Source organism: Alosa sapidissima, chromosome 3 (genome assembly GCF_018492685.1).
Source record: "Alosa sapidissima isolate fAloSap1 chromosome 3, fAloSap1.pri, whole genome shotgun sequence".
NCBI classification, from domain to species: Eukaryota; Metazoa; Chordata; class Actinopteri; order Clupeiformes; family Clupeidae; genus Alosa; species Alosa sapidissima.
The window spans coordinates 13,937,742-14,226,099 of record NC_055959.1 but is presented as its reverse complement, the minus strand read 5'-3'; the positions used below and the strand labels follow the sequence as shown (position 1 = coordinate 14,226,099).

Here is a 288,358-nt window from a genome sequence, read left to right as displayed (position 1 = left end):
CGCTTTACTTGAGTTACGAGACAAAAGCAAGAAGCAAATGACTAGAGGAGCTTTTAAACTGTGTCTGTGTTAGCCTGTGACCTTTTCTGTGGTATTAATCAATCTCATTCAAATCAGGTTTGGCAGGTGACACCAGTCCTCCCCTCTTTCCAAGCAGCTACACCAGCAATGTATCTTTGGAGGTGAACAACTGCAAGGTTGAGGTGGAGTTTTAACTGTGCAGTTTGCATGTGGAGAAGATCACATTTATGCCAGAAAAGTCACAAAGCTTCTTACTTGTCAGCTTACAGGCAAAAACTATTCATGTTCAAGGAGAGGTGAAGCCAAGGGTTGAAAACGCAAGATAACCGTAGCTGTCACTGCAGAGGGAGGTAGATCGTCTGACTTAAAGTGGCGTATGCAGCTGTGGGCCAGTGGTGCAGGTGGCTGATGTGTTCCATGAGGTGTGAGGGAGGAGGTTGTGGCATGTTAAATATATCACTGACTCTAATTTTGATGAACAGACAAGCCAGGAGGACAGATCAAGAGTCCTGTAGTTTTAAGTTAAAGGTGCTTATTTGAAGCCATTCTTTTTAAAGACGTTTAAAAACCTTAAACCCTTGAAGCTCATGGGGTGTGCAAGGAGTGTTCCAATTTGATACTTGTGCTGACTCACTTAAGTAGGTGTAAGTATGCATCCAAAGTCAGTCTGAAGGTAAATTATAAACCTGCCATCTATTCTGGTTAAAGAAAGTATATTTAAAAGTTGACTAAAATGAACCGTGTTTTTATATGGGCAGGTGTGCCATCAGTAGACATCCCTCATCTTGTTGCACATGGGAGATGGATAAAAGCCATTCACTGACTGTATCGGCCAGCAATAAAAAAAAATGAGTCACCTTGCAGTTTGAGCCAATCTCCTCATCCATAACTACACACTGGTGACCTACATAATATGCACATAGGCCGTTCAGTGCAGCCAAAACCCTCACATTCCTTAGCATCATTGGCTCAAGTGAGCCATCACTCAACATGTGGTGAAAGTAGGACATTTAAAACAGTCTCAAAATGTAAGAATGCAAAGGTCTGAGATACCTGTGGCAACAAGTGATTTAGAAAATGGGTGCTTTGTTTAGAGCACATAATATAAAGTATTAAAATAAATAATAGGTATGTACTCTTATCTTATGTACTTTAGTAGCTGAAGCATGTTCACATTTGCAGTGAGGAGTTGGATTTGGTTTGACCAGAGTGAAAGGTGACGTGGAAAAACTCTGCCAACTCTGTATCAGAACTGGCCCCAACATAGAGCAGGTTTGGCAGATGGAACATAGATCTGTCTGGCAGCTAGAATGGGCACAGCTCTGCGCTGACACGGACCAGGACCTGGTCCATTCCAGCGACTACGTCGGCCAGGCAAAGTGACAGTTGCTAGGCTTGCGGGTCATCTGTTTTGGTGTAAACTCCTCCAGTATTCCGAGGCCTGTGCAACGGGCAGCTAGCGATGGATGGCCTGGAAGAGCTACTGGACAAATGAGTCACTTCCTTCCTTGGCTGAATGCTGAGTGGAGCAGAGTGGATCCAGGATGGAGGTTCCACGTCACCGTCCTCAGGCCTCACAAGCACTTTCACTTCCTCTCACACTCATCAGCACTCATCGCCAATCAGACACATCCACAGAAGGTGACCGTGGCCTGGACACCCTTTTACATCATAAAGATTAATGTAGTACCATTAGGTTATTACGACCTGATAGCTACCTACAAGACACCTACAAGAAGCATACCTGCAATTTTTTGTGCTCACAAGCAAATACTTTCCCTCTCTCTAATTAAAGCTAAGTTGGATTGGTCTTAAAGGTTTCTCCCCTTGAACATACATAATGGGGCATCAGGATAAATGAGCTGGGGAATAAGAACAAAATCAACATTGAATGGTTAGGGGGATGGTTATGAAAGGGGTACCACTGCAGATGCAAAAGGCTCTCCACCAGATGACACTGGAGGCAGGAGGTGCAGCAAACACACCCCTCCAGACAAAGCAGCAGTATAATTTATCTTTAGGGTATCAGAGAGTGTTTCTATTCCCGTTCATAACAACAAACTAACGTCAGGAACTCAAGGACAAACCCTTCTCTAGGATGCCTTAGCCTTAAGGGGGTTCCGTCTCTTGAATATCTATTAAAGAGAGCGAGAGGCAGCAGCAGCAAGCAACTAAGATGGTGGTAGGTAGGGGGCAGAAATAAGTCAGTGATGGAGCCGTTTGAGTTGTTTAATTGGGGTTAACAAGTGTGGTTTAGGGGAATGTGATTTGTCCTTGATGGGCGGAGGTCCCGCTGTGGTCTTCCCCTTTTGTCCTTGAACTCCTGGGACTGAAAACAAAGCATGTCTTATTAGGGAATGTCACTCGGGAATATAATCCGTTCCTGACTTCAAGGAGGGTGTATCCATATCCCATAATCCTGACAGTGTCACCCGTTATTCTGTTTGACTGTGCCTCTGATCACACGGAGAAGGGGATGCACACACAGTCACCAGGGAGATGGGGGCACAGAGGAGGAGGGAGGTGCACTGGAGATGAAGAAAGAGAAGGGGGGGGGGTTGACGTTGGGGGGGGGGGGGGGGGAGGTGGTGGGGGTTTGACGTTTTCCAGCTGAGCAGCTCAGCGTGTTCTTGCTTTTGATCCTCTCCTCTCATTCTCTCTCTCTTCCCTCATCTCTCTCTATCCATTTTTCTTTCCCTCCTCCATCTCTCTCTCTCTCTCTCTCTCTCTGGAAGAGCTCCAGGGATGCTTTCTATAGCCAAAGGGGGGGCTGAAGATTGAATGAGGGCGCAGAGCGAGTGGAGTTTGAGAGAAGGGGAGAAGAGCAGGAGGAGGAGGAGGAGAAGAAGAGGAGGGGGAGATGGGGAGGGGTGGATGTAGCTCTCCGTCCTCCAGATTAACAGAGCCCATCTGGCATAGAGTCCTGCCCTGTGTCCGGCATCAGGCCAACGGCCATCAGCGGGACAAGGGCAAGGGGATGGAGCATGGAGGGAGCAAGACATGAGGGAAGATGGTGTGGGGGGGGAGATGAGAGGAGAGGACAGATAGAGAGGAAAGGAGGTGGAGAAAGGGCAGCAGAGAGGTAAAAGAAAACTGTAAAGAGCAGAGAGAAATAGAGATGGAGAGAACAAAGAAAAAAAGTAGAAAGGAGTGAAAGAGAAACGAAGAGAAGAGAAGCCACAAAGACTTGTAAAATTACTGAGGGATTTTATAGTCCCATATTCATAAAAGCCTATATATTAGCCTACAGGATATTTGAATGAGATTGTGGGGGCACACAAGCTCCAAAGCACCCACAATACTGGTATCCATGGAACAGGGGAATTAGAACAGGTAGGGAGAACAGGAAATAAATGGGAAAAAAGGATGAGGACAGCAGATAGATAGATAAAGAGAGAGAGAGAGAGAGAGAGAGAGGACAAAGAGACAAAAATATAGGGGGAGCAAGTGAAAGAACAAGAGAAAGGAGAGCATAAAGAAAGACACAGGGAGGGAAGAGAAGAAAGGGACAGGAAGATGAATGGAAAGAAGATAGGGAGTGAAAAACTGAACCGGGATGGAGAGGAGTAATGAAGGGAGAGAGGATGGGCTGAGATGAAGAGAAGAAATTACAAGAGAGAGAGAGGGGGGGGGAGACAGAGAGAGAGAGAGAGAGAGAGAGAGAGAGAGAGAGAGAGAGAGAGATAGATGATCAGTAGAAGGCAGAGAACAGGGAAGACAAGAAAGGGAAAAGAACAGAGAGAGGAAAGAGATAAGATAAGAGATGGGGAGGAAGTGAAATGTACACTCACTGTCAAACAAGATAAAATGATGGTAGGCCTGAGAGAGACCTTTCAATAGCCATTAATTATCACATTTTCACATATTCATTTATTTTAAATAAATGTTGAAGTCAAACTTATTAGCCTAGTGGACCTCCAATTTCCATCTCATGAACAGGTGCGATATGGTGTTCAGAAAGAGCATATTAATTCTTCAATGGAGCCTATTCTGTGTCTGCAGACTCAAATGCATTTCCATTTACTCCATGCATAATCTGCTGAACAGGTATACAAAGCTTTGCTGATTTAATTTTCCTTTCACATTGCTGTGCACCCACTCAATAAAACACAAACTATTCAATTTGTCCATAAAATGCCCACATAAGCATACATGAAGCTGACTCAGTGCAGCTTTGCACAAATCACTGAAAATGATGCAAACCCAAAAGCATAATTTAAACCTAATCCCCTGTTTTCTGGATACACACAACTCCGTTACGTAATCTGTGGCAGGGGGCCTGATTGGTCCTGCTTGCCTGCTCCCTAAAACATGATTGGATTGGGACAGCACAGCTGAATCAGTCAAAGCCAGCAATCGTGAGTCGGGTGAGAAAGCTTAGCCAGTTGGCCGTTGGCTGGTTGCTGAGAGCACCGTGCTAAATTACTCCGACTAAGCCAGGAACACGTCGACCAGCTGCCCTGTGGCCTACATCCACTCACACTAGCAAGAGCCGTAGTCACTCTATACCCTCCATCCTCTGTCCACACACATCCTGGCTTGCCTCACCAAGCGTACAGCTACAGTGGAAGACCATTAGCCTGCCCCGGCCCCGTAATGTGGGTTACGGCATTCAGGCGCCAGTGCAGTGCCACCTGGGCTAAATATGCTAAATATTCACATTACAATGTATTCAGTGCCCTACAAAACACACACACACACACACACACACACACACACACACACACACACACACACACACACACACACACACACACACAGGGCCAAAACTGCAGAGATATATCTGCACAAATCAGTCTCCAGCTGAAGAAGTCTGCTGAAAGCTACGCAGCTGGGGATGCTAGAGATGGATGAAAGACTTGAGACGGGAGGCCCCTCAGGGATGCGAACAGAGTAGGCCCTCCTCCACCACTACCTGTCAGAACACTGGAGTCTCATAACAAGCTATCCAAATAATTACTCAACTTCTTTTGCCTAATTAAATTCACAACTGCAAATGAGCCTGGGCAGGATGTGTGCACAGTGTTCCTGTGAGTACAGGAACTGTTGAGCGTTGCTCTGAAACAACACACTGGGCTTGATCGACTTGTGTTATGACATGCCATGAATGTTTACGGCAGTCTCTGTAGGCAGAGATGAGGTTTTTTCCCACTGTTTTTGCTTTGTCTGCTTGCTTTGCGATACAAAGCACATTGGCACAGTGCATCCGGCTATCCTCGCAACCTGTTTTCATTCCGCTCACGAAGGCTGAGAGGGTCTACAGGCTAACCATCAATCGCACCAACGACACATGCTTTCCACCACGGGGGACGGTCCTTCATGTGCGCCCAGCGAGTCACTGGCTGCCCGGGTTTAATTTACCCCTAACATGTGCGATGAGCTCTGCATTTGCATCACTCCCTCCACTCCCGCCATGTCCCCCAGCAAGGCAACCACACTCGATAGCAAATGTCAGAAATCTACCCTAGTACTGATTCCAGCCAAATGTTGGTTCAGGTTCAGCTAAGCTTTGCCTTTTCATAATGGTACGGCCGATATGGGTACTTAAAACAGGTATAAAAGATCCTTAATATACATTTATCAACCGTCTCTACAGGTATTTAAACACATTCCTGTTTCTTGTGACATCATCAAAGTGAGACACCATTCCAGTGTGGCACAGGAAGAGGACATGAAGTTGTTGGGCTTGTGGCCAACCCAGCTGGCGGTGGGGTAAGTTTTGTGCTTTTGTGCCTTATCAAATCTCTAGGCCCACAGGGAGACGGGAAGGAGAGAAGGGCCCATCTTGGTGCCAGGCCTGGGCAGGGAGTCAACCGCGGCTGGCACTCGTGATAAAAGTCAACCCTGGAGGGGAACTCAGCCCAGATGAGGGCCGGATGAGGTCCAGGTGAACATTCAGTCAGCCCGTCTCTGTCACACAGTCGGCACAGCTGCCAGCAGACCGTGAAATTTATCATTAAATCTTCTGTCGCTCGATTTCTTTCCTTCAACCCCTCCTGCCCCGCCGCTGTCAGCCTCACATACAGTAGCCCGCTCAACGCACAAAAAAACCCTGGAGAGATCTGACTTCCTTCAGACAAAGAAAAAAAAAAACGGTACCATCTCAGCACATGAAGTGCATTATCCCTTATCTTAATTTTACATTTTCTGGAGTTTGGAGTGTTTGGAAAGTGTTATCAAGTGTGTGAGAGAGGGCTTTTTCCTCCCTTACAGTTCACTCCCCGGTAAAGTGGAGAAGATGAGGAGCAGTCAAAAAGGTCAAGCATTTGGGTGTCAAAATAAATCAAGAGCCCGCAGCCTCTCAGAGAGCAGGCAGCCATAATTATTTAGTGAAATCCAAAAGGCGTGTGTGTGTGTGTGTGTATCTGTCTGTGTGGGGCTGTATGCAGGGGTGGGGGTGGGTTCCAGGAAACGTGAGGCTGAATAGCTTGTTTGTCTGCTGAGTCACACTTTTACCCATGCAGCTCCTGTTCGTTTCCAGGAAAACTGAGACAGTGTCAGTGTCAGTGGTAAACTGGTAAACAGCGTGGCTAAACTCACACTAAACACACTCTCACACACACACACACACACACACACACACACACCTAAAGCGCTTCCTCTGGGGGGGAAACATAAACACACACATCCCTAGCATACACGCCTGCAATACCATACAGGTCCCAACAGAAGTAAAAAATGGGTTAGTCCCCAAATTGCAGGTGATTAGGCCATCCTTAAAAATATTTTCGTTTGCCGTAACCCGACCGACCCTGTCAATTTAGAACCGACCCAAATATTTTTTTTTTCCCCTTTTAGTCCGACCGACTTGCCGGTTGTAAACTTGCGTTAATACCGACCGATTGTTTTTTTTTACTCTAAACAACCAATACAAATGCAATAAAATAATAGTTCTTTTAGTAGGCCCAAGTATTGTGAATATAAATTGCCTACATGCAAACGTGGCTCACTTAAAAAAAAACCTGTGGCGTCATCTCTACACCATTGGTTTTACGCATGTCACTTCGTTTCATTCATACAAACTGATAACGCTGTTACTAAGTTCTGGAAGAACTGTGGCCAGATCTTTTCTCATCCCTTCTCCCCCTAGTCTAGCGGTGACCGTGTCGGAGTATTGAAATTGGTTGTGGTCTATTCAGCATTTCTCAAAATATGGGTCCGCAACATGGAGACTGCTGAGTCGTGGAGTGAAATTAGGCCCGGTGCTTCATCTGATAATTTGCTGCGCAGTTGATCAAGAAACCGCGGATCGACGAAAAAAGAAAACAAACGTTTCTGCTATCGATGTCATTAAACATGGAGCCCTACAATTAAGTGGTGGTATGAGCATTCATTCAATGCGCGTCTGCGCGAGAGAAACTGAAACTAATCGATAACGTTGGTATCAAAGCTCCGCTTCAACCTGTTGGAAGGCTATTTATTTATTTAACGAAACTTAATAGAACGACGTTGTTTTTTGTAACTTCCTTAGAAACAGAGCAGAGACTGTATAATACACTGTATAGCATTGAGTATTGTATAGTCAAATTTCAATATAACGTGGTCAAGAGCTATTGTAGCCTTCTTTCTGGGTACATGTAGATGAGCCCTATGACCCAAAAGTCTGCCATGACCGGGCCTCAGGTCAAAGAAGTTTGAGAAAGGCTGGTCTATATAACCTGCATCAGAATGAGGTTTGCAATGGTGCGCCTGAAGGCACGGGTTGAAGACCCAGTCAGTTAAGTCACGATATGCACATTTGTGTAAATTCATTCCTAGGTAATCAACATGACCAAAATTGAACTTTTTTTTTTACTTTGAATCTTGAAAAAAAAAATATTGACCTACCTACCGACCCATTTTTTATTTTTTTTGGCTGTTACTGCAAACAAAAATATTTTTAAGGATGGCCTTATGGAAGGTTGTTGGCACCAGATCAGGGCCAAAGGAAGCCCAGTCTCAGCTTCCATATTGGATCTTGATGGCCCAGGCTGCCATGACAACAGCTGAGTTAAGCCAGCGGGGCGTGGGCCTGCTGTTGCTGCTCACTTCCTGTCTTACAGGTCCAGTCAAGAGTGTTTAGGAAGTGAATGAGCGTCACGCCCGTTTGGGAAAGAAGAAGAGGACGAGGAGGAGGAGGACGGCTTGGTGCAATGTCAACAGTTAGGGGTGGGTGTGACCACAGTCACAAAGGAGCTGTTGGTACAGCGGAGATGCATACACATAACACTGACAGCACTGTGGGGGGAGAGAGAGAGAGAGAGAGCGACAGGAGGAAAAAAGAAATACTGAAGACATAAGTAGGGGACAGAGAGAGAGAGAAAGGTATAACAGGCAGAAAAAAGATGGAGGACAAACACAGATATGGTAAAAGAGAGAGGAGCTAGAGAAAAGAGAAAAGAGGAGTATAAGGAGGAGTGTGGACAAGTTTCCATGTCTACTGAAGAGGAGTATGGACAAGTTTCCATGTCTACTGAAGAGGAGTATGGACAAGTTTCCATGTCTACTGAAGAGGAGAGAATGTGGGAAAGAGTGAAACAGAGGGAGAGATACTGACAAGGAAAGAAATATGGCGCCTGAGTGTGTAAAGCTGTCATGGGCTTCCTCATCAAAATATCTCCTTCAGGGGTAGCAAATCCCTGGAAGAGGCTAAGAGCCGAAACCATGCACATTAAACAAACTCTCTCTCTCTCTCTCTCTCTCTCTCTCTCACACACACACACACACACACACACACACACACACACACACACACACACACACACACACACATCCATAGCCATTCATGTGTCAAAAACAGAAACAAACGCACACTCATACACATATTTAGACAGAAACAGCACTGTCTTCACTTGCACATTAGGGGTCTTTCATACTGATCTAGCAGACACACACAGAAACAGGCTCATTGGCAGTGACAGCGGGACTCACCACTATTCCGGTTCTTGCGGTTGGACTTGCCGCCGCTAAGCAGCATTTTTAAGCTGTTCCTGAACATGACTGCACCAGTCTGTACAGGGCTATGAAGAAATCTGCAGAGAGGGAGAGAGAGGGAGAGAGAGGGAGGGAGAGAGAGGGAGAGAGAGAGGGGGGGGCATAATCCAGGGTTAGTCACCAGCATAAATCCCAGAACCAAGATTCCAAATGAACATTTTATCTGAGGGCCAGACGACCCCTTCCCCATCAATCACACGCTTAGCACTTCCTCATTCCCCACCCCAGGACGGCCAGGCTGCCCCCGCGCACCCTCAACACTCACTGGCCTTGAGAGCACAGACAGAGTAGCCAACCCCGGCATGCGTCCGGACCCGATACGGCCCACATGTGGCAGAACTCTACTCTCCCGGAGCTGACCTCATCAAAAAATGACTCTAGTCCTACAAATCTATGCAGAATCAAGGCCAGATCTAGTCCATCTGTATTGGATTGAGTCAGTCAGTGCTGTGCAGTGGTTTTAATCAGCCAAATGAGGCCTGGGTTGTTGTGGCTGTCTGGAGCGAATAGCTCTGCAGTGATGACGTGCACACAGTGCCCAAAAGTGTCGCCTCAGAAAGAGGAGTGTTGGAATCCTCTCAGGGCTAGCGTGGCTTAGAGGAGCCCTCGTCTTCATTAGAGCAGCAAACTCGTTGGAAATTCAGCTCATCTCGCTGCCCTGGCTCTTTCGTTTTCAGAGCGACAGCGGCGGCGGCTGCTGCTTCTGCTGAGGTGCGTCCACACTTTCCAGGTTCAAAGGACTTCTCTAATGTCTAATGACGTGTGTGTGTGTGCGTGCGTGTGCGTGCGTGCGTGTGTAAAAATATATAAACGAAAATACCATGTATAAATAAAATGTGTGAGTATGAATATGGAGTGCATTACTGTAGATGTTTTAGTCTGTGTGAACGCCTGTATGAGTGTGTGCAGGTGTGGACATAATAACTTTCCATCCATGTGATAAAACCATTCTTTGTCATTTTATTCTTAGGAGACCTCTTAACACTCACTCTCTCTCTCTCTCTCTCTCTCTCTCTCTCTCTCTCTGTGTGTGTGTGTGAATGAGTGAATGAGTTGGAAAGAGGGAGAGAGAGAAAGAAAGAAAGAAAGAAAGAGAGAGGGTGATAGAGAGAGAGACACAGAGTGTGAGTGCTTCAGACTCCTGACTAATGTTTGCATGGCAAAGAACCTCTGTGTGCAACTGCTTCAGAGACATCTGAAAGACGTTTGAGCACACGTTGGCACTTAGTACACACTGTGCAAACATACATTTAGCAGAGAAAGCTAAGCGAGGTCATGTTCTCTCCCTCTCAGCCCCATCACGCCAATATGATGATTAAACTACAGAGACAGCAACTGGCAATTGGTGGAGAAAATGAGGAGAAAACATCCTCTTTTCTCCTGAGCAAACAAAACCATTGTCCAAGGCTGTCTGGTGTTCAACACTGTGCCATTGTCAAGCAATGCACCCTGGGTAATCTACTCCTGTTTTGTGTGTGTGTGCGTACATGTATGTGTGTGTGTGTGTGTACGTTGTGTGCATGTCTAGTGTCTGTCTGTCAGGATTCACTTTTCCAACAATGCCACAGCTGTCGCCATGGATGGGAATTTTGCGAATGAGTCTTAAGGCTTTTCTGCCTTGCGAGCGTTTCAAAGGCCCTGTAATTACTGCCAGAATGTCATCTTACCGAACAAAAAGAGATGGAGGGAGGGAGAGAACGAGTGAGAGACTTAGAGAAAGAGAGAGTTGTGTGAATACAAACAGGTCCTTCTTGTTCCTTCACACGGATCTCTGACAGTCTATTTGTTTACCTCTTAGTCCAAACCACCTTTTGCTCAGCCCAATAAAGTGAGGTCATCTTGACTTATACAGAACGCTGACAAAAAGGAGGCAATTTTTTTTTTTTTTTCACAAATCAGTGTGTCTGGCAACTACTCTTGTTGTCCATGTCAAATCAAATCAGGCATAACTGTATGACAGAGTGTTGGAGTGAGCGGTTTGGATGTGTTGCGTGCTATTGTGTTGAGTTGTGTGTGTGTGGTGGGGGGTTCTGTGTGTGTGTGTGTGTAGTAACATATGTTCCCTGTTAGGAGAGGCATGACTCAGCGAGACACAGAGGCCTGTGGCTTCTCCTGCCTGTGGCCTCCAACGCCAAACAGCATCAACAAAAGGAGAGCGAGGTTATAGAGAGACCGAGAGTGTGGAGGGAGGGAGAGAGAGAATAAAAAGAGAGCAAACTACAGGTGGTGGGGTGTGTGGAGAAACCTAGTCCGTGGGAGCCTCGTCTCTCTCTCCCTCTCCCCTCTCGCTCGCTCTCTCTCATCCCTGTTTTCCTCTCAGTTCAGTTGTCAGCCACTGTGGCCAAAATCTTTTTTTTTCCTTCAAATTCATTTCTGTTCTCTGTCCATCTTTGTCTTTTTTCCCTGTCTTCTTTCTTTCTTCCCTCCCTCATTCCCTCTCTATGTCCTCCAGTGGCCTTGCTTTGACTTCTATTGGCTTCTTCCTGGAAGGCCCCCCCCCCCCCCCTTTAAAAACACAAACCCAAAACCCAGGACCCCCCCCCAACCATAAGTCCCCCTTCCTGCAGCAGTGTGACGTGGCAGTGCAGTGGGGGTCCAAGGGTTAGAAACAGGGACAGGGGCTCAAATCTTCAACCAACAACACCCCCAGCTCTCTCTCTCTCTCTCTTTTTTCCATCACTCTCTCGCTCTTCATCTCTAACTCTTTCTGACCATTTCTGGCTCTCTTGGTCCTCATCCCTCCATCTTTCTCTCCATCCTTCCATCTCTCCTGTAAGCCTCCTCTGTGTCTGTTCATCACCCCCACCCACCAAATTATCTCCCCCTCCTTCCTACAGTACAACCTGTCTTGCTTCTCTTTGAAAAGGAAGAAAGCACACACAAAAACATATTGCTGGTAAGCCACACTCACCAAGGCTGTTCCAATCCACCTCAACAAAGAGCCCCACAGAGCCAACAAGGCCTGGCGGTGTCTACATCAGACAGTATTGTCGTCAGTCTTTTCATGAGACACGGTTTCCCCTCAAACTCAAACACAATGCTGCATTTCATAAAGTCTAGTAAGAACACAAGCTTCTCTGATAGAGAACCAGCATGAGACTATACACTGTGCTAAACACCCATATGGTTTTTCTTTCAGTCAATCCTGCACAATTGTTCTTGTCTCAGAGTACAAAGTAGAGAGCCGGTCAACTCTGCACCAAATCAGCATCAGACCCAGGCAGACTGGTTCCATTCAGAACCAATCAGACCCAGATAGACCGGTCCCAATCAGAACCCATCAGACCCAGATAGACCGGTCACAATCAGAACCCATCAAACCCAGATTGACCGGTTCCATTTTCATCTGCTAATTGGGTAACTTGGTTTAGCGACTGGTTGCTTTAACCTGTTTCTGAGCTCATGCTGCCGCCCCCCCTTCTGTTCCTCATCTCCACAGCTTCCCACTGCGCTGGGGTCTTATCGTTGGCAGAGGCATTAGTGATAAAACCCTGAGCGTGAGCGTGAGCGTGCCCAGTCTAGTCTGTGGATCTAATCAGGCGCTAGGTGCCTTTAAAAAGCTGTGCTAGGCTGCAAGGGCGCAAATGCAAACCAGATGCATCAGCAGGGGGTAGTGTGTGTGTGTGTGTGTGTGTGTGTGTGTGCGTGTGTGTGTGTGTGTGTGTGTGTCTATGGAGGGATGAGAGGCTGGGAGCGTATAGCACAGGGTTTCTATTTCCCAGAGAGGGAAATCAAACACTCGTTCCAATCATAATAAATCAGGTAATAAACATCACTACATAAAAGGACGAGAGTGGAAAAGTAGACAAAAGCACACATGGACAAACACACAGACCCACAGGCACACACACACACCACTGCCAGTATTGACCATCACTGTTGTCTGCCAGTGGCACCCATGGTTCTTGATTATTCAATTTAATCCAATTCCATTTCAAAAGGACACTAACCACTAACATATGCATGCATACACACATACTCTCAGACAGAACATGCACGCACGCACGTTCACCCTCACACACACAATCACAAAATGATTCCTCCTACTCCTTAGACTTATGGTCACAAAACACCTGCTCACTATCACTCCTCCTCTCTCTCATCGTCTTTCTCCCCATCTTACACAAGCACCCAAATGCACGAACACACACACACACACACACACACACACACACACACACACACACAGAACATAATTTTACACAACTGGCAGGACAGACAGGCAGAGTGTGTGACAGTGCGGCGAAGGGCTGGTGTGAACTGCCGGGTAATTAGCAGTCAGAGAGCGTGACAGAGGAGTGGAGCGGGGTGTCTGACCTTACACGCCAACTAACAGCGCTAACGCTAACACGTCAGCAGAAAACACGCCGCCAGATCAGGGCCTGTCAGAGAGGGCTCGTGTCCCCACCACTATACGAACCAGACAAGGGGGGCAAGGAAGAAGAGAGAGGCAGAACGGCCGCAGAATGTGGAATGAGCCGTGAGGGCACAGAAAGAGACAGGAGGAGAGAAAGAGTGGAGGAGGAGAAAAACAGAAGAGAAGAGAAGGAACGAGAGAATGACTGAATGGGAAAGAGAGAAAGAGCTGGAGGGTAGGGGTGGGAGAGGGGGGTGGGTAGGGGATGAGGAGACCTTAGCCCAGGGCTATTACGACTCTGGCAGGAAGTGACACTTTGTGAAGATTCAGACTTGCTAAGGGCTAATTAGCACACTTAGCCACTAGCCTGAACTCCTGCTGCAGCTCCAGGGAAGGGAAGATGCTAATGCTAGTCCCTTAGCGCCTCATCTGCAGGTCTGCCTGCCCCAGACTGCCATTTTAATGAGGCCTAGATGGGCGGACGCTAATAAAAATGGACTGGGCAGCACAAACAGGAGGAGATGCTAGGTTAGATGATGGGTAGCATTGCTAAACAGCAGAGGGTAGGCCACTGTTGAGTTCTGTCAGAAAACAGTCACAAAAAACACACTTTTGGACAGTAAGAGGAGATAAGGTCTGGACCTCAAAAGATCACACACACACACACACACACACACACACACACACACACACACACACAAATAAACAAACACATACATACACAAAAAAGAGAGGAACTGATGCAATAACCATGGTTGACTTTGATTCAAATGCTTAGAAACGCGCACAAATGCGTTTGCAAACATCATTATTCTACACAGCCCACTGTGTGAGTTGTGCCAGGGAAAGGTCATTGGCTCCCATGCTTGTGGATGAGCAATCACCTACAGTGCCGCATATGCCTGAAAAAAATACTGTGAAGCTCTAAAACACACTGTTGAGATTTCCAATTTATTAGTCGAGTTGCTATGGCAATGACAGTTAGAGGATTCTTTCTCTAGACTATGACACTGAACCAGTGACTCATCAAATTTCTACTTAGAAAATGGCAGCTTGTGGTTCCAGTCAGTTTTATAAATCAAACTTTACACAAAGCTCTCAACGCCACAGCAGGACTACTGTGATACAGACAAAAAAAACAACAGAAAATGCATCCTAAATGCTCTTTTAATGATTTATTTTTCAATCTTTATGTTTCCTGTCCATCCTATGACGATCTCCCTTCTATGTGTACCTATCTGTCTGTCTGTCTTTCATCTCTGCAATCTTTACATGAAAAAGTGATGGCAATTTAAAACATTATGGCCGGGCAATCCGAAAACTGTCAGTTGGTATTCCACACATATTTAAATAACACTCCTAACCACGACCTTGGTCTAACCTGGACCCTCAACCCAACCATAAAACTAAGCCTAATTATGTTTTTCATTCCCAACAGTGTCAGCAGGAGGCTTATTGATTGCTTATGGTAAGCCATCCGAACAAAAAGGGTCTGAAAAGGTGTTTCATCACCTCTCCAGAAAGACAGCTTTTTCTGTCAGGGAAAAAAAGGTTAAGAATTAACACTTTTCTGCAACTGACAGTGCAGAGTGACAGACAGGTATTAAATCACTTGGCAACACAGCAGTGCCAACAGATTATTCGCTAGATGTCTGAACTATTTATTGACAATAGTCAAGCCTTAACATGCAGCTCTGGACAACAGGTTTAGTCACTGATTCATTTTTTTTAAATTATTTGCTATCTGATCAGTTACCACATTTTACCCAATTCACTGCTGTCTAGGGTTGGGTATCGTTTGGGTTTTATCAGATACCGGTGCTAAATCAATACTTTTAAAATGGTGCCGGTGCCGAAACGGTGTCTGAACCGGTACTTTGTTTGAAATCCACGTTGTTATTCGATGCAGTTACTACCGTTTGTGTCGGCACCGGTGCCATATTAGAACTGTGTTTCGGTGCCCAACCCTACTGCTGTCTATAGAGAATATGTCAAGCTACTGGTCTAAATTTAAGCACGGGTGAACCTGGTGTAGGAGTGTATGATATCCCACCTCCAGATATCCCACTCATCTTTAGGCTTCAAAGGGCCACAGCAAAACTCATCTGTGTCCGTGATAATGTGACTGTCTTCCGCACTTTGAACCACACTTCAAAAAGCCTTTCTGCCTGATCAGGGACTATCTGCTATAGAGCATGTGCAGTGGGCCTTATAGCTACTTCTCTTTCTTTCTCTCCCTTTCCTTCTCTCCCTCTCCCTCTCTCCCTTCCTCCCCTTCAAGACGCCTTTGTGTGGATCGGAGCCTGAAAGGGCTCTCTGTAAGATCATTTAACCTCCATCTGAAAGGGAGTACTGCAAAGGCGGATGGTGGAGTCGGAGGGAGAGAGGAAGTGTGTGTGTGTGTGTGTGTGTGTGTGTGTAAGTAAATGGATTATATGTGTGGCTCTGTAGTGGTGTTTGTTTATCTGTGCATACTGTATGTTTGTGTGTTCGTACATGTGTGAATATAAGTGCACTGCACATGTGAGGGTGGGAATATGAGTGTTATGATAAAAGTGATATGAGTTTATTTATGCATAGTGTGAATGTGAGCGCAAAAGTGCTTATGGGTTTGTTTGTGTGTGTGTGTGTGTGTGTGTGTGTGTGTGTGTGTGTGTGTGTGTGTGTTTAGTGGTGAGGGGTGGCTGGGGGGCATCCATGAAGAGAGCTCCTTGTGCTACACTAGAGAGGCTCAAATTCATCTGGCTCCCCTTGATGACTGAGGTGTGTGTGTGCGTGTGTGTGTGTGTGTGTGCGTGTGTGTGTGTGTGTGTGTGTGTGTGTGTGTGAGAGATGTAGGACAGAGAACAAGGGTGGCGGTGTCCAAACAATGGACAGAAGGCCTCATGGCTGAACGGGATGGAACTGAGCATTCCAGCATTAACCCTTTCACTCCTAGAGGCTCTGGCTACTAAAGCAGGAGGAAGAAGAGAAGGTTGAGGTGGAGAGAGAGAGAGAACCCCCCCCCCCCCCCCCCCCCCCGCCCCCCCTCCTCGCGTGCTAAGGAGCTGTGGGGAGTCGCGCTGACCGGGCGAGTGCGGCCTCTCCTACTAATCTGAGCAGACAGGGGAGGAGATATCCGTATTGTTATGCTTTGGGATCTGCAGTGAGGCAGCCGACGCAGCACTAAGAAGAAGAAAGGGGGGATGAAAGTACAGTGAAATGAGAAAGAGGGAGGGGAGAGGAGGACACAGACTCTCAACATTTTGGCAGGCTTCTCAGGGGAACGAGTTCATTGAGGGGTCACAGTTAACCCCTCCACCCCCCCCCCCCCACACACACACACACCCCAAGCCGCCTCCTCTCTCTCTCTCTCTCTCTCTCCCTCTTACTCACTCTCTTTTATCCTCTCTTTCCCCAGTTCTCTATCATTCTCCTCTCTTTTCCTGCACTCTCAGTAGTCACTTGTGAGGCTGAACGGGTCTGATCTGCGTGTAGATGACTTACAGGTGGGCATTAGTCATTCTGACAGATCAGCATTTGGCATCTTCCAGCTGATGGAGGTCTTAACAGCACAACTAAACACAACACAACTGCGGTGGGATCAACATCTGGTTACACACACACACACACATCTGGCTGCTCGAGAAAGCGTGCACACACACACACACACACACACACACACACACACACACACACACACACACAAACACACACACACACACATCTGCATAGGCTTTCAGCCACAACTATTCGGCTGAATCACAACTTTTGTCTAGTTTGAAATCTCCCAAGATGAAGTACAATAGGATTTTACTCTGCAATGCAATCACTAAGGGAAATGGAACAGGGCGAGCGTGAGAGAGAGAGACAGACAATCACACAGACAGCCAAGTCACTGCAGATTTATGGACTTAAAAAAAGCAGAGACTAGCCTGTGAACCCTAATGAAAATCAAGTTTCTTACAAAAAACATGGTGCATCTGTGTGTGTGTGTGTGTGTGTGTGTGTGTGTGTGTGTGTGTGTGTGTGTGTGTGTGTGTGTGTGTGTGTGTGTTTTAATATTTTCACCTGGGATGCACCAGGAGAGTGCACCAGACTATGCATGGATGACAGCTGTCATGTCTGATATGTCTCTGTTATCCCGACAACCAACCCTGCAGGAGCAACAAGGTGTGTGTGGTGTGTGTGTGCGTGTGTAACAAGGTGTGTGTGTGTGTGTGTGTGTGTGTGTGTGTGTGTATATTGGGTTATGCTTGAATGAAAATGCCTCTGTGTCTCCTAGGTTCCTTGACAACAGCACATCCTCCAGATGTAAACTTCTTATGAAACACACACACACACACAAACACACACACACACACACAAGACAACTACTCCACAGAGCACTGCCTGGCGCTCCGGAGGGATCTTAAAAATATGAGCCAAGTGAGGACCAAATACAGTATGTCCCAGAACCAGTGTCATCAGTCTGGGCCACATCCACAGCGCCGATGATCAAAACAGGTGCAGGATCAAGGCTGAGTGCAGAACACAGGCCAAGTGACCAAGCATTCCATGTACTACACAAGAAGTCTGATCTCTAGGGCTAATGTTCTGCTCTTAACATCTGGCATAGTATCCTACACACTGCAACAAAGAACACTATTGTTAGGTACACACATATTGTTTTAGGGTTTTATCCTACTTATTTCATCAACCGATAGAATTCATGATCACTAATGGCCTCAGCTTTTATCCAAAGCAATTAAATTAAAGTGAGAGAGAATGGTCCAGCATGCTTAGAAACAGTACAGCAACTTAGAAAGACACAGAAATGATGCAGGACCATGATTCGATCTAGCGACTAGGCCCAAGTGCAGGACAAACACCAGACAGCTTAAGAGGGACCTGAAATTCACCATGTGCAATAAAAAGATCAGGAGATGACAGGGGGGGGGGGGGGGGGGAGTCTGGAAGGTGCTCTCCGATGACCAGTCACACCACCACCCAGACTGTTTGTTCCAGTTCAGCAGTCAGGAGGGGTGGGCCATGGAATATGGAATGAACAACTGATGAGCTGCACACCAGCAAATATTAACAAGTAAACATTCAGAACACTAAAGTCCCATCATTTGGCGACGGCAACATGACATTAGCTGACAGTGATGCCTAATGCAGCCCAAATACACTTCCTGCTATTTCAGACCATCAGCTGTATCAGTGTCATCGTCAATCACACATAAAATTGTGACTACATGCTAATCAGCCAGCAACTGTCTAGCCTAACCTAACAATGGAGCTTCAGTGCATATTTGTGTGTGTGTGTGTGTGTGTGTTTGGTGGTGGGGGTGGCTGTGTGTGTGTAGGCACAGAGAGGACTAATAATCACGCTGTAGGAAAGAAACGTGGGGCCTGTATTATGAGTTCCTGGAACCTCAAGCAATTTGTGTTCTGCTGCAAACATAGTGACTCACAATACTAAAGAGTGCAGTGTGTGTGAGTGTGTGTCTGTGTTTGTATACATGTGAGTCTGTGTGAGTGTGTGTGTGTGTGTTTGTGTGTGCGTGTTTATTTGTGAATGTGCGTGTCCTTATACACTAAGGAATTATCACATACTTATGAGTATGAGTATGAGTATGTGTGTGTGTGTGTGTGTGTGTGTGTATGTGTGTGTGTGTGTGTGTGTGTGTGTGTGTGTGTGTGTGTGTGTGTGTGTGTGTGTACAGTATGTGTGTGTGTAAGCGGAGAGGGGGTGGATAGCCCTCTGGGCTATGAAACTACACAGGAGGTCTGGGCTTGTGCCAGCAGAGAGAGGGGGCATGTAAACAAAGCAACAGAGCCCAGCTCACACACACACTAATGCAAGCACAAACAACAGCAGAAAAGAAGGCTGGGCACACAAAAGAACGCCCTGCACATCAGCACACCAGACGTGGAAATATACTGGGGGATGGAGAGAGCTTACACACGTGTACTTGCACAAACACATCAAAATCAACCACATGATGTGGCCTTATTATCACATAATAAAAGTGTGAATCTTTTGTTGGAGGTTACCCTTGTGACCACACAGGTACACACACTAAAGAGGAAGTTTGCCTCAATACCTGCATGACTGTCACTCACATAGACCGTCAACTTATAAAAAGGAAGTACAGCTCAATACACATACTGTACACACGCACACGCACACGCACACACACACAGAGTACCAATCTCTCTCTCTTCCTCTCTCTCTCTCTCCGTTTGAAGTATCTATCCTTTCCTCCATAAAATGAGGTTGAAAATATTAAGCTTTAACAAGGATAAAGCGTTGAAGTTTCAGCTTAAAACACAGTTAACAGCATCTCTGTGATAAAGATAGCTACTGTAGTTTGGCTAAATGAGTCATCCTCCAGCCCAGAGGCTTGGACTGAAACCCGGCGTGTTGATATCATCAGATCATTAGATAAAATATCGACATGTGCCGTCTCACTCTGTCAGGGTGACAGACAGGGACATCTCTCTTAAGAGTGTTGCGGCTTGCTGGCAAAACACTTCCATCTCCGTAACCATAATGAGCCAAGATATATTTCCATATTCAAACAATATTAAGATGGAGGAAAATTGGAGATTTTATTCCTTTATGGTTACTACTGCTACTGTAACTGAAATACAGACACTGACTCACTGAAAGGGTACAATGATAACATGGTCAGTGTTGATTTCAAAGGGTTTTTTCCATATTTACTAGGCCAACATACTGTATGTCATACTATTCAGTCATCAGTGAAATCCCATCCATCCAACCATCCTTCTGTCCATTCATCTGTCCCTCAATCCAAAAAATAATTTGACAGGCCAGCCCTCAGGGACTGGTAAAGACAGAACAACGCAACCCAACACAGTCGACCACGCACACTATACAAGCCATCATAGAAGAGCAAACGACCCAATGTTCACTTCGCTGTCTGTGTCCAGAGGGAACACTCCCAAGACACTCCCAAGACACACACACACACACGTATACAAACACATGTACACACAGACACACACACACAAGTCCTCCTAACCCCCTTTTGTGTCTGGCCCACTTGGGTGGGTGGGAGTCTGGTGTCACTTGTCAGTCTGTTCACTGGTGACCCGGTTTGCCCATTTTCCTTAACAGGATCAGGACCCCTCCAGAGCCTGGAGGAATATGTGTGTGTGTGTGTGTGTGTGTGTGTGTGTGTGTGTGTGTGTGTGTGTGTGTGTGTGTGTGTGTGTGTGAGAAAGGGGGTGTCACTGTGAGACGTCCTACTTCAGGACGTCGGCAGTACCCTGAGACGGACACTGGATACGGTCGGCTGCTTACCGCTGATGAGAAGAGGCTGAATGTGAGTCCTCAGGGGACTCGTTCGTGCGTGCGCACGCGTGTGCACACAGACACACAGACACAGACACACACACACACACACACACACACACACACACACACAGAGAGAGAGAGAGAGAGAGACCAACTCCGACGGGCCAAGGAGACGCAGCCGATCTGAGATCTGAGTCCTCAGCGGAGCACTAACCCGAGGTCTGTCGACACTGGCTGTCTGTGGAGAGAGGCTGAGAGGGAAGAGCCCTCGGAAGGCACTGATAAGGACACACACCAGCCCCAACCCTCCACCTCCACCTCCGCCTCCGCCTCGAGCCCCACTGGACACAAAGAGGCCTTCAGGGGCAGGAACTGGGTGGAAGGTGCGCTGTATTTTAAGCAGCACCTGCTCTCTCAAAAGAGATGTGTGTGTCTCTCTCTCTGTGTGTTCTAGTGGAAAAGGCTGCGTGTGTGAGAATGAGTGTGTGTGTGTGTGTGTGTGTGTGTGTGTGTGTGTGTGTGTGTCTGTGAGCGTGCGTGTGCCAGGCTGAAAGAGCTTGTGTTTTTGCTTCTCATGCATATCTGTGAGAGAGTGTCGTTGTATGCAACGGAGGTGTGTGTGTGTTTGTCTATGTGTGTGTGTGTGTGTGTGTGTGTGTGTGTGTGTGTGTGTGTGTGTGTGTGTGTGTAAATGAAACAGATAGCGTCTTTTGTTCATATGCATATTAGTGAAAGTGCATCAGAAAGGTTTGTGTGTATCAGTCTTTCCGTTCGTCCGTGTGTGTGTGTGTGTGTGTGTGTGTGTGTGTGTGTCTGCCACCCACATTAACATTTCATAGCTCTCATTAGCCTTGACAAAACCTCAGCCCTGATGTCTTCAGCAGATCAATGCATCTGTTCTGGTAGCCTCCCCCGCCCCACATCTCCCCTGAACCCCAAGTACTCTCCTGCCTTCTACGGGAGAAACGGTTAGAGAAAGGGAGAGAGAGAAAAGGAAAGAGGGCGAGAGGACGATCCAGTCCTAGAAGTTTGGGGGCCGGTGGGCTTTGCAGACTGGGGAGTGGGGGGGGGGGGGGGAATCAAAGCCTGCAGCTTCTCTTCAAAAGGCCAGCCGCCGCGTTTGTTCTCTGCCTGCCTGTTCAAAGCACATGCCATCTCAAACCCACTTTCTCACTCGAGCAGCCCCGATAATTGGACAGTAGTGTGTGTTGGCGTGTGTGTGGCGGCAAGTGTGTGTGTGTGTGAGTATGTGTCTTCTGATGCCAACTCAAAACTATGGATAACAGAGATGGAAATTGGTTCAGGGCTGCTCAGAGTTCACACCAGATGCCAACGATGCCCATCTCTGTTGCCCACTCTGTTGCCATGTCGTATGCCAGTTCTGCTGCCCATCTCTCAAAGGCATGACAGCTACTGGTATCTGACAGTTGATGCTTGTTTGACAGGCTCCCAGCAGATATGACAGCAGCTTTCTGAGACTAACCTCACCGTGAACCTCCAACAGTCACGTGTGTGTTACCCTGACTGACTGAAAAAAGTTGCGCTGATATAATCTGCACATTGTTTGTCTTTTACATCCATACACGTACACACACACACACACACACACACACACACACACACACACACATGCATGTTTCGTCAGGCCTAATAATAGCTACACTGATCCACACCTGTGTTTAATCAGGTGTGAGTATGCAAACACACACACACACACACACACACAGGTATCAACAAGTCACAAGGTGGCTTCACAGAAATGACAGGAGGTGGAGATAATAATAAAACTATACATAAGATGTAGCTGATAGATGTAGTTCTGGTCCGAAGCTGCAGTGGTTTTGACCTAAAAGCTGTACTTCTTCACATAATGGAAGTGTGTGACCCTGCCTGACCTTTAAAGAACAGCACATTTTTATGCCATAACTATTTGAAGAGAATAATGGGGGTCAACACTTCACCTTCATACATCGCACACAGACTCTAAACTATCAAAAGGAAATAACGGATAAACTCCTCAAATCATCAACATGCACAGGTCCAAAACACAAGGGCATTGGTCAGCCATTACTCTCAAGATACAAGCTTTTATTTTGTTCTTGTCTATTGTATGGTCAGGATCCTTTTTCCTACACTACAACTCAGTGGACTGCACCTTTAAGGTGACTTAGTCTTGCCCAGTGTCAGTGGAAGCAGGGCGAGTGCCAGCCCCAACGTGAGGCTCTGCAGCTGCCTCTACATGAAGACAGAGGATCGAGGCCAGAGATCGGGGAGATATTTAAAGACGGATTGGGCCACCATTATGGGATCAACCAAACTCCCAATCTGGCCTGAAGACGGAGGGGTTAAGAACTGGGAATGCGGGGCAGTCAGAGAGGGGTGTCTGTGGCTCGGTAGAGTAATCTGTCAGTGGGATCCTGTGCTCTGCTGAAGCTACAAACTTTAAGAGGGAGAAACATACTGTACACACCTTACACAAAAGCTACGACACTGGGTGAAATTACTGTAACTTTTAAAGAGGGAAAAACCATACACACCTTACACAAAAGCTACAACACTAGGTTAAGTTGGACTTTTCAACTTCAGTACGCCAGTCTCTGTTTCTCAGTGTGTTATGGGAGCATTGGCTTCAGAAGTGTAACAAGTTTAGATGAATTAGCTTTGATTTGATCCTTAGGGACTGACTGCGACAAAGAAAGCGGGAGGTGGAGAGAGAGACAGAGTGTGTGTGTGTGTTTGTGGAAGGTAAGAAAGACAAAAAATGCTTTCTGTTCCTGTCCGAAAAAAATGGTCAATGTCTTCAAAAGAGAAACTTTAGCTAATGGATTTTCCTGCCATGATAGTTTTGGAAGACAATTCCATGTCGGAGGCTCTCCAGATGTCTGTCTGTGTGTGCGTGCGTGCATAGTGTGTGTATGTGTGTGTGTGTGTGTGTGTATGAGAGACTGTCAGATCGTGCATATTATTTCTAGTGTGTGAAAGTAAATGTGGGGAGTAGAGTCTAGCTAGATGCTGTTCACACAGCACCCAGACTCCGTCACCGTGGCAAAATCTTTAAGCCAAACACAAACACTGCATCCGCCACGCAGCCACTCCAGTCAACGATAATGACTGTATTCAAAACCACAACTCTAATTAATGCATCACTTAGCGACAGAGGCGTTGCATAGCAACAGTGGAACTGTGGAGCCATCCAGGGCTTCTGAAAACAATGGTGAGGGTGTGATGTGCAAGGTGTCTTCTTTCTCTGTTCATGCCTCGCTCAAATAAGTACATCACAACAGTCTAATACATCACAACAGTCTAGCCAGCCCATCAGTCCACAGAGGACCAGTGTGTATGTCTCAATGTAAATGGCCCCTACCCTTGCTTTTTCTCAAAACAAAAAGAAACCAAACACTATATAAAGAAGGCACTTAAGTAACAGCTCAGTTCAGGGTGTGGGTTTTGGCTCCTGAGAAGAACAAACAGGCAGGGGAAAAACTAAAGTAACACAGACACACGCACGCACGCACGCACACACACACACACACACACACTGTAGAGTGGCATCATATGACTACTTTTTATGGTTCTACTCTGGACTAATTGGCCATCAGTGGCTGCATTTTAAACCTCTCTTAGTCTCTGTCATTTTGTGAAAGCTTACCACACCCATCTCAGTCTCTCTCTCTCACACACACACACACACACAGATGCACACACACAATCCATTATCCGAACAGTGCAAATATATGGCAGCTCTTTCTTATTTCTCTGAGATAGACTTGACTCTCTGCAGTTTTCGTCTGATTGTTCTCCATGACCAACTGCAGAAGAATCAAATATGAAAGAACAAAAAAATTAGCATCCAATCTTTCTCTGGCTCTCTCTCTCTCTTTTATTTCTCTCTTTCTCTCTACAACAGAAGTTCAGCCATTTATTGAAACAGACAGATAAGGCATTCTGCCAGCTAAGCATTTTGCAGGCAGAGTAAATAGCTCACTTACACACAGGTCACACATGTACAACATACATTCAACAACACACACACACACACACACACAGGAAGAAAGATACACAGAGAAGAAGAGAGAGAAAGAGAGAGAGAGAGAGAGAGAGAGAGAGAGAGAGAGGAGAGAGAGAGAGAGAGAGAGAGAGAGAGAGAGAGGCTTCATTTTTATCCTACCCTCCCAAAGGACACGTTGAAAATCTATAGACCGCAACTAGCAATTTCGCCTCCCACACACCTAATAGTGTAATCCTCTATTATATTATTGACTTCTTTAAGGGGACGTTTGTTTGGGGCCCTCCATCTTACTCACAAACTACATCTCACAGGAGAGGAACATGCAGATGTACACATACACACACAGATATCCTAAGCACAGCATCCAGCCTGTTATCTTCTGATGGGCCAGAATAAAGACAAATAGCCCTTTGTAAAGTAACAACAAACAGTTGACAATGGCAGTCAACAACTTAATGCATGACAGTTATTCTGAAGAACGCAATCAAGCTGCAAGAAAAGAAGGGAGAGAGAAGAGAGGAAAAAAGGAGAAGAGAAAAAAAGTAACTATTGTCTCACTTACATTCCTCCACTTGTTTATTTTCCTTTCTTTCCCCTCATCCCCCTGTTCCCCTTCTATCTTAGTTCATCATCATTTTTGTTTCCAAGTGTAAAATGAGCACTCCCCCCAAATCAAACGTTCACATTTCCTCCTTCTGTAGAACGCTCGTTAGCACACATGAAAGCACACACAGTCACCGGCTTCGGCTGTTTCCCGCCATTGGGCAAGGTGTCATCGAATCGAGATAACCGATAAAGCTTTGCGTCAAAACAAACTTAAAAAAACAACGGATATCCTCTTTGGCTCACATCCAAACGAGTAATCTCAGAGATGCAGCACACATTCGAGCACAGTATAAATCCGTGTGTGTTAAAGACAAGCTAACAAGCCTGGGAATAATATCACTCCATGTGAGAAAGCATTAGCGTGCTACAATGGAGTGAACATGCTGGCTTGGCAATATGGTAATGGATTCCACTTCTGCTGTAACATTCTGCCCATGCTTTGCTTCCTCTTAGGGAAGGACTTCCTTTAACCATTTTCATATTGACTGACTGAGTTGAGGCATATCCAATTCAAATTAGGGCGACGTGCGTTCAGGTAGTATTTCTGCTGGGTGAAATAACATTTGCCTGGTTTCCAGTTCACTTTGAAAGAGCTGGGAAGTACAGGAGATGATAGACACTCAATACAGACTGTAAATATATACACACTGGCATTGTACAGAGCAGCCCTGTGGGGAGCATAATGAGGGCACATGGGTCTTTGAGCTGGCCGTTTGTATAGTGTGTGAGCACAGGATATCCTACAGAGGGGAGGTGTGTGTGAGTGTGTGTGTGTGTGACACACAGTCATGTGGAGACACATACAAAGGCATACAGTACATGTAGTTGCATGCACACAAGCTCTCTCATTGAAAGAGTAATAATCTCTGATAATCATAAGCACACAAGCACGACCCATTTATTTTACACATATAAAAAAATGCTCGCACACACACAGCCACCACTCCCCAGAGCTCCACCATGAAAGAGTCTGTTTCTGTTTCCCTTCGAGATAAGGAGCATGAGATCACATTTAAAAACAACACACACACACACACACACTCGCGCACACACACACACACGCATATACACATACACGCGGATACACACACACACACGGATACACACGAAAACCTATTTCAGCTCCACTTCCATCTGTATAGCTCTTTTCCTGCCGTCCTTGAAGGCAGAGAATCAACTGACAAAAGACTGCACTCTCTGGACCCCTAAAAAGCCAGCTAGCCCAAGGCCAAACTACGTACAGTAGCGAGAAGGAACATGAGTGTGCGTGTGTGTGTGTGTGTGTGTGTGTGTGTGTGTGTGCTGTGTATGTGTGTGTGTGTCAGTATATGTGCAGTGCGCCCCATGGTGAATGTTTTGTGGGAATTCTAGGTTCTAGATTCTAGGACCCCATTCTTTTTCTCCCTTCTCTCCGACTCTCTGCCCCCCCCCCCTCCCCTCTCTCGGTCACAGGGTAGTAGTTGCTAAATGCAGTGCAGAGGCATAAAGATGGAGATCAATGTGTCATTTTCCTGCAGCCCACATGACCCACTTCTGTTTTCCTTATTGGTGGGGGGTGGGGGGGGGGGGGGGGGGGGGGGTCAGGGGTGTGTGTGTGTGTGTGTGTGTGTGTGTGCGTGCGTGTGTGTGTGCGTGCGTGTGTGCGTGCGTGTGTGTGTGTGTGTGTGTCTGTCTGTGTCTGTGTGTCTATGTTGGGGGTCCATCGATAACAGCAGCCCTCTCACTCCTTTTTCCTTTCCTTCTCTCTTCTCTAGCTCTCTCTTATGGCCAGAGAACAATGGGGGAATGGTCCACTGAGGAGCACTGCCCATGGCTTCCACGACTGCACACACATTAAGATGTAGGCCACTTGGTCCATCCGCCATACAGCCTGCTTTCTTGCCTGCCTGCCTGCCTTTCAGAGGGCTTTGTGTTCAATGCCTGGGTGCTTGTTTTGTCTATTGTCTGGTGTCACTGGCTGCTGTTGTGAATGGTGTTTTTGCACAGGCACTTATGTGTAGCCGTCTAGTTATGCAAACTGGAGTATTTTTCCTCGGAGCAGAGTCCACTTAATTTGGTTATATTGGGCACATGTAAATAATTTATGCAAAGAGGGAACGAACATTCATTTTAAAACTGGACAGATTCAAAGCAGAAGTAGGGGGAAAATGGTGAAGCAGTTAGCATAAAAATTGCAAATCATGCATTTCTGCATGATAATCTCTCTGTGAGAGCTAAAAAAATAAAACCAATTTTAAAAAGGCCTTGTTCCAAATAAGGTAACATACTACACAAAGAAGTAATATTTTAATATAAACCAATCAAACAGGCAAATATGTTTACTCTCTCCAGGGTCACTTAGTCTCTAGCAGTAGTGTGCAATATACCAAGTTAAATTTTTAGCATTTTTAACTTTAATGGCTGTAACACACAGAAGAGCTCTAAGCATCAATGCATAATACACACAATTTACCACTGAATATTTACCCAAAACATGGACGTCTCATTAGACCTTTCAAATCTACCCTGTTTCTAATGAGCAGTAACATTGTTAAGACTTTGTGGGTACAAGCCAATGATTCATGAGCATCTTTGCAGGGCTCCCTCACTAGCCTGACTCCGCCTGTCTATGTACTTCTGCTCATTTACATTTCCCTACAATACTCCGTCTGGAATAGCTCTCGTTCACTTTGTTTACTTCGGCAACTTTTCTCTGAACCAACCAGCGAACAGAGGGTGTACCTGAGAGCGATTATGTTTAAGTTGCAAGCCTATCGTTATTGTTGTGTCCCCCATGGTTAACATACGTCATTACCAAACGTTAGTGATTGAACTCCAATGATTTCAAACTTCAGACAAGCGTCCACCAACCAGGAAATAAACGTTTGCCAATGGATCTAGGCCAGACTCTCTGCGTCTGGTATCCAGGCTACTCCATCACAGTTAGACTGGCAATGCTCTGTGCTCAGTTCAAACTGCCCTGAACTGACAGCACAGCAGAGTCAAGCAGCAACAGCTACAGCTCTATCTGAAAAGGGGGTCACGACAACCATTTCCCTGGTGACAGGGCGTGTCAGCACATGTCGTCCTAACCTCCGTTTATCAGGCAGCATGTGGGGTCGCCAGGAGTGATGGTGGCCTTCGACCGGTGCCTGGCGGTATCGGTTAAGAGGTGGGAGAGAGGGAGTAGAGGTGGGATCCACAGTATGTTAACCATGCTTTGATTCCCACCCCCTTCTTCACTGTTGCAGCTAGACTACTCAGCAACTCTTTAGCATTTAATGTTAATGTGGGTACCTGTGTGCTATTACAATCACTGTAGGGTATTTTGCCACTAGAGAGATAAACCAAAGCTAAACAAGCTAACAAAGTAATTTCACAAAAACTATGTGTAATGCTAATTGGCAAAAGTATTATCCCAATCTATCATTGCTCTACTGGCATCTTTAGGCATTCAGCTATACATGGCAATTTCAATTCAGCTTCAGCGAATTGCTCCACAAATTACCCACATTATTCAGCATCATTTTTTACTGCAGAAATGACAATTTCACAGTCATTTTTAACAAAGAGGGAGATGGGAGCAATAAGCTCTCCTGATTATTAATTGATAGTCAGCTCAGAGTGATTCCATTATAATTGCAAATGCGCTCGCGGCCAAAGAAAACCCATTTGAGTGGAATAAATAGTTGGCTTAGGTGGTGACAGGTAGACAGGACAAGAGAAGAGAAGAGGCAAGAGGAGGAGAGAGGAGGAAAGGAAGAGGGTAGGCTGACAGAGAGAGGGATCAGCCTTTGACAGAGGTGTCCTTTAAATGAAAACATATTAGGCTTTCAAGGCCTCACGTGTGTAATCCCTCAGTTATACAAATGCCCCCCGAAAGCCATTCGGCCCCACGAGGGCTATCTTGTGTGTGGACTGTCAATCAATCACACTGGCTAGACAGTGCGTCCCTTAAGACACACACACACACACACACACACACACACACACACACACACACCTGGCATATAGATAGAAGACACACATGTACGCAATCCTAAATGCTACACATACATACAGTATGGACACACCATCACAGAAACACACACATGCACAAGTGAGTGCATCTGATTCTGTTTGTGTGATATTTCTAAGGGAAAACAAAGGCAGGCAAATGTAAGGGAAAGAAAATGCAAAAAATATTAAAAATGTATAAAAATGTATCCTCTGTATGACAGCCACATACTGGTATGTACTGGGTCAAAGTGAGGGGAAACCCTGATGAATGAATGGAAAGAGAGAGGCAGGGAGAGAAAGGAAGGAAGATAAACACAGGAGGAAGGAAAGGTTAACTCGAAAGAGCGGGAGAGTCTTGGTGTGCCAGTCTCAAAAGACTCATTTGGTCGCCTGTGGCCATTTGCGTCAATATGTCCTCTCCATTACTGACGTCAAACACGCTGTGGTGTGACATATTATGGGATGGCGATGCATTTACGGGCAGGCTGTTCCAGAGGTAAAAGGAGAGCTAAAGATGGGCTTGACCTTCAAGCAGACAGGAAGTGATGTCAGCGTAGAGACGAGAATTGACCAAGTGTAACCCTCTCTTGGTGTGTTTGTGAAGACCCACTGACCTGCTTTGAGTCTGCCAAGCCCCTGTCTGTCCATGCATCCCCGTGAGATTTGACTGGCAAATGGTGGTCGGTCACATCCAAATCTCTCATCTCTTTTCTGACACACAAAGCCTATTCATTCCACTCTTTTCCAGTGAGCTCTGGGAGGGCAATGGGTTCTTATCTCCCTACTCACCCCTGTCTACCCAGACCAGACTCACAGCCAAAACCCAACACCTCCGGCGACAGAGAGTATTCCAAGGGGGAACCACAGGAAAAGAAAACACTATTTTTGTTTTATTCCATAGGGAAAATAGGAACAGTTTTCCCCCCTGCAGGCTCTTATCTCTCACCCTCGCTCTCTCTCTCTCTCTCCTTCTGTCGGTCTCTCTGCCGGCATAACTGCTGGCTGAGTATTGAAAAGAAACAATGAAATCATGCAATCATGCAATCCAACGTCCATCCACTGCTGAATATAAACATTGCGAGCTAAAGAAAGCTCCATTTAGAGTCAACTAAAATGTTGGGCGAAAAATGAAGGGAAAAAACAAGTGACTGAAACAATCCAAACCATAGTGGCACAAACATGTGCATGATTGTAAATATGGCGGTCACTGACTGTTTGCTGTTTTTGTCGAAAGGAATTATCAAACACATGGATTCTTCAGATGAAAAATTGGGTGCAATCACAGCATTTTAAATCCTGAAAAGACCGACTGGAAATGTCTAGATTCAGCATGAACTTGTGGAAAGTGATAAATAAAAACTATGCACATTTCTTTAACAAAATTATAATAATATACAGTATTATATATATACTGTATAACGTCAAACCATTTTCATTTCTGAGAGAGCTGGCAATGTCACTCTTCACAAAGCCGAGCATCAATCTGAAGGGAAAATGAGAGTCTGCAGCTGTCAAACCTGATCACGGTAGATCTTTCCAGAAGGATTCCCCTCTGACAGTCATCGTGGATGCTCAGCTAAAACTGACTGCATTCTCTTAACTTGTGCAACAATTTGCAGAGAGGTGGAAGTGAAAAGACAAACCCTGGTAAACAGCCATGACAACTAAATGAGCCGATTGGCTGAATGTGACCACATGACACGAATCACAATACCAGTGATGTGCACTGAACAAAAGACAGTGTGCATGGGCCAACTGTCACACTTCAGAAAAGTCAACCCCAGGGTCAGTGAAATGGTTAATCTAGCGATCTAGCAGAGATCTCTGAATGAGACCCAGACTCCTGATCAGTCATATGTGTCTTAAGTTGTGAGTGTGGGCTCTACTCTGGTACTGATTGCAACCTTGCTTTCTGATTCACACTCACGTCCTCCCTCTAGAAGCCATAGACTCGTGTACTCACATGGTCCCTCCGCCTCTCTGTAACCATACCAACAGGCTTCAAAAGCCAATTTACTCCCATCTAAGGGCCCTCTCATCAGTCGCTCATCAAGGCCCCCCTCAGGAAGTGAGTTTACACTCCTGCTCTCAAAGCTGACCTCTGACCTGACACCACCTGCAGTTTCCTCTGCTTAAGGGGGATGGGGTGACTACCCCACATCTAGTCCAGCCGCCTCCCAACTAAATTCTCTGTGGAGGGGGCAACTCAAAAACTGCAAAGGAACAAGGAAAAAGTGTCTCAAACTGTCTCACATTCAGTGCTGCCCTCAAGCCTATTTGTTTAATTCTACTTAAAATGAATTAATGCAGGATTTTAATTATTCAATTACATAAATGTATCTGCTCATTCAGACCTGCAAGTGCTTTAATTCCTATTCTTTTCAGTCTTCATCTGGTTCTCCCGTACATACAAAAACTGTTTTTACGACAGCATTAACAGTTACTTCAAGCCGAGTGTGTGCCACATTCAATAAAAGGCAGGACAAGAACCAATGGGGGGCTTTCAAAAACAGTACCCTCCGCGATCAGCTACTAAGCCCCCTTTGAAAATGGCTTGAGTTATTTCCCCAACAACCATAAGATTTATTTCAAACACGGGAGGAAGGAAAGGTTAACTCGAAAGAGCGGGAGAGTCTTGGTGTGCCGGTCTCAAAAGACTCATTTGCTCGCCTGTGGCCATTTGCGTCAATATGTCCTCTCCATTACTGACGTCAAACACGCTGTGGTGTGACATATTATGGGATGGCGATGCATTTACGGGCAGGCTGTTCCAGAGGTAAAAGGAGAGCTAAAGAGGGGCTTGACCTTCAAGCAGACAGGAAGTGATGTCAGCGTAGAGACGAGAATTGACCAAGTGTAACCCTCTCTTGGTGTTTGTGAAGACCCACTGACCTGCTTTGAGTCTGCCAAGCCCCTGTCTGTCCATGCATCCCCGTGAGATTTGACTGGCAAATGGTGGTCGGTCACATCCAAATCTCTCATCTCTTTTCTGACACACACAATACCACAATACCAGTGATGTGCACTGAACAAAAGACAGTGTGCATGGGCCAACTGTCACACTTCAGAAAAGACCACCCCAGGGTCAGTGAAATGGTTAATCTAGCGATCTAGCAGAGATCTCTGAATGAGACCAAGACTCCTGATCAGTCATATGTGTCTTAAGTTGTGAGTGTGGGCTCTACTCTGGTACTGATTGCAACCTTGCTTTCTGATTCACACTCACGTCCTCCCTCTAGAAGCCATAGACTCGTGTACTCTCATGGTCCCTCCAACTCTCTGTAACCATACCAACAGGCTTCCAAAAGCCAATTTACTCCCATCTAAGGGCCCTCTCATCAGTCGCTCATCAAGGCCCCCCTCAGGAAGTGAGTTTACACTCCTGCTCTCAAAGCTGACCTCTGACCTGGCACCACCTGCAGTTTCCTCTGCTTAAGGGGGATGGGGTGACTACCCCACATCTAGTCCAGCCGCCTCCCAACTAAATTCTTTGTGGAGGGGGCAACTCAAAAACTGCAAAGGAACAAGGAAAAAGTGTCTCAAACTGTGTGTGTGTGTGTGCCACATTCAATAAAAGGCAGGACAAGAACCAATGGGGGGCCTTCAAAAACAGTACCCTCCGCTATCACCTACTAAGCCCCCTTTGAAAATGGCTTGAGTTATTTCCCCAACAACCATAAGATTTATTTCATTTCAAGGGTGACGGGACTGATGAGGTTCCAAAACAGCCAGGAGCAAATTAACATCCTAAGTGGGTCTATTCCCCCACCCTTCTCTTTTGTTGGTCAAAACAAAGACTCTCATTTGTGATGACTACAATGGAACCGTTTCCTTGCAGCAACACGCTCCCCTACAATTAGAGGATCAAAGTTGAGAAAGTTATCCTATTTGTTCTATCCATGTGGTCTTGTACTTAACACTGTCATTAGGAGAGACACGTATTATATGAATCATTAAAATAACTAGAATGCTTTTTGACATCCTTCACCAAACATTCTGAAAAACAGATCACTTTGAAGCAGAGAGAGGGATTCTTGCCTGAATCTAATTAGAGGAATGAGTAACCCATAGCCTCTCAATTTTCCATTTGTGGGAAGGTCCTCTTGTCCACATCAGACACTGATGTGGTTTAACGAGCCGCATGTCCCTATTTAACCACAAACACATTTCGCCATGTCGGACAATGAGAAATGTTCAAGGTTCTCTTCATGTGACGGATCTTGAAGCCTGTTGCTTGTTTTCTCTCCCAGTGGCTTCTGGTGGGGTTCTCCGTCGTGTTCCCAGGCCTGCAGTGAGAGCACTTCCTCTGTTAAGGGTGATAACGAGAGAGAGAGGAAGGCGACAGTGCAGCCGTAAAACCCTTCACACCGTCTGAATGCAGCAGTGGTGCAGGCTCAAGCTCCTACAAGCACACCTTGGCTGACCAGCAGTGTGAGTGAGAAAAACCAGACCACGGCAAACACTCACACACAAATATATACACACACACACACCAATTAAGGGGGACTTAAATTTAAAAGAAGTGCCCAAAACAACACATTCTCAGAGGCAAAGGTATGCCTGTGTCTTTGTTCTGTTTTTTTAGGAGGAGAAACACTGCAGAAACTGGTTGAGAAACAACAAGCCATCAGATCTGATTAGCTTGTAATAGAATTTTTGGTAATTAGAATCCTAATAGCGTTTAGCAGCTTTCACGGTCGCTTGTTGCCGCATCAGAACAAAAAAAGACAGGGTATCCAATTCATCAGTGCCTCGTTATGCTCTCCTCTAACATCCTGATATGCAATCTTTTAATTGCTTAATGAGCACTTAAATCAAGGCTATTTGGCTGACAGTAAGCCCTATGCCAATTATAGCTGTGCCCTTTAAAAGTAGTTCTGATGCATTCATTTTACTTCGGGCATATTATGTGCCCTAAAATGTTTCATTTGTTTTGAAATTTAATCATAGACGTAAAGCTTAATGCTTAACACAACTCTAATTGGCTGCATCAAGGTCCAATCCATACACAGGACCATAGTGCTTCCAGCGTCACTCGCTGCTGGTTGTGATCTTCTGACCTCTGGTCACTTAGTGCTAGCCTCTGTCCCACTGAGAGTCGCGTGGGCGCACACAAACAGCTGACCACCCCGTCACTTAAAGAATGACTGAGTAGGATGATCCCCTACCGAGGTGAGAGGTCACAGTGTGCTGGGTCACAGGCCACATTAAACTTGGGCATGCAGCTGGCACGCTAACACTTAATTAAAGTCAAAAGTCAAATGTGTGTGTGTGTGTGTGTGTGTGTGTGTGTGTGTGTGTGTGTGTGTGTGTGTGTTTGTGTGTGTGTGTAGGCCCATCCACCCAAAACACCACCAATAGTGCATAATTTATGATGGGTTTGCGCATGTGTACAATGAAATATTCTAACCTTTAAAATCTAACCTTTCTTCCATCATGGTTGCGGACTGCGTCATCAAAGTTACATTAGTTCAAACTCAATATTAACTGAGCATAGACTGATACCACCAAACCAATCACCATTCTAATATCCGGCATCGTCTTCCCATTCATCGCAATTATCATTAGCATCTCAACGTCGTCCTAATAACTAGGCACATTATTACCGCCATCACCGGCGCAACAGCCGCACCGCTGCAAATTAAACACCACCTCCATTATCGCCTTCGCTCTAAGAGCAGGGTTATAAAAAGCATAAAAAGATTTCTTTGAGAGAAAGTTAAGTGGAGAGTTTTGTGGTCGCTTTGCCGTGCAGAGCTTACCGAAGCTCGGAGGAGGCAGCGAGGGTCAGTTTGGGAGAAGCTGTGAGGAGGGAGTGGGAGGAGAGAGAAGCCGAAGAGAGGTGATACAGATTAGACACACAGACACACACTGTACACACACACACACATGCAGATGAGAACAAAGGAACACGCAGAGATAAGAAGGGGAGTGAAAGAAGGAAAGCGAAACATAACAAGCCAAGATTAAAAAAAAAATAGCAGGGGCTCTTTGATGTTTGGTCAGCCCAAGTCTCCACAGAGCCCCTGGGAGGCCCATGCAGTGAGAACCCAAAGTCAGTGAGAAGGGGATATTTGAAGTTTGAGAGGCGGTGGACCAGTGTCTGTGTTTATTTGTGGGATTCCTCAAGAGTTTGCATCTGAGACTCTGTATGTGCTCGCGTCTGTGTGTTTACTTGCGTGTGTTTATGTGTGTTGGTGTGTGTGTGTGTGTGTGTGTGTGTGTGTGTGTGTGTGTGTGTGTTAGTGTGCATCTTTAGTACAGACAAAGAAAATCAATGTTTCAGGGAATAAAAACTCCTATTAACGGTGTCACGCTGCCTTGCACTTTCTCTCCCACTCGGAATGTTTCTTGGCACGACCGTGTCTAGAGGACATCAGCCACAGGAACCCAACTTGCTAACGGAACGCATCTTAAGATCCCTACTTCGAGGACGCCTACGCACAACCTCCGGGATCTGTGTCTCGCTCCCAAACAAATCTACCCCCCTGCTTTGCTCTGTATACACTGTTCAAACGACGTGTTTATGTGTCCCAAGTCTCCCAAGTGTAGGCCCATAATAATACAATAAATCTTCTGAAAGTGGCAGTAACTACTTAAGATTTAATATTTGAGTGGGTGTAGCTGGAGATCCGGCGCAAATACTCCAACTCTTTATGCATTGTGAGTTCAAAGTTGAGTGTACGTGGACAGTATGGAGTTCTACAAGCATGAAAAGATCCTCTTTTGAGCCCTCAAAATCAGTGACTGGGGAGTCATTTAATGCACTCTGGGCATCTAAGTGTGCAAAGCTGAGCCAAATGGCCAGATTCCAGGAACTTAAAATTTTACGGTCAAGAGCATGTAAGTTAGCATTGTACACAGCACCCCTTCTGAAACGAATCCAGAGTGCCTTTTTTGTCCGGTGCTTAAAGGGACAAGGTCAACGCTCCCAGCAGCAGAAGGCCAATCCCTCATCTGTTGTTCAGGGGCACCAAAGTCACCAGCTGGTCACATCACAATAATAGGGAGAGTAACAAGTGGCACCTGTCCAATCCGGGGGCTTGCACTCCCTCCTCTAATCTTGACTGACAGTGCTGAGAGCCAATGACACCTCAGAGAGAGAGAGAGAGAGCGCGCGAGAGAGAGAGAGTGACTGGACATGCTATGTGCGCTCTGGGGAGTATGAGAGATGCTGTCAATCAGAAGCGCCGCTGTCCACCCCGGCCCCCCACGCAGACATTAAAAAACTAATCAGCAGTCAAACACTCAGACACCCCTGAGCAAACAGTCCAGGGAAGCTAGAGACGCCACCTAATTGCCCATCAGAGGAATAAAAAAATGAGTTGGTTTAATCCCCCCCCACCCCCATCCCGATGTACGAGGGAGCTTAATCAGAGGGCATTTTGCCACATGTGAAGGGTGCTTGCTGTGCAACGCTGGATGCTGGGAAAAAGCACACACAGATACAGTAATTGGCTCGCTGGTGTTTAACGATGCATCCCGTCACAGAATGCCCTATAAATGACTACGAATAGGGCTGGGATAAAGGATTATTTTTTAAACGATTAATCTAGCGATTATTTTTTCGATGCATCGATTAATCTAACGATTCATTTTTTCAGTCCGATTCGATTTCGATTCGATTCGATTATCGATTATCTCCCCATTAATTCACTAATAGCAACTTATACATGTTTGTTTACACATCTGAATGAAAAAAACATGAATTCTTTAACATTGCAATATTTGTTTATTGCTCTTAAGATTCCAAAATAAAAGACTATACAAGTGCAAAGTAATGCATTCTTAGTCAGAGGTAGCATTCAATAAAGTTCAGTAGTGTATGTCATTTTAAGACGTTCGTGTGGGAATCCTTGCAATTAACATTAACACAGTTAAAAGGCTGCTGATGTGTGGATGCAATTCATAACGTAGTTAGTTCAAATAATGGTTCGTACTTCTCCTTTGGACAAGCACTTTTGAGTCTTGGAAAACACTTTTCCATTTACATCGGGATTTTGCAAACATTCAGTCAATAAAATGAGCCCTGCATGAGTAACAAGCAGCTGCAAGTAAGCATGCTAAACTTGACACCCAAACAGTATTCTAACGTTAGCTTTGAGATACTGCTTGAACATACTGTAACTATGTTGTGATAAGACCTTAGCAGAGTTTGCTTTAACTTTAATGCAGCAGTTTTAATGCTGCAAATTTGCGCAGCATGGTCACGATGCTAAGCGGATTTAATAGCAATTTAGCCCACTGTGTTCTATGCAGTGCTTCTATGTGGCAACAACAATCCTTCAACAATCTGGAGTAAAAAGTGCAGCTCAATTAAATTATTTTATCTTATCTTTAATTTAAATAGTAGGCCTACAACATAGAACATCAATGTGTGGTGGCCGGTTTTGATTTCGTGGTGCCCAGCCACAGATTAGTCAACGTATGGAAAACACTGAAGGTGTAAAATTAAAAATATTTAGCAGCACACGTTATGCTTGACGAATCGACGCTCATATTTTGCGTTGACGTATTTTTTGCGTCGACGTCATCGATTACGTCGACGTGTTGTCCCAGCCCTAACTACGACACGTCCTTGGAGCCCTACAGCAAGTAGGCAATGCAGAACGCAGGCTGGCAAAGCCAGTCTACTGGACAGGAATTATTCTGAGCGCTAGTGTTAAGTGCTTTTTAAAATTTATATTCAGGTTGTTAAGTAAATATTTTTGTCCAACGCCATTTACACTACAGGGAGTGAATACAAATTCTCCTTTCCAGTCCTGCTGCGCTGCCTGATAGACAAATACTGAGTGAGACCACCGTTCTCAGGTATGAGCCAAAGAAACCTTTAAAAGCCTTGTGCTGTACAGTTTCACCAGTGCCTTGATTCCGAGGAATCCCCACACCGAGGAAGTGAGGCCTTCCTCAGAATAGATACACAAATCAGAGGCAGCATTGCTCAATCAGACTGACATTTTCATGAGTGTCCATCCATCATGGCCTCCGCTCTCAGTGAGAAACACAGGGACGGCCTCTCCCCCCTGACAGCTATGCTCTCCACGCGCCCGTTCCGCACCAGGGTCTCCTTGACAGCATGTAAATCAATCAAGCGAGACACGAGGCAGGGTACGGAGCACACGTTGTAACAGTTCACTTATGAGCGGAACTCTTCAGGTCTGCTGCATAAAGCACTAGGGGTGTCACGATTCTCCAAATCCTCGATTCGATTTAATTTTCGATTTTAAAGTCACGATTCGATTTTCAATCTTTTTTTTTAATATTACTATTACTGCATTCCTTACATGTTATTTACTTTTTTTAGGCCTTTTCCTATTCTGTTTCGGGGGGCTTTTATTTTGAAAATGCTTTTTATTTTGAAACCGTTCCAACCGCAGATGTAAACAGAACAAACATTAAGAGAAGTGAACATAGTGAAATGAAACAACACAGAATGATAATTTGATTGTTTCAGCACACCCCAAGGTCAGTGTAGAATATGTACTTATGAATGTGCATTTTAAGCCTTAAAGTATTTTTGGACTGTAACTAGATTACACCAGTGATTTCAGAGTAGCAAGAGGGGCTTTGATTTCTGTTGGTTGATGTGTATTTTTTAATTGGCTGCAGCCTAAAATTAGAGGAGTGTTTACGCCACAGTTCAACACGTGTGTGTGCGTTTGTGCATCTCAGCATACAGTACATGCTGCATGTGACATTGGGGGTGTGGCTGCATCATCGATTCTACTTTAAGGTGACCAGATTTCTGAGACAAAATCCGAGGACATTTTCAGTCGAGAAGCGTAAAACATGTCATGTTTTAATCTTTGGAAACCTTAAAACAGGGACACTGTCCCAAGGGGCGTCACTAGAGTTGCACTAGTCCATCTAGGGGGGTTCGGGGGCATCCCCCTTTGGTATATTTTTACGTTTAAATGCATCAATCTGGTACACTTTGAACATTTTATTTTGAATTTTAACCATGCACACACAGGTGGAATAGTTATAATATTGCTATAAGTTATGATATTGCCCAACCACAAAGCATATTTTCTTCACAGTTTCACAGTTCAGAAATGGTCCAAAATAGTATTGGCTACATTTCAGCACAGAAATTATATCCTAGTGGTCACCTGTGTTGTTCAGATAGTTAATCTAGTTATCCTGGTCATTGTAATGCCCATCTAGGCATATCTTCCTTTTTTCAGGACAGTCCTATACCCATATCTGAGAATGTATGATGTGATAATATTTGTCTTAGGGCCTATGTGTTATGGCAGTCTTATATCAAGAAAAAATAACTCACGTCTCATGATTTTGAACCGCTTGTTGTACCGATGCTATTTCATAAATTCATTGTGAATTTTCCCGGAACCATTTATCACAACAACTTGGCGCAAATTATATCATTGGAAAGCTTAGATTCCTGCCGTTCACGTGATATCTGCGTATGATCTGTATGCTATCTGTGACGAGTACTCCGCAATTTTAGTTTAACCTGGAGTTAAGCAGCTGGCATGTTTGTGATGAATAGTTTAATAAGTCCCCTGCACAAGTGGTTTCATTTCAAAGATTCTGCCGAGCTGCTAGAAGCTATCCCACCAATCGAAATAGCTTACCAGAAATATGGGCATTCTAGAACATCTCTGAGGTCTGAGCTGAGCGCTTGCTTGACTGGCTTGGCCTGTGCATGAAGGGTGCGCAACTAGGCTACGTTTTGTCAGTGTTTTCTTTCTTTCTTGTATTCCAATTTCGGGTCTGTCCGTCACAGTGAAAACCGGGGACTTTTCCGGGGACAGCACCAGCCAGGCACAGGTCACCGAAATCAGGGACTTTCCCCGGAAACCGGGGACGTCTGGTCCCCCTATTCTACTTTTGAGTTCAAAGTTCGAGATTGAGATGTAATTTCGATCAATTTCGATTTAAAATCAAAATTGTGACACCAATATAAAGCACATACGCAGCTGAGTAAGATACGTCAACATACTCAAAGCATTAAGCTTAGATGAGGTCTGAGAGGGCATTCCCTCTGAGTTTCCCTTCTCTTCCATTGTTGTAATTAAAGAGAGGCAATTATAGGAGCATACAGATGGAACAGATGTCTGGACTTATCCCGGTTCCTCTGTAATTTGGTTAGTTGATCAAAGGTGGTGAAGAATGTCAACAAGGCACTCAGACTTGACATATGGCACTGGTATTTGCCATTTTAAAGAAGATCGATGTTTACTGGCAGTCATCCAAATGGGTTTATTTTAAGAGAACACAACTTCACACTAAATCAGAGATTATTTGGTTTGATTTAGTATTTACGGTTGGCACTGTAAGCAGGCTAGATGACTAGCATTCTTTTTGCTGGTCCTCATTTTTTTCCAGCCTAAAAGTGATGAAGTCAGTATGTAGACAATAAGCAGCTGAAGGTTACATGGACATGTTTAGTTTTCATACTGTCAAAAAGTGAGCTTTGAGTTAGCAATCTTCAGCGTGGCCATGTAACATAAGCCTCTAAGCAGACGCTACAGGTCGCCTCTCAAACAGCACTTGGGGCTGCACCACATTTGGAAGGCATTACATGAGTAATTCAACAGCTATGAGATGTATCGTAAATGTATTCTGATGATAAATATTTTACTTTATCTGCTCTAGACGTGGTCCCCTAAATGAGCCACAGGAGTCTACCGCAGTCTTCATCCATTCCTTACCCATTTCCTCAACACCATTTAAATGAGTTGCTCGGGTTTCATCCACCCCATCTGTTCAAAAGAATGCAAGACTTTCTGGTTACAAAGCCTGTTGTGACCCAATATGGACTGGAACAAAGTACATGACGTTACACTTCCCCATATTGTTGAGCCTCATCAGTTTATTTCACTATTCCACAAAGAGCCTCCCTCCCTCCAATAAGAGGTCTATAGAAGATAACCACAAAACACTTTCTAAGTCCAGTGTGTTTTGCTGAGACGTGCCGTGAAGGGGGAAAAAAAGCTTTCGTCATGTAGTGTTATCTCTGTCACTTCCTACATTTCTTTACTCCACTGCACAGCCAACACTTGAGAGAGAAACAGGCCTAGCCTATCTCGTCCCTACAACAGTGACAGACCAAGGGAAAGAGAAAAACAAAATGTTGTGAGGAAAAAAGAGAAGGGACAAAAGAAAAGGAATAAATTCTCAGCCTCTTCTCTAATTGCCTGCCACCCCACTCCACCAGTCATGGCGGAGATCAAAGTTAATAATCCTCATACATAATCCCCTGGTGTGCCCTTAGCGTTGTTCTGGTCATAATGGCCACAGAGGCTGGCTGTTAGTGTTTAAAATGCCTGTCGCCGCCACCGTCGCCACTGCTAAAAAAAAACGCTGGACACTCTAAAGAGGAGGCACACTGGTTCCATTTCACAGCCAAATGGCTATTTCACGCCTGGATGGACACAAGGATAATTAGATGAGCCACGAGCAGACACTGGTGATGCTCTGCCCTGCTTCACCTCGACAAACAAGGGCCACCGTCTTCTCTCTTTTTTCTCTTTCACAGCAAGGGGAAGAAGTCGTCTCTCTAACAGAACGGTCTTTGTTTTTTTTGCAGGCTGCTTCTGTGAAGCCTCATTCCAGGCTTCCCTCCCACCTACCACCCCATCTTCCTCATATTCACTCAGTCACTCAACAAAAGCATCCGGGAAGTTGATTTTGGTGAATCTCATTTTGAGGTTGCAAATGAAATGTTTTGCAGTCTTGACTCAGCAGCAAGCGGTGCAACCTCGGCAAGCCAGTCGACGATCCGAGGTTATAGACACCGCAGGCTTAGTCATTTCCCAAAAGCGAAAATGACTTTCAGCGGCATATGAATGCCTGCGCGGTTCCTCGGCCTATTGAGAGAGCCCTGTGGGAATGACAGTAAGACGAATGGTATGTGGCCAAAGTAGCCCACTGCATAATGGTTCATGTAATGCTATATTCACAGCAACGGGTCCAGATCACGATGATATATAGGCAGGGGCATACATTTCCATCAGAGTAAAGTGCTTGGCAACTTTGGGCTGATGCAAAACCTGACTGCAAAATTGAGTTTGACCTTGTTCTACCCTGGGGATTATGGTTCTGACATCGTAACTCAAATGAATCTTGTGATCCGCACACAATTCAGTACAGGTCTAAGACAGTCTGCAGACGACACTTTTTGTCAGTTTGAAATAAAATGGATAGTCCGAGCTCGCAGTTAATTCTTCTGTTTAACAACACATGCTCTTGGAGAGGCAGAAAGAGCTTAAAGTCCATTTTCACAAAGATTATAAAACCATACCGCATATGGAATTATCATAGCCAACCTCTTTCCTTTGCCAAAGTTGCTCAGTCCAGGGAGCCATTTTCATTTTTGGGCCACTTTCAAAGTGGTGTGGAAACAGAGTTGTTTGGAATGGACACAGGATAAATTATATAACTTGTAGAACAGAATGAAGTCTCTCCAAATAGGCTAACAGGGACCATACGCCACTATTCTCTTCTATCACAGCGATTTTTATTGATTTTCTCTTTTGTTAGCCTGTACCACTAAGGAGCCAACTATTAGAGTATATTTTAAGAACATCCATTCCTCAGAGATCTCTTGCATTCAGAATAACATCTTTAGACGGAGTCCTTCAATATCTGCATAATATAGCAATTTGCTAAGGCACAAACACTAAGTCATACATATTTGCCTTATTTCTACCCATATTTGTCTTTTTTCTATCCCTATCAAACCTATCGCATCTATCCCAATCACACAAAAGTGTGCCGTGTTCATCCTGACAGACTGGCTCCCTCACGCCTTGGTCAATTAAATGCCAATTTCTCGGTTTCAGTGGTTCATTCCCCCTAAACTTCTGCAGGGGGGTGGACTTGGCATGGACACTCGGATGAGGTCTGGCTCAAAGCGTTTCAAATGCTAAAGCCCTGTTGCTTTAACCATAACAGTTAACCACAGACATACGGTTTCTGGCCACCCAAAATACTTGGGAAGGGGGGGGGGGGGGGGTTGTCATTGAAAATGCTCTGTAGAGGGCATGCTGGGTTTAACGTCTTTCTGTGGCCATTTTTGTTTTTCAAATGTTGGAACAGGATATTTAGGTATGAAGGTATAGAAAGACCGGGCAAGGCAGAGCCAACACTAACCAAGGCTTTAGTCACAAAATACATCAATATCTGTCAACATTAGTTCAATGAACATTTGTAGCCTTAATTACTGAAGACATTTGTGCACTTCAATTTCAATCGTATTTAGATGCTCTTCTAACTGTTTTAATGGACATTAAACTTTTTCAGTGTCTTAGTTTTTATGTTCTTTAATCAACAATTTAATATGAATTTGAGGGTTTGATTGACTATAGTGCATGCAATCTACAGTACTCTGTGGCATTTTAGTAATTTTTAGTCACTTTGCAGGCACTAACCTACTGTATTGTACAGACATGTTATGCTTCATGAAAGTGTTTTAGATCCACAAAAAGTAGTTTGTAAATGTGTGTAATCAATCATATCTTTGCTGATTTAAATAACGTAAAACACAAAGCGGTGGGGATGGGGGGTGTACTCACCATGGATGGGAGGACGGGGGCCTCACAGCGAGCCTGCCTGGCCTGCAGGGGGCGACGTTCTGAATCTGTCTCCAGAGGGCCGAGGCCCCAGTCCCATCTCCTTTAGCGCTTGCTTGGACGTGACAGCTCTGCAGGGGTAAAGCACACAAACTGCACGTCAAAAACATTATCAGGGGCTTAACTGGAGAAACCTGGGGCAAACGGTAATTTAGCACCTAAAGGCAATCGCCTCTCTCCTCTCTTGGGATCTTAGAGAGAGAGTAAACTTGTGTTTTTAATTGAGTTCATCATATTATAAACATGTGGCACGACAACTATAGTAAAGGGTAGACAGAATCTACAAGCTGGTTTCCCTCGAGAGATGAATCTAAAAGACAAGAAAACCATTAGACAGGAGAGGAAGAGAGAAGGAAAAAGCACTGCCAAAACACATTCTTGCAAACAGCACAGAAACAAAACTCTGCACGCAGCTTGTCTCTTCTATATCCTGGTCAGCTATGTTCTTTATGCATTAGACCATGTGTATGATTTTATTTTTTCATTTCCATGAAAAACAAAAAGTTGTTTTCCTTGCAGACGCACCTTGACCCCCTAGCAGAGTTGGCCGTCGGCCAAGGGCTCAGTGCATGAGCCGAGAGCAGGCCAAGTCTCTGCTCAGGTTTCAGGGCTGATATGCCTCTTCATTGTGCTTATGAAAGCCAAGACGTCCACCAATACAGGCATCTGACATGGATAGGGAAGAGCCACAGCCAAAACACGAGGGGCAACAGTTGAGAAGTGAGGGATTAACCCAAAGGAACGAAGAGGTGAGGAGCTTCGGAAAGTGACAACAACCCCCCCCCCCCCCCTCCACCTCCTCATTGTTCTGTGGCGAGAGTGCCGCATCAGATTTCATGAAGGGAAGCTAGAAACTGAAAGCCACAGCTGAAAGCTTGTTTTGTAACAGGAAGTACAATAGGCGGGATCCATCCATCCATTCTGGAGTTCTGAAGCAGACAGAGCAGACACAAAGCCCGCATGGAGAGAAAAGCCTGTGGTGGTTTGTCACAAGTTGAGTTTTCTTTCACCGTGTTGAGTGGGTGTGAGGTTTTTGTTCGCTAGGTAAATCAAACACTCTCTTCACCACTGTCAGACAGTCTACTGTAAAGCTACATCAGAGCTTAACCCAGAATCAGAGAGAGTGAAGAGGTAAAAAGAGAAGGGACACAGAGATGGCAGAGACACACCTAAGGAGGTTGAGCAGAGAGGAGAGAGATTAGAGAGAGAGAGATAGATAACAAGCGAGAGAGACAGAAGAGAGGTGGAAATGAGGGTCAGGAACAGAGTCAGGGATGGACGGCCAGATACAGAGAGAGAAAGAGAGAGAGAGAGAGAGAGAGAGCGAGCGAGAGATTGGCGTGTAAGGCTTTGTCCCTGCTTTGAGTTTGTGAGTGTTCCTACAAAGAAGCAGAAGACACACACACACACAAAATTAAACCCTGCTTTGTCGTCAGATTTCTCCAGGGGTGAAGGTGAGTCCCACTGCCTTCCCACTTTGTTTAAAGATGCCTCTAATAACATCTGACAGCCAAGCTCCCCAATCCGTGGCCCCTCTGCAGCAGATCTGTGTCAGACCAGAGCCTTATTCATTCCTGAGTTAGACACTATCAGTTCTTATTACTGATAGGGGGTACGAAGAAAGAATACTATCCAATGGGAAAGGGGTCATGGTTTATCAAGACCTCAACTGTAGTCAGCTGCTGCTGTAATGCTTAGCAGGAGGCTATGGCTTCGGTTCTTAGCCATGGAAAAGGGATGCTCCAGCATGGAGCCTCAGTGGATCTGAAACAGCTGGAGCGGGGGGGAGTGCTTCTGCAAATCCCTGCAGACAAACAAAAACCTTCACCTGGAGAGCTGTCAACTGGCCTGCATTTCGGCACAGACGGTGTTCCTCCCCTCCCAGTGAGAGCTGGGGGGAGGCAGAAAGATGTAGAGAAAACAGTGACATACTGTAGCGTGTAAAAAAACATTTTTTTTGTTTGTTTTGACACTCCGAGGTAGACGATGAGGGCTGGAACCGTTCAAACTGACAAGCTTGTTTGCTCTAAACCCTATTCTCACCGACGCAGGACCTAAAAGACTCAGTTATCTCGACTCGCGGTGCTGATAAGCACTGGTGAATTGATGACTTCCTCTTTTTGTTTCTTCCGCTATCTGCAGCAAGCCATGATTCAAAGGGATCGGCTCCCAAGCTCATCATAGAGAGCTCACCAGCCGACATTGCTCCGAAATTGCTGTGCAATTATCTCCTCAAAAGGAAAAAATGGGCAAAAGGGTAAACAGTGTCCAAGTGAACAAAGAGGACCTTTTACCGCAGACTGCAGGTCACATGACTGACTCATGCTGCGTGTAAGTCACCGGAAAATGGCCACCAGGATGACAGGGTGAGGTCCCAAGTGCCTCGATTGCGGCAAGCTTTAGTTAAATGGCAGCGAGTGGGAGGACTGATGGTGAGATTGTTCACTTTGTCTGAGGGCACACTCCTACGCCACTCGGAAGGCTGTCGGACGTTCACTCAATCGCTCTCTATTCGCGGGGGCAGACAGAGAAGGAGAGGGAGAGAGGGATGAGAGAGAGGAAGAGAACGAGAGAAATTAAGATTTAGTATGAGAAACAGAGAAAGAGAGAGGGGTAAGGGAGAGAGAGAAAGAGTGATGGAAAGAGAGAATACGAGAGAAGTCACGTATGCAGATCCCCTTCACAGGCCATCAGAACTCTTGGAACAAAACGGCCATTATCTGAAGAGCGTGACACCGAGGAGGAGGAATTCAGGCAGCGAGAGCAAGATTGAGAGCAGGATTAGAAGAGTGTTCTGTGATGAAGAGGTGAAAGAGAGCAGGAGAGAAAAGGGAAAGAAGAAGAGAGAAAGAAGAGCAAATAAAGGATGTGTGTGTGAAGCACAGAGATGACGAAGGTTAATGGTGTCAAACAAACACAAACACACAAGACACACAGGCACAAACATACACACCCAGATCCAACCAGCTACGCACATACTGTAGTGGAACCATAGTGGAACCCTAGATTGTTTTCTTTATTTTGCCTGACTGAGTAATTCTAACATACTTACTTCAAGCAAGAATGTGATCAAACAACAAGGTTTACCTACACAAAGAGGAAATCCATAAGGAACTTAACTGAAGTTCCCTTTCTATAACTACTGTAAAAAGAGTAACTTCTTGACAAATGCTGACCCTAATGTACTTAAATTGCTTCAGGCGACACATTCATCCTATTTCATGACTGCCATACATTTCAACAGCCACAGAACCTGGGCTCTTGTTTCCAACTGATGGTGACACACTTCCTGACAGTCTGATAGATGTAAAACATGAAAAACCAGACGCCATTTTGCTTATTATGACAAGGGTGAGTTTCAAAGGCTTTGCATATTGGGTGCTGGGTTTGGAGCATAAATGGACGGGTTTGTCCTGACTTGTGTTGCACGGTGTATTGATACTAAAAAGGTATCACGATGCCTTCACGCAAAAAACGATTTCCGACATTTTTAGAATCGATACTTTATTAAAATTAACGTTCTGTGTCTGCGTGAACTGCTGCTCTCACTGCTCCTTGCACGCATCTAGGCAAGTGGGCGTGTCAAGCAGCCAGCTCTGAGTGAGTGAGTGCGCCGCCAACGTCAACATACAGTAGTTCTTTGCCGACCGTCCTCGGCCTTGTGGATAAAACAAAAGGTGAAGTGAAATCTGCAACTATTTCGGATACATCGCGAATAGTGAAGGCAAGCCATCAGGTACACAGAGGCCCGTTTGTGAAATATGTTTCAAAGTCATTTAAAAGCAGTAGGCTACGCATGGAACTTGGCTAAACACCTCGTAGACATATCCCAACATTTTTGTTCAAAGAACAACAGGTTAACGAATATGCTATAGAAAACACGACTACATGGTTAGTGCCAAGTTCTTCTCTTCTGTTTTAGTCTAGCCTAAGTGAAACGAGTATGGTTCTCTGGGATAAAGTGAACCTTCCTTCATCAATGAATTTTGACGAGACATAACGAGCTGTAATCATTTTGACGAGACATAACGAGCTGTAATCATAGGGTGCTAACGTGATGAAAGCGCAAAGTTCACGCCAGAATAACATTACCATAACTTGTAAACAATCTATTTCATGTTCGGTCAGTACTACTGGTAATATTTGTCATGGCATGTAGACTGCAATTTGTTCAATAAGTATTGCCCAGATGTAGGATAGGCTACCCGAAATGCGCTAATTTAAGCCCACAGCATATAATACCACCAAAGCGTGTTGAGTCCTAATAATAATAGCGGCTTATTGTTACGTGGTAGCAAATCATGTTATCAAAGAAATAGACGTAGGCTAATGTAGGAATGCACACAGACATTGCAACAGGTAATGGTGTAGGCCTATCTGACGAAGACCTGAGTGGTTGGAACGTCGTACTTGTACACTGGGCGCAAAGAAGACAATCCTCACATTTTTCCCTTTGCAACTGTCAAAGATATCCCAACACGGGAAGGCCTAGGGAAGCCTATACTGTACATCAGATGGCCTAAGGATTAGGCCCCTCTGCATAGCATTCAGTGATCTGCATGCAGTAATTTCAACACTGACCTTGATCTAGCCTAGATTGGCTATTTAAAGCTACTTTATTGGCAAAACACAACACAATGTAAATGAACTATAACAAAAAATAAAGGACTTAATCACACAAAGTAGGCCTACTATTTTACTGACTATAAAAATAATAATTATGTAGGAAGTTTAAAACCCAGAATTGACCTGCACACTACAAAAGTGCACCGAATTCAACACAAATGACTCAATACACTTGGAGGAGGTATGAGTCCTTTCTTTTCCAGATATCTTAGGATTTCGCCGTAGTATCGTTTCAGTATTGAGCATCGTGATATTTATGGCAGGTATCGTATCGAAGTCATAATTTTGGTATCGTGACAACACTAGTCCTGACTGGCTTTACTGAGGTCTTTGTGTTTTTTCCGGAGCAAGCCACTAATGAGGTGGAATAGTGAGTAACAATGCAGATAATAAGTCTCAGCACTGGCCCACTGTAAATGGGCAAACTGTGGCCAAGACACACTGACCAGATCCGACACAGAAGCCGCTCAGAAGATGAGTTTTCCAGAACAATGCAGACACATGTCCCCGTTGACCTGCAGTGGATGGGGAGAGAGAGCATGGACATGATCCTCTCTGATGAAGCACGCCACCCCTCCTCCCCCGGACCGCTCCATTGTTCCTTTCCATCAGAGGGCCCTTGACTTGAGGCAGTCTGAAAAAAAGATTTCCTCTAAACAAATTCATCAATAGGGCCAATCAATTTCTCAAGGCCATCATGTCATTCTGGTGGCTCTTGATAAAAAATAAATAAAATAAAAAAAACGCCACTGAGAACCATCTGTGCTTGCATTTGGTTTTAGTGGTTGGTTTCTCAGGAAGGCTTCCCAAAATAAAATTTGGCAAAAAAAGGGGAAAAAATCCAATCTGTGGGTTTTACTACTTTTAGCTTGGGGCAAGTGCTCCAGCACTCCTAGATGGATGACCCCAATCCCATGGGGCCCAGCAGGGCTTGGTAAGGTGGGGGAGGGTAAGAAGTGTGTGTGAGCTAGGATGGGGTGGGTGAGGGTGTTGTATCATGGATGGGGATAACTCCAGTCTAGACACATGCAGGGGCAAGACTCAGAATACAGAAAGGGGAGTGGGTGGAGGGGGGTGGGGGAGGTGGCAGTAAGGACAGCCATCTGCCTCACTGCAGATAAATCTTGATTACAAGATGGTGGGAGGGGGAAGATGGATGGTAAGATCCTAAGGGCAATTTATCCTGCACCAGCCAGCCTGAGGAGCACACGGTTCAAGGTGCTGTGGGCTCAACAGGCAAAGTGAAGTACGTAGTTTGTTTCCGTTACACAAAGACAGATCCTAGATTAATTACCAGGACATAATTACCCCTACCAAAAAAACACAACAGATAAGCATCATCTGTAACACACTGCAATAAAATGGCTGCCCTCATAACCACAGCTGGTTCTGGAACCAGAATGTTTTTCTAGCCATGCTGAATGAGTTCCTGATCCAGTGGCAGAGCAGACACATTTGTCGGGAAATTAGGCAGAAATGACATCAAGTGCCACTACTTTATATGAAATGGCAGTCAGGCTCTGAGAGACTGTGCCAGATACAGCCGGAAAAATAATACTCCCCACAAGACTACCACTCAGTGCCCAGGGTCCCTCTGGACAGTTCCATTTGTCATCTCTTCTTGAGTGAAAAAAAGACAGAGCAAAAGAGGGGGGGAAACCATTCCATTTTCTGCCTTGAGACACCAACACCATCCTCCCCCTTTCCACCCACCCACTCAAACCTGCTCTTCCCCCTCCCTTACACACACCAACTTCATCTCTCATTCATTTAAAAGCTCCCTCATCTGCTCTTCCTTGCCCGTGGACCTACTGGGACAAGGCCAGGGGGTCTTTAAGAGGTCACTAGCCCTGGGTGTTAGGGCAGAATGGCACGAGAATGTCTGTCACAGAGTTATGTCTTCATCAAGCAGTCCATCCCTCATTGGAGTTACTCACTCCCCTGGCAGCAGAAGTGCAAACTCGTGGCAGATCTGGGCCAGGTCCTGTCCTCTGCCCCTCAAACTGAGTTTGGGTGAGCAGAGGCTAAGGCTAAGCAGAGAGGAAGCTAAACCTGGTTTTCACTGGTAAGAATGCAGCCCTGATTCGGCATGGCCCAGTGACAGACTGGAGCCAGACCTGTTTGAAAGTCAGCTGCTATCTTGGCACGTTCCTTGGGTTTTTGACCCTGACTGACCCAAACATCCTCTTATTAGCAGCAGTCTGCACAGAATCACCATGACAAAACCAGTGAAAGAAAACAACAAATGTACAGACACACATGGTCAATGCACCCAGAACACAAATATCTGTCCCCTGGTTCATTTAATCTCCCTCATCCAATGGTCTTTCACCCCCCAGGGTGTATTTGTTCTTGAGTTTAACTCCCTGGTTCAGCTCATCCTAAACCTTGGACCCCTGTTCTTGGAGCACAGCGTGAGTCCAATGCTACATCTGTGCTTTTCTGGCACTGATCGACAGGGACATGATCAGGACAAGAGTAGGACTCACCGTCTCTCTAAATCAACATTTTGTGCTTGCAGTTGGTGTCAACGTGTAGAAGAACAGCTCCCAGCGAGAGGCTGAATGAAAATGGCAGTCTAGTTTATCATCAAGTTTATCATCCACTGCTGAGTGGAGACATTAACCTCAGTTGTGCTGAATCAACCAAGCTGTGCGTGTCTGAGGCGGGGAAGTGATGTTAAAGCCCTTGAGAAAGCCTGCCACTACGGCGTAAGCACTACTAAGTCACTTGGCAGAGTTAATCCTGTCCCTTCAGAAAAACACAATCACAGAAAATCTACACACTTGTAGATTTGTTTTCGTCCAAAGCTTGGTCACAGAGCAAGAAAGAAAGTGATACAGGGGGCGCAAAGTCAACAATGTTCCAACAAAGAAGCTCTGGGCAGCACCAAGACTGGGCAGGAAACCCACTGAATTAAACAAACACTCTCCTCTTGGCCCATGTGGCATCTGTCATCACATGCAAATCCTTTCAGCACTACTGTACATTCAATAGGGCTGTGCAATTCATTTTGCAATTCATCACATTATTTCGATCTCGATTTTGGCTCCCAACAAAAAAAAAATGCAATCGAGAAAAAAATAATATTTTGCCACATTGTGTTTAGCAATAATGTTTCGGAAATAGATACAACTTAAATTCAGTATACAACAAGCTGGGTAAGAAAAAAAAACTAATTCAGAATATGGAGATCTTAAAAGCGGAGGTTTTTCAACACTCAACCCCTATTGTGTCAGTGATAGCAGTTGTCAAAGTAATAACTTAGACATCTGAAACAGGGTTTAAATGGAAGCAACAAAGCATAAGTTATGTACACTTCAAGGACGTTTATCAACAAATCCATTGATCTATATGACTCAGACATCATATCCGGCTACAATGAGGCACTTGGAGAAGAAAGCACAGCATGAGCCATTTGCAGATCATGAAGTCAGAATATTTCAGAGAGGGGGGTCTCGTCTAGCAAGATAGATGCAAGCTGCTAGCTAGCCCTATCCTCTAAATTCCTTCATATTAAATCAATTACACGTTCTTGCACCACCCGGGTGGAAAATTCCAATTTCACAGCTAGCCCTGTGGGACTAAGTAGGAAGCCTTTCTGCCTGTCACTGGCAAGGGGGGTTGGAGGTTGGAGGGGGGGGGGGGGGGGGTCGTCACACACAGAGGGTCAAGAGCTTGTCTTAACTGTGAAGGCATGTTAGCATTCTGACAGGGGGACCCATTCCTGAAAACTGTTTTGTGGTGTGGGAAGAGGGAAGGGCTGCTTTGTGAAAATCATCTTCCCACAAACTGTTATAAGATGAATCAGCACCAATGACGTAGCATTATTATAACACTGGCAAAGCACGATTCATGACAGACTGTTATCACAGCAGGAATAGCATAGCAAAATAGGTAACAGCTTCCTGACCATAAATGAACGCATATTACACAACAAGCTGATGATTTATCTTTCATTCTCAAACCTAATCATCCCTCTTACATGGAAGACCACAACAACTCACAAAATAAATGGCTGTAAAGAACTAAAACGTGACTTGACAGCTAAATCTAGTAATCGTTTTCCAGTGTGCCCCCCAGAATTTTTAGGGTAGCCATTTTGTGATTTTACATTGACCTTCCCTTTCCTTCTCAGACTTTGTGGCTGTGATCTTGTAGTCCTGGGCAGGGGCCCCAGGGAGGCCCCGTCCACACAAGGCTGTTTTTTTGTGAAACCGGTAGTTTTTTTTTATTGGTTTGGCCTTGTGTCCACATGACCACGGCGATTTTGGTGCCCAAAAGCAATATTTTTATTTTTTTTAACCGCCGGCTTGCCCTTGCCGTGTAGACAGCAAAACAGCATTTTCGATGACGACATACAGTAGCCCCACCCCTAAACCCAGCCACCGCACTCTACCTGACACTATGCTGGTCAGAACAAATCCAAACCATTTGTTGTCATATTAAAATGATTCATTTTAAATGATGAAAGTCAGAAGCACACTGGTTAGGCCACGTTAAACGTAGGCTTACTACAACCTATGACTAACGCTAATTTTAATTTCCCCAGTGTAACTTGCTCTATACCAGACATAATGCAAAGCATTTCCACAAATATAACAGTCACAAACCCTGAAAATGAACTTTATTAGTTTTACAGTTGAATTGAAAACTGAATTTTCCATAGGAACACTTATCTCACGCGACTGCTTTTGGAATATCATTGTCTCTTCTTCGTGAATTACTGTAAAGGCGCCATCGACTGGCCTGGCATCAGCGCTTTCTGTCAGTGTCACCTCTTCGTGTCGACGCAATTGTTTTTTACCAATGTCGTAAAAGGTGTAGAAAAAATCTACCTGTCGTTTTCTTGTGGATGTTGCCTGAGATGCTGTGCAGCTCAGTGTCATCTTTCACTGGAAGCGCACAGCAGCATCACCCTAACCAGGACAAAATGGAGGACTTAGCCTAGAGCCCCCAAAGTGCTCTTGAGAGTCAAAGGCTACTGTGTGCTGACTCATAAGCTGTTGGCAGGCGGAGAGGAGTTCCAGCTGGCTGACACACAAGGAACGCGTGCTGAGAATGGACAAGTGCAAACCCCTATTACCAGTGCAGCCATAGCATATTCATTAGCACGACTTCAAGGTCATCAACTTCATCAACTAATCTCTATTGTATTACCACTAAACTGGGAATAGAAAAAAAATAATAGAACAAGGAATTAAAGGGACACCAGGCAAGCCTGATGCTTTTTCTCTACGAAACTCCCCCTCGCTCGGTCTGAAGCTCTTTTCCTTTTCTTTGCATCTTCCGTCAAGGGTTTTCGCTGCTTCTTCGCCGGCTCTGCCATTATACACACTTTTGCATCTCTAGCGTTTCGTTAGCCTGCCTCTGTGCTGTAAACTGATCCTGCTTCGGTCGGCAGGTAGGATACACCGAACTTGCAACTTGCAAAATTCTTCCTACAGGCAGTAGGGGCGGGCGAGAGAGCTTCATTCGCCCCGTAATGAGTCATTTAACCATATACCGACTTACGAAGATGATTAATTAACACGAAAATGTTGCCTGGTGTCCCTTTAAATAAGTATAATGCTGTTCATTTTGACAATTATAAATAAACCTTTCAGACTCAAGGACAATGGACTCAATAAGAAATCACCATTTAGCCTCACTGATGTGTCCTATTATCACCTACAGAATAGATTAGTAAAATGAAAATGAGGCAACATATGGTGTGTTCCCACAGGATACATTCTGGCAACTTCATGGCTAAAGTTTGACAGCCAGGGAACCTGACAGCTACCTCTTTCTCTTTTGTGGCAGCAGCAAGACAGGAGATAAACATTGCTGCAGTCTAGAGCCTCCAAGTGTCTATTTAAAACGTTTTAAAAGATTCCAGTTTCCTAAAACAATCTAAGCTTTAAGAGCACCTGACCTCTGGGAGGTGTGGGTTGCATCTTACCCTGACAAGAACTCTCCCCAGCAATTGGAGTGGGAAAGAGGGAGCCACTTCTGTTTCAAGTCAATTAAGAGCTCATTAACTGCCCACCTTCCCCTAGGCTCTTCCCTGGGTTGTGCCAGACTCATCCACTCTTTGGTAAGGCTGTAATTCAGGATATCACTCTGGAAGTTGTGCCTGACTTCACACATCTGACAGGACTGATATGGAATCAATATGTGAGAACTGAGTTTTGAAGGTTTTTTTTTTCTATTCTAGGAGACAAAGTATCAAGACAAAGGCATCTTCATTTTAATGAAGGCAGTTAAAATCAGTCAAGCGTGTGAGGTGCAAATGTAATTCTGTGAAAGGAATGTGAAAGCAGCTTCAGAAGGCACAGGAGAGAAGTGTAAGAAGAAAATAACATTTCACAAAAATGACACGTACATGCAGCACTGACTGATTCAATGAACATCAAGAGATGACAAATGCATCACTACTAGCCTGAATCATCCCGGTTATTTTCATGCTTGCATAACGCGACTTCTAACATACTGTAGCTGGAGAGATTGTTCCTCCACTAAAATTGTCAGACTCATCAGCAGTGTTTCAGGCCTATACTAGAGGCGAACTGACTCTGGAACCAATCTGCCGAATCGGAATGACCCAGCTGATGTCTGTGATGATGCGTTTCCGTTCAGGGAGATCTCACGCCATCGGCAGGAAAGGAGTTGGTGGATGCACTGCGTTGGAAGAGCAGAATGCCCCCGCAGATTTCAGAGAGAATACAACCTCTCTCACTACCTCTACCTCCCACCCTTACTGTCTTTCACTCACGCTCTGTCTCTCTTGCTTTCTCTCTTCCTCCCCCGCTCCTTCCATCCCTCGCTCTCCCCCCTGTTCTCTCTCTCTCCTCCCAGTCCCACGCTGAGTGCTGGATGTGAGGCCAGAGGGGTGGATGGTATTTTTAGCCATCGCCTTGTGCTGAAACAGTGGAAGGCCCTGTGCCCTCAACAAGGACACCAAACTCACCGACAGCGAGGAAGAGACAAAATGGAGAGACAGGGGAGCGAACAAGGGAGGGAGCCAGCAACTGAGTGAACAACTGAGAGAGCAAAAGAAAGAGGGAGGGAGAGCAACCACAAAAGAAATTACATTTCTTGATACCCTGCAGTTAAAAATGGACTTCCGAGAGAGAGAGAGAAAATAAAGAAACCTGGCAAATCGCTTATCATGCCTAGATCACATCAATACAAGCACCTTTACCTCCTGCTAGGCCCTTAGTCTCTGCTGCTGCACTGTTGGAGCTAATCCGAGAAAAAAAATGCACAGAACCCCTTTTATCCTCCTCTTCAATTGACCGTCTAGTGTGTGGGATTTTTGCTAGAGTAACAGAGTACACAAAATGCACTCCATAACATGCTAATGTGAGGTAAATAGGCTCGGCCACCCAACCCATATTTAGCTAGCAAACTCTGGAGAAGACTTTCGTCCAAACTGACTTCCAGCACAGCGGAGTCCCAGGTTATAGTTTAGTCTCAATAGGCACAAAGCCTGTGACCTTACAGTAGTTATAATCACTTTTTCCGCCCCACGTAATGCTCAGCTTATCTCGTGGAGCTACTAGTTATTACAGCTAAAGCAAGAGACAGTTAACAGTGAGGTTAACGAGCCTTTAAACCATCTGACACAGGTTAAGGATTCTTTTTTTTCCTACATTTTGCCCAAAAAACCTTGCAGATAAAGGAATGGGTGGAATGTTGTGTTTCTGGTGATGTGAAACAAAAACAACAGTCTAAGTAAGGCTCTGCAGACTGGTTTTTACAAGCCTCCTTATATTCTTGATTTGCTTGTAAATATCTCATCACTCTGACTTGAAGTGACTGTTTAAATTATGCTCAAGTAGGCATGGCCAGTTGAGTCTCAAAAGAAAAATGAGTAGTATCAGAGCCCAGATGACTCTCAGGCACTCCTCTACTCTCACCTTCACATGCCCTGATGAGCAAACATCTGTCAAAAGAAACTGGCAAGTGTAAAGCTCATAAGAATTGAAAGGAAACGTGGGAAGGTAAAAAAAGGGGGTAAAAACATCCACTTCTCATTCCACCGAATCAAGAGCCGCTGAAGTGTTGGGAGTTGAAACAGTTTTCAACCAGATTTTTGCTCAGAACTTAAGACGCATCAGCAGCACAGTACAATGTCCTTATTACAACCAAGTTACGAAATATTACGTCAATTCTTGAATGATGAATGTTCATACCATGATGTACCCATCAGGTGCAATGGAATGTTGATTCACCAGGGCATAAAACCACTTTAACAAGTGAGATCATGTTTGACTTTTAAATGAATAACCTCAGAAAACCGCATTTAACAGAGCACAATAACAAGTCAGTGAACCAGTCAGGGTTCACAAGAACGTAGTTGTGTATTTAACCTCATCAGAACGGTCTCCTCCCTCCCCATGACTTGACGACACCAACGCATGGCTCCCTGCCGAAGACAGAGGGAAGACAGGCTGCTTGCAGGGTAGGAAAAGAAGGCTGCATCTGAGTGGAGATCCGACCACACCAGATGTTATCAGGCCTGAGGCCTCGAGCTGGGGAGGCTGGCTAAGGAGCTCCAGGTTCAGCTCCGTGTGTTCCCAGCGCTCAGCCTCAAAACACACACATACACACACACCAGTGCTCTGCTCACCGTGTCTGTTTTTATCAGATCCGTGTGTCTGCAGGCCTAGGGGCTGTCTGTTTACAACAGGGCTTTACAGAACCCAAAACACACAAGCACAAGCAAAAGCAAAAACATACAATCATAAACAACGCAGTCCAAGTCTTGCACACGGTTACACAAAAAATAGCACTATACAATCTTTGTGTAGCTCACACACAGACAACTCCATTCAATTAATGCCTCACACACACTGGCACAAGACATGCAATGTGTCTCACACACAGAGGCAGACAAACGCCCTTTTATCCACACAAAGTAATGTTTGGGTGCATGCCACTAAAAGTGATTTAATTCCTTATTAAAAATTAAGAAGGTAGCTATTTCTGCTAAGCCATGAGACCCACCACAAGTCTGGTTTTCACAGAGCACACACACAAGTAATGTCTGCAAATTCAGACAGACTCATTGTCTATACAATAGTACGAGTTATGGCATGTTCCAACTAGCCTGTAGTGGCACAGAAACATCATTGTCCATCTTACAATCCTCCCTTGCGGTGAGGAGTCAGATTCATCGACCTCACAAGCTACCTCTGAGTCCAACTTCTCTCTCTCTGTCTATCTATCTCTCTCATATTAAGAGAAGTCTCTCTTCTTATTCCAGGAAAAATTACTTTCAGGCGTCCTTTCCCAGTTAAGCCTAGCCTCGCTAGCCAGGCTCACCATCTCCTCACTCCCTCCCTGTCATTATTTTGTGTCCTTCAAGGCTTCCTTCTCCATTTAGCCCTGTCTGCATCTTCCTCTCCTCTCCTCTCCTCTCCTCTCCCTCCTACTCTGCTTCAGGCCTGAAGAGGACCTTGCGGTTTGAGGCATCACTGCAGCCACCTGCGCCTGCCGTTAAACCGGAACAACTGCCTCTTTCCATTACCATCAGCCAGGAGGCAGAGGGGTAGGGGTGGGTATGTTAGGGAAGGAGTTTGGTATGGGGGGGGGGGGGGTGCAAAGGTTTAAAACCCGTTCCAGGAAGCCGCCACGCTCTAACGACATCATAATTTATCAGCCCGTGGAGAGTACAGGCAGTTAGGGATTCTTCTGTTCCTCTCCACCCCTCCTCCTCTTCCACTTATCAGACGGCAATTTGTGCAGGGACACACAAACATAAACTTTCAAAAGACATAAAAACACACACTACACACACACAGACCCCTTGACAGAAACACATCTATGCACACACACACACTTCATTGCTATGTGTGCGTCAACTCACAAGTCTGAACAGAACCTGTAGTAAATCCCTGCAGCATACTGAGGAGACGCCCGCCCAACACCACCCCACCCCTGCCCCCTTCATCCCAGACAAACCACACCATTGTGATACCAATTTACTCTGCCCAATCCTGGCTAAATCACACCATAGTGTGATTGCATTATTCCTTTTTCTGAGCCAGGCAGCTTGGGCAAGGGTAAAAACACAGGGAGTGGGAACACTAGGAGTGAATAAAGAAATTCCGTCAGAAAATGACCATGATAAATGTGTGTGATTAGCCGACTCGGGGAGCGACTGCACTGTGATGGATGATTTGTGTAATGAAGCCCTTTCTCCGAGCGGCCCTGTATACAGTAGGTATTTGTTCAGGATGGCGTTGCCCGGGTGAGTGCGGAGACGTTCGAGCAAGGTTGATAAAAACGGATGGGAATCTCATAATCCAGCTTAGTCACACCCAAACGAGGAGACGCTGCCCCTGCCACTGGCTGGGGATGACCATTAAAGCAATGCCTGGCTAAACAATCTTACACATATCCCTGGACATACCATACATCAACAGTGCTCCCAATATTTAAGCACATCATCCAAATAAATAGACCCATATTGATAATATTTTTGCTCCAAGCGCCAAGTTATTTATAACTGGAGCCATTACAGTATTGATTGAAAAAGCATCCATGTAATAAATTCATCTGGGCATTAAGAGGTAATCCTGCTTCAGTGGTCACACACAAAAATAGATTTATATTACTAAATAAACAGAATGTTAATCAATACAAGCTCAGCACAATGAAAATATATTATGACTGCAGGAAGAGTTCCGAGTTAATAGCCATTGGGCAATGTATTTCATATTGTCAACAGCTACTAGAAGAAAAAAAAAACATTTAGTCAATATGGGCTCAGTCCTGTTGTTACGGTTTAGCACGGGTATTAATACCCTTTGGTCTTTTCAGCACCATATTGTTGGTTTCTTAGTTCCTCTCAACCCCCATTAACCCGTCCAACCTCCCGCCCCGCACACCAGATGCAGCTGAGCACTGAGATCTTTACAGAGATAAAAGCACACTCATGACCCCCGCCCTTCAAACACACACAAACACACACACACCTAAAGACAAACATGCATGCACACACACACACACACACACACACACACACACACACACACACACACACACACACAGAACACAGAATATACACACAAAGCCTTTCTCCAGAAGTCTCACCCAAGGTCAAGGGAGGTGCGTGGGCTGTGAAAGAGGATCTGTGCAGGTCTTTTAGGCTGACGCACAGTTTCTGCAGAAAACAGGGGATGCGAGCTACCGGTCTCCATCAGCTTCTGGTGACTCAGGGATCCCTTGCCACACTCTGACAATTCACAACCTACCCACCTAAGTGATAGGCTCTCTCACTGTCTGATTAACTGTTTTGAATAATTTTGTGTGAAACATAACTCTACTTTTGAGGAAATGAGTTACCCTATGAGCTATCCTAACCTGATGTTAGAACAGAGCTCATACACAGTAGGCTGCTTCCACCCTTCACCTTAATTAAAATGACTACAAAACTCAGTGATCACTGTAATTGAAATGGTGGTGTGTATGACATGAAAAACAATATATAAACACGGGGGAGAATGAAAGCTTTGAGAAACGCTTTTAGAAATGTTGCCAAGGCAACAATAGCTCTTTCACCACCGAGGATAAGAGAGGACGTCTCGGTTTAGATGAGCTAGCGTAAACACGGCAAAAACAGGAGCACATCTGTGCCTTGCTTCACACAAGACGACACACCCCATGGCAGAAACAGGTGACACAAACACCGCATTCTATGTAAACACACTTACTCACACAGAGACAGACAGAGACACACACACACAAACACACACACACACAAAAACAGAGACACACACACACACACACAAACACACAAAAACAAATGATGTCAAATGCTGCAGGGTCTGTCTGCAGTCAAACCAGTCTGCTGGATTGCTGTTTCCATTGTTAATGTGAAGCGAGAGAAGGAAGAGATGGAAGAGAAAGAGAGAAGGAGACAAATAGAAGGCAAAGAGATAAAGGAAAGAAAGAAAGGAACAAAAAAGACAAGACAACTGGACAGCAGAGAAAGAAGGTACAGTATGCAGGAAGATGTATTTCCTCCCTCCTCTGCCTTCCTCTCCCCGTTTTCCTTTCTCTCCCTCTCCCACCATTTCCTCATAATTGATCTCTATATCTGTGTCCGTCCTCAAAACATTGTTCCTCCCTCAAACTGTCTCTCCCTCTACCAAGACCTTGTCCACCTGTGACCCAACTGACTACGGACTTGCTACCACAGCAATAAGAGTCCTGCATACAAACAGCTGATTCCACTTCAGCTACACAGAAACACTGTCCTGGAGTTGCCTAGCCCCACATATCACTGGATTCATTTTAACCCACAGATTCTAGTCTTCTCTGGATCAAAGAATGTCAATAATTATACAGAACTGAAATGTATTTGGATCAGCCTTGGACCAATCACAGTCAACATGACTCACTTCCTGTGTTGATGACCTTGGCAACACAGACCAGCATACCAACCCACATTAGCTCAATGACTGAAGAGACAAGAATGTCTGGGACTGCATGCTCATCTCGGTTCCAGGCTCCCAGACTATCTCCCGGGAAAACACACTGAGCCAAGATGTAATCTGGCAGAGCCACCAGCCCACCTGGCCAAACGCATCTCCTGTGTGTCCACACGAATGATGCTCATAATCTGGTTTGTCCCTGGCTGACTGGAGCGCCGCCACAACAGCACTCTTTGAGTATGGTTGGCTGGCCACTTCTGGTGTGCACACGCCTGATGGGCTTCTACTCACATTTCCTCTTCCTCGAGTCGTCTCCTTTTCACTCATCTCCTCGCCTCTTCATCTCTCCACTCTCCCTCTTCTTTCTCCGTCCTTCCATTCTACTCTCCTCTCCTCTCCTCTCCTCTCCTCTCCTCTCCCTTTCTCTCCTCCTCTCCTCTGCCCTCCTCTCCTCTCCTCTCCCTTTCTCCTCTCCTCTCCCTTTCTTCTCTCCTCTCCTCTCCCTTTCTCCTCTCCTCTCCCTTTCTTCTCTCCTCTCCTCTCCCTTTCTCCTCTCCTCTCCCTTTCTTCTCTCCTCTCCTCTCCTCTACTCTCCTCTCCCTTTCTTCTCTCCTCTCCTCTGCCCTCCCCTCCCCTCCACTCCCCTCCCACTGCCCTGTGCCGCCATGTGTGAGACTCTCATCAATAATACAAGTCTGTGCTGGCATCCACATACCCCACTAAGGGACTCCAGCTGGGCCCTACTCCACAGGGTGTGTGTGTGTGTGTGTGTGTGTGTGTGTGTGTGTGTGTGTGTGTGTGTGTGTGTGTGTGTGTGTGTGTGGGAGGGTTTGCAGGACCTCCATCCATCCAGTCTGATGCACACGTGCAGAGGGCAAACATGCAACACAGAGAGCCATCTCTCACAACTGCAACCGCACACCCACACAAGTACAGAGGTGGGCTGGTGAAGGGGTTATAACACACACCCACACAAGTACAGAGGTGGTCTGGTGAAGGGGTTATAACACACACCCACACAAGTACAGAGGTGGGCTGGTGAAGGGGTTATAACACACACACACACACCCACACAAGTACAGAGGTGGTCTGGTGAAGGGGTTATAACACACACCCACACAAGTACAGAGGTGGGCTGGTGAAGGGGTTATAACACACACACACACACCCACACAAGTACAGAGGTGGGCTGGTGAAGGGGTTATAACACACACCCACACAAGTACAGAGGTGGTCTGGTGAAGGGGTTGTAACACACACACACACACACAAGTACAGAGGTGGTCTGGTGAAGGGGTTGTAACACACACACACACACACACCCACACAAGTACAGAGGTGGGCTGGTGAAGGGGTTATAACACACACCCACACAAGTACAGAGGTGGGCTGGTGAAGGGTTTGTAACACACACCCACACACACACACACACACACACACCCACACAAGTACAGAGGTGGTCTGGTGAAGGGGTTGTAACACACACACACACACACCCACACAAGTACAGAGGTGGTCTGGTGAAGGGTTTGTAACACACACACACCCACACAAGTACAGAGGTGGGCTGGTGAAGGGGTTGTAACACACACCCACACAAGTACAGAGGTGGTCTGGTGAAGGGGTTGTAACACACACCCACACAAGTACAGAGGTGGTCTGGTGAAGGGTTTGTAACACACACACACACACACACACACACACAAGTACAGAGGTGGTCTGGTGAAGGGTTTGTAACACACACACACACACAGGGTTTGTAAACTAGCTTGCACACAGAATTCTCATAGTTTCACTGTCTCTTTGACATCGACTCTCTGTACTCATCACAACCAGGTGGAAGAGAATGGAAACGCTAACACACACACACACACGTTTGGCAGCAGAAAGCCATAATCAAAGACGGCCCTCTATCTCGAGTCCATCTGAGGCCTTTCTTATAGACAATATTGCGCGTGTTGAGCACACATGCACGCAGGCACAAAAATATGCACTCACACACCCTCACACACACATACACACATACACACACACACACACGATGCAGTGCAGGTCAGGCGCTCCTCGCTCGCTGATGAGCCTGAATAATAAGCGGCACGTGTCAGCACACTGGGGCTGCAGCCTGAGCAGTGGGGACGACGCCAAGGCAATAAGGGCTGCCGCACCACACCTCACCACTCCACCACTCTGCCAGGATTAGCCCAGGCAGCAGGGGCCTCCGGCAGGCAGAGGGCTCAGTGGCGGCAGGGCTTGTTTACGGCTCACAAGACAAAGCAGTGCACGACGCCGTTAATGTAAACCCAGTGATGTTCCCTGCTAATGCAATGAGGTGGTGACCTTTGCTGATCATTGAGTAATGCCATTAAAACGGCATTTAAGGTCGTAAAGTACATCTCTTCTCTCTCCCACGGCGGATCTAGGATGAGAATTCCTCGGAAGCGCTACCATTTCAAACTGAAACATGACACGGCCCTGAGATTGGTTGATGTGGAGTCTCTAGACATGATGGGACAGTAAAAATGGCAAAGATAACTCTCAAAACCGAAGCTAGGTTGTTTGCCAAAAACTATAAGGCACAACATGAAATCTCTGACAAAAACATCTTTAGGAAAAACATGCAAGCTATGATCACTGGGGAAAAAAAAGTTTCAGTTAAAACTGTAAAAGGTTGAATCTCTTCAACTTGAACAAACATGCCAGTTGGCATCAAAAGATGTGATGTCGGATTACACACCAGCAGTTCAGCAGTTCTCATCTACGCACTCTTAGAGTTCAGATGAACTTTTGGCCCTTCTGCACATGGCAGTGAGAAAGGCATTTAGCATGTCTGGAGAGAGATGCACGGTCCATGACCGGAAGGTTTGCGCCTTCGGGGTGTCCCGATTGGCTCTTTTGTCTTCACCGGCCTCCCCGTCCCCTGCTCTCGCTCCGAAGCACTAAATCTGTGAGTTCCTGCTACTCACACTGAGGAACAGCTGTCCGTTCAGGGGTGGGGGGTGGGGGGGGGGGGGGGGTTGTCAGTGTCTGGCAGGCCGCAAGGGATGAAACAGATGCTGAACAGTTAAGGGAGATATTCTGCAACAGTGTGCTCCGTTACAGAGGGTAAGAAAATCATTAGCGCGAAACAGTCACCTCAGCCAGACAGAGATAGACAAGAGAGGGCTTCCTCTCCATCCCTGTTCCATTCAGTCCTGCAGTTCTTTTAATCATGGCTGGTTTCTCCCATGAGTCCCGACTGAGGGGCAATGTCGCACGAGAGAGAGAGAGACACAGCAGAGGTCGAGGGGGTTTGATTTCGGTGTGAGACGTCACAAACAGAGACACAGATATCAGCGTCCGACTCCGAGCCATCGGGATGGGGCTGAAGGTTGATGGTGAAGGACAACACCGGGCTGCTGGCAGCCTCACGAGACGCGTCCCAGCCAGAGAGGGGATTTAATTGCTGGCGTAGTTATTGTAGGCTCCCGCACTCATGACAGAGATTCATTTAAGGCTCACACACCACACTGAAACAATCGCCGAGTGATGAAACACACACACGCACACACACACACACACACACAACTCACGGACACGGTTTTATATACACCAGCTTTTCACTTCATCACTAATGAGCTGAACACAAAAATACAATTCGGAAAAAAACATACTGGAGAGAATCCTTTATGAAAGCAATGGAGTAGGGGGAGGAGTAAGAAAGGCAGAGATCAGGGATCTAAAGGACCTGGAAATGTAAGAAAGCAGTCCAACACCAAGACATCCTCTTAGCAATCCAACTGCCATTAACAGCAACCCTTAGGCATCAGGGTCAATGAGGTCACATAAGCGACATCTGGTTTGCAGACAGACTGAAGATGACTGAGGAGATGACTGAGGTCATGTTAAGCTCTACTCTTTTAATCTTCATCTTCATGGAAAGTTGTGACGGGTGCATTTGGAGACAGTTTCTCTTGCAATATTGGCTGAGGCTCTGAATCATTTCTGCACTCTCACTACCAAGTTGTCCATCTTGTGTCATGGAGGTTGTTTGTTTCAACAGTATAATGGAATAAAGAAACAATTATTTTAGTTGCTCATAAAGAAACTTAATCTGAGTAGCCACTTTTCCCCTAATGGCCTAGTTCTGTGCATTCAAAATCCAACATGAATAAATGACTTTCATCCAGGAATTTTGCTATATGACTTTATGCTCATATGAATTACACTTAATATGATCATATTTAACTAAGCACATTCTCATGACATTCACATTCACATGACCCCTGTTCATGTTAAACTGTACATAATTGGATTGTTACAGAACTCATAGCAGCAGCTATTTTTGTCAACATAAAAATTCCAGTATCTTTTTAAAGACTTGTGGAATGTTTAAGCGGAATCTGGCAAATCTGATGACAAGTTCCTCTTCTGTATTATATCCATGTTCTCTTTGTTGACCATTAAGGCACTAAAACTCTAGAGGTCATCACAAAAAACAGAAGGTAAGATCAACTCATTGTATATACACAGCTATTTACTAGCTAACATGTCAGTTAACAGCGGGCTGTAGTATTAGTGCACTACTATAAACACAACTGTGTAAACCGCACAGTGTGACAGTCAACCCTACAGCTCCAGCTCTCTCTCTCTCCCTCTCTCAGTCGTGATCCTTCTTCCTCCAACCTCCCACCCCCCAATCTTTCTCTCTCGTCCCTTGCGGTTGGATTAAGGGGCCATGTAGCGTGAACGCGGCCCTCCCCTCGGCTCTGTGGCCCTGCTCGCCTCAGGAGAGCACACCTGCAGATGTTCCAGATGAACGTGAAATGGATCGCGATGAGCGAGATGTCTCCCCAAAGACGTCCCTATGGTGTCCTGGAGCACAGCCAGCAACAGTCAGCAGCGCTCCTCTGAGATGAGGAGTAGAGAAAGAGAGAGAGAGAGAGAGAGAGAGAGAGAGAGAGGGGGGAAGAGAGAGTGTGAGAGAGAGCATGCAGGACAGAGAGAGAGAGGAACAGAGAGAAATATAACTAAAAAGAGGAGAAGAGGGAGAGAGCGCAAAAGGATGGAAGACAGAGAAAGACAGGGAGTAGGAGAGACAAGGAAAAAGAGGGGATTGAAAAGGGGAAAGAGAACGAGAGCACTAGAGACAGAGGGAAGGTGTGGTAGAGAGAGGCAGAGTGATGGAGGGGGAAAGCCAGAGAGAGAGATAGAGAGGCAGAGAGAGAGAGAGAGAGAGAGAGAGAGAAAGAGAGAGGCATAGATAAAGGAGGGATGGGATGAGGAACTGAGAGAGGAAATCACAAGGGAGAAGGAGAGAAAAGAAAAAAGAGAGACAAGGAGGGAGAGAGAGAGGGAGCAAGAGGAAGAGAGAGAGGGGGGGGGGGACAGCCTCCGAGCAAAGGAGCGGAAGAGCACAGCACATGCGCAAGTGAGCGAGCCGAGGAGGCGAAGCCAGAGAAGGGTCAAAGAGCCATCAGATCGAATCAGAGGGCATCAGCGGCACGTGCATCGAAGCCGACAGGCCGGGGAGTCCGCAGCGCAGAGAGCAGGAAGCGCCGTCCCTTACCACTAACCCACGGGCGCCTCCAACAAAATGTCTCTCTCTTGCTGCCAGAGGTCCCTACACTTAACTCCGTCTCCTCAGTGTGGCATGAAGGCTGCCACATCCACGCCTCAGCAGACTGATACCAGGGCAGCACGCAGTTTAGACAAGACGTACAGTATTAGCTTAGCGAGGGTCTGTTCTCACAAACGTACACTAGAGGGGGATCGCAGTTATTAGCACAACACTAAGACATATCACAGATTCAATACTGATTAATACTTAATGAATGTTTTTTTTACACTGCCCTCCATTTCTGTGAGATCATTTCCATACTGAATATACCACAAGCACACTGGGAACATCAAAGTGGAGGATAATAGACCATAATTTCCAATAGCATGACATTGGTGGAAGATTAGACAACCGATGTCTGAAAAAATACCTAGAATACACTGCAAGTAAATAATAAATGAACAAACATAAATGGGCTAAAACTAAAATACAACAAACCCTCACTGGTTTAGGTTATAACATAATAATCCACCACACAAAGGATTTGGCTGTAACTGGGACTACTTATCATCCATCTGGGTTGTCCATCTCAGCCCTCTGAAATGCCTTTTAATCAGCTCGAGGAGACATCACAACGGAATGCAAATCAAATGGACCATAAAAGTGGCTACAATTACATCTTAACCATTTCTAATTCTTTAAACAATTAAGAGAAAGAGAAAGAGAGAAACACTTTGATTATTCATCCTCTTGCTAAACATTGTGCATTAAACTGCAGGTACGACAGAAAAAGTGCAAAGAACATATGCAATTTCTTTGTCTTTGTCTCTTCTTTTCTACAGCAGGAACACATTTGTGCTGACAGGACCAGCTGTCTCTCACTACCTAGTGTTGGGTCCACTGGCCAGGCGAGGGAAACAGACTGCCTCACTTGTACCGCTTAGGGCTGCCTCTAACAAATTACCCACAGAAAGCAGTAACTGAGAAAGCGTTCTAGCTCAAAGCACTTGCTCCATCTCTGCGTCGCTATACATTACAGGGTCTCGCCTGGTTCTCTCAGACAACAAAAGAACTGCAGAACACTGCATCCTGCAGTTGGAAGGCACAAAAGCTTGACAGCCAAGAGTACTAAGCACACACCTAAGAAGGTCAGTGCTGTTTTGCTGGGATGCTACATTTGTCAGCTTCTGTGATAGCATTTGCCTGCAGAGTGCTATTGTGTTACACTGCCAGTGGTGGATGGTGGATGAAGTAGAGGCAGTGGGCTAGCCTATGCCAACCTATGTATCATGTCATTGGGCAAGGATTCAGTATTATTCCCAACGATGCAGAGCCAAAACCACAGGCAAGTGTAATCAGAAAAACAAAAAAACACACAGATAAACATGCATTATGCTAGCTTCTGGTGTGTGGGTTGTTCTTACTGTATATCTCTTCCACACTCTCTTCTCCCCCTCTTATCGTCTCCACAGTCACAGACTTTCTCTATCCCGTCTTTCTATGCTTGTTCGGCCTCTCTCCCTCATTCTTTCAATCCTTCTCTCTCCACCTCTCCCTCACAAACCTAGCCCCTTCATTACAGTCACTTCTATTAGCACGGGCACTGACAAGTAATTAAATACAGCCCTGAGGAATGCAACAGAAGAGAAAAAATGTACCAGACAGACCCCATAAATCTAAATCCACACACACACACCTTTCAACTCTGTCTGCTGGACCAGCTGAGTCCTGAGGGACTGTGGGGAGGAAATTTGGGCATGTAGGCTCCCTCTGGTCAGAAAGATAAGAGCTGCTGTCTGACGGAGCCCACCTGAAGGTGTGTATGTGTGGTTAGGGAGAGGCCAAAGGTCAATGAGTCAAGAAACAGAGTCAGAGTCAGAATCTCTCTCTCTCTCTCCCCCTCCCTCCCCCCCATACCCCCTTATTTTATCCGCCCAGACAGCAGTGTTTGTCTAAATGTGGAGCAGAGCACATTCATTTTTGTCCCAATGTCCCTAATCCCAATGTGTGTATTTGTTAGTGAAAATAATTGGAGAAGTCCTTGAAGCCCTGTAAAGCAAATGTGTGCAAGCTTCGGTAGTGCACAAAGCTGATGATAATTGACTATATGGAAATTAGACAATAACAAATACTCACAGTAAACACTCACAGACATGATTTCGAAATGCAGACAGACAGATTAATGAAACAAGCCAAACACAGACAAAGCAAGATTTGCCAAAAAATTCCTCGAATTTCTGAGTAAGTAAAGGTGAATCAATAACAGACTTCCCAAAAAAAAAGAGTAAAATCTCCTTGGTTTGAGAAGAACTGTGTGAAGTGTGTGTGTGTGTGTGTCTCTGTGCAATGAGTGTCTCCTCACGTAAACATGCTTTACATAATCCCCGGCGAGTTGAGCACACCTCATCTGAGGCAGCCTGGGAGAAACAAAAACCTTTCAGTGTCAGATGTTGAGTCAGACTGGGTCATTGGGTGAGACATAATGGCATTACACATTAACATATTAGGCCTCCCAGGCTCGGCCCGGGGGATAATCCCACTCGGGTCATCTTCTTTGTTTACGGTGGAGTGCTCTTGAAGCTACGGAGAATGACAGCAGTCACCAGATAATCATCTAACTACACCACAACAGTGATGCGGTGATGCTGCCTGAGAGGTCAGTTCAGGGCCATATAAGGACAACATCCATTTACCTTTACATTTACTCATGGCAGATGCTTTTCTTCAAAATGACTTACATAAAAGGATCAAGCTGCAGGAAGTTAAGAGACCTTGGAGTTAGCACCAAGTACCGTACTAGGCTAGACGTATTCAAAGAGCAAGATCAGGTACTGTAAAAAAGTGTGCAGTACTGTAAGTGGAAGTTCGAGCATGTTCGGGTTAGAGGTTAGGGATATTCGGAGAAGAGGATAGATAGAGAGGGACGCTACTGCTTTGGTGGTCACCATCAGGGATTCACAAACAAGAACAGTCTGGACTGAGAATGCCTTGTGTGTATGAATGGCAATGCCAGACAACATTCTTTGGGGGAAACACAATGGCAGAGAAGGAGCATAAGACCATTACTAAGTTCAAGTAGATTTTTATTATGTTGCATGGTGTAAAGGAGACAGGTCACTGAAGATCACACTGAAGAAGGCACTATGCCGAAACGCCATTGCCATTTCGTTTACAAATACACATCTACATTGTGAAAACCAATTTACAAGTTACAAATATGTTTTTTTACACATGTGGATTTGTGTGACTTTCAAGAACATCTCAAAAACACGTAACTTTGGAAAGCGAAGAATGCGTGTGCTGGTGATCCACAAATGCAGAATCATGGAATTTTCGGTTTTACAAATGGCATTTTATTTACAAATGCACTATATTTGTAAAAATCTATATACGAGTTACAAATATGATTTTTTTATTTGTAGATATCAAAACACACATGCAAATCAAGAAATATTTCTGGATCCCCCTCTGCACATATACAAATATTATTGAGACAAATTTAGCTCCATAGATATAGGCACATTATTTAAAACACACACACACACACACACACAGACAGACAGACAGACAGACACACACACACCCTCTTAGGCTCACACTGTGATGCTTGCTCTGCACACCACAGCCAATAGAGAGGACCAGGAGTTATGGTGGAGGTAAGAGATCTGGTGCTTGGGAGTAGCACAGCCCCAACGCAGCTGCTCAGAATGCCCCCTAAATTTGCATGTCTGGATGTGCGACACCATAGCACTGCCAATTAGAGTGACCTCACACAGCAAACCAGGCTTAAATAATCCATAATCCCGCCCTCTCCCTAACCTGATAAAATAAATAAATATATTGCTTGCCAAGATGGAACAGATTGTGATAGCTTATACCCTCCCTTGCTTTCAACATACACAATGCTCGGGTCTACCTATTCCCACCAACAGACACTGTGCATTGTGCACAACAGAGACTTTGGTAACGGCATACAAACACACAAGAGCAGCAGTTGGTCTGCGCTTCGCCTTTGCAAATCCTCACAAGAGAAAAGAGCTGAATGGCAACACCTGGCAGGCTTGCCTTTGTGTGACCTGTTGTCCTGGTAACAGGCCAAGTAGTCCGAGGCTGAATGGTTCAGGGCAGGCTATGATGTTGCCTCAGGGTTAAGGTCTGTGTTAGTCATCGCCTTGGTAGACATCTCAAGGAGTGTACACAGTGGACAGGGATACTTTGTTGTCATTTGTGGAGCCAGTGGTTGTGTAGCTTGGCGACATGTTTTCATTCTGCGGTTCAAGGCAAGGGCCACTATGTCTCTTAAAACCAAATACAAATCTTGACTAAAACAAACCTGAATTACACCCTGTCTATTAGATTTTGTGTCTGTCAGTGAGTTCCCTCATCTGTATATGTCTATATTTTTCTATAGGCTTTAAACTGAACATTTGGAAAGTCAGTCAAACTTAATTTGCCTGTAACTAAGTCCTTCTAGGCTACTTTGGCACTGTTTAGCCAAGGACCCTCAGGTCTATTCATCACCCGATCTCCCAGTGCTCTAACCAGAAGGTAAATCAATTTGCAGGGCTTAATTATGATTGCATTATTTCCTCCACTGACACCCAAGGCCTGGGATGAATGCCTCACAGTGCTGCCCCACAGCGTGGAACATCTGGGGTAATTTAAGTGAAGTGCCTTCACTGCTCACCTCTCTTCCATCTCTCTAATAACTTTTCCAAAAGCTGCCCAAAGGTAGACGGGAGAGGCAAATAAAAAAAACTGCTGAGTGTCAATCTGTATTTCAGAAAATAAATAAAGTGATCTGGTTTCACTTCAAAGGGGCTTAACCAGTTGACCGCCTCTGTGAAATAATCACTTCATGCTGATTAACTGAATCACACAGCTCATCTTGTCATGATGGACAATTAATTATTGAAACGGAAGTGGAATCCAAACCAAATGACAGTCCGACAACATTGACCATATGACCTGTGTTTAACCTAACCATTCAAATAGGTTACTTGGAGTGGAGGATTCGAAATGTCAGCGTGATGGAGCCTTCCCAGAGATGTATTGAGATTTTGTGACATTTTATCCTCGGAATCGCCACCTGTTTCGCATCAGGAGATCTTTCTCGCCTAGCAATACTTGACATTTGCATGGCAGTGTTTACTTGGCATACTTTCAAATAAAAGCGGTTAGAGCGGTTCCAGGCTTTAGGTAGATCCGCCGTGTGTGACCGCATCTTACAGCTTCGGCTCTTCTATTCCAGACGTTCACGTGGATGCACGCGCCGTTTGTCCATTTGGGCGTAGGCCTGTTCAAATTCATTCGCGAACCTAAGTACCGAACCTCGGATTTATTTCACCCGACTCCGACTGTGGCATGATGCCACAATGAAGGCTTACACGCTGCAATGCATGATGAACATGGACCTTCGTTAACACACATTAATGTTACAGGATGACATAAATCTCAGTAACCAAACTGTAAAGTCTGCCTTAGGTCGTGAAAATGTAGCTATAATCCGTGACAGTGTTTTAAATGTAAAACTGTACGTTCAGGCGTCAAGACATTTCTGAATGGGCCGTGGTGATAGTGACCAAAGCACGGACATCCCTGTGCAGCATGACGTGCATGAACCGACATCTACCTTGTACAGTAACCATACAGTATGATTACGTGAGCAAACAAAGCCATCCACACAGAGTAATACACTTTCCATGTGAGTTGAGCTGTACCGACAAATGCAGTGTAGCAAAATAGCGATGACTGTTTCGCTCGCAGGCTAAACCTAGTCTTTCAATAATTTCAGCTCGCTAGCAAGCAAGCTGGCTATAGGTTAGCAGGGCAGCTAGCGGTTTAAGTACGGTCTACCTGCCTTTTCTGCGCGGAAGATACCGATGTTGGTTTTACAATTTGCGGAACAGATGAATAATTCCATATTGTTGAATAACCAAACAAACGCTGTTCCAGCTCGGTTTCAGTCATGCTGTTGTAAAAATATCGTATGTGCATTATTGTATGAGGAATTGTGTGAATACATGTGAGGAATTGTGTTGAATACATACCTTGATTTTTCGCTTGTTCCTCCTGTCAGACAGTGCCTCAGAAAACGGCGTTTGTCTTATCAGCACGGAAGGCAGGCTATCCGTAACATCAACCAACAGCTGGATTTCAGACTGTCTTAGTCAAAAAAGCCAATGGGTTGACTTCTTGCGAGCTTTTGCGTCAGTCAGTCTTACCTCCGTGGAGTAAACAGTCCGCGTGTGTAAATATAATGCAACTAGCGACGTAGCGAAGGTTTAGTGCAATTTAAGATATTCAATAATTTAAGTGCAGCCTCGTTTATCCTGGTATGGAGTGCAGTAGGCTGCACATTCACAACAAGGCAGGACCAATGCGAACACTGCATGCAGTAAGCTTTGCCAAGGATCTCAGGTCGATGGGAGGGTCTTGCATTATTCACGAGGGAGGCGGGAACGTTGGATCTGTTTATAATAGCTTTGCCGAAGTTCAAGGTTGCTTCTATAATGTTATGGTGTATATGGTGTTTCACGCTTTATGGTGACAGTGGGTATAACTAGGCCTATAGGCTAAATATGCACGATTAAACTTTTTTGTTGAAGTTTAAAGTCCTCAAGCATTTTTAGAAATTCTTCATACTAAAGGTAGCTTAATGATAAGCAAGTGCCTTTAATGTGAAGTGGAGGCCCAGGCTAGTCTTCATGGCTGTTTTGTTTTGTCTTCCACTGACAGAGGTGGGCTTCATCTTGATGAGAGGACCTTATCTTGCTGCCTGTGCTAAGGCCCACATGTCAAAAGAAGCTCAAACTGAGCCAATAAAGCATGCACTGACTGCTGCGTATTCTCACATTCCCATGTTCAGTGTATTCTTATTAATTGCTGATTACTTGTATTGATTAATGTATTATGAACAATCACATTTCACTTTCAGAAATCTAGGTTTAGTGCAAAAAGCCAAGGGCTAATACCCATGTTGTGGCGCAGAAAAAGAAAATCACAAGACCTTCATCTTCAAGTATGTAAACAGCCAGACATCAAGACCCAGCCTGCCCTGCTCACCTCAAATGCTGTCAGGTTGGTAGAGGTTGGCTGTTTCCAGTAGAATATTTTAAAGATGGATGGACTCACCATTTCCTTCATGAACAGGAAGTGCTGAGAATGCTTTGTAAATGGCTAGCCCAGTTCATCAGGGCTAAATAGCCTAGATGATGATAACCATCTCCACAGTGTGCCCTAATCTGTCAGAACTCAGAACAAAAGAACAAAGGAGAATGTGTGGTTGTTAGGCCTAGTTGATTTCAGATAGGTAGCATTCTCTTTTGTCTAAAAACATTCCATTCGAACCAGTGCACTTATGTAGGCCTAGGTAATACCCTTCTAGGATCCTTGCCACTATAGCAATGATATTGGACCGCAGAACTTATTGTAGCCATATTCATCATTGATTTCTACCATGTTGACAAATTCTGAACAAAAGGACAATTCCTTCAGTGGACCACACACACACACACACACACACACACAACAAAGGCTACCTGTCCAGCCAAATATAGCCAATTCCCTACTGAAACACCACATGTATCCTGGCCTATCTAAGCCTCTTCACCAGCTGGGCCCACCCTCCTAAACCCCATGCAAATCAGGCTTATCACATGATATATCCTGTCAGATTGTTCACCCTACACACACACACACACACACACACACACACACACGCACACACACACACACACATCTTGCCATCTGTGGTATTGAAATGTACACAGAATAAAACAAACAACACGAAGAGATGAACAAGTCCTATTTTTTGTAACTCCACTGAAACAAAACAGAGGGTCAGGCCAGTCAATGCATTACACAGCAAGGCAAAAGAAATACCTCAGGTTTTAGTTCTTGTGTCCAGCTATAATCAAATAAAGGCCAAGCAGTGGTGATTTGATATAAAAATGGGTGGACGAGTGTGCTGCCGTAGGCTTGGATACAATGCATGCAAAAGGCCCCTGCTGCGAACGGATGGGATTTTTAATGCTCCAAACACGTCTCCCTGCCCATTTCCTGTATTCACACGGCGAACGGTAACACTTTTCTCACACACAGACCAGATTGCAGCTTGCCAGAATTATCCCAAACAACCCTGAAACTTTTTACGATAGAGAAATGCCACAAGACACAGGAGGCTAACGGGATGCCAAAACGACACAACGAAGAGTCAATTTCACCTCAAAGAGCCTAATGAGGCTATGCAAATGTATTTTAGAATCATTCTCCGGAAAAATTCTCTGAGTAAACTCTATGAAGTGTTAATCACCCTCAGTTTTATACTGCTACACTACACCTTCAGTGTCATAAAAGTCTTAGCTAAGCAAATACTAATCGCCAACTGTGATTAAATTCTGTGTCAACAAAGGCAATCACTTGTGTAATCTGATGTAACATTCAAGTGGTATTTCTGTGACCACACCGCGGCACAAAAAATGAATGTGATGTTTCCTTTGAATATGACCTACTTACTCCAAATCAAGAAGCACAAAGTTAGAGGAAGCAGTCTGGAAATAGGATACAATGGAAGGGAAATTGGATTTGTTTGAAAAGACCAGCAGATTACTTATGAATCGGATTCCAAGAGGACTCTTAAATGTCAAGGTCCTCTCTGTACTTCTGTTTTTTATGACGTGTTACTACAATGAATCTGCTCCAATACAGGGCCCCCTCAGATCCGAAGTACATGACATCTGTACCCTAAGGCCATATATGTCTGGTTCATGAGAAGCACTGTATTGCCAAAAGCCAACAAGAACGGAATTTCTGTATAAAAGAGCGCATGACTTGCAATCTGAAACTAGGCTCGAGCAACACACAGCTGCCATAAATATGTCTTCAAACGGACTTTGTCTGAGGGAGCGAGGGAGAGACATCTGGCAAGACCTGAACAATTATAAGTTACAGGTCTACACAGATGCAATACATCAAGGTAGGCACACATTTGGTGGGAACACAGATGTCTTGTAGCACTATAGGCTCTTTGCTGCTGTGGATCTGGCTTCCTGTGATTTGGAAATGAGGGCTGGAAACCCCCCTGGAGGTATCATGCTCTGACTAGGCATTATCTGACAACCTCCAGCAGACAGGCGCTCTGTCAACGTCTGAGGCTTTAGACATTGAGTTACCGTTCAACCCCTGTACTGTTAATAGATTTCAGACTGCACAAGGGTCAGGAGTGGGCACTTTCTCTTGTGAGGAGCAACACTATGGGTGCTGGTGGAAACACGCACACACCAACACACACACTTACAGCCTACTCTAGACATACTCACTCTAGCACACAAATGTACACATACCCTGGAGAAAAGTACAAAATGGAATCAGTTGCAGGAAGACTCCATGAGCCATATCACATCGATCCAGACATACCTGAGGGCGGATTACATGAAGGCTTTTGCCACCAGACTAGTAGACAGTTCATTAACCCTCCATGGGTGCCACCAGATTATGGAATCTGATGGGATCAGGAATGAAGAAGGAAGCACGGGGCACTAACCAGTGTTTGTTGTTTTTATTGTTGTTGCTGGTGGTATTGTTGGTAGTGCTTTGATCACGGGGTAGATTACACATGCACTAGAGCACGCGGCTATTACACCCTGACGGCATTAACCTCTCCAGGTCCGTGATTTTGGGGTGGCGATTCAATTTTTAGCACGGCTCAGGTCCCAGGGGTGGGGAACGTGGGCTAGAGCAATAATCTAAATTGGATTTCTTTTACGCAAGGCTGCACGTTGACTCTCCCCCGTCTGGACTGCGGTTCCCCACACCCCTGCCTATCTGTCCATCTCTCCTCTCCCGCCCAGAGCATTTATTTTGAGCCTCCCACAAGAGACACTGAAGGGGGGGGGGGGGGGGGGGGGGGGCACGAGGAGAAAAATCGTCATTTAGCTTTTCATATTCTGGAAGGTAATTTAGGTGGGTGCTTATGCTGTAGCGTGACATTTTTGACTTAGGTATATCACCATCCCCGGAGCTGACACCTGTGAAGCAGCTCACTATAAAAAATGGCAGTGCTATCACTGGTGCTGTCTGGAAAGTGTGCGTTATAGATTTCATTTGTAAACAAACTGAAAAAAAAACTCAAGTAAAGTGAGCAAAAGTAAACATTTTAAGTGCTTAATGAGATGCATAATGTAATTTGTAACTATTGTTCCTGGAATCAAAATAAAAAGCACAGAAAATTATCTGAAAATTGGTAATGTATTTTCTCACTGTAATGGCTATGAAAACAAAACCCTTAATTATAATGTTTTAGCCATTAGTCATATAAAGAAGGATACTTTATAATTAATATTTTGGATATGCCCTACAAGGGAAAAAAGTCTGTCACCAATAGCAGTTTATAAATTCACTTAAATCCTTCATTGTTTGCAAACACACTCTGAGAAGGCCGACATCTTGGGCCTTGATCTCAGAGATTACTCAGTGCATGCCTTAAACCAACACCTCCCCCAGCCATCCTTTACAGGTCTTGCCCTCACATTGCGCATTGCTGAGTGGGTGGATGTGATTTGTTCCCTTGGTGATGGTGACTGTGGAAACTCGGGGTCTGTTCAGTATTCCACACCATGGCTGCCACCGCCACCACTACCTGTCATCATTGTGCACGGGCCTGATTGGATCTTCACAGGTTCCACGCTGTCAGAATGTGAACTGCTAGCTTCTCACTGCGTCGGCGTACTCAGCCATGGTGTCATACAATTAAACATTGTTTGTGTGCACTCTACTGTATGTGACAAGGGCTCCGTTGGAGCATTCACCTTGTGCACAGCCAGCTTGTTTTCTGTCCACAACAATCTCCACTCCTTTACTCCTCCCTGCAGAAATTAATTGAATTGAATCAATTAAGATAACGATTGGAGTCATGCCTGTGTGATGAGGCATGTGCGTGTCTAATGCGCTCGAGTCAATCCCAGATGGGACTTTTTTCCACCGTCCCTACTAAAGCTTAGCATATATAACTAATAAGTCTCACAATCTCTATATATAGGCTATATATAACCAACTAATGCATCTAATAATATCAATGTAGGTTTTTGACCCCCTCATCTTGAGAATAGAGAGTTCATAGAGGAGAGACACTACTATAATTTGCTACTAGTTTCTAGTGTATCTTATTGTAAATATCCAATGGTTGTAACGCTGTGTGCATCTTATGGAAATACCAGCACAGACTAATGCATCTTTATGACTCTCTTCCATCCTTCAAACCCCCCTTATTTTGACCATATAAGGAGGAGGAGCAGAGAAGGAGGATTATTGGGGCTTTAGTGTGTGTGATGCGGAGTGTGGCTGTGTGTGTGTGTGTGTGTGTGTCTGTGTGTTTCTGTATGTGTGTTTCTGCATGTGTGTGTGTGGCTGTGCATGCGTGTGTGTGCTTTTCTGTGTGTATGTGAGAGAGAGCTTGTGTTGTATGTGTGTGTGTGCGCGTGTGTGAGCATGTGTGTGTTATGCGGGGGCGTCAGAGCTGCTGCGAGACGCGGATTGTGTTGGTTGGTGCTCTTTGTGGGTGCGGGAGATAGGCGGCTTATTCGGCACTCAGGGTAGGATCTCGCCTGTCAGTCCTTGTGTAGTGGAGCACCAGCAGCCTTCGTGACCGCAGAACAAACACGAGAGTGATCCCAACCCCTCTCCCTTCTCCCTGCTCCTCTCTCGTGATCCTGATGGTGTTAAGAATGCCTCATCCATATCCCCCTCCTCCAGTCATTGCTGAACTGTCTATCAATGAGAAACAGAACAAAACGAAAAGCCCATGATGAACTTGGTGAAACACGCTGAATCATTCATCCGTCTATAGACAAGCCTTATGCTGACAAGCTGACTGCAAGATTTATGTGCTTTCATGGACACCCCCCCCCCCCCCCCTTCAAATTCTCTGTTTCTTGTTATTGGCAGTCACAAGACTTCAGCTCTTTGGACTGTTGCAATCTCTCTTGCTGTTGTGAAGGACACTGGCTGGAATGAAAACACCAACACCACACCAACACTGCATCATCATGAGTCCCATTCCTTGCTAATTGCTCACATATGTGCTATTCTGTATGTAAGTGCTCAGTGGTGCCCTAAAGCCGGTGTATTAAACTACCTTAAATACAAGCCCTGGGTGGAGTAATAACTAAAGCCAACAGTGGAACTCTTCTCTTCATGTAATGCAATTTGCACATGTAAATAATGAAGAGAGAATCATTCAGATGAGAGCATCATTCAGTTGTGCAGTTAATCATACCACAATTGTTTCTTTTTTCTTGAATGGCAATCATTTTAATCTCTGTGATAAGGCAACTAGATAAGTACATCTTCTAGCAAAGACAGAACCATATCACTGAAATTTAATTCAGATTTGATTTGAATTAGAGTCAAATGTATTGTATGTTATAGTATGTTAACACACACAAGGAATATGTTTCTGGCCATTGGTGAAAGATGATAGGCTTACACAAAATATAACACAATATATAAGCAATATGAAGATTATATAAAAAACAAAACATATTCATTAAGTGCAAGTGTGTGGTGGTAAAAACAGCAAGCATCATGTATGTATGGGATTGGGAATTGGTGATATATTTCTCACCAGTCATCACCATCTTGGATGAGTCTGATTACTGTAGAGTTCTCTGCAAATGTCAACAGTTTAACTGCTATGTCTTTGAAGCTGCCATCATTGGTAGAGAGGGCAAAAAGCTGTGAGAAGAGGATGCGTTTCTGGGGAGCACCAGTGCTGCCTGGCCCTATACCAGAAGATGACAAAAAGTTAAGAGTCTTTGAAAGATTTGGACAGTGGCAAGGCAGAGTGGTCTCTGGAAGGCAAAGTCTTATCGCCACCAAACTTTATTCTCATGTCAGGGTGACTTTCTGTCAAACCCCCTTCACCAAGTCTTGTCATCATTGAACAAAAGCACCAAGGAGTCTTTGACATGACACTATCAACAGCACTGAGCATTGCAGTTTTGTAGGTCCATGAGGGCAGGTGGGTGTGTATGTGTTTATGTGTGCAAGTGTACTGTACATGTGTGTGTCGTGTGTGGGCAAAGTTATGATAATAAAAATGTTCTAATATCGGACAATTCAATTCACCATAGCAACAGTATGGCACGGCAACCCGGTTGCTAGGGATAGAGGTTTAGGCAAGCCCCCCTGATATGCCAAAGCAAGGAATTCCCCCCGCAACCGTGCAATCATGTGCTACACCTTAGTTACCATAGCAACGGCATGGCAAAGATGCGCTAGAATGTGGGGGCTTGTGATAGAAAGAAAGGGGCAGATGGTTAGATTTTGTTTGCAAGTGAGATTATTTCTTTACATAATGTAAGTTTGTTGGGCCTGAACTACATTAATTTGTTCAGGTGCATACACCTGTCAGTTGAGGAGTTCTTAAACAACATTCATTTGAGTGGAATGGAGGGTTTTTAAAAAAAAAAAAAAAGGAAATCATGTTTTGGTATATTTCTCTCTTTCTCTCTCTGTCTTTGTCTCTGTGTTGTTGTGTGTCTGTGTTGGCGGGGGTGATAACATTTGTACTCAGTGTACATCCTTCTGTGTGTGTGTACACCTCAAACCCAGATGATCTAGCTGTAACAATAATTTCATCATGACTTGACAGAAGAGTCTCTGCTGACCCCTAATGGCCAAAATCAGCAAAGACAGAGCAGAGGTACTGTTACTGACAGTGAGTGACATACTGTAATGATAGGCTACTTTTTGTCAGCACTCTTCAGGAGAAGCATCCCAACATGTTACTTTATCCATACTACCTTTTGGTTCTAACCCACAGTGAAGCCTGTATGTGAAGGAGCAAAGCATGACTTCATTGTTTAATTGTCATGGCAAAGCAACTATGGCTTGAGCATAGATATCTTGACACTCCATCTCCAAACAAGGAGTTATGTTCGGTCTGTTATGTAACAAAAAAGCTTTTACAGATTAATTTCAGACGACTTGGTCATTAAACAGAAAGTAAATACCAGACGATTGCCTTTTGAGAGAGGAATGTTGCCTTTGGACAAGGAACTTGTCAGTAACGGACAATTTCAACTCTCTCATTAAATGAAAGGGAAAGACAATGAGCCTATGCTTAAGAGGATCCCCTTAGCTGACCCTGACACAATGTGGATGTAGGCCTACACGCGTCATTGTCCATCCGGCACAATCGATGCCAGGTTTTTTTTCGAGATGTGATGATGATTGCTTTGACTCACACACACTCACACACAATGCGTCCTGGTATCTGGGGAATGCACACAGTTAAAAATAGGTGCTACTTGATGCAAAGCAGAACATTCTAGACCTATAAAAAGCTACATGAACATAACAGAAAAAAGATGCAAGCTTTGGCAACGATAGCTGCGGGGAACATGTTCCAAGTACGGAATGTGTGCTGGAATCTAACTGATGTGTGCACATAATTGTGTAAGCATCTCATAACATGGGGAGAACTGCAGTCTTCCCAGTGTTTAACCTACTGACTTCTAACATGGGATTTATTAGTTTTTCACAAAAAATGTTGCACACATATCATAATGTTTCATCCTATTTTACAGTTTACAGTTAGGCTAAGCCTATTTTACATGTCAAATATCCTACTGTAGACCACTGGAATTCTGTATCATGTGGCATTAGGCTGTAACTTAATGTATCTTGTTGTAGTATAAACCTGTGAGAAAACCAATACTTAAGATGAACCATTTTAAGCAGTGGCATCTGACTAGGCCCTATGTCATAATGATACGACAGACCTACTGTCAAAATACAGGAGCTGAAGTGATTCCATAAAGAATTTTGCTGGTGGGTCTGTAATAAACATCTCTTCATGAAATAATACAGCAATTATAGTCTATGTAATGTATCAGTAAACTACTGCTTACTCATACTAATATGACAAGTTTTTATGTAGCCTGAGGATAAAAAAAATATGAGTATGAATGAACCTAGGTTTGAAACTATAAAAGACAATATTGTTGTTGCTGTATGTGTAGGCTACATAACTCTAGTGTTTGTGTACACTCACAGAGCTGTGTGGCTACAGCCCATTAACGGAAATCCTCACTGCGAAACCATTTTAAATTTAAAGTTGTGTACAGCTCCTGACGGGTTTAAAGAGGTACATGAGGTACAGTATTTACCCCATGCAAGTGCCACATGAGACTCAGAGTTTGAGCTGATGCAGAGAGTCACTCTAGGCCATTAGGCCAAACACGGCACTTCTGCTGGAGTGTGGCTTTTTCTGCAGACTACAGTTGATACCTAAATACCAGAGCAAGGGTTGGCAAAGAGGGACACTCAAATGTGAGGTGGATACCAATATGGGTCAATAAGCCAATATCAGATATTGGATTGGATTAGATTTTACTTTATCAAGTGCTCGTGACCAGCAGGCATTTTCCCCATCATCTAGCCTTGTGTGTATGTTTGTGTCCATCAGTGTTGCGCGGGTTTGGTCAGAAGTGTCCATGCATTCATGTTGGGGTCTGCCTGTGGAGGCTGTGTCAGCCACCAGTGGGTTGATAGATCTTAATCAAACTTCCTTTGCACAGTTAATTACTAATTACAAACTAAAGGCTTAATAGACTGATTAGACACTTGATGTCATTGTGTCAATGGTCAAGATTCCACAGAGTCCAACAGGTACAACAGGTGTGAAATATCTCACAAGTGCCTTTTTGACCAGGTATGAGCAGAGGTGTAAAAGTCCAAAAGTCGTGTAACACCGTCCAGCTAGGCTGCTAGGTCCCCACATTGCTGCTTGCAACTATACTGTAATGTGAAACCATCGTCTAAAGTAAAACAGTATAGTTTTACTAATAGCTATATTTGGATCTGCCAGAGCAGAGATACCTCTTGGGTCATTATGATATTGGATTCATCAGAAGGACAGTCATCTTGTGAAGCTGTTACTTTTTTACTTTTTAAGAGTAGTATTACAATTTATTCTCTCGGCTACATACGTTTGTGATAAACCAGTCCCATTTTGCACATTCCAGTGGTAAGATCCTGAGGTTTGGGCACATAATACATGTTGGTTTTAAGTGATTTGTGTGAAAGAATTTCAGCTTCAACTGTCAGCTGCCAGGGGTGAATCGAGTTCATGGTTCTCCCCACAAAGAAGATTCACATACACACAAGCCCAAGCACACAAACATACACACACCAAATGTTCTAAATTATTGTCAAATAGCCAGTGAGCTCCCTACACTGCCACAGAATAAATAGCAGTTACAGAGGACACGACTGGATCAATTCACAGAATCCCAAGACACACATGAAGTAACAGCTATATTTCCAGGAAGGAATCAGATATTTCTCCCAGTTTCACACGCACACAGTCTGCCTCCGGTAGACATGATCAAACATTCTGTTGATAGTACCCCTGCTGTCCATTGCATATGGATACATGTTCGTACACCAGATAGCCTAAACTTGTGGGTTTTATTCCTGACATAATGTGATAATAAGCACTTTGTATGTTCCACCCTAAAAATGATATAATTTACCGATAATATGTTGTGTGTTCTTCTTAATGACCTTCTTAAGAGGTTAAATACATTGTTATTTAAAAGAGGTTTTAAATACTCTGTAATGGCCTTTAAGTTCAAATAGGTGTGTGTGGCCCTATATTTTGGAGCTATATTCTGACCAGTACAATGGGTTTCGTGTCTGTCGCTGTTTGTTCAAAAAGTCCTTAGTTTTAGAGAGATTTTATTCTGGACAAAAAGATACACTATCTGCCATATCACTGAACGTCTGCTTCAAAAATAGCTTCCATATCAAATATTTGATGTATAATTCTTAGGTTGTGTGCGAGTGTGTGTGTAAAAGTGTAGAAGAATTTACGAACACTACACACATGAGACACATTTAAAAATGTAATGTATTATCATTATTTACAAACATGATTTCTGAAACAACAATCAAGCTGTTGGGGTAAAAAAACCTGAAAAGGCACAAAACCGACACAACATCATTTCCTAACATATAATACAACATGTCATATCTCTTTCATATCTAAATATATAAATCTTGTTTTTTTGTCTTAGAAGAATACAATCGGTGTCACTTCTCACGGAAACATTTTCATATACTGACTCCGTGGCAACAATCTTCACAGCTTCAATTCACCTTCTTTTGTGTTTCTTAGAGGAAACATCTTTTCTTAGACACGACTGCATAGGCTGAAGAAGCACACAAAAAATTATTTGAAAAGGACAGGAGGGTTCTATGTGCATCTTTAGTAACCCGACCCATTTTTATTTACAGAGACTGCATGGCATCAGCTCATAATGGGAGATCCCTCTGGAGAAAAGTGCATTGTTTCAGCTCAAATATAAAAGAAGACAGAGCAGTGTAAAGAGCCTGCTGGCTACTCTGGGTCTGGGCCGCATCTTGGGCGGATCCTGACCTGGACTCAGCCAGATGTGGGCGTAATCCGTTCCCGAGTATCGCAGCGATCTGTGTCAAACATGGTTGCCCTGCTGAGGGTGAGTGTTTTTTAAGACAGTGGAGTAAGCAAAATATTGAACGATTCATTTTAGGACATTAAATTATGTGTGACATGTTTGTAACATCAAATTGTCACCATCAGAATGTGGATGCGTTATGGAGAGAGAGTGTAATGCTGTCCTGAGGCCCTGCAGTGTGGTTAGTATTAGATGCTGACACTGGCACCACAATTGTATTAGCTGCACCCACAAAATGGCAGTGTGGGGTTACTGGTATTGGCTAGCTGTTCAGCCGCTCTATTGGTCTTTGGTACTGATTTGCAGAACCCTACCAGGTCCAGGCCAGACTTGTCCCAGATCCGGGCCAGATTTAGCATATCTCTAGGCTGCTGGGTTTTCTGTGGGCTGTAGTGTGTGGATATAAATCTGTCAAGGCCTATCGCCCGTCTAGTCTAGTGGGGGGATCTGATGACCAGGGTTTTCTGAGCCAAAGATATTTAGAATTCACGACGATTCCAACGTTTTTGGCTGAACCCTGCACTGGGTTTAAGGTGACCTGTGCAGAATGACGGAGTTGGCTGAGAGAGTGAAAGTGTCGGGAAACTGGGAAACGATGATATCTGAACAGTATGCAAGACAATACTTGTATGCTATGTCATGTGCAAAACCAAACAAAAAAAGCAAACACCATAAAGACATTTGTCCAAATAAGTTGTAACACTATTTCTTCTTTGTCATTGCTTTTGGCAGTTCTTTTTTCTTTGTATTTCTATTTCATGAAATATTATCAATTGGTTCATTTATTATAATTAGATGTTTGTCCAGTGAGAGTCAATCTGTATACTCCATTCCAATGCCATTCTGACATTTATGACATGATTGTGCAGGCTTAGAAAACAAAAGTCATGACTAAGAATCAAAGAAAATGACATAATTACCACAATTTGTAGTTTACAAAGCTCAAACACTTATCATTACTGCAGTGAGCAAATGCTAAAAGCTTGTAGAACCAGGAGACTTCGGCTTATGTCCCCCTCCATACAGCAATGAAAATAGGCAGCAAGTGAAACGGTACATTTACATGTCCCCACCACTAGGAGGCCCTGTGGCAACATTCAACAGACAGGCAGATGATGAAAGTAACACAGGAAAGTGCAAAAAGAAATTAAGAGTTTCTGAGATCACATGAAAAGAAAGGGTTGGGGGGAATCCATTGATTGCACTACATACACATGAAAAAGAAAGTACACACTCAGATACAATCAGATTGAACTGTAGGCTACTGCACAGCTGGGAGATTCAGCGGCGTGTCTGTATGATTGTGCACCAACCGACAATGGCTTCTTGTCAAAAGTCTCTGGGAGGTTATTTTTACTACACTAGTGCGTGTTTGTCCTGCTTTGTCCTGCCTTCCTGTGTCTTCCTCTTGAAAGGCAGCAGGAAGCCCTCCTGCGACATCACTTCCTCCTGTTGGTGTGGAGGGCTGGCAGTGTATCGTGTCGGCTGGAATCTCACTAACAGGAAAGAGATGAATATGGGATCATTAGATGGTGGGTATTTTGGGTATCTTGCATGACTGGACAAAACCAGCCTGCTGTTTTTTCCTGAGCATTGTTGTCACATACATTACTCACAAAAAGTTAGGGATATCTGGCTTTTGGGTGAAATTTAATGTTTCAGTACAGAAAGTACTGAAACATTGAACTGTTGGACATTCAAATGTTTAGAGAAGGTCATCTCATCCTGAAATTTCACCCGAAGTCGAATATCCCTGACTGTGAGTAGTGTGTATTGTTTTATGTCTTTTTTTTTTACCTCACACTGCTGAGAAAGTTGGTTTGGCACGTTGTGAGTCAGAGGTATGGGGCTCACCATGCGGTTGAAGTCCGGGGCGAAGGACACGGCCTTGGTGATCCTCTCCTGTGAGCCACTGCTGCTGCCGCTGACTGAGTTTTTCCGCATGATGCCTAGGACACACAAAGGGTCAGAAGACAAAGACTGAAAGTCAGTAATAGACAGACTGTTTCTCACATTTATGGTTGTTTTGATGTAAGAGAGTGAGTGAGTATGTTTATTTGTGTGTGTGTGTGTGTGTGTGTGTGTGTGTGTGCATGTTTACCAGCAGCGGGCATTATGTCCAGCCTCTGCAGGCTGTTTCTTCGGGAGGAGGAGTAGCCGCCACTCTTGGACAGGCGGCGTTGTCGGCTGTTGAGCATGGCGGCCGGCGAGACGATGCCGGGGGGAGGCACTTTACCCATCCGCTCATAGAGATCCTCAATCTCTCGCTTCTGTGTCGCCTGCAGCGTCTGCACCTCAGACAGATGCCTGACAGAGAGAAAGAGAGAGAGAAGGAAGGAATTGAGAGATAAACAGATAAGAGAAACAGTGAATTTGAGGGATGGAAAGACAGAACAAGAGACACAACAAATATAGTATAGTAGAGTTCTAGCTGTTATTACATAACAGACGTCCTCATACACCTACTCAGAAGTACTAACCAGGCACCCACATACACCAACAAGCCTGTGTAATGATGAGAGGCTGTACGCTATCATCAGAGAACAGAAATATGGGCAAATTTAGTTGAAGGCATTCACTGAAAACCCTGACCTCATCTACAGTATAGATGTGGTCAAAGCCCCATCCCCATCGTACCGCTTGGATAATATTAAAGTGTAATTTCAGCGAAAATTGACCCAAGGGTGTTTTTCTGCTTTAAAACACATCAAATAAGCCGTGGAGACAGTATTTTTCGTTGATCAACCACTACAGAGCTTTAACCAGTAATTGTTCAAAACAGCATAAAACCTCGTCAGAAGCTTGCTCAGGGTCCCTACACATAAAATGAAGCACCAACAACGTAGTTAGCGAACCCAGAGTTTATTACAGAAGACTAAAACACTTACTGACTATCCCCCTACCAGTTCCTCTCGAAGGAAAGTCCGTATAAGGCATTACCTTCCGGCAATAGACGTTATGCTCCGTGTGCTATCTCAGTCTTCTGTGATATTAACAGTCTTCTGTAATAAACTCCTGGATTGTTAACTATGTTGTTGTTGGTGCTTAGTTTTATGTGTAGGGACCTTGAGCAAGCTACGGACTAGGTTTGATGCTGTTTAAAACAATATTACTGGTTAAAAAAAATGCTATTTGGGAAGCATTTCGCTCATGGCCCTTAGCTAATTCACTGTTTGCGATTTGGGGCTATAGAGCATACCGGAGCAAGCTTTGTAGTGGTTGATTAACAACAAAAATACTGTCTCCACGGCTTATTTGATGTCTTTTAATGCAGAAAAACACCCTTGGGTCAATTTTCGCTGGAATTACACTTTAAGCGCTTCCCCTTAGCTTCTCAACTACAAAGCCTGAAATATGATGAGATTCTGTCTATCACCAGCAGACGAAATAGAGAAATTTACCTGCAGACGTTAATCTAAAAACCCTGACCCCCATCTTTAAATGTGGTCAACCCCCAAGCTCCACCCACCGAAGCTGCAGGTGGTGTAGCTCCTCCCACATGCCGTCGTCGTCGCTTTCTGTCTCGTCGCTGCTGACATAGGAGGCGCTGCGCGTGTAGCTCATCCAGGGCTGGTGCGGGGCGCTGGTCATCTGCGGGCTGCCCGTTGTGCCCTCCCACAGGCTCAGGCTGATGCGCCGGGCGCCCCGCCTCCCCTCGTCTTCCTCTCCTTCCCCTTGTTCCCTCTCTCCCTCCTCCCTCTCTTCCTCTTCCTCCGCCTGGTTTTGTCCCGGCTCTTGCTCCTCCTCCTCAGTGTCCTGTTCCAACTCCTCCTCGTTCCTCTCCTCCTTCTCACGTTCATGGTGGGGGGGGTAGACTCCGAATTTGTTCGGGGGGGAGACGGTGATCGTGCTGAAGCTGGTCTCCGATTCGCCCTGGTCTTCGGTGCTGCTGTCTGTTTCGCTGCTGGCAGGTGTAGGCGTGACTGGGGGAGGGGTTGGAGGACGGACTGGGATTTGAGGGGCAGGTGGGATGTCCACACTTGGGGTCACTTGGAAACGACCTACTCTCACAGGCTTTTTTTCTGTGTGAGAGAGACAGAGATGGAAGAAATAAGATTAATATCAATTCACCAACAGCTTGGAAAGGGCAGACCTCCTACCCGCCTTTCTTTCTAAGATAATAAAATTAAATTTCATTTTATTGGTAAAAAACATTTATTTAAATTGTGTGGCTTCAGTTGAGAAAGTTTTTCTTATGAGAAAAAAACCACAGGGAAAAACAGCCAAATGGGGATAAATGGGGATAAATAAGCGGGTGAATTCATCTTATACACTAGATGGCAGACTTCACTGCTGTCTACATTATGTCTACAAACCATCAAAGTTTGAAGTGACCAAATGCTCCTGGGAAACTTCCCCCTCTGCAAAACATTTACAACAACAACAACAATGACAACCACAACAAAAACTATCAAAGCTGGATAAGTCTATTTAGAGTGGTAGAAATCTCACTCATGGTGATATAAAGACCATTAAACTATCATAGAGGATCATAGAGGGTCAGACCCCCCTCCAATCTCTCACTCACATGTACAGTAGGAACACACAGCAACAACATTGCTGACCGTATTGTCAAAAGACTCTAGTTAGCATGTTAGCAAGCTTTTAGCGGTGTCAATAAAGCTCTGGGTGGTGTTTGCAAATACACATACATACACATACACATACACATACACACACACACACACACACTAATGTGCAGTGCTGCACTTGCTAGGGCCTCTACTATAAGATCCTAACGACAGCGCTGTGCGTTGAGCTGATGGCTGATGTAGCTGGCGGGCTTGCGAGGCCCAGGCATGCCTCCGTTTGCCTCCCTCTGTAATCCAGTGCACTTCGTCTCTCTGTGTCTCACTGAACTCTACGTGACTCGGTGAACTCACTGTGGCGGTGTGCTCCTTCTGCACGTCTCGCGGTTATTCTCGCAGTGCATTTCATAGAATTTTTCTGTGGAATGCTACCGTAGAAAGCATTCCACAGCAACACCACACACAACGGTGTTCTTTCCTCATAGCTACCGAAGATATAAAAGGTTTCAGTAGGCCAGCATCATAGCTGTTATATGCAGATGGTAGCAAAAATAAAAGCAGGCTGCAGGCAAAGCAGATATAGGTTATACGTTAACCTATTTATACCTACATTCTGCCCTGAGAACAAACATTCGACAAAACCATCACCAGACCTGGTCATATTTTTTAAAACATTTTGGTAAATTAATTAAATGATTTAGAGCACCGCCTCCCAGTAAATAATCATATGCAAACACAAAATACTTCTAATTGTACATAGAAAATAATTTGTTTCCATTCCAGACACAAATACAACTATGAATAGATTTATGTTCTGTATGGTCAAGGTATGTTACACATTACATGAGTTTATTGTCTTCTCTTTCCCACTTATATTAACCAGCCCCATTGTGTAAACTGCAGATTAAGGGGACTAAGGTTATGCTTTCATACCACTCAATAACTTGGCATAATAGACCACTGTATGTAAATGTTTAGACACCATTTCAGATAATGATCGATCCCTCAGCTGAAGGCCATAAACCAGCAAGCCAAACGTGACGCAGGCTAAAACAGGGCAGTGCCCAGCGATGAACTCACCCTCAGAGATGGGCGTGAGTCGGCCTTTTGCAACGTTGCTGCTGGATTCAGACACAGCAAGAGGAATGGGGATAGCCTGACTGTGGGCAGTCACCTGGAACAGGAGAGAAATGCATCCACACACACATAAACACAAACAAAGAGAAATGTATCCACACACACATAAACACAAACAAAGAGAAATGCATCCACACACACATAAACACAAACAAAGAGAAATGCATCCACACACACATAAACACAAACAAAGAGAAATGCATCCACACACACATAAACACAAACAAAGTAAAGACGGAAAAAAGGAGAGGACGTCAGGCAGAGAAAGCACATGCTTCTTTCCACACATTCCCTTGGAAGTCATGAGTGATGTATGGTTATGAAATATACAGACAGAGCAAGAGTTGATTATTGAACAGTCTGTAGAGCAGACTGTCTGATGGATTATTTATTCTCCTATTGTAGTCTGAATGTGAATAAGTGTGTGTGTGTGTGTGTGTGTGTGTGTGTGTGTGTGTGTGTGTCTCACCGTGTTCTGTGGGCTGGAGGGTCCTGATGAAGCCGGTGAGGAGGAAGCGGTGACAGGTGAGGGGGATGTGGACGCCGAGCTGCCTGCCCGCTCTCGGCTCACTTCTCTGGGGATGGACGCAAGAGTCCCTGCCTGGGGCCCTGGCTTGGCTCCCACCGGAGCTCCAGGAGCAGAGGCCAGAACAGCAGCAGGGGCAGTCGCAGGGGTAGGGGCAGTAGCAGGGGCAACAGCAGGGGCAGTCGCAGGGGTAGGGGCAGTAGCAGGGGCAACAGCAGGGGCAGTAGCAGGGGTAGGTGCACAGGCAGCAGGAGGAGAGGAGTCTGTGAACCCAGCCTGTCTGGACCTCATCACTGTGGCCCGCAGGTCGTCCATGGAGCCGGTTAGCGGGGGACCCCCGGGGGGAGTGTTCACCTTTAACCCTCCCATGGAGCCCCCCCTGGGCCGGCTAGCGTTGTAGCCCCCCTCCAGGACCTCATGCATGGGCATCTGATAGGCCATCTGAGGGAGGTTGCCGTCCTGGTACTGGTGCATGTCCAGGTACTGCCCCAGCATGGGCACCTGGGCGTAGGCAGCAGCGTCAGCCTTGTGCTGGGGGGCGTAGATGGGCGGGTACCCGGCCTGCGCGGTGCCCATGTGGGGGTGGAAGCCCGGGTTGAGCCCGCTGGGCATGGAGGTGGGCGGCATGAAGGACTGTGCCACACTCATGGCCAGTGAGAGCACGTTGGCCAGGGAGAAGAGGGGCTGCTGGTCCGAGGGCCACATGGCGCTCTGCTGGCTGACCGCGCTCAATGACCCCACCGGGGGGGACAGGTGGGCTCCGTCGCCCGCCATCATGGCCTCCGCCCCCACCTGCTTTCCCGTTGGCCCAGCTGAGGAGGAGGGAGTGGTTGCGGCCAGGCTGGTGGTGCTGGGCACTCTAACGAGGGTGGAGGGGGCCAGGGGCAGCTTGCTTGGGTTGTGCTGCTGCTGCTGCTGCTGCTGTTGCTGCTGCTGGGATTGGAGGTAGAGGTGCTGGTAGTGGGCATTTGGCATGTAGGGAGACTGCTGTGGGTACTGGGCCATGGGTGGCACCAGCAGAGGCACTGAGTCGGGGTGGGAGAAGTGGGGATGGTAGTGGGTAGAGGCTCCGGGGTAGTAGGACTGAGAGGAGCCTGGGAAGAGAGAGAAAGAGAGCACATGAGACAAACGGAATGAAAAATAGAAAAAGAGAGAAAAGAAAGAGAGAAGAGCCTCACAAGAGCCGCATACAGTGAGAAGACATGTCCAGAGTGTGTGCTTGTGGCTGCTGCATGTGTAACCCTGAGCCTCGCTCCACCGCCTGCTCTGTGTCCCTGTCCGGGCCACCTGGGACGACCCTCCTGGAAGCACATCGATCACTAACCGCCTGTGACAACGCTAGTCATTCTTCCGTCTCCACGACGACCACCCGTTCCTTCCCTACAGCCGGCTCGCCAGGTGATAAAGGATTCCGGGAGCTGAAGGTGACGTCACATAACGACCCGCCGCCGCTGACGTCATTGAACTGTTGCCATGGCACCCAGAGTTTGCCAAGGGGCAGCGAAAGAGCACCCAATGAAAGGGGGGAAAGAGGGAGGTAGAGACGACATTCTGAAAAATGTTCATGGCTCACCCCAGTGGTTATGTAACATAAATATATGAAAAGAAATAGTCTGTCCGTTCAGAAAAAAGAATCTGTCCACACAATCGGCAGTTGTTAGAGATGGATTGATCTGAGACTTTTAAAGAACAGAGAGTGGGGGCACAGAGGGTCAAAGATGTAGAACTGAGAGAGAAATAAATGGAGTTTAGAAAGTGGCTGAGTCAGAGTGAGAGAGAAGTGGATGAAAGAGGAGTAGAAAGAGAGAGAGAGAGAGAGAGAGAACAAAATAGGGATAAAAATAGAAAGAAAATAGAGAAAGAAACAACAACAAAGAAAGAAAGAGAGAAGGAAAGAATTGGAAGGAGGAATGGGATTGCGAGAGTGACAGATAATTGAACAAGCACCACACTGAGTCTTATGGAGCACTTAGCGGTGCACAATACTGTCTTATTATGGCCATCAGGAGGATTACATCATACTTCACTTCTCCCACCTGAAAGTTAAACCTCAACTGAACTGCCTTGCCTACATTCACTTACATAATGAAATACAGCCACACACGCACACACACACCTCATATCAGAGGATGTTGTATCGCCAACTTTCACCCTCGTTCACTATGATCAAACAGAGTAAAACATCTATTGATTTCTCCATCTTTAATAATAGAGCAGCACAGTAGAGAGCTGAAGATGTTCAATGACACAGGCCATGACACCACATGTTTAACTGATAATGGCTGTACTTCTATAATTCCAAAAGAGTATCTCTGTCATGAAGGTAACGGGGATAGCAGAGGACAAATGATTTGCTGTGATTTGTGATTTTGAAAAGCAGTGATGGTACAAAACCTTCTAGTTGTCATGCCTGTGAGGAAGCGCTTAAGCTGACTACATTCCAGCACGGCAACAGCTGCCAACCACTGAGGGGTGTGATGGGCTCTGGGCTTTGATAAAAGTCACAGGTCGTCACAGAGGAGGCTACTTTTCTGAGCTGTTTGATACAGCCATGGCCTGTCTGGTAAAGCTAGACAGAGACACTGCATTTTATTTTTTAGTCGCAAAACAACACGGTAATGCACATTTGGACACATTTGATACTGTGACTGCTCACACTGCAAGCCATCCGAAAAAAAAATCGACATGCCAGAAATTCAGTCGGATTGGATCCGAGCTGAAACGTTCATTGTTACAGTACGTCTCCTAATCAGATGTTGCATGGACAGGAATTCGGCCCGAGTCAGAAGTTTGTCGGATCCGACCGATTGGGTGTCGAAATTGCTTCAGAATCGCAGTGGCCGGAGTGTACCGGAGACACCTGGTGTGTTGGGCTTAGAGGTGACGGAGGTGAAAGGTCGTAGGTGTGCGGGGTCCTACCTGAGGTGGTGTGGAAGGACTGTGAGCGGAGGGGTCGCGTGAGGGGAAGTCTGTCAGGATCCAGGAGGAAGTCTCCGCCCAGGGCCAGGGAGGAGCCTTGAGCCGCCTGGCCCACACTGCCCGCCGCATAGTCTACGAGACAAGAACACAGACACACAGACAAAGACACACAGACACACAGACAAAGACACACAGACACAGACACAAATAATTAGTGAAGTGACTACTTAATCTCCATTTAAGTGTACTGCTATATGTTGTTCATATACACACGGAGAGCCACAGGTGAGCACCAGGTAATGGCTCTGAGGTTTACCTGGCAGAGAGGAGGAGGAGTGTGTCCGTGCCAGGCCTTGGGTATGGAGGTTAGGCTGCAGGAGAGAAATAAGAGTGACATAGAAAGAAAGGCAGACAGAAAAGGAGAAAGAGAGACAGAGAGGGAGGGAGAGAAAGAGATATTAACAAAGCAAGGAAGTGAGAAGATGAAAACGGATAGCAAAACAGAGACAAAGAGAATCAATATCTGTTCATCTGAGCTGAAAAGACAAATGGGGCACCAAAGGAAAGTGAATGTGCTTTTGTGTGTTTGTGTGTGTGTGTGTGAGTGTATGCGTGCGTGCGTGTGTGTGTGTGTGTGTGTGTGTGTGTGTGTGTGTGTGTGTGTGTGTGTGTGTGTGTGTGTGAGAGAGAGAGAGAGAGAGACAGACAGAGATAGGAGAGATCTGCCACAGAAAAATTAACTAAATGAGAAACAGCAGCAGCATGCCCAGGGCTCTTAATGACCAACCTCCTTACTTCCTCACACACACACACACACACACACACACACACACAAAACTCTTATTATCAATATGGATGGGACTCTCTGAGGCTGTCAATAGATAGTGGCCATCTTGGCTACTGATTGCTGACTCACGAATATCTAAATATACCACTGCTGTTACAATTAGACTACTAAGAAGACTATTTATGTACAATTCCTATCCTGGGGAGACTGTGTGTGTGCTGAGTGTAATGAACTCATTTAGCACATGCAAAAAAAATGTGTGTGTGTGTGTGTGTGTGTGTCTTCTTTGTAAGTATGTGAACATGGATGTGGGTTAGTTTGCAAGTGTGTGGGTGTGGGTAAGTATGTGTCATGTCATGTGATCCATTCTCAGGCAATAGGTAAGCGTTTAATCTCATCTAATGATTGCCATTTGGCCATGAGCCAAAGCCAAGGCCCAGGGACGCTGGGATGAAATATCCCAGAGCAGATACCAAGAGGGTTGATAACAAGAAGATAAGAAGCTAACCACAGAGCTAGCTATAAACACTGATCCGAGAATAGAGTGCTTTGACAGACAACTGCTTTCGGATAAATGCTACAGGCTAAAGAGCTACAAGGCTTACATCACACATCACACTTCTATATTAATATTCAATATTCTTTATTTGATTAAGGAACAAGGTCATGCACCTATTGCACATGTATGCAGCAACCACTTGTCATGATTTATCAGGATGACCGATGCACTATAATAGTCATCTAGAGGGATAAAGATAGTTCTGGTAAGGATTGTGTCATCTGCACTGATATAAAGAATGGACAGGCTCCCATGCCTTCAGGACTGAATAATTGCAGTGTCAATCATTAGGATGATGATAGTCATGGATATTATTAGGGTGAGTATAATCATTATGACAAGTGAGCAGTAATGTGCAAAGGAGGAGTGTGTGTGTGTGTGTGTGGGGGGGGGGGGGGCAATAGGACTCACAATTTCTGTCACAGATAGGCTAAATCTCCTGTCACTCACCTGTGAGCCAGAGAGAGTTCCTGCTCCACTCAGGTAAGGCAGCCGAGAGCCCTCCCCCTGCAGGAATCCGATTGGCTCTCTCCTCATCAGAGCTTCGGCTCTCTTAATAATGTCACACATACGGTGGATGAAGCCCTCCTGCTCGGACGGCAGAATGAACTCTCTGTGGACCTGTAAACGCACACTCACACACACACACACACACATAGAAAAGAGAGAAGAATGGAAATGAATGGAAAATGATCATCAACTAGCACAGGCCTTCAGCTAGTGTTTCCCCTCTCCCAGTGCAAGAGACACTGACACACTATTGCATGTCAGTGGAACATAGGGATTCATCATTTTCCATCAGCTTCCCACCAGAGAGAGGGGACTCACTAAGGAGAAGATCATGGTCAGACTGGCTCCAATCTCAACTACTGTGTGTGACAAGCCTTAACCACTTCAACCACTTGAACCACCTCTTGCTCATGATAGCCTACATGTGTGGATAAGGGTGCATGACTTATCATGGGTATGTCTCAAATCAAATACAAAATCATTTATACTCTAAATTCTTTACAAGCACCGCTAGGCATTTTGCCAATTACATTGTCATCAAATAATAAAAAAACGCATGGGCTGACTATTACAAAGTGACCGACTTTCGAATGGATCTGGCCCAGCACCTTGCCAGACCAGGGCCAGGCCTTGCCTCACGTAGCGGCTTAGCTATCGAGGGCCCTGCAGCTGGGGCAGGTTCGGGGTCATTCCCAGAGAGCCAGAAAACGGGCTATGGTACGTCTGTTGTCACCGCACGTTCAGTTGCTTTATCTATGATTGGGTGCTATTGCAGCAAGCCACGCTAGATAAGGAACACCTAAGCAACACCTGCTCTCCTTCAACCTGTTCTATTTCCCAGACATTGTGTAATACCCCGTGTGTGTCTGTCTGTCTGTGTGTGTGTGTGTGTGTGTGTGTGTGTGTGTGTGTGTGTGTGTGTGTGTGTGTGTGTGTGTGTGTGTGTGTGATAAAACTGCTGAGGTCATGGGAATCTGGGAAATGAGAGATACTGGGCATGTCAACATGCCAGCAATGTCCACAGGTTTAAAACCACACACACACACACACACACACACACACACACACCCATAGTGCACACTCTGCACTAACATACCTCATATGCTGTTGTTTTGGAAAGAGTTTGACTCTAAACCATACAAACAGCTGGGTCTCTGGACTTATTCTCATGCTTTTGGCTCTCTCTGTGTGTGTCTGTGTCTGTCTGTCTGTCTGTCTGTCTGTGTTTGGCTGTGTGTGCCTGTTTCTGTTTGTGTGTGTGTGAGAGTGTGTGTGTGTGTGTGTGTGTGTGTGTGTCTGTCTGTCTTTGTGTGTGTCTCACCATCACAGCAGCAATGTCCTCAGGGTTGTCTCCATCCAGGTCAAACTTGAAGGTCACCATCTTGCTGTTGTGTGTTTGCAGCTGGCACTCCACCACCCGATCCACTTTATCAGACAGCTACAGAAAACACACACACACACACACACACACACACACACACACACACACACACACACACACACACACACACACACACACGCGCACGACATGACACGACACAACATGACACGACAGACACAAATAAAAAAAGCACACATATTAAACATAGGTATTAGTAACAACACACATAACCCATGTTCAGCTTTCTACGACAAGACAGAACACACATAAAAACGGGTGCACTTTATCAGATAACCATACAAAAAACACTCACAAGAGAAGTGAATCAAAACACTCAAAGCCGACCTTATCAGAGAGTGACAGAGAACACCCACCCACCACAAGACTGCTCTGTCAAAAACATCTGCTTTCTTAAACATCATCTCACACATCAGGAGTATATCAGCAGACACACAAATGACTAATTTGTAATAAATAGTCAGCACTAGATCACAAGGAGACCCATCAAACAAGGAGCAGAGCAGAGCAATGGCACCACAGAGCTAAATGTTTCTGTCTTTGGATGCATCTCAAAGTAAAGATAAAGGTAAATAATAGTACTTAATCAGTGCCAACAAGAGTCTCAGCTTGATATGTTATTTTTTTTTTTATTTAACTACAACAATCCTGATAACAAATAAACAAATGTGTGCTTGCATTGTCAATTGGGACACTAGTAACTTACTAAAAACTTTAATTGATTAAGCATAGTTCAGTTAATAGGTGATCATTTGAAATTCTTGATTGACTGATTAGATCACCTACCCCAGTGATGCGCAGGCGAGAGCGGGTCCGCCTCCTGAGGAGCTTGCTGCCTGTGCGCTTGGGGACACCTTCTGTACTTTTCTCTGATAGGCCTTCATAGCCATCACTCAAGCCAGATGTAACATCAGAGGCATAGCTGATGAGAGTAGAGAGAAAAAAAGAGATATGTTTACATTGCAAGCCTTAGTGCTCAATTCAGATTTTTCGCACAAATTTGACTTTTTATGTAAAGTAATTTCCTGTGTATTAGCCACATTGTGCATAAGCCACAGGACAGTGTGTTATGCAAGTTAAAAGAAAAACAAAACCGTATTAATATATTAACTGCCCCCAAGTATTAATCTCATAGCTGAAGAAATTTTTTTTTTTTTTTTTTTATTTTTTTTTTTATTTGCAAACATCATTGACATTACAGAAAATGCAACACTACGACATGCACATGAATACTACATACGACAAACAGACGTACATTACATAAACACATACTGTAACTTAACAAGACATCACATTGACTTGGCTTCCACAAACATAACACAACATAACATTAATAACAAAAAGGCTAAGGATGATTTGCGTCCAGGATGATTACAGATATGATTATCAGGGATGAAATTGATGACCGGAATGAAAAGAAGGGGGGATGGGGGGGGGGGGGTGCGGATGGTAGCTCTAAGAGTGTGAATGAGGTGGTGTTGGGATGGGGGTGGGGATGGGGGGTGAGGGGTAGTGAGTATGTGAGGATGTATGTGTGTGTGTGTGTGTGTGCGCATATGTATAAGGCTGGCTTGCTGTTGGGCCAGGAGGAGAGAAGCTGGAACATAGAGAGGGAGGGTTTCAGAGGAGAGGAGTTGTAATTATTCTATTAATGATAAGTATAATGATAGGAATAACTGATTGCCTGGTTGATTGCCTGACTGATTGCCAACCTGGGCACCCATTAATGGCCACAGTTCCACCCAGCCCCCGCAGTTATACTGCGACGAGCTGACAGAGGGGAGGACCTGCGTGCCACCCATCGCCCCAGGCCCCCAGCATATGCACACATCCCCCACTACCACGACCAACCACACCTCGCCCCCAGACCTTCACCCAACACGCCACTCTTGACCTAAATATGTACAGTATGTGAATGGCTAGGTTGAGGGGTCTATCTAGAGTGTAGCATTAAAAGAAGTGGGCATGCATGGTGAATATCTGTCAGGATTTCCCCATGCACACCACACTTACCGTGTAAGATGTATGCCTCCTCAATGTGTGCATTAAAATAAGTGAGGCATGCAGATAGACACCTGATGAGGCATCTACCTGCACTCCACTCTTACCCTAGCCTGTTTTGTAGTTTTTGTTTATGTATGTCACCTAACATGTAGTGCGATTAAAAGAGAGTAAAGCGTGCTGTGTGCTTCCAGGACAAGGCGTGTGCATGAGCGTATGAGGAGGGTGCACACCGGGGGCCCAGGGCCAATAGATAACCCACAGGACCCAACCAATGCCAAAACCACACAGCGACCCGCCAGGACCGAGTCTCCCAAGCCATCCAATGGGGCCCCGTCAGAATAACGATGGGAGAGGCAGAGAGAAAGAGTGAAATTAGTAAAGTTTATCAGAGAATGTAAATAAAAGGGGGAGGGAAAGAAGGGGATGCTATTTATATTACTAATAATAATAATAATAATAATAACAATAACAATAATAGTTCCAGCTACCCTCCCCTGCCTAGTGTTCGATGATATGTGTATCTGTTGATGAAGTGTGTTATGATCGTGTGGAGATGGAACTCAGGCAAAGAGGGTCAGGACTGTAAGTAGGTGATAAAGGGGTACCAAGGAGAGGTTGTATCCTGAGTATTTGTAGTTGATAGGTTTTCTAATGATATATAGTCTGTTAACAAGTTTTTCCAATGAGTGATGTGAGCTTTTTTCTTAGATTTCCAGTTCATGAGGATTGTTTTCTTGGCGATAGTCAGCGCTACCAGCAGTGTTTTATTGCAGGAGTTGCTTAAATTGACTGTGGATGTATCACCAAGTATGCATAAGGAAGGGGATGCTGGGATGTGACAGCCAAAGATGGAAGAGAGAGATTTTGTGACACTCACCCAGAAGTGGTTGATTGGAGTGCAATGCCAAACCGCATGAATGTATGTATCTGGGTTATTTTGTGTGCAGTGAGTGCAAAGATCCGAGCCAAACCCCATTTTAGCCAATTTATGTGCAGTGAAGTGGAATCTGTGAAGAACCTTGTATTGTATTAGTTGTAGATTACTATTCTTTGTCATGAGGTAGATGTTTTTGCACATTTTGGTCCAGAAGTTGAAGAAATTTTGCAAAATCAATATATAAACCGCAACTAATAGTTGTGAAATTACGGTAGCTGTTCACATTATTATATTCACATATCAGACTCCTACTCCAGTGCGTAGTGCGTACTGGTGGTGATCCTGAACTGACCTGTATGCATACATGATCAATATCAACAACACAGCACGCTACCTTACAAAACACAGAGGCGGAACAGGGAATGTCATTTAGAAGTAGGCCTACAATAATATTTATAGTGCTGTAAGCCAGCCAATGATAACATGAGCAGATGATAACGAGTGTCAAAATCAGCAGGTCAATTTCTGTCCATATTTTGTGGACTGCTTTATTGGTTTGAGTCTTTGGCTAATGTAAACTTGGCTTTGAAGTTATCATGTTTTCTTTTGAAGTTATCAAAAAAGTTGTAAATGTCTGTTTTCAAATCTTAAAAGGTCAGGCCCATGGCAGAATTCAGCACAGTGCCTAAGAACTTTAAGCCCTGTGTATTTGTCTTTCTTTACCTGTAACGTTTCTCTATGCAGGTGTACTGAGATAGGAGGCAGATCACAGCTTTTCTTTGATTGAATTGAAAAACATACACAACAGAGAAACGTGTGCTTTTAAAACCTTAAGTTTGGAGCCTGTTTATGTTCGCATCACCACATCATTCAATGCTACGGGCGAGGTCTGTCCCTGGGTCATCCGCTGTCTGCGTGACAGGAAGTGAGCTCATGTGCACAGATGAGACCGGACACATGAGGCTTGCTCTGAGGGCAGCAAACATGGATCTTTTCTTCCTCCCTCCTCCCTCCCCAATCCCATTCTCAATGAGAGTGCTTGTTTGTTCAAGTGAAGAGTGGAATGATTGACCCCTTTTCACTGCGAGCAGACAGTGTGCTGCACGTGCTTGTGCTGCACGTCCCTGACGTTGATGTCAAGTTGTACCAAAGGAGCAAAACACACACTACCTCCCCATAAGGCATAGGCATCCTCTGGAGCATCATATTAATGTGCAATAATGATGCACACCGACTCTACTCCTGAGAAATGTTGCTGGGCAACCACATAACCAGTTCCATGCGTTCTGATTGGACGATCCTGATAATTTGCCTACTGATGATTAAAGTTCTCAATCATCAACAGCTCTGGGCAACCAGTTTTTAAATATATTTTATTGTTGTCCAATAACAAAGGGGACGTGCCAAAACAACAATGCTGAACCTTCTCCCAGCAAACATTGCTCAAAAAGTTGCGTTGTGCATCTTCACCTTCAGAATCTTTATGAATGAAAGGGCTACTGGCCATTACCCCCATGTGTCACTGGTGTCTCTCTCTCTCTCTCTCTCTCTGAGTAAGTCAGAGCCGTCTCCAGACACAATGAGAGCAGGACGCATGAGAGCCACATCCAGCCAAGTCAACATAAGAGCCCAGCTGCAGGAGGCATTAAAGGTACGACTCCATTAATGCCGCCCTGATGGATATTTCCTACTGCATTAGTGTCAAAGAAGTGCTGCATTGTCAGTTATGAAGCACACAGGAAATGTTGCCACCTCTTTGTGTGTGTGTGTGTGTGTGTGTGTGTGTGTGTGTGTGTGTGTGTGTGTGTGAGTGTGTGAGTAAGTGAGTGAGAGAGAGAGAGAAAGAGAGGAAATATAAAGACAGAGAGAGAGAGAGAGAGAGTATGCCAGGAAGTGTTCCTCTATTAGATGCACACACACGTGACTGCAGTCAGATCAGTGAGTGTTAAAGTGCTTCAGCCACTGGGACAAACTGCTGACGTCAGACCCATCTTTCTAATCTAAGTCTGAGTAACATATATTGCTTTAAGCCAAATCACCCACACACACCCACACACACACCCACACCCACACACACACACACACACACACACAGGAAGTACCCCTTTAATACATAAACGCATGCACTCGTAAACGTATATTAGTCACACATATATAAACAGACAAACATTCACATACAGTAATACTGACATACTAACCCACATCCACTATGTCTTAACATTCAACACAAGAGGAGGGGGCCGAGGTTACCTGTCGACAGGTGAGTTGAAGCCACTGCCAAATCCTGACCCTGGCCGCTCGGTATTTGAAACAGCAATGCTCTGTGGGAAACAAGAGGAAGGTGGGAGGAGTCAGATTGAATTCTTTTGAATTATATCCATTTATATAGCAGTATTAACTATAGACACTGTTTCAAAGAGTTTTACACAGCTCAAGGCATGAACCCCAAAGATTCACTTGCAAAAGCCCTAAATGCCGCCGGTTTGATTTAGTGCCATAATCCACTCCTGTATCCTAAACAGCCTCCTCAGTCCAGTTTTGCAGGGTGCCAAGTTGAAAGGTGACATCTGAGTCGTTTAGAACCAGGCTTTAATGTTCACTACTCAAAGCAGAAGAACAGCTTGGACACATCTCCTGTGGGACGCCGCACTGAGTGTCTTAACAATGCAAGCTATTGAGCATATTCGCTGAAGCGCTGCCCATTCTCTGGGCATGGAAGAGACTTGAACGCAGCCCGGAGCCAGTCAGCCAAACAGAATTCAAATGGGAACGAGCAAAAAAACAAAAAAAAACCCATTGGAAAATATGATGGAAAAATCCTGGGGATTTAATAGCAAATGTGCTAACACTTAGCCCTTCTGCCAAGACCATGGCCCCTGCCAGCCCCATAGCCACCTCACATGAATTAAGCCTGAAAGACGCTGGGCACAAGACACTGAATAAGTGATCAATGACATTTTTATCCCTGTCGCTCAGAAAGGCTGTGTAAATTCAAACAGAAGGGCTGTGTTAGCGGATTGCAGCCATCGGATTTGGAGAGCTGCTAACGAGTGTCATAGACAATCGTTAGTGTTGCTAAGATCTATTGGTATTTGGTAAACACTCAAGCTAATTAGCCAGTCCCAAAAGGAAACAATGTTCCTATGACAGGGAAGCTACACATCACAAATATCACTATCTCTCAGTGTGATGTCCATACACAAGCTTAACTCATCAGGTTTTCAGTGATGTCAGAGACAATATGAACCAAGAACAGCCTACAGGCCAAAAAGATTATGTCTTTATAACCTGTACATTCTGGTTGTTCCAGAAATACAATAGTTCAGCTGAAGACAAAGAAGACTATGTTCCTTTGCATAACCATCCAAAAGGATTAGAGCTACTAGCCTTTTCATCACATACTACTACTTTGAGTCCTGATTGGCAGGCTGAGACAGCTGTGTTTGGGTAGAGATAGAGCAGAAGGCTGTTGGAATGCTGCACAAAGATAACTGTGTAGACAACAAGAAATGACAGCAGTGTTTGCCTCATCAAGGTGCTGTGCAATGCAATGCAATGCTGTGCATGCACCTGTTTAGTTATTCTGCTGACTTTCCTGATGGAAAGGGAATTGTTGTTGCAAAGCCTGAACTGCATTGTTGTGCTTGTCAAACAGTGGAATTCAAACTTATTTCAGGCTGTCACTACACAACTGTCACTTCACGAACACTGTACTCTGTTGAGTAGGCTCCTTAGCCAAGAGGTCATCCTGGCCATCTTTGTTGGTTCTAGAACATTCTGGAATGTTGGGAGTGTGGCGCTGGGGGTAGGGATACCTCACCTCGCCCCCTGCACACAGCCTACCCACCGAGGGGAAGCGAAGGGCTGGTACTGGTGCCTCCGGTCCAGCCGCAGGGGACGGACTCTCTGGGCGAGGCATCTCCACGGTAGCGGTTGCCGAGGTGACGGGTGCGGGGGCAGCGGGGGCCGCCTCTTGGGGAGGGCCCTCGGAGTGTTCCTGGAGCCCGGAGGAGCTGAGGTAGCCGTCCGTCTCGCAGTCGGCTGTCATGGCAACAGACAGAGGGAATTATTATAGACATACAGATGGATAAATAAACAAATAGTAGGCTGGACAAAAAGAGAGAGAGAGAGAGAGAGAAACAGAGAGATAAAAGAGAAAGAGAAACAAAATGTGGAAGGAAGAGAGAGAAGCACACCTTCTCTCTCATTCAATAACATTCAAACAGTTAGAACAATGGGATCGATAGATTTCCATAACATGTAACTCAAACACACAAACAAGCACTTTAAATAGCAGCACAACTGTTTGAACTGTTTAAAGTTAAGCCCCTAGCACTACACCTCTATACAGGGCAGTGCTGTAAAGCCAGACTCACATCCAGCTCCAGTGACAGAGATGACAGCCACAGAAATAAACAAGCATCGGCAGCATCACCACCACAGTGACGTTTTCTCTCCTCCGCTTAGTGAATACCAGCCACGCCAAGCACATTAACCACACAGTCACACCACACCACACTGTGTTCTTTCATTATGTGTCTGATGGGTCTTGAAAGAAGACAATAAACAAGACGAAACAAAAAAATAAGTCATTAAAATCTAAATGTATTAAATTACGACAGTAGCCATTTACGCCTTGCTGTTTACTGATAGGGGCTTCTGTGCTTCTGTTATGATGCCATCGTGAGTTACGACAGCAGTGACATTAGTAATGATAAACATAAATATGTGTCCAATAAAAATGACCATCCTGTGGCATGACTGAAGTGTAAACATCCTAAGCTCTTTGGATATTGGAAGTGTTTGGGTTCGGCGAATGGGGCTTAGGGGCCTTGTTATGGTCCTGCTTGGGTTGTTGTCAGGGAGATGTAGCCCTGCCTGACAGGATAAGTAATTAAGACGTGTCTTAAGTGAAGCCAATATAGAGATGGTGTTTACATGCTGTACGGGATGTTCTGAAACAGGGTCTGTCTCAGATAACCACATGAAGCCCGGTGCTGGAGCTTGACCAGGCGGGTAAAGCAGTCACCTCTCATAAATAATTGGGATAGATGGACTCATTGTGTGTGTGTGTGTGTGTGTGTGTGTGTGTGTGTGTGTGTGTATGAGTGAGTCTGTGTGTATGTGTGTGTGTGTGTGTGTGTGTACACACTCTCTCACTCACATGTAGCGGATGAGTAGCTGGAGTGGCGCATGTTGTAGCTGGGCTGCTGGTCCACCTCCTGCTCGTCGGGCTCGGTAGCAAAGCTGGCGTTGATGCCCGAGTCGATGGAGCCACTGGCGGGAGACATGGTGGGTGAGGGCAGCGGGCCGGAGATGGTGAGCGTGGGGGGCATGTGGGGGGACGTAGGGGCCGTGACGGTGGTGGAGGAGGAGGGCAAGGGGGCATCCAAGGACTGCTGGGAGGAAGAGGAGGAGGTGGAGGGAGGGGTCCTAGGGGCGGGGGAGATGGATTGGATGACTGGGGCAGGAGCAGGGGCGGAGGCTGGGGGGTCGGTTTCAGGCAGAGGTTCCGGCTCCTCTTCGATGACCCCCTCCTGTCGACGCCGCTGTGCTTCCTCTGCCTGCCGGCGTTGCTTTTCCCGCTGGCGCTTGATGGCCGTCACACGGTCGCGGATCGCCTTGGCAACCAGCTTGTAGTCCACCTCGCAGACGAAACCCAGAACCACCTGCAGCGGGGAGAAGGGGGGGGGGGGGATTACACAGTGAGAAAGAGCTGTACAGAAAGACATAAAAGGATGACAGGAGACAGACAGAGAGAAAGACATAAACCAGAGGAAGTGAGTGAGACAGTGAGCGAGAGTGAGAGTCAGGAGGAACCAGTGATGAGAAAACCAAAAGAGAAAGTAACAGAGGGGAAGACCAAAACCAGAAAAAAACAGTGAAAGATGTAAAAGTAAGCGTCTCTGACACATGATGGTGTCAGAGACAGTGAGAGACCAAACAATATCAAAAATGGTGTGAACGGAGAGAGAGAGAGAGAGAGAGAGAGAGAGAGAGAGAGAGAGAGAGAGAGAGAGAGAGAGAGAGAGAGAGAGAGAGGCAGAGTGAGATGGACAGAGGGATACAGATGGAGGTAGGTAGATAGAGAGATATAGTATGTATGTATTGGAGGAGTGATGTAGCACTTCATTCTTTATTAGTGTGATAAGGCGGAGGAATGCTTTTGGCATAGAGGTTCTATCTCGTGACCTTTGACCTTCACAGAGGGTCCAGTCTTAAGTGCATCAGTAAAGAGCACCAACATAAACAGCACCACCTTCTTGACAAACATGCCCTGTCTACACAAGAGTATAGCCTTGGCCATTACCGGCTGTTGTAAAGGGAAGTATTGAACAACATCCTTAAGTAAATGAGTTACTGTTAGGAAATCCAGTTCAAGAATGGATGAGGTAAAATTAAGGTAGTTATCAAGACGTTATTATGAGAAACAATGTATAATTAAAGATAATAAAATTGCACTCTAATATTTTAGGCCCGTACATAGTTTACAACTGTAAGTTCTGATGGCTGAAAATGTGAATGTTGATCAAAGCCCATTCTTCCTTTTACTTGCGTGCAGCATTCTGCTCCTTAATCAGTTAAGTGGTGGGCAATGACATAAACGCACTCTAAAACTCCATTTCCTTTTAAAAAATGACTCAATTCCAAACACATCCAATCCCTCAAGAAATTCACCTAAAATGAACTCTGTTTCCACAGTTACTTGACTTCGCTTTCATTTCAACTCTATTGATCCAGTGAATACTATTAAGTGAAGTGAAGTGAGCTGAAGGTTCTCAGGTGCACAGACTAATATAACCTTCAGATAGCATGCTTAACTGGAGTCTTTGAAAGTCTCCTTAGAGAGCGAGCCACGAAACCCTGAGAATACTGTCTACTTGTTGTGTTTTGTCCACAGACACTTACACAAGAGAACCCTTGAAGGCACTGCTTATTTGATTTGACTCACCATCTCCTGGGCCACCTCCTCAGGAACGTCCTTGTAGAGCTCGAACAGGAACTCGATGGCGTTGTTGTCCTTGTACTTGCCATGGAGCTTCTTGGTGTCGTCCATACGCAGCCACAGCTTGAGGGCCGACTTCTGCACGTGGTCCTCCTCGGCCAGCTCCACATGGACGCCGTTGTTCTCCTGGAAGAAGGTGTGCTCCAGCAGGTCCTGGATGGTGTACCTGAGGACGTCCAGGGAGGAGGGGAAGAGAAAGGTGAGGCTTCCGCAGGTGCAATGCAAAAGGGCTTCAGACTACTATGTTGATTTGTCTGTGATGGAGAGTTGTAAGAGTTAGCTGGTTAGCTGAGACAGAGGGGCGGGAAGGGGGGGGGGGGGGCAGATGATGTGTAAGAAACTACAACATGGCAAAGATTCAAACCTACATGCATTTGTTCGAGAGAGGAACAGTGTGGAAGTGAAGAAGTCATGGTAGCTGGTAGTGGTAGCTAATAGCTAAGGGAGAAAGAGAGAGTGAGAGAGAAAGAGAGTGGAGAAGCTCTACCCATTTATCTGTCAAGTAGGGTTTGTGAAGGTTGGAGTGAAGTTGTGTGGGTGATGTCGGAGTCAGTAAGGGTAAAAAAACAGGTGTCTCACTACACCACACAGTGAAAATCACCTCAGTTGTCCCTGCAGTAGTATATCAGTGTAATGGTGTTTGGTAGAGAAAGGTCTCAGGAGAGAAGGAGGAGGAGGACAGACGGTGATCTAACAGTATGACACGGGGAGAGCACAGCTCGTCTACACACACACACTTACATACATCAGAGAAAAGCCCGTAAAAGTCCTGACAGGAAGCATGCATAAGGATGTAGATCCAGGAATGCACTAATATTTTGTTCGTAGTTCCAGTTTGCAACAATTATTAGTTAACACTAAGTTGTAAACACTTTGGAAAAAAATACTTTAAAAACTGGATATACCAAAAAACGTTGATGTAATCGCTTCCTGCCAGGACTTTTACGCAGAGGTGGGAGTAAGTCACACATGTGCAAGTCACAAGCAAGTCTCAAGTCTTAACCTACAACTTAGTGTTAACTAATAATTGTTGCAAACTGGTACTACGAACAAAATATTAGTGCATTCCTGGATCTACATCCTTATGCATGCTTCCTGTCAGGACTTTTACGGGCTTTTCCCAAATCACGGAAATAACGTTGACGCAGCGGTATAGTAGCAGATAGTAGCATCCATCAGGCAAGTGTTATTTAAATAAACTCCTGGTGTACTTACAAACTTTTCAATGCCTCGTTTTATGAGTAAAGAACATACTGTAGCGTCGGTGGATGTACATGTCTAACGTTGAATGAGTGTCTCCCAGAATGCAGAATGCTGGGAGGGTCGGGGTCTCCATTTCCCGCCACAGTGGAGCATCGTTGTGCTCGAGAGACAGCCGACAAACGTTCTACAAGAGGGCAGCGCGAGGAGGGACTTGGACTGCTGACCGCCTGGAGATCGGCACACTGTGGACAGGTGGCAACGGCCACGAGCTGTCACAGTAGCCAGAGGGGGCTACCGAACGTCCAGGGGTTCCAGCGTATCCGGGGGTTCGGCTTGCAGTGGGACTGTTTGCTGCTGTTTGAGGTAGCGCAGCTGCACGGCGGGAAACCGAGGGCCCAAGCGACACCACGACCCACGTCTGGCCGGTTCTGGTGCTTGTTCGGGGGAGAACTGACGTGACGGAGGCAGCCGAGAGCCCTTCCAGTCGGGAGGGGTTATCGTGCAGCCAGAGGTTTTCCGGTCACTTGGACTAAGCACTGGGACTGACACCGACGCAGCCGCGAGCAGTGAGCTGAGCTGTCATTGCCGGGGACAACAATGGCTCGGGAGGGGGTTATGTAGCGTCGGTGGATGTACATGTCTAACGTTGAATGAGTGTCTCCCAGAATGCAGTGCGAGTGAATGCTAGAATGTGTAATGTCGGTTATGATAGTTGTAGTTACGTTTACCATGTTGTGTATTTGTTAGCGTGTTAGTCTCTTTAGTTGTACCTCATGTGTTTATCCTCGTGTTGATGTGTGTGGTAAACCCTTATTGTGTGTTACATGTGCGGCTGAGACTACCCCTGTGTTGCCCTATGTAGTTATCCGTATGCCAGATTGAGTCTGAGTCTTCCTGTTCCAATAAATGGCCGTCCTGGCCAAAGGTGAATCTTGTCTGAGGGTGAGATCGCTACAATACTGTAGAAGTTTCGTACCATTCAGGGCATTATTAGTGGGGTAATTTGCGAGATAAAAGTTGATTCCATTACACCTGCAGAAACTCATTAGTTTCTGACAGGGCTACTCGACCAGGGTTCGACCAAGGGTTCTGGGAGGGTGTGGCTCGGGGTCATGGTGCAAAGGACCCTAGGGTGAAATTACTCCGAACCATCGCTTTAAGTGGCTCAATCAGTGCATCAGTCACTTAAGCTTTTGGTTGGGCTGAACTTCCTGACCTTGAGGGCATTATGATTACAATACAGCCAAGAAGTCTGTCCAGTACTTCATGTTTAGATCAGTTTAGTTAAGCTGAAAACACATAGGCTTGCCAAATGCCAAATCAACTGTGAATTAAATGAGATTTGGAACTAAACAAGGGCAAATAGGATAGGATAACAGGATTGTTCACATAGAGGTGTTGTTTGTCCATTACGACTATACTACATCTGCTACTTCTGATCATATTAACTATGGTGGTGATGAACATAGTCATCATTTTCACAGGAGGTGACTGGGTCATTACGTGTGGATCTCTGCAGACCGGCAAGATGCCATGAGAGTATCTGATAGGAGGCAGATGGTGAGACAGGGTGAGATGGAAAAACACCACGCACTTCTCAAGGATGATAGGAGTAGGTCACATTTGGTGCATGGCGGCTTCATATTCCAGTGCTGGTGGGGTCATGAGCTGACCTACTTCTCAAAGGCAGGGCATGGGTACTCCGACTGGCTCCCCCATGGCCCCGTTTGTTTGGCTGGGTGCCAGAGAAGAGGCTGAACCAGGAAGAGGAGCTGAGAGGGGGTTCAGCTGATATCCCTGGGGCCTGGTAACGCAGCAACACCGAGGGATTGTTTGCCTGTCACCATTTTTGGGGGTTATATTTAGGCATGGGTGTCGCTAAATGGGGCGCACTGGGAGAGAACTGAGGTGACTGGTTCTCTTTGGACAGCTGCTGAGGGGCTGCAGGGTGGTGCAGGACACGCCATTATTTCCTGGCCAGTGGAACAACCAGAGCAATAACACAGCTCTTGTACACATGTGGAGGATGGAAAAAACAATCACCAGACTGGTGCCTGAAGTTTGGAACTGGCCTATGAGAGTTCATCTCTGCATGTGTGTATGTGAGGTGTGTGTGTGTGTGTGTGTGCCTGTGTGTGTATATGCGTTTATACACCCTTTCATGCATGCTTTACTCACGTCATTCTACACCAGTGTGTGTGGCTCAGTGTGTATGCTGGAGGCGTTTAGTGTTACTGGGTTACCTTTCGTCTTTGTTCATGCGGATGCAGCCCTCGATAATCTCCTTCAGCTCCGGCACCTTGACTTTGAGAAAGCTGTCAGGCTTAATGCCCTGTAAGACACAGAAAGAAGAAACCCTGGCATAAGAGACTAAATCTGTCTAAGTGAAAACTAAGTCCATGGAAGGAACACCCTCAGAGAAGTGGCGCAGGCACCCAGGAGGGGTGAGGCCATTATATTGTATCTCTTTGAGGTGGAACTACACAAATGCATAACCAAGAAGAGCTCCAGTATGTGAAACCATACTCAGTGCCTCTCCCATACTACAATGCACCTCACGCTTATTTTCAGGAGAATGTTTAGTACTCATGTTTGTTTAGAGTACTGACAGACTAAAGCCCATTACAAATTATTACAATCTCACTCATTACCTTACATACCTGTAGTGCACACAAAGTCTAAAGCTATAAGTTTAAAAGGTAAGTTGCAGATTAGTTTGTGAGTTAAAGGCTTAACATTAGGTCACAGGTTAGTGTTTTGGGTATAGATATAGGTCCTGCCTTAGGGCATGACTAACTAGTTCATAGTTAATGGTCTGAGAGTTATGGGCTTACACCCAGCCTTCACCAGGTCCACAACTGAAGTGCTACGTTTGCAGAGCGTAAAAAAATAGCTTTAGAAGACTGGTCTAATTTTTCCGAACGTACGCACCACTATCACTTCTGGTGTAGTCAGTTTAATTGATTATAGTGAAGGCGAATTGTTGCAGCAGACGCTACGAGAATGGAACGCTTCAGTTATGTGCCTGGTTTTGCCTCTTTATCAGAGCCTCTGCTAATATCTGTTCAAACAGCAGATAAAGGAAATCCCTCAACAAAGTGACCCAAGGGTAAACAGAGGTAGAGAACAGAGGTAGAGATCAGAGGACTCTGTGTCAGGCTCTCAGTATTTGCCAGAGGCACTTGTATTGATGTCATGGTGACTCGTGACCTGGTGACTCCATGCAAATCCAGCGGTCATTTAGGCCTGTTCCTGCATGTGCAGCAGGCTGCTGGCTAAGCTTTTGGTGCATTACACTCGGTGGCTGAGATGGAAACATCCTACATGGTGGTGTACTAATGTGGCATGGCTTCTGTACACAAACATAGCACATACCACATACACACACACACACACACACACACACAGTGCCGACACAGTCTGTTCCCAAGTTCACTGTACCAACACATGGCCTTTCATAAACACCATCCAAAGCCAATCTGGACCGGTGCTAAAGGCCCTGCAATGTGACCACCATCGCAGTAGGGGTTCTGTGAGCTGGGTTAGGTAATATACTGTGTACGCACAATCACAGAACAGCGTTGTGCTGGGTGTGTTGGGACATTTTTGAGCACAGAAGAAGGAGGCAGCGGTGATGTAACAGTGAATACCAAGCCAGAAAAACAAAACAGAGACAGAGGTGGAGAGAGAGAGAGAAAGAAAGAAAGAGATTGAGAGAGAGAGAGAGAGAGCAGAGAAAAGAAGAGATAAGAAAATCCATTTACAGTTTCAGGTCCCATTCAGAGATAATGGCAGAAATCCTTTAACTGCCCCTGAGCTCTCAGACAATGAGACCTACATAAACAGGTATTATGTAACTCCCCAGCAGCCTTGTGCCAGGACAGCCTATAGCACACACACACACCCACCTGAGTGCATAGACAAGCAGGTACACACACACACACACACACACACACATACACAAACACACACCCACCTGAGTGCATAGACAAGCAGGTACACACACACATACACAAACACACACCCACCTGAGTGCATAGACAAGCAGGTACACACACACACACACACACGTACAAACAAGCATATCACAGGTCTCTAATGTGAAGGTGACTTTCTCCCGTCTATTCTAGATAGGGATATTGTGGACTGCCAGCCAGCAGGCTAACTATTGTGCTTGCATATTTCTTTTTGGCCTGAGTAAATTAGTCTGAATCTGGCTGAGCTAGCTAGCCGACAGTCCACTTTAATTACCTATACACGTTCATAAAAGGAAGAACGCACACGATCTAGGACATACAGTATATACCCTATACATACAAGGCACCTAACCCCTCACTGCTCCCCAGGCGCCGCTGTTGTTGCAGGCAGTTCACTGTGCCGGGATTAGTGTGCGCTTCACCTCACTGTGTGTTCACTGGGTGCTGAGTGTGTTTCACTAATTCACGGATTGGGATAAATGCAGAGACCAAATTTCCCTCACAGGATTAAAAAAACTATATATACTTATATTTATACTTATATAAACACATATTATAGGAAAAAATGTAAAAGAATAAAAAAAAATGACACACACACACACACACACACACACACAAAGGGGATTCACTCATATCAATCAGCAAAGGTCAGATAGGGAAGGTCTCATTAAAATGATAAGACTTATTCTACAACACTATTTGTCAGCACTATTCACTTTTAAAAGGTTAAAAGGTGGCATGGAGAAATATGGAAATGTAGCAATAGAACTAGCATTGAAAAGAAGCTTGAGGGGCTGGTTTCACTTAACGGAACGTTAACAAAACCTCACTGTAAAATTCATGAGCATAAACTAAACAGATGTCAAAGCCAGACACACACACATACACATACATCCTAAAATGTGGGGTGAGACTCCAGCAGAGTTGTTCAGACGCACAACCTCATAGACAAACACACACACACACACACACACACACACACACACATACACACACGCTTGTGAATTTATCTTCCTTCAAAAAAGTACCAGCAGTAAATGATGTAATTCCCATTCAAAGTCAACTCATTACATCACTCATTTCTTATAAAGGTTTCCATTAATGTGAAAACCAATTATTAAATTGACTCTCAAATAAGAAAAATATGGCTGGCCTGGACATTACCTCTCCTGAGTCACAGGCATTGCAGGCTTGGCTTTTAAAACCCTAATGGGTTCGACCTATTGGCCTCAAGCAGAGGGGCATTTTTCTGGCTATACGGCAGGCCTAAGGGCTTCTACATACTCGACACACCCGACCGGTAGCGCGAAAACGTGACGTCAAAATGACGTAGATCTTGCTGGCGCGCCAGTGATGGTCCAACGGCTTGGTCAAGGATATCGAGGGAGCGTGTTTGAAAGTGCGTGTTTGTGTGTGTGTGTCTGAGCGTGTGCAGGAGTATGCCCGAGACTCAGACTGATGGTAATTTTGATACCATAGATTTACCATAGATTTAAGGCTTCAAACCAAACACAGTGATGCCTTTTTTGTGATCTCTGGCGACTTCAATCACATAACACTGGATTCCACACTCACAAATTTCTACCAGTGAGGGATGCATACAGTGCAAACCCCCTTCCCCCTCTGGGAAAGTCAGACCACAACCTCATTCATCTCCAGCCAATGTACAAGCCCAAAGTACAGAGGCTACCAGCTGCCACACGCACCTTCAGAAAGTGGACACCTGAAGCGGATGAGGCTCTGAGAGACTGCTTTGAGTGCACTGAGTGTGTTACAGAATGGAGAGGACTTAGAGGAGGTCACACAGTGTACAACTGACTACCTGAATTTCTGTATAGACATTGTTGTTTCCACCAGAACTGTACGCTGCTTTCCCAATAACAAGCCTTGGATAACCAGCAATGTCAAGACCCTTCTTAATAGAAAAAAGATGGCGTACAGAGAGGGGGACATGGCAGAGCTGAGGCGCGTCCAAGAGGAACTCAAAGTCAAGCTGAAGGAGGCTAAGGAGGACTACAGAAGGAAGGTGGAACAGAAGTTGCAGGAAAACAACATGAAGGAGGCATGGGACGGCATGAAGACTATCACTGGCCTGAAGAAGAGCAGCAGCTCTGTGGAGGCGAACCAGTTGAACCACTTCTTCTACAACAGGTTTGACTGCCCTGCTCCAGCTCCAATGGGAGTGGTCTGTCCACCACCCCCTGCAGACTCAGGCACTGCTCTTGTTTGCGTGCCTGCCCTATCCCCACCTCCCAGTCTCCCAATCTCTCCAGCTCTGCATCCTGGTGACACCCAACGACCTAAACCATCACCACCTCAAGCCCAACAAACCTAAACCATCACCACCTCACACCCTGCTCCCGCCTGACGCCTCCTTGCCTGTGCCTGCTGAGGCGTCCACGACTCTGGCAGTCTTGACAGGGACAGGGACATCAAGGAGGTGGTCATCCCCAAGCCCCCACCCCCACCACCATCACAGGCTATCGTTTCCCTCACCATCACTGGATATTGCACCCCACCCCCACACGGCGATCACGAATAATGAGGCGACAACGACCTCAGTCAACAGCCATCAGACACACAGATCCCAGATGCACCCCTCCAACCCCTCAGACTGGGAGACAAGCTCTTGCAGATGGGTGTGGACGCTCACCTGGTAACCTGGATCACAGATTACCTGACGGAACGACCACAGTTCGTCAGACTGAAGAACTGTCTCTCTGACACTGTGATCAGCAGCACCAGAGCGCCACAAGGAACTGTGCTCTCTCCAGTCCTGTTCACCTTGTACTCATCTGACTTCTGCTACAACACTGAGTCATGCCACATGCAGAAATCTTCTGACGATACTGCAATTGTGGGGTGTATCTGGAACGGGCAGGAGGAGGAGTATAGGTGCCTGGTGGAGGACTTTGTGCAATGGTGCAAACTCAATCATCTCCAACTCAACACTTCAAAGACCAAGGAGATGGTGGTGGATTTCCGCAGGTCTAAGCCCACTCTGCTGATGGGGTCAATGTCGAGGTGGTAAGCACCTACAAGTACCTGGGTCTCCACCTGGACAATAAACTGGACTGGTCAGCCAACACTGACGCACTCTACAAGAAAGGGCAGTGGTATGTTGGGGAGGAAGCACAAAGAAGAAGGATGCGGGGCGACTTGACAGGCTGGTAAGGAAAGCTGGCTCTGTAGTGGGAGCTGAACTGGAGTGCATCACTTCAATATCTGACAAAAGGACCCTGAACAAACTGATCAACATCTTGGACAATGAGTGTCATCCACTCCACAGCACTATTGTTAAGCAGAAGAGCCTGATCAGCTGGAGACTTCGCTCACTGCCTTGCACAACAGACATACTGAGGAAGTTATTCATCCCCATTTAATTACTTTTTCTGCTGTTAGTGAATGTGTGTGTGTATTTTGTCTGTATGCTACTGTGACCTTGAATTTCCCCTAGGGATCGAGCGATCAATTAATTAATTAAAGTAAGTAAGGAAGCAAGTAAGTAAGTAAGTATGGAAATAGTTAGGGTTTAAGTATCCTTCCAGGCTGACGGGAGATGGCTTTGGTCATCCCATCTCACGTGGACTTACACTGAATCAGACTCTGATTAGTGGCAACCTGGCAATCCGAAGCAGATAGCTACTGACGCAGCCATGCAGAACAGTGAAAAACTGCAAAGTCATAATATTCCCCATAATATCTCTAAATACAGTCACACACAGATATACACAGGGACAGTACAGATATCATACAGTCATTACATAGAATCATACTTTTAGTATCAAAGTGACCCACTAATGAGAAATGCAGAACATTAAACCACATATTGGACTATTGGACATAATGCAGAACATTAAACCATATATTGGGTGGTGGTAGTGTAGTGGATAAGGAGCTGGGCTAGCGTGCAGTAGCCTGAAAGTTGTCGGTTCAATTCCCGGCTTCCACCGTTGTGCCCTTGAGCAAGGCACTTAACCCCAAGTTGCTCCAGGGACAATGTGATCCCTTGTAATATAGCTGACATATGTAAGTCACTTTGGTCAAGAAGTGTCTGCTAAATGTAATGTAATGTAATGTAATGTAATGTAATATTGGACATAATGTTCTATTCCACTTTCTCTCAAGACAAAGACAGGAGATAAAAAATAAAGAAACAGAAAGAAAGAAAGAAAGAATAAAAAAAGACAGATGGAAGAAAAGTGTGTGTGAGTGAGAGAGAGAGAGAGATTTAGGGTCTGTCCCATTTCTCCCCCCTTAAAACGTCCACTTGGTTTTGATTGCCTGCATCGGTCCTGGCTATATTTTGAGGGTTGATTTTAAGGGGAAAATAGCACTTCCCCTTGCTCCCTAAAGTAATGGGACACCCTAGCCCTACACATGCACGCGCAAAAACGAGGGTTAGGGCAAAAATCTAGGGGTAGGGGAGGTATTGGGACGGGCCCATAGTATCTTTAGGTGGGCCGATGGGAAGCTGTGGGATCATGTTACGTAATGTGACGTAATGTGGCTGCTGTGTTACCCTACTAGATAATCGCTTCAATTAACAGATGGAAAATGTTACAGATTGAAAGAGAGAGAGACAGAGAGAGAGAGAGAGAGAGAGAGAGAGAGAGAGTAATTGAGTGAGACAGAAAACACATACTACACACACACACACACACACACACACACGTATATCCCCACACACTCTCATGCACTCATACAGATGCACACAGCCAAAGAGACACATGTACACAGAGATGCTCACAAAGCATGTGTAAGCATTTTGGGGTTGGCAGCAGGGGCAGATCTGCCCTGTGTAAAGCCTCTGGAGCAGCAGTGGCCAGTGCCCAGTCTGTATGGGGTGTTTGACCAGAGCCCTGAGGGTGCGCGTGTGAGGTGAGGCAGAGGTGGAGGTGGAGGAACAGTGGAAGCTCTGTGGTTGGTTTGTTTTCAGCAAGAGCTGTGACCTCAGCTCAGTGCTATGCTCCTTCCCATCCCCAGTGTGTGTGTGTGTGTGTGTGTGTGTGTGTGTGAGCATGTGTGCGTGTGTGAAAGAGAGAGTGTGTGGGTGTGAGAGAGAGAGTGTGTGGGTGTGTGTGTGTGTGTGTGTGTGTGTGAGAGAGTGAGTGCGTGTGTGAGATACAGATGCCTGCAAAGTTCTCAGTGTCCCTGGTCCTCCATCCCACAGCATGTTCACCCACCTGAGGCCTGGCAAAGAACCGCCCCTTTGTTTGGTCCCCCACAGTCACAGACAGCCTGCTTCACAAGTTTCATAAAGCTAACTACACCCAAAATGAGACGGCGCGAGTGTATGAGAGAGAGAGTGAGTGTGTATGAGATGATTTGTTTGAGAATCAGGACAAGGAAGCCACAGTGAATGAGATGAGAAGGGAGGACATGGAAGAAAGGAGCCTACTGTTGTTCTGAGGGAAAGAAAGAAAGAAAGAAGCTGTTTGACTTCCTTAAGCCCTAGAGGTTCGGCTGGTTAAAGATTACTGGGCCAGATATGGCCACTGCCATACATGACTCCTCCAGGCTCACTTTATGAAAATGCTCTTAATGTAAACAGAACAATGAGTAGAAGGTTAACAAACACCCTACAAAGGAAAGCTTTCAATTAGCACCAGCCAGAAGAGCAACAGTCATCTGTTGCTGCACAAAACACACTGCTTTAAAGCTTGCAAGCACAATTCGAGGCTTGTGTCTCCTACTGCCCATCAGAGTGCTCTGACTAGCTTTAATTGGCTCTCATCTCCTGCTTGAGGGGAGAGCAGTGACGGCCTTCAGAGCTAATGGCATAAAATGACTTTCACAGGTCTGCAGTCCACTCACGCTTTTCCACCTGATGGCCAATCACCTGATGGCCAATCAGGCAGCGAGACAAAAACATTTAATTTACCAACCACTGCTTCAATCAGACTCAAAGGAAGTGGGTTTGTGTGAATGAGATCATTGGTGTATTGTAGAGTGCGAGTATAATTCAGGTGCCAATGCTGTGCTTGCTAGCTGAGTGTATTAGTGCTAATAGGTAGCATAACCCTGTAAACCACAATCAGCATCTGCGGTCATGACATCACCACCTTAACATAGGAACTTTTCTGTGGTGGTGGTTTCTAAAATGGCAGGAAAGGTGGCATGGTAGAAGTGAGAGGCACTTCTGGCATAGTAAGGTTGCCTCTAATTTCAGACAGCAGCTGCGTGCCAAACATCCATTGAAAAAGAAAGCTATTACATTATGTAAAGGTTTTCATTTATAGAAGCAGTAAACGCAATTCTAAGAATTTCTATTTGTTTTGGCATACTGTTGTTGGAAACTACTCCTCTGAAAGTAGTGTGGGTATTTAAATGGTTTATTTTACCATTTAAAAGTTTGTGGCATTTGACTATTTAAATAGTATCATTTGTCACAACGTCTGTGTGGAAATAATCAAGTTTAGTTTTTTTCTGTGTGTTCTAGAGTGGGAGGTGGTGTACTGTCGATAAGAGAGATGTTGAACGTGTTACTTGCACACGCGTGGAGATGGAAACACAAACACACACGTCTTATCAGCCTGCTACAGAACAGACCTCACGCACCAACAGGCATGGCCTTAATTACACTCATTCCCCACTCCCTCTCCCTCCCTCCCTCACACACACACACACACACACACACACGCACACCCACACACACACACACACACACACACACGCACACCCACAAATGAAAATACACAAATAATTCCTCTCTTCCATAATCTCCTTACCCCCCCGCCCCCTCTCTCTCTCTTTCTTTTTCTCTCTGATTCTTTGAATGATATTCAGTTAATGTCTTTCTTTTTTCTGCCTTGTGCTATCTTTTGTTCATAATGTCTTCATCTCCCTCTCCGTCTCCCTGTCCATCCGTTTCATTAACCTCATTATCCCTTTTTATCACCATGGAGCACAGACTCTATTTTGGCAAATGGTAATGACTATGATCGTGCACTGTGAACTTCCAGGAGGGTCCATAAAAAAAAAAAAAAAAAAAAGACCAACAAAAAAAAAAAACCCAGTGATAGCTGCAGTGTCTAATTATAGTGCTGCTGATTAGCAGGAGAGGGTTGCAGTGGGGGATGTTGGGGGCGTTTGGAAGTTACACAACTAGTCACACCCACCTTAGGAACAGCAAACAGCCGACAGACCTGGGGTGCTCTCTCTCCCTAGCATACACAGACAAACACATGCACACACATACAGAAACATCCCCCTCAAACATGCACACGTACACACATAGAAACAACCCCCCCCCCCCCCCCCCCCCCAAACACACGCGCACACAAACACACACACACACACACACACACACACACACACACACACACACAGCGCCTGTGGTCCCTGTGGATAGAGTGATGGGATTAGAGAGTTTTGGTGATGTGTCTGAACACTGAAGCTTTTGTTGTGGTGATGCAGGGCCTGATTATGAATCCCCTGTGTATGGTGCATGTGTGTTTGTGTACTGTTCTCAAAATGGCTGATTTCCTGTCACGACTTTGCAGATGAGGGTGGGCGGGAGAGCTTATGGTCTTATGGAGTATATGGGCAGACGAAAACAACCAATCAGCTTGCGCCCTCAAGGCAGGCAAGGAGACAGAAGTTATGGAAGAGAGAAAAGTTGTCTGGAGGATTAAGAGTATACATAGACAGTGTGCAGACCATCTCTTTCTCTCTCCGACACGTTTTGTCTGGCACCTGTTACAACATATTTTGGATGTGCGCACCCGTCTCCCGCACCCGTTTTATTTCAGTTAGCCTATTAGCTGGTTTTATTTGCATTGAGCTCAATGAGCATCAAACCAGCTAATAGGCTAACTGAAATAACACCATGCCGATCTCTAGGTATGGTGAAGGGTATGTAATGATATGGGGCTATTTCAATTCAGAACGGCCAAGGGAACTTTATCAGGATGCATAGTATCCTAGATCCATGAAATAACTGGCCTTTAAAAATAAAAATCTGCCTGCCTGGGAATTTAACATAGGGGTGCCAATATTTATGACCCCTGTATTTTAAAGAACATTTATTTATTTATGATACATTATTTATTCACAAAGAAAATTGGTGTCCTTAAAAGTTGGATATTTCCTCATTTATTTACATTAAGATCAATTTCCAAAAGATGATTTTATATTCCTCTTTTTAGTTAACTTTAGCAGAGGTGCCAATAATTCTACTATAACAACTATACAACAACTATAACCAAATAAAGTGTTCAGTGAGGGGGGCTATTGGCCTTCAGATCAGACACCCACAGTGTCTTGGTGATGTGTCTGAACACTGAAGCTTTGGTTGTGGTGATGCAGGGCCTGATTATGAATCCCCTGTGTATGGTACATAAAGACGTAATCACAAACACATTCATGTATTCTGTCTGGTGAATAGTACATTTACAATGACTGATTTTCCTCAAAAACAGTTTTACACACACACACTAAGTGACTCAATCTCTCAATCTGTCTATTAATGTCTTATAGCCTCAGGTCCATTTCCAAACACCACATGGACCCCCCTCTCTCTCTCTCTCTCAAACACAACGTTCTGTTCCACCTAAGTGTAATAGCTTCCTTCATTCCCTCACTCAGACAAACACACACAACCCACACATAACACTGTCCCCTTCTCCCTGACCCTGCAAAAGAAATAAGCCGCTCTGCTGTTTGCCCTTGATAGTGCGTCTCACAAGAATAACAAACAGCGCGGCCTGGCGATAAGCAGTCATCCAATAAACCAGTTCCTTCCCCTTCCACTATCAGGCAAATGAGATCAATGTGTGCTGCCGCTGTCACCACACAAACACATCACACCAGGACCAGGAAAGAGAAAGGGGAACTATGGAAGGTCACAGGGTCGTTTCCCAGGAAACACAACTGGGGAGAAGAGGTCTCCTTACTGGAATCTGTGGAGAGCTCATGAACTTGTGGATGGCTATTTTCAAGAAGTGTTTTTTTTTTTTTTTTTTACAAACTTAACGTTCTAGTGTTAGTGTTTTATTGTACTGCCATTATTATGGATATTATTATGGGTAATACAAAGAAATTATTGGCACTGAAAAATCATACAGCATCATATACACAAACTCTTGCCAGCAGCTGTTTGGGAATATTCACTTGGTGACTACAGCATAACACACAGAACCTCCTTTCTACAGTGGCTTAGGAAATGTGTTTTTGCAGTCTTTCCTACAACAATCATTTACATTCAGCTTGAAACTTGAAACAATGCTGCCTGTGTTATGAATATGTTCTTGTGTCTGTATGTGTGTGTGATTTCATATGTGCTTGCATGTGTGCTTGCTTGCAATTGTGTCTGTACATTTGTGTGTGTGTGTGTGTGTGTGTGTGTGTGTTTGCGCGTGTGTGTGTGTATGTGTCAGCGTGCATGTGTGTGTTAGTATCTATGTCTTTCTGCATGTATGTACTGTATGTGTGTGTACATCTGTGTGTGTGGGGGGGGGCACATGTGTGTACGTCTGCGTGTGGCGTCTGTCTGTGTGCATTTGTGAGGGAAGGAGATTACTGTGGAGGAATCCAGAGCGCACCGCATTAGCGTTGTGGTTAGCCTCTATTGCGCACAAGGCCCTCGTCCCAGAAATCAATACCAGATTCAGGATTGTGTAATTAGCCAATCAACCCCTGGGCTTTCTTGAGGAGCCAGTGGGATAATGACAGGTTTGAATGACTAGTCTTTCTACAGTCAAATTACATGCCAGCTGGCAAGTAGCCAGGCCAAGTCGGAAGCTGTGGAGGGACGTCAGATAAACCCTCAGAGTGACATTAGTGGCCTCGTAAAGTGAGAGAGGGGCAGACTGGTGAGTGAGTGTGCGCGCGTGTGTGTGTGTGTAGAAGAAAGAGAAAGAGAGGAAAGAGAACTGGCAAGAGTGAAAAGAGAGAATAAAGAGAGAATACTGGTGTTCAACAGCACCACAGACGGTCACTAATAATGCCTATAAAACCAGCTGTGAGAATATTAATGGAAGCTTTCTCATTCCAAACATGGTAAGGCACTTGGCAACCATGGAAACAATGCAGTAGACTCCGTACTGACTAACTAACTTAAATTTATTTAAAGAATAATTATTTGTTTTGCTTTCAATACATGTCATGTGCTGGTTGATCCATTTGTTGCCATAGTTTTAAGATATATTTAAAGATAGATCATCCTCAGTGATGCTACTGGAAGAAAAAATTAGCTGGCCTGACACAATCTCAGCCAAATTAAAAGGGGGTTATAAGAGCATTTGAAAGAGTTACTCAAGGTCACAATTCAGTTTAAAAAAATCTAATTATTATTATTTTGAACAAACCATTATTTCTAGCCTGACGAGCCAGACCCACATTAAAATGTCGGATCTGGGCACTCACCGTTCGCAGTGCTCAGTCCGAGGGGAGGGATAATCGATTGTCTTTCAAATTCCCTTTGCGTGCAGATGATGGGACAGTGCTGAGTCATTTGCGTTTTCCCACCAGCGGAGCTAGTTGGCTAGTTCAAACTTTTGCCAACTTGCCAAACAAGCTCGTGTCACACTGTTGGCCAACAGCAACATCCATCTTCTTTGTTTTCAAGTAGCAGGGAATTCAAGCCAAACCGTTGCAACTCTGCCATCAATCATTATGTTAAGCCCGCCTAACGACTCTATACACGATTTGATTGGCCTGATAGAAGTTTAATTTTTCGAGCTCACAAGCCAACGGAGAGTTGCTAGACTAGCCCTGGAAGCAAATGTAATTTGCTGCCGCTAGGGTGCGTCTAGATTTCTAGGCTACATTATTTCATCATTTGGTGCAAAAAAAAATAAATTTGTTGACATGTCAAATATACCTTGTTAATTCTCAGTTGATGAATTCTTTCCTCCAATCAGTGTCTGTCTTTGTGTCGTGTCATTGTGTGAAACTTATTAACATATTAATCTGAGGTCCATAGACATTCAACACAAACACGTGTGTGTGTGTGTGTGTGTGTGTGTGTGTGTGTGTGTGTGTGTGTGTGTTTGAGAGAGAGAGAGAGAGAGAGAGAGAGAGAGAGAGAGAGAGAGAGAGAGAGAGAGAGGGAGAGAGACCATGAGAAAGGGAACTCACACTGGTGACCTTGCGATAGATCTGGGCGGCATTCTGGCACTCCGAGTAGGGGTACTCCGACGTGGTCATCTCCAGGATGCACATGCCAAAGGCGTAGACGTCCACAGCCTCGTCGTACTTCTCCTCATACATCTCTGGAGCCATGAACTCAGGGGTTCCTGTGGGAAGGAGGAACTTTTAGAACCAAAAGGTTCTTCACCGGTTCTTTATAGAATCTTTCCCACACAAAAAGTAATTCTCTCAGAAGACTTTTTTACAGCTAACATTGGCTAAAAGGACTGAAATGTGTGCGTACAAGATACAAGATACAAGGAAGTTTATTGTCACATGCATATATAGTTACTGGAAGTAAGAAATGCAGTGAAATTATGTCTGGTGTCAGACTATTTGTGCATTTATGGGGGGGGGGTAAAAAGTGCAGTAGAAGAGGGGTTTAGTAGATTAAGTGGCAAGGGCTGCATAAGAAAGGTGGGGGAGGATTGGGATTGGAGGGGGCACCAACAAGGAGCACCCAAGAGCAACAGGGGCAAGAAGAAAAACTCCCTTACCAAGGAAGAAACCTTGGGTAGATCCACGGCTCAAGGGGCTAACCCAACTGCCAGGGGTCTTGGTGTGTGTGTTGGGGGGATGACAGGGGAGATGGGATAGTGTGCTGTGTATGTGGGGAGAGGGCAGTGTGCAATATGTGTGTTGGAGAAGCTTCCTCATGAGACAATACAAAACAACTACGTAGATGTGTTATTAAATTTGTCAAGTATAGAGTGCCCTCTTTGGGGGTCTGCAACAATTTCCAGCGGCACTTTACTTGGATAGTCCGCCCAGGCGCCCACAGGGGTTGAAAAGGTCGTCAGCAAAAATTTAAGTTCAGTGTATACAATAAAATTGTTGTTAAACAATTACTAAACATCACCTTAACCAAATCCAACCCCTAACCTTAACCCTGAGCCATGCCCATTGCCAATATGTGTGTGCAACTCCTCACATCGCCAGCACATGAGCTCACTGAACTCTTTAGTGTCTCTGGTAGATGTTTGGTTAGCAGTAAGCTGTACTCGGTCGACGTTGGCCAGGAATACTGTGAAGGTTACTATGCTAGTTGGGCGCGGCCAATCGACCCTAATCCTTCTCCTCACATCCCCCAGCTAAAACCCCAGGAGTCTGAGTCTGGGCTGGAGCTTTGACGTCGGTCGAAGGAATGTCTGTTGGGCTCCATGTGGGTGTCAATATAACTCGATCCCCAAACAAACAAACACTGAGGCCATCCCGAAACAAGGTGTGCGGCTGAGGGTGAGTTTACAGTGCCAATACACTCCCTACTGAAAGCAGGACAGTCAAGAAACAAGCACTACCAAACAAACTTAACTGACCCTAAGACAGTAGTACACTTCATTTCAATAGAATACTGTTGATACTGTATTTTTGGCGTTGGCACAAATATAACTCCTTTATTTACTGTCATTCTGTTTATCTGCTTTCATATGTTCTTGAAAAAGTGATTACCATATATGTGCCTGTCTATAATATGTGAAATGGTGGAAAAGAGACCGCATATTTTCTATGCACTTACACTCACATACACACAGACTTTTCACTTCTTTGTAGTAACTTCGTAGTAACTAAGTGTACATGACTGACTGTATGTGTCTTTGAGTCACTAATGGAGCAGATTTATTGTATGTGTTGACGTGTTTTGATAGGAAGTGATTTGGAAAGAGAGAGATGGAGTGGGATTGGGAAATGACCATGGGTTAATTTTGAACCCAGGTCCCTGTGGGCACTTGGACCCGAATATGGTACAGATGCTGCAGTCACTTGCGCCACAGTTTCCCCCTAAATATGGCTGATTTAGATTCTGATTTATTCTCATGCTGGTTCTGATAAAGGGACTACGAAGAGCAGTGAGCCAGTACTGACCAATGACACTCTTGGCGAAGGAAGCACTCTTGAGCGTGGCGAGACCGAGGTCTCCGATCTTGACGGAGCCGGTGGGGCCGGTGATGAAGATGTTGTCACACTTGAGGTCGCGGTGGATGATGGGGGGCGTGCGCGTGTGCAGGAAGTGCAGCCCCTTCAGGATCTGATGGCTCCAGCGCTGCAGGAGCTTCAACTTCATCTCCTTAAAGCGCTTCAGATACCTGAGACAGGTGAGGCAACACAAGGCGGACAGTTGAAGCATACAGGTGAGAGAGACATGGTCCCCAGGTGAGAGAGGGCAGGTGAGACAAAGTCCTAAGACAGGGCATGTGAGCAAGGTAAGACATAGGAATTGATAGAGATGACACAAGGCACGTGAGGCAGGGCAGGTGAGACTTAAGTTGCTATTAGATAAGTAATTGATCTCTAGGTGTGTAGAAAAATGCAGCCAAAAGAATTTCACCATGGAAGTTATTCTACTCCATTCTATTCTACAACATGAAATATGAAATACATTAAATAAAAGTATCTTTATAAGTTCTATATAGTTGTATAAATATTCTAAAATCTGAACATGGCTCCTGCTCCCAGGTCAAACCCCTGACTAGTTTCAGGCTGTTTGGGTGTATATGTGTGTGGGGGGCTGTCACACTCACGTTTTGAGAGTTCCAGAGGTCATAAGCTCAGTCACCAGGAGGATGCACTTGTGCCCTTTGACAGTGGACTTCCAGGAGTCGTAGAAGCGGACGATGTTGGGGTGCTGGAGGCCTTTCAGCATCTCCACCTCCTCACTGAAGCGCTGCCGCTCCGCCTTCGTCAGCCTGCGTGTCTGAGCAGAGGAGAGCAGAGGAGGACATCATCATCATCAATATCATGATAAACAACAACAACATCATTATCAGCATAACATAACTCATAATCATTTTCCATGAGTGTTCAGCACCATTCATCATCAGCTGACTTGATTGATGAGTTGAGTGAAGTGGTTCTCAGAGTAAATGTCACTTTCAAACTACCAGTGATCTTGGGATAAAGTAAGTCTTGTCTTGCTATACATATCTCCACTATACATAAACATAAGTAGAGAAAGCAGAGGAAAAAACAGGAATAACTGCCATGTGGGTGAAAGAAACTGCCAGGTGTCAGAAATGTAGGAGTAAACATTACACAATGTCTTCAGAAACACAGAACATTTGGTTCATGCTATCCAGACCTGGATTTCAACAAACATATCCATGGAAATACTGATATTTTGCGGGACTCTCTGGGCAGAACAAATTGTTCTTTACATTTTTGCTGAAATGTTTTTTGAGAACTAGAATGCTGTCTGGAACAGCCAATGTTTTTTTTTAAACAGATTTCAAGAAGAAAAAACACATAACTGAAAGGAAATGTATTAATTATGTGACAGAGCCGACTTTGTGGTATAAGCGCCCTGCACAGATGTGTCTGTGTGCTTTGGGCCCCTCCCTCCAACCCTGACCCTCCCTGTAGGCTCCAGCTTCCCTGGCCCCACCTGACAGCCACAATAACAACATGCTAGACTGCAGGGCACACATTAGCAATAACAACACCTCTCTCTCTGCTGTGCATCTCTCTTTTCCATCTCCCCCTCCACTTCTCTTCTATCTTCTATCTCTCTTTCCGCCTTTCTCCCACTCTCAGGCTCTTTGTCACAGTAAATCTCTTTTTCCCTATCTCCACCTCCCTCTGCCTGTTATTCCTCTCCCTCCTCCTTTCGTCCACTTTGATCGTTTATCATCACTGATCCATGTTTATTTAAAAAGGACTTTGCACTCAGAGTCTCTCTCTCCTTCTAAGTCCCTCTTTGGCTGCGGACGCCTCTCCACACTCAAGATCAAACACTTCAGTGCTTCCTCTGCAGCAGACAGACCAGTTCAGTTTGCCCACTCTTGGGTGCTTAGCTTTCCATTTTTCCATGACGAGATGCGAGAGCGAGCCCATCTGTCAGCCATGTCCAGTGTGACCGTGTCTGGGCACCGGACACACAGAGGCTGCTTTGAGAAAGCTGCCAGTTCCAACCTCTTTCAGACAAGGGGACCAAGGGGAGCTGGAATGGAGCATTATGGGTAATGATGAGCGACACTACGATGACAGAGGCACAGGGCCCCCCTGATTACCTGGGGTTACGTAACCATGGTCAGTGGCCTGAGTGAGTTAGGACCGGTTGAAAGGAGAAAGGGGATATGGGGAGTTGTGTGTGTGAAGTTAAGATGACAGACGATGGATACAGCAGGGGGTTAAAGGGTACTGGAGGTGTGTGTGTGTGTGTGTGTGTGCGCGCGCGTGTGTGTAGAGTGAGAGTGTAGAGTGTGTGTAGAGAGAGAAAGAAGTGGCACTTTTGGTAAACATACACGACTATTTTTTTCAGAACCATCTTCCAGGAAGGAATTTCTTGTTTTGAAAGCGAACTGAGTGATTACTCTTTCTCTTCATCATCCCTCCTTCACTACCATTCTCTTTTTTCTCTCCACCAATCTCTCTCCACTCACTTTCCCACCCTTTGCACCCTCCTTATACACACAAATGAAATCTGCAGTAAAAACTTGGACAAGTGATCAAACAGTGACATTACAGTCAGCAAAGGGAAGCTCACGATCTGTAGCACTGTGCCCCACTCAGAGAGTTTTGTAAAGCCCCTTTCCCTTTGAACTCCCCCAAGCTGCAACGCTCAGAGAAAAGATGGGCAATGGGACTTTTATTGGCTTTCAAAAACATCAAACAACTTGGGCCCCCAGAAACTGATGGATGAAAGACCTAATATCTTTCAGGATTTCAGCCTCTGGCCATGAAAATGCCATTTTAACTTTTGATAGTAAAATAATAATAATAATAATAATAATAATAATAATAATAATAATAATAATAATGAAAATAACATTGCTAAAAATGTTCCCACATCACATTTCTAAAAACAAAAACTTTTGTTCCATGGCAGTAATACACACAGCTTGCTTCATGCGATGGCATTTCCACATGTACATTTCTAGATGATTTCTGCGACTGCGAGTAGCTTTGGATGGGTCTCTGGTGGAGTAATGCCCCCTGGCATGGATGGTTGTTTTGGAGGAGAGAGCGTGTTTCATGAGGCCTTAAATAGAAGAAAGTTACCCTTTCATTCCCTCCAGTGTTTTCACTGTGGAGTTTAATATCGCTTCTGTCCAGTGCCAAAAGGGCCTCGCACAAGCTCAGGCTTTGAGCAGAGAAGAAACAGAGAATCATGGCTGTGTATAGACACACACACACACGCGCACACACACACCAAACAGACTAACAAGTACACTTGGACACATGATTGCATGCAGTACCCACTCTCACATTCAATACCCTCCACCATGCATGCCCACACACAGTCACTCCCTCACTAATACAAACATGCACACACCACTTAATATCCCCTGAACATACTGCCCACATCATTTGCGCACACTGGCTCCAACAGAAACTTAAGTACGTCAGTAATGGCCTGCACAGGACCAGGTTGAGCCCAGAAGGTTGTTTATAATTGGCCTCAGTAGACGTCAGACAACCCACTACCCTCACTTCCTTCTCTCTCTCTCTCTCTCTCTCTCTCCACCCCCCCCCCCCCCCCCCATCTCCTCTCGTACCTCCTCTTCCCTCATCTCTTACTTCTCCTCTTCAAACGAGTCGTCCCCTCACCAGAATTCCAACCCCTCCCCTCACTACCCCACATCACCTGTTCTTTCCTCTTCTCTTCTGTCCTTTCAACTCCTTTCTTTTTCTCCTTCTCTCATCATCAACGTTGTGTTCTTCTCCCCATGACCTATCCTCCCCTGTCCTCTCCTGTCCTCTCCTCCCCGTCCTCTCCTCCTCTATTCTCCCCTGTCCTCTCCTCCCTGTCCCCTCATCCCCTCTCCTCCTCTGTCCTCTCCTCTCCTCCCTTGTTCTCCTCCCCCGTCCTCTTCCTGCCATTCCTCTCTTCTCCTCCGTAACTCTCTTGCCTTCTCCTTCTCCCCCTAACTCTACTCCCCTCCCCTCCCCTCTAACTCTCTTCCCCCACCTCCTTGCCCCTTTACAGAGGGGATGTCGCTGTTGGTCATTACATGACTTCATCTCATGGAACACTGAGCAGGACTGAGCCCTGGAGAGCTGCCCACCCACCACCCGGAGCTGGACAGCCACTGTGCCAAGCAGCAGCCTTCACGGCCACCGCATGGCTGAGGTCTGCGGAAAAACATACATTCTCTCTTGGAGTGTGCTGCCACTATTGTAACAAAGTCAAGTACGCACACACACACACACACACACACACACACACACAGACTCAGACCCACACACACACACACAAAGACTGAAACTACATGTTCTAAAATAAAAAAACAGCTTTGTTGAAGATTGCCGTGACATTATGTTGGGGGGGGGGGGGGGGCGGGGGTGAGGGGGTATGGTCTGAGTATGTGTTTTGTTTATGGGTGAGTGTGTGTTTGCATAAAGGCCAATGCACACCTTGTCGGCTTCAAAGTATTTCCTTTTTTGCATTGTATGTCCTTAGGGAAATATCTGATGATTACACAGTAATTTTAGGAACACGTAGGGAAGTTAAACAGCCAATTAGAGCAATCCTTTTCCTAAAGGCTCCAATGTAAACTAGTCGACAGAGGTCCACCGGTGCACACAGCACCAACGTGAGCTACAGATGCTCATCGACCGGCCAGACATTATCAGACATCTGACTGTCAGAATGGTCTGCAGTCCCTATAAGAAAGGAAAAGTGTATGTGTGTGTGGAAGGAAGCTTGTGTGTGTGGAAGGAAGCTTGTATGTGTACATGTGAGCGAGTGAGTGTCCTACAGTGCATTAAGATACAGTATATGCACATAGTATTTAGGGCTTATTGCATCTCTCTCTCTCTCTCTCTCCCTCCCTCTTCTGAGTGTGTGTATGTGTGTGTTTATGTGTGACAGGCAGTATAAAAGAGACAGTAAGTGGGAGAAGAGAATGAGGGAAACAGAGAATGTGTTGTCTGTTTCTTATCATGAACTGTCTATTCTTCCTCTAGGCCAAGCTTAATGTCATGGAGTCTATCACACGGAGGAAATGTGACACCGTGCTAGTCCTTCCTGACTAGAATTAGAAATATCACCTTTTCATAATTATACATCATAAAGTCAATGCATAAACTTCAATGCATCAATAATACTAATACTGCAACATCACAATGTTTCTTCTTAACTATGTAACATGAAAAGGCCAGACACAATTTCAGTCTTACGTCTGTATGAAACAAAAAGTATATCACACTGATGAGTACTGAACAGTAATGTCACCTAAAACAAGGATGAGCACTATATATGGTAGCCTTCCTACTTCATATTGTAACTGCTATTAACAAATGATGGCAGTCATATCTCATATGGCTGCACTTTTCCTTTTATTATTCTGCCTGATGGTGACTGCAAATATTTTCACTATTTCTTCTGTTAGGGCACATTTCCAAACAAATCTTTATGAAAAGCCCTCTGATATCTAAACAAAGGAAAAATGTGTGGCCGTGGGTGACGTAAGTGCACTAAGCGGTTGTTGAAACCTCAGCTATTTCCTGGGCAGAGATTGAGCAAGACGTGCTGGACATGCCTGCTTAAACCCTGCTTTTGCTTTCTTTACGCACATAAGACTGGGAACAAAATCTACCCATATAAACAACCAAAACTGGCAACACTGACCTATCACTACAACACGTGCTACCTGTCTCTAATGAATTCACAACTCAACCACAACTTTCCCAAACCACAGCCTTCACCACAGAAAGAATTGGGAGGATACAATAATTAGAATAACATTTTTGTTCAGGCTTGGACATTATTATCATCATATTATATATCATTATAACATTTGTTTTTGTGTCTTATTTGTAAATGTAGAACTTTTTTCCTTGTCAAAAATGAACTGATAGCTCTATCACAATTATGCAACTGTAAAGGAACGAGGCAAAATACACTGGTACATCACAATTTTCACTTGGTGAAGCAGTGGTAGCATAGCCGCCTGACAATCTGTCGACCTGGGTTCAATTCCTGAACCCCCTGTTGTGAGTCTGTGTGGCTTTAGATAAAAGTGTCTGCTAAATACCAGTCAACTTTAACTTCATGTTACTACTACAGAGGCATGCCAAACTTTTTAAGCGTCAACTTGATAATTTCTGTGTCCTGCTATTACCCTTTGAGGCTGTTGATGCCAACTTTAGGCACTGGAGTCAAAATTAGCTGTCCTCACATCACATGGGGCATCAGCTTGCAGGCCAGACATGGAGGGGTTGTGCGGGGGAGAGGTGAGAAGGGATGTGTAGCATAATTTAGTGTGTGTTTGTGGCGAGTGGGGTGTCGGACATGTCGCCCCTCTCGCTGATTACGATGGGTGTATTCTAAGCTGCCACATGCACCTCAGAGCAGAGGATATCTGAGCATGCAGATGCCAGCATTACATAAGACACATTTGAAGGGTATAAGCGTGGCAACAAAAACATTGTGACTAAGGCATTTTAATTGGTTGGCCTGACACAGATTTCCTAGTTTGACTGGTGAGGGGTGAGGATGGGAGGTGTCTGGAATCATGACAGACTTTTTTTGCTGCTCATTAACTGCTCAAGTAATTGCTCATTAAGGCACAGTTATTAGAAACCCAGTGCTAATGCTAACAGCTAACTAATTAGCATCCAATTAGTAGCATAAAATAACAAATGGATATTTCATGTTAGTAGCTTTTATTTCTGACAGACTGGATTTGTTCTCCATCGTACACTTTCTCATGCTACATTTCTTTATGAACTGAAAAAAGCCTAATTAAAAGCTTTTTTGCAATTATTGCAATTAATTGGGGTATTTAGTAACATGTCTGCAGGCTCCATTAGGCTGATTGCTAATACAGACATACTTCCTTAGAATATGCCAACTGAAAATCCAGGACACTCACTTGTTTTCTAAAAACAGACTAAAAACAACTCGGACTAACACGTTAAAAAATTCAATTCTGTTTAAAGGGCTGTGGAATTCGTGGATCAAACTCTTGAGTTTGGTGCATACTAGTTACGCAGTGTGTTAAAAACCAGGGGAAAGGTGTCACATTCACAAGAGGGGAGAAATGCCTGTCCATTCAGAGAACTGAAGGGTGACAGACCTCAGGGTCAGCTGCCAGAGAGCCCCAGTTACACAACCACTACAGCAAAATGTCAGTCAGGGTCCGCAACTCACATCGGACAGGTCCCCACAGCCAAAATGGGTAATTTATCAGCGGTAGGAATAAGCAAATAAACAGTTATCTGATACACCATGGTATTAAAAGATTATTGCAAGTAAGATTGCAGATCAACAGCATCCCACATTTCATAGAATATATATATATATATATGACCTACTTTAACTATACTGTACTCACTATATACACATATACTGTAATCCTTGATCCCCTATAATGCACTGTACACAACCATAACAAAAGCTTAAAAGACATCCAATAACTGCACATAAAGCAGACCATTCATCTACTAAATTACGAACAATAAACCTAATATATCACATAATAATATAAAGACCATTAATATGTGGACAACCATAGCATAAGGAACATATGGCCAACATTAACCACAATTTCTTGGAGCAACACCTACATACGTGACCTGGTTACAGAGCCAACCTAGTAAACACTACTTAAAAGGAAGACACGCAGGCAGTCCTTTTTACCAGGTCCTCACTTCCTTGGGTCAGTGAGGTTATAGGGGGGTAAGCAAAAGAGCTCTCTACTCTATACCCCCAGTGGCCTTGCTGACCTCTCAGACTGGGGCGACACACTGCCACTGCCTAAGGGTGTCAACCTAATGCCAGCAGGACAACAGGTTCTTTCCGAGGTGAAGTCTCCTTGCAGAAAGCTCTAAATGATATAATCAATCAGATCAGAGGTGAGAGAGATCAGAGACCCTCATGAGGTGAGGATGATTACACCCTTCCCTTTCAGTACCACAGCCATCCAGGTCATGAATCTCCCTGCTCCAGCAGATAGTTTACAGTGGCCACAGCTCCATCTTTGTTACCTCCAAATAAAGTGATCTAAATTCCTAGGTGGCTCTCGAGTCTGTGTGTGGAGGCTTCCGTGAAATCTGTGCTCTGAGAGGCAATGTCATGACTTAAACAGGGCGCCTCCATTCCATTTAAGCTCTAAATTTAACCCAGAGCCACAAAGCAGACGGCGTATGTATAATTTAAACCCACTGACGGCTCAGTGATTTCCTGAAAGGTCTGTCTGGTACAGTACTGGCCTGAAAGGAGGATGGTAAGGTAGTCTAATGGTCCTACTCCTTTTGGCCCTCTAAAACAGCCCGCTCTGTGACAGAGCCTCTGAAAGGAACATGACGAGGAGGATTCACATTACAGCATCAGTCATTTCAGTGGTGAAGGTCACCCAGTCTGTGTAACCCGTCAGCCCCCATCCTATCTCCTCCCCGACAGCCTCCATTCGACACGTGTCACACAGCGGGAAGGGAAAAAAACAGTCTAAAGTGCCGAGTGATTCACTGCCGCTGTCGCTTCATCCATCTCACCGTCAGCCTTGGAGAGTGACGGTCAGACGTCCAGCATGCTTTGCTCTTAGGCCCCCGTGCTCCTGTTGAGGCAGGAAGTACCGTGTCTCCATGGGGTGGCAAAGGAAGGACGTGCTTCTCTCCGGCTTTTTCAAGCCCACGGATCAATCGAGCGAAATTCACATTCCTGCCTCTGTCCCTTTGTCAGGGATTTCCGCATGTTTGACCTCAGATGATACAGGCCTTTAACCTATGGATTGGCTGGTTTCCATGAAAACAGGGCTGCTTCGAGTGATGTCAAAACAAAAACAAAAATGTCTAGACGTGCGTCTAATACTTTTGATCTCATTCTCAACACATTAAGCTTGAGCTAAAGCACTGTTATAAACTGATTACAGATCCTTGGGTAGATCCTAAGACCACAAGTAAAGGAAATCCTGTCTTGGCACACTAACAGTGGCATTTACAGCAATCTACAACCTTCCCATTTTCAGTATGAAGGTACAGGAAACAACAGAGAGACCAAAGAGAGAGTGGTTGGAAAGGCACTGCTAGGTACTGCCCAGGAGGTCTGTGCACCTCCACTGCCTGTGGTGGCTCAAAAATTAATAAATGAACAAAATCAATGGAAATGAATGCAAATAAATGTCAATTTCAGAGACAAAGCAGCTTAGCCACTTATATTCCACTTTTTTTTTTTAAGAGTAATAGGGTTCTGGCTGTACAGCTGTCCACTGTCCAATGTCCAGCCCATTAAACGAGGTGTTAAAACACTTGTAAAAGCAACCTGACTGACATTCGGCGGGGTGTTTTCAGATGAATGTGGGCTCCCTGGACAAGGGTTACCCTAAAACCAGAGCCAGGGCTGCGGGGAATGTCTTGTTAAAATAGGTCCCCGGCTCATAAAAACCTCCAGGGCCCTGGAAAAGCCTGCAAGTGTCGGCTTCTACAGACGTTCCCTGTTAAGGCCTTTGAGCAGAGGCTGTGGAGGCTCAGTGGGCAGAGAAAACACTAGAGCATTGCCATATCCACCGGTAACAACACACGCAAACAGGCGGATTTTACGCAAACAGGCACATTTACTGCATCTGTGAAACAAATAACACATCAAATACCCTTCAGGGCACAGAGATCAATTGGACCGGTGTTCTTATTCCACCTTTTATTATTATGGTTCACCAGTTATGGTATGTGACAAAAGTTTACCACTTTAAAGTTTATTAGTTATGGATATTGGCTTGTGTGTGTAAGTGCATGAAAGAGCTGCTAATTTCTTCTGAACAATATACTGTATGTGTAAAGTTCTACACTGGATCAACTGCCAGAGCCTGAAGTTAAACTCACATCATTTAGATAAAGTGTGTGTGTGTGTGTGTGTGTGTGTGTGTGTGTGTGTGTGTGTGTGTGTGTGTGCGTGCGTGTAATATTCACTAAATTATCAAGGACAAAGCCAGAGGCTGGGTGTGTTTTTAAAACTGCCATTTCAGGGGTAAAGTCACACAGTACATAAACCATAACGTTTTATTACTGCTATGAGACAAGCTGTATGCGAGCCACTTTACAGAGACTGTGTTGCTATGGCTGCCATTCCTTGCAGCTTTATGTCTGCCTGCTTTATCCCTAAGGAACATCAGTACTTTTGATTGGCTGATGCAATAGGTACAATACATTATGATTGGCTGCTCATGTCATCCTATGCATTAAAAGGCACCTCACAGCACTTTCAGGAAATGTCATTGCAAGGTGTCACAGTTCAAATCCTCAGCAGAGCCAGACCAGTATTGTTGTCCATTCATATATTTTCCCAGTGAAGGGCTGATGGGAAGTAGGGATTAAGCCCAGTGGGAGAATGTGTAGATGGTGTTGTGTCTGGCAGGTTAATGGCTTGCCACGGGAGACTGACACCATGTTTGAAGGCTGCTGTGTGACTGTGCCAGGCTAAGAGCTCAACGTCATCATCACTGCAATTACTCGCCTGCCTGCTCCCAATCATCTCACATGATGGACAAGGACAGGATGTGATACATGAAAAGGGGTACATGGTGGCACCACACAGGCACACGCATGCACACATGCACGCATGCACGCACACACAAATACTGGATAACGGAATGATGAGTCAGTCACAGTATCATCTTTTGACAGAAACACACACACAAGCATTAGTCTGTCAAAAGGACACAAGGCACAGGCCCCCTATTAACACACAAAACACACACAAACACACACACGCTGTTGGACTCGAGCATGAGTCATACTGCACGGAGTATCTATCCAAGAAGCCACAGCTTGTAATGCCTCAAGCAAATGTCTGATGACACAGGTTCCAGCTGAATCTGATCACATATTTTCACACACATTTCAAAGAGCAAACAGCTGGAAACAAATCCAGCCTTTCATGTAAACCTGCCTGATCCAATCATCTTCTCCACACTCCTTTATGGATCTGTTCTTGATTTGCAACATCACTTTATGTCCTTAAAAAGATGCAAGACAACCTAATACACCTTGTCGAGCATACTTAAAGGTGCTTTAAGCGATGTTCTATTGTTGTTCTTCTGTTGACGTTCAAACAAAACAGAGTGCTAGCTCGCTACTTCATCCCCCTCCCTCATGTGCAATTGAAACTCTCCAAAAAATGGTACACCCGAAAACTGGTAGACCCACTACAGTAACTCTGAGGGAGCCTTACTGAAGAGCTGTGGTGGACTTGTCTCCTCTGTAAACAGATGCAGATGCATGCCCAGGAGTACTCGTCCTGTGTGTGGTCACTGTGGTGACTCCGGAGGCCTTATGGGGGTGTGTGTGTGTGTATATGTTTATGTGTGTGTGCTGATATGGGCATCGTTAATTTTGAGCCCTGACTCTGAGCTTTGACATCAGAGAGAACCACACGGAGAGGCAGTCACACATACCCATGAACACACACACGCATGTGTGTAGGAGGAGGGGGGGGGGATGACTCCAGTTACTGGATATCTTAATCATGTTTAATTAGATGAGACACCCAAGAGGCAGAAGACATGCACGACCAAGACTAGCTTCCAGTGCCCCAGTTCTGTACATTGATACTGAACTTTTATGCTGTTGTGTTTATGATGAACTAATACTCTACAACATCACATGATAAGTTTGTGCCAATGATAAACTAACAATTTCCGTACCCATAAAGTTACCTAATAATAATGACTGCAGGTCTTATTATCTGATGAGCTCAGGTCAGTCAGCAGTGTTAAGTCTAATTCAGACCTGGCGGAAATTAGAGATCAGAGACCTGGGTTTTTTACAGCCCACCAGCTGCTGATTAAAGAGAGTACTGTAGTGTAGTGTCTCGGGGGCCCTCCAGGTTTATTGGTAATGAGCAGGAGTGGAGTAGGAGGGTGCCAGATGTGAAACTCCTCCTGCCGTGTCTCAGCTGGGTTTGTTCACTGAGCTAACCTGATTAATATCTGATCATTATCGCCACAGCACCGACGGTAATTAGATAAAGGTAATTAGATGAAATTACATAATGGCTGCATGGCGCAATGACTCAAACGCAAAGTCAGCATGAGCTCTTCCGCAAACATGAAATCAGATCTGTGCCACCAATCAAGGTGAAGCTCTGTGCTCACAGGAGAGATGTTTACCAAATGTGCAATTTCAAGTGATCCAATTCATGCTGTTCATAGAAGTCAACAGTTTTATCAACTCAGCAAGAGGAAGAATAGGTGGGGGGGAGGAGGAGGAGAAGGAGAAAGAGGAGGAGGAGGAGAAGGAGAAGAAAAAGAAGAGGAAGAAGAAGACAGATGCACTTAAGTGTCTCTTAGCAACTGGACGGAAAACTGTAGCAGGAGAGAGAACTCTAATGCAAAACTTTATGTAACTTCAAATCAGTGTGCATTTAGCGCTCCTTGTGACGACAGCGTCCTTTGAACATATGCTGCATACTTGAGAGAGAGATAATGCATCTAATGGACAGCACTCATGCCAAATGGCAGATGGTTATGAAGGCTCTGTGAGGCTCAGGCTTTTGTTAAGTGTCAATCAGCCATTTTAATTTGGCATTGTTCCCTATAGGAGGGGCATTTACTAGACATTCACAATGACTTAGGTTAGAGTCTAGCATGGGTTAGAGTTTCAACTCTATTGTAGACTCAGGTTAGAGTCTAGCATGGGTTAGAGTTTCAACTCTATTGTAGACTTAGGTTAGAGTCTAGCATGGGTTTCTGCATGCAGCACTGCCGCTACCCATCTGGTTCCCAGCTGCTGTGCTCCACAGCCACTGACGCAGACAGCACAGCACAGAAGGCAGCCCTCTGGCTCTGTTCTCTATCCAAAGGGCTTGCAGGACAGACAGTGGGGATATATCACTAAAGCACGACTTGCACAATAACTTGCATACAGCATTACTGTACATGTCTCAAACTGCAATCTTCTGATGGGTGTCAACTTTAACTATTGCCGTGCCCATCTTGATTCATTGCGATCATGACGCTTTCATGGAAGGGACCTGGAGAACTGGAATACCAAGCAACTAGATGTACCGCATAGCGGTACAAAATATGACCGCCGCTCAGTCCTGTACATCCGTTCCGCGAAAATAAATCACACTTCAATTTGTCTCCATATTTTACTCCATCCCCCACTCATGAAACTTTTGTGTATGCTTGTTTGGCATGCCTGAGTGTGTGTGTGCGGCTGCACAGAAAGTACCCTACTGGTGCTGAAAAGGTGAATAGATTGTAGAATAGCCAAAGAAGATGTAGAATTGTTATAAAACCTTTAAAATCTCTAAACAATCACAAGTAGGGCAGTTCATCACAGTTCATCCATTGCAACTGGATTGATGAAAGGTCACTTATACCTGTAGGCTACATTGTATTTGGGAAAAGCAAAAGGTATCAGCATAATGTTATTTATTTATTTATTTATTTTTTATGTATTTTTAAACAAAAACATCTCTGGCAGTTCCATGCCGTTTTCAACAGCTATCAAAAACAAAGGTCATTTTTGGATGGATGGATTTTTTGTGAATGTTTCTTCTTCTACATAAGATTTTAGTCATCTTTAGTTCATGTAATACTTTATTGTCAATGCACAAATTAAGTAACAGTAGTCTGAAACGTTATTGTTAATGCACAAATTAAGTAACAGTAGCCTAGTCTGAAACGAAATGCTGTTTTACATCTAACCAGTGGTGCAAATAACTGACATGTCCAAATGGGCCTTAATGAAATGCGTCGCTAGACTGTTCATACACATTTTAACGGGCCAAAGTTGAAGAGCTTTTGTCCGTTATTGTTAGTGCAAATATAGGCTGATTCATGTTCCCTTGCATTGTTTAACTGAGGTCCATGGCTAGTCTGGCTTTCATCAGACCAAGCTCAATCTTTTAAGAAATCAAAAAATAAATAGCGGGCAGATCAGGCTGGGTTCACCCAGCCTAGTCCATAGGCACCCGATATTGTTTAATTTTCCGATTGAGATATACACGCTGGCTATTCTAAATGCAAAAATGCATCAGGGAGTTATGACAAAACGGTAACTAACAAACTAGATCCTAATAGAAAGCTGTTAGCTTCCCTAAGCTACAGGTAGGATTATAAGGTAGGCCTATTTACAACATAAATTGTCAATAGGCTATGCTGGCGACACAAATAAAATCTCCTTTGGAAACCAATGGCTTACGCCTTACAGTATCAAGCGGACTTAAACTGTCATATCGTGGCGAAAAGTTGTAATAACATTCACGCAGCTCCATGAGTCAAGGAAAGCGCGAATGAAGTAGCCACTTCTAAATGGGACCCACTACACAGTAGCTTAAGGTGTTTTGCTAAAGCAGCCATAATGAAATGAAGGTGTCATTGTTTGGATACTTCACACACACGTGCTTTTTAATTTCACAGACTACAACTACCAAGCTGTAATCAAAGCACATCGATTCCCCTCTCACACCCTGCACGCACTTAAAACAAAATAAACAGGCGTCTCAGTCTCACGCATGTATAGGCAAAACTGTATCAGACCGGTGTAACGTTGGTAAATCTTCCATTGCACAGAATGATTTTGTAGCACGTGCAATAAATGACAGTCGAAAGATACAAACAGTGCTGCTATACATTTGCTTGGTATAACCGCATTTATAGTTTTCTACAAATGCAATAAATCAAATGCCTCCATCACTCAACCAACGCTAACGGTAACATTACCTAGGTCCTTATTGATATTACACGATTAACGTACCTGCAGTAAAAACCAAGCATGTCCGATAAACATCCTCAGATTTATTTCGGCTTCAAGAAGAAATGGGAATTACACTTCATGTGAACATCGTCCTATCCTTATTAGATGTTCGCTGCGGTAAATTACAGTCCTTGTATGAAGCGTCCATTGTTTTTTCCAACCCACTTTTAACTTCCAACAAAATTACGTCTCACTGCAACGATGCGCCATCTAGTGGACAAACGACTACTTCTCGCCAATACTGAAAATGCAGCCATGATGATGATGATGAATATTTATTTTGGCTTTCTTTTAATCCTACTGATTTTCATTTTTTACCGGGGGGGGGGGGCAAATCACAAATGAGTGATTATGAGCCAGGTTGATGTGGGCCCTTGAGACCAACATACCATAAAAGATTCACAGAGAACTGTGTCTGCCCTACCCTCCTTCCGGGGGTCCAGTCCAGCGGGGGGGCTGCAGATGAAAACGAAAAATGACGGTTCCATGCTATCCATGTGGGGGTACATGCCCACCAAGTTTTGTGTACCCCGGTCTTTCAGTGTCCCGGGAATCCTTGTTGGTGTACGTCACTAAATGTACACATAAATTATTTTATTGTAAGGCCCCCCATGAACGAAAGTACACAACGCATTCAGAGGGTGTCATAATTATCCTACACTTTTAATTTCGTGCAGTTTTGACCTTGTCAGCCAGAGATATTGAGATGAAAACACCTAATTTTTTGCTTTTTAATTTTTAACTAGGTGGCGCTATACATGAAATAAGTGGTAATGGGATGGGTTGACATGCCCCCTTAAGACCAACATACAAAAAAAAGGTGGACCTCCTAGGCCCTACGGTTCTCGAGATATTCACAGAAAACTGTCTCCGGCCACCTACAGGCCAGTTGGTGTATAGTAACATAAATTAATTTATTGTGTGGCCCCCCATGAACGGAATTCCACAAAACTTGGCGTGCATACAGAGGGTGTCATAATGATCCTACACTTCCAATTTCGTGCAGTTTTGACTATGTTAGGTCACAGATACCTTCAATTACACCACCTCATTTTTACTTTTTTGTGTTTAACTAGGTGGCGCTATACATGAAATGAGTGGTTATGGAATGGGTTGACATGGCCCCTTGAGATCAACATACAAAAAAAAAATGGTCCTCCTAAACCCTACGGTTTTCGAGATATTCACAGAAAACTGTGTCTGCCCTACCCTCCTTTCGGGGGGTCCAATTCAGCGGGGGGGGCTACAGATCAAAACGAAAAACGATGGTTCCATGCTATCCATGTGGCGTTACATGTTCACCAAGTTTCGTGTACCCCGGTCTTTCAGTGTCCCGGGAATCATTGACGGAAATTTGGGCATGCGAAAAAGAAAAAAAAAAAAAAAAAAAAAAATATGACTAAACCTATATGACCGCCGCTTCGCTGCGCGGCGGTCATAATAAGGGTCACAGAGATACACACCTACTATTCATTTTGCAGTGAATGGACTGACAATAGCGCTGTGATGAAAATTGTGCTTAAATAAAGCAAGAAATTAAGATGGGTACCAGATAAGCAAGCTTACTTATGTGCTTTTTATGGCAGGGGTTCATTTTGGTACAGTTAAATAGTGCTGTTACTGTGAAGACCCTACACCCCTGGTTGAAGATTAAGCAGTAAGTAAGTAAGATTTACTGTTCGGGAATTTTGTAATCAGGAATTTTCTCAACTTGTAATGTGTTGCTGATCTTCATTACCAAATAAAAATAATTGTATATGAAAAAGATTTACTGTTCTGCTGTCAAGCGACACAATAAAACTGTTTTTAGAGGTGGTAGCAAGCCTGAATGCAAGCCAACATATCCCACTCGTCTTATGAGAGCTGATGAATTGTGTCATTGTCCCTAGTCAGGCTGCTAGTGACAGAGTAGGGCTCGTGGCTAGTCCTGAAAAGCCTTTATCAGAACCAACATTTCCTACTTCTCTCAATCGGTCCAGGAGGTGATGAATTGTGCCATTGTCCGGCTATTAACTATTTGTGAGAATTTCCTAGCCACACAACTAACACACAACTAACTATCACAACTAACTTGACTTCCTTGAGTAGCACTGCATATCGTCGCCTCTTCACACATTACAGTACATTTAATCATGTTGCACTGACTGACTTTAGTGACTTTTCTGTTAGTTCCATTGCCCATATTATGAACTAGGCTACTTTCTATAGTGCCCAGTACCCTGTGCTGAAAATTAAGCCTCTCTCCATGCTCCTGTGTCACTATATGCGTAAAATGTGAAATGAGTGTCTAAACAGAGGAATTAATAGTCCTGAGTTCTGAGAACATTGCTAAGTGTAGTTCCCCTTGAATTTCCCCTGGGGATCAAGAAAGAAAGAAAGAAAGAATCTATCTATCTATCTATCTATCTATCTATCTATCTATCTATCTATCTATCTATCTAGTTCCTGGAACAGGAACCCATATCATACAATTCAGAGAAAAGATCATTCAATGTACAATTTGTAAATGTAATATATACCTACTGAGACTCTCCATGGCACTGCCCAATTATTTGACATTTGGCATCTGGCATGGTAGGCTATGTGGAAGTTCTGAATGCCAGACGTGTTCAGATAGCACTGGTAAGTGATCTGCTCAGGGGCCATTGAACTTCAGCCATCCCAGCAGTGGGCAATGGTAGGCCAATGGTCTCTGCAACAGGGCCAAGGGCAAGGTCTACCCAGGCCAGATTTGAACCCATGCATCATGGTAAAGGCATGGCATGACATGTTGTAGAATCAGTGTAACCTACGGACTCGAGTGGCTTATTGCTTTTCTAAAACTGTTACTTTTCTAAAACGCTTCAGTTACGCGCCTGGTGTAGCTCGTACCTGTGGACACAGGTTTAAAAACAAGCCATCTCTCTGCAAGAATCTCTCAGATGTAGCTGTGGTAAAATATATCACTATGCTATCATGGTAGCTTTTCATGAGCACATTTTATTTAATCAATTTGATCTTACACAAGCTTTTAATGAATTTAAAATATAGTAATTTGTCTGCTCCCATCTAACAAAATGTAAGACTGCATTGAGATTATAAGCATAAGTCAGTCAAGGGACCTGTATTGTATATGAAAAGAGACATACAAAAACATAACACATCAGCTAGGCCAAGCTAGGACTGCACTGCAATGACAAAGGACAGGTCTCTAGAACATGAATGTGCACAAACAATATTTGTGCCCCGTGTCCTGGCTCATTAAAAACTGGTGACCCTCACTAAACTGTCTGTCTGAATCCCAAAACGGATGGAAGTGAATGGAACAGTGAACAAACATCACCTGTGTCCCATCTCACTGTGGCCACATTCATCCTGCTTCACCTCTGCTGAAGAAAATTAACTACCAAAGCACTGTTATTACATAGGGGACAAACACAAAGTACTAACTAGGAAAATGTACTTGTCCTTAATATACATCCTTGTGATCAGGGATGTAGTGATAAAATAAGAGGTGGGTAAACTATGAATTATGTGATCACAGTAAGGAGGACTGTGCCATGTGGTATCTGATTTTTAAAAAAGGCATTCAGAACATGTTTGATGATGGTAGAGGTTATTGTCCAATGTTTATAACAATACCAGTGGTATTACAAGCTTCCTAGAGTATTGATGAGTGTACATAGTGTGAATGTGGATAATACAGTGCAATTTTTGAATGTGAAAAAGCTGCAATTGGTGAATAAACTCTTTTGAGAGGTGGATAAACTTTTTTTTTGAAATTTCAGAGGTGGATAAACTGTGTTTACTTGCATTTAGCCTCCATTACATCCCTGCCTGTGATTAACAGATTATCATATTCTGTTTTCATCTACATTTTACCCAGTCACAACTTCTTTGGAAATGGGCCAGGTTTGTAAAAGTAGGCCTAACATTACACATTAAAAGCAGAATTAGAATACAGAAGTGAGAAGACATCAGAGGAGAGAGAGAGATAGATTGACAGATAAAAATGTTTTTAAAGAACAGATTACGTAGTGGCATACTGTATATTGTCAAGGACAAAGTGGCATGATGATTACATGTTTTTTTTTGTGTGTGTGTGTGTATCACAGTCACACCCACAACACTAACTGAGACGTTTTGCATTGTTAAATGATTGATAGCACTCCCAGTCCCACCACAGACCACTGACGGTTGCTTTTTCCGAAAGGGAAATCAGTGGTGAAAAGCTGAAAATGAGCCCATCTCCCACATAGACACACCCTAGAGAGATTATACACACACACACACACACACACACACACACAAGAAGGCCCTGAGGTGAACTATAGTTTCATGTCTAGCACTAACCTATAGTTTTGTCTGCTTTGCTGACAGCAGACAGTACATGTGGACATCCGCCCATCACAACTCAGAGAAACGGTATACACTATGGTATATCAACTGAAGGGATCCTCTGGGGGCATGTGGAGACACGAGTCACATCTTACATCACAAATCCCATCTTCAAAGCTATTGGGTGACTACATCTGAGAGGTAATAAATATTGATTTTCTAGAAAACTGGATTTACATAGAATATGTAGTTCGAAATCTTACCAGTGTATTTCAACACAGAACTGACTAATCAGAATTCATGTGAAAAATGTGCTTGTCTTTTCTTGCGAGTTGCCATTCTGATTTAAAGTGCTCTGGTTTTCCAGATTAAGGACCTGCATACAGTACCATTTGATTTGAAATGCTCTCTTATAAAATGAACACTGTTGTGTTTTGATCAATTAGTATTTTTTGGCATGAATCCTCCAGAAAAAAAAACTGTTGTGTGAAGGCACTTTGTCATCTTATGCACCATCTCATCTTATGCCACCAGACTACGAGTAAACAATAACATCTAATGACAAACTCCACGGGCTGTTACCAACACAAGCTATATAAGCTTTCCTGACAACATCTCACCTCAGCGCAAAACAGTCCAGAACGGGACAAATTGCAGATGGATGCAGATGTGTGACTTGATGTGATTAAGTTATGGATGCCACAGGGTCTCAATTATGAGCGAACAATGCCTCACATATTCAACTCTAATGATTCATGAAACTGGCCTTGCATGGCCATGTCTGTGAGCACAATGAGGTCACTCAAGGTGAGACTTGAGTGCTTTAGACAGACCTGTGCTCACAGAATGTTGAGTGTCTCACTACAACATCTCAGGTTTGTTCCACTATAGAGCACTGTATAAAAGTTGTCTTTGCCCCAACACAATCTTGTTGGTAGTTTGATTTACACTACAAATGTGGATTATGTAACTACCATATTCTATATAATCAGGGTGCGATTTGTGTAAAAACCAGAGGGGGGGATGATTTTAAATAAGTTTGTAACCCCCCCCCCCACACACACACACAATTTTTTTTTTTTTTTTTTTTTTAAATGAACAAACGATTCATAGCCTAGTAATGTCATGGCTAATAATAGCCTATATTAATTTTGCCACCTTTGTAACATTTACCTTTATCTTAGTTTTAGTTTACCGTGATGTATGACTTCAAACAGCGAGTGTGCTTGGTATGATGATCAGCTCCTCTAATGCAGGGTAGGACTACGTTTTGACAAGCATACAAATTCACCTTGTTCTTGCCCCATCTGAAATGACTCCTCTACTTTTGCTGCCTCCATCCTTTCTGTATTTGTTATGTAAAAAAATGTTGTATATGATGGCACTGAAGTCTTGAGTTAGTGAATTGGCTAACAGTGTTAGTTGGTAACCAAATAGCACACATTGCACTACACGCTGCGTACTGTACGTGCATTCTCTCTCCTGCTGATTTGCGTTCAGTAGCCAAGTGCGTAATATTGCAAAAGTTGAAAAAATAAAAGTGTTTATTGTAGCCTGCAGAAAATAAATAGCCTACTATCATACTGTCAGTTAATTGGCTACAGTGCAGTGAAGTTTGGAGAGTTAAGTTATAGGGCAACTTGAAGTTTTATGAAAATAATTTACGAACCAGAACATAAAGACCATGAAGCTTCTATTTCTTGCAGCTGTTAAAACACCCGCTAGATAGTTTAAATACCCAACAACATTCGTTTTTGCAGTACAGATTATTTCTGAAAGTTATTTGTCTACTAGGCCTAGCCTACTGGCTGATTTATCAAACGAGTGCTTTCTCGTTCGTCCCCCGCAAACTACAGGTGTTTCGGTAGAGAGCCATTGAATAAGCGATGCCAAGCAATTTCTGTAACACTTTTTGTGACATTCAGCTAATATCTCCTCATTTAATGTAAGTTCCTTCGGACAATAGGCCTACGTTCTATACGTGGAGTTGTCCTCCATCTCAGTTGCATCAGTTTTCTAATTTTGAAGGTTCTAAAATATGACGATATGCTTCACTGAATCCTTCTCGTTTTCTTTAATTTGTCCAGCTAACTTTTCCATTGAAACTAGCCATTTATGATGGATTACACAGTCGACATTATGAAATGTCCTGCACGATCAAGGCCAAATTAAATTATCACGCAGCCACTGTGTCAGCAGCATGAGTGCTGACGGTGACGGTGCGTTTCTGATGTCAGATTATTATGTAGGCTAGCCTACTAGACTGTTCTCACGTTGCAGCGCTTTACTTATATGAAGTTGCATTAATCAATATGAGGGGCAGAGGGGGATAAATGTTGTCCCCCCCGGCGAAGAAAATAATTAAGCAGAGGGGAGGATATCAAGACCAGAGGGTGGGAAATCTCATCCATCCACCCCTACAAATCGCACCCTGTATATAATTTATAATTATCAATTCATTTTCACAATAGGAATACATTTGAAAGGTGTGTCTGGAGTTTGAAACATCTATACACATATTTCTACAAGCTCTAAATTCAACAGATGGGTGCTTTTCTAAATTGTGAAATTCACTATCAAACAATCTCAGGGCTTTATGCAACATACATTTCTAACTGCATCTGTTTTTGTTTTCTATGCAGCCTATAATTAGTCTAAGATGAGAACCAAGGGACTGCATGTTGGGACAGTGAGTTGTTTTAATGGCTGACATCTGGTTCTACCAGTTTAAGTCTTGTCGAGGCATCTGAGGCGGGTGGGTGGACACCAGTTGTTCAAATATTTAAAAAACAAACAGAGAAATCTCTTTGTAAAAGTCCAGCAGTTATCTTGCAATCCAGCGCTTTTGTGTTTGTATTTAATTCCACTCTTGGGTATTCTTTTTCAAAGATTAAAGGTCATTTGCAGAATATGTTCTGTATAAACAATCCTTTGTAACTGAGAGGGGGATGTCACCTCTCCAGAGCTGAGAAAAATCTCACTTCAGATCAGAGTTTTAAAGAGGAACCCTAAGAGGTTCATCTGTTGATGCACCCAGCAGAACCCAAAAAGGTTGTAGATTACAGCAGTTATTAAGAGTTATTCAGAGTACCATGTACCTCAGCTGAGTAGAAACACATAGAAGAGCCTTCACTTTTTGCTATCTATATCCTATAGGCTACTGACTGAGCCATGACCCTGGGGTCTGGGGTTTCTGGTGGTGCTGAATTACTAGTCTTCTAAGCCCACTCTGGCATACGTGACATACGTCACTAACACAGACATTGACACAGATAAGCACACTTTGTTTGCAGCTCTGAACATGTGGTAGACAGACTCATTTGAGCTGCAGGGCTTAAATATATGGGTTTGTGCTGGTACCTGCCACATTAAACTGACAGCGACTGAGAATATCTGTTTCTGAAGTGTGTGTTGTTAGTGTGTTCACCAATGCACAGTCAAGAAAATGCTAAGAGACGGACAGAGTGATAAGGTGTTGGCTTACACAAACAAAATCCTATAGAAATCAAAAGAACTGCATCATTGTGGTGTGTCTTAGAATACACACCCCAGTGATGTTGTGTAACAGATTCGACTGATCACATGTCTGCTTGGCTTTGACATCCACTCATGTGCACTCTTTCTATACCTCAGAATTGACTGTCCAAATGGATTGTCACTCTCTCTGATTACTCACTAATCTCTGATTAATCAACAACAATTAACAACCTCTCATTTTCTTACACCCCTGCCTTGGTGATTGTCCAAAGGAGTGTATGGCTCATTTCAGATCTCTTTCTTGTTTCAGGCATAGGTCTGTGTGTGGGTTGTTTTGCCTACCGGTACACACACACTGAATGGAGAGCTGGAAAACTGTGAGAAGCAATTTGATGAATTTGACAAAAAGTGTAGTGGATTAGAATCACAGACCGTCCCTGTAAAACTAAAGCAAGACTGTGTGTGTGTGTGTGTGTGTGTGTGTGTATATATATATATATATATATATATATATATATATATATATATATATATATATATATATATACACACATACATACACACAGAGAATATAAACTGGTCTTGTGTATCATGGTGACCTATTAAAAGCATGGAGGGCAATAAAAGTGAGTAGGTGGGTGGAGGGAACTCTCCTGGGGATAGTTGCAAAGTTGCAAGTCAGAGACGGAGTCCTGTGACAGGGGCCATATTCCGGACAGCCATACGACAGCTGACTCTGGCATGGCCTGCGTGGTTTCGGCCCAGATCAGGCAGACGTGCGTTGCCTAACAGGTGGCTGCCAATCAGTTGGAACACTTAAATCCAGTGCTAGCATTATTGCTAGCATAATTCCTGGTCCTTTCGTCTCAGGGAAAGCTAGCAAAGCTTAAATGTCTACAGTTTTTCCCCATGGATGTTATATAATTATTTTGCACAGGATCTCACCCCTTGCTTCACTAAAGCATCACTTTAAATGAAAGGATGTAAATGTTTATAATGGGCTTCGGCTGGCCAGACCGGCAGTATTGTACTCATGTCAGCAATATTCATTGCACCATGTCTGCAAATGGTTATAACCATCACTCATATAAGAGGCTCTCTATTAGGTGCTGAAAACCAAGCCTGTTACTTACCCATTAGAGCAAAAATTGCACGGCTGCCAGCAGGGAAAAAATATGCAAGACCTGTCGCTATGAAATGATTTTATGGTTTTGGAATATTTAGACAAAGAAAGCGAGTCCAGTTTCTTTCTCACTTTACACAAGTGGGTGGACATTTCATGCCGTGTCCTAGATTGCCCTCATAAACAATCTCATGTGAAGTAGCAGAAAACAAGTCGACCAGAATGAGGTGTCAATCATCCTGGTGTGCTTAATAGCTGAGCAGCCCACAGGCTAAAGCACTGCAAAGGATGGTACAGTAGGTCGGACACAGATTTCTGTGAATCTCGAGAACCCTTGGGCCTAGGATGACCAATTTGTTTTTGTATGTTGGCCTCCAGGGGCCATGTCAACGCATCCCATACCTAGTTAAAAATGAAAAAGTAAAAACGAAGTGTTGTAATCGCAGGTATCTTTGGCTGACAAAATTTGAACACACACACAGAGAAGCACACATATACACAAAAGCAAACACACACATGCACACACTCATTTACATACACAAAAGTTGCAAGAGTAGGGGATGGAGACAAATTGACAAGCATGATTTATTTTCAAGGAGAGAATGTGCAGGACTGAACGACAGTCATATTTTGTACAGCTTTGCGGTACATCCAGTTTCTGAACTGATCTTGAGTGCAAGTTGGATGATAGTTGTCAGCATATCTGCTACTAGGGAATCAAACCCACAGCCCTGGTACCGATACCACCTTTTTCCAACAACTAAGTTGCAGAAAGACCATCCAACATTTCATTATACTCTTCATGAGTATAGACTGCTGTTGATAGCCAGATAATTCACCCAAGAGCCCTTGTGTTTATCAGTTTCATGAAAGACAACAAAAGAGGGAATGTGGGACAAAGGATACACAGCCGCTCTTGCTCTGTGTGTAAGGGATATGTGGAGTCTAGACACATGTTGTGAGGAACTCAACAGGAAGGTGCCCCTAAGGCTGAAATGTGTGCATTTACACAACACTAGTCTGCAGTGGAGCGGAGCGGAACTCCTTTCAGGCCCAGTATGTGTGTCAACGCAAAGCATGAAGTGCCATTCCACAGGCTTCCCACCCGTTTTCTACAATAGAATGAAGTGTGTGTGTGTCTGTGTGCGTGTGCGTAAGCAAACAACCACATACAGACACACACATGTGTGGTTGTTTGCAAGTTTTCTGAATAACTGATTCTCACTAACTGAGTAAGTGAGATATGTGAATATTGGCACAAAGAGACTACATGGCTACACGTGCTGAGCATATATGCCTCAAGTGAAAACGTGAAGCGCTATTCTCCTTTGGCGTCGCATTTTTATTTTGTTCATCAGTAAAGCTTCACGTGTGCGTAGTCCCGTTCATGTGCTGGTGTGTCTTATGAATACCGCCACGAAACCTTCCATTCCCAACAGCCTGCTGTACAAAAAGGAGAAGCTCTGCATAATGAGCTCACACACAATGCAATCCATCTACGAGGGAATGACGCGCGTCCCTGACACTTGACAACTTCATTGCAACAGGGCCTACATCACATACCCATAAATTCAGAGCGGGCAGGTGGGTACCCGACATTTAAGATGGCACCAGGACAGACATCTCTTACTTTCCAAGGATCTGGCATGGTGTTTGCGTTGTAATGATGTATGATCAGTGAGGATTATGTTTTGTAAATGTATCTTTTGTCAGAGTTCGCTTGATCGGCATTTTCTAAAAACTAAAAAGACTTGCTGTTGCCTGAAATGTCATTATGTAGCACAGGCATCCGAGCAAACCTCTCTGTGGACTAATGGTATGAGAACAGACCAAGTTATCTAGAAAACCACAGTGCTTACGCTGAAACCCTCTCAGGGTCAAGTTCCCAGGATGCACTAGCTTGCAAGGAATCACCAGTGGCAAAACAAAACAGAGAAAAGTGTATTCCCCCCCAGCAACAGGAAATGTTATTGGACTCTATTCCTAAAATAAGATTGGGCCAAGGGATATCTTGGGCCTTGGCTCTACATCCAATAATATCTGTCACAGGCAACCACAGCAAGGCACTCTTAATCACACACGCTCTCCCTCATATGCACATGCACACACACACACACTGGATTTACCTCTATCGGTAATTGTAACCTAGTCTATTTCTCTCCTGCCTGAAGCCTGGGCCTATGCGGCTGACTCTTCCTCGACGATGGCATGCCATGACATGTGACCAGAGTTCCACCCATAGATCTGCTTAGCACCTAGGCTACACCGCCCCCTCCCCTCCTCACCCCCAAGTCCAGCTCCCGCAGGGTGCAAGGTGTCCGTCTGTCTGCACTCTCCTCCGCTCTGGCTCTCCACGTGGCCTCATACATTATCCAGCACAGCGAAGCAGGACACACGTAGGCTAGCGAGCTCACACCGGCATTTACACAAGGCAACAAATTCACAGAGAGAGAAAGCCACACTTGTACACACACATAATGCCTGAGACAGAGACAAACACACACACACATAAAAAAAAAACAATACTCACACCTTCACATAGAACACAACTCTCTCTCTCACACACACACACACACACACACACACACACACACACACACACACACACACACACACACACACACACACACACACACACACACACACACACACACACACACACACACACACACACACACACACACACACACACACACACACACAGCCTAAAGGCAAAAAGCCAGTAGAGTATGGGATGGCAGCATAGAGGACAGGGGCATTTCCCAGCATTTGAGACTGGAGACTTACTTCCTTCTAGGAATCCTTCATGAGAATGAAATACAGTGCATCAATTGAAGCATACTATTTAATGATTAGTCAATCTTTAACAATAAAGTAATTCAAACTGTTATCATGTAATGTCTTCACAGACTGATATGAGATTTGAAGAGAGGACCTTGAGTGTTGCAAATGAGTGAGTGAGTGAGTGAGTGAGTGAGTGAGGGTGTGCTGGTATGTTTGTATGAGAGGATTGGACAGTGTCACCGACATCACCTCAGTCTCTCATTGAACCCAATCTTAACGGGGCCATTTCACTCTCATGCTCCTCTCAGTCCCAGTGCAACATTCTCAATGTCTCACTCGCACTCTGGCACTCATGTGAGTCTCACGGAGGCCTCCGCAGTCTCACAGTGACCATGTCTACCTTGCACAGATTCATGTATGGAAGAGCATAATGGTGTGAGTGATGTCACCCCCATGGAGACTGAATCAGCCTTATCTCTGATCCCATTGAACACGTCACAGAAATCAACAAAGGCGTCGAGGAGCCGGACTCCCCCCGTGTCAATCCCATCTGGCCCACTGTGAACCCTCCGAGGTGCATTTGTCTCGCTTACACGTGAACGTAAGCCTTGTCCACGTTGTGGTGGTGGTGGTGGAGGGAGAGAGGGAGGGGTATTAACTGACTGCTGTTGTCATGGCAGCTCTTTCTTCTAGATCCCTGGGTGATTTATCGGGGCTAATTAAACGGCGAGGGTATTGTCGGGATAAAATAAATGTTCCTGATCTGAAGAGGATTACCTCCCCGCGGCTCATAGCCGGTGCCAGAGGGCTTGACCCGACGTGGAAAAGGCTGACGGAAAAATGACCCACCAGCAAAGTCTACGCTAGTGGAATGTGAATGTGTTGCTAGGATAAAATCATGAGGGTAGTGTGTGTGTGTGTGTGTGTGTGTGTAATGTGCATATTTTTACAGTGTTGGATATTACTGTCTATTCAGGGCCAAACCCGTCTCCAGCAAGCCACGAGAGGAGCAGCGGGTCTTGGCGCCAGTGTCATTGAGGTGTTCATGACTAGGGCCAAGTTTGTGTTCATTTGTCTTCAGGCTGTGCTCTTCCCTCTGATTCCACAGTAACTGGAAATAGCAGACCCCCCCACCACCACACCCACTAGAAAGGAAAATGTACCTGGTACTGTGTCCATGTTGAGATGACATTCATTTAAATTTAAATACCTTCTAACCTAACATAGTAATAACAGTATGTTCTGATTTATTCTTATCCTATCAGGGCCAGATTTTTTCCGATGTGAGTCTCTGAGATGCGACCAACGGGGACGACTCCTGCAGACAGGCTGACAGTAACAACTCAACGGGTCTGGGACCACCTGTACCCTCACGCCGCCGTGTTCTCCCACTCCTGCCACTGACACTCACATCCCTGACCCTTCACCCCCCTGGGTTTTCACTCACACGGCTCCTTTTAGATCCATCGTTCTCTTCCCATCAGTACCTTAGGATCCTAACCACTCCGCACCTCCTGAACCCCCCCCACCCACTCCCTGCCCGCCTGCCCTGCAAGGAGCTGCTCGTCGGAGAGGGGTGGTGGTGGTGGTGGTGGTGGAGGTGGAGGATCATGTTACCCGCTCGCTTGCCCGGGACCAGCCCCTGGTCCTATACTGACCTTACCGTCAGGGAGCCGTCAGCACAGTCCAGCCCGGCCTGCCGGGGATAATTAAAAGGGGCCCAGGAGGCAAAGGAGCTTGACACACACATACACACAGAGGGAAAGATACAAACCAGAATAGAGAGAGAAAGAGAGAGTGTGAGAGATCTAGATATGGATGAGGATCCAATTACACAACAAAAAATTATTTGTGAGGTTTTAGCATGGAGAGTGTGAAGTACTGAGGACAGCACAGAAACATGGGGCATAGCAGATGAAGGCCACAACCAAAACTCCCGGGTCACAGACACAGGGGTTGGCGGCAGGCGGTCAGTCAGTCATGCTACTCTGTCCACTGTGTCCTTCACTGACGAACACACTTGCTTGGAAACTCAAACAGCATGTTGTTCGCAGCCTGCAGAGTGCCAAAAAGAACTACGCTAGCATTTCACAGCTCCGCCTCCCAGATAACGGCGGACGCTCGACCGGACCCGAGCCAGACACGGGGCGGATGTGTTGGGAGAGTCATGCGGTTGTGTGCGTCTCCACAGCGTGCAAGAGAAGGGGGGAGAGAGAAGGGTACTTGTATGTAGTGACTCTTGCTCAACACGTGGTGTGGTGCACGCTCGCTGGCATGGCCGGTTGTCAATGAAAACAGAGATTAGAGAGGATAAGAACGGGAGAGGGAAGGCGCATGGGGGTGGACTGGGGTGGGGGTGGGGGGGGGGGGTGAATGCTGGCCATGCCCCAGCTGACCACAGCTAAGGTCAGCCTGCGGGGGATTAGACCGCTAGCAAAACCACCCCAGCCTGCCTCCCCTCCCTTCTGACCTCCACTATCAGAGACAGGCCGAGGAGGACAAGGTCACCTTCGTACACAACCTTTTTGAAAAAAAGAAGGGAAAAAAAGAGAAAACACCCCTGTGGGTTTTTATGAAGGGAATTTTGTTGGGCTCGAACAAGAAGAACATTCAATTTTGCTGTATAGCTGCCAAGACACAAGCCTGGAATTGATAATAAATGCAGTGAAACAGTCATTAACACATGCACAGTCTCATTAGTAACAGGCTTGTGCTTTGTTTTCTTTGGTTGTAACAAATGGTGCAAACCCCGTTGTTTGACAGTCTGAGTTGCACTCGAGTTTAAGCTCTCCTGACAGGCTGGTTGACATGAACCTCGAGACACGCATTTTTCTCTGACTTCCACTGACCTCAGCAGCATCTTCAGCGTTTCACTGACAGCAAGCATCTCACGGATAAATTCATGAGGTCAGCCAAACAGAGACACAAACTCATGAGGACAAGGCAGAGAAATCAATTCCCCGGCACTTTAGTCACATGACGACAGTTGAGTAGCTTTTTTTATGACCCTGAGAAACCGGAGTTTGGTATGTCTCTTCCCTGGCCTACTCACAGGCAGTGGCATTGGCATTGATTGTGTATCACAGATATACAAACACAGATTTGGAGGTCCACAAGATGTTTTATGGCAAGGAGCTTCACGTGGGAAGTGGAAAGTGCAGTTGGGAAGGGGTAAGAAGGATGTTGGGATGTCACTGGAGGACTACAGGCGTTCAGGTCGCAATAAGCTGTATGGCGGGGAGGAAAAGCACCAAACCAGTGGGAGGTCTATCACTGTTTAAATGGCTGGGTTTTATTCATGTCTGCCCTGGCCAGCCCTACCATTGTTGCTGTCCAAGTCACACAACTTTGCTGCTAAGAGACCAGCTGCCCTGGGGATTTTGGCAACTAACAAGGACAGACAACATAAACAGATCACTTCAGATCTGTGGCCTGTAGACACCACTGTCTGTATTATCTAACCTGCCTGTCTTTACACTACAATTATTAAAAGAGATACTGGCATCAGTGGTGAGACAGGTCATGGGCATTTACAGTTAAAATGTACAGTTTCTGTACAATTCTGCAGGCTATTTTAGCTGCAATATGTATAATCGTGTGCCACTTTGCATTTTAATTGCATGAATTGGCTACATTTCTACACAAAGGCATTTCCGGTTCCACGTAAAGACAACCGAGATGTCTGTATCTGTTCACCAATGTAACCTAAAATGTACCTAATCTCTTGCAATAACCAATTCTTTCAATTAACACTGACCATGGCGTTTGAATACACGGTTATAGCAGGCAGGTTTCTTTATCTCTACTGCTTATCAAGTTAAATTGGTTAGATAAAATGATCTGATAAGTGTTTGTTTACCCAACCGTAGATATTAAATAAGCAATTCTTTACGACATTGGATAATAGGTTGATATTTCGATTATTTGGTCAAATTTCCAATCCTTCATATCGTCGTCTTATGGAATAGTAACTTATAAAAGACAGACAGTTACTGCATGAATACTAAGTTTGCAGTAGTAGGCCTAGAAGTGTGTGCTTTGCTAGCACAAATATGCTTGATTTAAACCTTACCTGTAACTCGCACCATGCCACCTCAACAGTAGTCTCGGTGTCCAGTCCTTTGTACACAGTCTTGAAAGACCCTCTCCCGATTTCAATGTTGAATTTGAGAAACCTGCCATCAGGTGAAGTGGCCACGGCTTTGGTCTCCACTTCATCCTTCTCCTCCTGTTCCCGATTGCTCTCCAACTGAGCGCTTGTCAAAACCACCCTTTTCTGAGCAATTTCTTCCTCAGAGTCCGAGCTGGCGTCGAGCACGTTGGAGATGGGCTCCGCGACTTTCCAGTCCCCCGGTGAGGGCAGCAGGTCAGAGGCTTGGGTGGCCGGAGGTGAGCTCGTGCTAGACGCGGGTGACTCCGTTGTCGAGGATTCGGCCTTCTTCTCCTCTGTCGTACTTTCTGACAGGATGTTGTCGGCAGACCAGGAGAGTGTCTTTGTAAGAGGGGCGACAAAATCTGGAGCTTCCAGATCCATTGTGTGAATTTTGTTCAACCTGTAAGCGTTTCGCCTCGAATTAGCAGAATGTCTTCTTCGTCTTGGTGGCATTCTGGCTGGAAAGCATGTGTCGGCATCGAAACTCGTAGGTAATTTGGAGAAACCAAGTCCTGCCATGTCCACATCGGCCTGAGACATGGTCAGTCACTTGAGTTGCTCGCCCCCGGCGTTGACAACAGGTGTCCCTTGGTCTGTTTTCGTCAGTTCAAATTTGTTCGGCAGCACGAAATAGCGCAGACTATGAGGGCATTTTATATTCCCAATGACTGCAAATAAATGTCAAGAATGCACACAGACAAAAACAATTTATCGACGACGGACGTCGATAATAGCTAAAAACTAATCTCGTCCGTGGCTATACCTAAAGTTACTTTCCATAGTCTAAAACCAAAACGACAACATAATATAGAAGCTTACCATACGAAAAAATAACAGACAAAATATAGGCTATATGTTGCAATATAAGACAGTGGCTTGTAGTACGGCGCAACGCGAAAAACACTGACGAAAGGATCTCTGAAGGTCGCGCAAATTTCGTCAGAGACAAAGAAAAGTCTCTTGGAGTATCCACAATATTTAGATTTATCCACAATCTCCCTTCGACAATACTTCCCAACATCTAAATACGCACTGTCCGCTTACTCCATAGTTGTCTGTAGTTGGTGATACCCCTTCAGAACCCTCAGCTGGATGTGGAAAGATGCACACGGATTCAGTATGTCCACTGCGCACCCGGAGCGCAACGCTGCCTGTAGCTTACGTGTTCTTCTTGCTCCGCCCCTAGAATCACCTTTCCAGTTATGTCATGAAGCACGGGTACGGCATAGTCCCTACCTGCATAGCCAGCCTTATGTTTATTTCAGTGCTTTACCCAGCGCCTGTGGATTGTTTATATATCAGACATAAGAATGAATTGGTTTAATTAATTTGTTGCAAAAAGCCTTGCATTAAAGAGTCAAAATAGGTCTGAGGGACTTTAAACGATTGCTTAATCTAATCTAGTTTCTACAAATGACCTCATAAATAGCCTAATTTACACGCAATGTTTAAGGAGATAACATGACTCCAATTCTTGAGAATAACTTTTCTATTTGACGTGACTCAGCAGATATCACATGATATACTCGAAACGGACACTATATTTCGTTAAGCATTTCTTTTCTGTGTTCGAGGAGGCGGCGTGTCATCATGGGACACTGAGTTGACGCGGCCAGAATGAACGGTGATCTCTGATAATATCCTCGGGAAGATAGCTACTGCTGGGAGGTTTGTGTGTGAGAAGCTCCCTGTAATGTGCTTAGCGCTAATTGGCATGCTGCCACCTACTGTGCAGGATTCACTTGTCTCCTGTCTGTATATGTAGCCTGTGCTACGCTCCAGTAGAATTGGCAGAGATACAAGCTACCTCAGACAGAATGTAGACATCAGCAGGTCAGGTCACAGAGGCAATTTCATCATTGATACAATAATTGATTTTACATTTAATTAGAAAATATTTACATTTAATTAGAAAAGCAGTAATTCTAGAACTGTCTTTTTTGTCTCCAGAGAATATTGGTGTTGATTTGTACACACACATACACATTTGCTCCTAGTAGCATCTTCAATGACATTATGGTTGTACTGTGGCGAAAGCTGATTTGTGTAGTGACCTACTACTGGACAACTCTGTAACCTCTGCAGGACTTGCCGAAATTGGGATTAACTTTCGACTCCTCAGACAGAGTAAGAGAGAATGTGAATTAGTCCCCCCCCCTTTCAGGAATTGATGCCAGTCATGGGTTTATAGTGGCAATCTCTCCCAGTTGTCAGCCACTGACCTCCAAGGGCACTGCCAAAGAGCCCAGCCTTAGCCTTTAATGAACCTGAGACGTGTGTGATGGGTTCAGAAAGGTCACTCCGCAGACTTGAACCAAAGCGTTTGAGTCAGACCTAGACATTGACAGGACATTGACGACCAATGACTTGTTTGTCAACTTGTTTGTTGGCCAATATGCAGAGTAGCATTTCTAGTCTTTCCTGTGATCAGTTAACCACTCTCTGCTACATGATAAACAGTACAGTTTGTTATATAAACACTAGGTGTCCCTGTATGAGTTTGCGTGTGTGTGTGGGTCTGTGTGAATACTTGGGTCAAATGTCTTGATATGGTGCTGGTAGGGTCAAGAGGCCCCACCTGTTACAACATGATGTGTGTGTGTGTGTGTGTGTGTGTGTGTGTGTGTGTGAGTGAGAGAGAGAGAGAGTGTGTATGTTTATAACCAACTGAGTGAGTGTGTTTGTGGCTTATCAGTGTGAACACATTGCTTCTCTGTAAGCCCCTGTACCTCATGAGCAAGAGTACAAGCACAGAATCCTCCCAATCAGGCCCTACCCCCCTGCAGAGTCATCTTTTCAGAGAAAGAGAGTAGAGAGAGAAGGGGGGGGGGGCATGAAGGGAAAAAGGAAAAGGAGAGAGGGAGGGATATGAAGTAAGAGTGAGAGAAATATTAAAGGACAGAGAGAGAGAGTGGGAGGGAGAGAGAGAGAGAAAGAGCTGAACTGGGTCACTGACTGGCCTCAGAGAAGAGGTGCAAATCAGCCTGTGGGTAGTTCCAGAGAACGGCATCTTCTAGTAAGTGAGCTCTCACTTATCTCCTGCAGCCTGACAACCAGGGACAGGGCGTTCTGCTTAGCCTGTAAATACAAAATTATCATGAATGCAAGTGTCTGTGTCGTTGATTTATAGGCGTATGGAATGGAGTATTGAATGCAACGAGAATGTGCCATCTTTACAAGCTCATTCCACTGTAACATGAAGCATTTTTCTTTCAGTCTACAAATGTCGTAGCAAGGAGCCTGAATGTCTCATAGTCACATAGAATCTTCAGAAACACCCCACCTCAACACACTTGCACAGACGGAAGATTACATCTGCATGGTCTCCGTCCGCAAAGAGTCACTTTAGCCTAGTTCTTTTTACAAAACAATCCTAATTAACATGTCCTGAAAACAACAACAAAGCCTTGTCAGAAAACAGGGTTGTCAGTCAGAAACAGATGTAGGTGTAATTGCAGTAAGAGCACAGATGGGTGAGGAGAGGTGTTGTTATCTGCAATTAGTTTTTAGGCAAATGGAAACATCCCCATTAAAAACACTTTATGTGCATACGTTTTGCTCATTCTGTTGTTGCACAAACCATACCCTGGTCATTATGTTGCTTAGTTCCATCTGCTAGAGATCACAATGCCTATTGTGCATTTTCTATGATGCTATACACAATTATGTAAACCAGCACAATCTGTAGCTTGCATCTGCCAATGATGTTATCTGTTTATATAAACGGTTTTGTGAGGTGAAAGCTAAGACTCACGTGAGGCTACTATTGCTGCTTTTTCTTTGTGCAGTCAACAGCATGCAACTATATTCAGCAAAATGTGTTTAGTGCATACACTACTGTAGAGACAACACTAGGGAATTCAAAAGTTGCATATTAGAAACATTGTTTCGGTGCATTTACAGTCTGTTCAACAAAAACAAAAAAACTGTCAGCTGTCAAGCATTTACACACACACACACACACACCTGCTTTTAATGTATGCATAACTCTCACTGTGAGTATAATGTATGAATATTTCTCAGAGCAGGCCTTGGAATGTGTGTAGATGTGTTACAGGCGGCGCGCACATCCAAATCTAATAAGCACTAGGTGCTGGACAAAAGGCAGAACAGGAAAATGGAAAAATAGTCCATAGTTGCACACTAGAATTAGCTCCAAATTAATTAGAAAAGTTTGATCACCACATGACGTTTCGGGCAACCGGGCCCTTCCACAGACATGGCAGAAAATTAATTTGTAGCTAGTGTGCAGATTAATGTGTGTAGATGTACCTGGTCTCAGGTAAAGTTATGTCATTGAAAAAAAGTTGAAAACTGGACTCTCACGCATTAGCTCTTGATAAGTCTTTTTTGGACCATGTCTTCAAATGCAGTTTTCAACTTTGTTTTAAATAAGCACTATGCTATATATATGGTGTCTCAGTGAACATGACTGCTTTAGGGGGTCAGAATCACTGCAGTTTTGTAGACGTTAACAGTCTGTAGCTTTCAGTACATGTGAGTGTAATTACTAAAAGTATTGTTCAACAACAGTTACTGTAAGCAGACAACATTACTAACTACCACACATTTGAATGATAAATCATTATATTTTCACTGAATTAGTTATTTGAAGTGATTGACATCTTTACATTTTGAAATAGAAACGCAAGGTAATATTCTCAGGAACAAGTAAGCCTACATAGGCTACCTCAGAGGAGACTGAAGAGAGGACTGGAGAGAAAAGTACAGCCATGTCACCACCTACTGGTTTCAAAGCTGACTTGCAGATTGAGTGGTAATTGCTTAGAGAAATGGTGTGGTGACCCTCTTAGTTATGTAAAATGTTTCTTTATCAAAGACAGATTGCATGCATCTTTGCCCAAAGCTCATTAACAAAAGGTTGAGAATAAATGTCATAAAATTCAATGCAAGACAGAAAATAGGCACTGAGTAAAGTCAGTAATTATAAAAGGTTAAACCATTTCACTATAAATTCACTACCTCTGGCAGCTTAAAGGGAAACCCTTTCTTTACACTTACAAGGTACAAATACTTCAGTTTGTCTGCAGAGACCCTCTCCATGTGTAATGATTTTTGTGCCTAGCTAAAAGCTTAAAAGAGTAATTTACTTTGACATATAGCGAAGTTGTCCCTAAAGGCTATACTATTTACTTTTCAGTTGAAAATGTATATTCCAATCTTACTCAAAACTGCACCAATTGACGTTGTTTTAGTCCTAAACAAAAATATACACTTGTTACCCTCCTAATATTCTTAGAAATGACTCTTAAAATATATTTAAAAATCAGGTGTGAACATGTCTAAGCAACTTTGCAATCAAATTTCTTTGAATGTGTCTATGTCAAACTTCGGTCAAAGTTGAGAAATCAAACCAACCATAAATTATGGTTTCTATAAAGAAGTTTGACTACATTGAGAATAATTATATTTGTTTATGGACAGCAAACCATCGTTGGACTTTAATGATCAATATACTGTTTTCCATGAAACAGTGTTTTATTGCCTTATCCCCGGACATTGGAACTAATTCCAAATTAATTAAATGATTCCCCTTACAAACTGAGAAACATAAGTCTATGGAAAAATACTAGCTCTCAAACAGACATCAGGTCTATATTCTCATTCGGAGACATCACTGACTGGAAATGATCATTTTTAATATTCCACTCCTGAAAGAGAGGCATTGTGATCAGTAGGGTATTCTGTGAGTGCAAAATGTATGTTTTGTTTGATTAAACAATGTCTTTTTTTTCAGTCACAAGCACTGTAATTAATGGATTTACTGTTATTGTATTGTCATTAGGATGATACAGCAACACTGGCTGTGTTTGACCAATATTGTATTACGTTGTGTGTCCATATTTACATCAAATCCTTAAATCATAAATATTTATTTTATATTACAGTGTCATGAAATCTGTGGCATGCATTTCCCAAAATATCCAAAGAAGCTATCTGTCCATTCATTTTCAGACCATCACAAGTGGTTTTACTCTTTTGAGATGAAAGTCTGTGGCTGAAACCGGAGGCATGGTGGCGTTATGAATTGGCTCCGGTCCTGGGGCCCTTCATGATAAAGACCTTGGCTTCCTCATCAATCTCATCCATGATCCTCTCCTGCTTTACTGATAAAATAGTGTAGGTGACTGGGGAAAACAGTCAAGGATCATACAGTCCATCAGACTAATTAACCCCATAGACTGAGCTGAACAAGTAGGCAACATGGGGCAACTTTTTGAACAATGTTGCTGGGCAACCACATAACCAGTTGCGTTTATTCTGATTGAATTCTGAACGTTCATGACGTCTACTAAATATTAAAGTTCTTCAGAAAATAAATAGTTGCCCAGTATCAATGGGAACATGCCAGAACCACAATAGGAACACTGCCAGCAACATTATTGCTCCAACAGTTGCCCCTTGTATCATCAGCTTAAAACTACACTAGGTTAGAGGCATAACTTGGGACAGTTTAAGCTAAGATCATTGATTACTGACCCTCTCTGTAGACAGCAGACAGCTTCCAGAAATGTTGAACTACAAGTTTAAAGTTTAAAGAGTGCACACAAATTACATTAGGCCTAGGGCTATTTCTTGTTGTTAACTGTAGGCTAATTCGTTGGGTGTAGTTGTGCACCTAATCTTCTAATATCAACGAACACATTATTTGAATCGAAAGGTGTCGTTATACTGATGTAAAGTAAGTGCAAAGAGTAGGCCTAATGAATCCAAGTGCACTAGCAGCTATACTCCTGACAACTCAGGACACAGGTCAACACAAAATTGCACTGATGCGCAGTGATGAGGTGAGTGCCCTTCCTCACCTCACTAGACCGGCTAGGTCATGCATTCCACTGTAACTGATGTGCGCATCCTACTTTAAATTAGAAACTTGACATACACCACGTGGATGAGACAAATAAGAATTAGTGCAGAACTGAAATTACTTAAGGCTAGCCTAGCGTAGGACTTGCTGTTACGAAACACCTGGAAGGATACACATGCCGAGGACGAAAGCTCCAATCGTGAGTCCAGTGATAACATTTCGGCCTCTAAGTTTCTGTGAGTTATTCCGCCATTGTTGAAGTTCCTGTTGTCTTTTGATCAGGTTTTTCTGTGCTTGAGTAAGCGGCTTCGCAGCTTCTGCCAAACCTTCCGTACCCTTGTCCGCCATGATTCAGTGACGTAAGGCGTCACCGTGACGTTAGATGTAGCATCCAAAATTATTCGCAAGCTTCGACCAGCAGGTGGCGCCACTGGCGCGGTAATGACAGCCGTGTGGGTAGCAGACAGTAAAAGAGGGTGGTGATTTTCACCAAATGTTACATTGTCACAGATTTCAGAAAGACTGAGTCGAAAAAAAACTCGGGATTGCCATTAAGCATACTGAAATATTAGAATGTCTGTGAAGATGTAAAGGTAGGCTAAGCGCTCACGTAGGCATTTTGAAAATCAGAGTTAGCCTACAATTCGAGGTTCCTTTATTGTGTGTGAATGTTTTAAGTAGGCCTATGTGTTGACAATCAACTTTTTGAAGAGGGGTTCGGGCAGCTTTCTGAGGAACAGCTTCAGTGACACACATACAAATAGGCCTACAACTGTTTTTACTGTATGTTTGGCTTCAGAGGGCATCTGTGATATTTTGGGAGAACACAAATAAACAGGGGGAAAGCGGCTCTTATCAGCAATGTTGATGTCTATATGAACATAATGCTTCAGGGGTAGATCACTGAATAACACAGAGATTTGCAAACATAAACTCTCTAGCTCTATAGTCATGTTTTTGGCAGTGACACTAATTTTGTTCTGCAAACTTTGCAGCTTCAGTTTGTGTGGTGGCACATCATTGTTTCTAGATTATTGTGCACAGTGATTAGATGTAATATTACCATATGCATACTCCAATAGTTCTTTTTCCTACTCCAATAGTAGGTGAAAGTGTGATGACTATCACTGTCAACTGTCATGAATAAAATCAAATTCAAACACTGACATTTTTCAATAGGCTTATTGAAATTTTCAAAATAAAGGCTGAGGTCAAACTGGACCCATGAAAAACAAACAAACACTGGATTTAACAATGTCTTGACATTTGGAATCCTCATGTCTTTTATTCACACAAATTCAAAAAGTTGCCAAACATCTGATCTGCCACATTCAATTGGCAACTCAAGCAAGCAGCCCATTTCTGTTCCTTATACGCATGTATTGTGGAATAACAATAAAAGGAACTGAAATTATGCTATGAGTTTTCATTCAATAGAATACAGAAAAGTCAGCCATATGCATGACCCAATAATTTATTACATCACACCATATTTACATCATAACTTTAAGTTGAAAATACTATAACAGCATCATGAGTCATGAAGGCTATACAAAATGATGTCAAGGGAGCAATTCCATCTCATTTTTGATAATTCAGGATTCATTTTCAAACGATCACACTCAAAATGGTTTTGTTCTCGCAAGCTGATGACACCTGTAGGCCTATGACCTCAACGCCTGAGATGAAAGTCTGTGGTTGAAACTGTGGTAGGTAGGCCAAAGGTGTTCTTATGAGTTGGGCCCTGATGAGGGACCCCCCATGATGATGCTCTTGAGGTTCTCAGTCTCGCCCTTAATGATATCTGGCTTCGTGTAGTAGGTGTAGGCGACTGGGAAAAACAGTGAAGGACCAGTAAATGACACACAGAAGCAGATAAATGAACAAGCAGCATGGCAGTCAATAGGATAGTCTACGTTAAAACAAAACCACAAGCAGCTTACAAAATATGCAACATCTATTTTAAACAGTTCGCTTGCATTGCATGGCCAGATAGGCCTACAAAACGTCAGGTCAAACAAGATTGTAGGCTAGACGTTCCTATGCAGCTATGCTTGTCTGTGGAAAGGACTAGCGTAGTATACCACAGACTTAAAATTCCTGTCACAAATGAAGCAGCAGATCAAATCAACATCTGAAACGACTTTATAATTCATAGGTCAAGTGTAGGTTAGATGTCAACGCAAACGCACGGCAATGCGCATTTTCGGAGCTTGCGCGCCTTTAACATGGTAACAGCCTATCAGACGGATACGCAGGCTAAGGTCACAACTTTTCTTTAACTAACTATTCTTTAAGTAGCCAACACGATCGACAGATATGGAACACACTGAAGAAATGAAATAGAATTACAGTTCAAACGTGCAAGTAAAGTTAAGGCTGGTGTAACGCTGCTATTTTCAAGGATACAAATGCCAACGGCGATGGCCCAAACTCCGAAACCTGCTCTGATTTGTCTGCGGCCTCTAAGCCTCAGCTTTTGTTGCCATTGTTCAAGTTTAAGTCTATTCTCGATCTGTTGTCTGTTTATCTCTGCTCGAGCCTTCTTAGCTTCTTCTCTCGACACGTCTTCCGTACCCATGTTGTCCGACCGCCATTAGACTGTGACGTAATTGCGTTTTCTTTACGCCGTGCAGTATTTGCGCTTTTTAACCAACAGGTGACGCTTTGGTACTCTGCTGGTGTTGTATCCAACAGAAGACTTTGCACTTGTTAAGCTGTCCTCTAAGAGCTACTCTGACACAATAAAGATGGCCGAGAGCTACCAGTTTTATACTAGGCTGTGGCATGCATTCTCATATCTCCACCCAAACTAGTGCACTAATCTTTGTAAGCATTTTAAGGCTCCTTTCAACTCCTTTCTTGTTTGTAGACTGTAAGTTTGATTTGATATGAATTTTACCAAGGTTTACCAAGTGATTGTGTTATCAGACTTCTGAACATTTTGGAGACCCAGAAACAGGAAATCTGATCTGATCTGATCTTGGCCTACTAAGTGAATCTCTGTGAAGATTGACAACCATAATCACAATACTACAGAATATGACAAATGGAAAATAAAAAACACAAGTTATACAAATTGTTTCTTTATTTAAAGAACCTTCACAGATAATGTATTTCCTTTTTTATGTACATAGTCAAACAATATTTAAACCAAACCTTTGTTGAGCCAGTTTGTTCTGATTCTATAATGCTTTGCATATAAACACTAACACTGACATAACAGCCAGTCTGTACAGCTACAGTCATATATTAGATGTCTCCATATCTTACAGCCCATAGCTTGCAGTTAAACATTATATTGCTTTATTTACGTAGATTTCACCACCACTTTTTGAAAGTTTGTCAGTATAAAATTCCCATTCCCTTACACAATAAAACAATCGAACAAACAAATGTTCAGGCAGTGGAACATCGTTTTCTGTTTGGCTCCGCAGTAGGTTTTACAGGTTGTGGTCTGAAAATCTGCAGGGACAAAGTGAGCAGTGCTATCCTTTTGACATGAAACCCATAATCATTGTATTTTGGCTGAGTATTACACTGACTATGTTTACTTGCACAGCAATAATCCGACTATTGCCCTTATTGAGAATAAGACAATATTGTGATTATGGTGTTTACATTAGTTGAAAGAATCTTCGGTTCATATTCCCATTTACATGTAACACAGCATAATCCAATTATTACTAGCAAAGACGGTTCATTCTGTGAAAGTTTCTGCACTAATAGGATATTTAAATGCAATTAAGGTGTATACATGCATACAATGCACCTCAATAATGATTAAGATCAGAATACTCCACCTGTCTTAATTTGATTATTGCTTATTCCAACTATGACCTTATTCGGGTTAAGGCAATCAGAAAATCCTGTTTACATGGCAGTGTCTTATTCAGAATATTGTGTTAATTGGGTAAATTTCGGAATATTAATGTCCACGTAAACATATTCACTGTCACTTAAATCCATGCAGCCATACCCACACTGAGCAGTGCATTCTGGTTGCACTCTGTCAGTTCACTCATACCCCAAAAGGGAAAGGGAAGGATGATGACATTGCATGACTAGTTTTCCTGCAGGGAGCAGGTGGAACTTGGTCTTGACAGCTTTTTTTTTTTTTTTTTTTTAAAACATCTGCAGTACCAACATGAGAGAGATGTCCAGAGAACAGCTGACCCTGGGGTCCGACCATCCAACCCACAGTCAGTTGCCATCTGAGTGTACATGAACAAGCACGTCTCCGACACAACAGTCACAGGTGTCCACTAAGGGCTGAAGGAGGATTTGAGGCACGTAAAATAAAGACAACAACACATTGAGGCGTCACATAGTTCCAGCATTCTTCTCCCAGGTAAGCACTATTCCGTTCATATGGCAGGGACCATCATCACAGTTACCACTGACCCCCTACTCTGTGTCATGCCTGACTACCACTGACAGAGACAGTCAGTTTTTCCTCACTCTCTCCTTTCTATGGCACACTGTTCTTACAAAGGAAAAGGACACAGAGAGAAAGAAAAGAAAGAAAGAGATGGAGAGAGAGACAGACAGAGGGAGGGAGAGATAAAGAAAAGTGACTGTGTGTGTGTATGTGTGGAGGCTTTCTGGGGGTCTCATGAGAGTATAGCGGAGGAGCCAGAGGGAGAGGGGTCTGGGGTCATGGTGGGCCTCATCTGGGCTTAAACACCTCCTCAAACTCATTGAGGATGAGCTCCACAATCTGGTTCTGGAAGACCATGTGCACGGTGATGTTGGCCGACTCCGTCTGGGGCCGCAGTAACGTGGGACCAAACACAATCGCTGTGCTTTGGACTGACATTCGGTTTGACTCGCCACTTTCTATTACTCTGGAGGGGAGAGAGAAAGAGAAAGTGTGGTGTGTGAGAGAGAGAGAGACCCAGAAATGTAAAGAACAAGAAGGAGGCATATAGAGAGAATAGGTTGATAATATAACTGCTATACATTTAGTCCATATAGTTTAATAAAAATATGTTTTTAGACAACGAGGGCATTTACTGATATCATTTAATTACAAATCTAATGTGTGAAATTCCACTCTCTGCCTCCCCTTGTCGGTCTTGACCTCATCAAGCTACTGTACATTTTTGATGCATTTCAACATTACATTTTAAGCATGACCATGGCCAAAAGACTATCTAGGCCAGAGACACAGCAGACACGGTCCCAGACACAGCAGGGATCACTCACCTGCGCAGGTGTTTGAAGAGGACCTCCATGGTGTTGTGGTTAGGTAGAGGGAGGGAGCGCACCAGGTCCTGCATATAGGAGACCTTCTGATTGTAGTCACTGATTTCTGCAGAAAAGAAAAATAATCATAAATCCAGACTTGTATATATGGCAAAGAGACAAGCAGGTAAACCTGAGCACATTGTATGTTGCTTTCACATTGTTGTTGAAATTTAAAAATTTTTAAATTTTCATAATATATTTTAAGTATATTATGAAAGGGTGATGTATGAATTATGAAAGTGTGTGTGTGTGTGTGTGTGTGTGTATGTGTGTGTCTTTTTAAGTATACGTGTGTACTGACTGATGGCAGCGATGAACTTGTCAAAGAAGCTGAAAGGGAAGAGGGGCTCGGGTAGTTCTCGGAGGAAAAGCTTCAGCGCTCCGGTGATGACGTGGATCTCCTCCCACTGCCCATCCTCTAGGTCCAGATTCTCATCTACATGCACACAAACACAGAGGGAACACACACGTTAAGAATGGACACTGTGTGGAGGGGAATACTGGACAAAAATAAACAATCATTATGGCTGAATTTGTACAGAATCTATGTGTACTGATTATGTACATGCACTAACTAACCAATGCAATGCAATTTGAGGTGATTCTGAAGGAGCTGATAGGGTAATCTTTCATATTGCTTATAATATTATATTTATGATACATTATATGATATTTATAGGGCAGCCGTGGCCTACTGGTTAGTGCTTCGGACTTGTAACCGGAGGGTTGCTGGTTCGAACTCCGACCAGTAGGCACGGCTGAAGTGCCCTTGAGCAAGGCACCTAACCCCTCACTGCTCCCCGAGCACCGCTGTTGTTGCAGGCAGCTCACTGCGCCGGGATTAGTGTGTGCTTCACCTCACTGTGTGTTCACTGGGTGCTGAGTGTGTTTCACTAATTCACGGATTGGGATAAATGAGACCAAATTTCCCTCACGGGATCAAAAGAGTATATATACTTACTTACTTATTCATATACAATAAATAAAAATAACAAAAAAGAGAAAGAAATTATGTATTACAAGGTGAAGTTTCTGACTCACCGTGGTCTGCTTTGTGCCGTAGTCTCTGAATGACGGCGAGGTTGCCACTGACCCTGTAGATTCCATCAACATCAAGACCTGGAGAGCAACATTAGACACGTTCCTTTCAGTCACGGAGAGAAACTAATTCCTCAATGTCTACTGGTATGTACATCATACAGCACGTGAAAACAACACATATCTAATCACAAAGTTGTAAAAGTTCTATAGATCGACTACCTATTATCCGACACAATTACAGCTGTGCACAGATTTAAATGGCTACATGTCATGATTTGTAGACTACAGCCCGTATTTCATATTTTGCTGTTTGGCTCGTAAGAAGTGACCCAGTCCACATCACTGGACACTGAGAGAAATAAGTGCCCACCTCTCCTCTCCACTGCCTTTATGCACTTTTCCAAGAACCGTGGAACGGTGGTGTTCTCTCGGTGGCACAGGGTATCCAGGTGACATCCAAACACAGCATCTGTGTTTGTGTGTGGAGAGAAGAGAAGAGGGGAAGGAGGATGTGAGATAACAAGCTATAACACTTAAAAAATTATCTTAGTTGCAATGTCATAACATCCACTTAGGCAATAGTAACGGAGTTCACTACCTTGGCCTCAGAGAAAGAAAAGGCAGGTAGAGGGAAGAAGATTAGAAGAAAGAGATGTAGATTGTGTTTCAAGAGTGTTTCATTATTTTCGTGGATGGAGTTCATACTAGTCCCAATACACTGCTCAAAAATCATTGTTTGGTTATGAACACAGGCAAAACTGTTATGAGGCGATTGTTTGATTTTGCTGTCAGACATTCTGTGAGTGTAGATTGAGAAAGGAGAAAAGTTAAACAGTGCATATTGGTGGGAGTGGTAGGATTGATATTCTTAAGATAATTATCTATCAGACCACTGATACAGTGTTAGACTTACACTTGGGAAAATCCTATACTGAGACATTCGAAATGATGACGTTACAATCCATGTCACCATATTTCAAATGATTAAGTAACTTTCTCTTTGCAGCTTGAGGGTGAAGTGTGGGTGGGTGGGGAATGTCCCTTGTCTGATTAGTGAAAGGAGTTCATCCCCTTCATCATAACAACACTCAGTCAGTGAAACCCCACATGAAGAGGAAAGGGAAAATGAAATAGCAGGTGAAGGGAGAAGTACACACAGGTGTGTTTACATACCTAACCTGTGACATAGCAACCATGGTTTGTTGATGACTTAATTGTCTGAGCATTGTCATACACCCACATTTGACACACCCACTAACCCAGAGCCTAATGATTAACTGATAAATGGTTTCAAAGAAACAACAAAAACACCTTGAGCCTGCTGATATCTATATCTATCTATCTCTATGTTTGTATACAGAATGCTTCATATAAGAGCTTGACTTATATGATGCTCTGTAGTGATGTACTCATAATAACACACTAAATGATGCCAAGACTCACAGGGACATGGCATCAATGAATGAGTGTAAAGACAGACTGTAGGATGGGATGTTGAGGATTAAATTCCTGACAGACAGTAAAGACAGGTTTAAGTGGTGTCTCTAACTCACCCTTAATGTAGCCCTTCTCCTTGACCGCCTGCAGCGTGGGTCGCCTCTGCAGGAACTTCCGCAGCTTGGTTCTGACCCGGCCCTGATCCGAGTCCCCACTGACGCTGACGCTGGCGCTGGTACTGGTGCTGGTGCTGCTGCGAAGAGCTGTTAGCGTGGCAGACATAATGGTTTTGTTCAAGATAGCAAAAACAAAATTTTTTTATGTTTGTATGTGTGTGTATGTGTTTGTACTGATGTGTGTGTGTGTGCGTTTGCAGGGTGTGTGTGTGTGTGTGCGTGTGTGTGTGTGTGTGTGTGTGTGTGTATGTTGTACACACACATAACACTATGTAGGAGCAAAGTGTATTTGTATTTAAATCACATTCAGTACAGTGTGTGTGTGTGTGTGTGTGTGTGTGTGTGTGTGTGTGTGTGTGTGTGTGTGTGTGTGTGTGTGTGTGTGTGTGTGTGTTATAGCCACAGATCCCTTTTGAGAGTCAGAGTCATTTGTATCTGTGTAAAAGTGAACTTCCATGCTCCATCTGTCAGACTCACATCTCTTTCTGTCTTTGTCATTCTCTAAATCCTCCTCCTCCTCTTCTGAGACGTGACTTTGTTCCTGGGACACAGAATCACAGGATTAACTTACACATAAAACAAAACTCACACCAAAACGACAGCCCAGTTGTACTGGCATCTCTTCAGCGGAGTACCAGCAACCTACAGTAGAGGGCGCTGCATGCCACTCACCTGTCTGATGGCGTCCAGAATAACCTTGTGCCAATCGGTGATGATGCTGTCAGTGTCGTACTGAATGAGGTACTCAGACCCATTACGAGTCTTCAGCTGTCCAAAATATAATAAGTTAATACTATGTCAACATGTTTGGTTTAGTCTAGTTTAATTACAATGGTCTGACCCTGGTCTGTAGCTTGTTCAAACTATGCCAATGTATTGAGGTTTAATTACTAGGGCACCTTCCTTCTGGTAAATTGTAGTCATTGAGATCACTAATACTAACAGGAAAGTATGATAAGAATGATTAAGACACTATTATGCTATGTAGCTTAGGTATTTATGACATTGCATATGATAAAAGGCAAGCAAACATGCTATCTTTAGATGAAAGGTCATTCATAATCAGACGGATAATGCAACACTAGCATACAAAGTCACTTTAAACATCTTTCTCATATGAGAAGCCACAGTCTGCAGAGAAACGTCTTACTGAGAACTTTTGGTTGAGAAAACAAACCTCCAGAACGTTCTTCTTGCTGGATTTATCTCTAGACGCCCAAAGGACAGAAGCCCCCCTTAGTTCAACAGTGTACTCAGGGACGATCTGGTTCGATTTGCTCTGAGAGGGTCAGAATATACAGATTTCATCTTAGTCACCACTTCAGTAGGACCTCTGTCAATTGTTGGGCTTCAAAGGGGAGAATGTCTTCTGCAATAAGCCTCTCTAGATTCTTTGAGGATGAGGCTTCCAACAAATTTAAAACAGTTACAAAGCTTACAAGTTACAAGAGACCCTTAATCAAAAGGTTCATTGGATAACCTTAAAATGGTTTTCTAGAAAAGAGCAAAAGAACCAAGAACATATGACTGTACTTCCACATTCCACATTCACATCCACTGAACATATTAACTTAGTGGGAATATTGCTTGGTGGGAGGATTGCTTACAGAAGGTCCTGATGGTGCTGATTTGGGATCTTTATGGAATGTCAGGATACCACCATGGAGAACCGTCCAGGACTGAGACCAGTTCTTCCTGGAATAGTGAACAAAGTCCAAGGAAACAGGTATAAGACAACAGGTCTAATATAATGCTATAATACTGAGTGTCCTTACAATTAATTAAACAAACAATATTAGCCTGTGCATTTTATGTCAAAATGTATGTTTGTCATCAACCTTATGCCTACACCCCCAACCAAATCCTAATATTAACCCCAAGAACATATTCTTATAAACTTTACTATCATAACAACTACATTATGTTCATCAATTCATTACGTAGTAAGTTTTCTTACTTTGGATATCACCTTTAAGTGCAAGTTCAAGAGTGTTGTGTTGACCAAAGTTTCAAGATTACCTGAGTTTCTTTCCGCAGTCAACCACTTTGGTTTTGTTGAGAATTCCAGCTTTTTCCAGCAGGTGGCCCTATAAGACAGAGGACAGAGAAGTCAGAGCCTGAGACAGGTCACACTATGGGCATTTAAGGCCGACCCAATTTCAACTCAGGAAAGAGGAAATCCTGGAGAAGATTTTTATCAAGGTGAAACAGAGAAAGAAAGGAAGAACTGCACCTCTGAAGAGGACCAAGGTTAGTAAGGACAAAAAGCAAGTTATGTCTGCATATACTTTGAACTGAACCAAGGTTAGTAAAGACAAAAACTCAATTATGCCTGCATGTACCAGACTTTCACCACCGGTAAGATACCCCTTACTCAACAAGTTCTTCAGTTCTTGTAACAATCCAGTAGTTCACTCTACAGAGGACCCACAGTTGGTTCTGTAATCTAACTGTGTTGTAGACATTTACATTTAGAAAGACACCCAAGAGAAAAACATTCAGAAGAAGAGCTACCATCAGAACACCATCTCCCAGCAAACCCACCATGTTGCTGCCATAATGTGGGCTCTGAACAGGTGGCAAGCACATGAAGCCCTGCCGTCATAAGGGACTAATTAATGTGGACTAGAGATTGTACAGACATGCACAGTCCTCGGTCAAAAACTGACCCCAAAGTTTAGTATGAAAATATTCTGATATTCTAAATGAAAACAAAACACCCAAAGGTCCCTACACCACGGAATGGAAAATATATCCTGCCCAAAGCCATGGGCTATTTGAGCGAACACCCACTTGATAAATCTGCGAGTTTATGCTCGTATTGGACAAGTTTCTCCACAGTCTGACTTTACCATCCTTTAGGACACAAAAAAACAGAAGCCTGGCATGAACACAGGAATGATGATATCAAAGGATTACGTGGCAGGTAGAGTTGATGAGGTGGACACGATGGATGGGTATGTGCGTGTGTGCGTGTGTGTGTGTGTGTGTGTGTGTGTGTTTAGTATTACATACATGATGGGGCATCTCTGGAGAATTCCCTGAGCTGGCTGAGGCATCACTGGCATAGTCAGAAACATGTCTCCGGTGGGATGGAAAGAACTTCTGAGCAGGACACAAGAGATACACAGAGCACTGGTCAAACATAGGGCTCACTACAGTTACACAGCATGTACTAAGAACACCAACATTCTCTGAAATATAGTTAAGAATTTTAAGAGAACTAGATTCTAGAACTGATACTAGTGAATACTTCAGCTTTTCTGAACACGGTTCTAAAGTAGCACATTAAAGACTCTTAAAGGAAAATTCCGGTTTTTAGCACTTTTAGGCTCTTTTCTGGTTTGTTTTGGATGAACTAGAGTGGTGGACACCGAAATTTTGACGATTGGTCCTGTCTCGACTTTTCTGACTCGTTTTGAATCGCCTTTGACTTCTCAGGGTGGCTGGCAATGGGCATACTGTAGTAGGCTACTCAAACATGTCCTAAAACAACCCTTAACGTTCGTTTTCAAAACTGTGCAACTCACCGAGTGCACAGAAAAGGGCCTTAAAGTGCTAAAAACCGGAATTTTCCTTTAAAATAGAATCTGTAATGATCCTCTCAAAATATAAATAACATAAATCAAATGAACTGAACCTGCATCTAAGGAGCTTTCTGAATCTGGTCTTATTTCACAGACTAGCATGAAGGTCTTACTCCCAGCCATTCTGTAAACCACAGACGCTTAACCCTAATAACTCCACTATGTCATCCTGCGTGAAGGCCCTTTGGCAATGTATGTGTCGGTGTTTGGTGGGGTGTAGTGATGGCAGGTGTTTCCCTCTCCTGTGATGAGGTCAGTACGCGGTCAGGGCTCTCACCGCAAATAAAAACCATGAGCTGAAGCAGGGGAAGGAAGGCAGTCTGCCATGCCACTCCACCACAGCACGGAAAAAGAGCGTTACTCATGGCTGAGGGACGGATGCCCAGATGGACGGACGGATGGACGGACACAGTGTTCCACATCCGGCGCTGAGTAGCTCCAGGGGCATGTTCTCACTGTAAACCCTACTCACTCATACACTCAGATCCTGCTTCACCTATAAAACTTTACTATCCTGCCACTGTCGGCTGTTTACAGGGCAATCTGAAGCAGCAGATGAAGGTTGTGCCTGGGGTTGGAAGTGAACTTTTAGAAATGTGAACCACTGACCAGCCACTGACAGATAAACGGTCAAATTCACCAGCCACCAATCATTATTTTGTATCCGAAATCTGTGCATCCATGCTGCCTTTTTCTAGCCTGACCGACATAAAAATGTAGGGTCTGGGCACTCACCGTTCGCAGTGCTCAGTCCGAGGGGCGGGATAATCGGTTGTCTTTTAAATTCCCTCTGCACGCAATAGGACAGCGCTACGAGTCCCATGCGTTTCCCACTAGCGGAGCTAGTTCGCTAGTTCAAACTTTTGCCAACTTAATAAAAGCTTAATTCGTGTCACACTGTTCGCCAACAGCAACATCTATTTTATATGTTTTCAAATAGCAGGGAATTCAAGCCAAACCGTTGCAACTCTGCCATCAATCATTATGTTAAGCCCGCCTAATGACTCTATACACGATTTGATTGGCCTGATAGAAGTTTAATTTTTCGAGCTCACAAGCCAACGGAGAGTTGCTAGACTAGCCCTGGCAACAAATGTAATTTGCTGCCGCTAGGGTGCGTCTAGATTTCTAGGCTAGCCTTTTTCCCTCTCTGTTTCCTTCATTTGGAAGCAGCAAAGGTACTGTGAGTTCAGTGCTTGTTGAGTAGTGAGTGTAAGCATGGTTATGTTCTCCTAAAATAAGTGCTTCAGAACCAGAGTGGGGTCGAGATGGCCCCCTCACCGTGTCGTCTGCAGGTGGGATTACTATCGGGCCAATGGTGTTTCTCCAGTTCTTCAGAACCGGTGTTCCCTCTTGGTCCACTCCGTTGCCCACAGCCGGCTGGCTGGGGGGAGCTGGCGCCTGTGGAGCCTGTGAAACCTGAGTAGATTATGAGATGATGAAGAGTCTTATTAGGTTCAATTCAAGCATACATGTATACATATGACATGAACTAAATGTCCATTTTTGTCTACACAGATTACAGATTCAATTGAAAAGACACCCAGACTATGCAAGAATCTTGTGTGACTAAAACTTATTATTGCGATGTTTATCAACTCTTTGCCAGAGTAAGACATTGACAATATTAATACCAGACATTCCATCCTTTGCCATGCTTCCAAAGTTAGTGTCTATTCCGAGAATTTTTAATAAATAAGTGTCTCTTGAAAACAATTACCATTATTGGACCGATCTAAAGCTTGTGTTGTCGCTAGATATTGAGTCTGTTTTTATGCATGCCACATGTGTATCTGTTGTTGCTTTGCTGTTGGTTTTTAATATGCCAGACATTCATTTTAACACTGGATACACTAAATCACACACACACACACAGACACACACACACACACACACACACACACACACACACACACACACACACACACACCTCTGGAAGGGTCCACTGCGACTTTGATCCATCTCTCAGGTAGTAGTAGGTTTTCCCATTTTTATCTTTAGATTGTAACCACTATTGAACAAATAAACAGCAATGTAATTAGATTAAGATGGCATATACAACACCTATTACCCTTCTTAAAACTTCCCGCATGCTCTACTTTGGAAACACCTTGTATTGCCACAGTGCATGAAAGGCGCTATACAAATAAACTCTGATTTGATGACTTTAGACATCATCAGGACAAACATTTGTGCTTAAGTTCACACATTCATTGGGTAAAGCTCATAATTACATGCAGCAGCAATTCCTAGACAAATTCCCTAGACAAATTGTCAATTCCCAGGCAGAAGTCCTGAACAGAACTCTCACCTGCTCCTGGGTCCGGTCACTGGTGAAGACGGTCTTGCCGTCCGGCTGCTGGTTGCGGGTCCAGCCTACAGGGACGCTGGGCTCCAGGTTGGGCTTGGGGATGACCATGCGCTTGATGGAGGGGACGTCCCGCCCAAAGACCGGTGGGGACAGAGGGTCCTCCGGCTCCTCAGTGGGGTAATCCTCCTCAGGCAGAGGGGGCTGCTCACATGGGAGGCAGAAACAAGAGATGGAATGGAGGTCAAACCGATTCTATCAAACTTGTTGTTACGACAGAAACATATTTCAGTGAACTAAAAGCTCTTTCATCTTGCCGCTTAACCAAACTAGAGAGGTCAAGGGGTCAAGAGGTCAAGTTTCCTCTTCGAAACGAGATGTGTACACAGCAGAGCTAAAAACAATGAGATACTTGAAAGGTTTCAATCCAATAAGGTTTATCCAATTTGTACCCACAGAAGAACATGAGTATAAAGGTTTTATGGTAACACTTTACTTGACAGTATCATGAACACATGACAATGTCATGACAAATGAACCCTAACCCTAACTCTAACTCTAACCCTAAACCTAACGTTATTCCTAACCCTAACTTGTTATGACAAAACCCGAATGACACTTAATGACATAGTTTATGTCATAAACGTTTATGACTTGTTTATGACACATGACAGTGTCATGTCACTCTTATGTCAATACTGTCAAGTAAAGTGTAACCGGTTTTATTTACTCATTTTAAAATATATTACCTATCTAGGGATGTAACGATTATCGGTATAATGGTAAACCGTGATAAAAATGTTGATGATAATAATTACCATTTTCATTTCAAACATCATGATTATCACTGTTGATTACCGTGGTGTGGAAACCGTGTGTTTAATCCTTCCCAGCTTCATCCGAGCCTGCTTTTGACATATACTGTAGTAGGCCTGGTACAATGGAACAAAACTGGTACCCTACTGATTCTGTTGTCTAATTGATGGTTTTAACTACGATTCGGATTAGGCTACACCTGATTTTAAAAGGCGGAACTTTTTCACCGCAAAATGTGCACTGTATCATGTAGCCACTCTGTGTCTTTTTATGTTCACGTCCACATTAAATCCATTCCACTCACGTTATCAGGAGAATACAGTAGCCTAAAGTTTTATTTTGAACACTCACTTTGGTCTCACTCATTGCATCCAAATAACAGAAATAGCAAACTCCAAGTTATGGTAGGGTAAGTTAAGCTATAAGCACATAGCCAATTAAACATGAAGAAAAAAGTGAACGGGACACTTTTTGAAACTATTTCAGCTTGTGTAGGCCTATCAGTGCTTTCTGAACATATTGAACACACTTTTAGAAATACCGTGATAATCCCGAAAACCTTGATAATTTTGGTCACTATAACCGTGAGGTTCAATTTTTATACCGTTACATCCCTATACCCATCCCTCCCAGGTAGCACTTAAGAGCATCTTGAGCATCTTAAGAACAGCTAACTGGAATGAGGCTCAAATGCAGCTCAGTGGCTGCGGGGACCTTAAGCCATAAACAAGCTCTGCAATGTGCAACAAATATACTCCAATAACACATTCGATCTACATTCCCCCTAGTAGGAGTCTTACCGGTCCATCGCTATGCTGTCTTTGCAGACTCTGGTACTCCCCAGGTGGCGAGGCAGGGGAGGCGGGGGAGGCGGGGGAGGCAGGGGAGAGGGCATTGGGGGCTACCCAGGTCGTCTCCTTGGAGGTGGAGTTGTAGTAGTAATGACGGCCGGTGGACTCGTCCAGTAGCTGCTCCCAGTCCGAGCCCCTGGAGGAGGTGGGGGAGGCGGCGGAGAGGGGCGAGGCCAGCGAATCCATGCCTGGCCCGGGGAGCGGGCTGTGGGGGATCTCCCACTTGCTCTGCCCCGTCAATGGCTGGTAGAAGAAGTCTTTGCCGCTGTCTTTATCAGTGTGCACCTCCCATCCCTCCACGGACAGCGAGGGGTGTGGCGGAACACCGGGCAACGAGGAAGAGGAGGAGAGCGCCGGTGGGGCGCGCGGTGTAGTCTTCTTCAGGTCGGTCACGTTGGCGTACACAGCTGTGGTGGGGTTCTCATTCTCTGCCTGTGGAAAAGACATGTCAAGGTCAGTCATGTTATGCTATCCGCCATCAAAGGTCATTTTTCCAGTTAGGATAGACCAGCGTGATCCCATTTTTTTGTTTCTTCATTGGAAACAACTGAAAAAAGACACTAGTGCTCCGAAAAAAAGAAAAGAAAAATTATGCTATGGACACTTTCCCTAAGGTTAATGGGTATCCAACCAGTTCCATTGTTTTATGTAGTAGATTAACTTTTCTGGTGGTTTGCCATCATTTATTCCATCTTTGTTGTTCTTAAATTATGATATGAAGTAGATAATAATAAATGAGACTAGTTCTGAGAGCCTGTGTTGTGGGAATCTTAAAGGAAAGTAAAAATGCAAATCAGTAATTGGCAACATTCCCATTGAACACATCCAGAAGAAATGTTGATGTCCACACACTGATTTAAACAGTCAAACTGAAACACATGCAAAATACATGTAGCATAAACGATAATGATTTGAACATTTTTTCAAGTTCACAAAAAGAATGCAGATAACTGTTTTTTTCATGTAATGTTAAAGGTGCTCTAAGCGATGCTGGGCAACGTCACTTCTGTTGACTTTCAAACAAAACAGAGAGCTAGATCGCTACTTCCTCCCCCTCCCTCCCATGCTGCTCCCATGCAATTTAAACTCTCCTACACGCGCATCTCGTCTGTGATTTGCTGGAACAGTTTGTTCTGTTTTCATGGGCTAGGTTTGCCCAGGTTGTTTTTGTTGCCGTTCTTGGAGCCTGGGCTGTCCACAGAGATCGCTTTTTTTTACAGTGTATTCAGGACACAGACAGCTAGTGGTTGGTTAGGTGCTGTTTGCAGTAAGTGACATAAAATGTTTTAGCCTAAAAAACGCGTGGCATCGCTTAGAGCACCTTTAAAGTATTAGGACCTAATCAGGTCCACCATAGTGCCTCGGAGAGGCTTGTGCTGGCGGTCATGGGAATCAGAGCAGGACACACTGCCCTGGGGGGACCACCAAGCCTCTGCGCCTCTTTCCCACACCAAACAAAGCCCAGTTGAGGGATAGGGTAACAGTCAAACAAACAGCCCACTCCTTCTCCTCTCTCCCTCTCTAAATCCCTCCTTTTTTCTTGCTCGTGGACCAAGACCTTTTTCAGAGACCCTTCTTGTTGCAGGTACACCGTCATTACTAATGCTGTTTTGAACAACTGTGTAAACTCTAAAACAAGTTCATGAGCCTAAGGATAACCTTCTCTACTATAACTACTGCAGAACAACTTCACTGCAGTAGCTCCACTCTTCATTCTAGTAGAAAGCTGAGAGGAGTAACAACAGCAAACTGTCACTGTTGCGTAATTACAGAGGGCTCTGAAGTGAAATGATCCGCAAGCATAGCAACAGGAGCCACTGCATTGCCTTTCTACACCTGGGCTACACTGGGCAAGTAACTGAACCGTTCCGTTTGCGTAGCGTAAAAATAGTTTTAGAAGACTGGTTTAATTATGACCGTAGGGCCTAGGAGGACCACCTTTTTTTTGTATGTTGGTCTTAAGGGGCCATGTCAACCCATCCCATTACCACTTATTTCATGTATAGCGCCACCTAGTTAAAAATTAAAAAGCAGAAAATTAGGTGTTGTAATCACAATATCTCTAGCTGACATGGTCAAAACTGCACGAAATTGAAAGCGTAGGATCATTATGACACCCTCCTAATGCATGCCAAGTTTCGTTGACTTTCGTTCATGGGGGGCCATACAATACATTAATTTATGTGTACATTTAGTGATCGTACACCAACAGAGTTTTCTGTTAATATCTTGAGAACCGTAGGGCCTAGGATGACCAATTTTTTGCGTATGTTTGCCTCCAGGGGTCATGTTAACCCATTCCATATGCACACATGTGCATAAATAGATATTCACACACAAACACATACAGGCACACCCACAAGCACATGGACACACACACACACACACACACACACACACAAACATAAACACATACACGCACATAGGTGCACAATTAAAGAATTTCTCAGAATTATGAACAGGCAAGATGGGGGTGGGGTTGTATAAAATGTTTTTACATGTGAAATCTATGAACTAATCATGTTTTGGTACTTGTTGTCTAGCAGATACCAGTGAGAATTGAGTGTGCATAATGCAATTCAGTGAGACAGTTAGAATCCTATATGCCTTTCACCTTTTGTGTTTAGCCAGCAGCAAGACCAGCAGATACCCTAACTTTGCTGAATTACTGAAGCAAGGAGGCTTAGTTAGTACTTGGATAAGAAACCTCCTTGGAAGAGTATGATCCTGCTGGAAGCGGTGTTGGTGGCTGGCCAGTAGGTGGCACACTTCCCTGTGGCCAAAAGCCACCAAACAAATATCAATCCCAATGTCCTATTGCAGTGACAGGGACACTGTACTGCAGGAGATGTTTTCCTTTGCATGAATGTTAAATTGAGGTCCTGACTCACCATGGTTGTTAAAGATCCCATGGCACTTATCGCAAAGAGTAGGTGGTTCCCTGATTTGCTTTATTTATGTATACATACATAAAGACATACACACATGTACGACGGAGTATTAGGGCCACACATGAAGGAAGAAATATTTTTGCCATGACGAGATTAAACTCGCCATGTCGACATTAAACTCGACATTTCAAGAATAAAGTTGAAATGTAATGTCGACTTTAATCTCAATGTATCGACTTTAAAGTCGCCATGTCGACATTAAACTCGACATTTCGAGAATAAAGTTGAAATATCATGTCGACTTTAATCTCGACGTGTCGACATTAAACTCAACATTTTGAGAATAAAGTTAGTTTGGAGAAAGAAGGACCGCTCGGGACGACTGAAAGGGAGGACGAATTAAACATTCCAGTTTTCTTCGACTGCAACAATGATTAGACATAGGCCTATATCATGTGAACAAAACATAAAACATTAACCTCCGTTGCTCAGCCAAATACTTTCCTGTAGGTCCTTATCACGGAGTTACAGGCGATAAATGCGATGGTCAAAAGTAGCCTAAACATCATTAGCGTTTTTTTTTATTTATTGTAGGCCTATTATTAAAGAGTGTTTTTTATCTAAAGGTTCAACATATGCACACACAGTGCATAAATAAAGTATACATGCACACATATTCCCTCACGGGATCAAAATATATGCTTAGGCTATACCTGTGTTTATAGCCTCCTATGTTTATTGCAGGTGAGACATGGAAAAGCAGTTTTAGTTAACCTATGGAGAGTGACGGCCTGGTTCATGAAGGGCAGTTATTTGAATGTGCGGTGGCCTTACACACGTAAAACTGAGTGAAATAGCATTTTGTATAGAAACATATCATTGGATACATGTATTATTCTAGCTATATACTAAACGGCATAGTGCATGGTACTTCCAACCGCGAGATACAGCACTTCACGATGACGGCAATGAGTAGTTAACAGAAAGACGCAATCTATCTGAAAGTCGACACGTCAAGATTAAAGTCGACATTACATTTCAACTTTATTCTCGAAATGTCGAGTTTAATGTCGACATGCTGACTTTAAAGTCAACATGTCGAGTTTAATCTCGCCATGGCAAAAATATTTTTTTTCTTCATGTGTGGCCCTAATACTCCGTCGTACACATGCGCACACACACACACACACACACACACAAAAACACACACTACTCATGCACACATGCACAAAAAAAACAAAAAACAAAAAACAAAAAAAACACACACTACTCATGCACACATGCACACACACATACATGCACACACACGACACGCACAAACACGCACACAAACACACACACACACACACACACACACACACACACACATACAAACACACCTACAAACACACGCACACACACACACACTCACACACAAAACACATATACACAAAAACAACCACACACTCTGCACACACTCAATTACAAACACACAACAAAGGAACAAAGTAGGAAATGAACACAATTTGACAAGCGTGACTTATTTTTCTGGAAAAAATGTGCTGGACTGGGCGGCGGTCATATTTTGTACCGCTCTGCGGTACATCTAGTTTTTTTGAAGCGTAGGCGCCGCTCTCACGTCTGGTGTAGGGTCCATTGATTATGGTGGAGGCTAATTGTTGCAACAGACGCTACGCGAATGGAACGCATCAGTTATGTGCCCCGTGTAGCCTCCCTATTATATCTCATACACGGCTCCCACTCTCCCAGTAATTGAACCAGTCTGCACTGGAGAAACACACCTGTAAATGTTGGCAGCACCACAACACATTCAGCCAATAAATACTGTGGGTCTGTGGAGACCTGAATGCCTACTGTGGATAAAACACCCGTTTGGCTATGACATTCAAGGTCAATTTCCTGTATATGGATTAATGGATGCATTAAAAGCCATTAAAACGTTTAGCCTCTAATCCATGTAAGGGGAACTAGTCGTTAGTGTTTATCAGAAATGCACACCATTATTGGAAAAACTTCTTAAATTTGGCCACAAAAGTGCCTAGCTATAGGGTCTTTCCTCTCCAGAGCATGTTCCTTGAGTAAGAAGAAATGAAGGAAGAGGAGAAAGAAGCCACTGCAAACATGAAGGAAAGGCTGTCTACAGCACGCACAAGCCAGGGAGCACAAACTCATACCCTAATAATAATATACAGGCCAGGATACTAAATAATCAATCAACAACGTGTGGGAGCACACACACAAGCAGGTGGTTTGAAAAGTATGTAGACTTCTATAAGATCTAATAGGCTCACCAGAACTAAATCCACCATATTCAGGATAAAGAAGATACTGGGTATACGAGAGAATGAGTATAAAGCAATGTATCATCATTGTAGACATTTAACCAGAATAAACATTTTGTGCCACTCTGCGGTACTTGGTTTCAAAATTCAAAATTAAAAGTCTGTGTAACTGTGAACACACAGAATTCTCAAAGACCATGCCCAGATTAAGAGGCAGACAGTAGCCACCATAGATATATATACCTGTGTATATCTATGGTAGCCATCTTTACATGGAAACTTCAGATCCGATTAGAAACGGAATAACGGCTCAATCGGAATAAAAATTCTCATATTAACACCTCAATCAGAATAAAAAGGCTTGATCCAATCAGAATTTTAATTGGAATGAAATAGGTGGTGTAGTCAGTTCCTATTCCTATCCTTGAATTTCCCCTGGGGATCAATAACGTATCTATCTATCTATCTATCTATCTATCTATTCCGATTGAACAGCCATGTAAACGGTCAATTGGATTGCCTGCTGTTTCTTCTAAAGGAAAAGTAGGCAACAACAGCTATTCCAATCAAAGATTCTAAAGCTCTTGAGAGCCCCTGTGATCGGAATAGAATGTACCCCATGTAAACAGACAGTATTTTTTTTTTTCAATCGGAGTAGTTTAACCGGAATGACAAAAAAACTGTCCATGTAATCGTGGCTAGTATGTCAACAAGCTGAATTACAGAAAAGATCAAAGAGAAATTCTGTCTGCTGACTGAATACATGGCTGTTATCCAATGACTCAAGAATAAAGCACATAAAATAACCAAGCAGTGCATTTTATAAAGTCCATTGCCACTTTTAAGATAAACCTGCCCTCTTGAAAAACACTCAAGTGACAAACAGATTATCTTAACAAGCAGAATAACCTTTCAGCTTTGTACAATGTCAACCGGAATGTAACAACTGACTCTTAACATCCTGCTATGGTCAGCAACTTCAGTGACACTCAAAGTCTGACCCATGAACGGTTGCTTTACCTTGATGATCCGCAGGAGCGAGTCAAAGCGGGGCCTGAGGCTGAGAGACGCCTTGCGCAGCAGTTTGGGCACGGGCATCATGTCACAGGAGCAGCACACCCGCCAACTGACCAGCAGCTAACTGACCACCAGCAGACTGACAAAGCGAGGTGAGAATGTAGACTACGACTAGGACAACTCAGCGCGTGGGAAGAGAAAGCAAAACACCCGGAGGAAGCTTGTGGCCCCACTTCCACATCGACCCAGACATTAACACGTCAGCCAGGGAGAAGAGGAAGAGAGGGGGGATTTCTGACCGAGCGCACCCCGGGCCACTCTCCGCCTGACCACAACGTCTAGCACTCCTGAAGGAAAAAGTCTCACTAAAAGGGCATGAAGCTCATTATGAGAGAGGGAGAAGGAGAAAGAGAGAGAGAGAGAGAGGGAAAGGAGACAGACAGAGAGAGAGAGAGAATAAAAGTTGCCTGCCACTTAACAGGCTCCACAGGCATCAAAGCAGAGACTTATCAGGACTCCCCTGAGCACAGTACACAGACACACACACACACACACACACACACACACACACACACACACACAGATATAACAGCATGCACACCCACAGAGACTTTCACACACACATACATACACACCCACACATTCTCAAACCCACATGCACCTGAAGCACAAAATTAAGTACAAAGGTATGCAACCTCTCGGGGGGGGGGGGGGGGCACAAGCACAAACACTGACACACCTACACACCACAAAAACATTCAATATCAATATGCCCACACACACACACACACACACACACACACACACACACACACACACACACAGCACGCCCATAGGCACACAGGGGAGTGTTTCTGACGCCATTACAGGGTGGGGGGGGTTCACTCTCCATTATCCATTTCCTGTAGGAAAAGGATACTGGGCATTTGAATGTAAGCAAACTTTGCAATTGGGCTGTTTGTTTAGAACAGTGGGGGAACAACTGATTCAGCTGCAATAGCAAGAAACATGTAGAGATGCAGAATTATGCAAGCCAGACAGACAGGCACAGAGGGTGCCTCATCACTCTCACGCATATACGGAGGCACACACAGCCATACACCTACACACACACTCTCCAAAATCCTCTGGGGGAAGCAGTCCTTTCACACTCATGACAACAAGTCCGTCTGTGTTGGTTCCCTTTTCGGGTAAGAACTCAAGGTCTGGAAAGACCCTTCTGTTTCTCAGACTGGATACAGACCTACTGATGTTCATGAGTAGATCTCGCTAATCTGAACCACCTTCGAGCTGATAAAGTTGCTGCCTCATCACCTCCCATACTATGATTTGGTCTTCCAATATGGCTGCCCTGCCTTGCAAATTGTTGTGGTAAAACACAAGCACACACACAAAAATATGCACACACACATGCACAAACACACACATACCCACAGTGAACATGCTGACTATAGTGTGAAAGATGAGTCCTGATGAATTGGGTGTGTCACCACTATGGCCTCCAGAGCACCTGGCTCTCCTGACTACAGGGACATATTAGAGGGTGGGTGGGATTGATGAGGGGGCATATTCAGTGCCCTGTTCACAAACATTTAATACGTTCACTTTCATAAAAAAACTCATGAATAAAAAATACAAAATGAAAGAACAAAATACTTCTTAACATGCCCATTAAAACCACAGGTTTTAGTTGTCCCTGCCTCTGCTGAGTTAGTTTGGATGGCTCTGCACAACTGAAACAAGAGAGGACAGTTCAACAGAAAAAAAGTGGAAAACTCCCTTACACTTTACCCCCCATGTTTTCGAATGCAGAAGCTGGGAGTGTGTAGTTTCAGAACAGAACACTAAAGGTAAGGAACCTCGTGAGCATGTGTGAAATAGGACCTCTATGACTGTGAGCCACTAGTCTAATAAGTAATGAACACTCTATGTGTGCGAAGCATAGAGCATACTTGCTGATATTTACATAAATGCTCGTAGTTCAGAACACCGTCAAATTCAGCCATTAAGGCTTTTTGTTATTTTTCCAGCCATCACAGGCCTAGACATGCTAACCCACAGGCTAAAGTAAGAAGTGCACACTGCTACCTCCATACAAACTACTGAGTAAATAGGGCAAAAAGAATACACTGAGTTAGAGTGAAAAATGTAAAACCATTAAGGATCCTCTGAATGCCAAATGATACTTAAGGGTTAGTAGAATCTATACGATGCTTTGCAGAAGCCAGTAAAGAAGATAAGATTTTTAAATGGCAAAAGCTACTTATTAAAGTGAAACCTTGAAGGGGTTTCTCATGTATGCAGTAGAACCAATGAGGCACACTTTCTAGGGGTGTGCAGTGTAGCCAAGTGTGACAGCGCATCAATGATTCATGCATTCAGAAGGGGCTCTCGTGACATTCCTCTCCCTTGTAGTTTGACCCCAACAATCGTAATTGCAAACATATATACTGTACACACAGTCCATTTATAGCTTGGAGTATCATGAGTTTGACATCATGATATCAATTATGGAAGACATGACTGGCTTATCGGGAGATTATACCTATAAGAGGGGGTAAATGTTGATGCTTATAGGAAATACAGAGAATTAAAGTAATGCTGTATGGAATCCTTCTTCTAAACACGTGTCTGTGATTCTAATCCCATATACTACTGTCCAATTAAGATTAGAAAGAAGATAGGTTAGATTATTCACAGAACCATTGGAGTGGTTTGCTAAACACCAGCAATTTTTAAATATATTTTGGGAGGCTTTTTCCTCTGTCTATTCAGATAGGAAAGTGGGAGGAAAATATTTGGACCTGAATGTGGTATGGACACTGCAGCCGCTTGCCCCATAGCGCACACAACATCACCATGCACAATGTTAACTGGTACTAAACCCAGTACATTAGAATCACATGGGAGACACAAGAGCAGGGCTCCTTGATATGAAGAACAATCAGTTAAAAACAATAACATCAATAGGGGTTTTGTTTATACTCAAGGTCCACACAGGTTGGGGCAATACACATGTAGCCTACACACACACACACACACACACACACCCACACACACACACACACCCACACACACACACACACACACACACACACACACACACACACAGAGAGAGAGAGAGAGAGAGCAAGAGAGAAAAGAACCACAATTATAATCATGCACGTGCAGACAGTGTACTGTACACTGTACACACCATCAGTAGAGAAAAAAAAACCTACATACAACCATGTCACAGAAAGACAACTACGTGTACAAACAAACACACACACACACACACACACACACACACAGGATAAAGGCAAACCACTATGTCACAAGGGTTCTCCAAAACAGTGTCTTCTCTCAGACATGATATCACTTATTCCACCAGCCACAAATTCCAGATGATTGCAGTGCACCAATGTGTTTTGATCATTTCTGAAGGCTAATCATAGCGGAGTTGCAAAGGTCAACAAACAACAACTAGGCCATATGCACTCTTCCTCACTGCAGGTGATAAGACAGTGGTGACAAGAGTCTAACATATCAAGCTGTTTATGGGTTCAACAAGAAATCACTGTGCAATCATTTTATGATTTACTGGCATTCTAACCTTGCTGATGCCATTTCCTCCAGTTTTTGTCCTCTTTATAGTCCATTGTGATATGGTTTTTGTTCAGATCCCTAATATGATCAACAACTATTCACTAATGTCATCAATGAGTTGAACAAGTGGCAACTGACCAAATGTCAAAGGAGGAGGTCAACGCCTTCCACTCACTCCTTTTATGTGATCTAACAAGTAGTGACGTTATTACAGCAAGTAATCCAAACATTAGTGATCAGCTTCTCAAAAAGACCAACAATTTACCACGGGGTAAAAGGGCACAACTCTTTTAAGTTAAGCGAATTGCACTTTATACTGACTTGCCTAATCAAATCGTCACAACAGTCTGTGCGGTCAAATAGTTAAATGAAGCCACAACAATCGCCTACTATTCCTCACCTTCTTTCGTTAGGTGTAGAGTCCACGACAAATGCGCGCGGCGGATCTCTTTAAAGTCAACCTTCTTCCGTCCTGTTCAGGCTCAATACAAAAAAAAAACGGGCCTGCCTGCCCCTGTAGGCTACAGTCGCACCTAAAAGACTCCTTTACTCCTCTCCTTCACTACTAGTTCTCGACGCCGCAGGTATAGGCGGGTAGAGCAGGTGAGAGGGGTTCAGCTACGAGTCCATGGGGAGTGGTTCTTCATTCCCGCTGGAGTTAACTCTTTCCTTCCCGCACCATCCTGTACATGTAGACTGTCAGTTTGCCTGTCATTCGGCATGCATTAATAGATTCTAAAATAGTTGGGTGGCTTTTGGACATGTATCGGGAGTAGAAGGGCAGTGACAGTGTATTTTGTATCGTTTCATTTTCGGAAGAAGTGTTTATTTTTCTTTTTGCCACCGTCCACGAGTAAGATGATAAAAACCTTGGATTATATGGTAATTCTAAAATGTAGGCCGGGCCTATTTCTTTTTTGATGCACGCACCTGAGCATTCTGAGTGTGTGTCTACTCTACGCCATACGCCTACCTGCGTGTATAGGATTTCGATCATTCGGGATTAAAGCACACGGGTGAAGCTTTGAATCCTACAGGAAAAGAGTTCCTCCTTTATTTGGTAAACACAAGAGCCGTCGCCCCGGGGCAGCCGGGCGGGTCTGTCCGCTCCTGACGAAAAGGAAACAGGAGCTGGGAGGACACGTCTACACGTTCAGATTGAGAGAATACAAGATAACAACCCCCAATGATAGGTTGATTTACCACTGACTGAACCCAAACTTCAGAAACAAGTGACTTCACTGTCAGTTCTGCTAGCATTCACATACATTAAGATGAAGAAATTCGTAACAGGTAAATCTGCTCTCTTCAGTGTCATGTGGTGTGAAGCACACAGCTTCAATAAGACATTTTTTTAAAAAGGAAATTAAGGTATAATGGAATAGCTCCACTATTCTCATTCATGTCTTTCAGTCCTACCACAAATCTGTCCCAGGCTAGCCTACACCAAGTCTTTTGCTTTATTGGCTAAAACCTAAATTAACATCATCTTTTTTTTACAAACGAATATTGGGGTTCTATAGGATTCATTCACCTGCATCCTCCCTACAGAACACTACCTGAAATCAATAGGAGACGTCCATGAAACGGGATCCTCACGCACGGTTGAAACAGTTGATGACTGTGACAGATATGAGCGTGACGACTCCAGGGGACAGACAATGCCTGTGTAACTTTAACTGGCTGCACAGAGGCAGGAGGACATGTAGGCTAGTGAGAGTCTCCCCGTGCCTGAGGCTGTCTTTGAGCTGGCTTTGAATGACCATACGATATGATGACGCAGCTGAATCACAAAGCAGACATTTGCGAATAATGTGATGGTATGAAATACTGTGTCCCATTTCTTCATTTCTCTTTTGAGTGCTTTCAGTAATAATATGGCCATGGGATCCTATCCTAACGGTTAAGTGTTTCACATGCTTGGGTTCACTTCACTCGAAAATCCAACATGTTTGTTTTGTAATAACGGAGGTGTGCAGTATCAGAACTCTGACCTTAAAGGCATTGGTGTCTTGCTGCATCTTATGTTAGATAAGTGAGGCCAGGCTAAATGACTATGTAACATCCATATTTATTTTACAATTAAAAACAACCCAGACATAAAAAGCCAGGTGAAAAATAAAAGGGCTCAGAGATAAGTGTTTCACCTTGGAAATGATTCACCTTCTCCGTTGACCACGGACATAACAGAGACATGAAGCACAGGCTCACCTGTGCCAAAGAAACTCAGTCCACCTCTTAAAGAGACCCTTCGAGCACATTTCTCCGTACTTACCCGACGCCGACTCATTTCCCATGACTAGCTCACCGTAATGTAAAATCCAAATGGTTCGGACCCCCGAGGCCCCAGAGGCGCGCTGGTCCAGATGCTAAGCCAGTCACGGAGTATAACACCGCCCCTGAGATCGATCTCAGACCTGTTCTCTCGTCTGCCAGTGCTCTGGCCTTATGAAAGCACTCAGCCTGCTGTCCTGCGTGGATGAGGCCAGCACTTCTGTAGGGGTCTACTGTCCAGTTTGTGTTCAGATCTATGAAGACGATACAGACCCCTCGGGAGTATGTCTGTGTTTTGGTCAGTTTTAGACATGAGTGCTAAACTGATTCCGTTTCAAAAGCCTCAAACCGAAATGTAGGTGTATTATACTTGTAATGTGGTAATGTGGGTACTGTGGAAGGATTATGTGTTAGTGGTTTAATGTAGAAAAAATGTTTGTTTTTTATGTGTACAACATAATTGGCCTAAGAGAGAACATGAAACTTGGCTTGAACCAAAGTATTTCCTGAAAGCAATGTTGTTATGGCTCATTAAATTCGCAAGGAAATTCACCTCACAGGCAAAGCCTTGTGTTTTGCACTGGCAAAATCACATGCATGTTTTTCTCCAAAAACTCTGCATAATTCAGAAACTGGAATCCACCTCTGAATCTCATAGCAAACCCATAGGCATGCAGCACATATATGATCGGTCTCAGCACGTCTGGCTCTCCATGAAGTGTCAAGTAAACTTTGTGCACTCTCATTTTTAGACTCTAACTACACTTGATGGATCGCTTTGACTTCAGCTTAACATTCCTCATGTATTTTCTGTGGTGGAGCCAAACCCCTGTCACCTGGGCGAGCCTCTTCTTGAGGCCCTTGTGAAAAAACATTGTTTTTGTTTTTCACAGTTCAGTCTCAAAGCATCATCTGGGGGATACTGAAACTCACAGTCCCTTACCTGCGGATTCCTCATAAACTGCTTCCTGCATGATTGTCTTCCAGCTTAAAGTCCTAGTCACAATGCATCTCTGTTTGAGCACTTTTGTTTTCAACAGTAGACAAAGCTCCATAATATTAGAACCCTCTGTGTTAAAGACTCAAGAACACATTCTTTAAAGAGAATAGGATTTTACAGTGTGGAGAATTAATGCACTGAGTACACATGCTGCCAGTATTATAAAACTGAACTTGCCATAATTGCATGGTAACAACAGTTTTGTTACATAGCATGTTGCAATATAACACTACTACGGTACTAGACGGTACAAGTGTTGGGTTTCAATGTCTCTCGTAGCACAGTTAACTTGGTGGGCTGTTGTATGGGTTCATGTGGCGTATTCTGCCCTTTCCATGAGTCTTACCCTCCACATCCTGTCTTTCACACCACAGTGGCACAGCTAACTCAACATGGCCACTGTTCCCTATTGTTCTAATGTTGAAAAGGATCTAGTGACTTGGATGTTTACGTCAGAAGTCAGCATCCATGGAACAAAAATGCCAGGCCAGAAACATTAAAGCTGTTTTCACTTGAGCTGTCAGAGTGCGAGCATCACTCTGTTTGTTTCATTTCATATTCAAAAGAAATCTTTTTTTTTTTGTCATGAAAGGCTACACTGTGGCTGGGAACTGGAGGAGCCTGCACATACCCCAATAAAATGGGATGACACAGCAGGAATCTCTCTGCTTTTTTCCCCAGCCAACAGTCAACAGCCAACAATAGAGCTCATGGAGATGAGAGCAGCAGCGCCTCCCTGTGGTTGCTTTTGCAACTGGCCCAGTCCAGAACAACCTGTTGGTGTACGTCACCTCTGACTCATCCTGACTATTTGTCTGGCGGTGAGGCGGGCAGGATATGCTACAGCCAGCCTACAGACTCTGCAGTTGAGGCAAAGAGACAAGGCCTCATAATCTCCAGGAAACCAAAACACCATGGGTAATATCACTAGGCCCGTCTGCAATACAGGGGTCTACCGAAAAACAAAACACAGCTGATAAACATGCTCATTCTGACGGTAAGCCTTAAACAAACAACAATTTCCCATTGCTTGAATTCCAAAAGCAGATAATCAATTTCCCAGACAGACTTTGAGAAAAAACTCTCTCTAAACCATCCTGTTAACGTACACAAAGTTGTCTTTGTACCAAGTAAAAGAAGAGGGGAAGAAATATGAGCAGAGACTCGTATTAAGGACTCTTTAGTACTCAGAGTTTGACGGAGATGCTGCTTAAGAACTCTTACTGTAAGATCTCAAGATTGTTTTCAGACACTGAGACAGCCAAAAGAAGAACAAAGCGCATAAAGAGGATGCAGAAGAGACAAACATCCCCGTTCCTTTTTTTCTGGAGCCACCCAAAGCTCTCACTGTCACATTTCAGTTCTTCATGGTACAAGCCCTCATGTCAAAGGAGCTGTACCATTGACCTCATATATCACAGGTTTGGACACACGTACACAGGATACAATGCCTAAACTGTCTGAATTACTGATTTCATCTCCACTTTTGAGGGTTATACTGTCTTTCGTTGGTGCACAATACAAAAAAATCAAGCCGACATAACAAAAACAAAATCACTCTGAGATCATACCCCTGAAGTTCGGAATGTGCCGCTGAAGGCAGAGCATTCCACGGGAGAGACGTACATGCCAGAACATGAGTTTCCCAATTCTGTAGCGTAAACAGTGATGTCCAGTGCAGTGACTGTGCACGGTAACTCTCCTGCACTCACCTTTGGTTGTCGCGGCACAGGCGAGACGTGGCAGTTGTGTGTGGAAGAAGATTCTGGCACGGCAGGAGCGGGAATCAGTGCCGGTGCAGTCTCTGTCACAGGTGACCCATCCAGGTTCAGGTCCAAGATCGACTCATAGATGTTCTCCGAGTCCGGCGAACGGTCTGGTTCCATGCTTGAGGCAGACTCTGAGTCCGGCTCCAGGGGCGAGGCCGGTTCCGGTGTCTCCTCCCGCAACGGGGGGTCGCTAGCAATGTCTTTGATGATGGGGAGGTCCACAGGTTTCCCCTGGATGGGCCGGTGTACCGGGTCAACAGGGCTGAAGCTGGGCACCCTGGTCTTATAGGATAGATCCTCCAGTGATGGAACAGAAGGAATCACATGGGTAGGAGCCGTGCTGGACCCTCGCGATCCACCAAACAGAATGTTAGGGTTTAAACTGAGTCTTTTCTTCTGAGACGAGGAAGAGGAGGATGACGAAGAGGAGAGCTCCTGAAGGCCACCACCTCCTCCCCCTCCCATGCCGCTGAGCATGGAGAAGGATTCTGTGTGTCCTCCTCTCTTGAACCCCGTCGGCGGATCGTGGATCTCCAGCGGAACGCCGAATGTGGACATGCGGTTCTCCGTCTTGCGGTAGCCACCGGGCGAGCGCAGGCGGATAGTCACCTCATCACCCCCCCTCTTCTCCTCGGCCAGGTCCAGCGGAGGGGGTTGTTTGTGCTCGGGGCTGGGCGGCGAGGTGACGGCGGCAAAGTCCAGCAGCGAGGGAAAGGAGTTGGGCAGCTCCCTGACATACTTGGCGGGGATGTAGAAGGGTTTGGAGCGCTCGTTGCGTCGCACATGCCACCAGTGGTCGTTGGTCTTGGCCAGGAGCATGTAGCGCTCGTTGGGCTTGATGGTCACCATGCAGCCATCACGGCCCTTGTACTCATACTCAAACTCCACCAGGACCAACCCCAGGCCACCTCCGCCACTGCCACTCAGTGTTGCCATTGTCACACTGGCCACCTCCTGAACGTCTGTGTCCCAGTGACAGGACTGCTCAAGACTTAACCCTGGCCCTCCTGTCAGAGAGAGAGAGAGAGAGAGAGAGAGAGAGAGAGAGAGAGAGAGATTTTAAAAACATTATAAAAGTTATCAAATCCAATAAAATGAAGTCAATCTACTGTACATCACCAATGGAACACAAGCCCCCCCTGGACATTGATAGAAATTAAATTATCTAACCACAACATCGCTATTCTTGTATGAAAAATTTACACGTGGCTATGGAGAAGGAGAGAGAGAAAGAGGAACCAAAACCTGATTTTTTTTTTTATTGTGTCTTGTCAAATCACGAGCCGACATGAAGACATCCTGACTCAGACACACCAGCATGTTTACAAGTTATTGAGTTTGCAGAGGAGGATGTATGTGAAATTCAAGAGAAAAGTGCTGCCGCAAGTTAACCACAGGAAACACCAACTGCAGTCAGTTTTTAGGACCGCGCAAAAAATAGAAGAAAAAAATGTGGAGAAAAAAATATCTAAAAAGCTCAGCAAGCTATGCTAGTCAAACTCATTGTATTCCTTCTGTTTCTTGAAATAGTAATATGTGAACATAATTTCACAAAGACCCCACATTCCCCGCACCTTCATTGAGTTATTTCGTAAAATCTTGTCTAAACACAGGATCACTGAATAGATCTGACCCATGGCTACTGTCAACACACGCTGTTTAACTTCAAAGACGGCCAGGCCAGAATTTCAAAAGGCCTCAGAACAGTGTTATCCCATTGGCTGAAAACTCCCCTGCCATTTCCCAGATGGCAGTTAATTGTGCATGACTTATGACACTTATGTAAAAGTTGACATTGTGTCATTGGCCATCTCTTTCTTTTCACATCTCTGGGACGCAACTTTGCACACTGGGTATACTTAAGCTTGATTAAATACTTAAGCTATGTGCAGCTATGATCTGTACACTAAAGATTAATCAAAGTTGAAGCACAGTGATGTGAACAGGCCATTGTTCATAATAACATAATAACACTACTATACTTATAAATAATTACAACTGAAGCACAGTTATGGGAATATTATATGCACCTTGATGTTGTATGAACTAAATTGACTAAATACCCATCTAACTTAGTGGACACACGTAATGAAGCCTCTTATATCCATACCATTATGCCATTATACAGCCAAGCCGGGGCAGCACCCTTATGACCATAATATAATACATGAGCTGACAGACAGACTTCATTATGAAAGTGATGTTAAAGGATAAAAGCAGTAACAAGAAAAGAACAAACACGAAAATGATGGAAACAAACACTTATGTAAGTTTTCCTTGCGACAGACTATGCTGCACCATATGTTCACCAGTGTATGTTGCACAGGGCCCGTGATAAGAGGTGCTGACATTTGCAAAGGAATTACTTTAGCCTAGTAGACCTGCAGATACTTGCATAGATAAGCTTCACATCCCTCCTGGCCCTGGCCCAGAACTAATGCATTCATCCAGTGATCCCGCTGATTCCCTTCCTGCATTTGACTATCATCTTTCTGTGAGATGTTCAACATAGTGGTTACATATGCACAATAATGTGATAATGTAATTCAGCATTTAAGATTTCAGCACACCTCCTCAGGCGACCTGCCTCTGTGAAACGAAAACCTAAATCTCAAGCATTGATCCACCATAATAACTGGCTGCCCCCTGACAAAAGAATGTTGTTGAAGAGGCTTGTTTATCTTTCTAGGATACAGACATGGCAACACTCAACAAATCAATTCAGAACACCTAGACTACTGACTTCCCATATTGTCTAGTATCATAATACAAATCCAACATCAGAAAATGTTGGGACCTTGTATAAAAAGCAAATAAAAAAAAGAATGTGATAATATACAAATCTCCTAAAACCCATATTTAGCAGCAAAAAGGACATAGACATCATATAAAATGTTGAAAATGAAAATGTTGACTATTTCATGGAAAATATATGTTCATTTTGAATTTGATGCCAGCAACATGTTTCAAAAACATGTTGGGACGATGACATGTTTACCACTGTGAGTTTTGAGAATGAAATGTTATATGAATGCCTGATATAGGATTTCAGTTGGGAGTATTCTTAATCATGTTTTTCATTCCATGGTGCACCTAATTTGACAGATCTGGACTGCAGACAGGCCATTTTAGCACCTGGAATTTTAAAAATATGAAGAAAATAAATTTTGGCATTGTTTTCCTGAAATATTCAAGGTCTTCCCTGGAAAAGACATTGCCAGGATGGCACTATATGTTGCTCAAAACCTGTATACATCATTCAGAATTGATTGTGCCTTGCCAGATGTGCAAAATGCCCATGCTGTAGGCACTAATGCACATCCACACCGTCATGGATAGATCAGATACTTGGATAGGGCCTCTCCTCTTTAGCCCAGATGAGTCTATGATGGACAGTTTAAAGATTTATGTGGTATCACACCAGTAGGCTTCCACACACGCACAACGCAGACGTTCCTGCTCGACAGGAAGCTGTGAGTGCACAACATGTCTGGCTGCTCACTGTCACATTTCACAATGCACTGGGATAACCCAGAAAAAAGTGGTGAAAGGAAGTCAGAGAGCACTTAAAGGTGCTCTAAGCGATGCTGGGTAACGTCACTTCTTTTGACTTTCAAACAATACAGAAAGCTAGCTCGCTACTTCCTCCCCCTCCCTCCCATGCTGCTCCCGTGCAATTGAAACTCTCCTAAACGCGCATCTCGTCTGTGATTTGCTGGAACAGTTTGTTATGTTTTTATGGGCTAGGTTTGTCCAGGTTGTTTTTGTTGCCATTTTTGGAGCCTGGGCTGTCCACAGAGATTGTGTTTTTTTACAGTGTATTCAGGACACAGACACCTAGCGGATGGTTAGGTGATGTTTGCAGTAAGTGACATAAAATGTTTTAGCCTAAAAAACGTGTGGCATCGCTTTAAAACACCTTTAAAGAGAGAAGGAGAAGTGGAACGATGGAGAGGAGAGGGGAACCAGAGATGAGGAGGAGAGGATTTGAGAGGAGAGGAGAGAGGGACAGAGATGAAGAGGAGAGGAGAGGACAGGAGAGGAGAGGAGAGGAGAGGAGAGAAGGACAGAGATGAAGAGGAGAGGAGAGGAGAGAAGAGGAGATGAGAGGAGAGAGGGACAGAGATGAAGAGGAGAGGAGAGGAGAGGAGAGACAGAGATGAAGAGGAGAGGAGAGAAGAGAGGGACAGAGATGAAGAGGAGAGGAGAGGAGAGGAGAGGAGAGAAGGACAGAGATGAAGAGGAGAGGAGAGGAGAGAAGAGGAGATGAGAGGAGAGAGGGACAGAGATGAAGAGGAGAGGAGAGGAGAGGAGAGACAGAGATGAAGAGGAGAGGAGAGAAGAGGAGAGGGCAGACAGATAAAGAGGAGAGGAAGATTGGTTTGCTTATCTTGTTGTTCAAGGGACTAGAGTGTTTCACTGTCTGCTGAGTCAGATTGAGCAAAGGAGGCCTCATACTTGGCATCATACATACACAGACACAGACACACACCCACACACACGTGTGCGCGTGCACGCACGCACATGCTATGTGTGGACACAAATGCATTCGCATATACACACACACACACACACTGACCCACACACACACGAACGCAGACACACACACAAATGCACGCACACATTCACGCTATGCAAAAACACAAATGTATGAATAAACAAACTAACTTGCTCACACACACACACACGCACACACACACACACACACACACACACACACACACTCACAAACACACAAACTGTACATACTGACCCACACACACAGACGCACGTACACACAAACGCACGCACACACACACACACACACACACACACACACACACACGCACACACACACACACCCACACACACACACACACACACACACACACACCTGACACCTCTGTTACACTTGCCCTTTTCACCCCCGGCCAGGCTTTGCCTTGCATTCTCAAAACATCCGGTGCACACGGACAGTTTGAGGAAATTAAAGCTGGTCCCACCATTCATCTCACACTGCCCTCCCACACTCCACCCTACCCCCACCCAAAGGGCTGTCTTCAATCTAGCCTCTTTCATCACAGATCACAGAGCAGCACCACCACCACACGTCCTGTACCAGTGCCAAGTGGGAAACCACACTCGAGCCAGTACGAGGGGAACAGCAGTATGGCTCAGCTCCGCTGAAGACTGAATGGCATGATTGGCAAACAGCATACAGCCCCTGAGCTCCAGGAGTCACTCGGAGGTGAGTTAAAAAATACCTATATGCATTGTATTGTATAGGTGAGACATCAACATTATGAATATAGATACTTGCAGTATACACCAGGGGCGGAATAGGACACTAAATATTGAACAGGAGATTTCAAGCTCCTGTGGCCCCCTCCCGACATGGGGTGGGAGTGTTGATGAGAGTGTGACCCAACTTGGCCTGAATCCTATTTTAGGGGGGGAACCTGGGGCTAGTTTAAACATGTTGCGGCTGCTAATTTAAAATCTTCAGTAGTCTACTCTGTACCCATCTCATACTTGCATGTCAGGTCATCATAGTTGGTACCACATGTTATTACTAAGGCAGTTGGGAGGGGCTGTGGGGAGTGAGATTGAGGGGCTACGATCGCACCGTTCAGGCTGCTGGAGGGTGTAGCAAAGAACAAAGAACAAACAGTGATATCAAAACGCCTCAAAGCGTTACCAGCCAACCGGGAATTCTCCTGATTACCACTCCACTATTGCTACACATATACACATGCAACAATATAGACCTATCAACTAAAACCAAACAACAGTTAAACTTAAAGGTTGTATCAGCGATAGCGGGGATATGTCACTTCTGTTGATGTTCAAACAAAACAGAGAGATAGCTCGCTACTCCCTCCCCCTCCCTCCCGTGCAATTAAAACTCTCCTAAACGCGCATCTCGTCGGTTATTGGTTGAAACACTTTGTTTTGCCTTTGAGTGGGTTGCCAACCCTTGTTGATAGCAATTGTTTTTGTGTACAGATCTCAGAGCCTAGGCTGCCTACAGAGATGCGTTTATATGACGGCCTGCTTATGGGGCAGACAGCTAGCGGATTGTTTAGGAAGATTAAATGAATGTGATCATTTATGTAGTTCAGAGTGAATTGAATCCATAAATGGCTGACTTGGGCAATCTCCATGCTATTCTAGGTTTTCTAACCACAAGCCAATGTATATTGTTGCTTACTACTGTGGATGTTCATGTGAGTACTCTGATGACTGATCAGTCTGATCAATAGCAGATTTCATTCAGGCATCTCTTTGTTTAAACAACTGTGTTAAAATACCATCACTTTGCCAAACATGCTAAGAGAGACAGAGAATGTGTCTTATGTTACGTTTGCACTTCTAGCCTGTCTCGTCAAACCTGATTTGAACTGTTACATAACCTGTGCCTGTAGCAATTAATTTAAGACAGCTATGGAGAACTGAATGAGGAGACATGTGGAATGCAGGTTAAAAAAGACACAACCTTTGACATGCAGACAAAGAGAGAGAGAGAGAGAGAGAGAGAGAGAGAGAGAGAGAGAGAGAGACTACAAATACCTATAGTATTGTCTATAGATCCCATAGGCTACTCCTTTCTTGTAGCTATATTTTTAAATATTTGTATATTTATTTATTTGTCTTCTTAGTAGTCTTCATTTTCAGTTAGTCTTCATTTTCAGTACATGTATGGTAATGCCATTATTCATTGAGCACTGCATAGCTCTGCTATCATAGATCCATCCTGTTCATGTCAACAAAATATACTTAAATTTGAAAGAAACAGACAGGCCTAACTGACTAAGATTGACCGACACAGGGAAAGAAAGAACGAACCAGGAAACGAAACAATAAATACTCTCATAGGAAGGCATTCTGAAGGCAAAGCCTTCTATTCTCCTCTGCCTCCATAGAGACTTGTGGCTTCTCTCTTTCTCTCTCTTCTGGGTTCGAGTGTAAAACCCTGAGAGCACTTCGTGTGTGAGGGAGGGCAATGGCGTTTCTTAAAAATAGACGCATAAACACATCCATGTGTTGTTTTCCTCCTGCTCGGGCCAAAAGGACAGCCAGCTCTGGACCCTCCAGACCTGCCCTCTAACTGAGCAGCACTGAGAAAAAAAGACACCGCGCTGTGGCTTCCATGACCTGCCTTAACACGTCTGAACACAGTGAGTTAGTACAAGTCAAAGAGAGAGGGAGAGAGAGAGAGAGAGAGAGAGAACGCTGGATGTGGAGGACATGACTGATGTTCTCAGGAAAAGAGGGAAAAAGGGAGTCGACTTCGGAGAGCAATCAGATCAGTCCATGCTGGAATCAGCACAGCAGAGGGAGGTGACAGCTGCGTGGATCGGCCACTCCGGTCCCACCCCGCGCGGCCGCGCAGTGGGGGGAGGAGAACGACTCAGAGGAGCAGCCATCCTGTGGTTTACCAGGGGAGCAGCGTAGAAAACCAGAGGGAGTGCCCAAAAGGCTAAAGCCACTCACACAAACACACAAACACACACACACACACACACACACACACACACACACAAACACACATAAACACGCACATACATGTGCACAAAGAAAAGCCATTACACACAGACACATACATAGTATTTATAGATGTACAGACACACAAACGCAATGAGACACACTCACACATAGTATTTTTGGCTGAACACAGACACACATAGAGTTTAATTGGCCTCTCCCATTTGCTGAGGCCAGTGGGGAGCAGCAACCTGTTCGACAACAGTCACAAGCTTTTGGGTTTCAACTTTGGAAACTAAACAAAACAAGAAAAACACTTCTCTCTCTCTCTCTCTCTCTATTGCTCTCTCTCTCTGACACACGCAAACACAGGAAAAAAAACAACACAAGAATGACAGACATGCCGCCTCAAGCAGTGATTCATCGTGTTGGAGCAAGTCAGTCCTAAAAAGAAGAAGGAGGAGAAGAAAAAAGAAAAAACTGTGGTATCTGTGCAGGCGAGGGTATAGAGGGGCTGGTGTCTCTGTGTTTGTGTGTGTGTATCTGTGTGTGTGTGGGGTGGGGGGGGGGCACCCTGTGGCTGCAAACGGTTGGAATCACCGAGAACAATTGGAGGAGGCCGTTCCCATTCAGTCCCTGTTTAAACACGGAAACCTCTCTCTTTCCTCTCGCCCCAGATCCAGATCCCTCTGACCTCGCTTTGCTGCCCTGCTTCCTGGCCAGGATGTCCAGGCAGGGGCAGAAAAAAAAGAAAACCCCACCGCACATGCTCTCTTGCCCCTACCATGGAGCTGCTAGCAAGAAGAGGCTGTCCTTGGCACCAGCTGCATGACTCCACCCCCCCCCCCCCCCCCCCAGACCTGTTTCCACCTGGTTCCAAATATAACTGAGCATTAGCCGTTCTAAACTCTCAGGTTGCGTTCTGATGGCAAGTGGTACCTACTATGTATTCCTTATTTGCTTACCCACTGCACAGGGTATATCATTCACAGGGAACTTGATCACTCACGTACAGTAACATGGTTGAACACCCTGTGCAGTCCATTTCGTAGTGAACTACTATGAGGTGATCTGAACATGGCCTAGTGTCAGGCTGTGGGCCACTGAAAGGGTTAGTCAGTGAAGTAGGCTAACATTCTAGATTCTGGAGCAGTTCTGGAAGTTGAGGTTTGTTTTTAGAATGTTCTGAGTTGGTTGGCCACTGTCGATCTTGTTATTTGGGGTTGGAGCCTGGGCTGAGTAGTGAAGACTAGGGAGGCCTGGATCACCTCAGACCTGGGTTAGGGGGTTGATGTTTGCCACCTTCCCAACTGAGAGACAGTGAGAGAGGGAGAGAAAGAGAGAGAGAGAGAGAGAGAGAGAGAGAAAGAGGGGGAGAGAGATGAGAGAAAGAAAGTCAGAAAGATAGGAAGGAGAGAGAGGAAGATCAGGAGTGGGAGACCTTTTTGGAATGCGGGCCGGATGAGTTGGACCAGGCCAGAAGAGTTTGACGTCGCAGCTCTCTCTCCTCCCCACACACCCACCTCAACCCGACTGCCTCAGGAATGTACGCTGCATTCGTTCCTTTATTCGCTCCTACACTTCTTCTCTCTCTCTCTCTTTCTCTGATTCCCTCTTTCTCAGGCATTGCAATTTACAACATGATTCTGCAAACATAAAAGCTTCTGAAGGAAAAGTATTGTGTTGCTGTTTACACTCGTTACGCTGTTAATGAATGATAAATTGTAAAGTTAAATGTTAAAGTAAATTATCTTGCTGTATTACAACCATTCATTTGACTGATCCTGCACCCCCCTCTTTTAATAAAACCTCTCACACAATGTTTGAATGATGTCAACACCTCTCTGATTTGAGGTCAGATTCTCTTCCTTCCTCTCCAATAATGGCCCATACTGATCCAGAGCCAGGAAACCAGATACTCCATAGCAGCATGTGAGACAACACTGGCCTCTCTCTTTCTGGGTCTTTCTGTCTGTCTGTCTCTCTCTCACACACACAGACAGACAAGAGATACACAGCTGAGCATGAAAGGGAGAAGGCATCAATGAAAAACAAATTCACTCAAAGTTCACTATCATTACCAATTCTACAGCACTACCTGTGAGTTCTGGTGTGTGGCAGCCCCATGGCTCCAGATGTTATGAATGAGAAAATGGGAGAACACAAACCCCCTACGCCTACCCCCATAGAGGACCTCTGAGTTCATGCAGGTGGTATTCCCATTTAGGCTTGCAAGCAGCCTCAGACTTTCAGTCAGTTTTTCAAACTGAGGGAGAGAGAGAGAGAGTGCGGCTAAAAGAGCTCCACAGCTAGCGCATGAGGGTCTGTGTAAATAACAGCATTGAACTTTCACCACCATGCACTCGCTCGCTGAGGTGCTTGTAAAATGGAACCACAATAAAGCCCTGCAGGAGCTGAGCCAAGCCCTAGTCCCGAGTTACTCCCTTCCAAAACATTGCAGTCGGTCTCCAGTGATCAAACTTTACCATAGAACAAACAAGTCTACTCTCCCACGGAACACGGCATATGTATCATTGGGAAAACTCCCTCTGTTTCTCATCTCTTTCACAAAATGAATAAAAAACACTAAGAAAGAAATTTGTAGGAAAAGTATTCAACTAAATACAAATAAAAGTCTTTTCCCCAAAGAGCCACAACACACATCTCAACGAGGAAACAAGTTTAAAGAAAAGCTCAATCTCCACAGAATGGAATGGAGACACTCCCTCCTGAGAGTAACAAGCGCTGAAGCAAGCAGGGTGTCAGAAATCTGGGCATGTTGCTTACCTGAGTCGAGGAGAGAGCTGCGGCACCATCTTCCACTTCTATACCTCTGAGCACTTCTCCTTCAGCAAACTCCCAGCACTGGCTACTGACAGGTTCCTCTGGGTCCTCCCGCTTTTCTTTTCCCCTTCTTTTTTTCTCCACCCCCCCTTTCTTTTTTCTTTTCTTCTGTTCTCTTTCTGATCTCTTCCCTCGCCCACTTACTCACTCACTCACTCCCCTCCCTCACTTTGACCACTGGCTGCCCTCCTCCTTCTCCTTCTTGTTCTCCTCCTCCTGCCTTTCTCTCTCTTTCTCTCTCTCTTTCTCTCCCCCCTGTCCACCTGGAGCTCAGATCCTCAGCTCAAGCAGCGCTGACTGGAGACTTGTGTGTCTGAGATTGAGTGAGGGAGAAAGTGTGCGTGTGCGTCTGAGTGAGTGTGTGAGCGAATGAGCGAGCATGCATGAGATTGTGTGTGTGAGAGAGCGCAGGAACATGAGTGAGTGTGTGTGTGTGTGTGTGTGTGAGAGAGAGTGTGCGAGTCTTTGTGCCGGTTTCAGCTTGCTTGCCTTCTCTGTCTGCACTCGTTTCCTGTTCTAGCGCACACACACCATGGCTTCAGAGGAGTGCAGGCTTGAGCAACAGGAAGACAGAGAGAGAAAAAACACAGAGAGAGAGAGATAGAGAGAGGGGTAAAGGAGAAAAGAAAAAAGAGATGTGGAGAGAGACAAATGCTAAAATAGTTACTTAGTGAAACAGAGTGAGAGAGAAAAACTATGGAATACAGCAGGAGAGGGGGGAGCTCCGGGACGTGGACAGATCAAATTAAACATTAACTTCAAGGTATGTAGAGAAGTGACTCAGGCAATGTGCAATGTGAACATACACAGACAGATGAATCCGGGTAGAGTTAAACAGAGTAACAAAGGCACACTAAAAGTCATGTTTGTCAGTACAGCACAAGTACAACATATGGGGTGTTAAGATGGCAACACCCTGTTCAACACACCTTCCACCTGATACCAGCAGGTATGCGACTGAGTAAACACCAAGCCATCTACAGGGCCAGCAAAACAATGCACAGCACTTAACCTTGCCTAAGCACAAAGACAAAAGACTTTTCTCTCATCAAGCGTCAGAAAGACTTGCTTGGGATTCTGCCATGACGGGATCAGATCATATACATTTACCAAAACACAAAAGTCTGAAGAGGTAATTCGCTGGTGTCGGCTGTCTGGTGTCCGGCTGTCTGTACGGGTCAACTTGGCATGGAACACCAGGTTTGAGTCAGTTTCGCAATCACAATCCCATTCATTTCCTGTTTCCATACTGCCCTATCCAGAGAAAGGCTGCAAAAGCCCAAAAGTAAACGTGTAATATTGTAAAAGACAATGAAAACATTCCCAAAAGTAAACTTGCGTTAAGAACATGTGATCAGAAAATGTAAACAGTTTCAGGAGGGAAGAAACGTTCCCCAAGTTGATCTACTCATGAGGTGCACTTCGGTGTCCCACCTGACACTCACCTGAAACCAGCAGTTTGTTCTGGTCAGCAGAGGTGTGCAAAGGTGTGGCTGAACATCTAGTAGGACATGGCCTGGCTGGCACTTACAGTGTGTGCGGTGCTCACTGTGGAACTGTGCTGTAGTGTACACAGTATCACATCCCCTTAAAATCTGGCACACAAAGCTACAAAAATTAGCTGTTGCCAATGACGACAATCCTAATTCTAAGATTAGAATTAGAACACACACACACACACACACACACACACACACACACATGGGTCACAGATCCACATCCATTCGGGGCTCTGAGTGACTCTTTAATTCCGGGCCAGTTTCACAGGCTGTCCTGCTCTTGTAGTGGGGGCTGGGTGCAGCTGAGGGGCGTGGGCTCCTGGAAAACAGGGATGTGCGGGGGCCCCCTGCCCACGGCTCCTGAGGAGGTACCGAGAGGAGAGGTGGGGTTTGTCATGACCACCAAAGCCACTGCTGCCAACAACAGAAATGCCCCACCCCTCTGGACTGTGTTAGTTTCTCTCTCTCTCTCTCTCTCTCTCCCCCATACTCTCTTTCCCTCTCTCTATATACAGACCACTCTTTCCCTCCAAGAGAGTGTGTGTTAGTGTGTGTGTGTGTGTGTGTGTGTGTGTGTGTGTGTGTGTGTGTGTGTGTGTGTGTGTGTTTGACAGAATGTGCCTGAGTATGCAGTATGCATGTGATTATGCATGTTTTCCCTCTCTCCCTCTCTCCATACTCTCTTTCCCTTTCTCCCTCTCTCCATACTCTCTTTCCCTCTCTCCCTCTCTCCATACTCTCTCTCCCTCTCTCCATACTCTCTTTCCCTCTCTCCATACTCTCTCTCCCTCTCTCTATACTCTCTCTCCCTCTCTCTATACAGATCTCCCTTTCCCTTCCTCCCTCCCTCTCTCCAAGAGTGTTTGTGTGTCTATGTGTATGTGTTTTGGACAACATGTGTATGAGTATTCAGTATGCATGTGATTATGCATGTTTTCTTTTTCTTTCTCTCTCTCGCCATCTCTCTCTCAATTCAATTCAATTTCATTCAAAGGTGCTTTATTGGCATACACATTTATGAATTTATACATAGATTCTCTCTCTCTCTCTCTCTCTCTCTGCACTTGCTGTCTAGATAGATAGCTGGCTGGCTGGCTGAATTCAAACAGACAAGCTCTTTGCTCCATACACATGTAGTGGGAAATATTTCATCTCACTCCACCCAGACTACACAGTACAAACACACAAACAGAGAGAGAGAGAGAGAGCGAGAGAGAGAGAAAGAGAGTGAGAGAGAGAGAGAGAAAGAAAGAACAAAAACAAAGAGAGGGACCAAAAAACAATTCAAACAGAGAATACATGCTTGAGAGATACAAAATGCAATTTAGTCACACAGAGAGAGAAAGGAGAACTGGAAGCAGACATGTTGGAGCCAGATTGAGAGGATCAGTCCTAAGGCATCAATGGTAGTCTTTTACTGGCCTGGACAGACTGGGTTGTGGTCATTCTCTAACTAGTATGCAAACAATGCCCAACAAGTCCCAGGCCAAAATATAAGGGTTGTGTGGTTAAAAATGTAGGGCAAATGTTTCCAACACACACACACACACACACACACACACACACACACACACACCTGCAAAATCATTGTGTGAGAGAGAGAGGGTGTGTTAGAGCATATATTGCTACTATTTCAAACTCTTGAGCGGATCAGGCCCTGCTATGGTACAGATTTGTGCCAGATCAGTCCTGGTCTACACACATCTGTAACACAGTGGGATGCTCTATGGGGCAAAAGTGTGTAAAGGTGACACAGAGAACACTTAATCTGGCTCTTAATCTGTCCTCACAGCTTCATAATTCCAGTTTATAGGCCATTATATTAGGTCACTTCATATAGGACATCCTCAACCAGCAATGGCCTGAAAGCTTGAACTAGAGCTAAAAATATTCCTCACTCTGTAATTTGTAGGGGGTGGGGGCTGCTTTTAGAATGATCGTTGGGTTGTCTGGAGGGGGTTGGTGGTGGTGGTGGTGGCAAAAGACTAGCATCAAGATGTCACCCAGACATGATAGATGAATAAACTTCACATTCCTTGTTTATCAGGGGCCGTATTCACAAAGCCTTTTATCTTCCCACTAGGAGTACTCCTAAATCGCACTAAAATATTTTAGCTAGGAGTTTTCTGTTAAAAGTTATTCACAAAGCCTTTCAGACCTACTCTTAGTAAGGAAAAATGACAACTCCTAAAGTCTAAAGAGTGAGTCTTCGTTGCTATGGATGACGCCATTACTCATGCACGAGCTTGACTGAAGTGACCACCTTGATTGGCTGATGATTGTAACGTGGGAATGATTCCAAACACCTCCCTTACGATAATGAGTGACAGGTGACAGGTCTGAGAATGTGTGCGCTACACAAGTAGTGTGAAGGATGGAAGATGATGAATAACTGAATAAAAAGGCCTAGCCTAAATGAATAAAGAGTAAGGCAAAACAAATAGCCTAGTAGCCTAATAAAACATAGGCCTACGGATTGATGCACTATCTTTGCAACATTATTACATTAATCTGTCACCATATGCCTACGTTTGCAAAGAGGAGAACATTTTAATTTGATTCACAATGAAACGTTACATTTAATTTACATGTTAACAATAAGTAGTTTTGGTTGTTGTTGGTGGCGTTATTGCATATCTTTTATGAATGCAAAATTGTTCCCTCGCGATTGGAAGCTCCTGTTGCCGCATAGGCTACGCATTTCAAAACATCTCAACGTGAAATGCCACAAAAAGCTGTTTGTGAATAGGTCTTAGTGAGTTAGGAGTCCTCTTGATTTCTTTTAAGCTGTCCCAGGTGCTACTTTTAGGTCTAAAATGCTTTGTGAATTACTTTTACTGAAAAAAATTCTAGGTGAGAGTTTAATCGTGATTAACATTTTGAATCGTTTGACAGCACTAATATATATATATATATATACACACACACACATACATACAGGGAGAGTCTTCCTTAAGTGCTTTGCTTTGCTTCAGGTGTTCCATTTAGAAGCCCTTTTTGCACTTCTCGTTAGATGCGAACTGCATTTCGTTGTCTTTGAACTTGTACTCTGCACAATGACAATAAAGTTGAATCTAATCGAATCCAATCTAAAATAGCACATTTTATTTCTTGTAAAATTCTTCTACTGTAATCTCTGAAAAACCTTTCACTAATTAACTAAACTAGATGTACCGCATAGCGGTACAAAATATGACCGCCGCTCAGTCCTGTACATCCGTTCCGCGAAAATAAATCACACTTCAATTTGTCTCCATATTTTACTCCATCCCCCACTCTTGAAACTTTTGTGTATGCTTGTTTGGCATGCCTGAGTGTGTGTGTGCGGCTGCACAGAAAGTACCCTACTGGTGCTGAAAAGGTGAATAGATTGTAGAATAGCCAAAGAAGATGTAGAATTGTTATAAAACCTTTAAAATCTCTAAACAATCACAAGTAGGGCAGTTCATCACAGTTCATCCATTGCAACTGGATTGATGAAAGGTCACTTACACCTGTAGGCTACATTGTATTTGGGAAAAGCAAAAGGTATCAGCATAATGTTATTTATTTATTTATTTATTATGTATTTTTAAACAAAAACATCTCTGTCAGTTCCATGCCGTTTTCAACAGCTATCAAAAACAAAGGTCATTTTTGGATGGATGGATTTTTTGTGAATGTTTCTTCTTCTACATAAGATTTTAGTCATCTTTAGTTAATGTAATACTTTATTGTCAATGCACAAATTAAGTAACAGTAGTCTGAAACGTTATTGTTAATGCACAAATTAAGTAACAGTAGCCTAGACTGAAACGAAATGCTGTTTTACATCTAACCAGTGGTGCAAATAACTGACATGTCCAAATGGGCCTTGATGAAATGCGTCGCTAGACTGTTCATACACATTTTAACGAGCCAAAGTTGAAGAGCTTTTGTCCGTTATTGTTAGTGCAAATATAGGCTGATTCATGTTCCCTTGCATTGTTTAACTGAGGTCCATGGCTAGTCTGGCTTTCATCAGACCAAGCTCAATCTTTTAAGAAATCAAAAAATAAATAGCGGGCAGATCAGGCTGGGTTCACCCAGCCTAGTCCATAGGCACCCGATATTGTTTAATTTTCCGATTGAGATATACACGCTCTGGCTATTCTAAATGCAAAAATGCATCAGGGAGTTATGACAAAACGGTAACTAACAAACTAGATCCTAATAGAAAGCTGTTAGCTTCCCTAAGCTACAGGTAGGATTATAAGGTAGGCCTATTTACAACATAAATTGTCAATAGGCTATGCTGGCGACACAAATAAAATCTCCTTTGGAAACCAATGGCTTACGCCTTACAGTATCAAGCGGACTTAAACTGTCATATCGTGGCGAAAAGTTGTAATAACATTCACGCAGCTCCATGAGTCAAGGAAAGCGCGAATGAAGTAGCCACTTCTAAATGGGACCCACTACACAGTAGCTTAAGGTGTTTTGCTAAAGCAGCCATAATGAAATGAAGGTGTCATTGTTTGGATACTTCACACACACGTGCTTTTTAATTTCACAGACTACAACTACCAAGCTGTAATCAAAGCACATCGATTCCCCTCTCACACCCTGCACGCACTTAAAACAAAATAAACAGGCGTCTCAGTCTCACACATGTATAGGCAAAACTGTATCAGACCGGTGTAACGTTGGTAAATCTTCCATTGCACAGAATGATTTTGTAGCACGTGCAATAAATGACAGTCGAAAGATACAAACAGTGCTGCTATACATTTGCTTGGTATAACCGCATTTATAGTTTTCTACAAATGCAATAAATCAAATGCCTCCATCACTCAACCAACGCTAACGGTAACATTACCTAGGTCCTTATTGATATTACACGATTAACGTAGTACCTGCAGTAAAAACCAAGCATGTCCGATAAACATCCTCAGATTTATTTCGGCTTCAAGAAGAAATGGGAATTACACTTCATGTGAACATCGTCCTATCCTTATTAGATGTTCGCTGCGGTAAATTACAGTCCTTGTATGAAGCGTCCATTGTTTTTTCCAACCCACTTTTAACTTCCAACAAAATTATGTCTCACTGCAACGATGCGCCATCTAGTGGACAAACGACTACTTCTCGCCAATACTGAAAATGCAGCCATGATGATGATGATGAATATTTATTTTGGCTTTCTTTTAATCCTACTGATTTTAATTTTTTACCGGGGGGGGGGGGGCAAATCACAAATGAGTGATTATGAGCCAGGTTGATGTGGGCCCTTGAGACCAACATACCATAAAAGATTCACAGAGAACTGTGTCTGCCCTACCCTCCTTTCGGGGGGTCCAGTCCAGCGGGGGGGGCTGCAGATGAAAACGAAAAATGACGGTTCCATGCTATCCATGTGGGGGTACATGCCCACCAAGTTTTGTGTACCCCGGTCTTTCAGTGTCCCGGGAATCCTTGTTGGTGTATTTTTGTACACATAAATTATTTTATTGTAAGGCCCCCCATGAACGAAAGTACACAAAACTTGGCATGCATTCAGAGGGTGTCATAATGATCCTACACTTCCAATTTCGTGCAGTTTTGACTATGTTAGGTCACAGATACCTTCAATTACACCACCTCATTTTTACTTTTTTGTGTTTAACTAGGTGGCGCTATACATGAAATGAGTGGTTATGGAATGGGTTGACATGGCCCCTTGAGATCAACATACAAAAAAAAAAGTGGACCTCCTAGGCCCTACGGTTCTCGAGATATTCACAGAAAACTGTCTCCGGCCACCTACAGGCCAGTTGGTGTATAGTAACATAAATTAATTTATTGTGTGGCCCCCCATGAACGGAATTCCACAAAACTTGGCGTGCATACAGAGGGTGTCATAATGATCCTACACTTCCAATTTCGTGCAGTTTTGACTATGTTAGGTCACAGATACCTTCAATTACACCACCTCATTTTTACTTTTTTGTGTTTAACTAGGTGGCGCTATACATGAAATGAGTGGTTATGGAATGGGTTGACATGGCCCCTTGAGATCAACATACAAAAAAAAATGGTCCTCCTAAGCCCTACGGTTTTCGAGATATTCACAGAAAACTGTGTCTGCCCTACCCTCCTTTCGGGGGGTCCAATTCGGGGGGTCCAATTCAGCGGGGGGGCTACAGATCAAAACGAAAAACGATGGTTCCATGCTATCCATGTGGGGTTACATGTCCACCAAGTTTCGTGTACCCCGGTCTTTCAGTGTCCCGGGAATCATTGACGGAAATTTGGGCATGCGAAAAAGAAAAAAAGAAAAAATCTGACTAAACCTATATGACCGCCGCTTCGCTGCGCGGCGGTCATAATTACTAAATTAATCAACCTAGCTCTGCCCATGTACTGCCTTTGATCACACTACTTACTTTACTGCACATGCAACACTGCGCATACACTCTTGCTATTGCCATGACATTCCATTATCAAATTTGGGCCCAAAAATCATCATTCTTTCCCATGGTCTTTCTTCCTCTCCTCAACCCCTTGCTCACAAACACATGTACCAAAACATCTGTAGTCTCCCATGCATTGTGTCAGTCGATAGAATGCAGGGTTTCCTCTTCAGCAGGTGTGAAATATGACCACACATGCACATGCACACACACACACACACACACACACACAAACTTCTTGTTCTCGTTCTTTCTTGATGTTCAAACTTCACTCTTTCTCTATTTAACCATCTCTTTCATTCCATCTCTTCCACCATTTAACAATTCCACTTTTTCTCCCCCACTTTTTAAACGTTCATCTCCTTCTCTGTCTCTCACTCTTTCTCTCTTTTTCCCATCCCTGGAAGGAAGCTCCCTGCTTCCTGTTGAGCGGGGGCTGGCTGCTGTACTCAGCTTCCTCTGCTCTGACGAGCTCATTTCCTGCGGAGGTAGTGCACATCCTTAGCCCTGCCCTCGGCACCAGATGACAACAGCACGGGAGAGGAGAGTTAGTGGAGAGAGGAGGAGAGGAGAGAGGGGAGGAGAGGAGAAGTGGGGAGAGGACATAGGGGAGGAGAGGAGATAAGAGGAGAGGACAGAAGAAAAGAGTGGAGGAGAGGAGAAGAAAGGACATTGTGGAGAGAGAGAGAGGGGCATGGCATGGAGAGAGAAGTGGAGAGGAAAGGAGAGGAAGACAGGAGAGTGACCAGAAAAGAGGAGTAAGTAGTGAGGACAGGAGAGGAGAAGCGAGAAGAGAAGGCTTGAATATGTGGCATGAGAGATTAATGGACAGTGGAGGTAAATGCTGATAAATGGATGACAGAGAGACCAGACGAAACAGGTAAGAGAGGAAAAGAAAAGGATGGAGCTTAGACAAGAAGTGAAAAGAAGACAGTGGATGAGACCACACAAGTGGACATTGCAGCTGGTGATGACAGGTGGAGGTCAGGTGAGAGGAGGACAGGGGAGGACAGGTGAGAGGAGGATAGCAGAGAGAGGAAAGAAGAAGTTGGGATGGGTAAAGAGAAAGACAGACAGAGTGAGTAGGAAAGGAGGTTTTCACTTGACTCCCTTACCACAGCAACAGTTGCTGCATGCAATAATGAGAGTGAGAGCTCTAACCAGACAGCACACTATGTCAACCTACTTGAAGGCAGTGTCTGAATTTAGTCTGTGTTCTCCCATGTTCTGTATCAGAGCACAACCTGGCAGAGGAAGTAGGCCAGGCTGTGGAGAGGTTGGGTTCTTACTGCAACCACCACCAGACAGAGCCACAATTCCCCATAGTGAAGTTTTATTAGAGTACCTTTATCTAAATGGTGCTAAGTGCTTTATCTAACGGGGCAGCCGTGGCCTACTGGTTAGCACTTTGGACCTGTAACCGGAGGGTTGCCGGTTCGAACCTTGAGCAAGGCACCTAACCCCTCACTGCTCCCCGAGCGCCGCTGTTGCAGGCAGCTCACTGCGCCGGGATTAGTGTGCTTCACCTCACTGTGTGTACACTGTGTGCTGTGTGTGTTTCACTAATTCACAGATTGGGATAAATGCAGAGGAGACCAAATTTCCCTCACGGGATCAAAAGAGTATATATACTTATACTTACACTAAGAGACTCCCCGTTCTATGGGGGGAGAGGGAAGACTGCTGTAGACTGGTGGCAAGGAACAGAAGTGCCTGTCATGGGCTCCACAGCTCTGAGGACCCCCTGTCCCATTAAATTAACCATGTTTATTCATTAATAATAAGTCATCAGTTGTCTTATGTTGAGTTGAATTGAATTGAATTGAAGACACAGACAGACAACCACCTTCTGAACTCTTGCATTCCTCCTGGACCCAGACAAGAGTCAATAGTCAAATTTTCAATCTATTTATTAACACAATAAAAATATTGTTCACAATGCAGTTTTCTGTCAGCATAATATTGTGATTTGACTTGTTGTGTGAATACAGAAACATTTATTGCTTTCCAGAGAGAGACTGACAGAAGACAAAGTCCATCTGTTACGCAGGTATATTATCTGTCAGATAATATAGTTATGCTATAGTTAGGATACCTTAGCATTTCACTGAGGAACACCCTGAATGATTCATAACATCTAGGATTTAATCTGATTTTTTTTTTATCCATCAAGACCAAATCTGATTTAATGCTGACAACTACTAACTTTCACACACCCTATCTAAAGGTTTGTCACCAACATTATCCAGCAGTATCAGCTAGGCCATTCTTACTGCCCGAGGCAGGCTGTGCTATATAAGGCTAATGGAAGTTGCAGGGCAAGAAATTCAAGATCAGGTTAATGATCCTCAAGACAATTTTTGGACAGGGAGGGAGCAAGTTATTCTTCCTGACACAAGCATCATAAAACACAGAGTCAGGCAACACACACCAAGATGTTTTCAGACAAGAACAAACTCACTTTTTACTCCTTTCATAAGCCTTAAAGGTCCCTTTAAACCATAGCCATATAAGTGCTTGCCATGCTAAGTTGACAAAGTTTAGCTTTACAGTAAATGTCCTCTCGCTGTTCAAGACATTCCTCTCGAGCAAACAAACATGTATTTTTTTTCACTGCACTGCTAAAACAAATTTCATCCTCTGGACATTCAAAATAAGGTCTGATATGTCAGTGGCCTTGTGTATGGATCAGAAAGAATGAATGTTTCTGCAAAGGCTAACTGTAAATCACACAAAGCAAGAAGAGCATGATGGACACTGTGTTCTCTTGGTAGGTTGCAGGTCCCACTCTCTCTGTTCCTCATTGGGCCTGTACCAGACAATCATATGACCAACATAACAGAGATGTGCCACATGACCAGGGCATGCAGCCACATGTCTGTTATGTGTGTAAAGGGGGGAACACATATTTTGATGTGTGTGTGTGTGTGTATGCACGTGTGTATTTTCATGTGTGTGTGAGGGAGTCAATATATCTGAAGATGCTTTTGGTAAATAGTGGTGTGTGTAGGTGTATGTATGTGTGTGTGTGTGTTTGTGTGTGTATGTGTGTGTGAGAGAGAGAGAAAGAGAGAGAGAGAGAGAGAGAGAGTGTATGCCTGTTGCTACCTGCATGTATGTGTTTTCATACTTTCTGGAAATCTCAGATGCTTTCTCAGAACTGAATTATGCATCAAGATTATGTTTATCTGGGAATGTCATTAAAATCATGGACTGCTTACACTAATGTTTTGCCTTAATAATACACAGACAAACATGAAATAAAGCATTAACTAAGCAGGTGTTAAAACCTATTGTCAAACCTCAGTTATAATACACAACCTCAAGTGTGTCACTTGTCTTAAGAAACTACATCATATCTGGTGAAGATAGATGAAAGAATGTCCCCTTTTGTTTAGAAAGGAAATGGGCTGAATGAGAAACAATAAAGAACAGAGTGTCTCTTACTGCATCTACACACAACGACTAAATAACAAAATGACCATTTGTTGCTGCATAGCGCCCTCTTGAGCCTTACTGCTTGTCCATCACAGTCTCGTTTGGTGCAGCCACAACTAGCCACAACTGTCAAACAAGATCATGACTTGAATTGCACACCTCCGATTTTACAACAGAGTGTTCTGTAGGCCTATGACGTATTCAATTTAAATGTAAATTTCTAACAGACACTAACAAAACATTTTCATACGAAGATGTGAACAAGAAAAAGTTATTGCTCATCCTCTCAATTAATCTGAAGATTAGTGTGCAATTACTCTCCGCCACCAAACATCAATGAGCAAAAATATAATAATAATAATAATAATAATAAGAAGAAAGTTTATTTTTACAGCACCTTTCATACACAGAATGCAGCTCAAAGTGCTTTACATTTGGAGCATGTAACACAATAATAGTGTCAGACACCAAACAGGACGAGGACCACAATTGCGTCACGTTCAAAAGTTTATTTAAGGGTTGGGGGTTTCAGGGGTTCCGGGGGGGGTACAGGAGTTCCAAGAGTCTGCGTGTGTGTGTTCCCCCAGTAGCCGAACAGCGAAGGCAGGAGCTGGATGATCCGGGAAGTCCTGGGGGAAACACACACACAACAGCAATTGAAACGAAGCAGCAGTACAGTCAAGGACTAGGCGGTATTCGTAGAAGAGGGACGGAAGGCAGGTCAAGATTACCGGGGCTGGAGAACACAGAAGTAGTCGAGCGGGTCCGGGATCACAGGCAAAGAGTCAGAGGCGTTTTCAATAAACAGGCAGGTAACTGGTGCTGGTTGCAGACGATCTGACAAGTGTGGACTGAAAAACAAGGCTTTATATAGAGGGCATGATGAGTGGTGAATGCAGTGCAGCTGGTAGGTAACGAGGGTGAGGCAGAGCAGAGCAGGAACAGGTGGAGGTCATCAGACTTCAATCAGCACGTGTTACCAGGCAGAGAGAGAGCTCATGACAGAACCCGCCCCCTAAGGGACGGCCCCAGAAGTCCCCAAGAGTGACACCACGTCGGGAGGGCGGAGGGGAGCCGGTGGAGGGCTAGAATTCCTCCAAGCGGTCCGAGTGAACATCCTCATCCTCGGAGGGAGCTGGAGGGTCGTGGACAGAAGACGGGACAGGTACCGAGACAGGGTCAGGGTCAGGCACATGACAGGAAGCCGGGCGGGCAGGACGGTTAGGGACCCCTCTGGGGCGGCCCCTACGGATTGCAGGTTGATCAGGATGCAGACGGTGGAAGTCGGCGATGAGTGTCCGGTCCACAATCCGACTGGCTGGCACCCAGGTTCTCTCCTCAGGTCCATAGCCCTCCCAGTCGACGAGATACTGGAGGCCCCTACCTCGCCGTCTGGACCGAAGCAGGCGTCGAACGGTGTACACCAGCCCACCGTCAACGAGGCGAGGAGGAGGAGGAGGAAGCGGCACGGGGACCAGCGGGCTTTCATGCGTCGGCTTGACTTTCGAAACATGGAAAGTAGGGTGCACCCTCATGGAGGTTGGCAACTGGAGCCGGACTGCGGTTGGGCTGATGACCCTCTGGATAGGGAACGGGCCGAGGAATCGAGGTGCCAGTTTACGCGATTCCACCCGCAGTGGGAGATCCTTGGCTGACAGCCACACCTTCTGGCCAACACGGTAGGCGGGTGCCGGCGATCTTCGGCGGTTAGCCCCAGTGGCATAGCTGACCGCTGACTTGAGTAGCGTGGCACGAGCTTGTGACCAGGTACGACGGCAACGGCGGGCATAGGCGAGGGCAGACGGGCAGGACACATCTCCTTCCTGGCTGGGGAACAGGGGGGGCTGGTAGCCATACACACACTGGAAAGGTGACATACCAGTGGCAGAGCAGGTGAGGGAGTTGTGAGCATACTCTATCCACATCAGTTGTTGTGCCCAAGCCTGGGGTTTGCGAGAAACCATGCACCGCAGCGCCTTCTCCAGCTCCTGGTTTGCCCGCTCGGATTGACCATTGGACTGGGGGTGGAACCCAGAGGTGAGACTCACTGTGGCCCCTAGAAGACGGCAGAACTCCTTCCAGAATGTAGAGGTAAATTGCGGGCCTCGGTCAGAGACAACATCCCTGGGCAGCCCGTGTAGACGGAAGACATGATCAAGAACAGCCTGGGCAGTCTCTCTGGCAGATGGCAGTTTAGGGAGGGGAATGAAGTGTGCCATCTTGCTAAACCGGTCAACCACAGTGAGAATGACAGTCATCCCACCTGATGGTGGGAGGCCAGTTACAAAGTCCAAGGAGACGTGGGACCAGGGTCGTGTGGGCACAGGCAAGGGCTGGAGTAAACCAGCGGGGGGCCGAGTGGAGGACTTGTTCTGATTGCAGGTGGGGCAGGCACGGACGAATTCTCGGACATCCCTTCTCAAAGACGACCACCAAAAGCGCTGGGCAAGGAGATGGCAGGTGCGGGCGGAGCCCGGGTGGCAGGCAAGGCGGGAGTTGTGTCCCCACTGTATGACCCGGGACCTCAAATTATCTGGGACGAAGAGACGACCGTCTGGGCATGCACTGGGACTGGGATGGTCACGGAGGGCCTCTTGAATTTCCTCCTCGATATCCCAGGTCAGGGCAGCTACGACGCAGGGATCGGGCAGAATTGATGCAGGTTCCTGGGAAGGGGCGTCATCCTTATGAAACTGACGGGAGAGAGCGTCCGGCTTGGTGTTCCGAGAACCTGGGCGGTATGACAGGGTGAAGTTGAATCTGGTGAAAAACAAGGCCCAGCGGGACTGTCTGGGGTTAAGACGTTTGGCATTGCGGATGTATTCGAGGTTTTTGTGATCGGTCCAGACCAGGAACGGAACTGTGGACCCCTCCAGCCAGTGACGCCACTCCTCCAGGGCAAGCTTGACAGCCAACAGCTCACGGTTTCCAACATCATAATTGCGCTCTGCAGGTGAAAGCCGGCGAGAGAAAAATGCACAGGGGTGCAACTTGTTGTCCTCCTCTGCCCGTTGAGAGAGTATGGCCCCGACTCCCACGTCTGAGGCATCCACCTCGACAACGAACTGCCGGTCTGAATCCGGCATCTGGAGGATGGGGGCAGTGGTGAACCGGGCCTTGAGGGTATGAAAGGCTGTGTTGGCCTCTGGGGTCCAGGAAAAGGGGTGTTTGATGCTGGTCAGAGCTGTGAGGGGAGCGGCGACGGAGCTGTAGTTCCGGATGAATTTCCGGTAGAAATTGGCAAAACCGAGGAATTGCTGCAGCTTCTTCCTATTCCCCGGAACTGGCCAGGAGGCAACTGCCGAGACCTTTGCGGGGTCCATCTGGATATTGCCTTCAGCGACGATGTATCCCAGGAATGACACAGTCTGAGCATGGAACTCGCATTTCTCCGCCTTGACATAGAGAGAGTTCTCCAGGAGCCGTCGAAGAACCAGCTGGACATGACGGGTGTGTTCGGACAGAGTTCTGGAGAAAATTAAGATGTCGTCCAGGTACACGAAGACGAATTTATTCAGCATGTCCCGCAGCACATCATTCACCAGCGCCTGGAATACCGCTGGGGCGTTGGTGAGGCCAAATGGCATTACCAGGTACTCATAATGGCCGGTGTGGGTGTTGAATGCTGTCTTCCACTCGTCACCCTCCCTTACTCGCACTAGGTGGTAAGCATTTCTAAGGTCCAGTTTGGTGAAAATAGTGGATCCCTGGAGCAATTCAAAAGCAGAGGTGAGTAAAGGCAGAGGGTACCGGTTCTTCACTGTGACATCATTCAGACCTCGATAATCAATGCAGGGGCGAAGAGAACCATCTTTCTTTCCCACAAAGAAGAACCCGGCACCAGCAGGAGAGGAAGACGGGCGGATGAGTCCAGCTGCCAGGGAGTCCCTGATGTAATCCTCCATAGTTTTTCTTTCAGGAGGGGATAGTGAGTAGAGGTGACCTTTGGGTGGAGCAGTCCCAGGGAGGAGATCAATGGCACAGTCGTACGGACGGTGTGGGGGCAGAGATGTGGCTTTGGTCTTGTTGAACACCTCTCGGAGGCCATGGTAACATTCAGGGACATTAGAAATGTCGTGGGCAATGCTGGGGGGTACTGAGCCGGGGGGCAGCGAGGCAGCACGCAAACAGGTCAGGTGGCAGGCATTTCCCCACTCTTTCACAGTTCCGGAGGCCCAATCGAGGTGAGGATTGTGGAGACGGAGCCAAGGGTAGCCCAGGATTAGGGGTTGGCCTGGAGAGCTGAGCAGGTGGAAGCGGATGGTCTCTCGGTGGTTTCCTGACACCATCATTGAGATGGGGGCTGTGATGCTGGTAACTGTGCCAATTGCGTGACCGTCCAGGGCCCGGGCTGGAACAGGAGTGGACAAGCGATGGCTTTCCAAGCCCAGCTGACGAGCAAGTCCTGTGTCAATAATGTTTGCTTCTGCGCCAGAGTCCACCAGGGCTGCCAGGGTGTGGGTGGAATCAGACAGGTGAAGACAGACTTGGATGAGGGGTTTACGGCTGATGGAGGGCTGAATGTTCATTGAGCTCATCCGGATTCCTCCTACATCTGGTGAGCTCCGGCTTTTGCTGGACAGGTGGCGACTCGATGACCATCACCACCACAGTACAGGCACAAGTTGGAGGTGATGCGTCGCTGGCGCTCTGCAGGGGTTAGGGAGGTGCGGCCGATCTCCATCGGTTCAGACTGGTCCGGCTGGCTAGATGGTGTGGCAGGTGCGGACAGAAGGGCAGTTGGGACACTCCGTGTGCTGGTGGATGGACTCTGGCGCCCTCTCTCATGACGGCGGGCCTGGATCCTGCGGTCGATGCGGACAGCCAGAGCAATGGCTTCATCAAGAGTGGGGGGTTGATCATGGGAAACCAGCTCGTCCTTTATGTAGTCCGCCAGGCTGTGGAGGAAAGCATCCACCAATGCTTCCATGTTCCAGGAGCTTCGACTTGCCACGGTTCGAAAGTCGATGGAGTAATCCGCAACAGTCCTTCTGCCTTGGCGAATACTCATCAGGATCCGAGATGCCTCGGCTATTGTGGATTCCAAATCGAATACCTTGAGCATCTCCTCTGCGAATAGGTTGAAGGTTGCACATGCTGGGGTCTGGCGCTCGAACTCCGCCGTTCCCCAGAGTCGAGCTCGGCCCGTCAGGTGAGTGATCACGTAACCGACCCTCGCCCCTTCAGTGGCAAAAGTCCTGGGTTGCAGGGTAAACTGGACACGGCAGCTCGTCAGGAACGCCCGTACCTGGGTTGGGTCGCCGCTGAACCGCTCTGGATTGCCGATCCTGGGTTCTGGGGCTCCGGCAGCCACGGTAGCAGTGGACTGGGCAGGAGACTCGGGTGCTGGGCCGGTGAGCAGGCTGGCTGGGGCTGGGCCGGTGGGAGCAGGCAGAGGAGAAAGGTTGGTGAGAAGTTGAATGATCATTGCAAGTTGTTGCTGTTGCTGCTGGAACTGCTGACGCTGGCTCAAGCCGGCTTGAAGTAGGGAGGCAATGTCAGCAGTGTTGCGGTTTACCTCTCTCTCTGTCTCTTCCAGGCGTTGCATGGCGGTGGGTGGTTCTGGTTCGTCGGTTTCCATGCTGGTTCGACCGTGCGCTGGGTCCATGTTTGGTCAGATCGTACTGTCAGACACCAAACAGGACGAGGACCACAATTGCGTCACGTTCAAAAGTTTATTTAAGGGTTGGGGGTTTCAGGGGTTCCGGGGGGGGTACAGGAGTTCCAAGAGTCTGCGTGTGTGTGTTCCCCCAGTAGCCGAACAGCGAAGGCAGGAGCTGGATGATCCGGGAAGTCCTGGGGGAAACACACACACAACAGCAATTGAAACGAAGCAGCAGTACAGTCAAGGACTAGGCGGTATTCGTAGAAGAGGGACGGAAGGCAGGTCAAGATTACCGGGGCTGGAGAACACAGAAGTAGTCGAGCGGGTCCGGGATCACAGGCAAAGAGTCAGAGGCGTTTTCAATAAACAGGCAAGTAACTGGTGCTGGTTGCAGACGATCTGACAAGTGTGGACTGAAAAACAAGGCTTTATATAGAGGGCATGATGAGTGGTGAATGCAGTGCAGCTGGTAGGTAACGAGGGTGAGGCAGAGCAGAGCAGGAACAGGTGGAGGTCATCAGACTTCAATCAGCACGTGTTACCAGGCAGAGAGAGAGCTCATGACAAATAGAGTCAGTCAGTCATTATCAATCACTTTCACTTTTCTTCATTGCTGTGGCCGTTTATGATCCAATCAGCAACATATCAGAAATATAGAAAATAACATGTAACACAGTTATAGAGAAGAGTCAGTCATTCCCCTTTGTTGCTGTGGCCGTTTATGATCCAATCAGCAACATATAAGAAATACTATTATGTTACTATAGATATATAAAGGCTTTGCTAACAAATGCTTAGGCCCCGTTGATGCGGACTCCAAGCAGCCAGCCTTAGCATGTTCTTAGCATATGTCGCAATTATTTGACTTTATACACAGACATTCAAGACTGGCAGCCTTAACCAGGAAAAACTCCCATATTCCAGGAAGAAACCTTGAGCAGAACCTGACTTAATAGGGAGCCCATCTGCTTCTGGCTGGCTGCGCCCTCCAATGGCAGCAGATGTAGAATAATCTGAAAAAGTAGTCTACAGGATAAGATGAGTTAACTAAAGGCTTTCTTATACAGGTATGTTTTCAGATCTTTTTTAAAAATATTTACTGAACTCGCCTGCTTGATGTGCAGAGGCAGGGTGTTCCATAGTTTTGGGGGATAATGGATAAAAGCAGCTTCTCCACTTTGCTTGTGGAGCACTTTGGGTACAATTAAAAGATTAGAATTGGATGATCTAAGTTTACTTTGTGGTTGATAAGATATTAAAAGCTCAGAGATATATGAAGGTGATATGCCATTCAGAGCTTTGTAAGTAATTAACATAACCTTAAAATCAATTCTATAGGAAACAGGTAGCCAGTGCAGTTCAGCCAACACAGGGGTGATGTGTTCTCTCTTTTTGGTCTTAGTTAAAAGTCTAGCCACAGAGTTCTGTATGAGTGCCAATTTCTTTACATGTTTTTGGGGAAGACCAGTGAAAAGTGCATTGCAGTAGTCTAACCTGCTAGTGATAAAGGCATGAATTAGTTTTTCTGCATCTTGTTGAGTTAAAAAGGGCCGCACAATTGGCAATGTTTCTCAGGTGGAAATAGGCTGTCTGAGTAACTTTACTGATATGGGGCTTAAAACTTAACTCTGCATCTAAGATGACACCGAGGCTTGTTACTTTTGGTTTGACCTGGTGTGCCAAGTTTCCCAGATTACTAAGAACAATGTCTCGCTTTGGTTTTGGTCCAACTAAAAGTATCTCTGTTTTGTCATCATTTAGTTTCAAATTTTTTTGCTCATCCACTGATTAATAGAGGTTAGGCATATATGTGCAGTAAACATTTTCACTTTCCAGGCAGAGATTGACAGAAGACAAAGTCCATCTGTTTCACAGTTATATATCCATCACAGGGTTTGGTTAAGACGGTAACACCTTCATTTAAGAGTTACCTTAGCATTTTACAGAGGAACGCCCTGAATGATTCATAACCTCAGGGATTTCATCTTGATTAAATCAAAAAATAAATAAATAAGCTTGTATTTAGTTAGAGATTTCTATCAAGAGATTTCATGTTTTGAAGTATAGACAAAATCTGATCTAATACTGACAACTGGTCACAAATAGGGATCGCTTTATTTATCATGACCAAGCGTCACATTAAAACCCTTCATACTCAGAGCAGCTGAGAGCTGCACCTGTGTTGCAGTGGTAAATATGCTTCCCTGAATGTCCATGCCTTCCCTGTGCACATTTTACATGTTCCCACGCTTCTGGGGTACAGGTAGAAATGGGTGTGGCGTGGGTGTGGCAGAAGTTTGTTTCCACGATAGAGATCCCATTAACTACTGAAGTTGCCCTGTACTCTGCCACTTTTGCAACTGTCAGGCAGAGGTAGGTGGCGTCAAATTATGTTTCTTTTGTTTTGTGCTCACATTCGCCAATTCTTTTACATTATATTAAGCAGTCACTTTTTGTCGAAAATTACTTACATATGCCAACTCTTCAAGGGATTACATTGTCCCTGGAGCAACTTGCCTTGCTCAGGGCACAGCGATGGAAGCCGGGAATTGATGCCATTTTTATGATAGAACTAAATAAAATACAGTTTAGCCTAAGCTATGTAAACTTCCCATAATTTCAATATTTTACAACAAATGCTTGACTGGTTGAATGGTATACATTTCATCAGAATATCGCTACCTGTAGCTTTGATGCGACGAGTGAGTAGCCTAAGCTTGATGAACCATAAATGAAAGGTTTTCTTAACATTACATTAGGACATTATTGTCATTAAACGCTTTTACAAAAGTATAGGCCTACACTTAATGAGCAAATGTCGGCGACTTAAGTGTGTGATTATATAAATAGGCACTGGCAGATGCAATAGGTAAATAGATATCTTTGCGTGTTAGCACAAGCAGTAGCCTGTAGGCCTATAAAGGAAAGCGTGTTTGCCACTTACATTTCTGACATCTGACACTTCAAACTGCTGCAAGTGCATCAAGAAAGGTCCCGCCTTAGACCATGTTAATTGCCAATCGTAGACTAGGATTTGGGGATGGCACTTGGGGTGGCCAATCGAATCTCAAGGGTGGCCTGTGCCACCCCGTCAACACGTGCTACCCCTCTGGCTCCGCCCCTGACTGTATTGTGTTATTTCTGTGTAGTATTCGCTGCACACTGTCTCGCACGCTGCATCCATAGCTGCCTGTATTCTCTGTATTCTTGCTAGCCAGTTTATGAAATGTGTCTTTTTCTTTTTCTTTTCATGTATGCCACGGTTTATGCACCGAATAGCTTGTAGGCCGATATTTCAGTTTGCGCTCGCTCTTTTGCCACTATCACGAGGCAGAGATAAATGAAATAATGGAATAACAAGAGGTATATGGACCTGTATGACTTTTTGAACTTCTATAGCGAAATTAAAATGATCCCGTATTTTCGCCTATTTCTTGGATTAGGCTACAAACACAATGTTGACTTAATGAATGGATAATGTGGAATGCAATAAAGGAAAATAAAGGCCATTCTTATAGGGGGGCTAAACCAGGTGCATAAGGGACTGTTCGTTATTTATAAACGGGGCCACCGGAGGAAAATAGGGGAGGGTTATGTCTTTTTATTCTTTGTTAAGGGGAGGGTCACCTAGCTTTTTTTTTGTCTAGGAGGGGGGGTCACCCATCTTTTGTATTAATGAAAACAGCAAAAAATCAAAGTGGCTTGTTTGATTGTTGATTTCTGTCGCCATATAACGTTCTCTTTCGTTCCATAGCTCTGTCAACATTGAACAATGAAAATAAGGGAGATTTCAGGGGTTTCTCACGCAAAATAGGAAAATGTAAACATTCGCATTTGTTGGAAGGGTTGGAGCAACAAATTAGCCTACTTTATTCACGCCTAACAGCCTATATCCATTTGGTCAACTTTATCCAGCTCTAAAAAAAGCTAAATTTAACTTTGGTTTACTTGTAGTTTACCGTGTAGTGTGCATGCTTAACATAGCCTACTTGTGCTTCATTCATCCACACATCCAGCTCCTAACGTTTTGACAAGAATTTCTACCAATTGACATTGTTCCTGCCCATCTCTAGCTTTGCTCCGTTTATAAATAACGAACAGTCCCTAAGTGAAGAGTTCCGTTCAACTCAACTTATCAACTTAGCACTTATCAACTTAGCTTGGTAGCGGCGCATAAGTCTTCTATAATGAGAGCCTAGGCCTACTCTGAGTTGGTGATTGTGAACATCGCATGTTTTGGCAACACGTGTCACAGGTTATGTCTGTAGGTTAGAGCCTTTATGCCTCAAGAGATGCCATATTATTCAGATGGCCACGATATACCCCCCCCCCCCCTCCCCAAAAAACACACACACACACACACACACACACACACACACATACACACAGACCTCGTTTGCACTTCCAGGTCTATCTAGTTCAGACCTAAGTACTGTCCAAATAACGCGGATGACATTTATTTTTCTTTTTGCATATTACATTCTACATTATCCAAGTCAACATCGTCTTTGCAATCCTGGAATAGATCAAGATACCACATAACTTTCACTTTTATGTTTTTTTCTTTTGATCTCAGAGCGCAATAAAGCAACAAAGTAAATAAAGCAACAAAGCAGAGTGAACGAGGGAGGGGAGAGACGACCTCTGTTACACCTGTACCGGTGGACATGATCTCATCATTTTGTTGTTTTTTAGTGGTCAAGAAAATTAAATGTTTCCATTCACATAGGGTATAACATTAAACGTTATATAAACACGTTTATTTATTTTTTTCTAATTAGGTTAAATACCAAAATATATAGTAGCCTTGTCACTGAAAGACAATAAGATAGCCTACTACTATACGTCAAAGAATGAACAATTGGGGTCGTCCCATAGAAATTATATTTAACCAACCGGCCACTTTGGTATTTCAATATGGTTTTCCCATAGTAAGTGGTTGGATAATGCGACTACGGTCATGAAAATGACAGGAGACAAAATACCTGGTTTCCTGGTTTTCACCACGAGTCGCGGCCAAAAGGTAATGCGTAGGCTATTGGTCAGTTCTTGCATTCTCAGTTAACTGACTATTAAGACGAAAGCAATGACTTACAATTTCGTTTCATTTGCCAGAGTTTCTTTTAGGCCTACATTATGGTCACTTGGTCTGCGGAAATTACAATTAATTGAATTAATTAATGTAATTTAATAGTAATTTAATAGTTTCAGCTAAATCTCTCAGCATCCCATCCAGTTCGTGGGGACATGGGTAGCACACATCCATGCAGGCTTCAGGAATGCTGCTCTGTAGGCTACCTGCTGCTGCTGCTACTCCTACGCTCCTGTAGAAAGGCATTACCTCACCTCTGTTGTTTGCTCAAATCAGGGAAAAGTTGTCATCTTTCTTTCAGTTTCCTGTTGTCAATTCCTCAGCGCCCAACCACAGAAACAATGGTAGGCATGGGCTAAGTAAGCATGGGCATGCGTCTATTTAAAGCGGACACCAGTGCTTACCTGCAACGTAGCCACTGCTCCGATTACCTATGAAATATAATCAACTGCAAGATAGTTTGACAAGGTCCTTGACATGTCTAGAACACTTTGTTTTGTTGTGGCTTTGTGCTTTTGCCTAATGTGTGATGGGATGACACAATGTGATATATGTCATAGGGTCCGTCGCACAATGAGCGAGCTAGAGAAACTGAAATACCAGGTGAGGGCGATGCAACTATACCATACATCTTTAAGTAATTGTCTCTTTGTCATGCAGGACTGTGTTTAGTCAGTAGGCTACATGTTGTCAACATACTGAAATTTAATTTTCTCCCAGGGAAAAGAACTAGAAAGATGTTCAGAGTCAATGGCTGAGAAGAATATTTCAGTGATTCCCCACCTCGAAAAGGTAAATTCACTTGAATGTTCATAACCTTCATGAACCATCATGAACCATTTAAATAACTATTCTATGTTTTGATAGTGAATTGAAATGATAAACTCCCTTCAATGTTCTATCTGCAGCAAAACGATCGTATAATAAAATTGACATTTGACCTGGCATCAAACCTCTTCCAAAAAAACGTGACCAATTCCAAATGGGACACTAAAGTGTTGCAGGCTGTGCTGGAACTTCTTCGCCCGGAGCACACTGGCATTTCTGTAAGTTCCACCCCAGGAGTTTGATCAGAGCTATCACTACATTATTTTTTCAGGCTAAGGTTGGATAATCTGAGCATATTTTGAAACATTTTCTAAACTGTAGGATCCAAGTCCACCCATAGACCTTATTAAGGGGGTCCATGCCCATTTTACGCAACTTGAGGATCTTCTCTCACATGAGGTAATGCTGTGTTTATGATCGTGACGTGCCCAACTCTGATGATCTAAGCGATTTTAATGTTACCGCATCATTCGCAAGTTAAAGTGGCTGTGATCTCTTCCAGAACTTCAGTATGTGTGCCTGGGAGACGGTGCGGATGCAGGTGAGGATCACACTGCACAGATTCCTCATTCGTCTCCGCCAGCTCCGAGCCCGAAACCAGGGAAAGAAGGAATAGAGGCTGGACTACTTCTCTCATGGATGTGGAAAATCGCGTGTGTGGTTTATTCCTTAAACTTACATTTGATATTGTTTTTCCCCCAAGAGGACCACAACAAAAATCAACTGTTGCGACCAAAAGTCAATATTAGCCTGCCAGGTTTTCCTTTGCCTATGTTTGGTCGTTCCTTTCTCTGAATTCAAACTGTACAAATGAGTTTGTTTTATGTAGTCTTTATATTAATTTAATATTTATTATTTAAAATGGCATAATAAAGTGGATTATTTGTCAGACAATAGTTTGTGTCTTTTTCGTGTCAATAGAAATAAGTGGTTTGAAAACGTGGAACAAATAGTCAGGGGAGACTCTTAAACAAATCAAGGATGGTAACTCAGTGTGGCCGTCCACAATAATCTCCACGCTACAATTAAGTTAAGATGTCACAACTCCGAGCTAAATACAGCTTTCAGATTGAACAAACATTTTAGAGCCTACAAATGTTGAATCAGTGTGTGTGAGGTTTTATTAACGGCAATGCAAAATAAGTCAATATGTGGGTGAGGTTATGCATTGACTGCAATGCAAGACAGGCATTACACTCTCCAATAATTCATTAAACAAACAAACATCATTTAATTTCCTGTCAAATCGCTGTGAGTAAGTTTTAGTTTACAATATCCTCATATGCAGCCTGCCTCTTCTTGACTTGATTTCAGACTTTTTTCCATCTCTCCCGAACTTTTGAAGACACAACTCCTCCAAGATTGCCTCCTCTCCTTCTGACAACCTAATACGCACTTACCACACTCTTCCCCCTCTTCCCTCCACCTTCCCTCTCTTCTCTATCTTCTCTTCTACCACTTATCCTCCTCCAAACTTCTACTCAGTGCTTGAAGTGGAGAAAAAAAGGTGCCTGTGTTACATGGCACGCATGTTAACTGGCTGCGTTGGTGACGTTTCACGAGTGATGACGTTTTTTTGACAGATGTGGCCGCTTGCAGACTTGTCACTTTCTGATGGAAACTGGAGACGAACAAATACAAATATGCATGACATATATTTAAATGTCAAAATTGTCTGTAGTACGCTACATGCAGCTTTATTTTGATTAAGAGACTGACTCCCCTACTTGGCTCATTCTTGCTATTTATGTCGAGTATTGCCTTGCTTTTTGATAAACTAGTAGGCCTGTTATAATCTTCACAGACTCTTACAATTAGCACAGTGATAAATGGTGAAGTGGCTAAAGCAGGTGACTTGTTATCAGAGTGCGAATTACCCCACCATAATTGGGGGGTACTGCTCCTTCACTTCTTCTATGACCATCATGGTCCACTACCATATCAATCCCCATCGTGATCGCCAAGTGCAACATGTGTTGTGCAACACACATACAAGGTGTAAACATGCGACAAACTGATAATCAGTTGGCTACAGAATATCTCATTGTTATTATATCCAAAAGAGAACTGTTTTGATCAACTCTCAAAAGTTAGAAGTGAAGTGCACTGAAATACCATTCTAATTACTAGTAAAAGTAATACCTTTACAAGAAGCCTATTGCTTATTTCATGACATATTGATTTGGTTTATTTTTAGATTTCATAAGACCTGGAGATAAGATCCAACCCTCTATTATAGCCTAGCCTACTGTATAAACAGAAACCAATTTTCCATTATAGTCTATGGTAGTCAGTGTCAAATCAACACAATTGCCTAGAGATATGTGAAACCTAAGCAATCTTTAATGTGATTAAGGAGCATATAGCCTACTTTGAAAAAACATACTACCACATAAGAACTACAGAGCGGTAACCTACAAGAATCCGATAACCAGAATGTAAAAACAATAGGCCTAACCAATTAAAAACAAATTCAAATATTAGCATGTACTATTTAGCCTAGGCTACTTGGCTCTTTATGTTTCCACAGGTTTCACTAATGTTATGTAGGCTTAGCTACATCAGACCCTCTTGTGAATAATAAAAACAACACAGGATCTGTGCCAAACTCATTTCAAAAGGGCACAATAATTTATTCAAGATAAAATAAGAATCAATGGACACCTAGGCTATGGACTGGAGTTCATCTCCTTGGAAATGAGAATCGATTTTACCTCACCACAATGTAAAATAATAATTAATGATTTAAATAGAGAATTATCTTGCTAACTAACCTTGGTAACTAACCAAGGTCCACTTTACTAGCCTCAGTGGGTAAGAAGTAGCAGGTAAGTAGCCGGTAATTAAATGTATGAAGACGTGAGCTATGAAAGAACAAAACACGTTAATACATGAAGGTTGTAAAATAGCGCATTTTCAACAAGCTAGACGTCTGCTAGCAACTTACAGTTACCCATGCACGTCAGCAGCAAACCGAATTTAGACTACTGGAGGAATCTAGCGTTTTGTCATTCAACGTCGTTGACACTTGCTTGAGAAGTTGAAGTCGTTCTCTATCTCCGTTGCTTCTAGCGCCACGGTGGTTAAAAATGGTACGGTCCATAATAGGGGTGTCTGAAATCGCTTTACATTAAACTTTTCCTAGTGAAAATAGGAGTTGACTTGTATTGTAGCCAACTGTAATGATATTTTTTTACAATATCAGAAAAATTATCTGACCCCCCCAAAACTGATATTTCTGTCTCTTTGGGGGGTACTGGGTCTTCATTGGGGGGTATAGTACCCCCTGTAATTCGAACTATGGTTGTTATCCCAGTGTTGTAGGTTTGATTTACTTATGATGTGAGATTGCAGTAGGATGCGAACTCCGGCCGAACGCATACCGACGGGCTGCTGTTAAGCCACGAGACGATAAAAGTTGCGATACTCAGAAATTCGTCCAGACTATATTTTTTCCAACATATATATTTAAAGGTGCTCTAAGCGATGCTGGTAACGTCACTTCTGTTGACTTTCAAACGAAACAGAGAGCTAGCTCGCTACTTCCTCCCCCTCCCTCCCGTGCAGCTCCCGTGCAATTGAAAGTCTCCTAAACGCGCATCTTGTCTGTGATTTGCTGGAACAGTTAGGTAGGTATCCTAGTAAGTTAGTAAGGTATCCTAACTATAGTTATGCTATAGTTAGGATACCTTAGCATTTCACTGAGGAACACCCTGAATGATTCATAACATCTAGGATTTAATCTGATTTTTTTTTTATCCATCAAGACCAAATCTGATTTAATGCTGACAACTACTAACTTTCACACACCCTATCTAAAGGTTTGTCACCAACATTATCCAGCAGTATCAGCTAGGCCATTCTTACTGCCCGAGGCAGGCTGTGCTATATAAGGCTAATGGAAGTTGCAGGGCAAGAAATTCAAGATCAGGTTAATGATCCTCAAGACAATTTTTGGACAGGGAGGGAGCAAGTTATTCTTCCTGACACAAGCATCATAAAACACAGAGTCAGGCAACACACACCAAGATGTTTTCAGACAAGAACAAACTCACTTTTTACTCCTTTCATAAGCCTTAAAGGTCCCTTTAAACCATAGCCATATAAGTGCTTGCCATGCTAAGTTGACAAAGTTTAGCTTTACAGTAAATGTCCTCTCGCTGTTCAAGACATTCCTCTCGAGCAAACAAACATGTATTTTTTTTCACTGCACTGCTAAAACAAATTTCATCCTCTGGACATTCAAAATAAGGTCTGATATGTCAGTGGCCTTGTGTATGGATCAGAAAGAATGAATGTTTCTGCAAAGGCTAACTGTAAATCACACAAAGCAAGAAGAGCATGATGGACACTGTGTTCTCTTGGTAGGTTGCAGGTCCCACTCTCTCTGTTCCTCATTGGGCCTGTACCAGACAATCATATGACCAACATAACAGAGATGTGCCACATGACCAGGGCATGCAGCCACATGTCTGTTATGTGTGTAAAGGGGGGAACACATATTTTGATGTGTGTGTGTGTGTGTATGCACGTGTGTATTTTCATGTGTGTGTGAGGGAGTCAATATATCTGAAGATGCTTTTGGTAAATAGTGGTGTGTGTAGGTGTATGTATGTGTGTGTGTGTGTTTGTGTGTGTATGTGTGTGTGAGAGAGAGAGAAAGAGAGAGAGAGAGAGAGAGAGAGTGTATGCCTGTTGCTACCTGCATGTATGTGTTTTCATACTTTCTGGAAATCTCAGATGCTTTCTCAGAACTGAATTATGCATCAAGATTATGTTTATCTGGGAATGTCATTAAAATCATGGACTGCTTACACTAATGTTTTGCCTTAATAATACACAGACAAACATGAAATAAAGCAGGTGTTAAAACCTATTGTCAAACCTCAGTTAAAATACACAACCTCAAGTGTGTCACTTGTCTTAAGAAACTACATCATATCTGGTGAAGATAGATGAAAGAATGTCCCCTTTTGTTTAGAAAGGAAATGGGCTGAATGAGAAACAATAAAGAACAGAGTGTCTCTTACTGCATCTACACACAACGACTAAATAACAAAATGACCATTTGTTGCTGCATAGCGCCCTCTTGAGCCTTACTGCTTGTCCATCACAGTCTCGTTTGGTGCAGCCACAACTAGCCACAACTGTCAAACAAGATCATGACTTGAATTGCACACCTCCGATTTTACAACAGAGTGTTCTGTAGGCCTATGACGTATTCAATTTAAATGTAAATTTCTAACAGACACTAACAAAACATTTTCATACGAAGATGTGAACAAGAAAAAGTTATTGCTCATCCTCTCAATTAATCTGAAGATTAGTGTGCAATTACTCTCCGCCACCAAACATCAAACATCAATGAGCAAAAATATAATAATAATAATAATAATAATAAGAAGAAGGTTTATTTTTACAGCACCTTTCATACACAGAATGCAGCTCAAAGTGCTTTACATTTGGAGCATGTAACACAATAATAGAGTCAGTCAGTCATTATCAATCACTTTCACTTTTCTTCATTGCTGTGGCCGTTTATGATCCAATCAGCAACATATCAGAAATATAGAAAATAACATGTAACACAGTTATAGAGAAGAGTCAGTCATTCCCCTTTGTTGCTGTGGCCGTTTATGATCCAATCAGCAACATATAAGAAATACTATTATGTTACTATAGATATATAAAGGCTTTGCTAACAAATGCTTAGGCCCCGTTGATGCGGACTCCAAGCAGCCAGCCTTAGCATGTTCTTAGCATATGTCGCAATTATTTGACTTTATACACAGACATTCAAGACTGGCAGCCTTAACCAGGAAAAACTCCCATATTCCAGGAAGAAACCTTGAGCAGAACCTGACTTAATAGGGAGCCCATCTGCTTCTGGCTGGCTGCGCCCTCCAATGGCAGCAGATGTAGAATAATCTGAAAAAGTAGTCTACAGGATAAGATGAGTTAACTAAAGGCTTTCTTATACAGGTATGTTTTCAGATCTTTTTTAAAAATATTTACTGAACTCGCCTGCTTGATGTGCAGAGGCAGGGTGTTCCATAGTTTTGGGGGATAATGGATAAAAGCAGCTTCTCCACTTTGCTTGTGGAGCACTTTGGGTACAATTAAAAGATTAGAATTGGATGATCTAAGTTTACTTTGTGGTTGATAAGATATTAAAAGCTCAGAGATATATGAAGGTGATATGCCATTCAGAGCTTTGTAAGTAATTAACATAACCTTAAAATCAATTCTATAGGAAACAGGTAGCCAGTGCAGTTCAGCCAACACAGGGGTGATGTGTTCTCTCTTTTTGGTCTTAGTTAAAAGTCTAGCCACAGAGTTCTGTATGAGTGCCAATTTCTTTACATGTTTTTGGGGAAGACCAGTGAAAAGTGCATTGCAGTAGTCTAACCTGCTAGTGATAAAGGCATGAATTAGTTTTTCTGCATCTTGTTGAGTTAAAAAGGGCCGCACAATTGGCAATGTTTCTCAGGTGGAAATAGGCTGTCTGAGTAACTTTACTGATATGGGGCTTAAAACTTAACTCTGCATCTAAGATGACACCGAGGCTTGTTACTTTTGGTTTGACCTGGTGTGCCAAGTTTCCCAGATTACTAAGAACAATGTCTCGCTTTGGTTTTGGTCCAACTAAAAGTACCTCTGTTTTGTCATCATTTAGTTTCAAATTTTTTTGCTCATCCACTGATTAATAGAGGTTAGGCATATATGTGCAGTAAACATTTTCACTTTCCAGGCAGAGATTGACAGAAGACAAAGTCCATCTGTTTCACAGTTATATATCCATCACAGGGTTTGGTTAAGACGGTAACACCTTCATTTAAGAGTTACCTTAGCATTTTACAGAGGAACGCCCTGAATGATTCATAACCTCAGGGATTTCATCTTGATTAAATCAAAAAATAAATAAATAAGCTTGCATTTAGTTAGAGATTTCTATCAAGAGATTTCATGTTTTGAAGTATAGACAAAATCTGATCTAATACTGACAACTGGTCACAAATAGGGATCGCTTTCTTTATCATGACCAAGCGTCACATTAAAACCCTTCATACTCAGAGCAGCTGAGAGCTGCACCTGTGTTGCAGTGGTAAATATGCTTCCCTGAATGTCCATGCCTTCCCTGTGCACATTTTACATGTTCCCACGCTTCTGGGGTACAGGTAGAAATGGGTGTGGCGTGGGTGTGGCAGAAGTTTGTTTCCACGATAGAGATCCCATTAACTACTGAAGTTGCCCTGTACTCTGCCACTTTTGCAACTGTCAGGCAGAGGTAGGTGGCGTCAAATTATGTTTCTTTTGTTTTGTGCTCACATTCGCCAATTCTTTTACATTATATTAAGCAGTCACTTTTTGTCGAAAATTACTTACATATGCCAACTCTTCAAGGGATTACATTGTCCCTGGAGCAACTTGCCTTGCTCAGGGCACAGCGATGGAAGCCGGGAATTGATGCCATTTTTATGATAGAACTAAATAAAATACAGCTTAGCCTAAGCTATGTAAACTTCCCATAATTTCAATATTTTACAACAAATGCTTGACTGGTTGAATGGTATACATTTCATCAGAATATCGCTACCTGTAGCTTAGATGCGACGAGTGAGTAGCCTAAGCTTGATGAACCATAAATGAAAGGTTTTCTTAACATTACATTAGGACATTATTGTCATTAAACGCTTTTACAAAAGTATAGGCCTACACTTAATGAGCAAATGTCGGCGACTTAAGTGTGTGATTATATAAATAGGCACTGGCAGATGCAATAGGTAAATAGATATCTTTGCGTGTTAGCACAAGCAGTAGCCTGTAGGCCTATAAAGGAAAGCGTGTTTGCCACTTACATTTCTGACATCTGACACTTCAAACTGCTGCAAGTGCATCAAGAAAGGTCCCGCCTTAGACCATGTTAATTGCCAATCGTAGACTAGGATTTGGGGATGGCACTTGGGGTGGCCAATCGAATCTCAAGGGTGGCCTGTGCCACCCCGTCAACACGTGCTACCCCTCTGGCTCCGCCCCTGACTGTATTGTGTTATTTCTGTGTAGTATTCGCTGCACACTGTCTCGCACGCTGCATCCATAGCTGCCTGTATTCTCTGTATTCTTGCTAGCCAGTTTATGAAATGTGTCTTTTTCTTTTTCTTTTCATGTATGCCACGGTTTATGCACCGAATAGCTTGTAGGCCGATATTTCAGTTTGCGCTCGCTCTTTTGCCACTATCACGAGGCAGAGATAAATGAAATAATGGAATAACAAGAGGTATATGGACCTGTATGACTTTTTGAACTTCTATAGCGAAATTAAAATGATCCCGTATTTTCGCCTATTTCTTGGATTAGGCTACAAACACAATGTTGACTTAATGAATGGATAATGTGGAATGCAATAAAGGAAAATAAAGGCCATTCTTATAGGGGGGCTAAACCAGGTGCATAAGGGACTGTTCGTTATTTATAAACGGGGCCACCGGAGGAAAATAGGGGAGGGTTATGTCTTTTTATTCTTTGTTAAGGGGAGGGTCACCTAGCTTTTTTTTTGTCTAGGAGGGGGGGTCACCCATCTTTTGTATTAATGAAAACAGCAAAAAATCAAAGTGGCTTGTTTGATTGTTGATTTCTGTCGCCATATAACGTTCTCTTTCGTTCCATAGCTCTGTCAACATTGAACAATGAAAATAAGGGAGATTTCAGGGGTTTCTCACGCAAAATAGGAAAATGTAAACATTCGCATTTGTTGGAAGGGTTGGAGCAACAAATTAGCCTACTTTATTCACGCCTAACAGCCTATATCCATTTGGTCAACTTTATCCAGCTCTAAAAAAAGCTAAATTTAACTTTGGTTTACTTGTAGTTTACCGTGTAGTGTGCATGCTTAACATAGCCTACTTGTGCTTCATTCATCCACACATCCAGCTCCTAACGTTTTGACAAGCATTTCTACCAATTGACATTGTTCCTGCCCATCTCTAGCTTTGCTCCGTTTATAAATAACGAACAGTCCCTAAGTGAAGAGTTCCGTTCAACTCAACTTATCAACTTAGCACTTATCAACTTAGCTTGGTAGCGGCGCATAAGTCTTCTATAATGAGAGCCTAGGCCTACTCTGAGTTGGTGATTGTGAACATCGCATGTTTTGGCAACACGTGTCACAGGTTATGTCTGTAGGTTAGAGCCTTTATGCCTCAAGAGATGCCATATTATTCAGATGGCCACGATATACCCCCCCCCCCCCCCTCCCCAAAACACACACACACACACACACACACACACACACACACACATACCTCGTTTGCACTTCCAGGTCTATCTAGTTCAGACCTAAGTAGCCTACTGTCCAAATAACGCGGATGACATTTATTTTTCTTTTTGCATATTACATTCTACATTATCCAAGTCAACATCGTCTTTGCAATCCTGGAATAGATCAAGATACCACATAACTTTCACTTTTATGTTTTTTTCTTTTGATCTCAGAGCGCAATAAAGCAACAAAGTAAATAAAGCAACAAAGCAGAGTGAACGAGGGAGGGGAGAGACGACCTCTGTTACACCTGTACCGGTGGACATGATCTCATCATTTTGTTGTTTTTTAGTGGTCAAGAAAATTAAATGTTTCCATTCACATAGGGTATAACATTAAACGTTATATAAACACGTTTATTTATTTTTTTCTAATTAGGTTAAATACCAAAATATATAGTAGCCTTGTCACTGAAAGACAATAAGATAGCCTACTACTATACGTCAAAGAATGAACAATTGGGGTCGTCCCATAGAAATTATATTTAACCAACCGGCCACTTTGGTATTTCAATATGGTTTTCCCATAGTAAGTGGTTGGATAATGCGACTACGGTCATGAAAATGACAGGAGACAAAATACCTGGTTTCCTGGTTTTCACCACGAGTCGCGGCCAAAAGGTAATGCGTAGGCTATTGGTCAGTTCTTGCATTCTCAGTTAACTGACTATTAACCCTTTCGTGCCCGTGCCGAACATTCCATTTTTGGTGCTGGATGACCTCCTTACACAAAAAACCTTATTTCTTGAGTATAATACATACCATCAATGGGATATACATACCATTGTAATCAGAAGGGTCAGTTCTATCAAATGATGTAAAATACATATGGTAATGTTGATATAGTAATGAACAGTCTTTGAAAATCCTCTCCAAATGTATACCGAAATTCGTTAAAATTGAATTTCATTTGCATAAAAATGAATTTTCATCATATTTCTATACGAGATAGAGAAAAATATAGAGTGTATGACATGTTCAGCAAGTTGTGGGCTATTTAACAAAAAAGACTGAATTGGAATACCATTAACCTTTCAAAAGTTATGATAAATTAAGTGATAAGTGTATAAAAATGCAGGAAACGGGATTTAGAATGTTGACAGAATTCGCATTCTCTTTCTCACCAAAAACATAAAAGTATGCATAAAAACTAATAATGAAGTCAGACACAATGGTTTAGATGTATTTGGTCCATAAGAATAAACCATTTATTTGTATATAAGCAAATGCTACAGTCAACAATAATGATATATAAAAGAAAAACATGTACCTTACCAGTAATACAGGAAGTAAGTATACTGTATATTTATTGAAGATCAATTCTGAAGAGACATAGAATACATTTGATTCAACAGATACAATTTCCTTATATAAATTAGTGTAATATGAAAATGATATACATCTATAAAATGTATTATTTATGAAAAGCTAGGAATACAATCAACTTCAACATCACTCAAAAATCAATGTGTCTAAACATTTGAAAGTGGATTACATAGAACAAGCCTGTTGAGAATAAACACATACACACATATAAACACAAACTCACACACACACACACACAGAGGAGGATAGGGAAAGGTGGGGTGGGGAACCTGAAGGTTAAACACAGAGGACCTATGACTCATAACGAAACGCATCCCCTTCTGTAGAATGCCAAATCTGACAGCAATTTTGTTTACCAAAAAAGCAGTCACCTACCGCTAAACTCCAGGCCATACAAGCTACTTTAGTGTTATTATGTATTGTTTTTATAACAAAGCCAACAATTTTTCTTTGGCTCCTGCTGTACAGGAATATGTACTTGATGAAAAGATGACAGAGTAGTAGTTGGAGCAGCTGAAGGCGAGGCTGAAATTTTGACGGAAATGCCTGCCAGCTGTTGTGATAGATTTTCGCCAAAATCTTTCTGGCTGTAGCTACCAAACCTAGGTTCAACACCAGATTCTGCATTGCCAAACTTGAAATAATAAGAAACTACTGAAACAGCAATGTCAATGGAGAAAAAGTGTACACAATATGTATTTCTCATTTGGTCAACGCTCCCTGATCCCTTCAGAGACTTGGTTCCCCAGTAGCAATGGATATTAGGGAGGGAAGTGAAGTCCCATGTCAATGATCAATCCCAGAAAACTGTGAAACTCTTCTGGGGTCTCTTCGTCCCATGCCCCTGCACTGTGTGTTTGCATACAACGGCCTACTAAGCACAACCTCTCACCCATTCCGGTTGGTAAAACCACATATGCCTGGGACAACAACATAAAAATCAACATAACAAGTCTATTTCACAGTGTTTTAGTGGCAGTCTACACCACCCTACGCACGCCACCTAAATCTATACCTTCTTCCTCCATCCTCACATGGTCTTCAACATTGTGAGCGCAAGCTCATCAGCAGTCAGCCACCTCTTCAGGCCTGCAAGGAGGTCTGTGTAGGTCTTGTCATCCTCCATCTGAAACAACAGTAAAATCATACAAATGTAATACATTTATTAATTAAAAAAATAAAATCACAAAACTACAGATGTGTGCATGTGTGCACATACATACACAAGAAGAGGTAGCCTAAACTATTGAAGCATTTTGAGTAACTCAAAAATATTTAGAAGTATGAAAAGTCATTTTATTACACATGGGTTTAGCTACCCTAAATCTGATTGCCTGGCTGGCATTAAGATAAAGACAGATTACATTTCACCTAGTAACTAACTGCTTAAATGCAATAATGACATTTCTGACATAATATGTGATTTCACATCATGTTTTCTATAAAACTACATATTGAGAAGAGTAGAATATCAAGTCATGCCATCTTAGAAAATGTTGAGACAAGCACGTCTGATGTTTGACATTTAGAAGCAAGGTAAAACAGTTCACTACAAACTGCCTAGCGAGGTAACAACCCGATGAGAGGCAATACGTTAATTAGCACTACATTTCTGACAGAATCCGTGATTTCACATCTTATTTTCTACAACTACATATTGAGAGGAGTAAAAATATCGCTCAACTTATTTCATGTAAGAGAACGCAACTTAGAAACTCGGCGCCCATTGATTTATTCAGCTTTGGTATGCTATACTGACTTGCCAATATAATGCTTACCTAACAAGCAAATTGGTACTAGAAAACAAACTTACTTACAGGTTATATACTAACAGGTTTTTAAATGAAATTGTCAAATGAAAATAACTGATATAAAAAGCAAACGAGAATACTGCAAGCAGTTCAGAGTAATGCAGCTAGCTAAAGTTACATGACGATGCACTTAGCCCCCGCTATGCCATAATGTTGACGCTGATGAGAAAGCATATTACTATCAAATAACATGATTTTATGACTACAAATTAAGATTAACCATAACTAGAAACGATGTAAAATATATATTACCTCAGTTTATCCAGCTGTGTGGTTTCCAGTCGAGGTAAACTCCAACGAAGTGCAGGTGGCATCTAGCGGTCCATGTTAAAATGTACGACTGAAGTGAAAAGTTTTTTTCACGACTCATCTTCAAGTATCCAAAACATTTCGCGCCATAAACCCCTTAACCAATCATATCAAATTGAAGCTAATGTTGTCAGCATTACGGGGAAGATTTCAGAAATAAAATCAGTCATTGGACAGCTGAGATATTAGATGATTGGTCATCGTTAAAATTTTAACGAAATTAGAACGGTCGGGCTTGTAAAGACGAAAGCAATGACTTACAATTTCGTTTCATTTGCCAGAGTTTCTTTTAGGCCTACATTATGGTCACTTGGTCTGCGGAAATTACAATTAATTGAATTAATTAATGTAATTTAATAGTAATTTAATAGTTTCAGCTAAATCTCTCAGCATCCCATCCAGTTCGTGGGGACATGGGTAGCACACATCCATGCAGGCTTCAGGAATGCTGCTCTGTAGGCTACCTGCTGCTGCTGCTACTCCTACGCTCCTGTAGAAAGGCATTACCTCACCTCTGTTGTTTGCTCAAATCAGGGAAAAGTTGTCATCTTTCTTTCAGTTTCCTGTTGTCAATTCCTCAGCGCCCAACCACAGAAACAATGGTAGGCATGGGCTAAGTAAGCATCGGCATGCGTCTATTTAAAGCGGACACCAGTGCTTACCTGCAACGTAGCCACTGCTCCGATTACCTATGAAATATAATCAACTGCAAGATAGTTTGACAAGGTCCTTGACATGTCTAGAACACTTTGTTTTGTTGTGGCTTTGTGCTTTTGCCTAATGTGTGATGGGATGACACAATGTGATATATGTCATAGGGTCCGTCGCACAATGAGCGAGCTAGAGAAACTGAAATACCAGGTGAGTGCGATGCAACTATACCATACATCTTTAAGTAATTGTCTCTTTGTCATGCAGGACTGTGTTTAGTCAGTAGGCTACATGTTGTCAACATACTGAAATTTAATTTTCTCCCAGGGAAAAGAACTAGAAAGATGTTCAGAGTCAATGGCTGAGAAGAATATTTCAGTGATTCCCCACCTCGAAAAGGTAAATTCACTTGAATGTTCATAACCTTCATGAACCATCATGAACCATTTAAATAACTATTCTATGTTTTGATAGTGATTTGAAATGATAAACTCCCTTCAATGTTCTATCTGCAGCAAAACGATCGTATAATAAAATTGACATTTGACCTGGCATCAAACCTCTTCCAAAAAAACGTGACCAATTCCAAATGGGACACTAAAGTGTTGCAGGCTGTGCTGGAACTTCTTCGCCCGGAGCACACTGGCATTTCTGTAAGTTCCACCCCAGGAGTTTGATCAGAGCTATCACTACATTATTTTTTCAGGCTAAGGTTGGATAATCTGAGCATATTTTGAAACATTTTCTAAACTGTAGGATCCAAGTCCACCCATAGACCTTATTAAGGGGGTCCATGCCCATTTTACGCAACTTGAGGATCTTCTCTCACATGAGGTAATGCTGTGTTTATGATCGTGACGTGCCCAACTCTGATGATCTAAGCGATTTTAATGTTACCGCATCATTCGCAAGTTAAAGTGGCTGTGATCTCTTCCAGAACTTCAGTATGTGTGCCTGGGAGACGGTGCGGATGCAGGTGAGGATCACACTGCACAGATTCCTCATTCGTCTCCGCCAGCTCCGAGCCCGAAACCAGGGAAAGAAGGAATAGAGGCTGGACTACTTCTCTCATGGATGTGGAAAATCGCGTGTGTGGTTTATTCCTTAAACTTACATTTGATATTGTTTTCCCCCAAGAGGACCACAACAAAAATCAACTGTTGCGACCAAAAGTCAATATTAGCCTGCCAGGTTTTCCTTTGCCTATGTTTGGTCGTTCCTTTCTCTGAATTCAAACTGTACAAATGAGTTTGTTTTATGTAGTCTTTATATTAATTTAATATTTATTATTTAAAATGGCATAATAAAGTGGATTATTTGTCAGACAATAGTTTGTGTCTTTTTCGTGTCAATAGAAATAAGTGGTTTGAAAACGTGGAACAAATAGTCAGGGGAGACTCTTAAACAAATCAAGGATGGTAACTCAGTGTGGCCGTCCACAATAATCTCCACGCTACAATTAAGTTAAGATGTCACAACTCCGAGCTAAATACAGCTTTCAGATTGAACAAACATTTTAGAGCCTACAAATGTTGAATCAGTGTGTGTGAGGTTTTATTAACGGCAATGCAAAATAAGTCAATATGTGTGTGAGGTTATGCATTGACTGCAATGCAAGACAGGCATTACACTCTCCAATAATTCATTAAACAAACAAACATCATTTAATTTCCTGTCAAATCGCTGTGAGTAAGTTTTAGTTTACAATATCCTCATATGCAGCCTGCCTCTTCTTGACTTGATTTCAGACTTTTTTCCATCTCTCCCGAACTTTTGAAGACACAACTCCTCCAAGATTGCCTCCTCTCCTTCTGACAACCTAATACGCACTTACCACACTCTTCCCCCTCTTCCCTCCACCTTCCCTCTCTTCTCTATCTTCTCTTCTACCACTTATCCTCCTCCAAACTTCTACTCAGTGCTTGAAGTGGAGAAAAAAAGGTGCCTGTGTTACATGGCACGCATGTTAACTGGCTGCGTTGGTGACGTTTCACGAGTGATGACGTTTTTTTGACAGATGTGGCCGCTTGCAGACTTGTCACTTTCTGATGGAAACTGGAGACGAACAAATACAAATATGCATGACATATATTTAAATGTCAAAATTGTCTGTAGTACGCTACATGCAGCTTTATTTTGATTAAGAGACTGACTCCCCTACTTGGCTCATTCTTGCTATTTATGTCGAGTATTGCCTTGCTTTTTGATAAACTAGTAGGCCTGTTATAATCTTCACAGACTCTTACAATTAGCACAGTGATAAATGGTGAAGTGGCTAAAGCAGGTGACTTGTTATCAGAGTGCGAATTACCCCACCATAATTGGGGGGTACTGCTCCTTCACTTCTTCTATGACCATCATGGTCCACTACCATATCAATCCCCATCGTGATCGCCAAGTGCAACATGTGTTGTGCAACACACATACAAGGTGTAAACATGCGACAAACTGATAATCAGTTGGCTACAGAATATCTCATTGTTATTATATCCAAAAGAGAACTGTTTTGATCAACTCTCAAAAGTTAGAAGTGAAGTGCACTGAAATACCCGGGTGATATCAGCTAAATTGGGCCACTTTTTGGTAAATCAGGTGGGAAAATAATATAATACTATATATGCCTTTTCCAAGTGTTTTTATGATTACTAATGACTGTTTTTGATAATTTTGTGTTGAAATTATGTCATAAAATATAATTATTTAGGCCCTACAGTTCTTGAAACATCAACTGTGCCAACTTTTTTTGCATAAGCAGTTTCAGGTAAAATGGGCCAGCATCTAAGGTAAAATGGGCCAGCTGTTTCAGGTAAGCATTCGGCCAGTCAAAATGCAAAGGGAATGGTAATTTATCATCAATTTTAATTTCAAAACAAATATTAATATGTGCCATTAAAAACACATTGTGGGTACAAACTCACATATTCAAATGTGCAATTAAAAATTTTTGGAACAGCACAGATCAGTGAATAGATCAGTGACAGATCAGTGTGTGTGTGTGTGTGTGTGTGTGTGTGTGAAGAACACATTTTGAACGAAATGCGCAAACTACAAAAATTCATACAAAACTGGTAACTGATATATCAAACATTAAAACATTGATATCATTAGTGTGTGTATGTGATGAAAAGGTGTTTCAAAGACAGTCTTTGCAAATGAACCCATCGTCAGCACAGATCCCATTCTCTTCGCCACAGGTTTCGTGAAACCAGGCAGAACAAGGGTCACATTTTACCCATTCCTCAGTAGCCTTAGGATCCTCTGGGTCACCATAGTGGGTGTTGCAAACTTTGCAATGTGACTTGCTTTTCTTTTCCTGCTTTCTTTTCCCTTTTGGTTGCTTGCTGAGCGGGCACTTGCTGGCTTGCTTAGCTGGTTTCTTGCTGGATGTTTTTTTTGTGATATAGTCAATGTGTTCCTCACTTGAAAGATTATATGAGGCTGGCTTCATACGTTTTCTGATGGCTCTCTCCCTTTGTGGCACTGTGATCAAGTCAGTGAATGTCACAGACTGAACAAAAAGAAAATGACAAAAAGAGCCTATGTTATTGCAAGACATAGGATAATTATTTTGTGTACATTTTATATGATTAGGGACTAAATTGTGTGTATGTGTGTGTGTGCGTGCATGCATGAATGTGCATGTGTATGTTTGCGTGAGCATGCATGTGTAACATGTCATGTAACATGTCAAGTTTGAAAGTAGTATAAAATATCACTTACTGTGGAGGTGGAAGGTCCCTCATCCGGGGAGTGTGTTTCTTCCTGTGGTGTGAACTGGTTGAAGATATCATTATCTTCCTCCGGTACTTCCTCCAACACAACCTCTTCAAACACCACCTTCTCATCTGGAGATCATTCTCATTCTCTCATTCTCATCTGGAGCAGGGGTGTCAGGGAAGCAGAGGACTGAAGTCTGGCTGGCGGATCGGCAGGCGACTGAGGTCTGGCTGGTGGATGGGAGGACTGATGTCCAGAGAGCAGAGCTGATGGCTGGCGGGCAGAGTGGGTCAAGGTCAGCAGGGGCGACCATGGTCCAGTGGGCGGGGTTGGGAGAGACTGCGGCCTTGTGGGTGAGGATGGTAGAGTGGATGGTAGCACTCTTTCGGTGGTCTTGCTGGGGGCAAAAGCAGTCTCAGGGAGGATGTCTTTATTGAGTGGGAACATCCCTGTCCCCCGGAACCCTGCCTGGGCATTTTCAACAGTGGCAGCCTTTGCCCAAGCCCTGCTGAAAACCGTAAAAATTTCCATCCTTGACAGCTTCTGCCCCGCCATCATCCTCGTCCACTTCCTGCCTTCCTGGTCCCAGTGGTGCTTCAAACTCTTAAAGAGGGCCTTGTCTGCCGGTTGCAGCGCATGGGTTGTGTGGGCAGGGTAGCACATTATGTGCACATTCTTGCTCTTCAGTAGCTTAATAAACTCCATGTTATAGACATGGCTACTGTGGCCGTCAAGGAGGAGAAGGTGGGGCCTGGGGTCATCCTTAGGGAGGGACTGAATGAACCAGCTCGACCAGAAGACTCTCATATTGGGTAAACCACTGGTTGACCACCACTTTGTTAAGTCCAGCAGCCCGTGCTGCAGATAGGACCTCTGGTTTTCGCATCCCAAGCTCTGGGTTGCGCTTCAAAAAATTGTGGAACCAGTAGTATCCAGCCCTCCCTGCTGTCTTGGAAAAACCAGATATCTGGTTCTTAGCTGCGAAATCAAAGGCTACCTGCTGGACATCGCGTTTGGTGAATGGAAAACCCCTCTGCGCCAAGGTCTTTAGGGTGGCAGCAAGCTCCCTTTCCGCCTCCTGTGGAAGGTAGGGCTTCCGCCCTGACACGTGTTTGCTGCCCGTCACCTTTCCACTAATGCGTCTTTGCAGCGTGGAACGCAGCACACCCCATGCACATGACAAGAGGTGCACACTCACTGGAATTCCTGTCTTCACTCCCTCCCTGTATTCATCTAAGGCCCCCTTCATCCTCTCCACTTTCCACAGATTGTAGTTGTTTGGCCTTCCTTTCCTCTGGCCCTTGCTCCTCCTCTCTTTTCTCTCTTTCTGTCTCTTCTCATTTCCTCTGCATTTCTTTCTCCTCACCTGTTCTCTCACTTCCTGCTTGTCTCCTCTCTGCTTGTCTCCTCTCTCATCCTTCCTCCTCTCATTTCCTCTCTCTTTCCTTCTCCCTCTCTCCTCTCCTCTCACTTCATTCGCATTTGCCATACTCACTGTAAATAAAATATCGACCACCATTATTACTGGGTGCGTGTGTGTGTGTGTGTGTGTGTACGTGTGTTTGTGTCCGTGCATGTGTGCGTGTTGGTTGGTGTGCAAGTGTGTGGGCGAATGTGTATGTGCACACACACACACACCCTCACACACATGTGTATGTGTGTTTGTGAGTGACACAGAGGATGGCCCATTTTAGCTGAAACCATGTGGCCCATTTTACCTCAGTGGGTTAAGGTAAATTGGGCCGCTAAGAAAAACATCACTTTTACAAAAAATAAGTTCATATACCAAACTAACAGCATTATTTCTGGTGGATGCCATCAAGACAGATATTATGCACAGTTTTTTTTATGTGCATGTTTGTTTTTTATAGATTTATCATCCTTATAATAGTTTAGTTAGATTTGATATGCCAGGCTACTTACCATGCAGCTTTCTGGTGCAGTCTTGATTTGAACTATTGCCCCGCCCACCATAGCAACCATAAACCAATCAAATCACCTGTTACTTGTCAAGCACAGTTATGACAACAGTCTGAAATCCTTTGCAGTCATTGGCTCTAAATTCCAGAGGGGCTGGGACCCCCAAACCTTAAATGGCCCATTTTAGCTGATGGCCCATTTTACCTGATATCACCCTACTAGTAAAAGTAATACCTTTACAAGAAGCCTATTGCTTATTTCATGACATATTGATTTGGTTTATTTTTAGATTTCATAAGACCTGGAGATAAGATCCAACCCTCTATTATAGCCTAGCCTACTGTATAAACAGAAACCAATTTTCCATTATAGTCTATGGTAGTCAGTGTCAAATCAACACAATTGTAGTGTGCATGCTTAACATAGCCTACTTGTGCTTCATTCATCCACACATCCAGCTCCTATCGTTTTGACAAGCATTTCTACCAATTGACATTGTTCCTGCCCATCTCTAGCTTTGCTCCGTTTATAAATAACGAACAGTCCCTAAGCGAAGCATTCCGTTCAACTCAACTTATCAACTTAGCTTGTTAGCGGCGCATACATCTTCTATAATGAGAGCCTAGGCCTACTCTGAGTTGGTGATTGTGAACATCGCATGTTTTGGCAACACGTGTCACAGGTTATGTCTGTAGGTTAGAGCCTTTATGCCTCAAGAGATGCCATATTATTCAGATGGCCACGATATACCCCCCCCCCCCCCCCCCTCCCCAAAAAACACACACACACACACACACACACACACACACACACATACACACAGACCTCGTTTGCACTTCCAGGTCTATCTAGTTCAGACCTAAGTACTGTCCAAATAACGCGGATGACATTTATTTTTCTTTTTGCATATTACATTCTACATTATCCAAGTCAACATCGTCTTTGCAATCCTGGAATAGATCAAGATACCACATAACTTTCACTTTTATGTTTTTTTCTTTTGATCTCAGAGCGCAATAAAGCAACAAAGTAAATAAAGCAACAAAGCAGAGTGAACGAGGGAGGGGAGAGACGACCTCTGTTACACCTGTACCGGTGGACATGATCTCATCATTTTGTTGTTTTTTAGTGGTCAAGAAAATTAAATGTTTCCATTCACATAGGGTATAACATTAAACGTTATATAAACACGTTTATTTATTTTTTTCTAATTAGGTTAAATACCAAAATATATAGTAGCCTTGTCACTGAAAGACAATAAGATAGCCTACTACTATACGTCAAAGAATGAACAATTGGGGTCGTCCCATAGAAATTATATTTAACCAACCGGCCACTTTGGTATTTCAATATGGTTTTCCCATAGTAAGTGGTTGGATAATGCGACTACGGTCATGAAAATGACAGGAGACAAAATACCTGGTTTCCTGGTTTTCACCACGAGTCGCGGCCAAAAGGTAATGCGTAGGCTATTGGTCAGTTCTTGCATTCTCAGTTAACTGACTATTAAGACGAAAGCAATGACTTACAATTTCGTTTCATTTGCCAGAGTTTCTTTTAGGCCTACATTATGGTCACTTGGTCTGCGGAAATTACAATTAATTGAATTAATTAATGTAATTTAATAGTAATTTAATAGTTTCAGCTAAATCTCTCAGCATCCCATCCAGTTCGTGGGGACATGGGTAGCACACATCCATGCAGGCTTCAGGAATGCTGCTCTGTAGGCTACCTGCTGCTGCTGCTACTCCTACGCTCCTGTAGAAAGGCATTACCTCACCTCTGTTGTTTGCTCAAATCAGGGAAAAGTTGTCATCTTTCTTTCAGTTTCCTGTTGTCAATTCCTCAGCGCCCAACCACAGAAACAATGGTAGGCATGGGCTAAGTAAGCATCGGCATGCGTCTATTTAAAGCGGACACCAGTGCTTACCTGCAACGTAGCCACTGCTCCGATTACCTATGAAATATAATCAACTGCAAGATAGTTTGACAAGGTCCTTGACATGTCTAGAACACTTTGTTTTGTTGTGGCTTTGTGCTTTTGCCTAATGTGTGATGGGATGACACAATGTGATATATGTCATAGGGTCCGTCGCACAATGAGCGAGCTAGAGAAACTGAAATACCAGGTGAGTGCGATGCAACTATACCATACATCTTTAAGTAATTGTCTCTTTGTCATGCAGGACTGTGTTTAGTCAGTAGGCTACATGTTGTCAACATACTGAAATTTAATTTTCTCCCAGGGAAAAGAACTAGAAAGATGTTCAGAGTCAATGGCTGAGAAGAATATTTCAGTGATTCCCCACCTCGAAAAGGTAAATTCACTTGAATGTTCATAACCTTCATGAACCATCATGAACCATTTAAATAACTATTCTATGTTTTGATAGTGATTTGAAATGATAAACTCCCTTCAATGTTCTATCTGCAGCAAAACGATCGTATAATAAAATTGACATTTGACCTGGCATCAAACCTCTTCCAAAAAAACGTGACCAATTCCAAATGGGACACTAAAGTGTTGCAGGCTGTGCTGGAACTTCTTCGCCCGGAGCACACTGGCATTTCTGTAAGTTCCACCCCAGGAGTTTGATCAGAGCTATCACTACATTATTTTTTCAGGCTAAGGTTGGATAATCTGAGCATATTTTGAAACATTTTCTAAACTGTAGGATCCAAGTCCACCCATAGACCTTATTAAGGGGGTCCATGCCCATTTTACGCAACTTGAGGATCTTCTCTCACATGAGGTAATGCTGTGTTTATGATCGTGACGTGCCCAACTCTGATGATCTAAGCGATTTTAATGTTACCGCATCATTCGCAAGTTAAAGTGGCTGTGATCTCTTCCAGAACTTCAGTATGTGTGCCTGGGAGACGGTGCGGATGCAGGTGAGGATCACACTGCACAGATTCCTCATTCGTCTCCGCCAGCTCCGAGCCCGAAACCAGGGAAAGAAGGAATAGAGGCTGGACTACTTCTCTCATGGATGTGGAAAATCGCGTGTGTGGTTTATTCCTTAAACTTACATTTGATATTGTTTTCCCCCAAGAGGACCACAACAAAAATCAACTGTTGCGACCAAAAGTCAATATTAGCCTGCCAGGTTTTCCTTTGCCTATGTTTGGTCGTTCCTTTCTCTGAATTCAAACTGTACAAATGAGTTTGTTTTATGTAGTCTTTATATTAATTTAATATTTATTATTTAAAATGGCATAATAAAGTGGATTATTTGTCAGACAATAGTTTGTGTCTTTTTCGTGTCAATAGAAATAAGTGGTTTGAAAACGTGGAACAAATAGTCAGGGGAGACTCTTAAACAAATCAAGGATGGTAACTCAGTGTGGCCGTCCACAATAATCTCCACGCTACAATTAAGTTAAGATGTCACAACTCCGAGCTAAATACAGCTTTCAGATTGAACAAACATTTTAGAGCCTACAAATGTTGAATCAGTGTGTGTGAGGTTTTATTAACGGCAATGCAAAATAAGTCAATATGTGTGTGAGGTTATGCATTGACTGCAATGCAAGACAGGCATTACACTCTCCAATAATTCATTAAACAAACAAACATCATTTAATTTCCTGTCAAATCGCTGTGAGTAAGTTTTAGTTTACAATATCCTCATATGCAGCCTGCCTCTTCTTGACTTGATTTCAGACTTTTTTCCATCTCTCCCGAACTTTTGAAGACACAACTCCTCCAAGATTGCCTCCTCTCCTTCTGACAACCTAATACGCACTTACCACACTCTTCCCCCTCTTCCCTCCACCTTCCCTCTCTTCTCTATCTTCTCTTCTACCACTTATCCTCCTCCAAACTTCTACTCAGTGCTTGAAGTGGAGAAAAAAAGGTGCCTGTGTTACATGGCACGCATGTTAACTGGCTGCGTTGGTGACGTTTCACGAGTGATGACGTTTTTTTGACAGATGTGGCCGCTTGCAGACTTGTCACTTTCTGATGGAAACTGGAGACGAACAAATACAAATATGCATGACATATATTTAAATGTCAAAATTGTCTGTAGTACGCTACATGCAGCTTTATTTTGATTAAGAGACTGACTCCCCTACTTGGCTCATTCTTGCTATTTATGTCGAGTATTGCCTTGCTTTTTGATAAACTAGTAGGCCTGTTATAATCTTCACAGACTCTTACAATTAGCACAGTGATAAATGGTGAAGTGGCTAAAGCAGGTGACTTGTTATCAGAGTGCGAATTACCCCACCATAATTGGGGGGTACTGCTCCTTCACTTCTTCTATGACCATCATGGTCCACTACCATATCAATCCCCATCGTGATCGCCAAGTGCAACATGTGTTGTGCAACACACATACAAGGTGTAAACATGCGACAAACTGATAATCAGTTGGCTACAGAATATCTCATTGTTATTATATCCAAAAGAGAACTGTTTTGATCAACTCTCAAAAGTTAGAAGTGAAGTGCACTGAAATACCCGGGTGATATCAGCTAAATTGGGCCACTTTTTGGTAAATCAGGTGGGAAAATAATATAATACTATATATGCCTTTTCCAAGTGTTTTTATGATTACTAATGACTGTTTTTGATAATTTTGTGTTGAAATTATGTCATAAAATATAATTATTTAGGCCCTACAGTTCTTGAAACATCAACTGTGCCAACTTTTTTTGCATAAGCAGTTTCAGGTAAAATGGGCCAGCATCTAAGGTAAAATGGGCCAGCTGTTTCAGGTAAGCATTCGGCCAGTCAAAATGCAAAGGGAATGGTAATTTATCATCAATTTTAATTTCAAAACAAATATTAATATGTGCCATTAAAAACACATTGTGGGTACAAACTCACATATTCAAATGTGCAATTAAAAATTTTTGGAACAGCACAGATCAGTGAATAGATCAGTGACAGATCAGTGTGTGTGTGTGTGTGTGTGTGTGTGTGTGAAGAACACATTTTGAACGAAATGCGCAAACTACAAAAATTCATACAAAACTGGTAACTGATATATCAAACATTAAAACATTGATATCATTAGTGTGTGTATGTGATGAAAAGGTGTTTCAAAGACAGTCTTTGCAAATGAACCCATCGTCAGCACAGATCCCATTCTCTTCGCCACAGGTTTCGTGAAACCAGGCAGAACAAGGGTCACATTTTACCCATTCCTCAGTAGCCTTAGGATCCTCTGGGTCACCATAGTGGGTGTTGCAAACTTTGCAATGTGACTTGCTTTTCTTTTCCTGCTTTCTTTTCCCTTTTGGTTGCTTGCTGAGCGGGCACTTGCTGGCTTGCTTAGCTGGTTTCTTGCTGGATGTTTTTTTTGTGATATAGTCAATGTGTTCCTCACTTGAAAGATTATATGAGGCTGGCTTCATACGTTTTCTGATGGCTCTCTCCCTTTGTGGCACTGTGATCAAGTCAGTGAATGTCACAGACTGAACAAAAAGAAAATGACAAAAAGAGCCTATGTTATTGCAAGACATAGGATAATTATTTTGTGTACATTTTATATGATTAGGGACTAAATTGTGTGTATGTGTGTGTGTGCGTGCATGCATGAATGTGCATGTGTATGTTTGCGTGAGCATGCATGTGTAACATGTCATGTAACATGTCAAGTTTGAAAGTAGTATAAAATATCACTTACTGTGGAGGTGGAAGGTCCCTCATCCGGGGAGTGTGTTTCTTCCTGTGGTGTGAACTGGTTGAAGATATCATTATCTTCCTCCGGTACTTCCTCCAACACAACCTCTTCAAACACCACCTTCTCATCTGGAGATCATTCTCATTCTCTCATTCTCATCTGGAGCAGGGGTGTCAGGGAAGCAGAGGACTGAAGTCTGGCTGGCGGATCGGCAGGCGACTGAGGTCTGGCTGGTGGATGGGAGGACTGATGTCCAGAGAGCAGAGCTGATGGCTGGCGGGCAGAGTGGGTCAAGGTCAGCAGGGGCGACCATGGTCCAGTGGGCGGGGTTGGGAGAGACTGCGGCCTTGTGGGTGAGGATGGTAGAGTGGATGGTAGCACTCTTTCGGTGGTCTTGCTGGGGGCAAAAGCAGTCTCAGGGAGGATGTCTTTATTGAGTGGGAACATCCCTGTCCCCCGGAACCCTGCCTGGGCATTTTCAACAGTGGCAGCCTTTGCCCAAGCCCTGCTGAAAACCGTAAAAATTTCCATCCTTGACAGCTTCTGCCCCGCCATCATCCTCGTCCACTTCCTGCCTTCCTGGTCCCAGTGGTGCTTCAAACTCTTAAAGAGGGCCTTGTCTGCCGGTTGCAGCGCATGGGTTGTGTGGGCAGGGTAGCACATTATGTGCACATTCTTGCTCTTCAGTAGCTTAATAAACTCCATGTTATAGACATGGCTACTGTGGCCGTCAAGGAGGAGAAGGTGGGGCCTGGGGTCATCCTTAGGGAGGGACTGAATGAACCAGCTCGACCAGAAGACTCTCATATTGGGTAAACCACTGGTTGACCACCACTTTGTTAAGTCCAGCAGCCCGTGCTGCAGATAGGACCTCTGGTTTTCGCATCCCAAGCTCTGGGTTGCGCTTCAAAAAATTGTGGAACCAGTAGTATCCAGCCCTCCCTGCTGTCTTGGAAAAACCAGATATCTGGTTCTTAGCTGCGAAATCAAAGGCTACCTGCTGGACATCGCGTTTGGTGAATGGAAAACCCCTCTGCGCCAAGGTCTTTAGGGTGGCAGCAAGCTCCCTTTCCGCCTCCTGTGGAAGGTAGGGCTTCCGCCCTGACACGTGTTTGCTGCCCGTCACCTTTCCACTAATGCGTCTTTGCAGCGTGGAACGCAGCACACCCCATGCACATGACAAGAGGTGCACACTCACTGGAATTCCTGTCTTCACTCCCTCCCTGTATTCATCTAAGGCCCCCTTCATCCTCTCCACTTTCCACAGATTGTAGTTGTTTGGCCTTCCTTTCCTCTGGCCCTTGCTCCTCCTCTCTTTTCTCTCTTTCTGTCTCTTCTCATTTCCTCTGCATTTCTTTCTCCTCACCTGTTCTCTCACTTCCTGCTTGTCTCCTCTCTGCTTGTCTCCTCTCTCATCCTTCCTCCTCTCATTTCCTCTCTCTTTCCTTCTCCCTCTCTCCTCTCCTCTCACTTCATTCGCATTTGCCATACTCACTGTAAATAAAATATCGACCACCATTATTACTGGGTGCGTGTGTGTGTGTGTGTGTGTGTACGTGTGTTTGTGTCCGTGCATGTGTGCGTGTTGGTTGGTGTGCAAGTGTGTGGGCGAATGTGTATGTGCACACACACACACACCCTCACACACATGTGTATGTGTGTTTGTGAGTGACACAGAGGATGGCCCATTTTAGCTGAAACCATGTGGCCCATTTTACCTCAGTGGGTTAAGGTAAATTGGGCCGCTAAGAAAAACATCACTTTTACAAAAAATAAGTTCATATACCAAACTAACAGCATTATTTCTGGTGGATGCCATCAAGACAGATATTATGCACAGTTTTTTTTATGTGCATGTTTGTTTTTTATAGATTTATCATCCTTATAATAGTTTAGTTAGATTTGATATGCCAGGCTACTTACCATGCAGCTTTCTGGTGCAGTCTTGATTTGAACTATTGCCCCGCCCACCATAGCAACCATAAACCAATCAAATCACCTGTTACTTGTCAAGCACAGTTATGACAACAGTCTGAAATCCTTTGCAGTCATTGGCTCTAAATTCCAGAGGGGCTGGGACCCCCAAACCTTAAATGGCCCATTTTAGCTGATGGCCCATTTTACCTGATATCACCCTACTAGTAAAAGTAATACCTTTACAAGAAGCCTATTGCTTATTTCATGACATATTGATTTGGTTTATTTTTAGATTTCATAAGACCTGGAGATAAGATCCAACCCTCTATTATAGCCTAGCCTACTGTATAAACAGAAACCAATTTTCCATTATAGTCTATGGTAGTCAGTGTCAAATCAACACAATTGTAGTGTGCATGCTTAACATAGCCTACTTGTGCTTCATTCATCCACACATCCAGCTCCTATCGTTTTGACAAGCATTTCTACCAATTGACATTGTTCCTGCCCATCTCTAGCTTTGCTCCGTTTATAAATAACGAACAGTCCCTAAGCGAAGCATTCCGTTCAACTCAACTTATCAACTTAGCTTGTTAGCGGCGCATACATCTTCTATAATGAGAGCCTAGGCCTACTCTGAGTTGGTGATTGTGAACATCACATGTTTTGGCAACACGTGTCACAGGTTATGTCTGTAGGTTAGAGCCTTTATGCCTCAAGAGATGCCATATTATTCAGATGGCCACGATATACCCCCCCCCCCCCCTCCCCAAAAAACACACACACACACACACACACACACACACACACACACACATACACACAGACCTCGTTTGCACTTCCAGGTCTATCTAGTTCAGACCTAAGTACTGTCCAAATAACGCGGATGACATTTATTTTTCTTTTTGCATATTACATTCTACATTATCCAAGTCAACATCGTCTTTGCAATCCTGGAATAGATCAAGATACCACATAACTTTCACTTTTATGTTTTTTTCTTTTGATCTCAGAGCGCAATAAAGCAACAAAGTAAATAAAGCAACAAAGCAGAGTGAACGAGGGAGGGGAGAGACGACCTCTGTTACACCTGTACCGGTGGACATGATCTCATCATTTTGTTGTTTTTTAGTGGTCAAGAAAATTAAATGTTTCCATTCACATAGGGTATAACATTAAACGTTATATAAACACGTTTATTTATTTTTTTCTAATTAGGTTAAATACCAAAATATATAGTAGCCTTGTCACTGAAAGACAATAAGATAGCCTACTACTATACGTCAAAGAATGAACAATTGGGGTCGTCCCATAGAAATTATATTTAACCAACCGGCCACTTTGGTATTTCAATATGGTTTTCCCATAGTAAGTGGTTGGATAATGCGACTACGGTCATGAAAATGACAGGAGACAAAATACCTGGTTTCCTGGTTTTCACCACGAGTCGCGGCCAAAAGGTAATGCGTAGGCTATTGGTCAGTTCTTGCATTCTCAGTTAACTGACTATTAAGACGAAAGCAATGACTTACAATTTCGTTTCATTTGCCAGAGTTTCTTTTAGGCCTACATTATGGTCACTTGGTCTGCGGAAATTACAATTAATTGAATTAATTAATGTAATTTAATAGTAATTTAATAGTTTCAGCTAAATCTCTCAGCATCCCATCCAGTTCGTGGGGACATGGGTAGCACACATCCATGCAGGCTTCAGGAATGCTGCTCTGTAGGCTACCTGCTGCTGCTGCTACTCCTACGCTCCTGTAGAAAGGCATTACCTCACCTCTGTTGTTTGCTCAAATCAGGGAAAAGTTGTCATCTTTCTTTCAGTTTCCTGTTGTCAATTCCTCAGCGCCCAACCACAGAAACAATGGTAGGCATGGGCTAAGTAAGCATCGGCATGCGTCTATTTAAAGCGGACACCAGTGCTTACCTGCAACGTAGCCACTGCTCCGATTACCTATGAAATATAATCAACTGCAAGATAGTTTGACAAGGTCCTTGACATGTCTAGAACACTTTGTTTTGTTGTGGCTTTGTGCTTTTGCCTAATGTGTGATGGGATGACACAATGTGATATATGTCATAGGGTCCGTCGCACAATGAGCGAGCTAGAGAAACTGAAATACCAGGTGAGTGCGATGCAACTATACCATACATCTTTAAGTAATTGTCTCTTTGTCATGCAGGACTGTGTTTAGTCAGTAGGCTACATGTTGTCAACATACTGAAATTTAATTTTCTCCCAGGGAAAAGAACTAGAAAGATGTTCAGAGTCAATGGCTGAGAAGAATATTTCAGTGATTCCCCACCTCGAAAAGGTAAATTCACTTGAATGTTCATAACCTTCATGAACCATCATGAACCATTTAAATAACTATTCTATGTTTTGATAGTGATTTGAAATGATAAACTCCCTTCAATGTTCTATCTGCAGCAAAACGATCGTATAATAAAATTGACATTTGACCTGGCATCAAACCTCTTCCAAAAAAACGTGACCAATTCCAAATGGGACACTAAAGTGTTGCAGGCTGTGCTGGAACTTCTTCGCCCGGAGCACACTGGCATTTCTGTAAGTTCCACCCCAGGAGTTTGATCAGAGCTATCACTACATTATTTTTTCAGGCTAAGGTTGGATAATCTGAGCATATTTTGAAACATTTTCTAAACTGTAGGATCCAAGTCCACCCATAGACCTTATTAAGGGGGTCCATGCCAATTTTACGCAACTTGAGGATCTTCTCTCACATGAGGTAATGCTGTGTTTATGATCGTGACGTGCCCAACTCTGATGATCTAAGCGATTTTAATGTTACCGCATCATTCGCAAGTTAAAGTGGCTGTGATCTCTTCCAGAACTTCAGTATGTGTGCCTGGGAGACGGTGCGGATGCAGGTGAGGATCACACTGCACAGATTCCTCATTCGTCTCCGCCAGCTCCGAGCCCGAAACCAGGGAAAGAAGGAATAGAGGCTGGACTACTTCTCTCATGGATGTGGAAAATCGCGTGTGTGGTTTATTCCTTAAACTTACATTTGATATTGTTTTCCCCCAAGAGGACCACAACAAAAATCAACTGTTGCGACCAAAAGTCAATATTAGCCTGCCAGGTTTTCCTTTGCCTATGTTTGGTCGTTCCTTTCTCTGAATTCAAACTGTACAAATGAGTTTGTTTTATGTAGTCTTTATATTAATTTAATATTTATTATTTAAAATGGCATAATAAAGTGGATTATTTGTCAGACAATAGTTTGTGTCTTTTTCGTGTCAATAGAAATAAGTGGTTTGAAAACGTGGAACAAATAGTCAGGGGAGACTCTTAAACAAATCAAGGATGGTAACTCAGTGTGGCCGTCCACAATAATCTCCACGCTACAATTAAGTTAAGATGTCACAACTCCGAGCTAAATACAGCTTTCAGATTGAACAAACATTTTAGAGCCTACAAATGTTGAATCAGTGTGTGTGAGGTTTTATTAACGGCAATGCAAAATAAGTCAATATGTGTGTGAGGTTATGCATTGACTGCAATGCAAGACAGGCATTACACTCTCCAATAATTCATTAAACAAACAAACATCATTTAATTTCCTGTCAAATCGCTGTGAGTAAGTTTTAGTTTACAATATCCTCATATGCAGCCTGCCTCTTCTTGACTTGATTTCAGACTTTTTTCCATCTCTCCCGAACTTTTGAAGACACAACTCCTCCAAGATTGCCTCCTCTCCTTCTGACAACCTAATACGCACTTACCACACTCTTCCCCCTCTTCCCTCCACCTTCCCTCTCTTCTCTATCTTCTCTTCTACCACTTATCCTCCTCCAAACTTCTACTCAGTGCTTGAAGTGGAGAAAAAAAGGTGCCTGTGTTACATGGCACGCATGTTAACTGGCTGCGTTGGTGACGTTTCACGAGTGATGACGTTTTTTTGACAGATGTGGCCGCTTGCAGACTTGTCACTTTCTGATGGAAACTGGAGACGAACAAATACAAATATGCATGACATATATTTAAATGTCAAAATTGTCTGTAGTACGCTACATGCAGCTTTATTTTGATTAAGAGACTGACTCCCCTACTTGGCTCATTCTTGCTATTTATGTCGAGTATTGCCTTGCTTTTTGATAAACTAGTAGGCCTGTTATAATCTTCACAGACTCTTACAATTAGCACAGTGATAAATGGTGAAGTGGCTAAAGCAGGTGACTTGTTATCAGAGTGCGAATTACCCCACCATAATTGGGGGGTACTGCTCCTTCACTTCTTCTATGACCATCATGGTCCACTACCATATCAATCCCCATCGTGATCGCCAAGTGCAACATGTGTTGTGCAACACACATACAAGGTGTAAACATGCGACAAACTGATAATCAGTTGGCTACAGAATATCTCATTGTTATTATATCCAAAAGAGAACTGTTTTGATCAACTCTCAAAAGTTAGAAGTGAAGTGCACTGAAATACCATTCTAATTACTAGTAAAAGTAATACCTTTACAAGAAGCCTATTGCTTATTTCATGACATATTGATTTGGTTTATTTTTAGATTTCATAAGACCTGGAGATAAGATCCAACCCTCTATTATAGCCTAGCCTACTGTATAAACAGAAACCAATTTTCCATTATAGTCTATGGTAGTCAGTGTCAAATCAACACAATTGCCTAGAGATATGTGAAACCTAAGCAATCTTTAATGTGATTAAGGAGCATATAGCCTACTTTGAAAAAACATACTACCACATAAGAACTACAGAGCGGTAACCTACAAGAATCCGATAACCAGAATGTAAAAACAATAGGCCTAACCAATTAAAAACAAATTCAAATATTAGCATGTACTATTTAGCCTAGGCTACTTGGCTCTTTATGTTTCCACAGGTTTCACTAATGTTATGTAGGCTTAGCTACATCAGACCCTCTTGTGAATAATAAAAACAACACAGGATCTGTGCCAAACTCATTTCAAAAGGGCACAATAATTTATTCAAGATAAAATAAGAATCAATGGACACCTAGGCTATGGACTGGAGTTCATCTCCTTGGAAATGAGAATCGATTTTACCTCACCACAATGTAAAATAATAATTAATGATTTAAATAGAGAATTATCTTGCTAACTAACCTTGGTAACTAACCAAGGTCCACTTTACTAGCCTCAGTGGGTAAGAAGTAGCAGGTAAGTAGCCGGTAATTAAATGTATGAAGACGTGAGCTATGAAAGAACAAAACACGTTAATACATGAAGGTTGTAAAATAGCGCATTTTCAACAAGCTAGACGTCTGCTAGCAACTTACAGTTACCCATGCACGTCAGCAGCAAACCGAATTTAGACTACTGGAGGAATCTAGCGTTTTGTCATTCAACGTCGTTGACACTTGCTTGAGAAGTTGAAGTCGTTCTCTATCTCCGTTGCTTCTAGCGCCACGGTGGTTAAAAATGGTACGGTCCATAATAGGGGTGTCTGAAATCGCTTTACATTAAACTTTTCCTAGTGAAAATAGGAGTTGACTTGTATTGTAGCCAACTGTAATGATATTTTTTTACAATATCAGAAAAATTATCTGACCCCCCCAAAACTGATATTTCTGTCTCTTTGGGGGGTACTGGGTCTTCATTGGGGGGTATAGTACCCCCTGTAATTCGAACTATGGTTGTTATCCCAGTGTTGTAGGTTTGATTTACTTATGATGTGAGATTGCAGTAGGATGCGAATTCCGGCCGAACGCATACCGACGGGCTGCTGTTAAGCCACGAGACGATAAAAGTTGCGATACTCAGAAATTCGTCCAGACTATATTTTTTCCAACATATATATTTAAAGGTGCTCTAAGCGATGCTGGTAACGTCACTTCTGTTGACTTTCAAACGAAACAGAGAGCTAGCTCGCTACTTCCTCCCCCTCCCTCCCGTGCAGCTCCCGTGCAATTGAAAGTCTCCTAAACGCGCATCTTGTCTGTGATTTGCTGGAACAGTTTGTTATGTTTTTATGAGCTAAGTTTGCCCAGGTTGTTTTTGTTGCTGTTTTTGGAGCCTGGGCTATCCACAGAGATCGCGAGATTGTTACAGTGTATTCAGGACACAGACAGCTAGCGGTTGGTTAGGTGATGTTTGCAGTAAGTGACATGTTTTAGCCTAAAAAACGTGTGGCATCGCTTAGAGCACCTTTAACGCCAATAATGACTCATATTGGTCGGCTTAAATTAACTGTTTTATATGCTTGCAATAGGTTAGGTTTTTGCTGATGACAATGGCAATGCCAGCATTAATCACTCGGTTTAAATGAGAAAAATGTCGACATAGGCCTTGACAGAAAATTTCTAGGGGGTGGGAAACGTTGCCACTGTTTCCACCAATTTTAGTTGCAGATGGCTTGCCATATCTTAAAACAGTTTACCACGGAAGCACACTGGCACACACTGCCATGTTATTTATGCTGGTGTTGGAGTGTTTGGATTCACAGTTGTGGGCTATGGGCATTTTAAGATGCGCTGACATTACCTCCAGTCAGAGCAGCTTAATTAGCGATAACGTGCCTTGATGATTCTGTAGCCTGTTTGGTGCCTCGATAGAAAGCTGCACAAGTAGAGGCTACATAAATGGGAACAGGTGAGTTTCGCGTAGCGCCACATTATGGTGTCAGGGACCAACAGTCTTCAGCAGGAAGCATCAAAGATGAATCACACCGCATCTCATGAGTTTTAAAATGGATATACACTGATTTCTGAAGCGTCAAGACAGCATCCCCCCTACTGATTATGCCAGCCATGCCGCTGAAAAGCAGAACAGCTTTGTGGAGCCCCCCCTCCAAAAAAATATATATATATTGTAATATATATTATTTAAATGATAATAATGACATTTTACTTTAAAATATTGATTTCTTAAGAAATACTACTAATTTGATGCAGTTTAACTCATTTATAAATGGTGCGCTGTCACTTTAAGAGACTCTCATAATTATATTTATGCCAGCTCCATTCAAATATAAGCCTATGGCTAGTCCATAAACTCTAACATTGTTTGTGCCACATTTAGCACAATATTAGCAATAGGCATGATATTAAGTTGGTAAACAGCTAGCTAGACATTTTCTGTTTGCAATTAAGTGATATATGAGCCTGATAGCTACCTATCTGAGTGGAATGTGTTTCAATCGGCATATAGGCTACTGGCCTTCATGTAAATGCTTAGTTTAAGGGAAACGAATTATTGAAGACTTCAAGACTCACCAGTCCCATTACACAAAGGCAAAGACCACATTCTATTTTTGTCCATTTACAATGTGTCTCCTGGGTAACATAGGTACAGTTGGTAATTTTTTCAGAATTGTTTAAGACCTAAGTGCGTGGGCCCTGGTTGAATTGACGTGGAATGACTCTGCTCATATTTCAATGTTGTCAAAGGTACAGTATTTGTATTTGTAGTATTTGTGGTAGAGTAGTAGCCTAATAGACACAAGTTTCAAAAAATATTAATACTCAAGGAAAGTATCATTGCATCATTGCATCATTTTAGGCTGACATCATTCCAAATGAAAGTGAGAAAGTGAAATGGGCACGCCCAACTAAAACCGACCCTTCATTTTTCATTTACGACGTCAGTCAGCGCAGCGGGTACACGCAACTCTTCGCTACGCCACTTGACAATATTCGAAATCGACGAGAATGACAAAACAACTAAAAAGAGACTTTAAATGTCGTTCAACGTGCCGCTATTGGATTGTTTTTTCTTATTTTAAAACCAAATGTTTTCTTCACTGTGGGCTACATATTCGAAAGCAAGTAGCACGCGAAGACGAGAAAATGGAAGACAAGAAGAGGGAAGAAGGCCTACTACTACACAAGGTAAGATACAACTTGTCAGCGAAATGTGACCACAAAGTAGCCTGAGCTAAACTAATTCACTTAGTTTATAATAATAATATAATATAATAAGATAATAAGTTTATAAGTTTGTCGACCACAAAGGATGTTCATTGCGTTGAGTGGGAGAGGGCATTGAAAGGGAAAGTGAAGTCCCGTATATCCTTGCTTCTGGAGTATTGGGGAATTCTGCAGTCGTTTTCCCTTTCCATACTTCTAGGCTATTAAAGTAGCCAACTCAACTGCAAGATGTTTTACTCAAAGAAATCATTGGATCCTTTGCAACGAAGCATTGACTTTCCCTCAGCAAAATGCATATCAAATATACATGGATTTGTTTTTTGCTTCTTAGCTTCACTGAAAACGCGCGCTGCGCCTGTAGATGGCTCCAAATGTACGAACGCTATAATGCGGAATGCTTCAGACTATTAAAAGACATGGTAAGTGTTCTCTATCACCGTGTTCTATGCTAACCAAAGATGTTACAGTAACTGTAGTTGCTTGGTTAAAGCCGCTTCAACTTAGTAACTGCCATTTTGCGTCTAAGCTGTTCAGTTGCAATGCAACTAAGGTGCAGTCCTAATTAATTAGCACTGTCTGTATTCCTAGTGCACAATTCATGTTTTTGGGATATGTTTACAGAGTACACTGGTAACAGATATTTTACTATGAGGCTTTGTGAAACATTTGGCAAATAGAGCACCACATGCTTCTGTTTGAGTATTTGACTGTAGAATCAATTGACTTTGACTGTTATACAAGTGTGTAAATGTGCCCCCCCCCCCCCTCTTTGTCTTACATGAAGGGAGGAGATTTCAAATCAGACGGAGTGCTCAGAATTCCAGATACCCAGAATATTTCAGCCCTATACCGCTCTGTGAACAGTGCCACGGTAATTTCCTTTTCTTTTCTTAGTTTACCCTCATTGCAGTATCCCTATTTTCTTCTCTTGCGATTTGTCTTGTGCATTCATAGGGTGGCTTTGAGCTGCTGTCCAAAGCTTTTTTGAATAGCAGTTAGATCTATTGGACTTACAGTTCTCAGGCATGGGCCAAATCATTTAGGATTTGAAAATAGATAATTAAATATAACAACTTTGTATATCAACTGATAATTTCAGGCACAGACAGAACCGTTTCCAAAAACTTGAGACATTTACATTTTACACAGCATATATAGCCTATCAAATCTCGTAAACTTACATTTAGCTGCAAAAAGGACAAACAGTATATCAAATGTTGAAAAAATGTTACTCTTTCGTGGTAAATATAAACTCCTTTTACTGCATTAAAACAGACCTGAGCCTGTGAATAAAATAATTTTCCGGTAACCATTGTCTGTGAGCACAGTTTGATGCTCCATCTACAAATGCTTTTTGGTTAAAACACAACCATACAGAAGAAGAACCTATAGATCCAGAAATAGCTCTGTAACATGGGCTGAGGCAAAGTGTAAAACTGTCCTGATTACACCAATCAAAATATGTAAATGATTTTGGAAATCATAGACTTTGCACCCTCCGGGTTAAAGATGAGAGGGTCCATACAAATTGTTATTAGCACACATTTCAAATGCAAGCATCTATGATGGTGTGGGGGTGCAGTATTGCCTTTGGCATTGGCAGCTGGCACATCTGGAAAGGCATAATTAATGCTGAATGATGTATACAGTTTTTCAGAAAAACAACGCCAAAATGCATTGTTTTTACATGCTATTAGTAAACAGTTAAGTTCGAAAGTAGAAGGGTCTAGGTGCTAAACATGGCCTGCCTGCAGTCCAGACATGTCACAAATATGAGGTTTACATGATTTGCAGATCATAGCATTCTGCTTGTATTTACATTTCACACAACGTCCTAAGTTGTTTTGGAAATGGGGTTGTAAGAGGATTATTTGACCTTCACAGCATGATGTATAAAAGTGTGTACTTTCCTCTACATAATTTAATACATTCACAAGAAACTCTTTAAGTTAAACATGCTTCCTTACAAATAGTTACTAGTCATGGCAAAGAGCTATTGGGAAGGCCTTTCCTTATTCATCATGAACGACCAACAAGAATGAACCAACAAGTGTTGTTGTTGATGTTGTTTCTTTTAGGCTGATGACAAGATCACATTCCTGCATGTGGCCACAAAGCAGATAGTGAGGCTGTTGAACAATTCAAATGTGACCAACACTTGGGATGAGACGAAACTGGACAACCTGCTCAACGTTCTCAACCAGCAGTCTACCAACCTTGGAGATTGTGTGAGTTTACTTAAGATGAAAAGCCACAGAGTCATGATGCATGAACCATTTTGTTTCAAATAAATACTTTATTGAATTCAATTTTCTATATTTACAGGCTGCACAAGTGCCGACAAGAATGTCTAAATACAGAAAACAACTGAAGAAACACTTCCGTAGCCTGAAGAAGTTCCTGATAGAAATGGTAAATTACTTTATTTTAAGTTGCTCTCCTTTTAATCATTCTTCATAATTCTCAGTGATTGATGGACAGATGGTTGAATGACAGAAAATTAGGAATCTGTCATGAAGCTTACAGTCTGAGAGTGAAGAATCCAGTCCAAACTCATATTGACCCAGTTATGGATTAGTATAGGTGTGAACACTGAACTGAAGCTTGTTGATTGATGTTGCCTGTAAATAATCTTACCCATGTAAAGAGCCTTTATTAGAAAACATATGGCGTAAATGTTGAGTCGGGGTGAACAGATTCTGTTTTGACTCAATGTGCGGCGAATATGTCTGAGTTGTCCATGCAGTGCTTCTATACTCAGTTCAGTTCAGTTCAGATATCTTTATTAGTCCCCGAGGGGCAATTCGGTTTACAGCCAACCCATCCATTAAGGGGTTAAAAGTTAAAGAGTGCATTAGCATACACTGTATAAATGTATGCAATGTTAAGGAAAATAAATAGACAAATAAATAAGTAAGTACTGCAGCAGTCATACATCACCTGTCTACAGCCACACACACACACACACACACACTTCACCTACCAGTGACGGAACAGAGCAGCAGAGTCCAAGAACCAGTATTGATGTAGTTATGTGCATTCTTTTAACAGTCTTATATGATGTGCACTACGCTGAAAAACGCATTTTCTTTGTCTTGTTTTAGAAATACAGCAAGCAGTCATGGGAGCAGATCAGGAAAGAAGTTGAACGTCATCTACACCGACTGCTGTACCTAGCCAACACAATGGTGGAGTACTGAAGAGGCCATGGCACACATTGGATTTAGTATTTTCATTTGGTTTGGGGATATTTAACTCCCCACAAAAAGACACACATTCTGAATTCCGAACATTCAATCAAGCTTCTTAGACCATGCATTGAGAACAAACTATTTATTGTATTTATTTATTTTAATTTTATAATGTATTTATTGATAAGCTGTATTTATTTTTGTACTTGAGAAATGCCTGTTTAATGTAGATCATTAAACTCTTTATGATGTAATTCTGTACTTTGTACTTAACCAGAGATTTTCTATTGAGGAGACACAGCACTCAAAAAATCCTCCATAGAAATGCATGGGGTTAGTTTGTAATGCCAATATGGCAGTTGTCTATACGCATATCACACCCCTTCCGTGGCAAAACGTCGACATGTGAATACATTGAGCCAGTTGTTGAACATCATCTACACCGACTGCTGTACCTAGCCAACACCATGGTGGAGTACTGAGGTGGCCATGGCACACATTGGATTTAGTATTTTCATTTGGTTTGGGGATACTTAACTCCCCACACGATGACATGGTGGTGGTCCGTCGTGGTTAACAATGAATATGTTGACGCCCTGCATTTTGCATTCCCAACATTCACATTCTGTATTCCGAGCATTCGACAAACCCATCAATGGACAAATAGCCGATATGCTTCTTAGACCATGCATTGAGAACAAACTATTTATTGTATTTATTTATTTATTTTAATTTTATAATGTATTTATTGATAAGCTGTATTTATTTTTGTACTTGAGAAATGCCTGTTTTATGCAGATCATTAAACTCTTTATGATGTAATTCTGTACTTTGTACTTAAACTCTATAATAAGCAGGTGGATTACTGATGATATAAATTATCCAAAATACTAAAACTGATAATATAGATGAGATGTATTAATTAAGCTTAAAGCTAAGTAAAAAATGTCAACATTTTACCAGAAATGTAGATTTTAACAAAACATTATTCTTATCTGAATATTGAGTCATATGAAGGACATGTTTAAGAAACACCAATTGTGCCACCTCAGGATATTTTTAGAATAAGATTTTAGACCCTTAAAATATCGCAGACATGGACAGAGTTGGAATGATTTCCTAATGCATTTCTGTGACACAAATAGCATTTTTTTATTGATCACATGTCCCTGATAGTTTCTAACATTGTAATTCCATATAAAAAAATTTTTTACTGACAAACCGTAGATAATAAGCACATGATAACCACCAGGCACTTCTATCGTTGCAAACGAAATTACCTGTACAAAGGAGAACTTTACAAACACTTAATGGTGGATATACTACTACCTTCATTTACACCGTTGATTAAATGAATTCCTCAATATTTTCTCAAATAGTAATTTTTTATTTCATGATCGGGGATGTAGTGGAGGCTAAACGCATGTAAACGCCGTTTACGCACCTCCTGAAATTCGGAATTTACACACTTCTAAATTGCGTTTATCCACTTATTGTAAATAGCATACCGTTTATGAACAATTCTAAATTAAGCTTATGTTGTTTTACAATTGTCTATAGTTTCAAATTGTTGCACCTGGCCTGCGCAACACAGTTTATCCTTTGCGCTGCATTATGGTGTCAGTGACCAATAGTCTTCAGCAGGAAGCATCAAAGATTAATCGCACCGCCTCTCATGAGTTTTAAAATGCATACACTGATTTCTGAAGCGTCAAGACAGCATCCCTCCTACTGATTATGCTAGCCATGCTGCTGCTGACTATTTTGGTCATGATATATATATTGTAATAGGCTATATATTATTTAATACTAACTTGATGCAGTTTAACTCATTTTTAAATGGTGCGCTGTCACTTTAAGAGTGTACACAACTCTCATAATGATATTTCTGCCATCTCCATTCAAATATAAGCCTATGGCTAGTCCACAAACTAACATTGTTTGTACCACATTTAGCACAATATTAGCAATAGGCATGATATTAAGTTAGTATAAACAGCTAGCTAGACATTTTCTGTTTGCAATTAAGTGATATATGAGCCTATCTGAGTGGAATGTGTTTCAATCGGCATATAGGCTACTGTGCTTCATGTAAATGCTTAGTTTAAGGGAAACTAATTATTGAAGACTTCAAGACTCACCAACAAATCAGGAGGTGGGCTATGAATCTGATTGAATTTAGCATTGGCCATCCCCAAAATGCACCAGATTACAGGAAATCACATCAAAAAAAAAATAAAAAAATTTAGGTTTGGACCCCCAAACCCTCCCTCCCACATATACAACCATAAGTAGGGGGCCCTTAATACATCTGGGCCCAGGTGCCCGGAAGTTCATAATCCACCCATGGTCCCATTACACAAAGGCAAAGACCACATTATATTTTTGTCCATTTCCAATGTGTCTCCTGGATAACATTAGTACACGGAATTACCTGCTCATATTTCAATGGAGTCAAAGGTACAGTATTTGTATTTGTATACAGTATTTGTGGTAGAGTAGTAATAGACACAAGTTTCCAAAAACATTAATACTCAAGTAAAGTAGGCTACAGATACTCGAAAAGCAGCCCAAGTAGCCTATAGTAGCCTAGTCAAGTAAATGTGCTTAGTTACTGTCCAGCCCTGTGAGGCTCCTATGAGGTAGCAAGAAGTAGGCCAACCCATCACAAACAACAACAGCAGCAGCAGGACACCGAACCACCGTACATGGCACATGAAATTTGGTGGGTATGTAGCCCCACTAGACTTTTACGGAAAAAATTAGTTTCGTCCCCGGGGGCCACTCCCCCCCCCGTGCTGGGCCCCCCGAACCGCAAAAAAAGCAGTTTATCCTAAATAACTACCTGAACCGTGGCACTGAGGATGAAGAATCTTTTATGGTATGTTGGTCTCAAGGGCCCACATCAATCTGGCCCATAATCACTCATTTGTGATTTGCACCCCCCCGGTAAAAAATGAAAATGCAATATTATTCTGCTTTAATCGCCCCTATCTTCAGTTAAGATGTTCAAAACTGCACCAAATTTTATGTGTATGATTGACCTGGCATTCTCTGGGGGTATGCCAAGTTTCGTAGAATTTCATCCATGGGGGGGGTCTAAAAAAACTAAAATAATTCAGTGTAAATGCATGGATTCCAGTTGCTGCTACTGGAAGAAACTGGAATCCATGCATTTCCACTGAATTATTTTTGGAATCTGATCCCTTATCATACCTGTTAATTCTTACTCGTTGCTCGACTTATCGTGACTAAATTCAAGATGGCTGCAAACGCTAAACTTCATAAAGATACTGTCTGTATAAATCGTCTTTTAAGTAAACTACCAGTGCTTTTTCAAAGTTTTCAATGTCTCGTTTTAAATGTCAGGGCCCTCGGAAGTCTACCAATGAAGTGTGGAGATACATTGAGCCTCGTAAATGGGTGTAAAACAGTGATTTATTTGCATGGCTAGCCCGATGCCGAAGCACCACTATTGAAAAAGCTGTTGGTAGCATCGGCTAACTAGCGCCAGATTTTGGAGTGCAGGGGACAAGCCGAGATGGGCTATGAGACACACGTTCACACTCGGTATCATGTTTCAATACACTTTAGGTCAATATCACACCGGAATTCTCCTTTAAGCTACTGTGTAGTCGGTCCCATTTAGAAGTGGCTACTTCATTCGTGCTTTCCTTGACTCATGGAGCTGCGTGAATTTTATTACAACTTTTCGCCACGATATGGCAGTCCGCTTGATACTGTAAGGCAGTGGTCCCCAAACTTTTTCTTCCGAGGGCCAGCTTACTATGCCTGGCTGTAATTGAGGGCCAGAGACTCGGAGTATATCAGTAACCATAAATAGCTTAGTGCTGTGAACAACAGCAGTCTACCTTAGTTGAATATTCCATTACATTTAATCTATAGGCTTTTGCAATTTAATACCATTGTTAGCTGTGTTTATATTGCCATCATGCCATATCAGTGTAAAATGTAGCTCAAATTAAATAATACTAATAAAAAGACTTTTGCATTCCCAAAAGTATTAGCAGGTAGTCCCAAAAGTATATTTCATTAAAAATGTGTGAACTCTGAAAATGTAAAGTTCTCAAACTATGAGAATTTTATGAAGTGCTGAAGTGGTCTGATATGACCACCATTCAACATTTGAACAAATAAAAATAATTATCCCAGAAAGTCCCAGAAAAATGACTTGAATATAAGTTAGTTAGTTATTAACAATTCATTGATAAACTTTTAGAATACTTTGAGCACTGATGCAGTCAGCATAGCCTCATTGCATTTTTTGCAGATAGGCCTACATTTCATTCCGTTTTTGATGGCAAACGCGAAACAGCGCCAAAACAACCACCAGTGGACAAAAAGAGTATTACATGTGTTTAAGACTCGCCATAGAGAATGAATGGGGGAAATTGCGGAGGTTATAGTTTGACGATGTAGTACTCCCGTGCGGCCCGGTTGCTATATACCACGGACATGTTTTGGGGGGCCACCCAAAATGAGGTGGCGGGCCGTAGTTTGGGGACCACTGCTGTAAGGCGTAAGCCATTGGTTTCCAAAGGAGATTTTATTTGTGTCGCCAGCATAGCCTATTGACAATTTATGTTGTAAATAGGCCTACCTTATAAGCCTACCTGTAGCTTAGGGAAGCTAACAGCTTTCTATTAGGATCTAGTTTGTTAGTTACAGTTTTGTCTGATGCATTTTTGCATTTAGAATAGCCAGAGCGTGGATATCTCAATCGGAAAATTAAACAATATCGGGTGCCTATGGACTAGGCTGGGTGAACCCAGCCTGATCTGCCCGCTATTTATTTTTTGATTTCTTAAAAGATTGAGCTTGGTCTGGTGAAAGCCAGACTAGCCATGGACCTCAGTTACACAATGCAAGGGAACATGAATCAGCCTATATTTGCACGAACAATAACGGACAACAGCTCTTCAACTTTGGCCCGTTAAAATGTGTATGAACAGTCTAGCGACGCATTTCATCAAGGCCCATTTGGACATGTCAGTTATTTGCACCACTGGTTAGATGTAAAAAAGCATTTCGTTTCAGACTACTGTTACTTAATTTGCGCATTAACAATAACGTTTCAGACTACTGTTACTTAATTTGTGCATTGACAATAAAGTATTACATGAACTAAAGATGACTAAAATCTTATGTAGAAGAAGAAACATTCACCAGAAATCCATCCATCCAAAAATGACCTTTGTTTTTGATAGCTGTTGAAAACGGCATGGAACTGACAGAGATGTTTTTGTTTATAAATACATAAAAAATAAATAAATAAATAACATTATGCTGATACCTTTTGCTTTTCCCAAATACAATGTAGCCTACAGGTGTAAGTGACCTTTCATCAATCCAGTTGCAATGGATGAACTGTGATGAACTGCCCTACTTGTGATTGTTTAGAGACTTTAAAGGTTTTATAACAATGCTACATCTTCTTTGGCTATTCTACAATCTATTCACCTTTTCAGCACCAGTAGGCTACTTTCTGTGCAGCCGCACACACACACTCAGGCATGCCAAACAAGCATACACAAAAGTTTCAAGAGTGGGGGATGGAGTAAAATATGGAGACAAATTGAAGTGTGATTTATTTTCGCGGAACGGATGTACAGGACTGAGCGGCGGTCATATTTTGTACCGCTATGCGGTACATCTAGTTTGTATTGTTAAGATGGAAGCAGTCATTTCACTTCACTTTCACAAATGCATTGTAGGATGACATTCTATATAGGCTTAAATATATGCAATTTTGCCTCATTGCATCATTTTAGACTGACATCATTCCAAATGAAAGTGAGAAAGTGAAATGGGCACGCCCAACAAAAGCCGACCCTTCATTTTTCATTTACGACGTCAGCGCAGCGGGTACACGCAACTCTTCGCTACGCCACTTGATAGTATTCGTAATCGACGAGAATGACAAAACAACTAAAAAGAGACTTTAAATGTCGTTCAACGTGCCGCTATTGGATTGTTTTTTCTATTTTACAACCAAATGTAAGATTTCTTCACTATGGGCTACATATTCGAAAGCGAGTAGCACGCGAAGACGAGAAAATGGAAGACAAGAAGAGGGGGGAAGAAGGCCTACTACTACACAAGGTAAGATACAACATGTCACTTGTCAGCGAAATGAGCTAAACTAATTCACTTAGGCTAGTAAAAAGTATACTAAACTTTTGAAGATAATAAGTTTATAAGTTTGTCGACCACATAGGCTGTTCATTGCGTTAAGTGGGAGAGGGCATTGAAAGGGAAAGTGAAGTCCCGTATATCCTTGCTTCTGGAGTATTGGGGAATTCTGCAGTCGTTTTCCCTTTCCATACTTCTAGGCTATTAAAGTAGCCAACTCAACTGCAAGATGTTTTACTCAAAGAAATCATCGGATCCTTTGCAACGAAGCATTGACTCTCCCTCAGCAAAATGCATATCAAATATACATGGATTTGTTTTTTGCTTCTTAGCTTCACTGAAAGCGCACAGGGTGCCTCCTGTAGATGGCTCCAAATGTACGAACGCTATAATGCGGAATGCTTCAGACTATTGAAAGACATGGTAAGTATGCGTTCTATATCGCCGTGTTATATGCTCACCATAGATGCTACAGTAATTGCAGGTACTTGGTTAATAGTCGATTCAACTTAGTAACTGGCATTTTGCGTCTAGGCTGTTTAGAGTGTTGCAATGCAATTAGCCACGGTGCAGTCCTAATTAATTAGCACTGCCTGTTTTTCTAGTGCACAATTACATTTTTAGGAAATGTTTACAGAGTACACTGGTAAGAGATAGTTCACTATGAATCTTTGTGAAACATTTGGCAATTAAAGCACCTGCTTCTGTTGTATGAGTATTTGACTGTAATTGACTTTGACTGTTGTACAAGTGTGTAAATATGTTTTTTTTTCTTCTTCTTTGTCTTACATGAAGGGAGGAGATTTCAAATCAGACGGAGTGCCCAGACTTCCAGATACCCAGATACTTTCAGCCCTATACCGCTCTGTGAACAGTGCTACGGTAAGACCCCCTTCCCTTTTAGTTTACTCTCATTGAAGTATCCCCATTTAGCCTGGCGGGCCATCCTATATCATTGAAATGTATAGTCTGGAATCGAGCCATTCACCTCGCTTATCCGGTCAGCAAAACGGCAAATACATCCTCCTTCGAAAGGAATGACTTAAGTGCATTGTGTTGCTCAACTTTCAAAGAAAAGCACAATTCCAACTCCTCCAAAGTTGACGCCAACGCCGATTCAAACAACCGCTCTTCGTTCGCCATAAGCCACCTTTCTTGTTGTTCACCGTCGCAGGACTGTCGTTATCCTGTTAAGCCCGCCTTAAGACGCTCTAACAAAATAGAGCGCTGTGATTGGATAACATCGACGGTGTTAGCCAATAGAAATTCCTATGGTTTTCTACTAGACGTACAGGCTGAGCAAATTAATTTGCCGCCGCTAGGGTGCGTCTAGATTTCTAGGCTAATCCCCATTTGCTTCTCTTGCAATTTGCCTTGTGCATTCATAGGGTGGCTTTCTGGAGTCACACTATTACGGAACCCTGGAGGGGTCATTGCAAGATATTTTTAGGTGAACATCCAGAAAACGTCTGCTAATTTTACTAAATTGTGCGCGCATTTTATTAAATCGTGCGCATGTTTTACTAAATAGTGTGTTCATTTTACTAAACTGCTCTCAATTTATTAAATCTTGCACACGTTTTACTAAATTGTGCACACATTTTGCTAAATCATGCGCACATTTTACTAAATAGTGTGCTCATGTTGCTAAATGGTGCTCCCATTTTACTTTTTGTAAAATCAGCACACAATTTACTTAATCATGCACACAATTTACTAAATGTCTTGCAATGACACCTCCTGGGCTCCGTACACTATTGACCTCCTGATCAATAGAAAAGTCCTGAGTTGCTGTCCAAAGCTTTAGAGAGTAGAAGTTAGATCTAGTTGACTCCAAGTTCTCAGGCAGGTCAAGTCATTTAGAATTTGAAGATAGTCCATCTCTGAAATAGATAATTAAATATAACAACTTTGTATATCAACTGATGATTTCAGGCCCAGACAGAACCATTTCCAAAAAGTTTAGACTTTTTAATTTACATTTTACACAGCATATAATAGCCTTTTCTGCAAATCTCATAAACCTACAATGCAAAGATGCAAATAGATGCAAAAAGGGCATAGACATCAAATGTTGAAACAAATTTGACTTTTACGGTAAATATATACTCATTTTACTGTTTTAAAAACAGACCTGAGTCTGTGAATAAAATAATTTTATGGGCTCAGGAGATCTTCGGATAACCGATACCTGTCTGCGGTCCAGATATGTCACAAATATAAGGCTTACATGATTTGCAGATTGTAGCATTCTGCTTGTATTTACATTTCACACAACGTCCCAAGTTATTTTGGAAATGGGGTTGTAAGAGAATTATTTGGCCTTCACATCATGATGTAAATGTGTACTTTCCTCTACATAATTTAATACTCACAAGAAGCTCTTCAAGGTAAACATGCTCCCTTAGTTACCAGTCATGGCAAAGAGCTATTGGGAAGGCCTTTCCTTATTCATCATGAACAACCAACAAGAATGAAAGTGTTGTTGTTGATGTTGTTTCTTCTGTCCTTTTAGGCTGATGACAAAATCATATTCCTGCATGTGGCCACAAAGCAGATAGTGAGGCTGTTGAACAATTCAAATGTGACCAACACTTGGGATAAGACGAAACTGGACAACCTGCTCAACGTTCTCAACCAGCAGTCTACCAACCTTGGAGATTGTGTGAGTTTACTTAAGATGAAAAGCCACAGAGTCATGATGCATGAACCATTTTGTTTCAAAGAAATACTTTATTGAATTCAATTTTCTATATTTACAGGCTGCACAAGTGCCGACAAGAATGTCTAAATACAGAAAACAACTGAAGAAACACTTCCGTAGCCTGAAGAAGTTCCTGATAGAAATGGTAAATTACTTTATTTTAAGTTGCTCTCCTTTTAATCATTCTTCATAATTCTCAGTGATTGATGGACAGATGGTTGAATGACAGAAAATTAGGAATCTGTCATGAAGCTTACAGTCTGAGAGTGAAGAATCCAGTCCAAACTCATATTGACCCAGTTATGGATTAGTATAGGTGTGAACACTGAACTGAAGCTTGTTGATTGATGTTGCCTGTAAATAATCTTACCCATGTAAAGAGCCTTTATTAGAAAACATATGGCGTAAATGTTGAGTCGGGGTGAACAGATTCTGTTTTGACTCAATGTGCGGCGAATATGTCTGAGTTGTCCATGCAGTGCTTCTATACTCAGTTCAGTTCAGTTCAGATATCTTTATTAGTCCCCGAGGGGCAATTCGGTTTACAGCCAACCCATCCATTAAGGGGTTAAAAGTTAAAGAGTGCATTAGCATACACTGTATAAATGTATGCAATGTTAAGGAAAATAAATAGACAAATAAATAAGTAAGTACTGCAGCAGTCATACATCACCTGTCTACAGCCACACACACACACACACACACTTCACCTACCAGTGACGGAACAGAGCAGCAGAGTCCAAGAACCAGTATTGATGTAGTTATGTGCATTCTTTTAACAGTCTTATATGATGTGCACTACGCTGAAAAACGCATTTTCTTTGTCTTGTTTTAGAAATACAGCAAGCAGTCATGGGAGCAGATCAGGAAAGAAGTTGAACGTCATCTACACCGACTGCTGTACCTAGCCAACACAATGGTGGAGTACTGAAGAGGCCATGGCACACATTGGATTTAGTATTTTCATTTGGTTTGGGGATATTTAACTCCCCACAAAAAGACACACATTCTGAATTCCGAACATTCAATCAAGCTTCTTAGACCATGCATTGAGAACAAACTATTTATTGTATTTATTTATTTTAATTTTATAATGTATTTATTGATAAGCTGTATTTATTTTTGTACTTGAGAAATGCCTGTTTAATGTAGATCATTAAACTCTTTATGATGTAATTCTGTACTTTGTACTTAACCAGAGATTTTCTATTGAGGAGACACAGCACTCAAAAAATCCTCCATAGAAATGCATGGGGTTAGTTTGTAATGCCAATATGGCAGTTGTCTATACGCATATCACACCCCTTCCGTGGCAAAACGTCGACATGTGAATACATTGAGCCAGTTGTTGAACATCATCTACACCGACTGCTGTACCTAGCCAACACCATGGTGGAGTACTGAGGTGGCCATGGCACACATTGGATTTAGTATTTTCATTTGGTTTGGGGATACTTAACTCCCCACACGATGACATGGTGGTGGTCCGTCGTGGTTAACAATGAATATGTTGACGCCCTGCATTTTGCATTCCCAACATTCACATTCTGTATTCCGAGCATTCGACAAACCCATCAATGGACAAATAGCCGATATGCTTCTTAGACCATGCATTGAGAACAAACTATTTATTGTATTTATTTATTTATTTTAATTTTATAATGTATTTATTGATAAGCTGTATTTATTTTTGTACTTGAGAAATGCCTGTTTTATGTAGATCATTAAACTCTTTATGATGTAATTCTGTACTTTGTACTTAAACTCTATAATAAGCAGGTGGATTACTGATGATATAAATTATCCAAAATACTAAAACTGATAATATAGATGAGATGTATTAATTAAGCTTAAAGCTAAGTAAAAAATGTCAACATTTTACCAGAAATGTAGATTTTAACAAAACATTATTCTTATCTGAATATTGAGTCATATGAAGGACATGTTTAAGAAACACCAATTGTGCCACCTCAGGATATTTTTAGAATAAGATTTTAGACCCTTAAAATATCGCAGACATGGACAGAGTTGGAATGATTTCCTAATGCATTTCTGTGACACAAATAGCATTTTTTTATTGATCACATGTCCCTGATAGTTTCTAACATTGTAATTCCATATAATTTTTTTTTTTACTGATTTTGTTTGTTGTTTTACAATTGTCTATAGTTTCAAATTGTTGCACCTGGCCTGCGCAACACAGTTTATCCTTTGCGCTGCATTATGGTGTCAGTGACCAATAGTCTTCAGCAGGAAGCATCAAAGATTAATCGCACCGCATCTCATGAGTTTTAAAATGCATACACTGATTTCTGAAGCGTCAAGACAGCATCCCTCCTACTGATTATGCTAGCCATGCTGCTGCTGACTATTTTGGTCATGATATATATATTGTAATAGGCTATATATTATTTAATACTAACTTGATGCAGTTTAACTCATTTTTAAATGGTGCGCTGTCACTTTAAGAGTGTACACAACTCTCATAATGATATTTCTGTCATCTCCATTCAAATATAAGCCTATGGCTAGTCCACAAACTCTAACATTGTTTGTACCACATTTAGCACAATATTAGCAATAGGCATGATATTAAGTTAGTATAAACAGCTAGCTAGACATTTTCTGTTTGCAATTAAGTGATATATGAGCCTATCTGAGTGGAATGTGTTTCAATCGGCATATAGGCTACTGTGCTTCATGTAAATGCTTAGTTTAAGGGAAACTAATTATTGAAGACTTCAAGACTCACCAACAAATCAGGAGGTAGGCTATGAATCTGATTGAATTTAGCATTGGCCATCCCCAAAATGCACCAGATTACAGGAAATCACATCAAAAAAAAAAAAAAAAAATTTAGGTTTGGACCCCCAAACCCCCCCTCCCACATATACAACCATAAGTAGGGGGCCCTTAATACATCTGGGCCCAGGTGCCCGGAAGTTCATAATCCGCCCATGGTCCCATTACACAAAGGCAAAGACCACATTATATTTTTGTCCATTTCCAATGTGTCTCCTGGATAACATTAGTACAGTTGGTAATGCGTGGGCCCTGGTTGAATTGACACGGAATTACCTGCTCATATTTCAATGGAGTCAAAGGTACAGTATTTGTATTTGTATACAGTATTTGTGGTAGAGTAGTAATAGACACAAGTTTCCAAAAACATTAATACTCAAGTAAAGTAGGCTACAGATACTCGAAAAGCAGCCCAAGTAGCCTATAGTAGCCTAGTCAAGTAAATGTGCTTAGTTACTGTCCAGCCCTGTAAGCCTATGAGGTAGCAAGAAGTAGGCCAACCCATCACAAACAACAACAGCAGCAGCAGGACAATCATCAATTATTATGACCGCCGCTAGCGAAGCGGTCATATAGGGATTGTCAAAAACGTCATCTACTTCCTGAATTTTTGGTCAACGATACCCGGGACACCGAGCCACCGGGGCACATGAAATTTGGTGGGTATGTAGCCCCACTAGACTTTTACGGAAAAATTCCGTTTCGTCCCCGGGGGCCACTCCCCCCCCCCGTGCTGGGCCCCCCGAACCGCAAAAAAAACAGTTTATCCTAAATAACTACCTGAACCGTGGCACTGAGGATGAAGAATCTTTTATGGTATGTTGGTCTCAAGGGCCCACATCAATCTGGCCCATAATCACTCATTTGTGATTTGCAGCCCCCCGGTAAAAAATGAAAATGCAATATTATTCTGCTTTAATCGCCCCTATCTTCAGTTAAGATGTTCAAAACTGCACCAAATTTTATGTGTATGATTGACCTGGCATTCTCTGGGGGTATGCCAAGTTTTGTAGAATTTCATCCATGGGGGGGTCTAAAAAAAATTAGGTTATGTGTACATTTAGTGACTGTACACTCATTGGCCTGTAGATGGCGGTGCACACATATACACATGCACACACACACAGGCACCCATATACTATCGGTATTAGAACGGCCGATACATAATTACAAATTCAGTAGGATTAAAAGAAAGCCAAAATAAATATTCATCATCATCATCATGGCTGCATTTCCAGTATTGGCGATAAGTAGTCTTTTGTCCACTAGATGGCGCGTCGTTGCAGTGAGACGTAATTTTGTTGGAAGTTAAAAGTGGGTTGGAAAAACAATGGACGCTTCATACAAGGAGTGTAGTTTACCGCAGAGAACGTCTAATAAGGATAGGATGATGTTCACATGAAATGTAATTTCCATTTCTGCTTGAAGCCGAAATAAATCTGAGGATGTTTATCGGACATGCTTGGTTTTTACTGCAGGTAGGCCTACGTTAATCTTATAATATCAATAAGGACCTAGGTAATGTTACCGTTAGCGTTGGTTGAGTGATGGAGGCCAATTTGATTGATTGCATTTGTAGAAAACTATAAATGCGGTTATACCAAGCAAATTGATCGCAGCACTGTAATTGTATCTTTCGACTGTCATTTGTTGCACGTGCTACGAAAATCATTCTGTGCAATGGAAGATTTACCAACGTTACACCGGTATGATACAGTTTTGCCTATACATGCGTGAGACTGAGACGCCTGTTTATTTTGTTTTAAGTGCGTGCAGGGTGTGAGAGGGGAATCGATGTGCTTTGATTCCAGCTTGGTAGTTGTAGTCTGTGAATTTAAAAAGCACGTGTGTGTGAAGTATCCAATGACACCTTCATTTCATTATGGCTGCTTTAGCAACACACCTTAAGCTACTGTGTAGTCGGTCCCATTTAGAAGTGGCTACTTCATTCGTGCTTTCCTTGACTCATGGAGCTGCGTGAATTTTATTACAACTTTTCGCCACGATATGGCAGTCCGCTTGATACTGTAAGGCAGTGGTCCCCAAACCTTTTCTTCCGAGGGCCAGCTTACTATGCCTGGCTGTAATTGAGGGCCAGAGACTCGGAGTATATCAGTAACCATAAATAGCTTAGTGCTGTGAACAACAGCAGTCTACCTTAGTTGAATATTCCATTACATTTAATCTATAGGCTTTTGCAATTTAATACCATTGTTAGCTGTGTTTATATTGCCATCATGCCATATCAGTGTAAAATGTAACTCAAATTAAATAATACTAATAAAAAGACTTTTGCATTCCCAAAAGTATTAGCAGGTAGTCCCAAAAGTATATTTCATTAAAAATGTGTGAACTCTGAAAATGTAAAGTTCTCAAACTATGAGAATTTTATGAAGTGCTGAAGTGGTCTGAAATGACCACCATTCAACATTTGAACAAATAAAAATAATTATCCCAGAAAGTCCCAGAAAAATGACTTGAATATAAGTTAGTTAGTTATTAACAATTCATTGATAAACTTTTAGAATACTTTGAGCACTGATGCAGTCAGCATAGCCTCATTGCATTTTTTGCAGATAGGCCTACATTTCATTCCGTTTTTGATGGCAAACGCGAAACAGCGCCAAAACAACCACCAGTGGACAAAAAGAGTATTACATGTGTACTGTTAAGACTCGCCATAGAGAATAGGCCTGTCAAACTCGATTCCTTTTAAGGATCCGGGTTATTCTGAGTCATTCACTAAACTGATCCGGGTTGAACGAGTCACTTGAGCCACTTGAGTCAGTATTGCTAAATCGCAAAGAAATTCAGTCCTACGTTCAAGCAGTGCCGTGGGGTGCTTCATTTCGTTAAGTGCCTTCTCATGTTGGATGTGGATCCTCCATGATTTGAAACCAGATTTTTGCAGCACTTGCATTTAGCCTTTAGAGTTTTGCTCTCCTGGTCAAAGTGCATCCACACATTGTTCATCTTTTTGGTGCTCATGTTCAGAAACTTTGATCTTATTGACAGAGAGGGTAGCCTATATTATAATAATTAATTATTTGTTGTTGTTTTGTTAACAACAGAAAAGTTTGCCTAGGTCTAATGCTACTCTGCTACAATGTTTATTACCACTACTACTAATAGGCTACTAGGAATCTATTCTAATAAGTATTATAGGCTGCTAATACTAGGCAACTAATATTACTATTAATCATGGCTATAGTGTTAGGTAGCCTAATATAATATAATATAATATAATATAATATAATATAAAATAGCCTAATATAATAGCATCAAAACCTCCACCCACTCACGGGAAAGAAAGCAGTTTGAGCCAGACTGTTTATTTATTGTCTTAACCTAGCCTAAGCAATTGACTTTCAATGTAGACATAGATACAGGAACATAGAAATGCCCTGCAGTGAATAAATTATTATTATTGTTATTATTATTATTATTATTATTATTATTATTACTACTACTACTACTATTCTCATTAGGCCTATTATTATTATCACCTTGACACGAGTAGAAACTAGGCTACTCGCTCGTCTACAGGTCCACTCATGTAGCCGGCTGATTCGACTGACTCGCACTCATAACAACAACGTAACCGGCCCGCCTGGCTGATCCGACTGACCCAGGTAGGCTAGCCTACTCTCCATACAAAGCTTGCAATGTTTCGGACTGTCTTTGCGACCTAATTGCATTTTAAAGTAGGCTATGCGTGCAGAACATATGTTATTTCAGAAGTGAAAGCATGGCTTTTGTTGTGGATTTGCTTTTCACCTTGACGAGGAGTTACTCGCTCCTCTAAAGATCCACTCATGACAACGTAGCCGGCTAATTCGGCTGACTCGCACTCATAACAAGATAACGTAACCGGCCTGCCGGGGTGATCCGACTGACTCAGGTAGCCTACTCAAGCAACTCCATACAGAGCTTGCAATGTTTCGGACTGTCTTTGCGACCTAATTGCATTTTATAGTAGGCTATGCGTGCAGAACATATGTTATTTCAGAAGTGAAAGCATGGCTTTTGTTGTGGATTTGTTTTTCACCTTGACGAGGAACGAGGAGTTAGGCTACTCGCTGCTCTAAAGATCCACTCATGACAACTTAGCCGGCTGATTCGGCTGACTCGCACTCATAACAACGTAACCGACCGCCCGGCTGATCCGACTGACCCAGGTAGGCTAGCCTACTCTCCATACAAAGCTTGCAATGTTTCGGACTGTCTTCGCGACCTAATTGCATTTTAAAGTAGGCTGTGCGTGCAGAACATATGTTATTTCAGAAGTGAAAGCATGGCTTTTGTTGTGGATTTGCTTTTCACCTTGACGAGGAGTTACTCGCTCCTCTAAAGATCCACTCATGACAACGTAGCTGGCTAATTCGGCTGACTCGCACTCATAACAAGATAACGTAACCGGCCCGCCGGGGTGATCCGACTGACTCAGGTAGCCTACTCAAGCAACTCCATACAGAGCTTGCAATGTTTCGGACTGTCTTTGCGACCTAATTGCATTTTATAGTAGGCTATGCGTGCAGAACATATGTTATTTCAGAAGTGAAAGCATGGCTTTTGTTGTGGATTTGTTTTTCACCTTGACGAGGAACGAGGAGTTAGGCTACTCGCTGCTCTAAAGATCCACTCATGACAACGTAGCCGGCTGATTCGGCTGACTCGCACTCATAACAATGTAACCGACCGCCCGGCTGATTCGACTGACCCAGGTAGATACTCAAGCAGTTCCATGAGCGTGCAGTTCGGACTGGCTGCACGACCTAATTGCATTTTAATATGCTACATCTATACACCAAATCTAATTATGTCTAGGCTACATGCAGAACATTGAATGTTATTTCAGAAGTGGAAAAATGGCTTTTGTTGTGGAATTGCTTTTCACCTCGAGGAGGAGCTACTCGCTCTCGCAGATCCACTCATGACAACGTAGCTGGCTGATTCGACTGACTCGTACTCAACGTAGCCTAACCGGCCGGCTGATCCGACTAACCCGGATTGCTACTCAGCCGCTCCAATCTGAGTCTCATGGTCTGTGAGTCTGCAATGTTTCCGGCTCTGCGGGAAGTTAACCAGTTATCTCGGACTGCCTGCTCACTCAGTCGCTTGAGTTAATTTGTGGAGTTGTGGTTGCCTACAAAATTGTTACATTTTTGGCAGCTACGATGGCTAGGGCTAGGAGGCTAGCTAATGTTGCAAGAGGTTTGTGTGTGGCGCTGTTTATCGTTTTAGATTGAATTGTAGTAGGACTCAACTGATCCGAGTTAATGATACTAGAGACTCGCGACTCTTGGGTTAATTTAAAGACACGGGTGAAAGATCCGAGTGAATCACGACTTAAACACCTTTAATAGAGAACGGACATGTTTTGGGGGGCCACCCAAAATGAGGTGGCGGGCCGTAGTTTGGGGACCACTGCTGTAAGGCTTAAGCCATTGGTTTCCAAAGGAGATTTTATTTGTGTCGCCAGCATAGCCTATTGACAATTTATGTTGTAAATAGGCCTACCTTATAAGCCTACCTGTAGCTTAGGGAAGCTAACAGCTTTCTATTAGGATCTAGTTTGTTAGTTACAGTTTTGTCTGATGCATTTTTGCATTTAGAATAGCCAGAGCGTGGATATCTCAATCGGAAAATTAAACAATATCGGGTGCCTATGGACTAGGCTGGGTGAACCCAGCCTGATCTGCCCGCTATTTATTTTTTGATTTCTTAAAAGATTGAGCTTGGTCTGGTGAAAGCCAGACTAGCCATGGACCTCAGTAACACAATGCAAGGGAACATGAATCAGCCTATATTTGCACGAACAATAACGGACAACAGCTCTTCAACTTTGGCCCGTTAAAATGTGTATGAACAGTCTAGCGACGCATTTTATCAAGGCCCATTTGGACATGTCAGTTATTTGCACCACTGGTTAGATGTAAAACAGCATTTCGTTTCAGACTACTGTTACTTAATTTGCGCATTAACAATAACGTTTCAGACTACTGTTACTTAATTTGTGCATTGACAATAAAGTATTACATGAACTAAAGATGACTAAAATCTTATGTAGATGAAGAAACATTCACCAGAAATCCATCCATCCAAAAATTACCTTTGTTTTTGATAGCTGTTGAAAACGGCATGGAACTGACAGAGATGTTTTTGTTTATAAATAAATAAATAAATAAATAAATAAATAACATTATGCTGATACCTTTTGCTTTTCCCAAATACAATGTAGCCTACAGGTGTAAGTGACCTTTCATCAATCCAGTTGCAATGGATGAACTGTGATGAACTGCTCTACTTGTGATTGTTTAGAGACATTAAAGGTTTTATAACAATGCTACATCTTCTTTGGCTATTCTACAATCTATTCACCTTTTCAGCACCAGTAGGCTACTTTCTGTGCAGCCGCACACACACACTCAGGCATGCCAAACAAGCATACACAAAAGTTTCAAGAGGGGGGATGGAGTAAAATATGGAGACAAATTGAAGTGTGATTTATTTTCGCGGAATGGATGTACAGGACTGAGCGGCGGTCATATTTTGTACCGCTATGCGGTACATCTAGTTTGTATTGTTAAGATGGAAGCAGTCATTTCACTTCACTTTCACAAATGCATTGTAGTATGACATTCTATATAGGCTTAAATATATGCAATTTTGCATCATTGCATCATTTTAGGCTGACATCATTCCAAATGAAAGTGAGAAAGTGAAATGGGCACGCCCAACAAAAGCCGACCCTTCATTTTTCATTTACGACGTCAGCGCAGCGGGTAGCCTACACGTAACTCTTCGCTACGCCACTTGATAGTATTCGAAATCGACGAGAATGACAAAACAACTAAAAAGAGACTTTAAATGTCGTTCAACGTGCCGCTATTGGATTGGTTTTTCTATTTTACAACCAAATGTAAGATTTCTTCACTATGGGCTATACATATTCGAAAGCGAGTAGCACGCGAAGACGAGAAAATGGAAGACAAGAAGAGGGGGGAAGAAGGCCTACTACTACACAAGGTAAGATACAACATGTCACTTGTCAGCGAAATGAGCTAAACTAATTCACTTAGGCTAGTAAAAAGTATACTAAACTTTTGAAGATAATAAGTTTATAAGTTTGTCGACCACATAGGCTGTTCATTGCGTTAAGTGGGAGAGGACATTGAAAGGGAAAGTGGTCCCGTATATCCTTGCTTCTGGAGTATTGGGGAATTCTGCAGTCGTTTTCCCTTTCCATACTTCTAGGCTATCAAAGTAACCAACTCAACTGCAAGATGTTAGATGCTCACCATAGATGCTACAGTAATTGCAGGTACTTGGTTAATAGTCGATTCAACTTAGTAACTGGCATTTTGCGTCTAGGCTGTTTAGAGTGTTGCAATGCAATTAGCCACGGTGCAGTCCTAATTAATTAGCACTGCCTGTTTTTCTAGTGCACAATTACATTTTTAGGAAATGTTTACAGAGTACACTGGTAAGAGATAGTTCACTATGAATCTTTGTGAAACATTTGGCAATTAAAGCACCTGCTTCTGTTGAGTATTTGACTGTAATTGACTTTGACTGTTGTACAAGTGTGTAAATATGTTTTTTTTTCTTCTTCTTTGTCTTACATGAAGGGAGGAGATTTCAAATCAGACGGAGTGCCCAGACTTCCAGATACCCAGATACTTTCAGCCCTATACCGCTCTGTGAACAGTGCTACGGTAAGACCCCCTTCCCTTTTAGTTTACTCTCATTGAAGTATCCCCATTTAGCCTGGCGGGCCATCCTATATCATTGAAATGTATAGTCTGGAATCGAGCCATTCACCTCGCTTATCCGGTCGGCAAAACGGCAAATACATCCTTCTTCGAAAGGAATGACTTAAGTCCAACTCCTCCAAAGTTGACGCCAACGCCGATTCAAACAACCACTCTTCGTTCGCCATAGCCACCTTTCTTGTTGTTCACCGTCGCAGGACTGTCGTTTATCCTGTTAAGCCCGCCTTAAGACGCTCTAACAAAATAGAGCGCTGTGATTGGATAACATCGACGGTGTTAGCCAATAGAAATTCCTATGGTTTTCTACTAGACGTACAGGCTGAGCAAATTAATTTGCCGCCGCTAGGGTGCGTCTAGATTTCTAGGCTAATCCCCATTTGCTTCTCTTGCAATTTGCCTTGTGCATTCATAGGGTGGCTTTCTGGAGTCACACTATTACGGAACCCTGGAGGGGTCATTGCAAGATATTTTTAGGTGAACATCCAGAAAACGTCTGCTAATTTTACTAAATTGTGCGCGCATTTTATTAAATCGTGCGCATGTTTTACTAAATAGTGTGTTCATTTTACTAAACTGCTCTCAATTTATTAAATCTTGCACACGTTTTACTAAATTGTGCACACATTTTGCTAAATCATGCGCACATTTTACTAAATAGTGTGCTCATGTTGCTAAATGGTGCTCCCATTTTACTTTTTGTAAAATCAGCACACAATTTACTTAATCATGCACACAATTTACTAAATGTCTTGCAATGACACCTCCTGGGCTCCGTACACTATTGACCTCCTGATCAATAGAAAAGTCCTGAGTTGCTGTCCAAAGCTTTAGAGAGTAGAAGTTAGATCTAGTTGACTCCAAGTTCTCAGGCAGGTCAAGTCATTTAGAATTTGAAGATAGTCCATCTCTGAAATAGATAATTAAATATAACAACTTTGTATATCAACTGATGATTTCAGGCCCAGACAGAACCATTTCCAAAAAGTTTAGACTTTTTAATTTACATTTTACACAGCATATAATAGCCTTTTCTGCAAATCTCGTAAACCTACATAGATGCAAAAAGGGCATAGACATCAAATGTTGAAACAAATTTGACTTTTACGGTAAATATATACTCATTTTACTGTTTTAAAAACAGACCTGAGTCTGTGAATAAAATAATTTTATGGGCTCAGGAGAACTTCTGATAACCGATACCTGTCTGCGGTCCAGATATGTCACAAATATAAGGCTTACATGATTTGCAGATTATAGCATTCTGCTTGTATTTACATTTCACACAACGTCCCAAGTTATTTTGGAAATGGGGTTGTAAGAGAATTATTTGGCCTTCACATCATGATGTAAATGTGTACTTTCCTCTACATAATTTAATACTCACAAGAAGCTCTTCAAGGTAAACATGCTCCCTTAGTTACCAGTCATGGCAAAGAGCTATTGGGAAGGCCTTTCCTTATTCATCATGAACAACCAACAAGAATGAAAGTGTTGTTGTTGATGTTGTTTCTTCTGTCCTTTTAGGCTGATGACAAAATCATATTCCTGCATGTGGCCACAAAGCAGATAGTGAGGCTGTTGAACAATTCAAATGTGACCAACACTTGGGATAAGACGAAACTGGACAACCTGCTCAACATTCTCAACCAGCAGTCTACCAACCTTGGAGATTGTGTGAGTTTACTTAAGATGAAAAGCCACAGAGTCATGATGCATGAACCATTTTGTTTCAAAGAAATACTTTATTGAATTCAATTTTCTATATTTACAGGCTGCACAAGTGCCGACAAGAATGTCTAAATACAGAAAACAACTGAAGAAACACTTCCGTAGCCTGAAGAAGTTCCTGATAGAAATGGTAAATTACTTTATTTTAAGTTGCTCTCCTTTTAATCATTCTTCATAATTCTCAGTGATTGATGGACAGATGGTTGAATGACAGAAAATTAGGAATCTGTCATGAAGCTTACAGTCTGAGAGTGAAGAATCCAGTCCAAACTCATATTGACCCAGTTATGGATTAGTATAGGTGTGAACACTGAACTGAAGCTTGTTGATTGATGTTGCCTGTAAATAATCTTACCTATGTAAAGAGCCTTTGTTAGAAAACATATGGCGTAAATGTTGAGTCGGGGTGAACAGATTCTGTTTTGACTCAATGTGCGGCGAATATGTCTGAGTTGTCCATGCAGTGCTTCTATACTGAACATTGTGCACTACGCTGAATAACGCATTTTCTTTGTCTTGTTTTAGAAATACAGCAAACAGTCATGGGAGCAGATCAGGAAAGAAGTTGAACGTCATCTACACCGACTGCTGTACCTAGCCAACACCATGGTGGAGTACTGAAGAGGCCATGGCACACATTGGATTTAGTATTTTCATTTGGTTTGGGGATATTTAACTCCCCACAAAAAGACATGGTGGTGGTCCATCGTGGTCGACACCCTGTATGGTTCTGCATTCCCAACATTCACATTCTGCATTCTGAACATTCAATCAAGCCATCAATGGACAAGCTTCTTAGACCATGCATTGAGAACAAACTATTTATTGTATTTATTTATTTTAATTTTATAATATATTTATTGATAAGCTGTATTTATTTTTGTACTTGAGAAATGCCTGTTTAATGTAGATCATTAAACTCTTTATGATGTAATTCTGTACTTTGTACTTAACCAGAGACTTTCTAATGACACAGCACTCAAAAAATCCTCCATAGAAATGCATGGGGTTAGTTTGTAATGCCAATATGGCAGTTGTCTACGCATATCACACCCCTTCCGCGGCAAAACGTCGACATGTTAATACATTGAGCCAATCGTGGTGTGTTGTGAAGACATTGTGCCAATCATGTGTTGTGATCTCGCCGCTGGAGCAAGATTGGTGTCATGAAGCCTTGCTCACGCGCATTTCTGCCGAAATAGATGCCCGATAAGTGCCGAAAAAGCAGGTGGATTACTAATGATATAAATCATCAAAAATACTAAAACTGATAATATAGATGAGATGTATTAATTAATCTTATAGCTAAGCCTAAAATTAGGACGTTACCAGAAACGTACACTTTAGAAAAAAGGATTCTTATGTGAGCGTTCATAGGACATGTTTAACCATGAGAGAAAACTATGGTGCCACATTTTTATGCTTGAATAACATTTTAGACTCATTTAACTCTTAAAATGTCAGACATATAAGTTGGAATGTTTTCCTAACAATTTTTTTTGACACAAATAGCATTTTCTTGTTGATCACATGTCCCCGATTGTACCTGACATAGTCTTGTAAATCCCATAACAAATATAAAAAATGTTAGACAAACCGTGGATGATAAGCACATATAACCATCAGGCACTCCTATTGTTGCAAACAAAATCACCTTTACAAACACTTATTGGTGGATATACAGTGCCTATAAAAAGTATTCACCCCCTTGGATATCTCCCCTTTTACTGCTTTTATAAACAGATTCTTGATCAATTTAATTTAGCCTTTTTTACAATAATGTACAAAAATCCCCTCTTGAATGTAGCCTGGGTTTTCCCATCCTGCCTTACACGCGCAATTTTATTCGCGCTGCTAGGCAGCCTGGATACCATGAAGCAAATTTTCGCCTCAGTTAGGGGACCAATCACAGAACGGAGGGAGGGCAGCAAGACGATTACGACACACCGAAGCCGTTATGAGCTACGTACAGACGCATTTGATAGACATTCGTAGCGCCCAATAAACGGCTCTGGGCATTCATAAACCACGTTTGAAATACGAGAAAATGAATGCCTAGTTCCCAGACCCCATCTCAATGAGATGAGGTCTGACGTTAGCCAGGCTATCTTGAATGTCAAAGTGAAAGCAAATTTCTACAAAGTACTGTTATATAATTTAAAATATATAATGCAAAATAAGCGATTGCATAAATATTCATCCCCCTTAATCTGACTGACTTAAATCAACAGAGGTCCAGCCAATTGGTGCTAGTCTCACATTAGTGAAATGGAAATCGCATCAGTGCAGTGAATGTGTATAGTATAGTAATATACCTGTGTCTGGAAGGTCCAGTCATTGTTCAATCAGTATTTCTTTCTACAAAGCAAAGAATCTACAATCTGATCGGATTTCTGCAATCAGATTGGATCAAATCTTGAAATGGGTTGTTCAAAGAGAGAAAATGATCCTGAAATTGGATTGGATCACGTAATCTAATCATGGTTTCCTGGATAAAATCTTCACTTTGTGGTGTTCAAAACTTATTAGTTGGATTGGGATAAATTTGATCCAAAATAATAGGATTTCAGGCACAAAATGTAATAAAACATTAAAGTTGGACAAATAATACAGCATTTTTATCATGCGTTTGCACTTGATTTATTTCATTGTTACAGTAATAGGAAACAATGTATGATTGTTTGTATTGATTTATTTGTTGTGGATAAGATGAAGGGTCTGAGGGGAAACCAACATGTTTGTATTGTTTTATTGTGGCATTGTCTCTCTTTAGATAAAACAATCAAAGCTACCCCATGCCACTACAGTACTCTAACTGTTATTCCTTACCTAGCCACTAGGCTAGATTGTGATATGTAGTATATAAAACCACAGGTAATCCGGATTTCGTAATCCTGAAAAGGTTGTATCTGGATCAGTTTGATCCAATCCCAAATTGCTTTGAAAAAAATGACATGAAAGTATGGATTACCTGATCCTGGATTGTAAAACATGGGATTTCCAAATCCGGATGGTTCTGATCTAGATTCAACTTTTTGAACAACTGGGCCCAGGGATTCAGTAAAATCCATCAAGGAATGTAAGGAAAATGTGCAAATCTGCCTAGAGCAGGCCATCACCACAAACTGAGTGACCGAAGAATACTGGTGGGGGAGGCCACCAAGGCACCTATGACAACTCTGAAGGAGTTAAAAGCTTCAGAGTTCAGAGAGATTTATTCATCACATACATAGTTATATTAGTATATAACAAACAGTGAAATGTAAGTCTGGTTAGCTTCATGACTGTGTAAAGTAGAAATAATCTAAGTAAACAGATAAGATTAAAAGCAGAAGTTAATAATAAATTATTCAAAATAATAGAATAATAAAGTGACATGAATAATAATAATATTAATAATAATAAATAATAATAATGTTATTAAAATGGGATGGAGTCCATGGTGTTCATAAGAGTTGGCATGTCCATGTTGAGGAGTCTAATGGCCTGAGGGAAATAGCTTTTCCTTAGTCTCTCAGTTTTGGCCTTCAAACTGCAGAAGCGCTTGCCTGACTTCAACAAACTGAACAGACAGTTACTGGGATGGGTGGAGTCCTTTACGATTTTAGCGGCTCTGTTCTTGCAACGGCTGATGTATATATCATGCAGGGAGGGGAGAGAAGTCCTAGAGATGCGCTCGGCTGAGCGCACCACTCTGCAAGGCATTGCGGTCTTTCTCAGTGCAGTTGGCATACCACACAGTGATACACTGCGTCAGTATACTCTCTATGATCCCTGTGTAAAATGTTTTTAAAATCCCTGGGGGGAACCTGAATTTCCAGAGTTGTCTTAGATGATTCAGCAGTTGAGATTGGAGAAACTCTGCATACAACTATTGCTCAAGTTCTTCACCAGTCAAAGCTCTATAGGTGAGTGGCAAAGCTCTTATTAAATCTCGACTAAAGTTTGCTCGAAGACATGTGGGGTATTCCACGGTCAAATGGAATACGGTTCTTTGGTCTGATGAGACCAAAATTGAGGTTTTTGGCCATCATACTAGATGTTTGGCGGACACCAAACACTGCAAATCACCACAAATGCACCATCCCTAATTTGAAGCATGGTGATGGTAGCATCATGCTGTGGGGATATTTCTCGACAGCAGGCCCTGGAAGACTGGTAAAGGTAAAGGTAAAATGAATTCTGCAAAACTTGGAGGACAATCTGATTCAGTCTGCAATAGAACTACAACTTG

At 43.5% G+C, this 288,358-nt stretch overlaps 11 protein-coding genes and 2 long non-coding RNA genes across 31 annotated transcripts in view; 8 read left to right on the top strand and 5 right to left on the bottom strand.

The window, feature by feature from the left end:
- Window positions 1–72,794, bottom strand: part of tanc2a (tetratricopeptide repeat, ankyrin repeat and coiled-coil containing 2a) — a 152,371-nt gene extending 79,577 nt beyond the window's left edge. For 2 of the 3 annotated variants that reach the window (XM_042087835.1, XM_042087837.1), the window contains exons 1-3: window positions 72,470–72,794; window positions 43,776–43,903; window positions 8,932–9,032 (exon numbers count right to left, since the gene is read on the bottom strand). In XM_042087835.1, the coding sequence (XP_041943769.1) occupies window positions 8,932–8,998 (67 nt within the window). In that variant the 5' untranslated portion in view covers window positions 8,999–9,032; window positions 43,776–43,903; window positions 72,470–72,794. Of the gene's footprint in view, window positions 1–8,931; window positions 9,033–43,775; window positions 43,904–68,115; window positions 68,230–72,469 lie in introns of all 3 variants that reach the window. The other variant, XM_042087836.1, reaches the window with a different exon arrangement.
- Window positions 72,795–83,316: 10,522 nt separating this feature from the next.
- Window positions 83,317–156,329, bottom strand: wnk4b (WNK lysine deficient protein kinase 4b). 8 transcript variants are annotated; one of them, XM_042087846.1, is made up of 22 exons: window positions 154,898–155,036; window positions 152,484–152,561; window positions 125,006–125,178; window positions 124,350–124,570; window positions 122,436–122,593; window positions 109,620–109,708; window positions 106,120–106,339; window positions 104,332–104,836; window positions 102,988–103,208; window positions 101,418–101,488; window positions 97,073–97,208; window positions 96,209–96,325; window positions 94,828–94,998; window positions 93,348–93,402; window positions 93,032–93,163; window positions 90,056–91,206; window positions 89,530–89,623; window positions 88,237–88,281; window positions 87,390–87,942; window positions 86,022–86,227; window positions 85,718–85,869; window positions 83,317–85,416 (listed from the first exon to the last, which is right to left on the bottom strand). In XM_042087846.1, exons 3-22 carry the CDS (start codon window positions 125,125–125,127, stop codon window positions 85,414–85,416), a joined length of 4,422 nt encoding a protein of 1,473 aa, XP_041943780.1. In that variant the 5' UTR covers window positions 125,128–125,178; window positions 152,484–152,561; window positions 154,898–155,036; the 3' UTR covers window positions 83,317–85,413. The 8 variants fall into 8 exon arrangements, with proteins under 8 accessions (XP_041943780.1, XP_041943779.1, XP_041943775.1 ...); XM_042087845.1 differs by having other exon boundaries at window positions 152,489–152,561; window positions 154,898–155,030; XM_042087841.1 differs by lacking the exon at window positions 152,484–152,561 and having other exon boundaries at window positions 154,898–156,329.
- Window positions 156,330–156,428: 99 nt separating this feature from the next.
- On the top strand, window positions 156,429–166,214 carry LOC121706290. 2 transcript variants are annotated; one of them, XR_006030998.1, is made up of 2 exons: window positions 156,429–156,646; window positions 165,948–166,214. It is a non-coding gene; the product is annotated as an uncharacterized LOC121706290 (long non-coding RNA). The 2 variants fall into 2 exon arrangements; XR_006030997.1 differs by lacking the exon at window positions 156,429–156,646 and adding an exon at window positions 156,654–157,994.
- Window positions 160,857–162,177, bottom strand: LOC121706287 (cytochrome c oxidase assembly factor 3 homolog, mitochondrial). Its single transcript, XM_042087905.1, has 2 exons — window positions 161,981–162,177; window positions 160,857–161,127 (listed from the first exon to the last, which is right to left on the bottom strand). Exons 1-2 carry the CDS (start codon window positions 162,153–162,155, stop codon window positions 161,021–161,023), a joined length of 282 nt encoding a protein of 93 aa, XP_041943839.1. The 5' UTR covers window positions 162,156–162,177; the 3' UTR covers window positions 160,857–161,020.
- Window positions 163,055–164,478, bottom strand: LOC121706288 (cytochrome c oxidase assembly factor 3 homolog, mitochondrial-like). Its single transcript, XM_042087906.1, has 2 exons — window positions 164,217–164,478; window positions 163,055–163,638 (listed from the first exon to the last, which is right to left on the bottom strand). Exons 1-2 carry the CDS (start codon window positions 164,386–164,388, stop codon window positions 163,538–163,540), a joined length of 273 nt encoding a protein of 90 aa, XP_041943840.1. The 5' UTR covers window positions 164,389–164,478; the 3' UTR covers window positions 163,055–163,537.
- Window positions 164,878–202,806, bottom strand: arhgap27l (Rho GTPase activating protein 27, like). Of its 3 annotated transcripts, XM_042087864.1 has the most exons (19): window positions 202,346–202,806; window positions 192,038–193,101; window positions 177,223–177,705; window positions 175,610–175,810; window positions 175,229–175,309; window positions 174,580–174,717; window positions 172,727–172,816; window positions 172,505–172,567; window positions 171,731–171,798; window positions 171,319–171,406; window positions 170,889–170,990; window positions 170,384–170,479; window positions 170,189–170,252; window positions 169,652–169,798; window positions 168,469–168,567; window positions 168,099–168,176; window positions 167,359–167,493; window positions 167,016–167,121; window positions 164,878–166,654 (listed from the first exon to the last, which is right to left on the bottom strand). In XM_042087864.1, the coding sequence occupies exons 2-19, from the start codon at window positions 193,028–193,030 to the stop codon at window positions 166,477–166,479; spliced, it is 3,210 nt and encodes a 1,069-aa protein (XP_041943798.1). In that variant the 5' UTR covers window positions 193,031–193,101; window positions 202,346–202,806; the 3' UTR covers window positions 164,878–166,476. The 3 variants fall into 3 exon arrangements, with proteins under 3 accessions (XP_041943798.1, XP_041943799.1, XP_041943800.1); XM_042087865.1 differs by lacking the exon at window positions 172,505–172,567 and having other exon boundaries at window positions 202,346–202,805; XM_042087866.1 differs by lacking the exons at window positions 192,038–193,101; window positions 202,346–202,806 and adding an exon at window positions 183,467–183,563.
- Window positions 196,895–226,143, top strand: LOC121706285 (interferon beta-like). 2 transcript variants are annotated; one of them, XM_042087901.1, is made up of 6 exons: window positions 196,895–197,321; window positions 225,007–225,049; window positions 225,167–225,238; window positions 225,355–225,492; window positions 225,596–225,673; window positions 225,777–226,143. In XM_042087901.1, exons 2-6 carry the CDS (start codon window positions 225,020–225,022, stop codon window positions 225,888–225,890), a joined length of 432 nt encoding a protein of 143 aa, XP_041943835.1. In that variant the 5' UTR covers window positions 196,895–197,321; window positions 225,007–225,019; the 3' UTR covers window positions 225,891–226,143. The 2 variants fall into 2 exon arrangements, with proteins under 2 accessions (XP_041943835.1, XP_041943836.1); XM_042087902.1 differs by lacking the exon at window positions 196,895–197,321 and adding an exon at window positions 224,202–224,790.
- A 12,203-nt stretch (window positions 226,144–238,346) lies between these two features.
- Window positions 238,347–239,992, top strand: LOC121706284 (interferon beta-like). 2 transcript variants are annotated; one of them, XM_042087900.1, is made up of 6 exons: window positions 238,347–238,640; window positions 238,857–238,899; window positions 239,017–239,088; window positions 239,205–239,342; window positions 239,446–239,523; window positions 239,627–239,992. In XM_042087900.1, exons 2-6 carry the CDS (start codon window positions 238,870–238,872, stop codon window positions 239,738–239,740), a joined length of 432 nt encoding a protein of 143 aa, XP_041943834.1. In that variant the 5' UTR covers window positions 238,347–238,640; window positions 238,857–238,869; the 3' UTR covers window positions 239,741–239,992. The 2 variants fall into 2 exon arrangements, with proteins under 2 accessions (XP_041943834.1, XP_041943833.1); XM_042087899.1 differs by lacking the exon at window positions 238,347–238,640 and having other exon boundaries at window positions 238,678–238,899.
- Window positions 239,993–245,607: 5,615 nt separating this feature from the next.
- Window positions 245,608–247,548, top strand: LOC121706282 (interferon beta-like). Of its 2 annotated transcripts, XM_042087898.1 has the most exons (6): window positions 245,608–246,196; window positions 246,413–246,455; window positions 246,573–246,644; window positions 246,761–246,898; window positions 247,002–247,079; window positions 247,183–247,548. In XM_042087898.1, the coding sequence occupies exons 2-6, from the start codon at window positions 246,426–246,428 to the stop codon at window positions 247,294–247,296; spliced, it is 432 nt and encodes a 143-aa protein (XP_041943832.1). In that variant the 5' UTR covers window positions 245,608–246,196; window positions 246,413–246,425; the 3' UTR covers window positions 247,297–247,548. The 2 variants fall into 2 exon arrangements, with proteins under 2 accessions (XP_041943832.1, XP_041943831.1); XM_042087897.1 differs by lacking the exon at window positions 245,608–246,196 and having other exon boundaries at window positions 246,233–246,455.
- A 6,241-nt stretch (window positions 247,549–253,789) lies between these two features.
- Window positions 253,790–254,596, top strand: LOC121706293. Its single transcript, XR_006031003.1, has 4 exons — window positions 253,790–254,011; window positions 254,129–254,200; window positions 254,317–254,454; window positions 254,558–254,596. It is a non-coding gene; the product is annotated as an uncharacterized LOC121706293 (long non-coding RNA).
- Window positions 254,597–259,494: 4,898 nt separating this feature from the next.
- LOC121706279 (interferon a3-like) lies at window positions 259,495–263,216 on the top strand. 2 transcript variants are annotated; one of them, XM_042087894.1, is made up of 6 exons: window positions 259,495–259,732; window positions 260,103–260,190; window positions 260,556–260,642; window positions 261,850–261,999; window positions 262,097–262,183; window positions 262,876–263,216. In XM_042087894.1, exons 2-6 carry the CDS (start codon window positions 260,143–260,145, stop codon window positions 262,969–262,971), a joined length of 468 nt encoding a protein of 155 aa, XP_041943828.1. In that variant the 5' UTR covers window positions 259,495–259,732; window positions 260,103–260,142; the 3' UTR covers window positions 262,972–263,216. The 2 variants fall into 2 exon arrangements, with proteins under 2 accessions (XP_041943828.1, XP_041943827.1); XM_042087893.1 differs by lacking the exon at window positions 260,103–260,190.
- A 5,377-nt stretch (window positions 263,217–268,593) lies between these two features.
- On the top strand, window positions 268,594–272,995 carry LOC121706278 (interferon a3-like). Of its 3 annotated transcripts, XM_042087892.1 has the most exons (6): window positions 268,595–269,085; window positions 269,448–269,538; window positions 269,911–269,997; window positions 271,631–271,780; window positions 271,878–271,964; window positions 272,655–272,995. In XM_042087892.1, the coding sequence occupies exons 2-6, from the start codon at window positions 269,491–269,493 to the stop codon at window positions 272,748–272,750; spliced, it is 468 nt and encodes a 155-aa protein (XP_041943826.1). In that variant the 5' UTR covers window positions 268,595–269,085; window positions 269,448–269,490; the 3' UTR covers window positions 272,751–272,995. The 3 variants fall into 3 exon arrangements, with proteins under 3 accessions (XP_041943823.1, XP_041943826.1, XP_041943825.1); XM_042087889.1 differs by lacking the exon at window positions 269,448–269,538 and having other exon boundaries at window positions 268,594–269,085; XM_042087891.1 differs by lacking the exon at window positions 268,595–269,085 and having other exon boundaries at window positions 269,094–269,538.
- An 8,377-nt stretch (window positions 272,996–281,372) lies between these two features.
- LOC121706280 (interferon a3-like) lies at window positions 281,373–284,803 on the top strand. Its single transcript, XM_042087895.1, has 5 exons — window positions 281,373–281,650; window positions 282,253–282,339; window positions 283,921–284,070; window positions 284,168–284,254; window positions 284,650–284,803. Exons 1-5 carry the CDS (start codon window positions 281,492–281,494, stop codon window positions 284,743–284,745), a joined length of 579 nt encoding a protein of 192 aa, XP_041943829.1. The 5' UTR covers window positions 281,373–281,491; the 3' UTR covers window positions 284,746–284,803.
- Window positions 284,804–288,358: the final 3,555 nt, after the last annotated feature.

Bases quoted from the DNA above. Each gene is read 5' to 3' on its own strand.
- LOC121706287 (XM_042087905.1), bottom strand. From the start codon at position 162,155: ATGGCGGACAAGGGTACGGAAGGTTTGGCAGAAGCTGCGAAGCCGCTT. The intron at 161,128-161,980 runs GTATCCTTCCAG...TGTTTTCCCCAG, and splicing joins AGCTTTCGTCCTCGGCATGT to TCACCTACACTATTTTATCA.
- LOC121706285 (XM_042087901.1), top strand. From the start codon at position 225,020: ATGAGCGAGCTAGAGAAACTGAAATACCAG. The intron at 225,239-225,354 runs GTAAATTCACTT...TTCTATCTGCAG, and splicing joins TGATTCCCCACCTCGAAAAG to CAAAACGATCGTATAATAAA. The intron at 225,493-225,595 runs GTAAGTTCCACC...TCTAAACTGTAG, and splicing joins CGGAGCACACTGGCATTTCT to GATCCAAGTCCACCCATAGA.
- wnk4b (XM_042087841.1), bottom strand. From the start codon at position 155,518: ATGTCTCAGGCCGATGTGGACATGGCAGGACTTGGTTTCTCCAAATTA. The intron at 124,571-125,005 runs GTGAGTGTGACA...CACCTGTCTCAG, and splicing joins ACCTCTGGAACTCTCAAAAC to GTATCTGAAGCGCTTTAAGG. The intron at 109,709-122,435 runs GTGAGTTCCCTT...TGTGTCTTACAG, and splicing joins TCTATCGCAAGGTCACCAGT to GGCATTAAGCCTGACAGCTT.
- LOC121706280 (XM_042087895.1), top strand. From the start codon at position 281,492: ATGTCGTTCAACGTGCCGCTATTGGATTGGTTTTTCTATTTTACAACC. The intron at 284,071-284,167 runs GTGAGTTTACTT...CTATATTTACAG, and splicing joins CTACCAACCTTGGAGATTGT to GCTGCACAAGTGCCGACAAG. The intron at 284,255-284,649 runs GTAAATTACTTT...GTCTTGTTTTAG, and splicing joins AGAAGTTCCTGATAGAAATG to AAATACAGCAAACAGTCATG.
- LOC121706278 (XM_042087889.1), top strand. From the start codon at position 268,900: ATGACAAAACAACTAAAAAGAGACTTTAAATGTCGTTCAACGTGCCGC. The intron at 269,086-269,910 runs GTAAGATACAAC...TCTTACATGAAG, and splicing joins AAGGCCTACTACTACACAAG to GGAGGAGATTTCAAATCAGA. The intron at 271,965-272,654 runs GTAAATTACTTT...GTCTTGTTTTAG, and splicing joins AGAAGTTCCTGATAGAAATG to AAATACAGCAAGCAGTCATG.
- LOC121706279 (XM_042087893.1), top strand. From the start codon at position 259,553: ATGACAAAACAACTAAAAAGAGACTTTAAATGTCGTTCAACGTGCCGC. The intron at 260,643-261,849 runs GTAATTTCCTTT...TGTTTCTTTTAG, and splicing joins GCTCTGTGAACAGTGCCACG to GCTGATGACAAGATCACATT. The intron at 262,000-262,096 runs GTGAGTTTACTT...CTATATTTACAG, and splicing joins CTACCAACCTTGGAGATTGT to GCTGCACAAGTGCCGACAAG.
- LOC121706284 (XM_042087899.1), top strand. From the start codon at position 238,774: ATGTCTAGAACACTTTGTTTTGTTGTGGCTTTGTGCTTTTGCCTAATG. The intron at 238,900-239,016 runs GTGAGTGCGATG...ATTTTCTCCCAG, and splicing joins TAGAGAAACTGAAATACCAG to GGAAAAGAACTAGAAAGATG. The intron at 239,343-239,445 runs GTAAGTTCCACC...TCTAAACTGTAG, and splicing joins CGGAGCACACTGGCATTTCT to GATCCAAGTCCACCCATAGA.
- arhgap27l (XM_042087864.1), bottom strand. From the start codon at position 193,030: ATGGCAACACTGAGTGGCAGTGGCGGAGGTGGCCTGGGGTTGGTCCTG. The intron at 177,706-192,037 runs GTGAGTGCAGGA...TCTTTTCCACAG, and splicing joins CTGTGCCGCGACAACCAAAG to GCAGAGAATGAGAACCCCAC. The intron at 175,310-175,609 runs GTGAGAGTTCTG...TTTGTTCAATAG, and splicing joins GTGACCGGACCCAGGAGCAG to TGGTTACAATCTAAAGATAA.
- LOC121706288 (XM_042087906.1), bottom strand. From the start codon at position 164,388: ATGGGTACGGAAGACGTGTCGAGAGAAGAAGCTAAGAAGGCTCGAGCA. The intron at 163,639-164,216 runs GTATCCTTGAAA...TGTTTTTCCCAG, and splicing joins GGCCATCGCCGTTGGCATTT to TCGCCTACACCTACTACACG.
- LOC121706282 (XM_042087897.1), top strand. From the start codon at position 246,330: ATGTCTAGAACACTTTGTTTTGTTGTGGCTTTGTGCTTTTGCCTAATG. The intron at 246,456-246,572 runs GTGAGTGCGATG...ATTTTCTCCCAG, and splicing joins TAGAGAAACTGAAATACCAG to GGAAAAGAACTAGAAAGATG. The intron at 246,645-246,760 runs GTAAATTCACTT...TTCTATCTGCAG, and splicing joins TGATTCCCCACCTCGAAAAG to CAAAACGATCGTATAATAAA.